Here is a 288358-nt window from a genome sequence, read left to right as displayed (position 1 = left end):
GAGGAAAGTGGGGTGTGGGGGGGAATTGAGTAGCTTCTTTTCCTAATTCTTGAAGTTAAGGTTTCCCACATACACCTCTGTGAACAGGACGCTGTACTAGATGGGCCATTGGCCTGATCCAGCAGGCTCGTATTGTGTCCTTCTGTTCAATTCTTCACTGTATTAACTTTTAATTTACAAACAAACAAACTTGGCTGTGCCAAAGAGTGTATCTACCTGACCTCCTCCCGTTTTAGGTGAGACGGTGGACATTTCCCTGGATGTGTACGTCAGCAAGGAAGAGAAGATTGAGGCTATCTTTGTCCTTCACCTTGATCCTGGCAAGGACTATTTCCTCACCATCAGTGGGAGCTACCTACCAAGCTGCTTCGGAACCTCCTTGGAAGCCTTGTGCTGGATGAGGCAGCCGATTGGCGAAGTTCCCGTCACCAGACTTATTGACCTGGTAGGGAAAGGGGTTCATTTACCTGGCAGGTTCATTTGCTGAATGTCTAACCTTCCCACTCTGCTTGCCTGCCTGAAAAACAGCTGCTCTTCCACTCAGAAATGTGGGGGCTGGGGGTCCTTCACTGCATTCAGCTTCAGCTTCTGTAGCTGTGCATTCGCTTCCTGTGTGCTGTTCATCTCCTTTGTTTGCGGTGACTGAGTCATCCCAAGTTCTTGTCCTCCCACCTGCCCTTTCGCAGGGCCACTAAACCGTGTGCATTTCCCTGCCATCTGCCCAGATACTGTTCAGCCAATGGGCTGTTTCTTTCTCTTCTCAGGGCCTGTGCCATTAACACCCTTGGTTGTCTTTTGCTCTTGCCTTCCTCCTCTGATCTCAGGGAGAAGACAGCTTCCTAGAAAAGGTAACAGTTGGTTTGTTATCTCTCTAGATGTTCTTGTAGCGGGCTCAAATCAGGTACAGGCAACGCCCCGTTTACACGGGGGCTGCGTTCCGAGGTACCGTGCGTTTAAATGAAATTGCGTATATTGGGGACAGCATTGGAAAAGCCTGAAAACACCATCTAAACTTCCGGAAACCCTTTTTAAAAGCCTTTTGAAAACCAGCAGCACTTACCAGACTCCCTGCAAAACTCCTTGCTCCAACTCTCCACAGGCCTGAAAGGTCGGTGCCAAAGCTCCTGGGAGGGAGTCGAGATGCTGTTTCCATGCCACTTTGCCGCTTTTGTGCTCTTTGGGGGGACATTTTTGCCCCTTCAAGTGCCACTTCCAGGTTTGCGGCAGTGTGCATGTGCCTCGAAGGCACGTAAATGGAGTTGCACTTGTCAACGATCAGCAGGTGCTCCAGGTAACTGATTTTGCTCTGCTTGACTCTGGGTCCGCTTGCGACTGGCAGCATGGGAGGCAGAAAGCCCAGTCTCATGATGCAGGTGCCAGCCCCCTCTGGCCCCAAGAGCCAGTTTTCTCCTTTTCTCTGTGCTCAGCCACTGCTGCACAGGCTATGCCACTCTGGCTTACTCTTACCACCTGAGCACTGGCATTTGGGAAGCAGTAGTGGCTGCTTTGGGGTGGCTCAGGGAAATGTCACTCCTCTCGAAATCAGATATACTTGGGTGTATTATCCTAGCCACAAGGAGACAGTGGTGACTGTCAATTTGGACAGCTGTAGACATTGAGAATCATGGAGGATATGTTTATCAGTGGCTACCGGTCAGGGTTATTTCTTGCCACTATTATCACAAACCACATGCTTTTGATTACCAGTTTCTGGGGAACATGATGGACAGAGTGCTCTTGTCCCCATGTCCCTATGGACTCCCAAGGGCATGTGGTTGGCCATTGTGGGAACAAAATGCTGATCTAACCCAGCAAGGCTCCTGTGTTCTTTAGCATGCACCAGCTACTCTTGCACTAAGACTCTGATACAGTATGTGTCATTCCCCACACCAATACACACACACACTCTCTCTCTCAAGACAGGGGCGGGGAGTATTGGCGGGGGGGGGGGGAGGGGGGATGAACTAGGTCCTAATCAACAGCTGCCCTGGGGATGAGGGGATCAAATTCTCCATCCTTGCCAACTCCTTTTAGTGATGGGCTGCTTGCCACTTCTGTGCTCCTATAGCTCTCTTGCTCCCCCCTCCTCTCTTTCTCTTTCACTTGAATGTGGTAGTTTGAGATAGAACTAACCACCCTGAACATTTCTGGAGAGGAAGATGGGAAGGAGGCAGGAGGCATGGTTCACCAGCTGCTGTGTGCTGCATTGCCCAGACAAAGTCATGGGCTGGGGCTCCAGCTGTTGTTCAGTTTCTACCACTGCCTCTGCAACGTGCTCTAGACAAGGGGTGGTGAACATGTGACCCCATCATCTCATCATGCTGGCTGGGGCTGCAGCCCATCAACCTATGAAGGCCCATCCATGTTCTGTTGCTGTTTTTGTTACTTATTTCCTGCCCTTCACCCTAAGGTCCCAGGGCAGGTTCCAACAATTAAAATAAAATGTTAGCCAAACCTCATGTCCACAGCTGCATATTCAGTAAGCTTTTGGGTGAACTGCACATCCGGAGTGGGAGGATTACTAGCTGCATATTAATAGGGGGAGAGGGAGCTTGGATTTGGCATGCAAGCAATTTGTTTTTTGTTTTTCCCCCTTGAGATGCTTGCTGTGGCGATATGTCAATATAGATATATTTTCAAATCAGCTTGAAGTCTAGATAGTGAGACTGGTTTCATAATTTCTGACCTGGCAATATATTGCAAATCATGATGTGTGTGTGTACTATGCAAAAAACACCATGTGGGGGGAAACTGTGAAGCCAGACAATGCTTCTCTAGATTCCTGCAGCCCCTGTTAACTCTGCCAGTTCAGCTTTCCCCTGTCCTCCTGCAGGGGGCAGCAAATCACAAGAGAGCAGGCGCCAGCAAAAATCACAATGCGGGGAAAACTGTGAAGCCAGCCAAGGCCTCTACATAGCTCCATTCTTATTTCAGACATCATGATATATTGGTGTATTGCAATGTTTAGCTAGTGATATATCACAGTGTTGAAAGCCAGCTATCGCCCAGCCCTAGTTGTGGCCTCAGAGGGCAAGACTTGTCCACCCAGCTGGAGCAAGGAAAGAATGCATACAGGCACACATTCTGTCAGGCTCTCATGCCAGTCCCCCTTGTCATTGGACCTCCAGGAGAAGCAGTTTCTGGATATAGTACCCCAGGATGGTGATGACTCCACTGAGAGGCCAAGGAAATATGGCTTTTGGTGGACCACCTCTTCAAGAATGCCTGCCACCAGGTGAGCTGAGGGGGACTGTAACATTTAAAGGATGGGTGTGGGCCGGAATCCAGTACCAGTTTTGGGGTGTGCAGGTTCCAAACGTCACAATTTATTTATATCTTAGCTACCGACTCGCTCTTACAAACTCCTGCTGTGGCTCCTTGGTAGAGCGGCAGCGGGTGGGACATCCAGCATACGGTATTCCTTAGAGCGGCTCAGAAAAACCCAAGTGTTCACAACCATTGTGTGTCTATCCCTAGCAAAGCGGCTCTCTGAGACTTGCCACTAGAAGAAGCGGGGAATGATTTCACTCTCCCATTGCCCAAAATCATGAGAAGGGTTGTAGGAATGCTACTGTGGAAAGCAGGCGGGATAAAATTCTCAGCCCTTGTGCAAGCTCTCTTGGTGATGGGCTTCTCTCCATTGTTGCATTCCTCGACCTCACGTTATGCACCCCAGGGTTGGATTGTTCTTCATGCTATCCAGGATGTACCTCATTCCTTCCAAACGCATGGGTGATACTCTGCTTCAGGAGGACCTCTTCCAGACCCCGGGGACGCAGGACGAGCTGCAGGAGATAACTGAGTGCCTGGACACCAGCATTCCTGAGACGATCTGTATCCTCTTTGGGGGACATTGTTGGGGAGCAGGGCTGCTTGGTGGTTTTCTTTAGCTCTTGGCTGTAGTGGACCTCACTTTTACATACCTGGTGGCTTAGGTTCCTAGGCCAGCCCATCCTTAAGGCTCTGGGACACATCAAAATGAAATGCCCACAGTCAAGTCCAGTCATGCATCCAAACAGCTTAACAGCTTTAACCCCCATTTGAAAACATCAGCCTGGCTAGATAGAGCAGAGGTGAGGAATCTTGACAGGCCTGCAGGCCCCACATCTAGCATCATACGTGGTGTCAGGTGTGGAGACAGGTAAAGACATGGCTGCAAAGGAGCTTCAAGGGTGCGTTCAATTGTTCTTTGGCAAGCAGGGTTTGTTGACCGCACTTTTGGAGTTGACCACTAGTATTTGCTGTTTGGATTGAAACCATGCCTGCCATTTCCTCTGCAGATCAGCTTTGCAGGCAGCTTCGTCAAGAGGGGAGGTGTGGGATAATTACAGTGGGATGGCTCAGTTGGTAGAGCGTGACACTCTTAATCTCAGGGCTGTGGGTTCAAGGTCCACCTTGCGCAAAAAGGGGGAACTTGCAAGGTGGGCCCAGATGTATAAGGACAAAGCTTCTTGCTTTGGACCAGCCTGGGAAGGAGGCAGGGTGCAAGTAACAGGATAGAACACTTTCCTTGACAGGCTGTCAATAGCTGGCAGTAACCACTTGGTGGCCAAAGCTCTACTCATCTTCCTGGAGGCACTGCCAGAACCAGTCATTTGCTATGGACTGTATCAACGCTGCCTTGAGCGCTCACACGACAGCCACCTCTGTCGCCAGGTAGGCCCCAGAGCCCCATCTCTTCCTGGCTGGTCTGTGGTGTGTACAGAAGCATAGAATCAGAAGGGATTTCCAAAGTCATCGAGTCCAAATGTTGCGTGGTGAGTACCCGCCTCTCCCCTTGGAAAATAAAGACACAAAACACAGCATTTAAGGTTAATGGGCAAAAAAAGGCCACAACTTTATTGATTGCAGGAATTGAGCGGTATTGGCTTAGGCATTGGTCCTATCAACTAACTGGCTTCAGCCTGATTGCTTGAAGACCGGCAAGGGTTAACCGCTAGCAGGGGGAGTCCTGCTGATGTACATCAACTAGGAGCTCCCCCGGGGTCACTGCTCGGGGGCGTGCCTTAGGCCCACACCTCCATAGGCTTCGGACAGGGCAATGCCCCCAGAATCCTTTACCGAACTAACCTTCGATTTGGGGGAAGGTGATGGCGCTTCCTCCCCCTCTCATCTGCATAACAATACCCTTGCCAGTGCCTAACCACCACTCGAGCAATAGCTCGCCACCAATACCCTCAGACCTGCAACCAATCCCTAATCCCAGAAGAAATGTCATCCAACCAAATATCATTTCCAGCATCCGAAAGATGCACGCCATCATCTCTGTAGAGGGCCTCCTTGCTGAACTGGATGTTGGGGTGGCCAATGACACCCCCCCCCGAGCCGCCACTCTATGTGCCACAGCCCGTTCTAGTATTTTCCTAGCTTTATTCATTGCGATTGTGCACCGACAGTCCCTCCAAACCCACCTTTCCAGCAGCGAAGACCACAGAATGGTGATGCTGGGATATGAGGCGATCAATGAGAGCCAGTGTGGTGTAGTGGTTAAGAGCAGTAGTCTCATAATCTGGGGAACCGGATTCGCGTCTCCGCTCCTCCACATGCAGCTGTTGGGTGACCTTGGGCCAGTCACACTTCTTTGAAGTCTCTCAGCCCCACTCACCTCACAGAGTGTTTGTTGCGGGGGAGGAAGGGAAAGGAGAATGTTAGCCGCTTTGAGACTCCTGAAGGGGAGTGAAAGGCGGGATATCAAATCCAAAATCTTCTTCTTCTTCTTCAATTCGTCAAAGTCCCCAAAAATGCTCCATTTCAGATCTATGGCCTTTCAATATGCTAAGTCGTTCTCGCCCAGCTGGATGACTAGGGCATCTGGTGGGCCTTCTGAAGCGGCTCTGGCCATCACCGCTGGCATGAATTCAGCCCAGCGCATTCCCCTCCGAGCAATCCAGGCTACATCAACATTTGGAGGTAAGTTCAGCCTTTGACCCAAGCCGGTGCCAATGGCGCGGTTCCTTGTCCAATGAACAATGCTGTGGCCCACTAACCAAATGCACACCCTCTTGTCTCCTGGAAGGGAAATGAAAGAACAAGCTATGGTCAGGTATGATGTATTTTGTCATAAATTTTTTCTAACATAAGCTTTGTAAGTGTCCGATTTCCAGCGACCCATGTCCTTTATCCTCTCGGCCAAGGGGCCAATGTGTACAGCCGTGGTGGCCACCCCTATCTGGAAAGAGTGAACAGCAAACTCCGCCAGGGGAAGGCCACAAGCAGCAATTGCCATTTGCATGACGCACATGAATTGGTGCCTTGTCAGAAGGGAGCCATCAGCATGTATTAAGAAAGGGCCGGGGTTGTTAGGTCTCATGTATAGGAAACGTCTAATGTCCTTGACCGGGCAAGGTCCTATCTTTTGTGTTGCTAAAAGCCGGATAAGGGCCCCTCTTCCCTGTTGGTCAGTCTTTGAACTTTGCACATGCAAGATTAAATCAGTGCTAGATAATGTTAGGTCGCTTAAAAGGATTCCCCGTTGAATGGAATCCAGGCCACCCTCACACACCACCTCCCCGATGCGAAGTGCACTGAAAAAGGCGAGGGAATAAGCGGCTGAGAATAAGCGGGCCTCGTACTTAGACCAGCATATTGTCCTTAATTTTTTGTGAATCTGGTGCAGGATGTCATAGGTTATGGGCCTCCTCTTGTCACAACTGGCAGGCTGTAGCCTGCGCCAGCCCCCCAAGGCCTTACGAACTATGAAGTCTGCGCAAGGGTCAGTGGAATACACGGCCTTGCAAAAGAAGGCTATCACAGCAGACTGCATGTTAAGGGTCTTTGCTGTCCTGCCCAAATCCTTCAAATGCACCAGATACCGAAGGACCTCGGCATTTGAAGGTGGGGAATCTAGCCCAGCATTAGGTATGTTATTGTGAAACCTTAAGAAGTCCGACCAAGCTTTCTTATCGGATCTCAGTGTGGAAGGAGCCACTGAGGCTAATACTCCCTTCATAACTTCATGTTCCCAAGGCTCCAGAGGTGCTCCGGGAATGGCTGTGGCAACTGCTGAGCCTCTGGAGCTAACGAGCGGAAGTGGTCCATCTGAAAACGAGACAGAGCATCCGCGATGTCATTGTTGATGCCAGTAACAAACTTGGCGGAAAAATAAATATTCTGCTCAAGGCACAAAAGGACAAAGGAACGTAATAGGTTTCCAACCCTGGGAGAGCATGAAGCCTGCTTAGATAGGACAGACACGACCGCCTGATTGTCTGTCCAGAAGCACACCCTATGATTACTAAACTCCCTAGCCCATAAGTGTACTGCCACCACAATGGGGAAGAATTCCAGGACGGTGAGGTCACGAGTGATGGGCTTTCCCTGCCATGCCGGGGGCCAACGCTGGGCACACCATTGTCCTTTAAAATACCCCGAACCCCAGAGAACCTGCCGCATCAGACTGGACCTGAAAATCTGCGGCAAGAGACATGCTGTCCTGCCACAGAGAGATGCCGTTATACCTATCCAGAAACTCTAGCCAGACTCCAAGGTCTGATTTAACTCCCTTGGAAAGGCGCACCCTGTGTTGTGGTGCTCGAAGGCCCACTGACAATCTTGCGAGGTGGCCACAAAACAGATGGCCCGGCGAAACGACCCTACAAGCAAAATTTAGGTGACCTAGTAGTGACTGAATTTGTCTAAGGGTAACCTTTTTTAGTGGAAGAAGCTGTCGAATTAAGTCCCTAAGTGCCAATAGTTTTTCCTTTGGTAACCTGGAAGTTTGCGCAGTTGTATCTAATTCAATGCCCAGATAAACCATAGTTGTAGCAGGGCCCTCAGTTTTGTCAGCTGCCAACGGGACACCTAGCTCTTCTGCCAGGGAGGTGAATGCCTCCAATAACGCGGAACACTGCTGCCTACTATCTGCTATGAGAATAAAGTCATCCAGGTAATGTGACACTCCAACAGACCCTGTTCTAAAACGTAGTGCCCAATCCAGGAATGTGCTAAAGGACTCAAATGCAGCACATGCCACAGAGCAACCCATTGGCATCGCTTTGTCAATGAAATATGCCCCTTCAAATCTAAATCCCAACCAACAGAAAACCTCTGGGTGCACTGGCAGGAGGCGGAATGCCGACTCAATGTCACATTTTGCTAGTAGTGCCCCATTACCAAATTTACGAATCATTTTCACTGCCTGGTCAAAGGAAGCATATTTCACGGTACAAAGCTCCTGAGGTATCGCATCATTGACAGAGCCTCCCCTTGGATAAGAGAGGTTGTGAATCATGCAAAACTCACCGGGGGCCTTCTTAGGGACAATACCCAGCGGTGAAATGTGGAGCCCTTCGATAGGGGGGTTCTTAAAGGGGCCTGCCACCCTCCCAGCCTTGATTTCCTTCTGAATTTTCTTTTTTGCTATTTCAGGCATTTCTCTTACAGATTTTTGGTTCAGAGGGTCGCCAGAGTTAGGTGGGAATGAAACTGGAATTCTAAAACCAAGGGAAAACCCCTCCCAAAGGTATTTTGAAGCTTTTTTATTAGGATACAGGTCAAGGAGGGTTTTTAAAGGATGGAGCCTAATTGGTGAGAAGGCCAACCCTGTTAGGATATTTCCGTTCCACCTTAAAAAGGGAGCAGGTTGTTGTGTCACACACAGCCTGCATACTTCCGGCTCACAGGAAGTTTCTGTTATGTATATAGCTGTTGTTTTCTCTCTCTTTGCCTCGACACACAGGCAGGCAGTCATGTTTTTTTCTTTGTTCTGACCAACGCTGAATAAAGTTGTAAATATGCTCTCCTGAGTGCATCTTTCGTTGTGCGAATTCTGCAAAGGGCGTGCACAAGTCCTTGGAATGTGGACAGCTATTTCTGAGGCTTGTGTCGCTTATTGACTGATACTGCGTTTCTACGGGAGGTCGATGGATCGTCCGGAGACAACATGGGGGCATGATGGCCTTTGTCTCCCTGGCAGTATCCCAACAAACCTGAGGTTCGCGTTACTGGCGGTTACCGGCTGCCCCGTGGGAGGATCCAGGGGTGCCCCTTGCGCTGTGATTGGAGTACCCCCTGCCACCCCAAAAGGGCTGTTTACCTTTATAACATGCCATGGCTGGATGGTTGCCGAGGCACTTCTCGCACTCGTGTATATACTTACAGGTTGGCCGCATACACACACCCCTGTTATATTCCCAGCACTGCCGTCGACGCTTTGTTTCAGCCTTTCCAAACTTAGCCGAGTCCTGAGGTTTCTTTTCTATGTAGGGGCCCACGTGCTCCATCCAATAATTTTGGTCCCTCAGGTCCCAGCGGGTGGAGGGTAAAAGGGATGCATTTCTACAAAAGTCCTCATCATAAGTTAGAGCCACGGCCTCCCCAGTGAGCGCGAATGCCCTTCTCACATGAGCCATATAGGCTACGAAGTGCATTGCGCGTTTGGGATAAGCAGCGCAAACCACTCCCATAAAGACCTGGAACCCATCCAACCAGTTATTGAAAGTGCGCTCAGCCCTCGGTGTCCTATACCTCCGCTTCCCAAAGGAACAATTCTTTTCCCCTTTTCCAGACATCTTTGCTGGTGGTAGCAGCGTGAAAATATCCACATAATCCCCATTAAGGATCTTTGTCCTCTTCCTGTGGGACAGGTGGTTTCCTAATATGAAATCCATGGACAAATTGGTGGAAGTTTTTACATCTTCCACAAAGCCCCCCCCCCTTCCATTCAAGGGACCCATTAAAAGTCTTGTGATGAGAGTTAGCCTTCCTCTCATGCACCCACAAAGGAAGCCCGGAACTATCCTCATCAAAACCCCAGTATCCTTCCAGGGGGGCATCACTATCAGAATCAGAAGAGGAAGTACCTAATTCATCCTTGGTGTCGGACGGCTTACTTCTCTTACTCTTCTTTGAAGTGTGCTTCTTCTTCGCCTTTCTCTTAGCCCCCTGACCCTCACTGGTAACAGGGGTTGGGTCGGCGACTGAGGGTGCGCCTTGAGGTCCATGCTGTTCCTCCTCTGAAGAGGTCCCGGATCCACCCTCTGTTGGAGTAGACTGAGGCGGCAGCTCCTGGAAAATACTGGGGACATCTACAACCTGTTGTGAATTAGAACTGCTGGAACCTTTGGCAGGCGCCTTGCCACCACCGGAACCTGATTTGGACTTTTGGGAATGAGAAGACTGAGAACGCGTTTGGGGGCGACTGGTGGCGGTGCCTTTGGGCTGCGCAACGCCTGAACCGGAAGCTGAGGTGCCCGGTCGCTCCTGGCTGCAAGGGAGGGTATCTGGGATACAATCCTGAGATGCTCCTGACGGCGCTGGGAGCTCAGCGACTCTTGGCCTACACTGCAAATAAAATGTTTTGAAAGCAGAGAAAAGTTGGGCAAAGGCCTGGGGGTTGCATGGCATAGCAGGCATTTGTGAGCCACCCTGCATGTCTGACCCACCATTGTTAAGAGAAGAAGCCTGCTGATTTCCCCCCAGAAGCCATCCCGATAAAGCAGAAATACTATGAGAACCGCAATACCAGGGTGCGCTAACAATTCAGTATTGCCCTACCTGGCCCAACAGAAAGAGAAAATTACGCCAACTAGTAATTTCGTTGTCCCTGAGAGGGGGCAATGACAATAAAGATATTATTATTATATTATTATTATTATTATTGTCTACACATACTTTGCTGCGTCCCTTTAAAAGCGAACCAGCTAGATTAAAGCAAGCAAGCTAGTTCAGTATTAACCACACTGGCTACTTACTATGCCCACTAAGTATCGGCAAGCTAGTTCTTACCCTAAATAGATTCACGACCAAGCACAATATAAAGCTTCAAAGTAGTTGCCCGCTCACCGTTGTATTATATTCTTTAAGGTTTTTGCCAGCAAAACCTCTCTTGTAGACACAGAAGAAACACCCACACAGAAGCCCCCACTTAAACCAATGCAATGGAGCCAATTGTGGGCTGCTCTGGATGCCCCCACTTGCTTGCAATCACACTATGACTCCTATCACACTTTTATTGCTGAGGTTGGAGCCTCCTGCCTTCTACTAACTTTATTTCAATCCAGAAAGCACTTTAAAATCCAGCCACGAAGTACTTTAATTCCAGCCCCCCAGCACTTAAATTTAAATCAGCACGCACTCTATGTTAGTTTCTGTTCTTATCACTGTGCAGCTGTGTGAAGTCACATTCCAGGGCTTCCAGACTGTTGGCAGTCTCACGGGAAAGGAGACGGGATGTGACGTTAATGGTTTCCTGTTTCCTTTGTTCCTTTGTTCCTTTGTTCAGTTGCTCTCTGCTTCCATAGAGAGAGGATGTTTTTTCTGTTCTGCGTAGCTAGAAAATAAAACTCTTTACAATGTAGCTCATACTGTCTCATCCTTCCCTGTGCTGGGAACTCTGCTGATTGAAGAATGTGCCTTGGAGCTTTATCAAAGGCTTGAGGTCGTTAATTTTTCGTCGGAGGGGATTTCAAAGGCTCGGCCAGAAAATGGAGCTTTATCAGATCGAACAGAGTTCCGACATTTTTGGTTATCGGCCCAGACGAACGGCAGAAGAACGGAATGCAGCTTATCTTCTCTGCGTGTCAAGATGATTGATGAGAGGTATGTGCTCTTGCTCCAGGAAGCCTGCCAGTCCCTAATTAATGGCAATAAAGGGTGGACTTTGAACTTCTTCCCGGTAGCGGCAGGAGGAAGGCCTTAAGAAAGTGTGCTTTTGGAACGCTGCTGGTAAATAGACGCAGCTTGCTTTAAAGACACAGAGATGGCTAGTCCATGAGTAACAGAGGCTCTAGAAAATGCATTTGGATTTCCAAAGCTCAGAAAAGGGAATTATCAAAACTGGGTGCAGTATGCAGAAGCTCTGCTAAAAAAAGAGGGTCTGTTTAATATGATAACAGACGCCCCCGCCCCAGCTCCAGTGACCGATGAATGGAAGGCTAAGTATTCCAAAGCAAGGGGAACTCTGACGCTTATTGTGTCTCCTGAACAGCTATGTCTTTTGTGTGACAAGGCCTCAGCCAGGCAGATGTGGCACAGTATCCAAGAGTCACATTTGAGAACAGAAGCGGGCGCTTCTTTGTTCTTTTATGCCAAGTTGCATGATATGGCACTTGTTGAAGGAGCAGATGTACGTGCTCACCTCATGGAAATGCAGAATCTCAGGCATGAGTTGCAACAGCATGGAATCACCTTTTCAGAGGCTGTGTATTCCTTCATGATTCTACATTCTTTGGGTTCAAGTTGGGAAGCGATTGCCAGCCAGCTTGCTGTTTCGCCTACTGCTCAGCTAACGGTAGCGCATGTTACTGCTGTGGTGTTGAATGAAGCGGATCGCCGAAGTGCTAGCTGCATCACTAAGGGGGAGTCCTCACAGACGTCATCCCAGAATGCAGTGGAACCACTAGATGGCGCCAAAGCTTTGAAGGCAGTGAAATGCTACTCGTGTGGACGTCTAGGCCACGTAAAGACAGATCGCAAACATCCCAAGGCCAAGGCAACAGAGCAGTGCAGCGAAAGCTCGATGCGTGGAAAAGGCAAAGGCAAAGGTCAGAAGTCCAAGGCGACGCAACACAAGGCAATGGTCTCACGCTTCACTCCAAAGGTCCAGAAGACGTCTAGATTTTTCTTCATCGTCGACTCTGGAGCCACCAGGCACATTTGTCGGGACAAACACCTGTTTATGTCCTTTACTCTGCAGGAAGGTGCGATTCACCAAGCGGATGACCACACGATCTCCAGTCAAGGCTATGGAACGGTTGTTCTTCACAGCTTGGATGCATCGATACGCAACGTTCTTTTCGTTCCAGATGCTGCACACAACCTACTGAGCGTCTCGCAGCTGACTGAACAGGACGTAGACTTTCCTTAAAGAAAAGGAATTGCACCATCACCAAGAAAGATGACTTTGTATTGCATGCTGATTATATTGATCATTTGTTTGTATTGCATTATGATGATTCTGTTGATGTTGTGCAGGATGAAACTTGTTGTATTGCAGATACTAACAAGGTTTTGCATGCAGGATATATTAATGATTATCACAGGAAACTTGGTCATTTTAACTTCGAGGCAGTTTCCAGAATGCCTGCCTTAGTTGAAGGTATGACTATTAAACCCTGCAGGTACCACATGAAGTGTAAGGCATGCGCAGCAAACAAGGTTAAAATGGCTTCAAAAGGTAAGGTGTCTAGTAGACAAGCTACAGAACCATACCAGGTAGTGCATGCTGATCTCGTTGCTCCACTAACACCCTCTTTGGGTGGAGCCAGGTACTTCATGGTCCTCATTGATTCATTTTCCAGATATATTCATGTGTTCAACCTCAAGCAGAAATCAGAAGCGTTTCCTAGGTTCAAGGAATTGTGTGCTTGGTTGAAAAATGTGCATGGTAAACAGGTGAAATGCTTATTTACAGATTGAGGGGGAGAATTCACTTCTCAGCAGTTTGAAGCTTTTCTGACTGAGAAAGGAATTCAGCATGATTTATCAAGTCCATAGTCTCCTTGGATGAATGGACTTTGTGAGAGGGTACATCAAACATTGTGTGATGGCCTGGGAATCTGATTCAGAGGCTGAACCGGAGGTATCCCAGCCTGCACAGGAGTCCCCGCCTCCAGGGCCGGCTGAGCCGAGGCAGGGCCTTGAATCTGAAGGGCCCGCACCTGTGCCAGATCCTCAGGAATAGACACCAGATGAATCCACTCTGGCTCCGGGGGTGATTGAGGACCCATTGCCTGCAGGTGCTCCTCTCCCAGCCCTGTCAGGGGAAGGTGAGGTGGCCTCTGGGTCCAGTAACCCTCCAGCCCCTCCTGAGCTGCAGAGGCTCAGGGCAGAGAGGCGGAGGGAACTAAGTTCTATCAGGAGGAGTGCTCGCCTTAAGGCCAGGAGAGGTGAGTCACCTGTGAGCCGGGACCGCCCTAGGCCCCAGAGGAGATAAAGGCCAGTCAGCCCAGTCCCAGGTTGTGGGAGCAAAGTCGTTGGAAACCTGTTTCTGCCAGGACCCAGACCTGTTTTCCCGGAGTTCCCGACCACGCCCGGCTTCTTGCTTTGGACCCTGCTTCGCCCTTGGTGGACAGTCTCCAGACCCTCAACCCAGGACCGGACTCTGACCACGCCTCACGGTAACCCCCCCCCCGGGACCAGCACAGTTTGCTCCCGCCACACCCGCAATCCCCCTTCGTTGGGGTGCTTTCGGGAAGAGCCAGAAGCCATGGCTGACCAGGCAGCTGCGTTGGTGGCATTGGCCCAGGAGAACCAGGCCTTGACTCACACCGTTCAGCAGCTAAGCAATGCAGTTACGGCACTTCAGCAGCGGTTGGACGCCTTACCGGCTCCTGGGGCCGACCCTCCACTTTCTGGCAAGTACCCAATGGCCCTGCCAGAGAAATTTCATGGGTCCCCGGCCAGCTTTCCCATGTTCCTCGCCCAGGCCAAGCTGTATATTCAGGGGCGAGCCCGGAATTTTCCTGACGATCGCACCAAGGTGCACTTCTTGATCAGCTTGCTGAAGGACCAGGCGGCCAAGTGGGCTTTGCCACTGCTCCGGCAAGACTCTCCTTTGCTAACAGACTATGTGGGGTTTTGTAACCACTTGGAGACTGTGTTTGGCAACCCTCTGAAGGGGAGCCAAGCCAATCGGGAGATTCATCGGTTGAGGCAGGACAAAGCCCTTTCCGAGCCTGCAGAGGAGAGGGTGTTGCGGGCAGGGCCCTCCCACATTCGCGGGGGCTTCCCTTGCCCCCGCGAGAGCTGGGGAATCCCTGGGCGTGCCTGCAACCCAGCCCGCCAATCGGCGGGTGAGGGGAGGCGCAGCCTGGGCTACTTAAGGCCAGGCACGCCCAGGGACCGCCCTCTTTTCCCCCTCGCCCAGCAGCTGAGCGGTTTTCGGTTTTTGCGGCTGTAGGGCTTCTTTTGTTTTATTTTTGCGAGCAGTTTTACCCCTAGCGTGCCTGTTCGCAACATAGTTAAGCGAGGACCCGCACGGGGGTCTAAAAGGAGCTTACCTGGTCCTTGGAGCGGATTCAGCGCAGGCACAACGTCCAGCGGATCGCAAGGATTGGCAGAGGATCGGGTGCCAAGTAGAAGGGTAACGTGTGCTTGAAACGTGAGCTTGAAATATCCATCCCCCCCCCACCCTTTCCTGCATGGCCCTGTCTGTTGCGCCTGTTTTACTTCCAGCCGTCATCCCGGTACGCTTGTTTGTTGCTTCCTGTATCCCTTCCCCCCTCAGCCTCTCCTATACGGGTCCCCTGTTGTGCCAGCTTTGTTTCTAAGCGTAATCCCTGTACGCCGCTTGCAGCTTGTCTGTAGTGCCTTAGGGGAGGGTTTCCTTCCATTGCCGGTTGCTTGAGAAGCCACCGGGTGTCACTGTTGCGACACCACGTGGTGAAGGCAGGGAGGCCATTTTGAGTAAGGGCAGAGTACTGTTGTTCCCCTGCCGGTCGCCATTTTGGGAGGCCACGTGTGAAGCTAGGGCAGCCATTTTGTTTAAGGGAAAAGGGCCTGGCAACCGCATTTAAAATTTAAAATATCTTTGCCTTGGATTTGTTTTGAGTTTATACATATTTCCTGTGGTTCTAGGCTTTGATACACTCGGGTTTACTATCAGCACGCCTCTAAGACACCAGCAGGGACCCAGCGCAGTTCGCTGGGATTGGGCATTAACCATTAAATAAATAAAAAAAATAATAAAATAAAAGCCTCATACTTACGCTCCTAACTGCTAATCAGTAAAAATCTAGAAGATAATACTAATATATATCGCATCTGCATTTGGCAGCTACTGTTTATTTCGCATTCTGGTGAACAACAAATTTCTATTCTTAGTTACGTTGGTTGGAGCTAGGTTCCCGTCTTCTGCAGTGGGTTTAAGCGAACTCATGGCGAACACTGCCATCTAGCGGCAAGAAATATATTTGCAGTTTTTTGTTTGTTTTTTTTCCAGATCCCTTATTTACAGCAACAGCCAGTGATTGTTGGTAGATCGGGTTGCCTGTTTCCCATTGCGGTTGTTGAATATATATAATATATAATTGCCAGGTATTATAATAAATTAATAATAAATGAACGAATAATTAAATAAATTTAATGTTAAGTGAATAAATAAACAAATAGATAAGCAGGAGAATAAATATTTAAATGCATAAATAATTATATAGCTAAATTTTATATTAAAATAAATAAATAAATAAATAAAATAAAATAAATTAATCTAAATAGGGCAATGAAAGTTTTGAATTAAAATAATAATAATAATAATAATAATAATAATAATAATAAAATAAATAAAATAAAATAAAATAAAATAAAATAAAATAAAAATAAATAAATAAATAAATAAAAATTTAAATAAATAAATATAACTAAAAAGGGGAGGAAAAGGAAGCGTATTCGCTGTCAGTGTAGCCCATACTGAACTGTCCTTTGGACCGTGGGTTATTTGCCTTGGATTTAGGAATGGCTTCAGGTGGTGACCAGCAGCCATCTACTTCTGGCTCCCAGCCAGCATCCAATAGTGCTGGGGGTGAACAGGTACCAGCCATGCCATGCGACCCTCAGGCTTTCGCCCAATTTTTTGTGGCGTTCGAAACATTTTACAGACAATGCAGGTCTAGAGGATCGCTAGCGCTTCCACCACCCGAGCCATCAGAAGACGTGATACCTGATACGCCCCCGAATATCCAAGGGCAGCAGGGTGCTGAGGCAAATCCGGGGGTCAGCGCGCATCCCGGGCCCTCAGTAGCAAGCCGCCCTAATACTCGTGCCCAGGCAGCCATTGCTAGGAAGGCTAGCCAAAACGCAGGCAGAGCGAAGGTGCCAGCGAAGGGTCCCGGTAAGGGGAAGGCGCCTACCAAAGGTACCAGCGGCAATGCCCTCTCACTGGCTGCAGATATCCCTAGTGTCTTTCAGGGACAGCACCCTCAGCACAGCTCAACAGAGGACAGTGCATGTTCCGCCTCCGAGGGGGAGCAACCGGATCCTCCAAGTGCTCAGCCGGCGGCCAGCGGGAGCACGCCAATCAGTGAGGCGCAAGGGGGTAAGAGGAAAGCTAAGAAGAAACATACGTCGGCTAAGAGGAAATGGAACAAGCAGTCAGAAACCGAGGATGACTCAGGTACGTCTTCTTCCGAGTCGGACTCTGAGGACCAGATGGATGGATACTGGGGGATAGGCGAGAGCAACCATGGGATTCCTCTCTGGGCACATGAAAGGAGGGCTAACTCCCACCGCAAAACTTTCAATGGAGTGCTGGAATGGAGGGATGGGGCGCTGGTCGAGGATGTGAAAGTATCCACCAACCAGGCTACTGATTTCATATTAGGGAACCATTTGTCCCAAAAGAAGAGGAATAAGATCCTCAACGGGGACTATGTCGATATCTTTACCCTCCTACCCCCTGCCAAACTAACGGGAAAGGGCGAAAAGAGGCGTTCCTACGGTAAACGGAGGTATAGAACGCCTAGGGCGGAGCGCACCTTTGAGAATTGGTTAGATGGGTACCAGGTTTTCATGGGCGTCGTTTGCGCCGCTTATCCCCGGCGATCCATGGATCTAGTGGCCTATCTGGCTCACGTGAGAAGGGCGTACTCACTCGCGGGAGAAAATGCTGCGTTAACGTATGATGAGAACTTTCGTAGGAATGCCTCTCTCCTGCCGTCCACCCGTTGGGACCTAACTGATCCTAATTACTGGGGCGAGGACGTCAATCCCTACATAGAAAAGAAAAACCAGGACCCGGCCCAAACTGGTAAGATTGAAGCAAAAAGGCGCCGACAGTGCTGGGAGTTCAATCGGGGCGTCTGTTCTCGCCCCTTTTGTAAGTATGCCCATGAATGCGAGCGGTGTTGGGGAAACCACCCCGCCTCCTCGTGCTTTAAGAATTAGCAGCAGCCCTTTCGGGGGGGCAGGGGGTACTTCCACAACAATGCCAGAGGTGCCCCCGGACCATCTCATCAAGGACCTAGTAACCGCCAGTAATCACGAGCTTAGGTTGGCCCATACCCCTATCCAACTCCAGCCACTAAAAGCCCTGCTAGATCTTTACCCGGACCAAAAAGCTGTGCAATACCTGTGGGAGGGTTTCTCAAAAGGCTTCAGAATCCCTGTGGCTGTTCCCCCTACCCCCAGAGATCCGCAAAACCAAAAGTCTGTTAGGGAAATGCCTGACATAGCCAGGAAGAAGATAGAAAAAGTGATTAAGGCCGGTAGGGTGGCAGGTCCCTTCTCTGCGCCTCCATTCGAAGGGCTTCACCTATCCCCGTTGGGCATCGTTCCAAAAAAGACTCCAGGAGAATTTCGCATGATCCATAACCTATCTTACCCGAGGGGAAGCTCTGTCAGCGATGCCATCCCCCAGGAACTTTGTACGGTAAAATATGCCTCTTTTGACCAAGCAGTTAAAATGATTCGGCAATTCGGGAGGGGAGCGCTGCTAGCAAAATGTGATATTGAGTCAGCTTTCCGTCTCCTCCCGGTCCACCCAGCTGACTTTCGCTGGCTGGGCTTTAAATTTCAAGGGGAGTATTTCATCGACAAAGCGATGCCTATGGGCTGCTCCGTAGCCTGTGCGGCTTTTGAGTCTTTTAGTACTTTCCTCAATTGGGCCCTCCGCTTCAGAACAGGGTCTGTGGGCGTGTCCCATTACCTCGATGATTTTATTTTGGTGGCCGACAGTAGGCAGGGCTGTTCTGCCCTCCTAGGGGCTTTCACAGCCCTGTCAGAGGAGTTAGGGGTCCCCCTGGCCGCCGAAAAAACGGAGGGTCCAGCCACTTCCTTGGTTTATTTAGGCATTGAATTGGACACAGTGGCGCAAACATCGCGACTACCGGAAGAGAAGCTGTCCGCCCTTAGAACGGTGATCCAGCAGCTTCTGCCCCTTAAGAAGATCACCCTTAGGCAAATGCAATCCCTGCTTGGCCACCTAAATTTTGCCTGTAGAGTTGTTGCGCCAGGTCGCCCCTTTTGCATCCGCCTGGCTAGATTGGCCGCTGGACTTAGGGCTCCCCAGCATAGGGTTCGCCTTTCCAAGGAAGTAAAGGCGGATTTGGGCATGTGGCTCCAATTCCTCGACAAGTACAACGGCGTATCCTTATGGCAAGGGTCTATGTCCCTAAAGGCCGACTTCCAAGTTCAGTCGGACGCTGCTGGATCCCTGGGCTTCGGGGTTTACTTCCGGGGACAGTGGTGTGCCCAAAGGTGGCCTTCAGAGTGGCAGGGCCAATCCATCACCCGGGACCTCACATTCTTGGAATTCTTCCCTATCGTAGTAGCGGTACATCTTTGGTCAGAGCAGTTCCATAATCATAGGGTTTGTTTCAACACGGATAATCAAGCTGTAGTAGCGGTTCTGTCTAGACAATCGGCGCGTTCCCCCAGGGTCGGGAATCTCCTGCGGTTATTTGTCCTTCGGTGTTTAGAGCATAACATATACTTTTCAGCCAAATTCGTTCCTGGCATTAACAATGACATCGCGGATGCTTTATCTCGCTTTCAGATGGAGCGCTTCCGATCGTTAGCGCCGGACGCGGAGCAATCATCGATGCCTTTCCCGGAGCATCTCTGGAGTATTGGGAGCAAGAAGTGATGGAAGGGTTATTCGGTGCCGTGGCCCCTTCCACGATGAGATCATATAAGAAGGCCTGGGCCGACTTCTTAAAATTTCGCAGCACCAGGCCCAACGCAGGGCTGTTTTCCATTCCCTCTACGAGGGAGGTTCTCTGCTACTTGGCTCATCTGAGGGGGTTGGGCAGGGCCCCAAAAACTCTTAACATTCAGTCCGCAGGGATTGCATACTTTTGTAAAGCCTTTTTCGCCACAGACCCATGTTCAGCTTTTATTGTCCGTAAGACTCTTGAGGGTTGGCGTCGGCAGCACCCCCCCAGTGTGGATAAGAGGAGGCCCATAACAATAGACATTTTGACCCAGATTCATAAGAAGTTACGGGCAATTTGCTGGTCAAAATACGAAGCGCGCCTGTTTTCGGCCGCCTATTCCATTGCATTCTTTGGTGCTCTCCGCATTGGGGAGGTGGTCTGCGAACGCGGGGCGGTTCACCTCCAGAGAGGTATACTATTAAGTGAATTGTCCCTGTCCGAGTCCGAGCTAATCGTCCAGGTGCGGAGCTCTAAGACAGACCAACATGGTAAGGGTGCGCTCCTACGATTAGCGGCCGTGCAGGGTAGTGGACCCTGTCCCGTAAGAGATACACGGCGTTTCCTCTATTTGAGACCCAGTGGCCCCGGCCCATTTCTGATACATGCGGATGGGTCACTCTTGGCTAGACACCAGTTCACGCGCGTGCTTCGCACCGCACTAACAGCTTGCGGTCTTCCCGCGGCGGAATTTGCAGCCCACTCCTTCCGCATCGGGGCTGCTACCACCGCAATGCATCTAGGACTCTCCACGGAAAGGATCAAGGATCTTGGGAGGTGGAAATCCAATGCGTACAGAGCTTATGTCAGAAAGAACCTATGACTCGCTGTGATAATCCTGACCGTGGCTTTTCCGTATGCTTCCCTTTCAGAATCCAAGAAGGTGCGCATCTGGTTGGTGGGCCACAGCATAGTGTACTGGGCCAAAAACCGTGCTATGAGTTCCGGAATTGGGCATAATTTGAACCTGCCGTCGAATGTTGAACTGGCGTGGATTGCGCGTAGAGGAATGCGCTGGAATGAATTTAAACCAGCTGTTATGGCGAGAGCTGCCGCTGAGGGGCCGCCCGACGCATTAATAATTCAGTTGGGGGAAAATGATTTGGCGTACCGCAAAGCTATCGATTTGAGATGGAGCATTTTTGATGATTTGTCTGATTTGAGGGCGGTTTACCCAAACATTACCATTTTGTGGTCCTCGCTGCTTGAGAGGAGGACATGGAGAGATTGTGTGAGCCCGGCAGGAATCAATAAAGCAAGAAAGGTTTTGGAGCGGGCTGTTGCGCGTAGAGTGGCGGATCTGGGCGGGTGTGTCATCGGCCACCCAGGCATCCAGTACAGCAATGAGGCCCTCTACAGATGGGATGGCGTGCATCTTTCAGATGCAGGAAATGACATTTGGTTGGGGGACATCATAGCAGGGATTAGGGGCTGGTTACGGGCCTGAAGGTATTGGCGGCGAGCTTTGCTCGTGTGGCGGCTAGGCATTGGCATGGGGCAATTTGAGGAAGAAGGAGGGGGGAAGGGAGCGCCATCACCTTCCCCCAAGAAGAAGGGGTAGCCCGGTAGAGGACTCCCAGGGGGGGCGTGGCCTTGTCCGAAGCCTGGAGAGGTAGGGCCGCCGGCACGCCCCCGAGCGGTGACACCCGTGGGATCCTAGTTGGCGTACTTCAACAGGACTCCCGCGGTTTGTGTTCAACCCTTCCCGGTCACCATGCCGGGTAGTCGATAGGAGCCAATGCCTAAGGCCAATACCTTCAATTCCGTAATCAATAAAGTTGTGGCCTTTTACGCCCATTAACCTTAACACAATGTGTCTGAGTCTTCATTTCATTGGGGGAGGAAACTTGCCACGCAAAGCCCTTTCCGAGCCTGCAGAGGAGAGGGTGTTGCGGGCAGGGCCCTCCCACATTCACGGGGGCTTCCCTTGCCCCTGCGAGAGCTGGGGAATCCCTGGGCGTGCCTGCAACCCAGCCCGCCAATCGGCGGGTGAGGGGAGGCGCAGCCTGGGCTACTTAAGGCCAGGCACGCTCAGGGACCGCCCTCTTTTTCCCCTCGCCCAGCAGCTGAGCGGTTTTCCCATCCCACCCACCCTTAGGTTTAGCTAGAATTGACTTTGCTATGGACTCCGGTTGGTCGCCGCAAGGGGCCTGGTAGGACTTTTTCCAAGTTGGCGCACTTCCTGCCTTTTGGTTTTTTCGCCTACCTCGTAGCAACCGTCACAACTTTCGCGGTATTGGCGGCTAGGCATTGGCATGGGGCAATTTGAGGAAGAAGGAGGGGGGAAGGGAGCGCCATCACCTTCCCCCAAGAAGAAGGGGTAGTCCGGTAGAGGACTCCCAGGGGGGGCGTGGCCTTGTCCGAAGCCTGGAGAGGTAGGGCCGCCGGCACGCCCCCGAGCGGTGACACCCGTGGAATCCTAGTTGGCGTACTTCAACAGGACTCCCGCGGTTTGTGTTCAACCCTTCCCGGTCACCGTGCCGGGTAGTCGATAGGAGCCAATGCCTAAGGCCAATACCTTCAATTCCGTAATCAATAAAGTTGTGGCCTTTTACGCCCATTAACCTTAACACAATGTGCCTGAGTCTTCATTTCATTGGGGGAGGAAACTTGCCACGCAAGTCCACAGCCGCCGCCTACACCACAGAATTTTGGCTGTTGGCGCAGGACTTGTCCTGGAATGACTCTGCTTTGCGGGACCAGTATCTCGAGGGGCTTTCAGATGAGATACTGGACCAGCTGGCCACGATGGACCGCCCCACCACGCTGGACGCCCTCATTCAGCGGAGCCTGCAGATAGACGATCGGTTGGAGGATTGTCGTCAGGACCGGGACCGCCAGCACTCCTGGCTTCTGGCTCCAGTCTCTACTAGCAGGTCCACGGCCACAGCCGAGTTGCCAGAGGAGCCTATGCAGCTCGGGGCGGCGTGGCCTCACCTCTCCCCTGCGGAGAAGACGCGGCGTCGGGAGGGGAACCTGTGTCTCTACTGCGGCGGAAGCGGACACTACGCCCAATCCTGTCCCGAGAAGATGCCAGCCGCAGGGAAACCGCCAACCCCGGTAGCCGAAGGCCCTGGCTACCTGGGGTCCCAAACAGCGCGTGAAGGGCCCGCACCGGTGGAATTGCAACACCTCATGGTCCCGGTGCGTCTATACCCTCCTGGTAGATTTGGGGGCAACCCGCTCCTATATGGCCGCTGCCTTTGCCACCCATCATCAGGTGCCACTTCAGGACAAGCCAGAACCGGTACAGGTGGAGGCAATTGACAGAAGGCTCCTGCGTTCGGGTGCCGTTACTCGGGAGACCCAGCCCTTGGTCCTGTGTCTCCAGCAGCACCGGGAGGTGCAAACTTCGGACATTGCCTCCATGCCCCGGTTCCCCTTGGTGCTTGGGATGGACTGGCTGGAGTCACACAATGTTCAGATCAACTGGGTCAAACGGTCGGTGAGCTTCCCAGACCCATGTCCCCATGCTCGGTCCAAGACGCTAGCGGCTGCGCCCACAGGGGAGGCTGCATCAATGCTCCCAGCTGCGTACCGGGACTACCAAGACGTGTTCGAGGAACGGGGGGCAGACCAGCTGCCGCCGTATCGGTCATTCGACTGCAGCATAGACCTCCAGCCCGGGGCTCCCCTGCCTGTGAGTCGCTTATACTCTCTTACAGAGTCAGAGCGCGAAGCTTTGCAGGAATTCCTGCGAAAGAACCTGGAGCGTGGTTTCATTCGGCATTCTACCTCGCCCACCGCTGCGCCAGTGCTCTTCGTTAAGAAGAAGAAGTGTGGGGAGCTTCGTCCTTGCCATGATTACCCGGCCCTGAAGAAGATTACCACCCCAGACCAGTACCCATTGCCCCTTATCTCGGAGTTGCTGGAGCGGGTGCAAGGGGCGCAGGTGTTCACCAAGCTAGACCTCCGGGAGGCCTACAATTTAATTCGGATCCGAGCCGGGGATGAGTGGAAGACAGCATTCAGGACCCGGTATGGGCAGTTTGAATACCTGGTAATGCCCTTCGGATTGTGCAACGCGCCTGCTGTGTTCCAACGGTACATCAACCACGTGTTCCAGGACTTGCTAGACAAGTACGTGGTGGTGTACTTGGATGACATTCTGATTTTCTCCCGTGACCCGGCTCACCACGAGGGTCATGTCCGGACCGTGCTGCAGCGCTTGCAGGAGCACCGCCTGTATGCGAAGCTCAGCAAGTGCGAGTTCCATCAGCAGTCAGTGGACTTCCTTGGTCACCGACTCTCTCCAGATGGGGTGCAGATGGATCCTGGGAAGGTGGCAGCAGTTCGGGAACGGGCGGCACCTCGGAACTGCAAGGACCTACAGCGGTTCCTGGGGTTCGCCAACTATTACCGGACCTTCATTGCATATTATGCTCATCGCACCACCCCGTTGACTCGGCTGCTGTGCCCCAAGACGCTATTTTTCTGGGACAAGGAGGCAGAGGAGGCGTTTCAGGGATTGAAAGCCTGTTTCCAGAGGGCGCCGATCTTGCAACATCCTGATCCCTCTCGACCCTTTGTGGTAGAGACTGACGCCTCCAGCACGGCTCTCGGTGCCGTCTTGTCCCAGCAGCGCGGACCTGATGCACCACTGTTACCCTGCGCCTTCTATTCCCGCCAGCTCCTTCCGGCGGAGTGTAACTATACCGTGTGGGAGCGGAAACTGCTGGCCATCAAGGTGGCCTTTGAGGCCTGGTGCCATCATCTTGAGGGGGCACGACACCCGATAGAGGTGAGAACCGACCACCGGAACCTGGAGTACCTCCAGACCACCTGCAAGTTGAACCAAAGGCAGATCCGGTGGGCGCTGTTTTTCTCCCGGTTCCAGTTCCGGATCCGCTACATCCCTAGCTCCCAAAATCAGAAGGCGGATGCCCTGCCCCAGAAACCCGAAGACATCGCGGACACAGTACAGCAAGCAGTACCAACAACGATTTTACCACTGGCCGTGTTTCTGGCCACTCAGGAGGCTGAGCCACTGCGGGCTCAGGTGTGGGAACAGCAACGGGTCGACGCTTGGGCCCAAGAACGACTCCGGGAACTGGCTGAAGGGTCATGCCCTCAGTATCCGGGGCTGGTCTTACACCAGGGCCTACTCCTGCACCACGGTCGCCTGTACATCCCGCCAGGGCCACTGCGGGCTGAGGTTCTCCAGATGACCCACGATGCCCCAGCAATGGGACACTTCGGGCGGTATTGGACCACCCATCTGGTAAGCCGGGAGTTTTGGTGGCCCCGCCTGAAGGCTGACGTGGCTCACTATGTCACTGGTTGTGACGTCTGCCGGGGGACCAAGGGTCCTACCCGGCCTACTTCAGCCGTTACCAGTCCCACCACGTCCTTGGCACACGGTCTCGCTGGACTTTGTGGTTGACTTACCCCCATCTCATGGCTGTACTTGCCTCCTGGTTTTCACAGACCATTTCACTAAGATGGTGCAATGTGACCCCTGCCCCTCCGTTCCCACAGCTCAGGAAACCACTCAACTATACCTTCAGCATGTCTTCCGCCTGCATGGCCTACCTGAGCGTGTGGTGTTTCTAGCGAGCGTTGCACCAGACCCTCGGGAAAGAGGTCTGTCTATCATCAGCCTACCACCCACAGACCGATGGCCAGACGGAACGGGTGAACGCGGTGCTGGAGCAGTACCTCCGGTGTTACTGCAGCTTCCAGCAGGATGACTGGGTCGACCACCTACCGTTGGCGGAGTTCGCTTACAACAACGCAGTGAACGCGTCCACCCAGCAGACCCCATTCCAGGCCAGTTACGGTTACCATCCGCGGTTGTTCCCAGATGTGCTGCCGGCAACTGCAGTCCCTGCAGTGACAGAGTGGCTTCAGGAGCTCCAGTCTCAGCAACAACTATTGATGGAGCAACTGCGCCAGGCCAAGGAGGCATACAAGGCTCAGGCCAACCGCAGCCGCCAGGTGGGGCCGGAACTCCACGTCGGTGACCTGGTATGGCTCTCCACCCGCCACCTCCACCTCTCTCGGCCTTCACGGAAGCTGGACGCCCGCTTCCCCGGCCCGTTTCCTATCGTGGACCAGGTCTCGCCTGTGGCATTCCGTCTCCGGTTACCCCCAACCCTGAAGGTTCATCCAGTATTCCACAGGTCCCTTCTGAGTCCGGTGGCCCCGCCCGACGAGTTCCACCCGAACCGTCCCCGACCGCAGCCAGTTTTGGTTCAGGGGGAGCCCGAGTACGAGGTGGAGCGCATTCTGGACTCATGATACCCGAGGACCGCTCCTGGGAACCAGTGGCCAACGTCCACGAGCCTGCCTGCCTCCGTGATTTCCATGCGGCGTACCCCAGCAAGCCGGGTCTGGACCCTCGGTTGAGGGGGGGGCTGGGAGAGGGGATGGTGTGATGGCCTGGGAATCTGATTCAGAGGCTGAACCAGCGGAATCCCAGCCTGCACAGGAGTCCCCGCCTCCAGGGCCGGCTGAGCCGAGGCAGGGCCTTGAATCTGAAGGGCCCTCACCTGTGCCAGATCCTCAGGAGCAGACACCAGATGAATCCACTCTGGCTCCGGGGGTGATTGAGGACCCATTGCCTGCAGGTGCTCCTCTCCCAGCCCTGTCAGGGGAAGGTGAGGCGGCCTCTGGGTCCAGTAACCCTCCAGCCTCTCCTGAGCTGCAGAGGCTCAGGGCAGAGAGGCGGAGGGAACTAAGTTCTATCAGGAGGAGTGCTCGCCTTAAGGCCAGGAGAGGCGAGTCACCTGTGGGCCAGGACTGCCCTAGGCCCCAGAGGAGATAAAGGCCAGTCAGCCCAGTCCCAGGTTGCGGGAGCAACGTCGTTGGAAACCTGTTTCTGCCAGGACCCAGACCTGTTTTCCCGGAGTTCCCGACCACGCCTGGCTTCTTGCTTTGGGCCCCGCTTCGCCCTTGGTGGACAGTCTCCAGACCCTCGACCCAGGACCGGACTCTGACCACGCCTCACGGTAACCCCCCCCCCGGGACCAGCACACATTGCTTCTTTTTTTTTATTTAAAAAAAATACTTTTTATTGTCATTTTCCAAAAAACAAAATAAAACAATCTTTACATTCATTCTTTATTTCAACTTATTTACATTGCGATAAATCGCGCCTCGACTTCCTTCCATCCCAGTTGCGGTTTTCATAATATACATCTTCTCTTACAGTTTCTTCTGCTTTTCTACACACGTCACAAGAATTTTCCTAGTCCTGCTGTAGTTCTTAAACTTCTATAGTTCAATTCTATATATGTCACAAATTTACTCCATTCTTCTGTGAACTTTGACCCTTTTTGGTGTCGAATTTTATTTGTCATTTTTGCTAATTCAGTATATACAAAAAGTTTCCCCTGCCATTCCAGAACTGTTGAAATCTCTGATGACTTCCATTTTTGTGCTACAAGGACCCTAGCTGCCAGCATTGCATATTGAAATAACTTATGGTCTTCTTTTTTTATTTCATCCCCTATTATCCCTAATAGGAATGCCTCCGGGTTTTTTTGGGAAGGTATATCTAAAAAGTTTCTTTAATTCATCATATATCAGGTTCCAAAATCTTTTCATTTTCTCGCATACCCACCACATATGATAAAGGTCCCCATCTTTATTTTTACATTTCCAACAAGTTTTGTTTCCCGTTTTGTACATTTTTGCCAATTTGACCAGGGTAATATACCACCGGTCCATCATCTTCTCTAGGTTTTCTCTTAGGGTGGAACATGCTGTGAATTTCATCTCTTTATTCCACAAATTTACCCAATTGTCATATTCTATATTATAACCAAAACCAATTGCCCACTTTAACATCACTTCCTTAATTACCTCATCCTTGGTATCCCACTCCAATAAAAAGTTATACATCTTAGATAAAAGTTTTGTTTTTCCTTCCAAAATTTCTGTTTGATATTTAGATTTTTTCTCGCTGTATCCTAATTTTTTGTCCTCCTTCCATAAAGCATTTATCTGGTGATACTGTAACCACCCTGTCAACTCATTTTTTAATTCCTCAAATGTTTTCACTTTCCATCCTCCCTCCGTTTTTACTAATATATCTTCATATGTTATTCTTTTTCCTTCCATGTTTAGTTTTTTTGTTGTTAGTATATCTATCGGTGATAGCCACCAGGGTGTGTATCTTTCTAATAATTTTTTGTTTTTTCCCCAAACTTCGTATAGGGCACCTCTAAAAATATGATTTGAAAAACCCCTGTGTACCTTCACCTTATTATGCCATAAATACGAATGCCACCCAAATCTATTATTGAATCCCTCCAAGTCCAGTAAGTCCGTGTTTTCTAAGGTGATCCATTCCTTAACCCAACATAAGCAGGATGCTTCATAATATAATTTTAAATTTGGAACAGCGAATCCTCCCCTTTCCTTTCGATCAGTTAGTAATTGAAATTTGATTCTTGGTCTCTTCCCTTGCCAGATAAATTTTGATAAGGATTTTGCCAGTCCTTGAACTGAGTTGATCCCTTAATTACAGGGATTGTCTGAAAAAGAAACAACATCTTCGGAAGGATGTTCATTTTAATTGCTGTCATTCTCCCAGTCCAGGACAGCTTTATTCTATTCCATGTATCCAAATCTCTTTTGATTTCTTTCCATATTGGGTTGTAATTGTCACTAAATAAATTAATGTTTTTCATTGTTAACCAGATCCCTAAGTATTTTACTTTTTTCGCTACTTTGATTTCATGTTTTTGTTCTAGTTGCTCTATCATTTTCCTCTCCAAATTTTTCACCATCATTTTAGTCTTTGTTTTATTCAGTTTGAATCCTGATAATTTTCCGAATTTCTCCAATTATTCCAATACTTTGCCAACACTGGTTTGAGGTTCCTCTAAAGATAATACTAAATCGTCTGCATACGCCTTCAATTTAAACTCCTTGGATCCAATTTTAATTCCGTGTATTTCCGATGTTTCCCTCACCCTATTTGCTATCACCTCTAAAGCCATAATAAACAGCAGGGGGGATAGAGGGCATCCCTGTCTCGTTCCTTTCGCAATATCAAATGACTCAGTCAAATTGTTATTGACGATCAATTTAGCTGTTTGGTTGGAATATATAGCTCTTATGCCCTTCATGAGTGATCCCTCCATCCCCATTGCTTTCATTCTCTTTATCAAAAACTGCCAAGACACTGGTCAACAACAAATTTGTTGTCTGCGTTTTTTCAGTTGATTTAGGACGAATCTGATGCGCTGAATCCAAAAATCACATTGGTTTTGCTCAATCAGGTCAAGTTTTTGAGCTATGGCCACATGTCATTTTTATACATTTTTGTTCACATGTACGCTTGTGTGGAGAATTTTAGAAGAAGTTGGTGGGGGTAAAATGCCATGTCAAATAATTGTTTTGATTGGAAATAATTATTTTAATGACAAGAAGTATTCAGGTCCGATAGTTCTGGGTGGTTATGTCGAAAAGGGATCAGTTTGAAGTCATAAAACCTCGAAATCTTCCATAAATTGGTGCGGCTGGGATCAACAGAAAGAACCGGAGCAGCCTCAAGTATCCTGATCTTCAATCAGCACGTCGTCCTGTAGCTCATTGTGATGAAATTCCAGTGCCTATCTTTGGAGAATTTCCTGACATTAGCGACGAAGATGCCTCCAGTGTTGAAGGACACGAAGAAGAAGAAGTGGTTCTTGAAGATGATGCTCCACATCCATTTTCCCAAAAGGAGCTGAATGATCTAGTTCGCGACCTCAGCTTGTCAAAGGACTCTGCCGAACTGTTGGCATCCAGATTGAAGGAAAAAAACCTCCTCTCTGACAGTGCTCGCATCAGCTTCTTCCGCAACAGGCATCAAGAGTACCTCTGTTTTTTCTCGGAAGAGAAGGACTTGGTGTACTGTGCAGATATTGCGCAGCTTCTGCTCAAGCTTGGAGTGCCACAGTACGAACCCAAAGATTGGAGACTGTTCATTGACAGCAGCAAGCGATCACTGAAATGTGTTCTGCTACACAACGGCAACCAGTTTGCCTCTATGCCGCTGGTTCACTCGAGTACACTGAAGGAGAACTATGAAGCGGTGAAGTATGTGCTGGAGAAAATTGGTTATGATCAGCATAAGTGGTTTATTTGTGTTGACCTGAAGATGGTGAACTTTTTGTTGGGACAACAGTCTGGCTTCACCAAGTACCCATGTTTTCTGTGCATGTGAGATAGTAGGGACCATGCTCAGCATTACACGAAGAAGGACTGGCCTGTGCGGGAGGAATTGGTGCCTTGCAAAGAAAGGAACGTCATCAACGACCCTCTGGTGGACAGAGACAGAATACTCTTCCCACCGCTGCACATCAAGCTCGGCTTAATCAAGCAGTTCACCAAGGCTCTGGACAAGGATGGTGACTGCTTCACTTACTTGTGCCAGGCTTTTCCAGGATTGACCATGGAGAAGTTGAAAGCTGGCATCTTTGACGGTCCTCAGATCCGTCAGCTCATCAGAGATCCAGAGTTCAGAAACTCAATGAACGAAGTGGAACTGGAAGCGTGGAAGGCATTTGTTCTGGTAGTGAAGAACTTTCTGGGCAACAATAAGGCCAGAAACTACGCAGAACTTGTCAACAACATGCTGGCTGCTTTCAGAAACCTGGGCTGCAACATGAGCATCAAGATGCACTACTTATTTTCACATATGGACTGGTTTCCTGAGAACCTGGGTTCAATGAGTGACGAGCAGGGGGAGAGATTCCATCAGGACATGAAAGAGATGGAGACCAGGTATCAGGGTCGCTGGGACGCAGTCATGATGGCTGACTACTGTTGGACTCTGAAGAGAGACCTCCCTGCCGCTGAGCATTCCAGGAGTTCCAAGAAACAGAAGTTCAAGCCCTGAAGTTTGAAAAATGGTGAAGCAACATGCAATTTATGTGTACTTACCTTTATCAATGCCCACCATTCAGTTTACAGTAAACCTGACCTGATGGAGAGAAACGGATGCCATTTCCTGATTCAGCAGTGCAAAAATACCCTAAATCAGTTGTAGAAATCTAGACAACATTCAAAAAGTAAAAAATTGTTACCCAGTCAAACGCTTTTTCTGCGTCAATAAATATTAACACTGCTGGTATTTCGTTTCTCACTTCCAAATATTCTATGATGTTTACAATTTGTCTTACGTTGTCTTTGAGATATCTGTCAGGGAGAAACCCGGCTTGGTCTTTGTGAATGAGGTCTTTCAAATTTCTTTTCAATCTGTTTGCTAAAATATCTGCAAAAATTTTATAATCATTGTTTAACAGAGAAATGGGTCTGTAATTTTTAATATTTAGTCTGTCAGTTTCTGGTTTAGGGATCAAAGTTATATGTGCTTCCTTCCATGTATTGGGAATATTCCCACCTTGCAGAATGTTGTTCATAACTTCACATAGTACCGGGGTCAATTGTTCATCCAAAATTTTATAATATTTTGCCGAAAGCCCGTCCGGACCTGGGGCTTTGCCTATTTTCATCCTTTTTATTGCGTTTTGAATCTCTTCTGTTGTTATTGGTTTATTCAATTGCACCTTTTCTTCCTCTGTTATTTTCCCCCCCTTTGTAATCTTCTAAATATTTTCCTATTTTATCTGTCTCTTCATTCTCTTTCTTATATAAATCTTCATAGAATTCCTGAAAGGCTTTCTTTATTTCCTTCGGATCTTCTATTTGATGTTCTCCTATTTTTATTTTATTTATCACACTTTGTTTTTGTCTTTTTCGTAATTGCCATGCAAGGAGTTTTTCAGTTTTATTAGCTGATTCAAAGAATTTCTGTCTCATTAATTTAATTTTCCATTCCACCTCTTGATTTACTAAAATCGAAAATTGGGTTTGTAACATTTTAATTGCTTGTTTGTTCTGATCATCTTTGGGTTTTATCGTTAATTTCTTTTCTCATTCTTCCAATTGGGCCAAAATTTCTTCTTTTTTCTTTTCTCTCAACTTTCTTCTGTAATTATTTTGTTGGATCAGATAACCTCTCATGACAGCTTTGCTTGCATCCCAGACGATATCTAAATTAGTTTCTTTATTTAAATTCCATTTCAAATATTCTTTTAGAGTTTCCTTGGCTTTTACAATTACTTCAGGAATTTCTAAAAGGCTTTCATTCATCCTCCATCTATATGTGTTTTGCACTTTGCTTTTTACCTCTAAAATTATAGGATTATGATCTGACAAGGTTCGTGGCAATATTTCACATTTTGATATTCTTGGAGTTAAATGTCTTGAGGTCCATATTTGGTCTATCCTTCCCCAACTTTGGTGTGGCTCCGGAAAAAAGGTAAATTGCTTTGTGGTTGGGTGTTTAAGTCTCCAAATATCTATTAACTCCAAGTTTTCCACTAGATTAAAAAAGAATCTTGGTAGTTTTCCCTGATTAGCTTTCTTCTTTTGTGTTGATCTATCCATTTCAGGTATTACTACGCCATTGTAGTCTCCCATTAAAATTGTCTTCTGATCCTCTATTTCTATCAATCTTTCTTCTAGCTTCTTATAAAACTCTACTTTATTTGTATTTGGCGCATAGATCGCAACCACATTGATTTCCCCCCTGGATAATTTATTTGTACCCCCATAATTCTCCCTTCTTCATCTTTACAAATTAGTTTGGGTTCCCATTTTTCTTTAATATATACCACAACCCCTCTTTTCTTGTTCACATCTGAATTTACAAATTCTATGCCTAACCTTTTGTTTTTCAAAATGTGTTTGCGTTTTTTGGCAACATGGGTTTCTTGTAGACAAATTACATCAATATTTTTTTTCTTCAAAACATTCTCAACTTTATTTCTCTTAGATTTCTCATTTAGTCCATTCACATTCCAGGTTATTAATTTCAAAGTCATTTTTATGTATTCTAATCAACCACAATTAAAATTAAATTCAAATTCGAGTAATTTTGTCCCTTAGATTCTCTTCTTCTTCTCCTTCTCCCTCTTCTTCTCCCTCTACTTCCTCTTCTTCTCCTTCCTCTTTTTCTTCTTCTTCCCCTATCTCCTTCTCCTTCTTCTTTCTTCCTCCTTCTGCCTCGTGCTTTTTCTCTCCGAAATTATATACTTGTCTATCTTCTTCTGCCTTTCCTAATTCTTTCTCATATCTCCTTGTGAATTTCTTCACCTCTTAAATATCAGTCAGCCTGAATCTTTTATCTTTATAATAAAAAGAAATCCCTTCTGGAAATTCCCATCTATGTTGTACACCATTTCTTTTCAACACACTCACTTTGTATCCATCTCTCTTGCGTAGAAATCTAGTGGGAATTTCTTTAAATATAATGATAGGCCTACCATCAATTATCATTTTTTTCTGATAACTCATTTTCAATATTGCATTCCTTATGTCTAATGAATTGAATATCACTAGGCAATCTCCTGGTAATTTCTTTGATTTAGCCTTTAATGACCTTACTTTTATCCTAAATGCATTCTCCACTGTGTATTCAACTTCTTCTTCTTTCATATCCATCCAACTTGCCAACTCTTTAATCATTTTAATTTTTATATTTTCATTCATTTCTTCTCCTACACCTCTAAATTTCAAATTCAATTGCTTCTGTCTCATCTCAAGCATGGCTAAACTGTCCCAGACCTGGTCCTGAGTTTTGTTCAAATCTCCTATTTCCTCCTTGATCTTCTCCGTCTCCCTCTTATTTTCTTTCACCTCTTTTTGAACCCTTTTGGTTGATTCCTCAGTTGTCTTAGATCTGACCGTCAGATCTTTGATTTTACTTGAGAGTTCCCCCACTACACCCTCTACTTTCTTATCCAACATTTCTTGTACTTCTCCTAATTTTTCTCCATGTGTTGTTCATTTTGTTTAAATTCTTCCTTTATTTTCAGCCATAAAATGTCCAAATCTTTGATCCCTTCTTGTCTAGAGATTTTCCTTTCTCCTGGTGTCCCCCCAATCCCCCCCATTTTCCCCTGACATTTTAAGACAATTTAAGACAATTTACAATATTAATTCAAAATAATCCAATCTATATCAAATTCTGTAGTGGTAAGTTACAGCCACTAGGGGGGTAAGTACCTTCTGTCAAGCAAGGGGCCTTAAGTGTGTATCAATCAGAGTGACAAATTAAAAAGCAAAAAACAAACAATACACTTATGCCCTCCTTTCCTGCAAGTACCCTCTAGACCTCTAGATGTCACCCTCACCTTCTCCTCCCACAGTAACTGTTCACTTTTATCTTTTTGTTCCCAGTTTAAATTACCTCCATGTCCTTAATTATCTCATGGTTCAACACATCAGACATTCAATCAAATTAATAAGAATAAAGATAGGAGTTATTTGAGAAATTTAAATATTTGTCCCATTTAGTCCCAATTAATCCCAATTATAAGTTTATCTGGGGGGGTTCCTCTTCTGAGCTTCTTACTGTGCTTAACTCAGTCCCTCTGTGGTCTTCAGCCACTTGTAGGCCTAGGTAAAGGTAAAGGTACCCCTGCCCGTATGGGCCAGTCGTGTCCGACTCTAGGGTTGTGCGCTCATCTCACTTAAGAGGCCGGGAGCCAGCGTTGTCTGAAGACACTTCCGGGTCACGAAGCCAGCATGACGAAGCTGCTCTGGCGAGCCAGCACCAGCACAGCACACGGAAACGCCGTTTACCTTCCTGCTATAAAGCGGTACCTATTTATCTACTTGCACTTAGGGGTGCTTTCGAACTGCTAGGTGGGCAGGAGCTGGGACCGAAAGATGGGAGCTCACCCCGCCGTGGGGATTCGAACCGCTGACCATATGATCGGCAAGTCCTAGGCACTGAGGTTTTACCCACAGCGCCACCCGCATCCCCACTTGTAGGCCTAATCCACCGCAATAAATGCAAGAGCAATCCTTATGCTTCATGAAACTCAGTATTTTCCCTTTCAATATTTTCTTTACTCTCTTATTATCCTAATCCACAAAAATAGATTTAGAGTCAGTGTCCAAGATCAAATTCCAAATTTCGTCTTCTTGGCCTCTTGTTGGCCTAATCCAAAAGGGTATAACAAAATATATCTCAATTCAATGTCAAAAATGTTCAAGCTTAGGATCTTCTTTTTCTTAGCCTCTTGTTGGCTTAATCCTCATAAAAGTAAAGAAAAAATGGAGGTAGTAACCAGGACAGAAAGGAATAGAAAATGTCACCAATAAAGAGGAGTAAGAATCCAGATTGCCCTCTCCCTCTTCTTTCTTCTTCCTCTTTCCCCTCAGATCTTACTTTCCTTAGCATAAATGCCACTCACATATAAAAGAGAATTAATTGTTGCAACAATATATATGGAGCAAATAATACTTGTAATTTAAGCAACTTTCAGCAAAAGTGGAATGTCAGCAAGAGGGCTTAGCTCACTCATTAAGTTCTATTTAATTCAGTTCTTTTTTCCCACCTTAGAATGTCTCTTATATCTTCTTAAACCTCCTTCCTTCTTATATAATCTCTCTCCCTTAAAAGTCGTCTCCAGAAAGAGTTACAAAGTCTCTATTTAGCTCTTTGTTTCAAAGTAGTCTTTGCCTCAGCACATTATTACTGAGGACTTTCACTTTTATACTCACTCAGCAGGCACTTTTACTTCCCTCTTCAATCCTGTGAATTTGATCTCTGCGCCATTTTATCACCGCTGTCGGGAAGGACTCCCTTTTTTTTCATCCTTTGGCATCTGAACCCTCTTCGGATTTTCGCCAGATTTTCCAAGCTGTAATTATTCTGTAAACACTTTAGATTCAGCTCTAATTTTTTGAAAGTTTTTTTTTTAAAAAAATAATATTTATTGCTTTTAAAGATTACAAAAAAAGGAAAAGAAAAGAAAAGAAGACAAGAGAGAAAAAACAAAAAAGAAAAAACACAATACAAAACAATATACAAACAACACAAAACACAACCCAAACCCATTAAACTAAACACATAAAATTAAACTAACCAAAACCCACTCCCTAACCCTAACCCTAAATAAAACAAAAACAAAAACTATTTAAAAACATACATACATCATCCCTTTTCCATTCTCTATCTTTCATTCCCTTGTTTCCTCGACCTCCTCTCACCTCCCTTTTTGTATTCCACTTCTAATAATTTTTTCAGCAAATCCTTTCCATCTTTCTCCATTTTTATCATATTGTAAATAACATATTTTTTTTAACCTTATTTTCCATTAAAACTAAAATACTTATATATGCTTAACTCCTTATAACATTTCTGCTAAGTCCATAGAATATCATTCCACCGTTTTTCTATCACTCATTAGTTTTTCCATATTTCTATATATAAACTTTAAATTTTCCAATCTCCTTCCACCATCTCCTCTCCCTGGTTTCGGATTCTGCCAGTCCTTTCCGTCCACTCCATATAGTCCATCAACCTGGAGATCTTATATCCGAGGCTCTTAACTCTTTTCCAAGTCCCTTCTGTAGGTCTTCTTCATATTCTTTGATGCTAAAGATCAAATCTCGGGGAGACTCCAACCTAACAATACTTTTATTCCTTCTGGACAGGTCAGCCAAATTTCCATAGTTGAAACTAAGATCCATAAAGTATTTCAGGACATATTTCAAAATCCCTCCAAATCCAAAGGCCCCCAAAACTTCAATCTCCTCCCAACCCAAGTCCAAGTCCCAAAAGTCAGTTAATCCCTGCATAGAGGGATCTTTCCAACTTTCCTTCTTCAGCCCAAGCCGGGGTCCAAACCTCGAAATCTGACTTTTTCTAGATTCATTCATAAAAGGCCTCAACTTATAGTCCTCACTTTGCTTCTGTAAAGCTAAGGATCCCGCTTGTATTACTTTATGTTCAGCAACAGCAGCTTTCTCCTTCTCCTCCTTCTCCTCCACCATTTGTCCTGCCGAAGTAGATTCCTGTACCAAATCCTGAATTATTTCTGTGTTGTTGCTCGCTTTTTGACTCAAGTTAGTCACTTTCTGTTCCAAATTGTCAACTTTAAAAGTCATGTCATCCGTCTTTTTATGAAGCTGTTCCAGCGAGCGGCTTATCTTACATAAAACAGTCACAATGGCTTCTCCTGTCAACATTTTTAAATGGTCCAAGGTCAATCTCTGGTTCTCAGAATCCTTATCTTGCAGCTGGAGATCTCCCAGTTACACTCCTGTAACAGTTTCAAAAGCTCCCTCGAGGGGGAAACAGTCTCCACTTGTATCAGTTCTTTCAAGCATAACTCAAGCATTAAAGATAGTTTCAGTTTTGAGTTACTTTTACTCCTTTTTAAACGCAGAAAAGGACAATGGAAACAGTATCTTGCTCTTATTAAGCTAGCTGTCAAATCCGTTCTGTCAATGAACTCTCCCCAAGCATCCTCTGGCAGCCCGTTCCCAGGTTCAGAGCAGTGGTAATTTCATTTCTCACTCTCTCCTGCAGGCTCACTAAGTCCAAAATTCCCCCCTCTTCTCCTGCTTCCAAGGGGGGTTTTGTATTTTAACAGATGGAAGTTTAATCCTTTGCCAAAAACTTTCAAAGACTTTAGCTTGTGACGTCTTTGCTTCAGTCTATTTACAAAAGCGGAAGGCGGACTTCCTGTTTATAACCTTCCCGCTTCAATGCCAAATTAAGGTATTAATGTATTTAAAGATCCAATTTTCCGTTTTACTCACGGGTAGATGTTTAAAATCCAATTGTCCACAGGAAAAAGTCAGCGCTCTCCGGCAACAGCAATGCGGCTTCACTCCGTGAAAGAAGCAGTCGATTCAAAGCACCGCACCACTCACCCCACGTCGCTCCGGATCCCCAAAACAGGGATCCCCGACCGGAGGAGCTCCGCCATTGCCGGAGGCGCCAACCCGGAAGTCTAATTTTTTGAAAGCTTGCCGCTTTTTTTTTAAAATAAGATATTTATTAAGATTTTTTAAAGTATTACAATAAAAATGAAAAAAATAACAAAAATACAAAATAAAAATAGTTAAAAACACACAGATTTTCCATTGCTTATTTTCCTTTAGCTTGTTTCCCGGACCTCCTCATACTTCCCTTTTTTGTATTCCACTTCAAATTGTTGGTTCAGCAAATCCTTACCATTAGATTTTTACCTATTTATAACCCTTTTTTTTTCATCTTCTCTTAAAGCATTACAGCTGGAAACCACTTAATTTCTATCCAACATCATTCTAACATTCATTAATTTTACAATATTTCTGTAGATAGTCTTTGAATTTCTTCCAATCTTCTTCCACCGACTCTTCTCCCTGGTCTCGGATTCTGCCAGTCATTTCTGCCAATCCCATATAGTCCATCACCTTCGTCTGCCATTCTTCCAAAGTGGGTAGATCTTGTGTCTTCCAATACTTTGCAATGAGTATTCTTGCTGCTGTTGTAGCGTACATAAAAATAGTTCTGTCCTTCTTTGGCACCAATTGGCCGACAATGCCCAGAAGGAAGGCCTCTGGTTTCTTCAGGAAGGTATATTTAAATACCTTTTTCATTTCATTATAGATCATTTCCCAGAAAGCCTTAATCCTTGGGCATGTCCACCAAAGGTGAAAGAATGTACCTTCAGTTTCTTTACATTTCCAACATTTATTATCGGGCAAATGATAGATTTTTGCAAGCTTGACTGGGGTCATGCACCACCTGTATATCATCTTCATAATATTCTCTCTTAAGGCATTGCATGCCGTAAACTTCATACCTGTGGTCCATAACTGTTCCCAGTCAGCAAACATAATGTTATGTCCAACATCTTGTGCCCATTTAATCATAGCAGATTTCACCGTTTCATCCTGAGTATTCCATTTCAACAGCAAGTTATACATCTTTGACAAAATCTTAGTTTTGGGTTCTAACAGTTTTGTTTCTAATTTTGATTTTTCCACCTGGAAGCCAATTTTCTTGTCCAAATTATATGCCTCCATTATCTGATAATAATGAAGCCAATCTCGCACTTTGTTTTTTAGTTTCTCAAAACTCTGCAGTTTCAGTCTATCTCCCTCTTGTTCCAAAATTTCCCAATATTTCGGCCATTTGGCCTCCATATTGAGCTTTTTCTGGGCTTTTGCTTCCATTGGTGACAGCCACCTTGGGGTTTTATTTTCCTTTTTTTTTTTTTTTATAATATATTTATTGAAGTTTTCAAATAAAGCATATATTAGATAAGCACCACTTATCATTGTCCATTTAACATCTCTCAATTGTTACATGGGACTCCCCCACACCTCCCGCATACACTTACATCATTATTAAATTAATTTCAAACAAATTATCATTTAACTCATCTTAATTAATAATCTTAATTTGGTTTGACATATAATTCAGCCTTAAATCTAATTTAATGGTAGACAATTGTCTGCACTGGCATCCAATTCAGCACTCAGCCAAATTACAATATTTTTGTAAATAAATCTTAAATTTCCTCCAGTCTTCTTCCATCCTTTCTTCTCCCTGGTCTCGAATTCTGCCGGTCATCTCGGCTAATTGCATATAGTCCATCAGTTGCATCTGCCATTCTTCCACAGTGGGTAGCTCCTGAGTTTTCCAATTCTTGGCAATTAATATTCTTGCTGCTGTTGTTGCGTACAAAAAGAATGTTCTGTCCTTTTTTAACACACTCTGGCCGACAATACCCAGGAGAAAGGCCTCTGATTTCTTAGTAAAGGTGTATTTAAACACCTTTTTTAATTCATTATATATCTTCTCCCAAAAGGCCTTCACTCTAGGGCAGGTCCACCAGAGGTGAAAAAATGTTCCTTCATTTTCCTTACATTTCCAACATTTGCTATCAGACGAATGGTATATTTTAGCCAGTTTAACAGGGGTCATGTACCATCTATACATCATTTTCATCACATTTTCCTTCAACGCATTACATGCAGTGAAGTTCAGCCCAGAGGTCCACAACCTTTCCCAATCTTCAAACATAATATTATACCCAATATCCTGCGCCCATTTTATCATTGTTGATTTTACCATTTCGTCATGTGTGTTCCATTTCAGCAGCAAGTTATACATTCTTGAAAGTACCTTAGTCTTAGGTTCTAACAGTTCAGTTTCTAACTTTGACTTTTCCACTTGGAATCCTAGCTTTTTGTCATTTTTAAACACTTCTTTAATCTGAGCATAGTGTAACCAGTCTCGCACTTTGTCTCTCATCTTTTCTAAACTCTGCAATTTCCAGTTGTCACCATCCTTTTCTATTATCTCCCAATATTTTGGCCAGTTGGCCTCCATATTGGCTCTTTTCCGAGCCTTAGCCTCCAGGGGTGACAGCCACCTCGGAGTTTTATTCTCCAGTAAGTCTTTATATTTTGTCCAGACATTAAAAACTGATTTTCTGACAATATGGTTCTTGAAGGCCTTATTTATCTTAGCTTTATCATACCATAAATATGCATGCCATCCAAACGCATTATTAAAACCTTCCAAATCCAAGACATCCGTATCTTCAAGAAGTAACCAATCTTTTAACCAGCAGAAAGCTGCAGCTTCATAATACAACTTTAAATCTGGCAGGGCAAAGCCCCCTCTTTCTTTCGCATCTGTTAATATTTTAAATTTGATTCTGGGCTTTTTGCCCTGCCAGACAAATTTAGAAATATCTTTCTGCCACTTCCGGAAGCACTCTGTCTTGTCTACAATCTGCAGTGTCTGAAACAAAAATAACATTTTTGGCAATACATTCATCTTGATGGCAGCTATTCGGCCTAACAAAGAAAGTTTTAGTCTTGACCAACTATCCAAGTCTCTCTTAATCTCTGACCAACATTTTTCATAATTATCTTTAAATAAACTCAGATTTTTTGCTGTTATGTTTACCCCTAGGTATTTAACTTTTTTAACCACATTTAGTTCTGTCTCTTTCTGAAGCTGTTCCAACTCAATATCTGTCACGTTTTTCCCCAAAACTTTAGTTTTTTGCTTATTTAACTTAAATCCTGCCACTCGACCAAAGTTTTGAATCAGTTGTAGTACTCTTTTCAAACTAGACTCCGGCTCCTGTAATGTCAGAACTAGGTCATCTGCAAAAGCTTTAAGTTTATATTGTTTCGCTCCGACCTGAATCCCTTCCACCAACCGGTCCCCCCTAATCATATTCAGGAGCACTTCCAGAACCGAAATAAACAGTAATGGGGAAATCGGGCAGCCTTGTCGTGTACCTTTTTCAATTTTAAACTCTTCTGTAACCACATTGTTAACTATCAGTTTAGCCTTTTGTTCTGAATATATTGCCTCAATCCCGTTCTCAAACCCCCGTCCCACTCCCATTTCTTTTAAATTCCCCTTCATAAATTTCCAAGATATGTTGTCAAAGGCTTTCTCCGCGTCTATAAAAATTAAAACTGCTTTAGTGTTTATGTTTGTTTGTAAAAGTTCCAATATGTCTATGATGTTCCTTGTGTTAGTAAACATATGTCTGCCCGGGAGAAAGCCTGCCTGGTCTTTATGGATTATCTCACTTAAAACTTTCTTAAATCTTCGTGCCAAAACATCTGCAAATATTTTGTAATCCACATTTAAAAGGGAGATGGGACGGTAATTCTTGAGTTGTGTCTTTTCAGTTTCTGACTTTGGAATCAATGTGATAAATGCTTCTTTCCACGATTCAGGCGCCTTCTTCCCCTCCATTATTTCATTACTGACCTCCAACAAAGGTTGTATCAAATAATCCTTCAATGTCTTATAGTAGTTAGAGGTCAGTCCATCTGGCCCTGGTGATTTGCCCTGTTTCAGACTCAGGATGGCCTGTTCAATCTCTTGTCGTGTTATTTTGCCATTTAAAATTGTTCTATTTTCTTCTGACAGCTTTGCTAATCCATTTCTCTCCAAAAATTGTGTAATCTCTATTTCATCTTGTGGCCCTTGAGTATATAACTTTTTAAAATACCTCTGGAAGCACTTTCTAATCTCTCCCGGGTTCTGAATGTTCCTTCCTTCAACCTCTAAGTTTGTTACTGTATTTAATCTTTGTCTCCTTTTCAACTGCCAAGCTAGCAGTTTCCCACATTTATTTGCCGATTCAAAAGTTTTTTGTTTCATTGTTTTAATCTTCCATTCTATTTCCTGATTTATCAGCTTGGAATATTGCGCCTGATAAAGTTTAATTTCTCTCAGAATCGGTTGGGACTTCGGGTTAGATCTTAACTTCTTCTCCAACTCTTTGATACTTTCCAGAATTTTATCTTTCTTTTCATTTTGCAGTCTTTTCTTTAAGGAATTCTGTTGAATCAAGAACCCTCTCATCACAGCTTTACTTGCATCCCAGATAGTTCTTTTTTCCACCGTAGTGTTCAAATTAATCTCAAAATAGTCCTTTAAGGTTTTTTGGGCCTTCTTTACAATTCTTTGGTCTCTAAACAGGCCATCATTCATCTTCCATCTAAAGGAGCCGATTGGGATCAATGTCATATCCATTCTCAAGGCGTTATGGTCGGAGCATGTTTTGGGGCAGATTTCCACCTTCCTCACCTTAGGTGCCAGACTTCTAGTTATCCATATTTGGTCGATTCGTGTCCAAGTCAGTTGAGCTTCAGAAAAGAATGTTCCTTCTCTTCCCAGGGGGTTTCTAACTCTCCAGATGTCAACCCAGTCCATATTGTCAGTCATTTCAAAAAAGGTCTTAGGTAGTCTTCCCTCTTTAGTAATGTTCTGGTTCTGTGACTTATCCATATTTGTTGATACGACCCCGTTCATGTCCCCCATCATGATGACGTTGTTGTAATCCAGATAATCCAGCATGGTCTCGTGCAACTTCTTATAAAAATCCGATTTTCCTTCATTTGGAGCATAAATTCCTAATATCAAAATTTTTTCTCCTTGATACTGTACTTCTATTGCGAGGATTCTTCCACTTTCATCTTTAAAGAGAAATTTTGGTGAAAGGCTCTCTTTTGCATAGATCACTACACCTCTCTTTTTAACTGTATCCGATGATATAAATTCTTGACCAAGCCTTTTATTTATTAACACCTTTCTATGGAGCCTAATCACATGTGTTTCTTGTAAGCATATAATGTCCAATTGTTCCTTTTTTAAAATATGAAAAATTTTAGACCTTTTTTCGGGACTGTTACAGCCATTTATGTTCCAGCTCAAAAGCTGCAGAGACATCCTGGATAGGTCTGGTTATTCTTTCTGGGGTGGTACCTTGTTCTCCGGTCCTTGAGGATCCGAGGGGGCGGGCTCCCCTGGAAGTTCTGGCGCTGGCAATCCAAGTCCTTTGTGGAGGTCTTCTCCGTATGCTCCCAAAAACTTGTCTCTATCTTCCACTGTTTTGATTTTGATCTTTCTCCCTCTGTAGGTAAAGGATAATCCTTGTGGAAACTCCCACCTGAAGATAATTGCGTTGCTTCTCAACAGTCTTGCCAATTCCATGTAGTTAGATCTAAGGTCCAGCAACTGCTTAGGAATGTCCTTGTAGATTTCAATTCTCTTGCCCAAAATGTCTAGTGACTTTTCGTAGTGCAGGCCCAAAATCTTGTCCCTTTCCTCCTTTGATCTCAGTGTTATCAAACAATCTCTGGGCTTCTCTGTCCTTCTGACTCTGCCAAGCCTGAAAGCAGATACAATTTTAAAGTCTTTTTCCTCTAACTTCCAAAACTTGGCAAATTCCTTAGTTAGAAATTCAATAAAATTATCTTCTTCCACCTCTGGTATTGACCGTATCCTCAAGTTGGTCTCCCTGTTTCGCAGTTCTGTCATCAAAAAGTAAATCTGATGTTCTCCAACTTGTTTGCTGAGTGGTCTTACTTCTTTCTCAAGTTCTTCCAATCTTTGACTAGTATCTTCAGCCAGTTTACGATTTTCACCTACAGCCTCCTTTAATTCTCCAATAGACTGGGCATTCTGTGCAACTTGTCCAGTCAGCTTATTCAAGCTTTCTGTGTTCTGTTCAATTTTAGCTGTATGCAAATCAGCCTTCTTGTCCAGAGCCTCCAGTTTCTCCAAAATTTTCTCCAAGACAGAGCTACTTGTCCCTGAAGCCATATCTCCCAGGTGCAGCTCCTCTGTCTCACCCTCCCCTGCCTGTATTAGGGAGGCCGCCTCTATGTCTGGAGGCAAAGTGGAAGGCAAGGCCGGCACAGAAGATCTACGCTGTGAGGCTGCAGATAAAGTTAGAGTTGTTTGTTTAGTCCTTCCTCTTCTCCTTGCGCCACTCATTCCAAAGTTATCTGTAATCCAAGGTCAATCCAAGTTGTTCCCATGAGAAAGCAGAGTCCCAGATACAATAGTCAAACAGAGGCCGGGAAAGGGAAAGTAAAACAAAGTCACTGCTGTAAGTCCAAAATCCTCTAGAGGGAGCTTAATACGTCTTCAGGGAAAAGATCAAATCCAAGTTAGACTTATAAATTTAAATCCATGTCTATCGCCTCCACAATGTATTATTTTTAGCAGAGTAAAACTTAAAACAAAACAGTGTTTCTTACAGTGCCTTGACTGCAACAGTTTCAAAGTATCCAGTTCCAACTCAGAATGTTTCAAAACCTGAATTCAATGTATCCAAAGTTGCAAACTGGTGCTCATCCAGGCAGCTCCAGCACCAGAGATTCTTATTTATTTTATAATCCACTGGTGCCACAGAAGAAGGATATCAATGCACCCCGAATATGACCAGCAAAAGTCAATAGCTCAAAGTCTTTCACTCAGAAAACTGCTTTAACAGGGTGCCAGCATTTAGTTAACGCATAACTTTTTGTCTCCACTCCTCCTGCTCTTTGCTTAAAGTTCAGTATAGCGGGAGATGGGCTTCCTGCTTATCCTCACTCCGTTTTCAGCCAGATTTCAACTTTTTAAAAAAGTTTTAAAAGTTTCATAAAGTTCTCAAAAAGTTTCAGAAAGTTGACAAAAGTTTCAGGAAGTTTTCAATGTCCAAATTTACTCACGGGTTGTAGTTTCCAAAGTTCAGAAAAGTTGCAGGAAGAAAGGACAGCGCTGACCGGCAACAGCAACGCGGCTTCACTTCGCTGTTTGCGCAACGACCCACAGCGCCGCTACCCCCTCCGCGATCCGGAGCCCCTTACGGGGTCCCTTCAGCGTTTTGGGGGCTGCTTCTGGCGCCCGCCGGGTCCCGAGACCACAGGCTTCTGCCACCTGTGGTTTTCCTGAATGGGTCTCCGCTTCGCCGTAGCGGACGACCCGTTTACAGCGGAGCTCCCTTCTCCTTACTCGGAGAAGGCAGCCATTACCGGTCGCGCCGCCTCCGGAAGTACCTCCGGAAGTAGCCTTAATCCTTGGGCATGTCCACCAAAGGTGAAAGAATGTACCTTCAGTCTCTTTACATTTCCAGCACTTATTATCAGGCAAGTGGTAAATTTTTGCGAGCTTGACTGGTGTCATGTACCACCTGTATATCATTTTCATTATGTTCTCTCTTAAGGCATTGCATGCCGTGAACTTCATACCTGTGCTCCATAACTGTTCCCAGTCAGCCATCATAATATTATGTCCAACATCTTGTGCCCATTTTATCATAGCAGATTTCACCGTTTCATCCTGAGTATTCCATTTCAACAGCAAGTTATACATTCTTGACAAATTCTTAATTTTAGGATCTAGCAGTTCTGTTTCCAATTTTGATTTTTCCACCTGGAAGCCAATTTTTTTATCCAAGTTATATGCCTCCATTATATGGTAAAAATGAAGCCAATCTCGCACTCTATTTTTTAATTTTTCAAAACTCTGCAGTTTTAATCGGTCTCCCTCTTGTTCCAAAATTTCCCAATATTTCGGCCATTTGGCCTCCATATTGAGCTTTTTCTGAGCCTTCGCTTCCATTGGTGACAACCACCTTGGGGTTTTATTTTCCAATAAGTCCTTATATCTTATCCAACCGTTAAACAATGCTTTCCTGACAATATGGTTTTTAAATACTTTATGCGCGTTGACCTTGTCATACCACAGATATGCATGCCATCCAAATACATTGTTAAAACCTTCCAAGTCCAAAATGTCTGTGTTTTCCAGAAGCAGCCATTCTTTCAACCAGCAAGGGCTGCTGATTCATAGTAAAGTTTAAGGTCTGGCAGGGCAAATCCACCCCTTTCCTTTGCATCAGTTAATATCTTAAATTTTATTCTGGGCTTCTTGCCCTGCCAGACAAATCTAGAAATATCTCTCTGCCACTTCTTGAAACAGTCCATCTTGTCCACAATTTGCAATGTTTGAAACAAAAACAGCATTCTAGGCAATACATTCATTTTTATCACAGCAATACGACCCAACAGTGAAAGCTTCAAGTTCGACCAAATTTCTAAGTCTTTTTTCACTTGCGTCCAACATTTTTCATAATTATCTTTAAATAAGTTCCCATTTTTGGCTGTCATATTAATCCCCAAGTATTTCACTTTCTTAACCACAGTCAAGCCTGTCTCATTCTGAAACCTCTCTCTTTCAATCGGTGTTAAATTTTTCTCTGAAACCTTAGTTTTTAACTTGTTCAGCTTAAATCCTGCCACTTGACCAAATTCTTGAATTAGTTCTAAAACCCTTTTAGTACTAGATTCTGGCTCCTGTAACGTCAATACTAAGTCATCTGCAAATGCTCTCAGTTTGTACTGTTTGGCTCCGACCTGTATACCTTTAACCAACCGGTCCCTTCTAATCATATTCAGCAGAACCTCCAGGACCGATATAAAAAGCAATGGGGAAATTGGGCACCCCTGTCGTGTCCCTTTTTCTATCTTAAATTCTTCCGTCACCACATTATTTACAATTAATTTAGCCTTTTGTACAGAGTATATTGCACCTATACCATTTTCAAAACCTTGGCCTACCCCCATCCCCTGTAGGTTCTTCTTCATAAAACTCCAAGAGATGTTGTCAAAAGCTTTCTCCGCGTCCACAAATATCAGAACTGCTTTAGTGTTTATATTCACTTCTAGTTTTTCCAAAATATCAATTATGTTCCTGTCAGGGAATCAGGAGCAGGAGCAATGGGGAGAGAGGAATGGGAGAGCGAAGGGGAAGAATCCGAGGGCAGTGTAGGGGAGTATGACAGTGGCCCGAGAGATTCCATGAGCTTCTCCAGCGAATCAGAAGATTCCCAGAAGGGGGCGCCGATGGTCAGGGCAAGGGGGGTCCCAGGGGGGACGCACCAGAAACAAGGAGCCAGAGGGGAACCCCAAAACAGCAGTGGAGGATCGGGACCAGTTTCCCCACCAGAGCGTAGTGGGGGGGAAGAGTCACATGTGTCAGGGCCAGCGTCTCCTCCAGAGAGGGAGTCAGGGCTGACCACGCCTCCATCGGAGAGTGGAGGAACGGAAGGGAGGTCAGTTGCAGCTAGCCCCCCCGAAGGGGGAAGCAGTGACAGCAGCAGTGAAACGGTCAGGAGGAAAGCTGCTGGCTGGGCGCGCGCGCCAAGTTCAAATGTGCAGGCGCGCGGGACAGCAGGAGACCCGGATGGGGAACCAGCTCCTAAAGCCCGCCGGAGGGAGGGAGAAGGCTCAGGGGAATCAGCGGGAGAAGAGGCTAGAAAGGGCGAGACCCCGGCGGGCAGGCGGACCCAGAGGAGGAAAGAGCAGCGGAAAAGGGGGAGCAAGGCTAGAATCTTAAATTGGTGTCAAGGGGGAGGAGACTCAGACGGAGCATCAGCGGTCTAACGGTTGAGACGTAGAGCTGCGCGCTGCGGCTCTGGAAGTGAAACTGAACTTCAATAAAGACTTTTGTACTTAACAACGAAGCAGCGTTGGTCCTTTGTGAGCTGGGACCTAGGGTAGCTCTGACAGTTCCTCAAATTATCAGACAAGTGTCTTCCCAGGAGAAAGCCCGCTTGGTCTTTATGAATCTCTTCCATCAATACTTTTTTCAATCTCTTGAACAAAATGTCAGCAAAAATTTTGTAATCCACATTAAGTAACGATATAGGGCGGTAGTTCTTAAGCTGAGTCTTTTCAGTCTCTGTTTTCGGTATAAGTGTAATATACGCCTCTTTCCACGTCTCTGGTGCCCTTTTCCCTTCCAGAATTTCATTGCAGACTTCCTTCAAAGGTTGTAATAGCCACTCTTTCAAAGATCTATAATATCTAGAAGTCAGCCCATCAGGTCCTGGAGATTTGCCCAATTGCATATTTTGAATGACACCTTCTACTTCCTGTTCAGATATTTTATAGTTCAACATTAATTTGCTTTCTTGGGAGATTTTTTGTAATCCATTTGTCTTCAAAAATCGTTCTATGTTCATTTCTTTCTGTAGCCCTTGTGTGTATAATTGTTTAAAATACCTCTGGAAACAGTTTCTAATCTTAATTGGGTTATGTATGTTCTTTCCTTCCACTTCTAAGTTTGTAATAGTATTTAATTTTTGTCTTTTTTTCATTTGCCAAGCCAGCAATTTCCCACATTTGTTAGCTGATTCAAATGTTTTTTTGTCTCATTTGTTTAATTTTCCATTCTATTTCCTGATTCATCATTTCCATATATTGTACTTGATATAATTTTATTTCTCTCAAAATCTCCTGCGACTTTGGTTTTGCTCTCAATTTCTTCTCACTTTCTTTTATTTTCTCCAAAATTTTATCTTTCTTCTCATTTTGACTTCTCTTCTTTATTGCATTCTGTTGTATCAAAAACCCTCTCATAACAGCTTTGCTTGCGTCCCAGATTACTCTTTTTTCTACATTAGTGTTCATATTTATTTCAAAGTAGTCTCTCAAAATTTTTTGGGCCTTTTTATACACTTCTTCATCTCTAAATAAGGTGTCATTCATCCTCCATCTGAAGGAGCCAGTTGATATTTGCTTACAGCATTATGGTCGGAGCAAGTTTTTGGGCAGATTTCCACTTTCTTTATCTTTGGTGCCATTCCTCTAGTTACCCATATTTGGTCAATTCTAGTCCATGTCATATTGGCTTCAGAAAAGAAGGTTCCCTCTCTTCCCAAGGGGTTCTTTGTTCTCCAAATATCCACTAAGTCCATATTCTCTGTCATCTCAAAAAATGTTTTTGGTAGTCTACCATCCTTGGTAACTACCTGTCTTTGTGCCTTGTCCATGTTTGTAGATACTACTCCATTCATGTCCCCCATCAAAATCAGATTGTAATCCAAATAGTCCAATAAGGTCTCATGCAACTTTTTAAAGAATTCAGATTTCCCCTCATTCGGTGCATAAATTCCTACAATCAGAAATTTCTCTCCTTGAACTTGAATTTCAATTGCCAGAAATCTTCCTTGTTCATCTTTAAAGATTAATTTTGGTAATAGTCTCTCCTTTGCATATATCACAACTCCTCTTTTTTTAACTTTGTCAGATGAGATAAACTCCTGTCCCAATCTCTTATTAATAAGTAGTTTCCTGTGTAACCTTGTTACATGAGTTTCTTGTAGACAAATCAAGTCCAATTGTTCCTTTTTTAGTAAATGAAAAACACTTTTTTTCTTCCGAGGAGAGTTAAGGCTGTTACAATTCCAACTTAAAAGTTGCAGAGCCATGATGGGGTTACTTCGCTTTGCCTCCGACTGCACCAAGTGTCTGTTCTTGTTCTGTCAATGGTGTCTCTTTCTCTGGACCGTGCAATCCAAAAGATAAGTTTGCTATGTCTAGTATTCCTTTTTCCAGTGCTTTTGGCTCTTCTCCGGATTCCGCTTCTTTCTGTAGATCTTCTTCGTGATCTTTCAGAAACCTGTCTTTATCGTTAACTGATCTTATTTTTATCTTTCTTCCTTTGTATTTAAAGGATAGGCCTTGAGGAAATTCCCACCTAAAGAGAATTCTATTTCTTCTCAACAGGGCAACTAGGTCTCCGTAGTTAAGCCTTAAGTCCAGAAGATGTTTTGGAATGTCCTTAAATATCTCCACACTTGAGTCGTGAATTTCCAAAGCTCTTTGATAGTGCAGGTTCAAAATTTTGTCTCTCTCCTCTTTTGTTCAAAGAGTAATCAAGCAGTCCCTCACCTTGTTCCCCCTTTGTCCTCTTCCAAATCTAAATGCATTCACTATCTTAAATTCTTCTTTCCCCAAGTCCTGTTGCCAAAAATCTGTAAATTCCTGTGTAAGAAAGTCAGCCAGATTATCTTTCTCACGTTCTGGTACAGCCCTGATTCTTAATTTTTTTTCTCTCTTTCAATACAATCATAGACAATGCCAAACCATGGTCCTCCAATTGCTTATATACTGGTGGTATCTTCTCTTGAGTAGCAGTTGCAATATCTTTTGCTTCTTCAGCTATCTTTTGGGTCGAAGCAGATTCCTGTAATAATTTTTCAATAGACTCTGTATTGGTATTCACCTTCTGTCCCAAATTATTAATGCTTGTAGTATTCAGGTCAATTTTAACTGATGCTTCTGCTCCTTGTTTATTTGTCTCAGCTACCTGCTTAGCTAAATTTTCCAAAGATTCATTAATTTTTCCAAGTGCATGTGCCAAAACGTCTTCAGACGACATAACTTTTGGTTTGACCTGTGGAGGAGCAGCCCCTGATGTTCCAGATGCTCCAGATGTTGAAGCCCTTCGCTGCTGCGCAGTGTCTGTCCGATAGTGTCTGCCAGACCTAGTAGTTTTTTCCTGCGCCAGCTCTAACTTTCCTCTCCCATCTGCCATAACACTCTCATGAGAATTCAAGGTCGATCCCACAGTTGAAAGTTTGTTTTGAAATGGAATTTTCCTCTAACCCAGTTGTTATTGTAACGATGTCAATCCTCCTCTAGGGGGACACAGTAACAGCCAAAGCTTGCAACTTTTAAAAACAAAGATAGTCCTTATAAGTCCTCCAATTCACTTAAAAACAACAGTTTCAGTGCACTTAGACAGTTACTTTAAAACCAGGAGAAGTCCAGAAACACTGTATCTCTTTTGCAGAGCTAGCTGTCAAAAGTCCTCTGCTTACCGATAGGCTTTCCACTGAGCGGCTTTCCTTGTCTAGGGGCAGTCCGTTCCCAGGTTTTAGGCAGCGGATTTTAGCTTCCTTTCCCCCCTTTTTTTGCAGGTAAATACAGCTCAAACCTTCCCCCTCCTCTCCTGCAATCCAGAGGGGAGACCGCTTTCCTGATGTTAAGATTTAAGTCTTTTTCCAAATGTCTTTCCAAGTTTCCGCTTTACAGTCTCTTTGCTTTGATCTGTTTATAAGAAAGGAAGGCAGACTTCCTGTTTATACCTTCCCGCTTCGGTGTTGAATTAACTTGTTCTTTCTCCTTTTAAATCCAATTTAATCCTACTCACAGGTAGTTGCTTTCAAAGTCCAATTGTCCCAGGAAAAAGTCAGCGCTCTCCGATAACGGCTGTGCGGCTTCACTCCGCGGAAGAAGCAGTCGACTCTCAGCACCGCGCCGCTCACCCCGTCCCGCTCCGGAGCCCTTAAAAGGGTCCCTTCGCAAATTGGTGGGGCGCAAATGGTGCCCGCCGAGTCCCCACGTTCACAGGCTTCCCCCGCCTGTGATTTTTAAAGGGCCCCCGCTTTGCTGCAGCGGTAAGACCTGATCCCGCGGAGCTGGTCCCTCCGAGACTCAGAGGGAATCCACCATTAACGATGGCGCTGACCCGGAAGTCAAAAGCTTGCCGCTTTTCACCTGAAGCTTGAGACAGCACAGCGCGGGGGGGGGGTGCTTTCCCTTTCGCGTCTGCCACTCTATCCCTGTTCCCCAGTCTTTTTTAAAAAAGCGGAGAGACAGGAGAGCAGCTGGTGTGCTTCACAATGTGTGTGAACTCTTCTCAATGACTGTGTCAGCAGAACTCTCTGAGCTCTCTGTGCCACTCTCAGTATCAGAATACTCATCTGTACTGACATCAGTGGGAAATGTGTGGAGAACCTCTCTCTCCTGTCTTGGAGTGCTCTCTAGAAACTTTGTGAGAATCACCTGACCAGATTCAGACAAAATTACTCTGTAGAAACCCTTTTCATAACCCACAAAAATGCCTTTGGCATTCCTAATCCCTTGTGGAGTTTCCACATTCACATGAGATCCAAAAACCTTAAAGTGTTTTACCGAAGGTTTCCTCTGGAACAGCTTCTCAAATGGAGAACTTACCATACCTTTTGGAACCTTCCTTAACCACGTGTAACAGAATGAGTTTAAGGACTCAGCCCAGAACTCTTGTGGGAAATGTGAACTAAGCAATTGTGCTTCCATGCCTTTCTGCAATTCTGTGTTCACCTTCACACACACACACTTGTTCCATGAAGCTTCAGAGACAGCAATCTTATGCTCTATCTCATGTTTCTCGAGGAAATCTTGAAAATCCTGTGAAAGAAAAATTGGCTTTTCATCTGTGAAAAGATATTGAATATTAGCATCATGAACAGTTTTAACCTTGTCACAAAACTCTTTCAACCTTGCTAAGGTTTCCTTTGATGTCTGCAATATGTAAATCCATACATAATGAGAATAGTGATCAACAAATACAAGATAGTATTGTGCATTGCCTCTACAGGGTGCTAGAGGACCAATTACATCAGCATACACTCGCTGAAAAACACTGTTAATCTTTGTTGACTTCTTCTTCTCCGTGGCTCCTTTGGATACACCTGCAAGAGAAGACATTTTAGATTCACATGCATTGCACATTTTGTAATCAGACTCTGTAAAAGTCAACAAATACAGTCCATCTTTCTCTTTGGCAGAAAGATACAGCTTTCCGTCTTTAAAGATTCTGCATCTCTCCTTATCATAGGATAACACCAATCCTTTCTTTGTCATCTGAGAAACACTCAACAAATTGAATTTTAAGTCTGGAACATAGTAAACATTATTTATAGTCAAGTTCAGACTTTCCAAGTAAACAGTCCCAATTCCAGTCGCTTCCATCTTTTGACCGTTGGCCTGTTTCACAGTGAAGCGTTGATTCTCAAACGTAGAAAATAACTCTCTGCATGAGGTCAGGTTCTCTGTAGCGCCCGTATCGATAATAAAAGCATTCTCAACCGATGATGAGGCCTTTGGCGACATCAGAGCTTTCGCTGGTCTTGCCTGCGATTTGGCACGACCCTTGCCTGTAGCCTCTGGCTTTGTTGAGCCCCCTTTGGCTCCTTTAGGCTGACGTGCCTTTTTACAGTTCTTCTGAATATGCCCAGGTTGGCCACAATTATAACAACGAACGACGTTTAGAGCTACAGCCTGCTCTTCTCCAGCAACAACAGTGGGGGTGGTAGAACTGCTAGCTTCACTCCCCCCATCAGGAACAGCTATTGCAGCAAGTCTGTCTCTTTCATTCAAAACAACGGAACAAATTCTTTGAAGCATCAAATCAGCAGCAGGTAGCGATCCAAGCTGACTCGCAACCGTTTTATACGTTTGATTCAAGCTGTTGATTATCATAAAACAGAAAATAGACTCCTCAAGAGGAAAATTTCTTTGCGCCATCTGCTGGCGTAGAAATTGCATCTCTGTCAAATGCACTTGCACATTGCCATCAGGCTTCAGTCTCATGTTAGTGAGTTTCTCAAAATGCAGCAGTGCTGTGCCAGCGGCGTCCCACTGATGTATACGCTGAAGCATGAGCCAAATCTCTCTCGCGAATTCCAAATGGGATATATGTACTAATTGATTGTCAGCAACACACAAGACGATAGCAGACCTTGCTTGCACATTAGAGTCATTCCAGGCCCTTGAAGGTACTGCTGGAATGGGATTTTGAATCACCCCAAATATTCTCTGTCTCTCAAGTAGGGCTTTCATTTTAAAAGACCACGAGGAATAATTGTCATTTGTTAGGGGGTGTGGATAAGGCAAACCCGCCCCTTGCTTGGCATCCATCTTGATCCCAATTACAGCTATCAGCTACGAGCCGTAAGCCTTTGGCTTCAAGCAACGCTGAAAAATCCAACAGCCTTTGAGCCGTTACTGCTCAACTCCGGCTTGCTTCCCTTTTGCCTTTGAAGCTAAACGAGCCCATAAATCAGCCCAAAGTACTCACGATTCCTTGGCGGTCGATGGCAGTGGTTACCAGCACTCCCCCGGAATGCAGGAATGTGGCTATCTCGCTGTGTTTTAATCCAAAAACAGCAGCTCTTCGATGAACTGGAGAACCGTTCAATCCGCGTTCACTATGCAGCCATCCATCAGGAACTGTCAGAGGTCCGTGGAAACATCTCAATCAGCAAAAAATGCTTCCACCCGGTGCTACAGCCATCCTTAGCTGTGCCTTGTTGCCTCGACCATCCACCTGCTACCACTTGTTGGAAACTGGCCCCCTCGGGTAGGCTGGCTCCTCTTCCCAGGCTTGTCGGGGCCTGTTTGCCGGTGACCTACCCTGGCTGGCATCCCGGCAGACCAGGGAGATCTTGATAGGTGACACCTCCCTGATGAAAGGTGCACACCCCCCTTTCCCCTTGCATAGCAGCAGGAGAAAGAAATCAGTCAGAAAGTAGACTATTTCATCTCTACTTTATTTCTGACTGTACACTGTACAAAAAGCATGTCTGCTCACTCAGATTTCTCCGAGCAACTGAGTTAGACCTCCTCGACACAAACAACAGGAAGGTCTCATATTACACAGAGAACAAATCCCTGAGAATTGCCTGGAACATCCTGTCCCATGGTTAGACCCATCATGTGATGTAAACATCGAACTGCTTGTTCGCAGCTGCGTAGTACTCATATCCCAACAGTTTGTTCTCTGAAGAAGTCCCTATATGGTCTCAAACAAAGTGCACGATGCTGTCACTCTAAACTCACTGAAGTGTTGTTTTCTCTGGGTTTTCAGCAAGGTAAAGCTGATCCATGTGTATTTGTCAAGGAAGCTGTATTGTTTGTTTTATGTTGATGATATTCTTTTCTTTTGGAAGGATGTCAAAATGTACAATAACGCCCTAGCTCAACTGAAGGAGCACTATGACATGAAAGATCTTGGTGAGGTAACCAACTACCTATCTCTGGAAATAGAGAGACTAAGATGGTAATATTTTAGTACACCAGTCACAGAAAATTGCTGATATGTTAACCAAACTAAACCTGATGGATGCTAACCCTGTAGACACACCGATGACAACAGGTTATCAGGTAGATGATACTGAAGAAGCATTTTCTGACACTACACTGTACAGAAGTGTGCTAGGCAAACTAAACTTCATTGCCAGATGTTCAAGACCTGACATTGCAGTTAGCTGTAACTTGCTAAGCAGACAAGTCAAGAATCCTACGGTTAAGGATTGGAAAGCTCTGAAACGCATAGCACGCTATTTGAAAGGCACTATGCATTACAGACTGAGATTTAACAATCAGAAGTCTGGAGGTCTTGAGATATTTGCTGATGCGAGTTTTGGAAGTGACACTACAGATAGGAAAAGTACGTCTGGAGTTTGCTACATGTACAACCAGGGTCTATTTGATTGGTCGTGCAAGAAGCAAACAACAGTAAGTTTAAGTTCTTGTGAAGCTGAACTGAATGCACTGTCTTATTCACTTGTGGATTGTGAATGGTTGTTATAATTGTGTAAAGACATGAGAATTCTTGTAAAGTGTCCAATCCAGGTTTATCAGAACAACAAAGCATGTTTGGCTTTGCTGACTTCTGAAGGTTGTAAGCAAAGCACGAAGCACTTGCAATTGAAGCTGCAACATGTTAGGGAATGTGTTCAGAAAGGACTCGTAACGGTGTCCTACATGCCAGGTAATGATATTTCTGCTGATTTATTGTCCAAGGTTGTTCCGAAGGATCAACACTGTACCTATGTATAGAAATTGGGTTTGTACTGAGATTGTACTGATACGCTGCCCAGTGGTGTTCACAGAAAGGGGGAGGATGTTAGTTTCTGTTCTTATTACTGTGAAGCTGCGTGGAGTCACAGGACTCTGTTTTCATTCCAGGGCTTCCAGACTGTTGGCAGTCTCGCGGGAAAGGAGATGGGATGTGACGTTAGTGGTTTCCTGTTTCCTTTGTTCTTTTGTTCAGTTGCTCTCTGCTTCCATAGAGAGAGGATGTTTCTTTTCTGTTCTGCATAGCTAGAAAATAAAACTCTTTACAACGTAGCTCATACTGTCTCATCCTTCCCTGTGCTGGGAACTCTGCTGACTGAAGAATGTGCCTTGGAGCTTCATCAAAGGCTCGAGGTCGTTAATTATTTGTTGGAGGCGATTTCAAAGGCTCGGCCGGAAAATGGAGCTTTATCAGATCGAACGGAGTTCCGGCATTTTTAGTGCCAAACGCTACGCACTTTAAATTTCTAGCTCCAGTAAGCACTTTAAATTATTTAAGCCACCAAACACTTTAACTTAAGCCGCTAAGCACTTTGACCAAGCAAGTCAGTACTTTTTTTAAAAAATAATTCACTGAGAAATTAATGAGCAAGGCAGTAAGCAATTTATTTAACGTCAAAGCCAATTGTTAGAGACAAAAACGACACCACTAGTACTAAGTGTCTTTCGCTTACTTAAGATAATTAAAACTACCTGGCAACCTGTAGTGTAAACAGGCAGTTAATGATTCAGAACAATATCCCCAGCTCGTGATGCTGCAGGCATACCTCACCTAAAATGGCCGCTGCTGCTCTGCCACGTGGTCACTTCAAAATGGCGGCACCGGGCATGGTAACCCAGGCAAACGATAACAACTCTCCCACGTGGAGTGCGTGAAGCTTTAAACCGCTGCTTTATGGGGGATAAAGGAAGGCCTCCCAGCCACTGTTTTTAAAAGTTTAGGAAGCCTCCCCGCTTCCCCTGGCAGCCCAGCAAGAAAATTATTCTAATAACCCTCAGCCTGAGTATGTAAGGCCCCCAAGCCGCTGTTTTTTAAAGTTAAGGAAGCCTTTTAAAGTTAATGAAGCCTCTCCGCTTCCCCCGGCAGCCCAGCAAGAAAAAACTATTCCAATAGCCCTCAGCCTGAGTACGTTACCCTTTCCTATGGCAGGCAAATTGCCGTATGTCCCACAGCTCCCCAAAGCTGCACAGCAACAAGGTGAAGTCCCTTGCAGGGAAAACAATTGGAAGCGTGGACGAGCGGCTGCTTCTGCTCCACCGGCTGAGTTAATGCGCTTTGGCAGTGGCCGAAATGGGCACAGATGAAGGGAACGCTGTAAGAAATATAACCCCCCCCCCCCCAGAGATTTTCTCCAATGCCCCAGTGATTTCAGCTCAGAGGCACAAAGCTACAGTAGATCGCTACACAGGAAGAAGCCCCCCCCCCAAGTGATATCAGCTCTAATTTCAGCCGGAGGCTCGGAAAGGAAAAACGTTCCCCGGAGGAACCAGTAGCCAGCCGAGGTAGCAAGCAGCAATAAGGGCTGCTTCACGTCGCAGGAAGCAGGCGAGTAAGCTAGTGTTAGTTAAATTCAGCTCCGGTCCTCCGAGTCTTGGCTTGAGCCCAGCAGAGTATAAAACACCCAGAGTGCGCAACGAAAGGATGAGGCAGGTATGGCTACATTGCTTTATTATTAAGCTATGCTGAGAGCATACAAATATGCATCTTGCCTCTGTGAGACGCAGAGAGCAACTCCAACAAAGAAACGACAGTACAAAGGAAACAGGAAACCAGTAAACATCACATCCCGTCTCCCTTTCCCATGGGAATCCAACAGTATCTGGACTGTGGAATGAAAACATAGTCCTGTGACTACCAGCAGCTGCTCAGTGAGGGAAACAGAAACCAACAGCTAGGACCCAGCCAGCCAGAAATCCTTTCGAAAAACGAATGCAGATAAAATCTCAGGAGAACAGCTGAGGGGCGGTCAAAGCAGCACAGCTAAGGAGGAGGAAAGAACCAGGAGGGAGACTCTTGCTCGGAGCTTGAGGCAGCAAGCGGACGCGATGAGATCTCTGGCAGCAGGTCCAACGGCACAAAAACTGCTGTTTAAAAATAAACCCAGAAAAAAGGAAGCGCTAAACCAGAGCAGCTGGAGCGAAGAAGAGAAGGAAATCCTCGGCCGCGCCGGCCCTAAATAGCCCGGGCCATGCCTCCCTGGCCAGCCAATTGGCTGGCCAGGGAGATGACACGTCCAAGGATTCCCCCAGTCTCTTGAGGGCTGTGATTCAGCCCCTGCGCACTTGGGGAGGGCGTGGGGCCCACAACCCCACCTCCTCTCCAGCTCGAAAGTGGCTTTGCAGCAAGTAACAGGAAATCCACTAAAACATCCCTGAAAGCCAGTAAACCGGCACACTGGCAGGAGGGTTAGTCTGGTCTGGGAAGCCTTGTTAACTGCAGAGGTTGCTGATGTCTCCTTTGATAACCATCCCTCTCAGTTGTGGAGGGGGGTGGGGTGCGCACATGTTGCCTTTTTGCTTTCTGACCAGGACTTGTAACAATAACCCACCTGTTTCAGTGAACCTCGCTTGAATTTCCAACACAGGAAACGCCCATATACTGAATCAGACCCCTGGGCCATCTAGCTCAGTATTGTCGAAATTGACAAGCAGTGGCTCTCCAGGATTTCAGACAAGGGATGTTCCCTACCCTCCTGGGAGATGCTGGGGGTGGAACCTGAGACTTTCTGCATGAAAAGCAGAGCAATGGCCCTTCCCCCAAGATATCTCAGTTGGTAGAGCATAAGACTCTTCATCTCAGTGTCCTGAGTTCGAGCCCCACCTTAGGCATTGCAGGGGGTTCGATTAGTTAACCCTTGTGGTCCCTTCCGACTCTACAGTTGTATTATTCCCCAAAGTTCGCAGCAGAGTTCTAGTCCGGTTACCATTTTAAACATTCTTTTTTTAATGCCAGGTCTAAACCTGCAAACATAACAAGTACACCGTGCTAGTGATCCATGCCCCTCCTCTAGCAAAGCTCTGCACTGAAACTCCAAACCGCCCCTCCCTGTCTTGCAGGTGATCTGCCAGTTGCCGTGGTCGCACCAGAACGTGTTCCGCTTCGTGATGGCTTTCCTGCGGGAGCTGCTGAAATACTCTGAGAGCAACAACGTCAGTGGCAACATGCTAGGTAAGGCCTGCCTGTCCTGGCTGGGAGCTGGCCTTCCTCCTGCTCCCGCCTCCTCTCATGCAAATGTTTTCGCTTCCCTGCAGCCACCCTCTTCACCAGCCTCCTGCTACGGCCTCTGCCCAACGTTCTGTCGAAGCAGAGCCCACAGGAGAGTCAGCGTGCCATCGGCTTCCTCCTGGGCTTCCTGCTGGGGGTGGATGACTACGAAAGGTGCCAAGCGTGATTGGAGACGAAGTTGGGAGGGAAGAGGCAAGGCCCAGCCTCTGTTCTCTGGTGCCACGGATGTGAATTGGTTTCCTGCCCTTCCCCTTGTGCCATCTTGCCATGTGCCAACTCCCTTCCCTGTGCTTCGCCCTTTCCACCTTTTCCTCTTGACTCCTGACACGGTTGCACACTTGGCTTTCCACATGGTTCCAGGGCATTGGCAGCAGGTTCAGGGTGCTTGGGGAGGGACCCTGTTGGAGGACAGTCATTCCCCTGCCCATCCTACTACCACCACTGCTGCTCTCAGTCCCTGCGCAGTAGTCCACGCTCTCCCCTTCTGCTGCAGCTGAGCATGTGCTACTCTTGGTGGGTACCAGGCATAAGGATTCCTGGCCTGTCCTGGGATTGTAGGACTCTTTCTCTGTCCCCCCAGCCTTGATGCTCATCAAGAAGGGGCAGGGCAACCACTGTGGCCCACGTACGCCTTAGCCTGCTCTCTATAGTTCAGCTATCTGTCCCCATTCTGCCAAGTAGAGTTCTAGGGTGTTCATTCTTCATGAAACACTAAGCACTGCCTAAAGGGACCAGGGAGGAGGAGGGGGCGCAGGCTGGGCAGCAGGCGGGAAGCTGAGGCAGTGGGTACAGCTGGGTTGGGTTGGGCTCCCCACCCGACCCCAAGTTCTGCAGCTTTGTCTTTCTGGTTTTCTGTCCTGGATTCCTGTACTTGGTGCACACACACTCTTTTTTAAATTGTATAAATTATTGAAAAACTGTTGTTTCAAAATAAAATATCCATTGTGCAAAGATTGTTCTGGTGTTTGGAGGGGAGCTACACTTGCCTTTGCTGGTTTCTCCACTGCTCTGAAGCTCAGCCAGACTTTCCAAATGTAGCCGCCTTGGGCCCTCGCAGCACACATGAGAGAGAGGCTGTGGAGAGGGAGTGCTGCATGGGGCATCAGGTCGTGCAGATACCATGGAATCTGACTTCGCTCTTCACAACAAGGCTTGCAGGTGCAGAAAGAGGGCTACATTGCTTTCCCAAGGTGTTTCTCAATTGCTTTTCCTTCCTCCTAGATGTCTAGTTGTTCTTCTCAAGGGAGTCCAAAAAATGACCAAAGGAGACTGGAGCTCTGAGAGCAGTTATGGAGACTGCAGAGTCTGGATGGGAGCTCTTTTATTATTTATTTTCATTTGAAGTGGAATGGAGTGGAGGCTAGATGGATCACTTTGGGGGGGGGGAGCAGGTGGAGAGCAGTGGAACGGGATTGGGAACTTCCCCCTTCCCAACTGAAATAATCCAACTGGGCACCCTAGGAATTGGCAGGGCCAACCTGCGCATGAGGCGTTGCGAGGCCATTGGCTCAAGGGGCAGATCAAGGTCCATAGAGCACCATGCTTGCAGCCATGCCACTATTGTGACCAAGTCATGCCCTTGTGAGGGTTTCGGCAACACAACCTGCTCCTCTCCAGCCTCCTTTCCTAAAGGAGAAGCAGAGGCAGGGCTCAGGGTGTTTCTGCCTCAAGCAAAAACATCCTCAGCTGGTCCTGGCAGTGGACATTAGAAATTGCTTTCGATATGGAAAAGAGTGGAATGAAGGAAAGTGGGGGAAGGGAAGTGTGTTAAAGGAAAATGGATGAGTTTTCCAAACTAAAATTGGGATTGAAGACAGAGCTCGATTGAGTCACAAAAGGGGCTTCTGCCAGCCCAGTGGAATTTCCGGCTCCCCACATCCCAGTGTCTTAAAACACAAGAAGAGCTTGGGGAGTCAATTTTGTGCATAAGGTAGATGTTTGGCATGGTCTGTCCTTGATGTGAAAAGAGGATCCTTTCAATATTTACTTTGGTGAACTACAGCTCCCACAACAACAACTCTGAAGGTGACGCAGATGTTCAGAGCGGGGTGCTGATAATGCCAAGGTCCTAAGTTTGATCCCTGTATAGGCCAACTGCATTATTCCTGCATTGTAGGGGATTGAACTAGATCAGTGGTTCCTAATTGGCTAATTACTGAGGACCCCTTATTTTTCAAAAGCCAAGCCACAGACCCCCTACTTTTGAAAAATTTGATAACTCTATGTTAGTTACCTCTGCAAAGCAATTTTTTGAGCAAAATGTGGGGTAATAAGCAAAGGATTTTAGGTATACTAAAAACAACAAGACCGCCCATAAAATGTATGCTATTGCCATGCCAATATGAGAGAAAATTAGTTGGAGGGAGGCAAGGGATGGGGCCACGGACCCCTGATTGGGAATAACGGAACTAGATGGTCCTCGGTGTCCCTTCCAACTCCACAATTCTATGATCCTGTGTCTTAAACACAAACCTTGAGGAATAGTGTGTGTGTGTGTTTCTGTTTTAACTTTCCCAGCCTTTGCTTTATTCTGATTTGCGCTTGTGTCCCTACTCCCCATGTGTAGAATTGCTATATGTTTGGATTTTCCTGGACATTAAAGGGTTTCCTGCATGGACACGCCGAATCTGATACCGCAGTTCGACTGCCAACTCCAAATCGCCCAGGATGCGGCGCCCGGCCCCCCCAGGACTCGCAAGCGGGGACATCGTAATGGACCAGTGAAGTGGGGCCAAATAAAATCACTCTCATTTCAAGCTGAACAGCTTAGAAAGGAAAGGCAGCTAGAAGCAACCCCTGAAAATTTGCTTCTGTGTCTCATTTCCTGCCTTAATATAAATTCCATGATAGTGCTCATTTTCAGCGTTTTGTTTTTGCCCCTCTCTGCTTCCGCTACTAATAGTGGTGGTTCCACACCGATAAATGTGTGGGAATCTTTTGCAAAAACCCTCAATGTTTCTTCCTTTTGCCTAACTCAACAGGTATCAATAGGTGAAATCCTTGGCTCCTGCCTTATCCCTGTTTGCCATGACCCTCTCGATTTGCAAAATGATACCTGGTTTTATTCATTCCTACCCCAAAATGATTCTCTCCGCACCCTTGGTTATTCCGGTTACCATAACTGGGGTAACCAAGTGCGCAGACGCCCATCTCTGGCCATTGATTTGTTGACCCCATACGTGGCGGCTTTTAATGTCACTTGCGCCCGTATGGTCAATTGCACAAAAACCAACTGTGTGAAAATGGGCAAGGATAATTTTAACCGCTCTAATTATGTAAATATTTCCTATGTATATAAATATACAGAGCTGCCTGAAGGCTGATTCTGGTCGTGTCCAGGCTACACATTCAATTATATTCCAGCAAATATTAGCCATGGCACACCTTGCTGCTTAAGCCGCTTGTCTATCATTTTACCCCAAAAGCATCATTTGTCCCGCTCTCGATATCGCCGCTCTGTGGAATTGACTAATGATTGTGATGATTCTGTTTCTCTCCCTAGCAGATCTGAATATATTTCTCTAGCTGTCTCTCTCTTAGGAGTCCCTGGATTGGCTGTACGGAATAGTATGAACATTAACTCTTCAGCTTGCTCCGCAGCAAAAGCTCTGAACTTTACCTCACAAGCCCTTCACCTTTTGAATAAAGAGCAGAGTGAACTGCAGCATGGACTCTTGCAAAATCGTGCAGCAATAGATTACTTGCTAATGCTTCATCATTATGGCTGTGAACAAGTGGATGCCATGTGTTGTTTCAATATTACTGACAATTCCAAAGCTATTCAAAAGCAAATCTCTCATTTGCGAAATCTCACACATCACATCAAACAGGAATTTGGATTTTCTGGCCTCTGGGATTTGTTTACCCAGTGGCTCACTGCCTGGTTGCCAAATCTGAATTGGCTTCGCAATCTTTTTCAATATGCTATTATCATAGTATGTATATTAATTTTGCTATGTTGCTTCATCCAATGCATCCCTGGTCTCATATGCCTTTGGTCTCAGTGTTTTTATCCTCCTCAGCCACCTAATAAAGTCATTGCTGCCTACTTTGCGAAATGGCAGCACCAACAGTAAACATTAGGGGAGATGTGGGCAGACTTATTTCGGGCATGCGCTGGCAAACCACGTATCCCGAAGTATTTTTGTCCCATTCACCCTGAAAATCACTTAACAGCATCGGTGGGCAGACTTATTTCGGGCATGCGCTGGCAAACCACGTATACCGAAGTATTTTTGTCCCACTCACCTTTAAATAAAAAAGAAAGGAGGAGATGATGGGAAGCTCTGCTTCTGCATATGACTGTGGCATGTTGGGAAAGTCTTGCTTCTAAGCTTTGTCTCTGCACATGCTGCACAAATCGTTCTGCACAAATCGTTCTAATACTAAGATGTTCCCTCATCACCTTATAATGTTCAGTTCACATTGAGTTCAGGAAAACATTATACTCTGACCCTGTTCTTAATGCATAGTTGACCACATCTATCGGAACGTAATTGTTTAAGTCTTGCTATATCAATCACTAGTTATATTTTAATTAGGAGGTTTTCATGCCTGTCTAGTTCTGTGCTCCCTTTCCCAGCCTTTAATCTATCGGTGATTAATGCCTATATGCAACCTTTTGCTTTGCACTTGTGTTAACCAATCAGCAATAAGCACATGTGTGGCAATGCTGTAATATTCAATAAAAGGGACTCCCCGAGACTTGCTCGAGAGATGCCTCCCATATGACGCTCACCACTCGTCTGTCGTTATTTCAACCCAACAGTTTCCAACAGCCAAATCCTGGCAATTCCAGGCGGATGGCAACCCTACCCTCTTGTGCCAGATTGCCTGGCATACATCACAAGCATCTAGTCACATAGACTATCCAGAATCCCGGAGCTAGCTGACCTGACTGGAAAAGTCCGCAACCAGAAGGAGGAGGAGTACCAGGAAGAATGGACAAAATTCAAAGATTATTTAGCTAAATATGTCAAGATAACCTAATTGGAAAAGCTTGCAAATATGAGACAGGCTTAGGATTTAAATATGTAAGGATAGGAATTAATATGTTTAAACTAGATTAGAAAGAATGAAAGATGTTAAGTGATCAAGTTATTTATTTATTTATTTTTTGAGAAGATTGATTTTGGAAAACTGTTAAAATGAAATACAATGAAATTCAACCAGGGGGATTTGAGGAAGTCACTTAACAATGTTATCAAGATTATTTTAATTACAATTAGGATGTATGTACATTTGTTTGTTTGTTTGTTTGTTTGTTTGTTTGTCTTACTTTTTTTGGGGGGGGAATTAATATACAAATTGGGGGAAAAACATAGATTATCCAGAATCCCAAGCAGCGACATTGTGAAACTTTCATAGGAATAAAAGGTAGGGGGGAAGGAGGCACAATGTCAAGCAGGCAACAGAATAAACCCGAGCACTGTGGGTCTAAAACCGGCCCCTGAATCTCTTGCTCCCCACTCTGCCCTTCTAACAATACCATTTTTTTGCTTGCTGGATGGCTGTGTGCAATGAGACCTCAGTCACTGAGGAAGGGTGCTGGCCCAGTGGTAGAAGTATGTGCTTGGCATGCAGGCGATCCAAAAATCAATTAAGAGCAAAATTCCAGTTCTCATGTTTTCTGTCGAAATGGCTAATTTAAAGGGGAATAGCATGGTGCCTTCCACAGAGTCAGACCATTGAGCCGCCGAACTCCTTAAGGGAGGACCAGAGCTCGCTGGTGATGCAAGTCCCAGAACAGTCTCCAGCATCTCCAGGTGAAACTGAAAACATCACCTGCCTGGAACCTTGTAGAGCCACTGCCAATCAGTACAGACAGTGCTGAGTTAGGTAGCTATGATCCATCCACCATCACCCTTTGCCCGAAACAAAGGCACATCGCTGGTCCAAATCTTTGAAAGACTTTCCCTGCTCACCAAGCCACCTGCCCTCCTTTATGCATTGCCGATGGCTTATCAAAGGGATCCTCACTGCAAGTCTCATCAAGGCAGACAGCTTGATGAAATCTTGGTGCCCTTTCTTACAAAATGCTAACAGGGACAATGGCACCAGTTGCCCTCTGGACTCACAGGGTGCAGCTGATTTTGGAGCCATCAACTGTACACATTTGGAATGGCCCTTGAGAAATGATAGTCTGCCTATAGTCAGCAGTTTACCACCTTGTTGTTTGTTAAAAACTTGAATAAAAAGCATGCTTAAAATAAAACAGGAAAAATGAAATTTTGCTGGCTTCTTGGGAAAAGAATAATGCCTAATTATTTGTATCTGCTTTTAAATGTTGTTTCTCTTCTCTTTGTCATGAGTTTTACTGGGTCTGTGGTCATTTTAAGTTGCTTACCTTCACTAAAATATATAAATCTACTCGACTGGAAACTTTTATTATCCAAATTCAAACCCACTTTTCTTTCTTAGAATGTCCTCCATGGAAATTAGATGAGCAAATGGATAGCAAACTTCCTTGAGTGGGTTCAATGTTCTAATAGATTAGATATGGACAGTCCTTCAGTACAGCAAAACTTGACACTTAGAAACCTTTGAGTCCTTGTTGGTACTAAAGGGTTAAGAGGTAACAAGTCGCTCTAATCACTGAGCAGCTGGAAGTCATTAAGCATCCAGGAATGTGAGTTAGTTTGTATAAATAGTCAGTTCACCCGTGTGTTTTCCCCCCTTTGACCTGACTCGCAGACTCAGTTTGTGGCCATGGGCGTGTTTGCTGATATGAGTTAAGTTTAGAGTAAAGTTTTCTTTATGCCGGAGATAAAAGCATGTGTGCTTTATCGCCAGGGTTTTACTTTTGTAAATAAAGTTTTTTCCTGAGTTCCAAAGTGCTTGCTCCAGGATTCTTCATTGAAAGGTACTGACTCTCCTGCCTTCTTCAACCACTGCACGAAATTCTCTGCTGAGATAAGATTTATGGCGTTGGAAGCGCACTGGACGTTTACTTAACATTAAACTAATTAAAGTTTAATGGACAGGTTATGGCTGTTTGTACGTCAAGAAGGAGATAAGGAGTGCAGTTCAGAGTGATTTATGAAAGGACTGGAGCGAAGACAGAAGCGGTTGCCGACAACGAAAGCCTTCAAAGCAGCTTGAGTCCTGCAACGTGCCTAGAAAAGGTTTTAAACAGGCACTGCGCAGTTTGTACTCGTTAGAAGACGTCTTATTCCTCAAGGAGCCACCTCAGCAGCTGGGAGACGGTCTACAGGTGTGTGAGTATCGTTCCTAAGCCCCAGGGAGGATGGCAGAGTCCCAGGAAAGTTTTCCTGTCCCGTTTACGCGACTCAATGGGAAAAATTGGCAAGATTGGAAGGCTAGAGTAAGGGTTTGGTTGCAAGCAAAAGAGTTGTGGAGTTGTACTGAAGCACCGCCTTTACAGGCAGCTGCAGACGCATCTGCAGAAGACAAAGCAGCAGCAGCAGCTTCACAGAAACGCGACAGGAAAGCCCAAGGTCTATTAGTTTTGGCAGTGGGACCAGAGCAAGTGCCTTATGTTTCTGAGTTAAAGAACACGCATGAGGTCTGGACGGTTCTGCAGCGGCTAAATTCCAGAAACACTGCGGGGGCCAAGATCCATGCTACAAGATGTTTGTTTGATTTACGTCTCCAACCGGGAGCGTGTGTGAAAGAACATATTGCCAAAATGGTGTCTGCCTTTAATCAACTAAGACAGCTGGGCATTCTTTTCTCTATGGAGCAGCAGTCATACATATTGTTGTCTTCTCTTGATAAAAGCTATGAGACTCTAGCTTTAACTTTGGAAGCTATGCCTTCAGCTGAATTAACCCTTGAATACATTTCTTCTCGGCTTGCAGATGAACAGGATAAAAGGCAAAGAGAAAGAGGTTTGTCTTCAAAGGGGAGTTGTGCTGTGCCTAAGAGTGGGGATGCTGAGTTTGAGAACACAGTAAATGCTTTTGCAGCTAGACACTGTTTTCGCTGTGGTTCCTCTTCCCATTTAATCAGGAACTGCACACGTGAACCTGGTCAAGACAGCACCAAGGCCGTTACCCCTAGTTACCAGACAAGGAGTTCCAGGGGACGTCGAAGAAGAGGAGGAGGTCGTGGCTACTCCCACAGCACACAGCACATGGCTTCAGCAATGGCGTTGATGCAAGGGTGTGGCCACGGCAGCAATCTACACTGGTTGATCGACAGTGGTGCATCTCACCACCTGGTGGCGCAATCTAGTGTCCGTTTGCAGAATTGCAGGCATTTGCAAACCCTTAAAGTTGTGACAATGGCAGATTCAACTAAACGTTCCTTAGAGACCGTAGGCACAGTGTTCTTGAATTGTTTGCATACAGAAATTGATGCCTATGTGCTAAAGGGAATGAAGGGGTGTATTTTGTCTGTGTCAGAACTTGATAGAGATGGGTTTAAAACTGTGCTTGAAAAAGGGGTTTGCACTATTTCAAAGAATAACGTATCTCTTTTGCAGGTGGAATGCAGAAATGGGTTATATTATTTTGAGACAAGTCCAGATGAAGTTGAACAGGTTCATGCTGGTTGTGTGAACTCGCCTACCCATAATTCTTGTGTTGATTTATGGCACCGCCGTTTGGGACATATTAATTTTCAGTATGTTAAAAGGCAACCTGAATTATCAGAAGGGTGCAAAATGAACAAATGTACTAAGTATTTGGATTGTACTGCATGCAAAAGGGCGAAGGTTCATAGATGCAGCTATCCCAGTTCAGATAGGAAATCTGACAAAGTATTCCAACTTGTGCATATGGACCTATGTGGCCCAATGCCTGTTGCTAGCATGGGAGGTTCGAGGTATGCACTGTGTCTCTCGGATGACAAAACAAAAGTCACATGGTTTTTTCCTCTCAAAACAAAAGCAGATACTGCAGAAACAGTTAAAAATTGGGTTCATGCAGTAGAACTTGAATTCGGTACTAGAGTACTTGCTTTTCAGACAGACAGAGGGTCAGAATTTACCGGGTCTGTGTTGCAGAATTTCTTTAAGAAAAAGGGAATTAAGCATCGTCTGTCTACACCTTATTCCCCCCAAGAAGGAGGCGTGGCCGAACGTAAAAACAGGGTTCTGCAAGAGTTGGCAAACTCTATGTTTGATTCTAAACTCCCTCAAAGTTACTGGGCGGAAGCCTGGCAGACGGCTACTCATATTCTGAACCGAGTATATAATTCGGTAATTGATACTACGCCATATTTTGCTTTATACGGGAAGAAGCCCAAAGTTAATTACTTTCGGGTGTTTGGATCTCAAGCCTATGTACTTATCCCAAAAGCGTTAAGGAAAAAGGGAAGTCCAAGGGCTAGGAAACTCATCTTTTGTGGGTACGATCCACACGCCAAATCTTGGAGGTTCGTGAACCCAGATGGGGATACTACAAGAGTAGTCATCAGTAGGAGCGCTGAATTTTGTGAGCATTCCGGATGGACTCACTTACATGCTAACCCTGACATTTTGAGAGATGATTTAGGCATTTATGCTGAGAATGAAAGTCCAGAGGGTGGTGAGCCAGAAGGGGATGGTGCACATGGTCCAGATGCAGATTCTGACCAGGCACAAGGTTCTTCTCCTAAGGTAGAGAAGCCAGAATCTAGGAGTGTTCCAACATCGCCAGTCAGTAGGCCTAGCAGACAGCAAAAGCGAAGCAGGTCGCCTGCAACACCAAGCCCAAGGGAGGTATCTAAACGGAGGTCTTTATCCCTAGGGGCGCATCCAGATATAAAGTCTGAGACAGATTCTGACAGCCAACGGTCAGAGGGGGCACAAGAGGAACAATTGCGCAGATCAAAACGTGCCACAAAGGATAAACCACCAGAGCGGTTTAAGGTGACAAGTGTATACGTAAATATGGCACAGTGTGAGCCAGATAGCTATATAGAGGTACAACAGCTTCCAAGCTCAGAAGCCGTAAAATGGCAGGAAGCAATGGAAAAAGAGATGGTTTCAATGAAGTCTCTCGGTGTGTTTACAAGTACAGAGCTTCCGAAAGGGCAACAAGCTGTAGGTTGTCGATGGGTATATCGTTTAAAGCCCACAACTACTGAGGAGTTGCAATATAAAGCCCGACTAGTTGCAAAAGGATTTTCGCAGCGCAAAGGTGTTCACTATTCTCAAATCTATGCCCCTACTTCAAGATCGGAGTCATTAAGAATGCTTTTAGCCTCTTCAGCTAAGAAGGGAAATAAGCTGTTTCATTTTGATGTCAATGTGGCTTATTTAAATGCAGACTTACAGGAGGAAGTCTATATGACACCACCACCAGGTTTTGAAGGAGACAAGCCAAACCAGGTCTGGCGCCTACACAAATCCATTTATGGGTTGAAACAGTCCGCCCGTAATTGGAATTCCTGCTTAAACGATGCTCTAGAGAGCATGGGGTTCAGAAAGAGCGCAGCAGATGCGTGTCTTTATCTAAAAGGCTCGGGGTGTGAACAAGAAGCAGTTTTGATATTTGTTGACGATTTATTATACAGTGGAAAGGACGATAAACTTGCACAACAATTTGCCACAAAGCTTGGAGAAAAGTTTCAGATAAAATCACTAGGCACTGTATCTGTTTATCTAGGAGTTAAAATTCAGCAAGATGAAAATGGGAACTATTGGCTCAGCCAAGAAGCTAAGATCCAGCAGTTGCTGGAAAGGTTTAAAATGGACAACTGTGCTGGTGTTAAAACCCCAATGGAGTTAAGTTACACAAAGGATGCTCAAGCCGAGCAACAGGCAGAGTTCAGTAATCCCGGGGTTTACCAGTCAGCGATAGGCAGTCTACTCCACATTGCACAGTGGACTCAGCCCGATATAACATATGCTGTCAACATGCTGTGTAGACAAGCTGAAAAACCATCAATGCATGCTTGGCAAGGAGTAAAAAGAGTTTTAAGGTATCTCCAAACTACCAAAAGGTTTCGCTTAAAACTATCAGCAGAGGGCAGCACACAACTTGAATGTTGGGCCGACAGCAGTTGGGCAGATGCTGGACCAGATAGAAAATCAGTGTCAGGAATGGCGATAAAATTTGGAAATGCACTAATTGGTTGGAGATCAAGAAAGCAATCACTTATAGCTTTAAGTTCAACTGAATCTGAGTTCAATGCATTATCAGATGTATGTAGAGAACTGGAATTTTATAAGCAACTGGTACAAGAATTGTTTGTAGAATGTTCCCTACCTATCAGAGTGTGGGAAGACAATCAACCTTGTATTAAACTAGCTAAATCAGGTCAATTCAAGGCACTCACAAAACACTTGGATATCCGTTATCAAAATGTATGCCAAAGTGTAAAACAAGGTTTAATTGAACTAAAGTATTGTCCAAGCAAAGAAAATCTCGCAGACGGTTTTACAAAAGCTTTGAGTCCGCAATCTCATAAATATTTCTGTTCAGGTTTAAATTTGAATTAAGGTTGGTACAGCTCAGTGTTACGAGCGAGAGGGGGTGTTGGTACTAAAGGGTTAAGAGGTAACAAGTCGCTCTAATCACTGAGCAGCTGGAAGTCATTAAGCATCCAGGAATGTGAGTTAGTTTGCATAAATAGTCAGTTAACCATGTGTTTTTTCCCTTGACCTGACTCGCAGACTCAGTTTGTGGCCATGGGCATGTTTGCTGATATGAGTTAAGTTTAAAGTAAAGTTTTCTTTATGCCGGAGATAAAAGCATGTGTGCTTTATCGCCAGGGTTTTACTTTTGTAAATAAAGTTTTTTCCTGAGTTCCAAAGTGCTTGCTCCAGGATTCTTCATTGAAAGGTACTGACTCTCCTGCCTTCTTCAACCACTGCACGAAATTCTCTGCCGAGATAAGATTTATGGAGTTGGAAGCGCACTGGACGTTTACTTAACATTAAACTAATTAAAGTTTAATGGACAGTCCTTTCCAAAAGGACTTTACCCACTATTTAGGGGGGAAGTATGTCAGAACTGACCTTCTGCAGTACTGATTTCACATTCTTGGACTCCTAATCTTACACGTAAATTAGAGCTGGAACCATCTCAGGCCCTTTGGCTCTTGAAATGACCATGACCTATTGAGCAAAACCACAGAATCAACCTCTCTGGTGACTAAACCCCACTTGCTTTTACAAAATAAATTAACAACAGAGGAAAATCATGGAAGAAAAAAAATGGCTTTTGAAATTAACGAAGGCGATTCCTATTATCCACATGTATTACGGGACATGTTCAAAGCGCCCCTAAGGGGAAATTCTGTAAGCAAAGGTAGCAGGCTTTGAAAAGCTTATGCAGATACACAAGGACACATTGCTAAAAGAAACAAAGGGATTTGGAGTGACCATGAGTGAACAGGTAGTACCAGAATGTACAGAATTGTACCTAGAAAAAGGTTACAACTGGATTACCTTTTTGTAAACAAAAACAACAACAACCCCCAAAATAAAACTCTGAAGCAGCAGGACTCCTTGGGAATTCTTCAAAAAACAAAACACAAAACTACATATCCCTACCTAGTCACCAAATGTGAGGGGAAATGTAAACAAGCATCTTACACTGCTTTAAATGATAGCCAGATTCTACCATTTTTTACCACACCAGAAGTAAAAGCACGGGGCATTAATAAGTTTTTGAAAAATCATGCAGTTCATTTGTAGGCAAGGGAAAGCTTTCTGAAATGTACAAAATCTTACTAAGACACACAATCTGTTGAAATGACCAAGCAGCGGACGAGGTTTGGGGACAGTGGTGTGCCGCCTGGGGAAATGTTCCTTTCCATTCACCTTAAGCAAAGATGTGGTGACCTTGTGCATCCATAAATAACTTTCAGAAATGTATTTCATTACTTCCCAAAGCTTCTCAATGGGCTACCAAATGGCATTTCTTTCTATTTTGGATGAAACTGGGGAAGCAGCTTTAGAAGAAGGGGTTGCTGACATTCACTGGCCTGGAAAACACCTGATGCCAATATGATGGCACAGCGGTGTCCGCAAATTGTGGGTGGTGCATTGATGGAGAAACTAAGACAACAAATGGGGACATGACGCCACCTGTGTTCTAAAGATGCATTTCACGCAATGTGGGTTTTCTTTATTAAACATGTAAAGATTATGATGGGCTTCTTCAAATGCACATAGCCTCTTACAAGCAGAGGTTTTAGATTAATTTTCTGTAAACATCTGTAATAAATAGTTGTTACTGAAAATACGACAAAACAATGCAATGCTGGACTCATCCCTCCTGTCAACGTGCCTGGAAAGCACGGGTCCAAGTAGTTTCCGCCTTACTCTGCTCCTTTCTCTGTGAAAGCCTGCTCTTTAGCTTTTAAATTGGAGCAAACATCAATCCACCCCTCCCAAATAAACATTTTTTATGAGCCCCCCTACTCTGTGTGTGCTTTAAGCTAACTGTTTTCTTCAGCTCCTGTCTCAATGTGCAGAAATTGAGCACATGAATTTTTCAGCATCGTGAGTTTTCCCCAAGACAGTGTCGAGATAAGGCGTGTTTGTGTGGCTCCACACTTGCAATTATTGGGGCTTTGGCTAAGAGGAGTGCATGCACTTTCAGCAAGCCATAGCTAGCTAGATAGTTTACAACACTTTGCCTCCATGCCAGGAGAATGCTACAGCTTAAATTTCTGCATGCCATCTGCTGTTATGGAACAAGTCATCCCCATGATCCCTCTAGCCCAGTGTTCTCTAGGTTGGCCCACAGAAGCTCTCAAGGGTTTCAGACAAAACATTCGTTCACTTCAGCATATATTAGTCAAAATAAATGTATGATCTAGAAGGTCACAGGCTCCCCCGTCTTTGGGGTAGAGGTTTGACGTCTGAGAGTAGATCTGCAGTACTCATAAACATTTCATGCTTTAGAGATGAGTAGCCGGCACCGTCCAAGTATAGGAGGAGGGGGGTGGGGGTGGAATACAGGGTTGAGAAATAGAAGAATGCGTTCAATCTCCTACACGAAGCCAGAACCAATTATGAAGATTTACCAGTTGCTTATAGATCAAATGCATGGATCATGCAGCTGCAAAGAGGTCTACCCAGCCGCTCCCACAGGCAACATGGAATTCTTCTGTGCAATTTACTGTGTTGTTGTTATTGTTGTTGTTGTTAAAGATGTAAGACAAGCCTATATTGCACTTCATTAAAAATGCCAGGTCACTTCACAACAATATACTGATGGACTCAGTAGAATCAGCAATAAATACTGGAGCACGGGCCTTGAGCGGCACCCTGAAATGCACAGCCCCTGTGCCAGTCATGAGGAGGCTCAAGGTCAGCAACCTTTTTCAGCCGTGGGCTGGTCCACCATCCCTCAGAGCATGTGGGGGGCCGGACTATATTTTTTTTGGGGGGGGGGATGAACGAATTCCTATGCCCCACAAAGAACCCAGAGATGCATTTTAAATAAAAGGACACATTCTACTCAGGTGAAAACACACTGATTCCTGGACCGTCCATGGGCCGGATTGAGAAGACGATTGGGCCTCATCCGGCCCCCGGGCCTTAGGTTGCCTAGCCCTGCTCAAGGCAATCACTTTCTGCACTTCACGTTAACGCAGAAGACGGCCCAGTTGTGCTCAGATGCTCAAAATTCCCTTTTCACCTTTGAATCTTTGGAGGGTCTGTTTCAATTGGCATCGGGACAGCTCACCTAGCAGTGCAGCTGCCTTTATTGCAGAGGCAGGAAGTTTCCTTCCTTTCATATTCAGGATTTCTGTACTTACATAAAAATAATAAAATTGTTTCTGCTGTTTGTTAAAAGTCATGAATGAACTCTCACAACTCGTTGATAAGGTAGCTTGCTTGTGTTTCGAGAAATCGTATAAGAGGAGCATTCATAGGAAGTTGCACTTGACAGAGTCAATCTAGCCTAGCACTGCCTACACTGACTGGCAGAAGCGCTGCAGGGTTTTCAAACAGGGGACAGTCCCAGCCCTGTCTGGTGGAGATCCTGGACTGAACCTGGGATCTCCTGCATGCAAAGCAAGGCCTCCCTCAACTCGGGAGGCGTGAGTTCTCTATTGTATTTCAACAAATGCTTGGGTGGCCTCTCTTGAGAAACATTGCAAGAAAATGTATGAACCGGTTTGTGATAAAAAGTGATTTGTAAAGCTGCAAACAGCAAGTGTCCCAAAGTTAGGGAGAAAACATCGCAATTAAAGAGGGGGGGAGATTAGTTCAGGGTCAAGCTGGGTGGGTTGTCAAGAAAACAGTGCCCTGCCCATCTTTGTGACATCTCTTGCTGCTTTTATAAAAGACAGCAGCTACACATACCGTCGTGGGTTATTTGGGAGGAGTTGGCTGAGACAGAACTGGGACGGAGAAGCAAGCAAGCAAGCGAGGGACCAACAGGGGAGATAGGTGTAGACTTTGCTTTGCTTTGCTTTCACTTTATCATTTCATTTTCATTTGTATATTTTGTGCACATATTTTCCTGTATATTTTAGACAGAGAGGAGTAGCAATAGGGTTAGAGGCAAGGTTCAGAGTTAGTGTTGTGTGAGCATTTTAAAGCAGTTTAGTTTAAACAGGAGGGGATTTCACCTGAAGAGATGGCCAGCATCGTGAATCTGTAAGTAGGATTTCTTCTGCTTCTTTTTTTTAATCTTCTGGGGCGAGGGCTTGGGGTCCCCCACATGGCCAGCATCCCCATGGAATTTAACCCCTTCCTGAACAGCCATCAACTGCAACAGACAGACGTTCTGTCAGTCTTCCTGTCAGTCACTCTGGCTCTAAGAGAGTTTTCATTGCATTCTTTGGCTCATCTATGCCTTGATGCTTTGACGACCTTCCTAGCAGCCCCCTTTGCTCTCCAGGCAGGGCTGCTGTCCTAAAAGCATTATGCTGAGGGTTCTTTTAAATGCTGGAAATGCTTCCCTTATCTTTGCTTTGCGGGTGATGGGGTTGGGGGGGGAGTGTTGGACCCCCCCCCACACACACACATACATGAGATGCACCACTGTGTTCCTGTGGAGAGCCGTTTGGGGTCTGTGGGTGCATTAAAAAAAAACAAAAAACAGAGCTCTATTGTGTGGCGAGTCCCCCCCCAGTGGAAATAAAGACACATGACACAATTATTTAAGGTTAATGGGCTAAATATGGCCACAACTTTATTGGTTACAGGTGATGAGTGGTATTGGCTTAGGCATTGGTCCTAACCGACTATCCGGCTTCAGCCTGTCTGCTTGAAGTCCAGGAAAGATTAATCACCAGTAGGGGGAGTCCTGCTGATGCACATCAACTCGGAACCCAGTCCCCCATCACCGCTCAGGGACGTGCCTTAGGCCCTCACCTCCATAGCCTTCGGACAGGGCCACCCACCCCCCCCGGAATCCTTTATCGGACTACCCTTTAATATGCGGGGCAGGTGATGGTGCTTCCTCCCCTCTTCCATCTACATAACAATACCAATACCAATGCCTAACCGCCAATACCAATAAAGTTATGACAATTTGCTATGAGGTAGGCAAAAAACCAAGTGGTTGGTGCCAATTTGCCAAGTGGGAAAATTCCTACCAGTCCCCTCAACAGTGACCAACCGAGATCCATAGCAAGATCAAGGATGAAAACCTCAAAGGGCGGGAGGGTGGGAAACCGGAGCAGCTGGAGGAGGCAAAAGAGGGAGATCCCCTGACGCGCCAGCGATAAATAGGGCTGTCCAGGGGGTAACTCAGCTGGGGATTCCCTCAATCGCCCACAACTCCTTTGTAGGCAGAAGTGGCTTTGCTGGATCAGAGGAAAAGCCCATCTAGTCCAAACTCACAAGCAGTAGCCCACTCCTGCTGCTTCTCCTCTAGCTGTTGGCTTCAGAGGTAGAGTGCCTCTGTTCCTGGAAGCTTTATATAGCTATGAACAGTAATAGTAAGAGATGCTGTTTTTCTAATCCAACAATTGGTGTAATCTGCTTCCCAGCCCTGCAGGCTACTTGTCCTTGTAGCATTGGGTGCCTGAAAATTTCAGAAACGGGTTAAACATGATGTGAAGAAGTTCCCACCAGCATTCTCAAATTAGTTGATTCAAAGCTCTCCCTCCATCTGCTTTCTATCCTAGGCCACGATCATCTTGGATAACTCCTTCCTGCTCCTTTCCTTGTTGTTGTTTTTTAAAAATAAGAAAGAAAGAAAGAAAGAAAGAAAGAAAGAAAGAAAGAAAGAAAGAAAGAAAGAAAGAAAGAAAGATTTCTTAGTTTACAAAAAAACCGTGCATTGTCTCTTTTTTCAAGTTGTGTTTTCTACAGATCAGTTTCATTTGTTGTGAGACATTAGTGTTGAATGCAGTGTTGGATGAGGAAGAACAGAGGGGGAAAGAGGGGTCGGGTGGGGTCAGGTGGCAATGCTTCTCTTCTACTTAGTGTATGTGTGGGGTTTTGTGTCAGCATCAGCTGCGTGGGTTCACTTACTATTCACTTGTTGCATTTGTTTGGTGGTGAGAGAGGTTGGGGGGTGACCTAGGGTGTGGTTGGTGGTCTTTGGTTAGCTGCAGTGAGATTTGTTTTTCTGTCTGAGTGGGCACCTAGGGTACAAATAACCAGAAACCTCATCAAACTATACCTCCACAACTACAACCCCTCGTGGAGACAAATCAACAAATACCCGAGGAGATACAACAACACCAAATGCTCCTCTCCTTGTTGATACGATGTCCTGCAGCCGAAATAGTGTGTGAAATGATACGGCTCTGCCTGCAACTGTTAGGCTACCCGTATTTGTGTTATGGCTACGCTGCAAAGACTCCCTGTCTTCTCTTACACACACACACACACACACACACACACACACACACACACACACACACCATTTTGGTTGTAGGCTTCTGTCTCAGCTTTTGAAATGTGTTGGGGAGGGGGGTTTACTGGGTTGTTTTTCACCTTTATTGTGCATTTTGTGTTTTTATATTGTGATTTTTATGTTGTAACCAGTGCTTTTTTCTTAAAAAAATGTTTGGGGTACTCTCATTTTGACTCAAGAAAATCACCATTTTATAGTTCAAATCGGGGAAAATAAATGCAATAAAGTAAATGGACAAAAGTGCAAAGATTCACAAAATTTTTTGGGGTGTGTGTACCCCTGCATCCCCCCAGAAAAAAAGCACTGGTTGTAACTGAGACCTGTGGGTATAGGGCGGTATAACAACAACAACAACAAGGTCTGCCCCTCTCCTTCTCTTCTAGGTTCAGGCGACTGAGGGACATGGCAGCCCGCAAGAAGAAGAGGACTCGCGAAGTCCCCCAGAAGTCCAGGGTTGCTGTGGGCTCACGTGAGCAAATGCTTCCTTTTCATTTTGGAGCATAAGGAGGGGTGGCCTTAATGCTCTAATACTCAACTGTGGAAAATAAGTAGAAATGAACTAGCCTGCCCCCATGTCCTTTCCTTCTTCTCTTGTTGCAGATGGTTCAGAGACTGGCAGGGTCTTGGCATCGCCTGTGGTTAGTATTTGAGAAAACAGCACAGTACATACGAAATCCCTCACCCACCCACCCATCCACCAGTGCTGTTTATACTGCCATTTTGGGTGTCTCAGATGCAGAGAAGCCCTCCTGCCATGAACTGACAGCCTGACTCTTGCCATTTCAGCAACTGGAGAAGGATGAGATGTTCCTCTGCTGCGTGCTGGCCACTTGCTCGGAGGCCCGCCAGAGAGAAAAGGACAGCTTGAGGTACTCCAAGAAGATGGCCGTCAAGGCAATTGCGGTGAGTGAGAGGTTGCATGAGGTATCCAGGGGTGAGGGGGGCAGGAGAGCTGGGGATGGGATTTGGGGGATGCTGGGCAGAAGGAAGGCCTGGCGGGGTCTGGCCAAGAGAAGGGTTGTGCAGGCATTTGGCATTACATTGCCAATTCCTGCACTGAGTTTGGGGTTGGAGGAATCCACCTGATGTCCGTAGGGAACTGACGTTTTCCCCCTCTGCCCTCTGTTCTCTATCAGGATCTCATGGGACGGATTGCGTGCTTTACGCAGCCTGAATTGGTCCTTGCTACGGCACTGGAAGCCCTTTACCAACTGAGGTATATCGGGTTTTTTGAGCTTGACGAGGAGCTGGCGGGGGGGAGGGGAGCAGAATGTGGAAAGGTGTTACCAGACCTTGCCACTTCAGTGAATTCAATTGGAAGAATTGCTTACAATTTCTTGGGTTTCTTGCATTCAAAAAGCATTATTTATGCAGCAACTATTTACAGGATGAGTGGAGATGTGAGAGAGAAAATAGAAGATATATTGTCTAGAGATGACTGCGAAATGGCTCAGCTTTTACGGGTGGGATTAACTAAGACCTAGAGGCTTGCAACAGAGTGCCAGGTAGACTGCCACATAAACAGTGCCCTCATGTGTTTATTTTAATTTTATCTTTATTCATTTTTACCCTGTAAAATCTATACGCTGCTTGATTGTAAAAAAGTGGTTTAAGCTAACACATGCATTCACTAGAACTTTAAGAGAATGAAATGTATTTGATGCCCTCCCCCCCCCCAATATGAGGAAGACTCCAAGGAGACAGAGTCTAAAAACTTTTCCCTCCTTCTCTCCAGCCTCATGAAGCCCAAATTACCACTGAAGCTCCACAGCCTGATTGTGCATGCAGCCTTTGGGGCGGTCATTGAGGTCAAAACTGAGCCCGACAAGCAGGTAAGTTGTTAGTCTTGACTTCTATAGTTATTTCTTCTTCACATGCTCTTTGCCCTGCTTGGCGCTTCCTCTCCCTCCCTCAACAAACCCATGTGGATGAAAACTGCCATTGCCTGCAGGAGTTAGAGGAACGTTATACTCTGATGCTGGGAGGCCTCCTCTGGGAGGCCCCAAGCACTAAGATCCTGAACTTGCTGATGAATGTAAGTATATTGATGGCCTCAGTGGCTGTTTGACCTAGAAAGCTTTCATCGAGAAGCCGCCACCTAGCATATACTTTCTCAGCAGTGCACCTCTTGGGCCCTTCCCCTTGTGTAAGGCAAGCTGGCCACATGGAATAGCCAGCAAAGGCCCACTTGCCCAGACAGCCAAAGGAGGGCCTTGGATGTAGAGCTACAATTTGGGGCTGGAGGACATTGCCATTTTAGAACAGAAACGGATCTCTCTCTGAGAGTGTAAAGGGCTTCACAGTGGTCTGCCTCTTTCCCCCAGACCAGCCTCCTGATTCTGAGGTCCTCTTTCCTCCCACAGGAACTGAGAGGTTACACAACAAGTGTGATTGCAGCGGAGAGGCAACTGGCAGCCAGTGGCATTAGCTGGCTGATGTCCTGTGCAAGAAGGCTCAGTTGCCTGAAGGTAAGTCTCTCAGATTGATTATATTCTCTGCAGCCAAAGATGGAGAAGCTCAATACAGTCAGCAAAAACAAGACCTGGAGCTGACTGTGGCTCGGATCATCAGCTTCTTATAGCAAAATTCAAGCTTAAACTGAAGAAAGTAGGAAAAACCACTGGGCCGGTAAGATACAATCTAAATCAAATCCCTTATGAATACACAGTGGAAGTGAGGAACAGGTTTAAGGATTTAGATTTGCTAGACAGAGTGCCCGAAGAACTATGGATGGAGGCTCGCAACATTATACAGGAGGCAGCAACGAAAACCATCCCAATGAAAAGGAAATGCAAGAAAGCAAAGTGGCTGTCCAATGAGGCCTTACAAATAGCGGGGGAGAGAAGGCAAGCAAAATGCGAGGGAGATAGAGAAAGATGCAGGAAATTGAATGCAGATTTCCAAAAAATAGCAAGGAGAGATAAGAAGGCCTTCTTAAACGAGCAATGCAAAGAAATAGAGGAAAACAACAGAATGGGAAGAACCAGAGATCTGTTCAAGAAAATTGGAGATATGAAAGGAACATTTCGTTCAAAGATTGCCATAATAAAGGACAAAAGTGGTAAGGACCTAACAGAAGCAGAAGACATCAAGAAGAGGTGGCAAGAATACACAGAGGAATTATACCAGAAAGAAATGGATGCCTCGTACACCCCAGGTAGTGGGGTTGCTGACCTTGAGCCAGACATCCTGGAGAGTGAAGTCAAATGGGCCTTAGAAAGCACTGCAAATAACAAGGCCAGTGGAAGTGATGGTATTCCAGCTGAGCTATTTAAAATTTTAAAAGATGATGCTGTTAAGGTGCTACACTCAATATGCCAGCAAGTTTGGAAAACTCAGCAGTGGCCAGAGGATTGGAGAAGATCAGTCTACATCCCAATCCCAAAGAAGGGCAGTGCTAAAGAATGCTCCAACTACCGCACAATTGCACTCATTTCACACGCTAGCAAGGTTATGCTTAAAATTCTACAAGGAAGGCTCAAGCAGTATGTGGACCGAGAACTCCCAGAAGTGCAAGCTGGATTTAGAAGAGGCAGAGGAACCAGAGACCAAATTGCAAACATGCGCTGGATTATGGAGAAAGCCAGAGTTCCAGAAAGACATCTACTTCTGCTTCATTGACTATGCAAAAGCCTTTGACTGTGTCGACCACAGCAAACTATGGCAAGTTCTTAAAGAAATGGGAGTGCCTGATCACCTCATCTGTCTCCTGAGAAATCTCTATGTGGGACAAGAAGCTACAGTTAGAACTGGATATGGAACAACTGATTGGTTCAAAATTGGGAAAGGAGTACGACAAGGCTGTATATTGTCTCCCTGGTTATTTAACTTATATGCAGAATTCATCATGCGAAAGGCTGGGCTGGATGAATCCCTAGCCGGAATTAAGATTGCTGGAAGAAATATCAACAACCTCAGATATGCAGATGACACAACCTTGATGGCAGAAAGTGAGGAGGAATTAAAGAACCTTTTATTGAGGGTAAAAGAGGAGAGCGCAAAATATGGTCTGAAGCTCAACATCAAAAAAACGAAGATCATGGCCACTGGTCCCATCACCTCCTGGCAAATAGAAGGAGAAGAAATGGAGGCAGTGAGAGATTTTACTTTCTTGGGCTCCATGATCACTGCAGATGGTGACAGCAGCCACGAAATTAAGAGACGCCTGCTTCTTGGGAGGAAAGCAATGACCAACCTAGACAGCATCTTAAAAAGTAGAGACATCACCTTGCCAACAAAGGTCCGTATAGTAAAAGCTATGGTTTTCCCAGTAGTGATGTATGGAAGTGAGAGCTGGACCATAAAGAAGGCTGATCGTCGAAGAATTGATGCTTTTGAATTATGGTGCTGGAGGAGACTCTTAAGAGTCCCATGGACTGCAAGAAGATCAAACCTCTCCATTCTGAAGGAAATCAGCCCTGAGTGCTCACTGGAAGGACAGATTGTGAAGCTGAGGCTCCAATACTTTGGCCACCTCATGAGAAGAGAAGACTCCCTGGAAAAGACCCTGATGTTGGGAAAGATGGAGGGCACAAGGAGAAGGGGACGACAGAGGACGAGATGGTTGGATAGTGTCTTCGAAGCTACAAACATGAGTCTGACTAAACTGCGGGAGGCAGTGGAAGACATAAGTGCATGGCGTGCTCTGGTCCATGGGGTCACGAAGAGTCGGACACGACTAAACGACTAAACAACAACAACAAAGTCTCTCACCTCTGGCACCTTCACAGCCCCAAGAGGCTCCCAGAGTGGCTTGTGAAAGGATTCCCACAGGAGGAATCACAGTCTGGTATCAGGCGCACAACACAATGTGTGTCCCTGGGATGCCGGACAAGGCTGGAGACATTTCCTGCCCTCTTCCTTGATCTTACACTTCCACCTTGGGGCCAGGCAATAGAACTCACTCATCCCATGATGGAAGCAAGTCTTCCCTGGCTTGGGTCTGCTTCCATGTTCTCTTGTACCCATTATTTGTGGAGGGTTTAGGATCAGATCAGTCATCTGATCCAGTACGGTCTTTTCTTTTCTCTACAGCATGCTCTCGTCCCTCTGGAGCTGGCTCACTTCTGCCCCAAAGAAGGTAACACCCACAGCCTGGGGACATGGGACACACTTTCCAGACTAAGGAGAGCCCACTCAGTAGCTGCAGCATCCTTGCTTGATGCAGACCTCCTGGGTCATGTGGCTATGAAATCCTGCCACAGCACAAACATGGCTATTTCTCTCCAGAACCAAACTGCAGGCTTGGAAGGAGTCGTTGCCACCAAAGACAGGATCCATAAAGCCTCATTGTAAATATGGTTGAATGGGTGCCAGGTAAATTTGGTGAATCAGTGAATGTGGCATAAATTAATCTCTCTTCTCCTTCATTCTCTTCCAGATGACATAATACTTGATGTCAATTTCGATTACGGGGATAAGACACAAGTCTAAGTTTCAAGGCTCAGCAATGATGGAGTGGCAATTTTTGCTTGCTGTTTCATTGTGTGTTGTTGCTAATTGTGATCATTGCTGTTGTTTTAGAATTCTTTCCTATGCAATATTACTTTTTTATTGCTTTTAAATTGTTGCTTTTTAAATTGTCCTTGTAAAGGAAAGTGTTCTGCTAATGTTGATTGTATTCTGAATTGCTTCAAGAAGCCTCATAGCAATGAATAATATTAAGAGTAATAATTATTTTACCTGCCTTAATTATAATACAGCATTGACATGCATATTTTAAATTAGCAGTTAAGGTCTTAAACTACATATTTTAATTGTTTTACATCTCTATTATTTACTGTGTTCTAGCTTATAGATTTTAATTTTAACCTACATATATATCTATACTGTCAGGGAACTGCCATCGGAGCCAGAGGCGGAGGGAAGGCTCCAGAGGGATGCCGGAGAGGGTCCCAGCAGGCAGAGAGGCAGCCCATCTGCTGGGGAAGGAAATCAGCGTAACACCAGTGCAGAAGGGGGGCAGATGGGGGAATCGGTTCAAGAAACGCCCACTGACGGATTCTGCCAGTGACTGAAACAGCCACGAAGTGAAGGGCTGTCCAGACAGAAAGGGTTCAACCAGGTAACCTAGCCAGGAGTGGCGGCAACTTACGCACGAGCAACCCCTATAACCATTACAGCAATCCGTCAGTCCCCGACGTTGCTTGTACGCAGCTACAGGGAGGCAGCATAATGAGCCAAACCAGAGAAGCCGGAGGGACGGAGTAAGCAGCTGGAGTGCAAAATCTGGTAGAGAGGAACCGAGATTTGGAACAGCATGTGGCTCTCCTGACGGCGCGGCTGGATGAAAGACAGACTCAGGATGCACAGGTCAGACCCACCCCTGTCGCAAGGAAGGTACCGGGGCTGGTACACAAGTTTGGGGGGAAGCCCCAGCACTACAACGCGTTCCGAACGGAAATAGAGTACGCTTTGGAACTGCAGCATAATGACTTTTCTGATGATGGGGAAAGGGTGGCCTATATTGTGGGGCATCTAGAGGATGGGGCACGGGAATGGATCAGGCCCCTAATGGCGACGCAAAATGCTGCCTTGAAGGACCTTAGGAAATTTTTCCAAGCGATGGATGCGATGTATTCCAGTGAAGTGGAGCAAAGTGTGACTCGACGGGAATTGATGGGGTGCAAGCAGGGGAGCCAATCAGTTAGAGACTACTGGTCGCGCTTTGCGACGTTGATCCACCGGCTCGGGTGGGATCTGGACGCTGAACCCATTCAAATGTTGTTTGAGGAGGGGTTGTCCCCAACTGTGAAGGACGAGCTGTCCCGCGCGCCCCGCCCGCATTCGATGGATCAGCTGACCAAGGCTGTGCTTGCGATTGGAGTGCGGCAGGAAGCGCGGGCTCAGGAGAAACGCGAAGTGAGAGGGGAACGTTGCCATGACTACCGCATTCCTGAAATACCGAGACAGCTTTCCCAGGCGGCTGAGCCAATGGAAATAGATGGAGCGCGTGCGAGGTTTCAAACTCCAGTGAAGGTCGCAAGAGGGAGGGAAAGGATTGGAAAACCACCAAGAAGTGTTTCCTCTGCCAACGGCCAGGACATTTTGCCAGGGTCTGCCCTCAAAGAAAGGCCTGGCAAGGGATGGTGGGAGCTGCTGGCTGTGAGGAGAAGGGGGGAGAAGGGCAGGCGCAGGGAAACGACAACGCCTGGCTGCCAACCAGCGGGGCCAGCAGCCAGGCCAGCAACCAATAGAAGTGCCCCAGCCTGACCCTCCCAGGGCAGCTATAGCCATAGATGTAGTGCTAGAACTCCCGAATGGGCACCCAGTCAAGGTGGAGGGGCCGCTGGATTCAGGCAGCTCCTGCAATTTCTTCAGCAGGGACTTCGCTCTAGAGCACCAACTCCACCTGCTGCCGCTGGATTTTCCCTTGCAAGTGACCACCATCGATGGCAGGGAACTTCTGGGAGGGGAAGTGACACACCAGACCCCACCAATGAGAATGAGGGTTTCCAGGCACACGGAGACCATTGCCTTTCACGTAGCCACACTGGCAGGACCCCCAATAATACTGGGGATGAGCTAGCTGGCACTGCATGATCCAGTAGTGTCATGGCATCAGCGGTCAGTCACCTTTGGGTCAGCTTACTGCTTGGAACACTGTCTGGGGGGGGGAGAACCCAAGGATGACAGTGGCCAGGGTGGCTGGGCTGGCTGTGGAGCCAAAAGGGGAGGTGCCACCACAATATGCTGACCTGAAGGAAGTCTTCAGCGAGAAGGAGGCGGATAGACTACCCCCCCATAGGCCCTTTGACTGCCAAATTAACTTACTCCCAGGGGCTCAGCTGCCGGTGGGTAAGCTGTATGCCATGTCTGACCGGGAGATGCAGGAGTTGCGGCAATTTATTGGCAAGAACCTGAAGAGAGGGTTCATAAGAGAATCAAAGGCGGTGGGGGGCAGTCCGGTGTTCTTTGTGGACAAAAAGGATACTAATAAGCCCAGGCTCGTTGTGGACTACCGGGCCGTAAACCTGGTGTCAGAACCCGTGACCTTCCCAATGCCCAGGATTGACGACATTTTAACACGGGTGAGGCAGGGGAAAATTTTCACCAAGCTGGACCTCAGGGGAGCTTACAATTTGATTAGGATGAGGGAGGGGGACGAATGGAAAACCATCATGTTCACCCGCCTGGGGGCCTTTGAGTACTTAGTTATGCTATTTGGATTACAGTCGGGCTCCGCCTGCTTTCAAGCTTTCATGCACCACGTGTTGGGGTCCCTGCTGTACAAGAACTGCATAGCCTTTTTGGACGACGTCTTAATCTATTTGGACAATGAGAAGCAACATGTCAGAGACGTCAGGGAAGTGCTAAAGAGACTGCAGAAGCACCAGTTGTGGGTCAAGCTGGAAAAATGCCAATTTCACGCCAGAGAGGTCGAGTTTCTGGGGTACAAGTTGTCAGACAAGGGCCTAGCTATGGACCCAAGCAAAGTGCAGGCGGTGCTGGAATGGAAGGCCCCCAAAACCCGGAAGGATGTGCAGAGGTTCCTAGGGTTCAGCAACTTCTACAGGAAGTTCATCAAGAACTTCGCCCACTTGACAGCGCCCATCACAGATTGTCTCAGTAGCAAAAAGAAGTTCGCCTGGACAGAAAGTGCTCAGCAATCCTTTGAAAGACTGAAGAAGGCGTTCGCTTCGGAAGAGCAGCTCCTGCACGTTGATCTGGAGAAGCCCATGAGGCTGGAGACCGATGTGTCAGACCGAGCCATCGGAGCGGTACTATTGCAGCCAGGGGCCCAGCAGGGCTGGAGGCCGTGTGCCTTTTTCTCGAGGAAGCTGAGCAAGTCGGAGCAAAACTACACGGTGTATGACCGCGAACTGCTTGCAATCTATGCAGCGTTTCGTCGATGGAGACATCTGTTAATAGGGGTGCAGCACAAGATCCAGGTTTGTACGGATCACAAGAACTTGGAATACTGGAGGACTGCGCGAGTACTCAACCAGAGACAGATTTGATGGGCACAGGAGTTCTCCAAGTTTTCCTTCGAGATCCGATACGTGCCGGGAGAGGAAAACGTAAGAGCAGATGCTCTCTCCCGGAAGCCGGAGTACATGGAAGGAGAGGGACCGCCAGAAGTCAGACACGTGTTCCCCGAGAACCGATGGGTCTGTGGGGGAGTGTTGGTTGGGAAACGAGAACTGGCCGGGCTTACTAGAAACGACGAATTCGCTCAAACTAAAATCAGGGAACTCCGGGACGGAAGGGAAAATCATAGAGGGTTTGAGGAAAAGGAAGGGCTACTGTACTACAAGCGGGCGCTGAACGTACCGGGGGGACCTTGAGGGGAAGGGTACTCAAACAACTCCACGACAACCCAACAGCGGGGCACTTTGGTCAACACAAAACCATGTTGCTTGTCACCAGGCAGTTCTGGTGGCCAAGGGTAAGGGAAGATGTACGGGAATATGTACGGGGGTGCGACCGCTGCCAGAGGGCAAAGGGGGAGAGGGCTGCCCCCGCAGGGTTACTGGAACCCTTACCCATGCCAGGAAGACCCTGGGAGGTGGTATCCACACACCCGCAGGTAGAGGAGATGGAACACCACAACCAAGCCACGGAAATACTCGATTCAAGGTGGCGAGGGCGCCAGGTGGAGTACTTGGTAGCTTGGGAGGGAGAACCAGGGTCAGAAAACACGCGGGTTCCCGCTGAGGCAATCAATGACGGGTATCTGGTGGAAGAGTTCCACAGCCTGTTCCCAGATAAACCAAAACCACTAGCGAGATCGGAGCAGGTGGGAAGCGGGTTTTGAATCCTCAGAGGAGGGCGACAGCTCCTTCCGGGGATTCCCCGCGTCGTCGGCCGAGGAAAGGGACGAGGTTGAATCAGAAGGTCGGGCCGGGGGTGGAGGGGGTCCTGGGGGGGAGGTGGATGTCAGGGAACTGCCATCGGAGCCAGAGGCGGAGGGAAGGCTCCAGAGGGATGCCGGAGAGGGTCCCAGCAGGCAGAGAGGCAGCCCATGTGCTGGGGAAGGAAATCAGCGTAACACCAGTGGAGAAGAGGGGCAGATGGGGGAATCGGAGAGGAGGCTCCAGGACTCTTCACTGGAGACCAGCGGAGAGAGCACGGGTGCTCCACTGCCCACACCCTCCCTGCGCAGAAGACTTCCGCGCAGGAAGAGTAGGAGGAGACTTGGCGTCAAAGAACTTCTTTGCTGGAAGAAGTTAAAGAAACGCCCACTGACGGATTATGCCAGCGACTGAAACAGCCGCGAAGTGAAGGGCTGTCCAGACAGAAAGGGTTCAACCAGGTAACCTAGCCAGGAGTGGCGGAAACTTACGCATGAGCAACCCCTATAACCATTACATATACATATATATGAGAGCCCCCGGCTGCAGAGGCTGCGCAAGGCTAAAGAGGAAGCCAAGGCAGCGAGCGGGATGGATCCCGCTCGCTGTCTTGGCTTCTTTGCTCTTTGGGGCTGGGGGGGGGGGAACCCGGGCTTCCCCCGCAGCCCCGATAAGCTTTGGGGCTGGGGGGGGGAATAATATTTTTTCCCTTGAATTCACCCTCTAAAAACTAGTTGCGTCTTGTGGTCCGGTGCGTCCTATAGAGCGAAAAATACGGTGAGCAATATATATATCCACATTTTCCTAGCTACGTTTTCACATAAAAGTATACACTCGAATACATTTGTTTTTTTGTTTTTTTAAGAAATATTTATTAAGATTTTACAAAAACAAATATACAAAAACACATAATAAAAGAAACAAAAAAATAAGAATAAACACACAGAAAAAATAAGAAAAATTAAAAACTATTCTTTTTCATAACTTAAAACTCATTTGCTTGTTTCTTTGACTTCCTCACACCTCCCCTTCTTGTATTCCCATTTAGATAATCAAATCAGCAAATCCTTACCCTCTTTCATTTATCTTATCTCTATAACTTAACATTTTATAACTCAGTATTTTCATCCATTATCAATTCATTTTTGCATATTCTTATTAACTTTGTTGCCAATACCACTTATTTCCAATCCAACATCATTTTAATTATGTTTTTACCTATTTATACCCCTTTTCCATATTCTTAAAGCATTACAGCTGGAAACCACTTAATTTCTATCCAACATCATTCTAACATTCATTAATTTTACAGTATTTCTGTAGATAGTATTTAAATTTCTTCCAATCCTCTTCCACCGACTCTTCTCCCTGGTCTCGGATTCTGCCAGTCATTTCTGCCAATCCCATATAGTCCATCACCTTCATCTGCCATTCTTCCAAGGTGGGTAAATCTTGTGTCTTCCAATACTTTGCAATAAGTATTCTTGCTGCTGTTGTAGCGTACATAAAAAAAGTTCTATCCTTCTTTGTCACCAATTGGCCAACAATGCCCAGAAGGAAGGCCTCTGGTTTCTTCAGGAAGGTATATTTAAATACCTTTTTCATTTCATTATATATCATCTCCCAGAAAGCCTTGATTCTTGGGCACGTCCACCAAAGGTGAAAGAATGTACCTTCAGTTTCTTTACATTTCCAACATTTATTATCGGGCAAATGATATATTTTTGCAAGCTTGACTGGGGTCATGTACCACCTGTATATCATTTTCATAATATTCTCTCTTAAGGCATTACATGCCGTAAATTTCATACCGGTGGTCCACAACTGTTCCCAGTCAGCAAACATAATGTTATGTCCAACATCTTGTGCCCATTTAATCATAGCAGATTTCACCGTTTCATCCTGTGTATTCCATTTCAACAGCAAGTTATACATCCTTGACAAAATCTTAGTTTTGGGTTCTAACAGTTCTGTTTCTAATTTTGATTTTTCCACCTGGAAGCCAATTTTCTTGTCCAAATTATATGGCCTCCATTATCTGATAATAATGAAGCCAATCTCGCACTTTGTTTTTTAGTTTCTCAAAACTCTGCAGTTTTAATCTATCTCCCTCTTGTTCCAAAATTTCCCAATATTTCGGCCATTTGGCCTCCATATTGAGCTTTTTCTGGGCTTTTGCTTCCATTGGTGACAGCCACCTTGGGGTTTTATTTTCCAATAAATCCTTATATCTTATCCAAACATTGAACAAAGCTTTCCTGACAATATGGTTCTTAAATGCTTTATGTGCTTTAACCTTGTCGTACCACAAATATGCATGCCACCCGAAAACATTGTTAAAAATTTCTAAATCCAAAATGTCTGTGTTCTCAAGAAGCAGCCAGTCTTTCAACCAGCAGAATGTTGCTGATTCATAGTAAAGTTTAAAGTCTGGCAGGGCAAATCCACCCCTTTCCTTTACATCAGTTAATATCTTAAATTTTATTCTGGGCTTCTTGCCCTGCCAGACAAATCTAGATATATCTTTCTGCCACTTCTTGAAACAATCCATCTTGTCCACAATTTGCAATGTTTGAAACAAAAACAGCATTCTAGGCAATACATTCATCTTTATAGCTGCAATTCGTCCCAACAAGGAAAGCTTCAAATTTGACCAAATTTCTAAATCTTTTTTCACTTCCGTCCAACATTTTTCATAATTATCTTTAAATAAGTTCCCATTTTTTGCTGTCATATTAATCCCCAAGTATTTCACTTTCTTGACCAGATTCAGACCTGTCTCATTCTGAAACCTCTCTCTTTCAATCGGTGTTAAATTTTTCTCTAAAACCTTAGTTTTTGACTTGTTCAGTTTGAATCCTGCCACTTGACCAAATTCTGGCTCCTGTAACGTTAATACTAAATCATCTGCAAATGCTATCAATTTGTACTGTTTGGCTCCGACCTGTATACCTTTAACCAACCGGTCCCTTCTAATCATATTCAGCAGAACCTCCAGGATCGATATAAAAAGCAATGGGGAGATTGGGCACCCCTGTCGTGTCCCTTTTTCTATCTTAAATTCTTCCGTCACCACATTATTTACAATTAATTTAGCCTTTTGTTCAGAATATATTGCACCTATACCATTTTCAAAACCTTGGCCTACCCCCATCCCCTGTAGGTTCTTTTTCATAAAACTCCAAGAGATATTGTCAAAGGCTTTCTCCGCGTCCACAAATAAGAACTGCTTTAGTGTTTATATTCACTTCTAATTTTTCCAGAATATCAATTATGTTCCTCAAATTATCAGACAAATGTCTTCCTGGGAGAAAGCCCGCTTGGTCTCTATGAATCTCTTCCATCAATACTTTTTTCAATCTCTTGGCCAGAATATCAGCAAAAATTTTATAATCCACATTAAGTAACGATATAGGGCGGTAGTTCTTAAGCTGAGTCTTTTCAGTCTCTGTTTTTGGTATAAGTGTAATATACGCCTCTTTCCACGACTCTGGTGCCCTCTTCCCTTCCAGAATTTCATTGCAGACTTCCTTCATTTTTTTTTAAAAGATATTTATTAGGGTTTTACAAAAAAACAGAGATTTACAGAATAAAAAGAAAACAAAGAAAAAGAAGAATACAAAAAATACAAAAATACATAGAGAAGAAAAAAAGAAAATACAAAATACAAAAAGCAAATCCATTTTTTGATATCTTTAAACTCATTTGCTTGTTTCCTTGACCTCCTCACACCTCCCCTTTTTGTATTCCCATTTACATAATCAATTCAGCAAATCCTTACCCTCTTTCATTTATCTTAACTCTATATCATAACATATTATAACTCTATATTTTCATCCATTTATCAATTCATTTTTGCATATTCTTATTAACTTTTGTTGCTGAATACCACTTATTGCCAATCCGAACATAATTTTAACATTCATTAATTTTACAATATTTCTGAAGATAGTCTTTGAATTTCTTCCAGTCTTCCTCCACCACCTCTTCTCCCAAGTCTCGGATTCTGCCAGTCTTTTCCGCCAATTCCATATAGTCCATCATCTTCATCTGCCACTCTTCCAGGGTGGGTAGATCTTGTGTCTTCCAATACTTTGCAATAAGTATTCTTGCTGCTGTTGTTGCATACGTAAAGAAAGTTCTGTCCTTCTTTGCATTGCAGACTTCCTTCAAAGGTTGTATTAACCACTCTTTCAAAGATCTATAATATCTAGAAGTCAGCCCATCCGGTCCTGGAGATTTGCCCAATTGCATATTTTGAATGGCACCTTCTACTTCCTGTTCAGATATTTTATAGTTCAACATTAATTTACTTTCTTGGGAGATTTTTTGTAATCCATTTGTCTTCAAAAATCGGTCTATGTCCATTTCTTTCTGTGGCCCTTGTGAGTATAATTGTTTAAAGTACCTCTGGAAGCAATTTCTAATTTCATTTGGATTATGTATGTTCTTTCCTTCCACTTTTAAATTTGTAATAGTATTTAATTATTGCCTTTTTTTCATTTGCCAGGCCAGCAATTTCCCACATTTATTAGCTGATTCAAATGTTTTTTGTCTCATTTGTTTAATTTTCCATTCTATTTCCTGATTCATCATTTCCATATATTGTACTTGATATAGTTTTATTTCTCTCAAGATCTCCTGTGACTTTGGTTTTGCCCTCAATTTCTTCTCACATTCTTTTATTTTCTCCAAAATTTTATCTTTCTTCTCATTTTGACTTCTCTTCTTTATTGCATTCTGTTGTATCAAAAACCCTCTCATAACAGCTTTGCTTGCGTCCCAGATTACTCTTTTTTCTACATTAGTGTTCATATTTATTTCAAAGTAGTCTCTCAAAGTTTTTTGGGCCTTTTTATACACTTCTTCATCTCCAAATAAGGTGTCATTCATCCTCCATCTGAAGGAGCCAGTTGATATTTGCTTCATCTCCATCCTTACAGCATTATGGTCGGAGCAAGTTTTTGGGCAGATTTCCACTTTCTTTATCTTTGGTGCCATTCCTCTAGTTACCCATACTTGGTCAATTCTAGTCCATGTCATCTTGGCTTCAGAAAAGAAGGTTCCCTCTCTTCCCAAGGGGTTCTTTGTTCTCCAAATATCCACTAAGTCCATATTGTCTGTCATTACAAAAAAAGTTTTTGGTAGTCTACCATCCTTGGTAACTACCTGTCTTTGTGCCTTGTCCATGTTTGTAGATACAACTCCATTCATATCCCCCATCAAAATCAGATTGTAATCCAGATAATCCAATAATGTCTCATGCAACTTTTTATAAAATTCAGATTTCCCCTCATTCGGTGCATAAATTCCTACGATCAAAATTTTCTCTCCTTGAACTTGAATTTCAATTGCCAGGAATCTTCCTTGTTCGTCTCTAAAAATAAATTTCGGTAATAGTCTCTCCTTTTCATATATCACAACTCCTCTTTTTTTAACTTTATCAGATGAGATAAACTCCTGTCCCAATCTCTTATTAATAAGTAATTTCCTGTGTAACCTTGTTACATGAGTTTCTTGTAGACAAATCAAGTCCAATTGCTCCTTTTTTAATAAATGAAAAACACTTTTTCTCTTCCGAGGAGAGTTAAGGCCGTTACAATTCCAACTTAAAAGTTGCAGAGCCATGATGGGGTTACTTCGCTTTACCTCCGAGTGCACCAAGTGTCTGTTCTTGTTCTGTCAACTGTGTCTCTTTCTCTGGGCCGTGCAATCCAAAAGATAAATTTGCTATATCCAGTATTCCTTTTTCAAGTGCTCTTGGCTCTTCTCCAGATTCCACTTCTTTCTGTAGATCTTCTTTGTGGTCTTTCAGAAACCTATCTTTTTCATTGACTGATCTTATTTTTATCTTTCTCCCTTTGTATTTAAAAAATAGGCCTTGAGGAAATTCCCACCTAAAAAGAATTCTATTTTTTCTCAACAGGGCAACCAGATCTCCGTAGTTAAGCCTTAAATCCAGAAGATGTTTTGGGATATCCTTAAATATCTCCACTCTTGAGTTGTCAATTTCCAAAGTCCTTTGATAGTGCAGATTCAAAATTTTATCTCTCTCCTCTTTTGTTCGAAAAGTAATCAAACAGTCTCTCACCTTGTTCCTCCTTTGTCCTCTTCCGAGTCTAAATGCACTCACTATCTTAAATTCTTCCTTCCCCAAGTCCTGTTGCCAAAAATCTGTAAATTCCTGTGTAAGAAAATCAGCCAGGTTATCTTTCTCACGTTCTGGTACAGCCCTGATTCTTAATTTTTTTGGTTTCTCTTTCAATTCAATCATAGACAATGTCAAACCGTGGTCCTCCAATTGCTTATATACTGGTGGTATCTTCTCTTGAGTAGCAGTTGCAATATCTTTTGCTTCTTCAGCTATCTTTCTAGTCGAAGCAGATTCCTGTAGTAATTTTTCAATAGACTGTGTATTGGTGTTCACCTTTTGTCCCAAATTATTAATACTTGTAGTATTCAAATCAATTTTAACTGATGCTTCAGCTACTTGCTTATTTGTCTCTGCCACCTGCTTAGCTAAATTTTCCAAAGATTCATTAATTTTTCTAAGTGCTTGTGCCAAGACATCTTCAGAAGACATAACTTTTGGTTTAACCTGTGGCGGTGCAGCCCCTGATGTTCCAGATGCACCAGATATTGAAGGCCTACGCTGCTGCGCAGTATCTGTCCTGTATTGTCTTCCAGACCTAGTAATCTTTTCTTGCGCCAGCTCTAACTTTCCTCTCCCATCTGCCATAACACTCTCATGAAAATCCAAGGCCAATCCCACGGCTAGAGATTATTTTGAAAAGGAATTTTCCTGTAGGCCAGTTGTTATTGTAGCCATGTCAAACCTCCTCTAGGGGGACAGAGTAACAACTAAAACTTGCCACTTTTAAAGACAAATATAGTCCTTATAGGTCCCCCAATTCACTTAAAAACAACAGTTTCAGTCCACTTAAAAAGTTACTTTAAAACCAGGAGAAGTCCAGAAACACTGTATCTCTTTTTGCAGAGCTAAATCAAAAGTCCTCTGCTTTCCACTGAGCGGCTTTTCTTATCTAGGGGCAGTCTGTTCCCAGGTATAAGGCTGCGGATTTTAGCTTCCTTTCCCTCTTGTTTTTGCAGGTAAATACACCTCAAACTTTCCCCCCTCCTCTCCTGCAAACTGGAGGGGAGACCGCTTTCCTGATGTTAAGATTTAAGTCTTTTTCCAAAACGTCTTTCCAAGTTTCCGCTTTACAGTCTCTTTGCTTTGATCTGTTTACAGTAAGGGAAGGCAGACTTCCTGTTTATACCTTCCCGCGTCGGTACCAAATTTACTTATTCTTTTAAGTCCAATTCACATCCAGTTTATTCCTACTCACGGGTAGTTAATTTCGAGTCCAATTGTCCCAGGAAAAAGTCAGCGCTCTCTGATAACAGCTGTGCGGCTTCACTCCGCGGAAGAAGCAGTCGACTCTCAGCACCGCGCTGCTCACCCCGCCCCGCTCCGGAACCCTTTTTTTTTAAAAAAGGGTCCTTTTGCAGATTGGGGGGGCGCAAATGGTGCCCACCGAGTCCCCACATTCACAGGCTTCCCCCGCCTGTGATTTTTAAAGGGTCCCCGCTTTGCCGCAGCGGTAAGACCCGATCCCACGGAGCTAGTCCCTCCGAGACTCAGAGGGAATTCGCCATTAATCAATGGCGCTGACCCGGAAGTCCACCAATCAATATTTTAACAATAAAAAAAACAAACACTGAAGGAGAAAGACGGACCTATGAAGAACAGAAAATGGATGGAAGATTAGGCCATATGAAGAGATAAAGAATAAATTGACAGGTTGGATCCAATTTCACCAGATTAATGCTATGTGGACTGAAGATAAAAAGAATGGGATGAACGAAAAAAAATCCAGATTCCAGGTAGAAATATTAGAAAACAAATCAAAACTCCTATCAAAAATGTACAGCTAGTTGCTTGAATGGGACACCAAAGATGAAGAAATAAAGGAAGTAATGGTGAAATGGGCGATAGACTTTGGATACAACATAGAGTTTGATAAATGGAAGAAACTCTGGAATAAAGGTATGAAATTCTCGGCATGTACAACACTTAGAGAGAACATGGATAAAATGATGTACAGGTGGTACATCACGCCTGTAAAATTAGAAAAAAATGTACAAAACGACTTCCCCCTCCCACTTGCCGCTCGCCCCAGTCTTTCTCCGGCGGCACAATTAGAAGGTTAGGAATCCGTGACCAAGGGAAAGAGACGGTGGAAGAAGATTGGAAGAAGTTTAAAATCTATCTTAAGAACTGCTGTAAAATTAATGAATGCTAAAATGTTTTGGGTAATGCAAAACAGAATTGCAGCGACTAGCAATTGGATATGAGAAACAAGATCTAAAGAAAGTCTTATATGGAAATTAGGGGATGCTGAAAAGATTGATAACAGGGATGCAGAAAGGGGAGGTATGGGGAAGTCGCCGAAAGAAGGTTAAGGAAAAAATGTTAAGAAAGTATACGTGTTTATATGTTTGTTTGTCTATGTATTGTCTTGTATTGTCTTTTATTATGTGTTTAAAATCTAATAAAAAATTTATTAAAAAAAAAAAAAAGGATTTAAGGTAAGGTTACCAGATTTTTTTCAAAGAATCCGGGGACACTTTTTTTTTCAAAAGACAAACAAATGTTATTTTTTAAAAATCATTTTTTTAAAAAATAAGAAGTAATATCTTCTCTTCTGGGTCTCCTCTGTCGCGGGGCCTTCCTCTGGGCCCCAGCCTGATCTCTTGGAGTGCTATCTGCCGTGAAGTAGGCTCGGGTCAGGCCTGGGCTCGGCCCTGTGTCCTTGCCCTCCTGGTGCTCTCCTTCCTCTCTTCCTCAGCGGCCGCAAGGTCGGGGCTCCCCTCTTTTTTCTCCTTCCTCTTTCTCTCTCTTCCTTCTCCTTCTCCCTGGGTTGGCTCCGGGGTTTTTACTGGCCCTGGAGCGCCGCTGGGCAGTCGGCCACATGGCCGGGCGCTCTCGCTCCCACCTCGATTGGGGTCCGGGGGGGTGTCAGCGGTTCCCCCAGTTGACGCGCCGGGCATCCCTGGTTCCCCCTCGGCAGTGGCAGCGCAGGCGGCAGTCTCAGCAGCCTGGAGCGAGCCTGGTAGTGCACTTGGCTCTGGCTGGCTTCAGGAGCTGCTCATTGCCGTGGCACCCGCCATTTTGCCTCGCCGGAAGTCCCCATATGATGTGTCTTGTGCTGTTGAACTAATCACGCAACATTCCTTCCCTACTAATAAATCTACAACACTTAAAATATAAATCTGGGGGCCTTCTATGAAATCCGGGGACATTCCGGGGACGGATTTTGTTGGGGACAGATTTTTAAATCCGGGGACTGTCCCCGGGAGACGGGGACATCTGGCGATCATTCCGTAATAGGGCTTCTCCTGCCTTTGCCAGTATGTCAGCCTTCTCAGCCTCCTTAAAGAGGGCGTTCAGAAGCACTTGTATGTCTGGCCATATGGGATTGTGAGTGGAGAAGGTGGCGCAGTCTGGATGAGTCCCTCTGTCTTGCTCTTTGGTCACTGTGACTGAGCACCATTTGGGGCCGATCAGGATCTATGGGGAAAGGGATCCACCCACAGCACCGCAGCACCGCCACCTACCGCACCGCTGCCTCGCACTGTGTATCCAGGCTTCAGCTCCGGGACACAAGGAACTCAGAATGGCAACCAACAGCAGCTTCTCGTCGTTCAACCCAGCATCTGGAGACTGGGAAGAGTACGCCTCCCGTTTCATCTTCCTCCTAGAAGCAAAAGGGGTCACCGATGAAGAAGACGCCAAGAAGAGGGCAATATTCTTCAGCGTCCGCGGAGAGGAGACATTTGAAATCGCCCGGGATCTCCTTGCGCCTGAAGACGTTGCTACTGTTCCATACAAAACAATAATGGAACAGCTGAAGGGGCACTTTTCGCCACAGCCCTCAGTGGTGGCTCGTCGAAATGCCTTCTACGCAAAGCGGCAAGCCCCTGGGGAAACCATAACTGGGTTTGTGACCTCTCTCCGCCAAGCTGCCCGGTTCTGCAACTTCTCAGAGCTGGAGAACATGCTTCGTGACCGCCTCGTCGGTGGCCTGAAGGATGAGAAGCTGCAACGACGCCTCTACGCTAAGAAGAACCTAACGTTCCAGGTCGCTCTGGAGGAGGCCCTGGCAACGGAAGCTGCCGAGAGGTCGACGCAAGAGGCACGGCCGAGCCAGCCGTCCCAACCGAGGGTCCACCACGAAGACCTCACCGACGACTCAGGATCCAACAGGGAGGAGGTGCACCGAGTATAGCAGCACACTCAAGCAGCCTACATACCACAGCTGCCTCGACGAGAAGGAGGGAACTACGCAAGCTGTGGAGAAAGTCACGAGAGGAGGACCTGCCGTTTCCGCAACGCAGAGTGCAGGCAGTGCAGGAAATTGGGGCACATCGTCCGGGTGTGTCAGGCTCGACCCACCCGACGCCTGGCATCAGATGACCAATCCAAGAGCCCCAGGTCCCGGGGCCCAACGCACCAAGGCAACTCGACAGAGCTCACGGACTTCCAGGTATACCAGTTGCCCCACCCCAACGTAGAGAAAATTTATGTAGAGGTACAGGTAGAGGGGGCCCCATGCCGCATGGAGCTTGACACGGGTTCAACTCTATCCATAATCTCGGCAAGGACCTTAAGGAAACTGTGTCTTACTGGGGGTCCCAAACTTAGGCCAGCCCCATTCACCCTCCGGGACTTCCAGAAACGTAAGGTCCCCACAATGGGGGTGGGGACCTTCAGGGTGCAATACCGAGGGCGGACGCGGCAACTGGACTTGCTTGTGGTCAAGGGCCCCTACATTAGCTTACTGGGATTGGCATGGTTTGGACCACTGGGGCTAGCCATCACCGGGGTGAACCACACCAGGTTACAAGTGGACGTGGACGCCATATGCAAGGAATTTCCAGGGGTTTTCGATGGGAAATTGGGACAGTATACGGGCCCCCCCATTGCTCTACAGCTTGACCCCACAGTACGACCGGTCAGGCTCAAGGCCCGCCGGGTCCCGTTCACCCTGAAACCCCATATAGACGAGGAATTGGACCGACTCGTGGAGCAAGGAGTGCTGGAGCCGGTGCCTAATGCCCCCTGGGTTAATGGTTCGGTCCACATCTGCGCAGACTACAAATGTACCATAAACAAGGCCCTCACGGCCCATGCATACCCAGTGCCAGTGGTCAGCCATGTCCTTGCCACCCTGGCTGGGTCGAAAATTTTTGGCAAGCTGGACTTGGCCCAAGCATATCAACAGCTGCCAGTAGATGAGGCCACAGCAGAGGCACAGACGATTGTGACGCACAGAGGAGCGTTCAGGGTAAAGCGGCTACAATTCGGTGTCAGCGTGGCACCAGGCATATTCCAGAATCTAATGGACTCTCTCCTTAAAGGGATTCCTGGCGTCACCCCCTTCTTCGATGATGTGTTGATTGCCGGGCCCACACCAGAGGAGTTTGAAGACCACCTCCGCACCGTTCTGCACCGTTTCCAGATGGCGGGTCTCAAGGTGAAGCGGGAAAAATGTCTACTAGGAGTGCCTCAGGTGGACTTTCTGGGATTCATGGTGGACGCAGAAGGGGTCCACCCGACTGGGGACAAGGTACGGGCCATTTGTGATGCCTCAGCGCCCAAGAACAAGACTGAACTTCAGGCCTTCTTGGGACTATTGAACTTTTACCATTCCTTCCTTCCCCACAAGGCGGCGGTAGCGGAGCCCCTACACAGACTCCTGGACAAGCGGGCCCCTTGGGTGTGGGGCCAGTGCCAGGAGGCCGCATTCCAGGCAGTCAAGGACTTGCTTGTCTCAAACTCGGTCTTGGCACACTTCGACGAGAGGCTGCCGGTGGTGCTAGCATGCGACGCCTCGCCCTATGGCATTGGCGCTGTCCTAGGACACCAACTCCCGGATGGAAGAGAGGTACCGGTGGCATACTTTTCCCAGACACTCAACGCAACCGAGCAGAACTACTCGCAAATCGACAAGGAGGGTCTGGCAATCGTGAAGGGAGTAAAAAAATTCCATGATTTCTTGTATGGGCGGCCCTTCACCGTGGTGACTGACCACAAGCCGTTGCTTGACTTGTTTGCCCCCGAAAAGCAGACCCCCCAAGTGCTGTCTCCTCGCGTCCTCAGGTGGTCAGTTTTCCTTGCCAGCTACCAGTATGCACTGATTCACCGCCCTGGGAAGGCGATGGGCCATGCGGACGCCCTCAGCAGGCTACCACTACCGGAAACAGGCCCCGACCCAGCACCTGCACAAGAGGTTATGAGCCTGGAGGCAAAGGCTGTGAAAAAACTTAATATGGAGTCTAAATGGCCAAAATATTGGGAAATTTTGGAACAAGAAGGGGATATATTGAAATTGCAGAGTTATGAGAAATTGAAAGATAAAGTGCGAGATTGGCTCCATTATTATCAAATAATGGAGGTTTTTAAGTTAGACAGGAAAATTGGTTTCCAGGTGGAAAAATCAAAATTGGAGACAGAATTGTTAGAACCCAAAACTAAGAACTTGTCAAAAATGTATAACTTGCTGTTGGAATGGAATACACAGGATGAAACAGTTAAATCAGCTATGATCAAGTGGGCACAAGATATTGGTCATAACATTATGTTTGAGGACTGGGAACGGTTGTGGACCACCGGTATAAAATTTACGGCATGTAATGCCTTAAAAGAAAATATTATGAAAATGATTTATAGGTGGTACATGACTCCAGTCAAGCTCGCAAAAATTTATCACTTGCCTGATAATAAGTGTTGGAAATGCAAAGAGACTGAAGGTACATTCTTTCACCTTTGGTGGACATGCCCAAGGATTAAGGCTTTCTGGGAAGTGATTTATAATGAAATGAAAAAGGTATTTAAATATACCTTTCTGAAGAAACCGGAGGCCTTTCTCCTGGGCATGGTTGGCCAATTGGTGTCAAAGAAGGACAGAACATTTTTTATGTATGCTACAACAGCAGCAAGAATACTCATCGCAAAGTATTGGAAGACACAAGATCTACCCACCGTGGAAGAATGGCAGATGAAGGTTATAGATTACATGGGACTGGCAGAAATGACCGGCAGAATCCGAGACCAGGGAATAGAGACGGCGGAAGAAGACTGGAAGAAATTTAAGGACTATCTCAGGAAACATTGTAAAATTATTGAATGTTAGAACGATGTTGATTCAGTGGTTATAAGCTGTAATGATTATGTAATCAAGAAAAGAAAGATCAAAAATTATATAGAAATTAGGGGAAGGATTTGCTGAATTGAATTAATTAGAGATTGGAATACAGAAAGGGGAGGTATGAGGAGGTCGGGAAAGTAAGTTTTATGAATATAAGAGATTGAAATTATACTTGTTGTTGTATGTGTTCTGTATGTATTTTTACCGTTTCTGTTTTTTGTTTTTTCTATTTTATATAAACTTTTAAAACTTTAATAAATATCTTATATAAAAAAAAAAGAGGTTATGAGCCTGGAGCTGCTTCCCGACCGCCCCATTCAGGCACAAGAAGTTGCACACCATTCCAAGAAAGATAGGGTCATCTCCCGGGTCCTGGACTGGGTGTGGAGGGGATGGCCCAGCAGCAGCCCCGGGCCAGAATTCGCCGGCTACACAACCCGCAAACATGAACTGTCGGCCCACAAGGGGTGCCTGTTATGGGGAAGCAGGGTCGTTGTTCCCCAGCCCCTCCGCAAAAGGGTCCTCACAGCCCTACACGAGACACACCCAGGGGTAGTAAGAATGAAGGCCCTTGCCAGGAGTTATGTGTGGTGGCCGGGGATTGACGGAGAGATAGAGGTCTGGGTCAAACACTGCCAGGCCTTCCAAGAATCCCGCCCAGATCCCCCAACTGCCCCAGTCCAGTCCTGGGAGTCCGCCCGAGCACCATGGTCACGCCTGCATGTGGACTTCGCTGGCCCCTTTCAGGGGAAAACATTCTTCATAGTGGTGGACTCCTACACCAAATGGCTGGAAGTCACACTGGTACCGTCCACTTCCACGTCCGCAGCCATCCGGGTACTACGCAGGCTGTTTGCAACCCACGGGCTCCCTGACACTCTCATCTCAGACAACGGGACTGCATTTACGTCAGGAGAATTCCAAACCTTCACAGCGCAGAACGCCATCCGCCACATCCGTTCGGCGCCATTCCACCCTGCCACCAATGGCCAAGCAGAACGCATGGTGCGGACCACCAAGGACACCCTTCGCCGCATGACGCAAGGGGATTGGGAGTACCGCCTTGCCACATTCCTTCTAGGACAGCACAGCACAACACCCCCAGCTCAACGACTGGCCGGAGCCCCGCTGAACTACTAATGGGTTGGCGCCTTGCAATCAGATTGGACCGCCTTCACCCCGATAGAGCTCAGGATGAGGTAGTGGTGGGGGAAGGCAGGAACCCCCGGACCTTCGAGGCCCAGGACCCAGTGTACGCAAAGAATTTTGGGGCAGGCCCTGCATGGGTACCCGCCACAGTCACCAGGGTCACTGGCCCCGTGTCGTACGAGGTGCTAACAGATGGGGGGCAATGCTGGCACCGCCACTGCGACCAGATACGGCGATGATTCCCGGGAGAAAACCAGGAGGAGGAGGACAGGTCAGAGGAGTCGCAAGGGAACAGTGGGGCAGTGAGGCCCATAGAGCAGCAGGGGCAAGCAGGAGAGGCAGAATCAGTAAATACAGAGAGGCCCCGTGAGGCCGAAAGGACAACGGAACCAGAACCACGACTGAGCAAGCCGGTTGTGCCAGACCAAACAGCCCCATCACAGCCAGCATCCTTGGAACACGAGCCAGAACCTGAACCCCGGACCAGGGAACACCCCAGGCCGCAACGCAAACGTAGGCCGCCGGCGTACCTTGAGGACTATGAATGCGACCTCCCGGGCAGGACTGGAACTTAGAGGGGAGGGGTGTTATGTACTGAGTTGAATAGGATCCAAACTGCAGCAGTCTGATTGGTCCTAGAACAATAGGATTCAGAATGCAGCAGTCTGATTGGTCCTAGAACAATAGGATTCAGAATGCAGCAGTCTGATTGGTCCTAGAACAATGCAGCAGTATGATTGGTTGGCAGGAACCACCCAATCATGCTCCAGATAGAAGTGAATCCACAACCTGATTGGCTTACAGTAGAATTCCGGAATTAGCCAATCATGTGCAGCCCATTGTGTAAATAATGTATATAAAGCAGATACTTTGAGGGGACTATGAGCTGAATAAAGAGCATGAAATCACTTTGCGACTCTGAGTATACTTCAGTACTCTTTATTGTTTGATTTGGGTTAATGTCAGAATAAAAGCGAGTTCCTTCAAAATAACACATTCCTTTTTATCTTACCAATTTCTCATATTGTAAGAAGCGGAAGAAGAAACCATAGAGAGCATTCATATTTTCCTTCTGATCAATGAAGTCAAACGTTACAATTATCCATTTTAGAATGAGCACCTATAGGGAGAAGACAGATCTCAGTAAGCCAAAGCAAGGCCAAGACAACAAACCCCTTCTGGAATATGGTCAGCGTGTACAACATCTAGCTGAATCATCACCAGGATAACTAAGTCAGACTGGGGGAAATATCATTCTTCAGAACCAAGACATCATTACCATGCTTTCCAAGTTACCTGAAAGTCACTAGAACACTTGCGAGCACAGAGCCAAGACACAGCTGAAAGAAGAGAATCCTCTGTTATTATGGAAATGGGAATCAGATTCTTCAGTAGCCTATTACTTATCACTGTGCCTGCAAGACATTGAAAGACACTGCTTAACATTCTGAACATCTTCACTCTTGATAATTTCTCACAAGCTAGAAGCAGCCCCGATTCTTGTTAAGGCAATGCAGCTACTTTGACATACTTTACTGCCAAGGGGAAAGAGAAGCCAAAACATGTTTTTCTTTACCAAGCTTGGCACTGAGTGCGATGTTCAGCAAGTTATGAATTTCTTCTGGTGCCAAGCCTCTCTCTTGCGCAATCTTTTCCACAGTCTCCAAAGGACTCTGCAAAGCTCCCTGCTTCCGTGAGGCACTATCTTGAATTAGAAAAAAGGCAAAGTGTGATTCAAATCCATTCAAAAAACTGTCCTCATGCATGATGGCCTGTCCAATAGCTTGCTTTACCATCAATTGGCAAGGGAGCTCATTGAGATGCCATGGCATTTGTGTGGGAATGTTCAGGGGTGCAGGAAAGGATATATTGTGAGATTATATCCTAATCCAACTTGTGCTAACAAGTTTCCAAAATATCAGCAGAGTTTATAAACATTCCCTTTTAAGTTCACAACGGTAACGTGTGCACAGGTTCTCTAGAACCTCTATAATAATTACCCTGGTAATTTCCCCTTTTGTTCCCTCTTAAAATACAAGACACGACACAGTCTTTATAAAAGCATAAAAGAGTTTACTCATGTTCTGTTCACAATATGATCCCAGAAGGCAGACAGGCTTAAAGAGGTTACATACATTCGGAATCTATCTTATAGCAAGATAGTCCTTTCCTCCTCTCTTGGCTAAGAGCCAAGAGAGCATCTTTAGATGCTTCTTCTTCGAAAGAAAAATGGCAGAGAGAGAGAGATGGCTGCCTGCCCTGTGCTTTTATCATTTACCTGCACAGGTGAGGCCACACCCACCTCTGGTCACATGCGGAGGAAGTCCGTCCCCAGGAAGTTTACCTGCTTGCTGGACAGACATCCCTCCCCATGTTCTAACATGTACACGCTAGGAATGTTGTCATTGACTGCTCCTGTGTTTACATCCCACAACTTGGAAAACTCTGGAATTCTGAACTTGCCTTTTGCTTTCTTGCTCCTTCGTTCAGTGGGTAGGTAGGTGTAGGTAGGGGCAAGTCAAAAGCTTCCTTGAAATTCGTCAGCCCCAGCCAGCATTGCCAATGGGCAGGATGATGAGAATTGTAGTTCAGTAACGTCTGGAGGGCCAGAGGTTACCCTCACCTGTTTCATCGGTTAGTGTGCTAAGATCTGGGCACAAGCCCAATTCAGCTGACAGTACTTAACAAGGGCTTGCTTTACACAAAACATGAGAGCTAATACACTATTCTGCTCCAATATACAAAACAGCCCCTTCTCTAGAGAAAGCTCAAGAAAATACAAACTTCGGGGTTTGTAGATGGTTGTAAAGGTTGCTGAAAGGTTTCCATTTCACTAGTTGGAAACAGCTTCCAGGCTAGGCAGGACCAAGGTTGATTTGCAACTGTTCCTGTCTGCCTGCTTGCCATCGTGCATATTTGTAAACCATTTCTGCCAAAATATATACATCTGCAATAGTAGTTTCTGGAAGCAGACCCTGCAAGAGTGCACACTCCATGAAGTCCATATGAAGAGTGTTACGGAATGGAGGGGGAAGTCTTACTCCCGAGTAAGAGACGTAGAGCCCGAGGCGATGACCTCAAGGGAACCTTGCCACACTAGGACTCCCCTCGCCCCGTCACAACGTTGCACTAATCACCGCACAAAAGTCCAAAACCCCGAGAAGAAAGCGCCATTTCTGACCCCGTATCCCGATGCTATACACGATCGATGTATTTGATGAATGAACAATGTATTTGCATGAGGATGCGCTCTAGCCAATCAGATGGCGTTGAATGTAGCCCTTCAGCCAATCGCAGCAATGCCATGGCTCTGCAGAGGCAGCTCAGCTCCAGCTGTTTTGCACGCTCCACTGAGCGCTGACAAGGTGATGACAGCTCCCGCTGCGAGAACAACAGACTGAGTCAATTGAAACCTCGTTACCCTGTTAATCCAATCAAAACTAGATGTTGTTTAGTCGTTTAGTCGTGTCCGACTCTGCGTGACCCCCTGGACCAGAGCACGCCAGGCCCTCCTGTCTTCCACTGCCTCCCGCACTTTGCTCAAACTCATGCTGGTAGCTTTGAGAACACGGTCTTCTGTCGTCTCCTCCTCCTTGTGCCCTCCATCTTTCCCAGCATCAGGTTCTTTTCCAGGGAGTCTTCTCTTCTCCTGAGGTGGCCAAAGTATTGGAGCCTCAGCTTCAGGATCTGTCCTTCCAGTGAGCACTCAGGGCTGATTTCCTTCAGAATGGAGAGGTTTGATCTTCTTGCAGTCCATGGGACCTTCAAGAGTCTTCTCCAGCACCAGAATTCAAAAGCATCCATTCTTCGGAGATCAACCTTCTTTATGGTCCAGCTAGACACAATGTAGCAATGTCAGGCCAGGCCACTTCCGAAAAGAACCGTCTGTATTAAAAAAGCCTAAAAACGCTTGGAAATTCATAGAAAACCACTGGTTTCTTTTTTTTTTTTTTTAAGTTCTTTTTATTAAGTTTCAGTTACAACATAAAAAAGAGAAAAACAAAAAAACAAAAAACACAAAAGACAAGACAACAATTTCAAAACGAAACAAGGAGAACAAGAAGACAAGAAAAAAAAAGTATCCGCATCTAACACCAAAAAGCAACAATCTCTGTTACAGTTCTATCTCTTATTCATTAAGATTTTATATGATTAGATATTTATATCTTTCTTCTACTCCCCTATTGACCTCCTTCCCTCCTGATTTCGGGCTTCTTGATGAAATTTTCCATTTTCTGCAGCTAGTATTTGTTAACAATTTGCACATCATAAGTTTTATAACAGACCTGCTATAGTTTTTAGGTTTCTATGGTTTCCTTCAATGTATGTCATAAATTTATTCCAATCACTAATAAACTTTGTATTTTTTTGGTTTCTGATTTTTTGCGTCATTTTTGCTAGTTCAACATATTCGAATAATCTTGTTTGCCATTCTCTAACCGTTGGTATATTTGTACTTTTCCAATTCTGTGCAATTAATATTCTGGCCGCTGTTGTCGAATACTGGAATAAAATCCTATCTTCCCTTTTAATTTCATCCCCAATTATACCTAATAAAAAGGCCTCCGGTCTCTTAGGAAAAGTATATTTAAATATTTTTTTTAACTCATTATAAATCAAGTCCCAGAATTTCTTCATTTCCTCGCAAGTCCACCACATATGGTAGAAATTGCCTTCTTTGATTTTGCACTTCCAGCAGGCCTTATTTCCTGTTTTATACATTTTTCCTAATTTTGCTGGTGTGATATACCACCTATATATCATCTTCTCCAGATTTTCTCTAAGGGTAACACTTGCCGTAAATTTTATTCCATTATTCCACAATCTCGACCATTTTTCATAATCTATATTGTATCCCAAATCCATTGACCATTTTGTCATAACCTCCTTTATTTCTTCGTCTTTGGTGTCCCATTCCAATAGTATATCATACATTCTAGATAATAATTTGGTTTTACCTTCAATTATTTCTATCTGAAATTTGGATTTTTTTTCACTTATCCCTACTTTTTTATCTTCCATCCACATTGCGTTTATTTGATGATATTGTAGCCAGCCTGTTAATTTTTCTTTCAAATCCTCATATGTTCTTAATTTCCAGCCGCTTTCTGATCTTATTAGTAGGTCTTCGTACGTTAATCTTTTCCCTTCCATATTTGTTTTCTTAATTATTAAAATGTCCATTGGGGACAACCACCAAGGTGTTTTCCATTCTAGGAGTTTTTTATTTTTCTCCCAAACTTCATATAGTGGTCCTCTAATGATGTGGCTTGAAAACCCCTTATGTACCTTTTCTTTATTTGACCATAAGTAGGCATGCCAGCCGAACCTATTGTTGAATCCTTCTAGGTCTAATAGGTCAGTATTTTCCAAAGTTATCCACTCTTTGATCCAACAAAGGCAGGCGGCCTCGAAATATAATTTCAAATTTGGGACCGAGAATCCCCCTCTTTCTTTTCGATCTGTAAGCAATTTAAATCTAATTCTCGGTCTTTTCCCTTGCCATATAAACTTCGAAAGGGTTTTCTGCCAATCCTTGAACATTTTGGAGCCTTTAATCACTGGTATACTTTGGAACAAGAACAACATTTTTGGAAGTACGTTCATTTTTATTGCCGCCATCCTTCCCATCCACGAAAGCTTAACTCTATTCCATATATCTAGATCTTTTTTAATTTCCTTCCATGTTGTCAGGTAGTTATCTTGAATTAAATTTATATTTTTTGTAGTTAACCAAATTCCCAGATATTTTATTTTCTTAGCCACCTTGATTCCATTTTGTTTCTCTAATTTTTCTCTTTCGTCCTTTCCCAGATTCTTAGTCATCATTTTTGTCTTTAGTTTATTCAATTTGAAACCGGATAGTTTACCGTATTCTTCTAATATTTCCAGCGCCTTGCTAACACTTTTTTGCGGCTCTTCTACGGATAACATCAGATCGTCTGCGTAAGCTTTTAATTTATATTCTTTCGTTCCTACTTTAATCCCTCGAATCTCTGGTGTTGCTCTTATTTTACTCGCGATGACCTCTAATACTATAATAAACAAAAGCGGGGAAAGAGGGCAACCCTGTCTTGTTCCTTTTTCTATTCTAAATGGATTTGTTAAGTTGTTATTTATAATCAATTTGGCGTACTGACTCGAATATACTGCCTTTATTCCTTTCATGAATTCGCCCTCTATCCCTGCTTTTTCCATACTTTTTAATAGGAACGACCATGAGACATTATCGAATGCCTTTTCCGCGTCAATAAAAATCAGCGCCGCAGGTATCTCATTCTTGCACTCCAAATATTCAATAATGTTTATAGTATGCCTTACATTATCTTTAAGAAACCTGTTTGGGAGGAATCCTGCTTGATCTTTGTGAATTAGATTTACTAAACACTTTTTAAGTCTATTTGCCATTACCTCTGCAAAGATTTTGTAGTCATTATTTAGTAATGATATAGGCCTATAATTTTTGATGTTTAATTTATCCGTGTCCGGTTTGGGGATCATCGTGATATGGGCCTCTTTCCATGACTCTGGTATCTTTCCTCCCGCTAATATTTTATTCATAGTGTCACATAGCACTGGCGTTAGTTGATCTTCTAATACTTTATAGTATTTTGCAGACAGTCCATCCGGTCCCGGGGCCTTCCCTAATTTCATTTTTCTTATCGCATTCTGGATCTCTTCTATTTTTATAGGTTTGTTTAATTGTAATCTTTCTTCCTCTGTAATAGTTTTTCCGCTGCAGTCTTCTAGATATTTTTCTATTTGTTTTGAATCTTCTTCTTCCTTTTTGTACAGTTTCTCATAAAATTTGAGGAAATTTTCCTTTATTCCCTTTGGATCCTCTATCAATTGCTCCCCTATTTTTATCTTATTTATCACATTTTGTTTTTGCCTTCTTCGCAATTGCCAAGCTAGTAGTTTACCTGTTTTATTAGCTGATTCGAAATATTTTTGCTTCATTAACTTAATTTTCCATTCGATTTCTTGATTTGTCAGCATTGAGTATTGTGTTTGTAAAATTTTTATTATTTGTATGTTTTGTTCATCTTTTGGGTTTATTGTTAGTTTTTTCTCACATTCTCTTAATTGATTGAGAATTTCTTCTTTCTTTTGTTCCCTTATTTTCCTCTTATAACTGTTTTGCTGGATAAAGAAACCTCTTAAGACTGCCTTGCTAGCATCCCAGACTATCTCTATACTTGATTCTGTATTAAGATTCAAATCGAAATAGTCTTTTAAAGTGGCTTTAGCCTTTTCAATAATTTCCTCACTCTCCAATAAATATTCATTCATTCTCCATCTGAACCCCCCCTGTGATACACCTTTTATTTCCAACATTATCGAATTATGATCAGAGAGGGTTCTCGGTTGGATTTCACATTTTGAGGTTCTTAAGGTAAGTTCTCTTGAGATCCAGATTTGATCAATTCTACCCCAGCTTTTGTGCACTTCTGAAAAAAAGGTATATTGCTTCTCTATTGGATGTTTGTGTCTCCAAATGTCTATTAAGTCTAGATTTTCTTCTAAATTGTTAAATGATCTTGGCAGCTTCCCTTGATTACGCTTTTTCTTTTCTGTTTGTCTGTCAATTTCTGGTATCGGTACTCCATTGAAGTCTCCCAATAATATCGTCTTGTTATCCTCTAACTCTAATAATACTTGCTCCAATTTCTTAAAGAAATCCAATTTATCCGAATTCGGTGCATATATGTTTATCACATTAAGTTTTTCACCCTGGAAATTAATTTGCACCCCTAATATCCTTCCTTCATCGTCTTTGTAAATCAGTTTAGGTTCCCATTTTTCGTTAACATATGTTACTACTCCTCTTTTTTTTTCTGCAATGGAGTTTATGAATTCAACTCCCAATTTTTTATTTATCAAGATATGTTTATGCTTTTTGGTCACATGTGTCTCCTGCATACAGATTAAATCAAGGTTCTTTCTTTTCAAAACATTCACTATTTTATTCCTCTTGGTTTTCTCATTCACACCGTTCACATTCCATGACAGAATTTTCAGATTCATTGTTATGTTTACTTGCCGATATCCAAATACTTAATTTATATCCGAGTGGTTTTGTTTTCTATTCCCTCTTCCTCTTTTTCCACTTCCTCTTCCCCTACTCCTTCTTCCCCTTCCTCCTCCTCTTCTCCTCCTTCCCCTTCCCTTTCCTCCTGTTCTCCACCCTTCTCTCTTCTTCTACTTCTCTCTTGTAAATCACCATTTCTCCCTCCAAGTCTCTCCTCCACTTTCCCAAGGTCTTTTTCATATCTGCGTAGAAATTTACCCACTTCCTGGCTATCAGTAATCTTAAATCTTTTATCTTTATAGAAAAACGAAATCCCTTCGGGGAATTCCCATCTATGTTGTATCCCGTTCTTTTTTAGAACGCTTGTTAATTGTTTGTACCCCTCTCTTTTGCGTAGGAGTCTGGTTGGTATTTCTTTAAAGATAATAATTGGTCTGCCTTCAATTATTAGTTTCTTTTGGTAGCTTTCTCTTAGGATTAGATTTCTCATCTCTATCGAATTAAATATAACTAAACAGTCTCCCAGTGCTTTTTTAAATTTTGTTTGTTTAGACCTTATTTTTATTCTGAAAGCATTTTCTATCGTATATGCAATCTCTTCTTCTTTCAATTCTAACCACTTCGCTAATTCCTTAGTCAGTTTCTCTTTAATATTCTCATTAGATTCTTCTCCTACTCCTCTAAACTTTAAATTTAGCTGTTTTTGTTTCATTTCCATCATCGCTAAATTGTCCAAAACTTGGTCTTGATTCCTGTTCAGTTCTCGAAGTTCCTCTTTCATCCTATCTGTCTCCTTCCTTTGTTCCTTTATCTCTTTCTGTGCTTTTTTATTCGATTCTTCTAAAATCTTTGATCGAACCGTTAAGTCTTTTACTTTACTTGACAGTTCCCCTACTGCATCTTCTATCTTCTTATCAATCAACTCATGTATCTCTCCTAGCTTTTTCTCCATGTGAGTTTCGTTCTGTTTAAATTCCTCCTTTATTTTTAACCAAAGAATGTCTAAGTCTTTAATTTCTTCTTGTCGAGATGTTTTCCTTTCTGATGGGGTCCCTCCTATCTTTTTTCCATTTTTCCCAGACATTTTCTCCGTTTCCACTCTTTTTCCTTCCCCTCCCCTCTTCAAGGTATATATGTAAATATATATATACTATAAATTTCTTGTAATGTTTATTCTCTCCCCTAGAGGGCGCACAGTCTTAACAAGTTTTAATTAGTGTCAAGAAAAAGTGATTACAACAACGTTCCCTTATGCAATCTAATTCCAGTTTTTACCAATTGCAATCAGGCAGAGAAAAATGGGGTAGTTCTTTAAACTTAGCCAATCAAGTTTTCCTCTGACCCTTTAATTTTCTCCTAATGCATCAAAATATTATTTATAATTTATATTTCTGGGTTTTCCAAATCAAGATCTGTAATTCTAGGTATTCTCAAATCCTGTATCTATTCAATTCATTTACCGTCCATATATTTCGTACCCTCTAAATGTGGATAAGTTCAAACTAAACTCCTAATCAAACAATTTTGTCTAGAACTTATCAACTATGTAAGGGTAAAGGCCCTCTAATAAGGCCCTTAAAGAAATATTAACCTTAAAGGGGACCTTTATGATAGGTGTACAAAGACGGAAGAAGCGAAAGTTTAGCCTGTAACCAACTTTTGTTTTAGATGGGAGCAGTTTGTTCTTTCCTTTGTTCGGTCTTCAGCCACTTGGTTGGCTTAATCCAAATCAAAGGAGGGTAAGCAGTATTTGGGAAGCTGTCTCTGTAGAATCCCTTCTATATCAAAAGAAGAAAGGATAAAATAAAAAAAAAGAAAAAGGAAAAAAAAGAAAAAAGGCGGTCGAGGGTTCCAGCACTCCAATGCAATCCTAAAACCTGCCGTGAAAGAAAGTGGGTTCTAAGTTCAAGGCTTTACATCCACTTGTTGGATTATTCCAACATAGAACTGTGATTGGGAACAGATCCAGGAGACCAACAGTCCATTAAGTAGAAAGGGGGTGTGTGCCTTTTACCTCTTTATCTCAGTTCACAAGTAATTCAAATCCAGGGGGGGAAAGAGAAATTCCAAGTTTTTAAATATTCGAAATGTTCCAAAAGTTAATCTGGAAAAAACAAACCAGAAAAAAGTAAAGAAGGTAAGTGTCCTACTGGGGATATATATATAAGACCCTATAAACTCAGTTCGTATGAAATCCCCAACCATTCAACAAGAGGTGGTAAAGGGGAAATCCAAAAATCCAAGTTCTTTTAAGAGGGGGGAAGGTAAAGTCCAAAGTTAAAGGTTTGAAGGGGAAAAAACAAAAAAAGGGAACATTTACTTGCCCGGAGTGTAGTATAAGAAATCCAAAGTTTGGGGCAGACAAAGTAATAAGTGGAGCGCCTTAGTCTCTTTAAAGCCTTTGAATTTATTCCGTCTTTTCGTCCTCTCCCTTCTCCTTTGAAGTTCCGCCTTAAAGTTTAAGTCTTCAACATGTTCTTTTCTTTATCACCACTCTGTTTAGTTCTTCCCTTTATTCTTTCGTACTTTCCCCAAAAGAAATACAAAGTCTCTAAGTATCTTTTCTTTCTGCTACTTTCATTTTATTTTGTTTCCTTTGCCTCGCTTAATTGCTGCTGAGGTCTTTCACTTTTCTGGTTCTACAGCGGGTGCCTGGTCATTTCCTTTTTTCACTCTTATGACTTTATATCCTGCGCCATTTTAACTCCGAAGAAGCAGGTCGGGCTCCTCATTTAAATTCTTTTACATTCAGAGCTCACTTAGTGCATAGTCCATCTTTTCAGCCCAAGATTGTTCCCAAAACACTAAGGGTTCCGCTCTTAAAGTTACGGAGGTTTGTCGCCTTTCCAGTGAGAGCTAGAGGCATTGCCACACGGGGTCCGCAGAGCTTACCATTCGCGTTTCTCAGTCCCGTCGTTCCCGAGTCTCTCAGAAAAAAACCCGAAAAAACTACGGAGCTACTCCAACGCTGCTGGTTAGCTTTTCCCTCAGGAGTACCCCTCCTGAGATTTTTGGGGGTCGCAGTGCCTTTGCGTTGCCCCCAAGCCCCCGTATGGCTCGGAAAAGCCCTTCAGCGGCTTTTCCGCGCTCCCTGCTGCTTGCGATCCAAACCGGAAGTCCGAAAACCACTGGTTTCACCGATTCTCTTCATTCCTCCGCCAGTCTGCTTCGTTGGCCAAGGACTTGGGAACCCCTCGGTCCCCGCCAGAATTCCCAAGCGGGAGGTCACCTACTCACAGGAAGGTACTTTACCCGTAGGTGACAATCGCTGGGCAAAAGCTCTCCTCCAGTGTCAGGGAACTGACATCAGTGCCGGAGGGAGAAAGTAGAATCCAGAGGGATTCCAGAGAGCGTCCCGGGATTGGGAGAGGCAGCCCATCTTCTGGGGAAGAGAATCAGCGTAGCACCAGTGGAGAAGGGGGGCAGATGGGGGAAGCGGCGAGGCGGTCCCATGACTCCTTGCCGGGGACCAGCGGGGAGAGTAGGGGTCCTCCGCTGCCTACGCCCTCCTTGCGCAGAAGGCTTTCGCGCAGAGAGAGTAGGAGGAGACTAGGCGTCAAAGAGCTTCTTTGCTGGAAGAAGTTTAAGAAACGGCCACTGACGGATTCTGCCATTGATTGAGACAGCCACGGGTGAGTGGCTGTCCGGACAGAAAAGGTTCACTCAGGCAACCCAGCCAGGTGTTTGCACCGGCTTATGCACGAGCAACCCCTAGAACCACTACAGCAATCCGTCAGTCCCTGACGTTGCTTGTGCGCAGCCCCGGAGAGGCAGCACGATGAGCCAAACAGGGCCGGCCGGAGAGACAGAGCAAGAAGCCATGGTGCGAGGTCTGGTCGAGAGGAACCGAGACCTGGAGGCGCATGTCTCTACCCTGTCTGCGTGGCTGGAGGAGAGACGGGCTCAGGATGCACAGGTCAGAGCCACCCCGATAGGGAGAAAGGTCCCGGAGCTGGTACACAAGTTTGGTGGAAAGCCCCAAGACTACAATGCCTTCCGAACGGAAATTCAATACGCTTTGGAATTGCAGAAAAATGACTTTGCGGATGACGGGGAGAGGGTGGCTTACATTGTTGGACATCTGCAGGATGGGGCGCGCGAATGGATCAGGCCCCTAATGGTGATGCAGAATGATGCATTGAAAGATCTCAAGAAATTCTACCAGGCAATGGACGCGAGGTTCTCCAGCGAGGTGGAGCAAAGCGTGACATGGAGGGAGCTGATGGGGTGCAAGCAGGGGAGCCTGTCCATCAGAGACTACTGGTTGCGTTTTGCGATGTTAGTCCACAAGCTCGGGTGGGATCTGGACTCTGAACCAGTACAAATGTTGTTTGAAGCGGGTTTGGACCCCAAAGTGAAAGACGAGTTGTCCCGAGCGCCCCGCCCGCGGTCGATGGATGAACTCACAAAGGCTGTGCTTGCGATCGGTGTACGCCAGGAAGCGCGGGCTCAGGAGAAGCGGGAGATAAGGACGGAACGTTTCCATGGCAACCACATTCCGGAGATGCCAAGGGAGCCTTCCCAGGCAGCGGAGCCAATGGAAATTGATGGAGCGCGCGCGCGCGTGAAGTTTCAAACGCTGGTGAAGGCCGGAAAAGGGAGGGGAAGGAGTGGAAAACTACCAAGAAGTGTTTCCTCTGTCAGCGACCGGGACATTTTGCAAAGGTCTGCCCTCAACGAAAAGCCTGGCAAGGCATGATGGGGGCTGCAGGCCACGACGAGAAGGGGGGGGTCGTAGGGAAACGACCAAGCCTGGCTGCCAACCAGCAGGGGCAGCAGCCAGGCCAGCAACCAATAGAAGTGCCCCAGCCTGACCCTCCCAAGGCAGCTATAGCCATAGAGGTGGTGCTAGAACTCCCAAATGGGCACCCCGTCAAAGTGGAGGGGCTGCTAGATTCTGGCAGCTTGTGTAATTTCTTCAGCAGAGACTTCGCTCTGGAGCACCAGCTCCACCTGTTGCCACTAGATTTTCCCTTGCAGGTGACCACCATCGATGGCAGGGAACTCCTGGGAGGGGAAGTGACACACCAGACACCGCCAATGCGAATGAGTGTCTCCAGGCACACGGAAACCATTGCCTTTCACGTGGCCACGCTGGCAGGACCCCCAATAATACTAGGAATGAGCTGGCTGCCAATACATGACCCAGTGGTGTCATGGCATCAGCGGTCGCTCACCTTTGGGTCAGCTTACTGCTTAGAACACTGTCTAGGAGGGAAGGAACCAAGAATGACTGTGGCCAGGGTGGCCCTGGAGCAAAAAAAGGAGGTGCCATCACAATATGCTGATTTGAAGGAGGACTTCAGCGAGAGGGAGGCAGACAGACTGCCCCCCCACAGGCCATTTGACTGCCAAATCAACCTGCTTCCAGGGGCTCAGTTACCGGTGGGTAAGCTGTATGCCATGTCCGACCGGGAGATGCAGGAGTTGCAGCAGTTTATTGACAAGAACCTGAAGAGAGGTTTCATAAGGGAATCAAAGGCGGTGGGGGGCAGTCCAGTGTTCTTTGTGGACAAAAAAGAGACTAATCAGCCCAGATTAGTTGTGGATTACAGGGCCGTAAACCTGGTGTCAGAACCCGTGACTTTCCCAATGCCCAGGATTGACGATATTTTGACACGTGTGAGGCAGGGGAAGGTTTTTACCAAGCTGGACCTCAGGGGAGCATACAATCTGATTAGGATAAGGGAGGGGGATGAAAGGAAAATGACCATGTTCACCCCCCTGGGGGCTTTTGAGTACTTAGTCATGCAATTTGGATTACAATCGGGGTCCGCCTGCTTTCAAGCCTTCATGCACCATGTGTTGGGGCCCCTGCTGTACAAGAATTGCGTAGCCTTTTTGGATGACGTCTTAATCTATTCGGACAATGAAACGCAACACGTCAGAGACGTCAGAGAGGTGCTACAGAGATTGAAGAAGCATCAGTTGTGGGTCAAGCTGGAAAAATGCCAATTCCACGCCAAGGAGGTCGAGTTCCTGGGGTACAGGTTGTCAGACAAAGGACTAGCCATGGATCCGGGCAAGGTGAAGGCAGTGCTGGAATGGAAAGCCCCCCAAAACAGAAAGGATGTGCAGAGGTTCCTAGGCTTCAGCAACTTCTACAGGAAGTTCATAAAGAACTTCGCTCACTTGACAGCGCCCACAACGGATTGTCTTAGTAGCAAAAAGAAGTTCGCGTGGACAGAGGTTGCGCAGCAATCCTTTGAAAAACTGAAGGAGGTGTTCGCCTCAGAAGAGCAGCTCCTGCACGTGGATCCGGAGAATCCCATGAGACTGGAGACGGACGCGTCCGACCGCGCGATTGGAGCGGTACTTTTGCAGCCCGGGGCCAAGCAGAACTGGAGGGCGTGTGCCTTTTTCTCTAGGAAGCTGAGCAAGTCGGAGCAAAACTACACGGTGTATGACCGAGAACTGCTTGCGATCTATGCGGCATTTCGGCAATGGAGACATCTATTGATAGGGGCGCGGCACAAGATCCAGGTCCGAACTGACCACAAGAACTTGGAATACTGGCGGACCGCGCGAGTGCTCAACCAGAGACAGATCAGATGGTCCCAGGAGTTCGCCAAGTTTTTCTTCGAGATACGATACGTGCCGGGAGAGGAAAACGTAAGGGCAGATGCTCTCTCCCGGAAACCGGAGTACATGGAAGGAGAGGGGCCACCAGAGACCAGGCACGTGTTCCCCGAGGACCGGTGGGTGTGTGGGGGAGCGTTGGTTGGGAAATGAGAACTGGCAGGGCTCACCAGAGACGATGAGTTTGCTCAGACAAAAATCAGGGAACTCAGGGACGGAAAGGAAGACAATGGAGGGTTTGAGGAAAAGGAAGGGCTACTGTACTATAAGGGGGCACTGTATGTACCAGGGGAGACTTTGAGGGGGAAGGTACTTAGACAGCTCCATGACAACCCAACAGCTGGGCACTTTGGACAGCACAAGACCATGCTACTTGTCACCAGGCAGTTCTGGTGGCCAAAAGTGAGGGAAGACGTACGAGAATATGTACGAGGGTGTGACCGATGCCAGAGGGCAAAGGGGGAAAGGGCTGCCCCCGTGGGGCTACTGGAACCCTTACCTACACCGGAAAGGCCCTGGGAGGTGGTGTCCATTGATTTTATGACAGATCTGCCCAAGTCAAGGGGAAAGACAGCGGTCATGGTAGTGGTCGATCTACTGACTAAAATGTGCCATTTCATAGCTTGCTCGCATGCAGCAACGGCAGAGGAGACAGCCAGGCTGTTTGTGGATCACATTTTTAGACTGCATGGGTATCCATTGAGGGTAATCTCAGATCACGGGAAACAATTTACTTCCCGGTTCTGGCGGAGACTCATGAGCTTGCTACAGGTCGAGGTGAGCTTCTCGACGGCGAGGCACCCAGAAACCAACGGACAAGCCGAAAGAGCGAACGGTATACTCCAGCAGTACCTACACTGCTATGTCAGCAAGAGACAGAACGATTGGGTAGAGAAATTAGCTTTGGCTGAATTTGCGTACAATAACGCTGAACACGTGTCCACGGGAATGAGCCCTTTCATGGCCAATTACGGGTGTCACCCCAGGGCCTTCCCGGGGCGGGGGGAGGAAGGATGGAGTGTACCTGCAGCTGAGCATTTTGTGGAGGAAATGGAGGCCTTACACCAGCAACTCAGGCTGAACTTGGAGCGGGCCAAGGAAGTTTACAAGAGGCAGGCGGACAGGCACCGTCGGGAGGGTGAGGCCATACGGGTGGGAGACCGGGTGTGGTTGTCAAAATATAAAGTGGTATAGAAATGAAAATAATAATAATAATAATAATAATAATAATAATAATAATAATAATAATAATTGTCAGGGAATCAGGAGCAGGAGCACTAGGGAGAGAGGATTGGGAGAGCGAAGGGGAAGAATCCGAAGGCAGCGTAGGGGAGTATGACAGTGGCCCGAGAGATTCCGTGAGCTTCTCCAGCGAATCAGAAGATTCCCAGAAGGGGGCGCCGATGGTCAGGGCAAGGGGGGTCCCAGGGGGGACGCACCAGAAACAAGGAGCCAGAGGGGAACCCCAAAGCAGCAGTGGAGGATCGGGACCAGTTTCCCCACCAGAGCGTAGTGGGGGGGAGGAGTCACATGTGTCAGGAGCAGTGTCTCCTCCAGAGAGGGAGTCAGGGCTGACCACGCCTCCAACGGAGGGGAGGTCAGTTGCAGCTAGCCCCCCCGATGGGGGAAGCAGTGACAGCAGCAGTGGAACGGTCAGGAGGAAAGCTGCTGGCTGGGCGCGCGCGCCAAGTTCAAATGTGCAGACGCGCGGAACAGCAGGAGACCCGGATGGGGAACCAGCTCCTAAAGCCCGCCGGAGGGAGGGAGAAGGCTCAGGGGAATCAGCGGGAGAAGAGGCTAGAAAGGGCGGAACCCCGGCGGGCAGGCGGACCCAGAGGAGGAAGGAGCAGCGGAGAAGGTGGAGCAAGGCTAGAATCTTAAATTGGTGTCAAGGGGGAGGAGATTCAGACGGAGCATCAGTGGTCTGAGACTTTAGACGTGGGGCTGCGCGCTGCGGCTCTGGAAGTGAAACTGAACTTCAATAAAGACTTTTATACTTAACAACGAAGCAGCGTTGGTCCTTTGTGAGCTGGGACCTAGGGTAGCTCTGAAAGTATGCTCCGTCCCCTATAAAAACCTCGCAGCGTGAGTTGGTGCAGCGAGGGGCAAGACTTGGTGTTTTGCAAGCTCACGAAGATAGACAAAGATGGCTACAGAGAGCCAGGTGAAAGAACTGCAAGAAGCAGTGACGACGCTTTACGCAGAAGTAGCAGCATCCAGGAAAAGAGAAGAAGAAGCAGTAGCGCTCTGCCGGGATCTGCAGGCAAGGTGGGACCGTTGGGGGAAAGAGGGGCTGCCAGGACCCAAACCGGAGGGAGTTGGCCTCGGGAAGAGGGGGGGCAGCCTAGTAGCCCACTTCGATGGGAACCTGCAGCAATACCCTAACTTCAGAGCTGACGTGGTTTACGCGCTCAATTTGCTTCGGAAGGACTTTAGAGATGAGGAAGAGAAAGTGGGCTTCATAATCACTCATTTGCATGGGGAAGCAAAAGCGTGGCTGCGGAATTTGTGGCGCGAAAATGACCCCGCCCTCAAAGATTCCGATGCATTTATCAAAGCTATGGACGCTTGCTTTAAATCTACGGTAGATGTAGATGTTGCTCGGAGGGAAATGCATGGACTACAGCAAGGGAAAGCGACGGTGAGGCAGTATCACTCACGCTTTTTTGCCTTATTGAACGTGCTGGGCTGGGAGAAGGACTCTATTGCTGTCAGAGACCTGTTCTGGGAGGGGCTAAGTGGAGAGGTGAAAGATGAGCTGGCAAGAGGGGAACGACCGCAAAGTACCCAAGAAGTTGCCCAAAGAGTGTTGGCGATTGGTGTGCGCCTGGAAGGACGCCCTTGGAGCAGGGAGGAAGGACGTAAGGCAAGCAGCCCAGCCAGGACAACCCCTTTCTTTCCCAGAGAGGCGGGGCGGGCGCTGTCCATGCCTCCTTTGGGAAGGGGAGAAGAGCCGATGGAGATTGGTGGTGCCAGGGCTCAGACTGCCAGCAGAGCCCAAACACCGGGAGCAGTCAAGGCGAAGGCTCCTAGAGGGACCAGGAAGTGCTACATCTGCGACAGTGCTCAGCACATGGCCAAAGAGTGTCCCCAGAGGCTCCAGAAGCACACTGCAGCCTCAGCAACAGTAAAGGGAACAAGTCAGCAGCCGAAGCAGCCGCAGGGGGAAGAAGACGCCTGGTTGGAAACAGAGCCACTGGGGCCCAACCAGGCAAGTCAGTGAAGCAGTCCCCAGAGATTTTACAGCCCACAGACCCCCTCCCACCCAAACCAGTGGTGCAACTCACCGCATCGCTCCAGTTGCCCACTGGGCACACCATGCAAGTACCAATAACCATTGACTCTGGGAGCAACGCAGACTTTATAGGAGTGGACTTTATCAAGCAACATCGCATAGCACTCATGCCAGCCACGATGCCCCTAAACGTCGTCACGGTCGATGGCAGGAAGCTACTTGGAGGAGAGGTGGTACAGCAAACACCACCGATGGTGATGCATATTGGAAACCACCGCGAAGTCATCAGCTTCAACGTCACCCACCTGTCAGACACGCCCATAGTGTTGGGTATGAGTTGGCTGGATAGGCACAGCCCGGCATTAGCATGGTACCAGCGGCAATTGACCTTCTGCTCCTCCTACTGCGCAGAACACTGCATCCAGACCCGCCAGGAGGAGGAGGGGCAAGAGGATGAACCGCAGTTACACCTAGGCATGGTGCAAGCGGTACCCAACAAGTACAAGGAGTTTTTGGAGGTCTTCTGCGAGAGGGAAGCGGATAACCTGCCTCCCCACAGGCCTTACGACTGCAAGATTGACCTCCTGCCGGGAGCGACACTGCCGACTGGGAAACTGTATTCCATGTCTGAAGACGAACTGCAAGAACTCAGGGAGTTCATAGATCACAACTTGAAGCGGGGGTTCATCCAAGAATCTAGAGCAGTGGGGGGCAGTCCCGTGTTTTTCGTGAAGAAGGACACGCCCCAACGCAGGCTTATAGTTGATTATAGGCTCATAAATTCCAAAACAAAGCCCGCAGCATTCCCCATGCCCAAGATCGACGACCTGCTCGCGACGGTGAGGAAGGGACGGATCTTCACCAAGTTGGATCTACGAGGGGCGTACAACCTTATACGCATGCGGGAGGGCGATGAGTGGAAGACAGCCATGTTTACACCTTTAGGCACCTATGAATATCGCGTAATGCCTTTTGGTCTGCAAAATGGCTCCCATACCTTCCAAGCTTTCATGCATCACGTGTTAGCGGGACTCCTCTACAAGAAGTGCGTTTGCTTCCTGGACGACATCCTGGTCTTCTCGGAATCGCAGGAGGCTCACGAGAGGGACGTCAAGGAGGTCCTGCAGAGGCTACGGGAGCACAGACTTTACGCCAAATTAGAGAAGTGCCAGTTCGACATGACGGAGGTGGATTTCCTGGGCTACAAGCTGTCCGACAAGGGACTCGCCATGGACAGCACCAAGGTCCGCGCGGTGTTGGACTGGAAGAGCCCGCGCAATCGGAAGGAGGTCCAGAAGTTCGTCGGCTTCGCCAACTTTTATCGCAAGTTCATCAAAGGGTTCGCGAAGGAGACGGCGGCCATCACGGACACCCTCAGCTCCAAGAAGAAGAAGTTCACCTGGACGGACCAGGCAGAGCAGTCCTTTCGGAGACTCAAGCGTCTCTTCGCGTCCGAAGAACAGCTGCTACATGTAAACCCCAGCAGACCAATGAGGGTTGAGACGGACGCCTCGGACAGAGCGGTGGGGGCCGTCCTGTTGCAGCAAGATCCGCAAGGGGAATGGAGGCCGTGCGCATTCTACTCCAGGAAACTCAGCAAGGCGGAACAGAACTACACCATCTGGGACAGGGAGTTGCTGGCCATTCATGCAGCTTTCAAGGCGTGGCGGCACTTCCTCGTCGGAGCCAGACACACAGTGCAAGTCTGCACGGACCATAAGAACCTGGAGTACTGGCGCACGGCGCGGTTCCTGAACCAGAGACACATTCGCTGGGTGGAGTTCTTTGCGGATTTCGATTTCCGGATAGAATACATCCCGGGAGACAACAACGTCATGGCGGATGCACTATCCAGGAAGCCGCAGTATCTCGAGGAAGCGGCGCCGGTGGCGGCCAAGCACATTTTCGCACCGAAAGCGTGGGCGTGCGCTTCAGCTGCCGTGGACCTGGACGCGGTGCATCGAGCGCTGCAGACGGATTCGTTCGCACAATCCAAGATGGAGGAGGTGCGAAAAGGCACAGCGAAGGACGACGAGTTCCAGATACGAGACGGACTGCTCATCTGCAGAGGGGCTCTCTACGTGCCCGGAGACGACCTCCGCGCGAAAGTCTTGCAGCAGCTACACGACGCGCCCAGCGCTGGGCACTTCGGCAAGGACAAGACGGCGGAATTAGTAACCAGAGACTTTTGGTGGCCCAAGGTGAGGGGAGAAGTCACGGATTACGTCTCCAGGTGTGACACCTGCCAAAGGGCCAAGCCAGTACACAGGAAGCCGGCGGGTCTACTAGAACCCCTACAGACGCCGCTCGAACCGTGGGAGAAAGTGGCCCTGGACTTTGTCACAGATCTGCCCAGCTCGCGAGGCAAAACAGCGGTGCTCGTGGTCGTAGACATGTTCACCAAGATGGCGCACTTTATTCCATGCGCGAAGGTGGCCACAGTGGAACAGACCGCCAAGCTGTTCATAGACCACGTGTTCAAAGCTCACGGCTTGCCGCGGTCCATCCTGTCCGACCGGGGTCGCCAATTCATCTCGAGCTTCTGGCAGAAGCTGCTGGGCATCCTGAACGTCAAGATCAACTTAGCGTCGGCACGACACCCGCAGACCAACGGACAAGCGGAGAGGGTCAACGCCATCATGCAGCAGTACCTGCGATGCTACGCCAATCAACAACCCTCGACCTGGGTGGACTACCTACCGCTGGCCGAGTTTGCCTACAACAACACGAAGCACGGGTCTACAGGAGTGACACCGTTCTTCGCCAATAATGGGCGGCATCCCAGAACTTTCCCGGGGTTAGAGATGAAGGGGGAGGGGGAGCCAAGGGGAGCAGAGCACTTAGCAGCAGAGTTACAGGAGGTCCACGAGCAACTCCGCAGGCAATTGGAACTGGCGAAACACGCCTACAAAATGCAGGCAGACAAGCACAGGAGGGTCGGGGAGGACATCCGGGTGGGGGACTGGGTCTGGTTAGCAGCCCAGGCAGTGCCGGCCAGGACGCTAGCTAAGAGGAAGCTCAAGCACAAGCAGCTGGGACCTTACCAGGTCGCGGCGCAAATCAATCCAGTGGCCTTCCGGTTGACACTCCCGGAGGGCTCCAGAATGCACCCAGTCTTTCATAGGTCAGTGCTCACACCCTACAGGGAACCCCACAGGTTTCAGGCGACAGGGAACGCGCCAGACCCACTTAACGAATCTCCGAAGAGGGAGGGGTCACGGAGGGCGACGCCACTCAACGAGGTCACGGAGATTTTGGACTCGAGGTGGGGGGAAGAGGGGGTGGAATACCTCCTCGCCAGGGAAGGTACCCCAGCCAGCGCCAACAGGTGAGTACCGTGCTATGCCGTGGAGGAGCACTATCTTAAAGACGAGTTCCATGCACTCTTCCCACACAGACCTATGCCGGCAGAGTATTTCGACGACTGGCTCTTCACACCCACTCTGTCGGCCAGTACGTTCCAGGGTTTTTCATCAGCTGAAGAGACGACGCCGGACACTAGCTCCTCGGAGGGGTCTCTCTCGGGGTTTGCCACAGACCGCTCCTATTGGTGGGACACTCAACCGGAGGTGGGGTGGCGCAGGGAGCTGCTGCGGGGACCTTTGCAAGCAGTCTCACCAGAGGTACCCGGGGGAGGGGAGGACATGGACGTGTTGGGGGAGGATCCTGGATTCGAGCACATCAGCAGAGAGATGGAAGCAGAGGAAATCAACGTCGACGAGCCCGTTGCGGTTGGGCCGGATCCAGTGGACCGGCTACACACCAGGGGGGAAGAATGGTATCCCGCACTCACACCCACTGGACTGGAGCACCTGGAACCCACACCCGAAGAGGGGGAGGGGGGAAGGGGGGGCTTCGAGGGGGGGATGGATGTCAGGGAATCAGGAGCAGGAGCACTAGGGAGAGAGGATTGGGAGAGCGAAGGGGAAGAATCCGAAGGCAGCGTAGGGGAGTATGACAGTGGCCCGAGAGATTCCATGAGCTTCTCCAGCGAATCAGAAGATTCCCAGAAGGGGGCGCCGATGGTCAGGGCAAGGGGGGTCCCAGGGGGGACGCACCAGAAACAAGGAGCCAGAGGGGAACCCCAAAGCAGCAGTGGAGGATCGGGACCAGTTTCCCCACCAGAGCGTAGTGGGGGGGAGGAGTCACATGTGTCAGGAGCAGTGTCTCCTCCAGAGAGGGAGTCAGGGCTGACCACGCCTCCAACGGAGGGGAGGTCAGTTGCAGCTAGCCCCCCCCCCCCGATGGGGGAAGCAGTGACAGCAGCAGTGGAACGGTCAGGAGGAAAGCTGCTGGCTGGGCGCGCGCGCCAAGTTCAAATGTGCAGGCGCGCGGAACAGCAGGAGACCCGGATGGGGAACCAGCTCCTAAAGCCCGCCGGAGGGAGGGAGAAGGCTCAGGGGAATCAGCGGGAGAAGAGGCTAGAAAGGGCGGAACCCCGGCGGGCAGGCGGACCCAGAGGAGGAAGGAGCAGCGGAGAAGGTGGAGCAAGGCTAGAATCTTAAATTGGTGTCAAGGGGGAGGAGACTCAGACGGAGCATCAGTGGTCTGAGACTTTAGACGTGGGGCTGCGCGCTGCGGCTCTGGAAGTGAAACTGAACTTCAATAAAGACTTTTATACTTAACAACGAAGCAGCGTTGGTCCTTTGTGAGCTGGGACCTAGGGTAGCTCTGACAATAATAATAATAACAACAACAACAATAACAATAATGTTCATTGAAATGTTGTGTCCAAAGACTGCAGCCGATGGAGAGATCACCCCTCCCTCAATTTTCTATCAGATTATTTAGATTTGGTAAACAATTCTTATTGCTATTCTTATTGTATTGATTATTATAATTTATTTATGTAGTTCTGACGGTTTAGCTGCCTTGAGCATGAAAATAGAAAGGCAGGATACAAACCTAATCTAATAAAGAGCCCTCCTCCTCCTCCTCCTCCTCCTGAGCCTGGGGCAGGACCGTAGCCTGAGAGAGAGAGGGTTGCACAGTTCCCCGATTATTTTGGAGGAATTCCACACCACACATTTAAAGCTCTTACACCACTTGAAAGAGTCCAGGCTTTCCCTCAAGAATCCTGGGAACTGTAGTTTGCCAAGGGTGCTGAGAGATGTTAGATCTGTAGCAAACAGAGGTTCCCAGGATGTGTTGGGTGAATCTGTGACTCTTAGTGCAATGCTTCTTGAAATGTGTGGTTGTGACCATTGTCCTCATAACAGCACTGGAGTTCGGATTGCAGTGTGTGTGTGTGTGTGTGTGTGTGTGTGTGTGTTGCAGAATGGTTTAATTAGCTCATTCTCCTCCTAGCACATCATCTTCATTCAACTCTGGCTGTTGAATGAATGCTTTCTTATAATCATTCTTATGTTTAAGTGGGCTTTGGCCTCCTTCCAGACAGCAGCTTGAAAGGGAAGCAGAGGAAAGCTCAAATGATGACAGAAGGCAGGGGCATCCAACAACCCAGAGTTTTGGTTTGGATGTGACACTTTTAGACTTCCCCAAGCCATCCTGAAGCCCCAATTTCACTCGGCCCCATTTCACTCTGGTCCATCTGAGTATCTCCTTTCCACCTATGCCTCCCCTCCCCCCCCCAATATTCACAATTAAGAAATCAGAAAACAACCCCCGCCTCTCCTTCGACAGAACTAGATGGAATGATCAGGCATAGCAACTCCTGCAGAGAGGATAAAACCAAAATGTTTCCAACGGACACATTTATCAAACAAGCTATCTGCCCATAGCTCAGTCAGTAGAGTGTGAGACTCTGCATCTCAGGGTCATAGGTTGGAGCCCCACGTTGGGCAAAATATTCCTGCATTGCAGGGGGTGGACTAGATGAACTCTACAATTCCATGATATCCTGTGAGGAGTAGTCTGAAGTGAAGGCACAAGACAGGACTTGATCATCATGTGAGCTGCGCACAGGTGGGCTGAAGCGAGCTGCTGACCAGTCCTGTGGAGCCTCCTTTTATTGAGACAAATATGCAAGCTAGGCAGATACATTTTGGGCTGTGACCTTTACACACCTTTGGTCCCAAGATTGTGGGGTGGTACAAAGTTATTTTGGCACCTGTTTCCACCGTGTCATTTTCCCCTTGCACAGTGTATGACGAAGGAGACAAAAGGTCTCAGGGACAAAGGTTACAGACAGGACACCGCAGACTGCTGAGACCGCAAAAGGTCAGACAGAGGGAACGATGTTCCAGACAGCCATGACTTTGTCTGTGAGGGGGAGTATGCTACGCACCCCAGGGTACGCGTGCAGGCAGACTGTGGCTGCCTGCTGGTGGGGAGTGTGCTCCCTCTGGACCCCACTGCCCACTCCGCGATTATCCCTACAGTAGTCAACTGAGTTTTACTCAGAAGAGATGCGTCAAAATCAACACAGCCACGTAATTTGTGCCCATCAATTTAAATAGGTCTGCTGTGGAAAGGACTGATGTTGACTACAACCCTGATGTTTTCTGATTATTTTATAGAGTGTTTCCCTCAATACCAAAAAATGGAGGCAGAGACAATTTACTGAATTTCAAAACCACCGAAGCTTTATTGAATGAACGAATCAATTTATTACAGCCACAAACCAGAATATGGACTTATACAGAGATAGAGAACATGTAGAAGAAGAAGAAGAGTTTGGATTTGATATCCCGCTTTATCACTACCCCAAGGAGTCTCAAAGAGGCCAATATTCTCCTTTTCCTCCCCCCCCCCAACAAACACTCTGTGAGGTGAGTGGGGCTGAGAGACTTCAGAGAAGTGTGACTGGCCCAAGGTCACCCAGAAGCTGCATGTGGAGGAGCGGAGACGCGAACCCGGTTCCCCAGATTACGAGACTAGCGCTCTTAACCACTACACCACACTGGCTCTCATATATACCGTATTTTTCGCCCTATAGGACGCACTTTTCCCCCTCCAATAATGAAGGGGAAATGTGTGTGCGTCCTATGGGGCGAATGCAGGCTTCGCGGACCTCTCCGCAAGCAGCAGGAGTGCTCCCGCTGCTTGCAGAGAGTTGCCTGCATGCTGAAGCCCGCGCACGCTGAGTTCAGCGCATCCAGGCTTCGCGGACCTCTCAGCAAGCAGTGGGAGCCAGCGCTGGGCTCCCACGGCTTGCAGAGAGCTGCCTGTTTGGGGGCTGGGGTCGGGGGAAGCTCGGGCTTCCCCCGCCCCAGCCCCGCGCCTGGGGGGAAAAAATAATTTCCCCCCCTTTATTTCCCCCCCAAAAAACTAGGTGCACCTTATGGGATGGTGCGTCCTATAGGGCGAAAAATACGGTATGTAGGTTAAAATCAAAATCTATAAGCTAGAACACAGTAAAGAATACAGATGTGAAACTATTAAAATGTGTAGTTTAAGACCTTAACCGCTAATTTAAAATATGCATGTCAATGCTTTATTATAATTAAGGCAGGTAAAATAATTATTACTCTTAATAGTATTCATTGCTATGAGGCTTCTTGAAGCAATTCAGAATACAATCAACATTAGCAGAACACTTTCCTTTACAAGGACAACTTAAAAAGCAACAATTTAAAAGCAATAAAAAAGTAATATTGCATAGGAAAGAATTCTAAAACAACAGCAATGATCACAATTAGCAACAACACACAATGAAACAGCAAGCAAAAACTGCCACTCCATCATCGCTGAGCCTTGAAACTTGTGTCTTCTCCCAATAATCGAAACTGACATCAAGTCTTATGTCATCTGGAAGAGAACGAAGGAGAAGAGAGATGAATTTCTGCCACATTTACTGATTCACCAAATTGACTTGGCCCCCATTCCACCCTATTTACAAGGAGGCTTTATGGATCCTGTCTTTGGTGGCAACGACTCCTTCCAAGACTGCAGTTTGGCCATCTTTGTGCTGTGGCAGGATTTCACAGCCACATGACCCAGGAGGTCTGCATCAAGCAAGGATGCTGCAGCTACTGAGTGGGCTCTCCTTAGTCTGGAAAGTGTGTCCCATGTCCCCAGGCTGTGGGTGTTACCTTCTTTGGGGCAGAAGTGAGCCAGCTCCAGAGGGACGAGAGCATGCTGTAGAGAAAAGAAAAGACCGTACTGGATCAGATGACTGATCTGATCCTAAACCCCCCCCCCCAAATAATGGGTGCAAGAGAACATGGAAGCAGACCCAAGCCAGGGTAGACTTGCTTCCATCATGGGATGAGTGAGTTCTATTGCCTGGCCCCAAGGTGGAAGTGTAAGATCAAGGAAGAGGGCAGGAAATGTCTCCAGCCTTGTCCGGCATCCCAGGGACACACATTGTGTTGTGTGCCTGATACCAGACTGTGATTCCTCCTGTGGGAATCCTTTCACAAGCCACTCTGGGAGCCTCTTGGGGCTGTGAAGGTGCCAAAGGTGAGAGACAACTTCAGGCAACTGAGCCTTCTTGCACAGGACATCAGCCAGCTAATGCCACTGGCTGCCAGTTGCCTCTCCGCTGCAATCGCACTTGTTGTGTAACCTCTCAGTTCCTGTGGGAGGAAAGAGGACCTCAGAATCAGGAGGCTTGTCTGGGGAAAAGAGGCAGACCACTGTGAAGCCCTTTACACTCTCAGAGAGAGATCCGTTTCTGTTCTAAAATGGCAATGTCCTCCAGCCCCAAATTGTAGCTCTGCATCCAAGGCCCTCCTTTGGCTGTCTGGGCAAGTGGGCCTTTGCTGGCTGGTCCATGTGGCCAGCTTGCCTTACAAGAGGGGAAGGGCCCAAGAGGTGCACTGCTAGGTGGCGGCTTCTCCATGAAAGCTTTCTAGGTCAAACAGCCACTGAGGCCATCAAGATACTTACATTCATCAGCAAGTTCAGGGTCTTAGTGCTTGGGGCCTCCCAGAGGAGGCCTCCCAGCATCAGAGTATAACGTTCCTCTAACTCCTGCAGGCAATGGCAATGAGGGAGAGGATGCGCCAAGCAGGGGAAAGAGAGATCAGATGTTGAGCAATGGGAGCAGTGCTTAAAGCGTGTGAAGAAGAAACAACAACTAGAGAAGTCAAATTTCAAGGCTAACAACTTACCTGCTTGTCGGGCTCAGTTTTGACCTCAATGACCGCCGCAAAGGCTGCATGCACAATCAGGCTGTGCAGCTTCAGCGGTAATTTGGGCTTCATGAGGCTGGAGAGAAGGAGGGGAACCTTTTTAGACTCTGTCTCATATTGGGGGGGGGGAGCATCAAATACATTTCATTCTCTTGGACTTCTAGTGAATGCATGTGTTAGCTTAAACCACTTTTGACAATCAAGCAGCGTATAGATTTTACAGGGTAAAAATGAAGAAAGGTAAAATTAAAATAAACACACAAGGGCACTGTTTATGTGGCAGTCTACCTGGCACTTGGTTGCAAGCCTCTAGGTCTTAGTTAATCCCACCCCTAAAAGCTGAGCCATTTCGCAGTCATCTCTAGACAATATAGCTTCTATTTTCTCTCTCACATCTCCACTCATCCTGTAAATAGTTGCTGCATAAAGAAAGTTTTTTTGAACACAAGAAACCCAAGAAATTGTAAGCAATTCTTCCAATCAAATTCACTGCAGTGGCAAGGTCTGGTAACACCTTTCCACATTCTGCTCCCCCCCCCCGCCAGCTCTTCGTCAAGCTCAAAAAACCCAGTATACCTCAGTTGGTAAAGGGCTTCCAGTGCCGTAGCAAGGACCAATTCAGGCTGCGTAAAGCACACAATCCGTCCCATGAGATCCTGATAGAGAACAGAGGGCGGAGGGGGAAAATGTCAGTTCCCTACGGACATCAGGTGGATTCCTCCAACCCCAAACTCAGTGCAGGAATTGGCAATGTAATGCCAAATGCCTGCACAACCCTTCTCTTGGCCAGACCCCGCCAGGCCTTCCTTCTGCCCAGCATCCCCCCAATCCCATCCCCAGCTCTCCTGCCCCCCTCACCCCTGGATACCTCATGCAACCTCTCACTCACCGCAATTGCCTTGACGGCCATCTTCTTGGAGTACCTCAAGCTGTCCTTTTCTCTCTGGCGGGCCTCCGAGCAAGTGGCCAGCACGCAGCAGAGGAACATCTCATCCTTCTCCAGTTGCTGAAATGGCAAGAGTCAGGCTGTCAGTTCATGGCAGGAGGGCTTCTCTGCATCTGAGACACCCAAAATGGCAGTATAAACAGCACTGGTGGATGGGTGGGTGGGTGAGGGATTTCGTATGTACTGTGCTGTTTTCTCAAATACTAACCACAGGCGATGCCAAGACCCTGCCAGTCTCTGAACCATCTGCAACAAGAGAAGAAGGAAAGGACATGGGGGCAGGCTAGTTCATTTCTACTTATTTTCCACAGTTGAGTATTAGAGCATTAAGGCCACCCCTCCTTATGCTCCAAAATGAAAAGGAAGCATTTGCTCACGTGAGCCCACAGCAACCCTGGACTTCTGGGGGACTTCGCGAGTCCTCTTCTTCTTGCGGGCTGCCATGTCCCTCAGTCGCCTGAACCTAGAAGAGAAGGAGAGGGGCAGACCTTCTTGTTGTTGTTGTTGTTGTTGTTGTTGTTGTTGTTGTTGTTGTTGTTGTTGTTGTTGCTGCTGCTGCTGTTGCTGCTGCTGTTGCTGTTGCTGTTGTTGTTGTTGTTGTTGTTGCTGTTGTTGTTATACCGCCCTATACCCACAGGTCTCAGTTACAACCAGAGCTTTTTTTCTGGGGGGATGCAGGGGTACACACACCCCGAAACATTTTGTGAATCTTTGCACTTTTGTCCATTTACTGTACTGCGTTTATTTCCCCCGATTTGAACTATAAAATGGTGATTTTCTTGAGTCAAAATGAGAGTACCCCAAACATTTTTTTAATAGAAAAAAAGCACTGGTTCCAACATAAAAATCGCAATATAGAAACACAAAATGCATAATAAAGGTGAAAGACAACCCAGTAAAGCCCCCTCCCTAACACATTTCAAAAGCTGAGACAGAAGCCTACAACCAAAATGGTGTGTGTGTGTGTGTGTAAGAGAAGACAGGGAGTCTTTGCAGCATAGCCATAACACAAATACGGGTAGCCTAAGAGTTGCAGGCAGAGCCGTGTCATTTCACACACTACTTCGGCTGCGGGACATCGTATCAACAAGGAAAGGAGCATTTGGTGTTGTTGCATCTCCTCGGGTATTTGTTGATTTGTCGCCACGAGGGGTTGTAGTTGTGGAGGTATCGTTTGATGAGGTTTCTGGTTATTTGTACCCTAGGTGCCCACTCACACACAAAAACAAATCTCCCTGCAGCCAACGAAAGACCACCAACCACACCCTAGGTCACCCCCCAACCTCTCTCACCACCAAGGAAATGCAACAAGGGAATAGTAAGTGAACCCACACAAGTGATGCTGACACAAAACCCCACACATACAGGGGAAACTCGGAAAATTAGAATATCGTGGAAAAGTTCATTTATTTCAGTAATTCAACTTCAAAGGTGAAACTAATATATGAGATAGACTCATGACATGCAAAGCGAGATATGTCAAGCCTTTATTTGTTATGATTGTGATATTATGGCGTACAGCTGATGAAAACCCCAAATTAACAATCTCAGAAAATTAGAATATGAAATGAAATCAGCAAAACAAGGATTGCAAACAGAGCAATATTTGACCTCTGAGAAGTAGAAGTTTCACCTTTTAAGTTGAATTACTGAAATAAATGAACTTTTCCACGATATTCTAATTTTCTGAGTTTCCCCTGTACACTAAGTAGAAGAGAAGCATTGCCACCCGACCCCACCCTCCCCCTCTTCCCCCCTCTGTTCTTCCTAACCCAACACTGCATGCAACACTAATGTCTCACAACAAATGAAACTGATCTGTAGAAAACACAACTTGAAAAAAGAGACAAGGCACATTTTTTTTGTAAACTAAGAAATCTTCAATCATTTATTTATTTATTTATTAAAAACAACACCAACAAGGAAAGGAGCAGGAAGGAGTTATCCAAGATGATCGTGGCCTAGGAGAGAAAGCAGATGGAGGGAGAGCTTTGAATCAACTCATTTGAGAATGCTGGTGGGAACTTCTTCACATCATGTCTACTCCGTTGCTGAAATTTGCAGGCAGCCGATGCTACAAGGACAAGTAGCCTGCAGGGCTGGGAAGCAGATTACACCAATTGTTGGAGGAGGAGAACAACAGCATCTCTTACTATCACTCAACATAGCAATATAGAGCTTCCAGGAACAGAGGCACTCTACCTCTGAAGCCCACAGCTAGAGGAGAAGCAGCAGGAGTGGGCTACTGCTTGTGAGTTTGGACTAGACGGGCTTTTCCTCTGATCCAGCAAAGCCACTTCTGCCTACAAAGGAGGTGGAGTTGCAGGCGCCTGGGAGAATCCCCGGCCGCGTCAGCCCCTGGACAGCCAATCGCTGGCTCAGGGAGCGTGACCAGCCCTATTTATCGCTGCCTACCTCATAGCAAATCGTCACAACTTTCTGGGTATTGGCGGTTAGGCATTGGTATTGTTCTGTAGATGGAAGAGGGGAGGAAGCGCCATCACCTTGTTGTAGGGGGATTTCCAGCCGGTGGCAGAGGACAGAGTGACTCCAGGAGACATAGGTGTAAAAACCCAAACTAAAACAAAGACTTTATTACTAAACAATAAACACAAACTCTGGTGGGTGTTATTCCTGCAGGCAGGCCACAAAACTCAGCTTTTTTCCTTTATAGCAACGGTCAGCTGCAGCCAATTAATCCCAGAAACTTCTTAAAGGTATACACACATGTTTCTGTGCTGAATGTCCCCTAACACCCCCTCTCATTCAAACAGAAACAACAGTACTTTAAACATATACAGAACATATTTACACATCAATCACAACAATTCCTAATTTTGCCACTAGTTGTGCATGTTTTTCAAAAGTTAGTGCTTTTGTAAATACATCAGCCACATTTTGCATACTTTCACAATACTTCAGCATTATCAGGTTTTGCTTCACATTTTCAGCCACATTTTGAAATTTAATTTCTAAATGTTTGGATTTGTTTCTAAACTGCTCAGACCCAGCCAAAGTTATTACAGCTTGATTGTCTTCCCATATTTGAACTGGATAATCACATTGTATATCTAAATCCTTGAGGATCTGAACATAAAATTTTATTTCATTACACAACTCTGATAAAGCACAGTATTCAGCCTCTATTGAAGATGTGGCCACGATACCTTGCTTTTTGGACTTCCAACCTATCAAGGAATCCCCAAATTGAAATACCATTCCAGAAATTGATTTTCTATCAGGAAGGTTGGCCCAATCGCTGTCAACGTAACACTGCAATTTTGTAGACCCTGAAGATGGTAATCTTAAACAATAATCAAGTGTTTGCTTTAAATACTGGAAAATACGTTTTATTTTTATTTTTTAATAATTTTTTATTGATTTTCCAACATGAATAAGACACTTCACAACTAACAATACATAGACAAACAAACATATAAACACGTATAATTTCATAACCTTTTTTTCTTAAGCCTTATTTCAACGACTTCCCCATACCTCCCTTTCCTGCATCCCTATTTTAAACTTTTTCAGCAACCCCTAATTTCAATTACTTATGATTCAATTTCTTTGATCCTTTTTCTCTTACCCAATCATTTATCGCTGCAATTCTGTTTTACATTACCCATGACATTTTAGCACTCATTAATTTTACAACAGTTCTTAAGATAAACTTTAAATTTCTTCCAATCTTCTTCCACCGTCTCTTTCCCTTGGTCGCGGATTCTGCCAGTCATCTCGGCCAGTCCCATATAGTCTATCACCTTCGTCTGCCACTCTTCCAGCGTGGGTAGTTCTTGTGTCTTCCAATACTTTGCTAAAAGAACTCTTGCTGCTGTTGTAGCATACATAAAGAACGTCCTATCTTTCCTTGACACCAATTGGCCTACCATGCCCAGGAGAAAAGCCTCTGGTTTCTTATGAAAGGTACACTTAAGGACCTTCTTAATTTCATTATAGATCATTTCCCAGAAGGCCTTGATCCTTGGGCACGTCCACCAAAGGTGGTAGAAAGTACCTTCAGTTTCATTACATTTCCAGCATTTATTATTGGGCGTATGATAGATTTTTGCAAGCTTGACTGGGGTCACGTACCACCTATAAATCATTTTCATAATGTTCTCTCTTAAGGCATTACATGCCGTAAACTTTATACTGGTGGTCCATAACTGTTCCCAGTCAGCAAACATAATGTCATGACCAATGTCTTGTGCCCATTTAATCATAGCTGATTTAACCGTCTCATCCTGTGTATTCCATTTCAACAGCAAGTTATACATTCTTGACAAATTCTTAGTATTGGGTTCCAACAATTCTGTTTCTAATTTTGATCTCTCCACCTGAAAGCCAATTTTCCTGTCCTGTTTGAATACTTCATTTATCTGGTAATAATGAAGCCAGTCTCTTACTTTAGACTTCAATTTCTCATAGCTCTGCAATTTCACTTTTCCCTCCTCTTGTTCTATAATTTCCCAGTATTTTGGCCATTTAGATTCCATATTAAGTTTTTTCACTTCCTTAGCTTCCATTGGTGACAACCACCTAGGGGTTTTGTTTTCCAACAGATCTTTATACCAAATCCAAACATTATATAGTGCTTTCCTAACAATATGGTTTTTGAAACCTTGGTGAATTTTAACCTTGTCATACCATATATATGCATGCCAACCAAACCTGTTATTGAACCCTTCCAGATCCAAAATGTCTGTGTTCTCAAGAAGTAGCCAGTTTTTCAGCCAGCAAAAAGCTGCTGATTCATAATACAGTTTTAAGTCTGGCAGGGCAAACCCCCCTCTTTCTTTTGCATCAGTTAATATCTTAAATTTTATTCTGGGCTTTTTGCCCTGCCAGACAAATCTAGATATGTCTTTCTGCCACCTCTTGAAACAGTCCATTTTATCCACAATCTGCAATGTTTGAAGCAAAATCAACATTCTCGGCAAAACATTCATCTTAATAACAGCAATTCGGCCTAACAAGGAAAGTCTCAAATTTGACCATATTTCTAAATCTTTCTTAGCTTCTGTCCAACATTTCTCATAATTGTCTTTAAATAAGTTCACATTCTTAGATGTCAAATTAATCCCCAGGTATTTCACTTTCTTTGCTACCATTAATCCGGTTTCACTATGAAACCTCTCTCTTTCAGCAACTGTTAGATTTTTCTCCAGTACTTTCGTTTTCTGTTTATTCAGCTTAAAACCTGCTACTTGACCAAATACTTGTATTAGCTCTAAAACTCTTTTCGTACTAGTGTCTGGCTCTTGTAAAGTTAATACTAGGTCATCTGCAAACGCTCTCAGTTTATATTGTTTAGCTCCGACCTGAATCCCTTTGACCAGCTGGTCCCCTCTGATCATGTTTAATAAAACCTCCAAGACAGATATAAAAAGTAATGGGGATATTGGGCACCCCTGTCGTGTCCCTTTTTCAATAGCAAATTCTTCAGTAACCACATTATTTACAATTAATTTTGCTTTTTGTTCAGAATAAATTGCACCTATACCATTCTCAAAACCTTGGCCTACCCCCATCCCTTCAAGATTCTTTTTCATAAAGCTCCAAGAGATATTGTCAAAGGCTTTCTCCGCATCCACAAATATTAATACTGCCTTAGTATTAATATTGGCTTCTAATAATTCCATAATATCTATTATGTTTCTCACATTGTCAGATAAATGTCTTCCTGGAAGAAAGCCAGCCTGGTCTTTGTGAATCTCTCCCACCAAAACTCTCTTCAGTCTTTTTGCCAAAATGTCTGCAAAAATTTTGTAATCCACATTAAGTAATGATATAGGGCGGTAGTTCTTAATCTGGTTCTTCTCAGTCTCAGATTTTGGTATAAGTGTAATATACGCTTCTTTCCACGATTCGGGTGCCTTCTTCCCCTCTAGAATTTCATTACAGACTTCCTTCAACGGTTGTACCAGCCATTCTTTCAGAGCTTTGTAGTATCTGGAACTCAATCCATCTGGTCCTAGAGATTTTCCCAATTGCATATTTTGAATGGCTCCCTCTATTTCTTGCTCAGTTATCTTCTGGTTCAAAATCACTTTACTTTGTTCAGAAATTTTTTGTAATCCATATTTTTTTAAGAAATTCTTCTATCTCTCTTTCATTCACCGGCCCTTGTGCATAAAGTCTCCTGAAATAACTCTGAAAACAGTTTCTAATCTCATTTGGTCTATAAATATTCCTTCCTTCAACTTCTAGGCTTGTAACCATATTCAGTTTTTGTCTCTTCTTCAATTGCCATGCCAGAAGTTTCCCACATTTATCTGCCGATTCAAATGTCCTTTGTCTCATTTGTTTTATCTTCCATTCTATCTCCTGATTCATCAGTTCCATATATTGCCTCTGATAAAACTTAATTTCTCTCAAAATTTCATGTGACTTTGGCTTTGATCTCAGTTTTTTTTCTCCTTCTTTTATCCTTTCCAGAATCTTGTCCTTCTTCTCATTCTGTCTCTTCCTTTTTATAGCATTCTGCTGTATTAAAAATCCTCGCATGACGGCTTTACTTGCGTCCCAAATTACTCTTTTCTCCACCTCTGTTCTCAGATTTATCTCAAAGTAATCCTTCACCGCTTTCTGGGCCTTTTTGTACACCTCTTCATCTCTAAATAGGGAGTCATTCATCCTCCATCTGAAGGAGCCAGCTGTTGTTAGGTTCATCTCCATCTTTACAGCATTATGGTCGGAGCAAGTCTTTGGGCAGATTTCCACTTTTTTTATCTTTGGTGCCATCCCACTAGTTACCCAAATTTGGTCAATTCTAGTCCAGGTCATTTTTGCTTCAGAGAAGAAAGTTCCCTCCCTCTCAAGAGGGTTCCTTGTTCTCCAAATGTCAATCAGGTCCATATTGTCTGTCATTTCAAAAAAAGTCTTTGGTAGTCTTCCATCCTTGGAAACCACCTGTCTTTGTGCTTTATCCATGTTTGTAGACACCACTCCATTCATATCTCCCATCATAATTACATTGTAATCCAAATAGTCCATTAATGTCTCATGCAATTTCTTGAAAAATTCTGACTTCCCTTCATTTGGAGCATAAATTCCTATTATCAATAATTTTTCTCCTTGGACTTGTATTTCAATTGCCAAATATCTTCCTTGTTCATCTTTAAAAATTAACTTAGGGGCCAACTTTTCCTTTGCATAGATCACCACTCCTCTTTTCTTCACTTTATCTGATGAAATAAATTCCTGTCCTAATCTTTTATTAATAAGTAATTTTCGGTGTACTCTGGTCACGTGGGTTTCTTGCAAACAAATCAAATCCAATTGTTCTCTTTTTAGAATATGAAAAACCTCACGCCTTTTTCTGGGAAGATTCAGTCCATTACAATTCCAACTTAGAAATTGCAGAGCCATCTTGTTATTTACTTAATTGTTCCCCCAACTGCCCCAAGCAGTTGTTCTTCCTCTGTCGGTGTTTTGAGCCCAAATGTTAAATTTGAAATATCTGTTACTTCCTTTGCATTTGTAGGTTCCACCACTTCCTTCAAGAAGTCCTCCTCGTTCCTTCCCAAAAATTGTTCTTTGTCTTGCACTGTTTTTATTTTAATTTTCTTTCCTTTGTAGTTAAAAGACAAGCCTTGTGGAAACTCCCATCTAAATAGTATATTATTCTTTCTCAACAGAGTGACCAAGTCCTTATAATGAGCTCTCACCTCCAAGATATATTTAGGGATGTCTTTATATATCTGCACATAGGAATCTTCAATCTCCAAAGTTCTTTGAAAGTGTAGGTTTAATATTTTATCCCTCTCCTCCTTCGATCTTAAAGTTATCAGGCAGTCCCTTGGACTCTTTCTGTTTTGTCTCCTGCCCAATCTAAAAGCAGTTACTATCTTGAATTCTTCCTCCTTCAAATTTCCCTGCCAAAATTCCGAAAACTCTTTTGTGAGAAAGTCTATCAAATTATCATTTTCACTTTCTGGAACCAGTCTCAGTCTCAGATTCCTCTCTTTTCTCTGCAATTCCAATAAAGACAGGGCCGCCTCATGCTCATCCAGCTTTTTGCAGACTGGTACTAACTTTTCCTGTGTAGTTTCTGCAGAAATTTTTGCCTCTTCAGCAATCTTTCGAATTGTAGCATTTTCTTCAATTAATTTATTTATTGTCTCTGTATTGGACGTGACACTTTTGGTATTTAAATCTAATTTTGTTGACAGTTCTGTCAGCTGTTTGGAATTTTCTGTGCTCTGCTTAGTCAGATCTTCCAAGGCCTCATTTATTTTAACTAATGCCTGTGTCACTGGCTCCATAGGTATAGTTGTCACTTTTTCCTGTCCAGCTGCGCCTGCTGGAGTTGAACCTGATATAGAGCCCCTTTTCTTTTGTGCAGCTTTACTTTTAGCTCTTGTTGTTATCTCTTCTGCTGGGCCACTCATGTCCCAAGGTCTTTCCCACGGGAATTGCTTTTAAATGGAAAACTCCACTGGCTTGCTCTTTACAATCTAATTTGTAACTGTTTCCCTACAACCCTCTAGAGGGAGCAGTCCAGAGTCCCAAATACAAAGAAACAAGGATTCTCTTCAAAAGTAGCAACAAATTTTCCAATATGTTTCCAATAGTAGAGCTGTCAGTTAGTAACTTCTGCAAAGTCCCAAACTTATAACAAATAAAGTCCTCCCTTTATAGTAAATAGGCAAAGCACCAACTTTATAACAAATCTCTAATGGCAGTTCTCAGTCCCGATGACTTACTTTCCAGGCAGTCCTTCCCAAGGATTTAAAACGGCAGAAAATTCCACTTCTTTACTTCTTTCATGCAGGTAATACAAATTAAATCCCCCCCCCGGCTCCTGCTTGCTAAGGGGGGGGGGTTCAGATTCAATGTCCGAGTTAATCAGTTTTAAAATTGTTTCCTGTCAAATTGCAGCTTTGTATTTCATTGCTTTAGCTGTCATGCAGTCCGGAGAAGGCAGACTTCCTTGCTTTTTACCTTCCCCGCTTTCAGCCGAATTTCAAGGGTTATTTTAAAGTTGTTGTTCAGTCTTACTCACGGGTAATCAAATTGAGTTCCAAATATCAGGAAGGAATCGGCGCTCTCCGTCCATGGCGACGCGGCTTCACTCCACGGGCTGGGTAGCGACTCTCAGCACCGCGTTCACACCTGATGCCGCTCCGGAGCCTTTAAAAAGGCTCCTTTGCAGTAAGGGGGGGCGCTTAAGGTGCCCACCGAGCCTCCGTGTTCACAGGCTTCCGCGCCTGTGATTTTAGGGGTCCCCGCTTCGCCGTAGCGGTCAGACCCGAACTCGTGGAGCAGTCTCCCTGAGCGGAGCTCAACGGGAGACCGCCATTGAACGCTGGCGCCGACCGGAAGTCCCGGAAAATACGTTTTAAACCTTTCCAGGCATTTTCTGTGGGACAGCTTACTAGTCTGCTCAGTATTCCAACTGCATAACTCTAATCTGGTCTGCTCCACAATGAAATGTATAGTAAACTTCCAACTATAGAAGGATACATTTCAGGATTTACAGGTTCTGTGCATTCTCCTTCATCCTTGAAAAAACCTATTTCCTTTGGGGTTTTTACTCCCTTGCAGTTTTGCATATTGTTTCTTTCAAATAACTCAATTATTTTGTCTTTTTGACTCAACAAAAAACTTCCATCGTTTGTTCTTTGAATTTCTAGACCGAGATAATTTTTTACTGGACCCAAATCTCTTACTTTAAATTCCTTTCTTAGTTGTTCTGCAAACTTTTCCACTTGCTTGTCACTTTTTGTAGAGTAAAACAAATCATCAACATAAGACAGACATAATTCTTGTTTATCACTGTCAGGGAATCAGGAGCAGGAGCACTGGGGAGAGAGGAATTGGAGAGCGAAGGGGAAGAATCCGAGGGAAGCGTAGGGGAGTATGACAGTGGCCCGAGAGATTCCATGAGCTTCTCCAGCGAATCAGAAGATTCCCAGAAGGGGGCGCCGATGGTCAGAGCAAGGGGGGTCCCAGAGGGGACGCACCAGAAACAAGGAGCCAGAGGGGAACCCCAAAGCAGCAGTGGGGGATCGGGACCAGTTTCCCCACCAGAGCGTAGTGGGGGGGGGAAGAGTCACATGTGTCAGGGCCAGCGTCCCCTCCAGCCGGCAGAGGAGGTGAGTCAGGGCTGACCACGCCTCCATCGGAGAGTGGGGGAATGGAGGGGAGGTCAGTTGCAGCTAGCCCCCCCGAAGGGGGAAGCAGGGACAGCAGCAGTGAAACGGTCAGGAGGAAAGCTGCTGGCTGGGCGCGCGCGCCAAGTTCAAATGTGCAGGTGCGGGGGACAACAGGAGACCCGGATGGGGAACCAGCTCCTAAAGCCCGCCGGAGGGAGGGAGAAGGCTCAGGGGAATCAGCGTCAGAAGAGGCTAGAAAGGGCGAGACCCCGGCGGGCAGGCGGACCCAGAGGAGGAAAGAGCAGCGGAAAAGGTGGAGCAAGGCGAGGGTCTTAAACTGGTGTACAGGGGGAGGAGATTCAGAGGGATCATCAGCGGTCTGACAGTGAGACGTAGAGCTGCGCGCTGCGGCTCTGGAAGTGAAACTGAACTTCAATAAAGACTTTTGTACTTAACAACGAAGCAGCGTTGGTCCTTTGTGAGCTGGGACCTTGGGCAGCCCTGACAATCACCCTTTCCTTTAGTGTACAAGCAGTTATCAGCTAAGCTTCTTTTAAAGCCAAGATTTTTTAAAGTATTATCAAGACACTCGTTCCAATTTCTAGCTGACTGTTTGAGCCCATAAATTGCTTTGTTCAGCCTATATACAGAATTCTGTTCGCTTGATTCATAAAAAAATTTCTTCTTGCAGATTTGCGTTAAGATAAGCTGTTTCAATATCAAAATGATTTACCTTAAACCCACGTTGTGCTGCAACAGCTAGCAATAAGTGTACATTTTCGCTCCTTGCAGTAGGAGAAAAGGTTTCATCAAAGCTTTCACCTTTTCTTTGAGTAAAGCCTCGTGCTACCAGCCTAGCTTTGTACTTAACACCACCATCTGCCAAATGTTTTATTTTATACACCCATCTACAGCCCACTGTCTTTTTTCCTTCTGGCAATGGCTCAATGGTGAACACATTGTGTTCTGCTAAAGATTTCATTTCTGCTTTCATTGCATTTTTCCACCTTACTATTTCATGGTGTGGTAACTTTAAAACTTCCTCATAATCACAAGGTTCTTTCTTCACAGCAACAGTTTTAACTTCTTGTATCGTAAACCTTTCTGGAGGTACCCCCTTATTGCTTCTTTGTGATCTTCTAACTTGAACACTCTCCCCCTCCGAACTATCTTCCCCTTCTGATTCATCTTGTTCAGGAGAAATTGGTTCAGCTTTAGGAGATTGTGTACTGGGACCCTCATCACCTGAGTCCTCACCACTATCACTTTCAGAACTCTCTTTAATTTGTGGCTTTTCTTCCTCAGATTTCACAAATTTATCTGTATCATCAGAAGATAAAACAACTTCTGAATTTCCATGTAAACGAGCCCAACCGTCTTGCTCACAAAACTCTGCATGTCTTGATATCACAACTCTGCCACGCCCTAGTGCAAAACGATACCCCTTTGACCAACTTTGATAGCCAACAAACCTAAGTCTCTTTGCCTTGGGTTCTCCTTTCCTTCTCTGTCCTTTTGGGATGTGAACCCAAGCCCAGCAACCAAAAGTTTTAACATGGTCCAAAAAGGGTTTTTCTCCATAAAGCAAAAAATGAGGGGTATTGTTTATGGTAGAATGAAACAATCTGTTCTGTACGTAGTTCACACACAGAATTCCTTCCCCCCAAATACTTCCTGGATAAGCCAGAATCACATAGCATAGAATCTAGCATTGTTTGCAAAGACCTTATCTTGCGTTCTGCAACTGAATTTTCTTCAGGCGAAAACGGGCACGATTTACGGTGACTAATGCCACGCTTTTTCAACCAGACCTGGAGGGCTTCAGACATGAACTCGCCTCCACGGTCACTCTGCAATTGGGTAACTTTGTAGGGAAACTGCCTTTCTATATAGTTGACCCAATTCTTAATCAGTTGACCAGTTTCACTTTTGTGTTTTAACAAGTATACCCAAGTATACCGGCTATAATCATCCACAAGAACCAAAAAAAAACTTTGCTCCTCCTTCAGACTCTGCAAATGGCCCACAAAGGTCTGAATGTACTAAAGCAAATGGCCTCTTGCTAATTCTAGTACTTTCAGAATAAGACCCTCGCTTACTTTTAGACTCCTTGCAGGTATTGCAGTCCAGAAAAACTGAGCATTCTTTCATTTTAATTCCCTTACTTAATTCTGGCATTTTTGCAATACTGCGGAAATTGGCATGCCCCAAACGATGATGCCACAGATGCTGGCACTCATCATGCAAGGCTCTATTACAGGCTTTAACACATGCCCCAGACTCACTTACTAGCTGGTCTTTCAAAACAAACAAACCATTTTGTAGTGACGCTGTAACCACTTTTCCAGCTTTCTCTATTTTACAGCCTGAAGCAGAGAAGGTTACTTTAAATCCCTGCTTAACAAGACTTGTAACTGAAAGCAAATTATTTTCTAAACTTGGTACACATAAAACATTGGTAAACTTGGTACTTAAACAGTTGATATTCACACTACCCTTTCCAACTGACTCATGCACTGTTCCATCAGCTAGTACTACATTTACAGATTTACAAGGCTGCTTTTCTACAAGGGTTTGTGCAGACTTAACAAAAATGTTTGTCGCTGCTGAGTCTAAAATCCAGTCTTGTCCAACGTCGTGACTGGTGCCTTGAACTGCTGCAGAAACATACTGGACTCGTCTCTTCCTGTCTCCTCGCTTCCCAGCAAACACAGGCCGCCCTTTTCTTGTGTTTTCTCCCACAGACACAGTGCACTGACGTACTAAATACTTGGTTCACCCACAACAATAGCATCTCCTGACTGTGAAAGCTGCTTCCTCTCTGTGGTCAACAACCTCTTTAGGTTGCCGCTCCTCATCAGTTGCATATCTTTTACTGGACTGCCTCCCATTTCTGGAGTTACGGTGAGGGGTTGTGGCCTTCCTCTCATGGCGTCTTTCCTCCTCATCAAGCAAACGCCCAGTTAAGAAATGCATTGTTAATTGGCTTTCTAGAATTGCCTCCAGAGTCATCACTAAATTGTCCCATGACTCAGGAAGTGAAGACAGCACAATATAAACCTTTCTCTGTTCAGAAAAATGTCCCCTAAGTTCATTTAACTGTGAAAATAAATCACACATTCTTTGAAGGTGTGTTGAAACACATTCACCCTCACTTAGTCTGGCTCGGTACAGAGCTCTCATTAGGGTAATTTTGCTGCCAGCAGTGTCTCTAATATGTATCGCTCTCAGTGCTTGCCAAATCTCACTTGCTGTTTCAAGGTCTCGCACATGAGATAACTGAGACTTCTCTAAACTCAGAAGTAAATTGGCATAGGCTTTGTCCTCCAGCCTTTGGTCTGCTTCATCTACTTCTTCATCCTCCTCTTTTACAGGAGGGTTAACAATAACAGTCCAACATTGTTCTTTCTTTAAAAACGCCTGCATCTGTAAACTCCATGACATATAATTGGACTCTCCCAGTTTCTCTACTGGAAAATAGGAAGCTCCCCCTTGAGCTCCAGCTCCAAGTCCAGCCATGGCTCCACCCAGCTTTCAGCTTTCCACTCAGTCCTTACTCACACGTGGCTTGAAGAAATGTTCAGCTCCTGGGCAAGAAGCCCAGAATAAAATTTAAAATATTAACTGACGCAAAGGAAAGAGGCGGATTTGCCCTGCCAGACCTTAAACTTTACTATGAATCAGCAGCATTCTGCTGGTTGAAAGACTGGCTGCTTCTTGAGAACACAGACATTTTGGACTTAGAAGGTTTTAATAATGTTTTTGGGTGGCATGCATATTTGTGGTACGACAAGGTTAAAGCACATAAAGCATTTAAAAACCATATTGTCAGGAAAGCATTGTTTAATGTCTGGATAAGATATAAAGACTTACTTGAAAATAAAACCCCAAGGTGGTTGTCACCAATGGAAGCAAAGGCTCAGAAAAAGCTCAATATGGAGGCCAAATGGCCGAAATATTGGGAAATATTGGAACAAGAAGGAGACAAATTGAAATTGCAGAGTTTTGAGAAACTAAAAGATAAAGTGCGAGATTGGCTTCATTATTATCAAATAAGAAAGGCCTATAATTTGGACAAGAAAATTGGCTTCCAGGTGGAAAAATCAAAATTGGAAACAGAACTGTTAGATCCCAAAACTAAGATACTTTCAAGAATGTATAACTTGCTGTTAAAATGGAATACACAGGATGAAACGGTTAAATCTGCTATGATTAAATGGGCACAAGATGTTGGACATAACATTATGTTTGCTGACTGGGAACAGTTGTGGACCACCGGTATGAAATTTACGGCATGTAATGCCTTAAGAGAGAATATTATGAAAATGATATACAGGTGGTACATGACACCAGTCAAGCTTGCAAAAATATATCATTTGCCCGATAACAAATGTTGGAAATGTAAAGAAAATGAAGGTACATTCTTTCACGTTTGGTGCACGTGCCCAAAGATTAAGGCTTTCTGGGAGATGATCTATAATGAAATGAAAAAGGTATTTAAATATACCTTTCTGAAGAAACCAGAGGCCTTTCTTTTGGGCATAGTCGGCCAGCTGGTGCCAAAGAAGGATAGAACTTTCTTCATGTATGCAACAACAGCAGCAAGAATACTTATTGCAAAGTACTGGAAGACACAAGATTTACCCACCCTGGAAGAGTGGCAGATGAAGGTGATGGACTATATGGAATTGGCGGAAATGACTGGCAGAATCCGAGACCTGGGAGAAGAGTTGGTGGAAGAGGACTGGAAGAAATTTAAAGACTATTTGCAGAAACATTGTAAAATTAATGAATGTTAAAATGATGTTGGATTGAAAATAAGTGGTATTAGCAACAAAGTTAATAAGAATATGCAAAAATGGATTGATAATGGATGAAAATATAGAGTTATAATATGTTAAGATATAGAGTTAAGTTAAAGGAAAGAGGGTAAGGATTTGTTGATTTGATTATGTAAATGGGAACACAAAAAGGGGAGGTGCGAGGAGGTCAAGGAAACAAGCTAGTGAGTTTAAAGATATAAAAAATGGGTTTGTTTTTAATTTTTTCTTACTTATTCTTTTTTTGCCTTTTGTATGTTTATTTTTTCTTTTTTCTTTTTTCTATTTTATGTATTTTTGTATGTTTTCTTTTTATTTATCTCTTTTTATATGTTTTCTTTCTATTTTGTAAACCTTTGTTTTTTGTAAAATCTCAATAAACATTTTATAAGAAAAAGAAATGTTCAGCTCCTGGTCTCAAACAGACACTCCCTGCCAATGCCTTCACACAGCCAGCTGCTTGAGAAACGCTGAGTTGCTTCCAGTCTCTGGGTTCTTTTCACACTCTGTCTCTGCCCACTCAGGACTGGGGACTGGGCCCATAACCTGTTGGAGGGGGATTTCCAGCCTGTGGCAGAGGACAGAGAGACTCCAGGAGACATAGGTGTAAAAACCCAAACTAAAACAAAGACTTTATTACTAAACAATAAACACAAACTCTGGTGGGTGTTATTCCTGCAGGCAGGCCACAAAACTCAGCTTTTTTCCTTTATAGCAATGATCAGCTGCAGCCAATTAATCCCAGAAACTTCTTAAAGGTATACACACATGTTTCTGTGCCGAATGTCCCCTAACACACCTGCCCCGCATATTGAAGGGTAGTCCGATAAAGGATTCCGAGGGGCGTGGCCCTGTCCGAAGCCTATGGAGGTGAGGGCCTAAGGCACGCCCCTGAGCGGTGACGGGGGGGGTTCCGAGTTGATGTGCATCAGCAGGACTCCCCCTACTGGTGGTTAACCCTTCCCGGACTTCAAGCAGACGGGCTGAAGCCGGATAGTCGGTTAGGACCAATGCCTAAGCCAATACCACTCATCACCTGTAACCAATAAAGTTGTGGCCATATTTACCCCATTAACCTGAAATAATTGTGTCATGTGTCTTTATTTCCACTTGGGGGGGACTCGCCACGCAATAGGGCTCTTTTTGTTTTTTTAATGCACCCACAGACCCCTAACGGCTCTCTACAGGAACACAGTGGTGCATCTCATGTATGTGGGGGGGGGGGATTCCAACACTCCCCCCACCCCCAGCAAAGGAAAGATAAGGGAAGCATTTCCAGCATTTAAAAGAGCCCTCAGCATAATGCTGTTAGGACAGCAGCCCTGCCTGGAGAGCGAAGGGGGCTGCTAGGAAGGTCGTCAAAGCATCAAGGCATAGATGAGCCAAAGAATGCAATGAAAACTCTCTTAGAGCCAGAGTGACTGACAGGAAGACTGACAGAACCCCTGTCTGTTGCAGTTGATGGCTGAAGAGTTGAGAAAGGGAGAAGTGGTAGAGAGAGGGAGGGTGTATAGTGGCTAGAATTCTGGACTAGGAGGACCTGGGAGATCCAAGTGCAAATCCCCACTCAGTCATGAGGTGCGCTGTTTGATGTTGGGTCCAGTGACTCTCATCCTAGCCTGCCTAACAGGTTTGTTGTGAGGGGAAAAACGGGGGGAAAGGCAAGCCATAAATGCCACCTTGAACTGCTTGGATGAAAAGTGGGCTATGAATGTAATAAAAAGCATCCCAAAATAATGATCATGGAAGGTACCCTGGGGATCATCTAGTCCAACCCCCTGCAATGCAGGAATATGCAGCTGTACCTTATGGGAATCGAACCTGCAACCTTGGTGCTATCTGCAGTTCCCTCTAACCAGCTGAGCTGCAATAAGATTTGAGGGAGAATGGGAAGGCGGGGAAAGGGAGGGGGTGGGAAGAGAAGTTAAGCTGTTCAGGAAGGGGTTAAATTCCATGGGGATGCTGGCCGTGTGGGGGACCCCAAGCCCTCACCCCAGAAGATTAAAAAAAAGAAGCAGAAGAAATCCTACTTACAGATTCACGATGCTGGCCATCTCTTCAGGTGAAATCCCCTCCTGTTTAAACTCAACTGCTTTAAAATACTCACACAACACTAACTCTGAACCTTGCCTCTAACCCTATTGCTACTCCTTTCTGTCTAAAATATACAGGGTTAAAATATGTGCACAAAATATACAAATGAAAATGAAATGATAAAGTGAAAGCAAAGCAAAGCAAAGTCTACACCTATCTCCCCTGTTGGTCCCTCGCTCGCTTGCTTGCTTCTCCGTCCCAGTTCTGTCTCAGCCAACTCCTCCCAACTATCCCACGACGGGGATGTGTAGCTTCTGTCTTTTCTACAAGCAGCACGAGATGTCACAAAGATGGGCAGGACACTGTTTCCTTGACAACCCATCCAGCTTGACCCTGAACTACCGTATTTTTCGCACCATAGGACGCTCCGTCCCATAGGACGCACCTAGTTTTTTGGGGGGGAAATAAAGGAAAAAATTTTCCCTTTATTTCCCCCCCAAAAGCAGGTCAGGGAAACCGAACCAGGTCGAGTAACAGCAGGATGGTGGCGCTGCGCCTCCCTGCTGTCCCCCGAGCTTGTGGGGCTGGCTGATGTCTGCCTGGCGCGCGGGGCGCTCTGCTTCAGCGGGCCCCACCCGCCAGGCAGCAGGCTGCTATCCGCAGCGTGGGGAGCCCTGCGGGGAACTCCTGCAGGGCTCCCCACGCTGCAGATGTCTGACCAGCGTGAGGGGCGCTCTGATTCAGGGCGCCCCGCCCGCCGGGCGGCAGGCTGCTATCCGCAGCTTGGGGAGCCTTGCGGGGAACTCCTGCAGGGCTCCCCACGCTGCAGATGTCTGCCTGGCGCGAGGGGCGCTCTGCTTCAGGGCGCCCCACCCGCTGGGCGGCAGGCTGCTATCCGCAGCTTGGGGAGCCTTGCGGGGAACTCCTGCAGGGCGCCCCACGCTGCAGATGTCTGCCCAGCGCGAGGGGCGCTCTGATTCAGGGCGCCCCACCCGCCGGGCGGCAGGCTGCTATCCGCAGCTTGGGGAGCCTTGCGGGGAACTCCTGCAGGGCTCCCCACGCTGCAGATGTCTGCCCAGCGTGAGGGGCGCTCTGATTCAGGGCGCCCCGCCCGCCGGGCGGCAGGCTGCTATCCGCAGCTTGGGGAGCCTTGCGGGGAACTCCTGCAGGGCTCCCCACGCTGCAGATGTCTGCCTGGCGCGAGGGGCGCTCTGCTTCAGGGCGCCCCGCCCGCCGGGCGGCAGGCTGCTATCCGCAGCTTGGGGAGCCTTGCGGGGAACTCCTGCAGGGCTCCCCACGCTGCAGATGTCTGCCTGGCGCGAGGGGCGCTCTGCTTCAGGGTGCCCCACCCGCCGGGCGGCAGGCTGCTATCCGCAGCGTGGGGAGCCCTGTGGGGAACTCCTGCAGGGCTCCGCATGCTGCGGATGTCTGCCTGGCGCGAGGGGCGCTCTGCTTCGGGGCACCCCTCGCGCCGGGCGGCAGGCTGCTATCCGCAGCGTGGGGAGCCCTGCGGGGAACTCCTGCAAGGCTCCCCACGCTGCGGATGTGTTCCCGAAGCGCCGGGCGCTCTGCTTTCAGGGCGCCCAACGCTCCGGGAAGCAGGCTACCATCCGCAGCCTAGACACGGCTAGCGGAGCGCTGCGCTAATCCCGAAGTTTGGGGCCTGCGGAGCTCAGCGCGCCCCAAGCTTCTGGGTGCCGGCAAGGTCTCCGCTAGACGGCTAGCGGAGACCTTGCCGGCACCCAGAAGCTTGGGGCGCTGAGCTCGGCACGCCCCAAGCTTCGGGATTAATGCAGCACTCCGCTAGCCATGGGAGAGCTGGGTCTCCCATGGCTAGCGGATAGCTTCCTGAAGCCTGGAGAGCGAGAGGGGTCGGTGCGCACCGACCCCTCTCGCTCTCCAGGCTTCAGTGAAAGCCTGCATTCGCTCCATAGGACGCACACACATTTTCCCTTGCTTTTTACGAGGGAAAAAGTGCGTCCTATGGTGCGAAAAATACGGTAATCTCCCCCCTCTTTCGTTGCCATGTTTTCTCCCTAACCTTGGGACACCTGCTGTTTGCAGCTTTACGAATCACTTTTTATCACAAACAGGTTCATACATTTTCTGGCAACATTTCTCAAGAGGCCACCCAAACAATTCACCACCCACAATTTGGAGGAGGAGGAGTTTGGATTTGATATCCCGCCTTTCACTCCCCTTCAGGAGTCTCAAAGCGGCTAACATTCTCCTTTCCCTTCCTCCCCCACAACAAACACTCTGTGAGGTGAGTGGGGCTGAGAGACTTCAAAGAAGTGTGACTGGCCCAAGGTCACCCAGCAGCTGCATGTGGAGGAGCGGAGACTCGAACCCGGTTCCCCAGATTACAAGACTACTGCTCTTAACCACTACACCACACTTTGCGGCCACAATATGCCATCATATTGGCATCAGGTGTTTTCCAGGCCAGTGAATGTCAGCAACCCCTTCTTCTAAAGCTGCTTCCCCAGTTTCATCCAAAATAGAAAGAAATGCCATTTGGTAGCCCATTGAGAAGCTTTGGGAAGACTGAAAAAAGTTTTGATGGAGGAGATTCACAGGGACCAAGCGGGCTTTCTCCCGAGAAGACATATGTCAGATAATGTAAGGAATATAATAGACATTTTGGAAAAGCTAGAAGTGAACATAAATACAAAAGCAGTTTTGATATTTGTGGACACGGAGAAAGCCTTTGACAATATTTCTTGGAGTTTTATGAAGAAGAATCTCCAGGGGATGGGGGTAGGCCAAGGATTTGAAAACGGTATAGGTGCAATATACTCAGAGCAGAAAGCAAAGTTAATTGTAAACAATGTGGTTACGGAAGAGTTTAAGATAGAAAAAGGGACACGTCAGGGGTGCCCAATTTCTCCATTACTTTTTATATCAGTCCTGGAGGTCTTGCTGAATATGATCAGAAGGGACCAGCTGGTTAAAGGGGTACAGGTCGGAGCAAAACAATACAATTTGAGAGCATTTGCAGATGACTTGGCACTTACGTTACAAGAGCCAGAATCTAGTACTAAAAGGGTTTTAGAACTAATTCAAGATTTTGGCCAGGTTGCAGGATTTAAATTGAACAAATCTAAAACTAAGGTATTGGAGAAAAATTTAACACCTATGGAAAGGGAGAGGTTTCAGAATGAGACAGGTTTAACTGTGGTTAAGAAAGTGAAATATTTGGGGATCAATATGACAGCTAAAAATGTGAATTTGTTTAAAGATAATTATGAAAAATGCTGGATAGAGGTAAAAAAAGATTTAGAAATCTGGTCAAAATTGAAGCTTTCCTTGTTGGGTCGAATTGCAGCTATAAAGATGAATGTATTGCCTAGAATGTTATTTTTGTTCCAAACATTGCAAATTGTTGATAAGATGGACTGTTTCAAGAAGTGGCAGAAAGATATTTCTAAATTTGTCTGGCAGGGCAAGAAGCCCAGGATAAAATTTAAGATATTAACTGACGTAAAAGAAAGGGGGGGATTTGCCCTGCCAGATTTTAAACTTTATTATGAATCAGCGGCTTTTTGCTGGTTGAAAGACTGGCTACTTCTTGAGAATACAGATATCTTGGATTTAGAAGGGTTCAATAACACTTTTGGGTGGCATGCATATTTGTGGTACGACAAGGTCAAAGCTCATAAAGCTTTTAAAAACCATATTGTCAGGAAAGCACTGTATAATGTCTGGATTAGGTATAAAGACCTGCTGGAGAACAAAACTCCCAGGTGGTTGTCCCCAATGGAGGCAAAGGCCGTGAAAAAACTTAATATGGAGTCTAAATGACCGAAATATTGGGAAATTTTGGAACAAGAAGGGGATATAATGAAATTGCAGAGTTATGAGAAATTGAAAGATAAAGTGCGAGATTGGCTCCATTACTATCAAATAATGGAGGTTTTTAAGTCAGACAGGAAGATTGGTTTCCAGGTGGAAAAATCAAAACTGGAGACAGAATTGTTAGAATCCAAAACTAAGAACTTGTCAAAAATGTATAACTTGCTGTTGGAATGGAATACACAGGATGAAATAGTTAAATCAGCTATGATCAAGTGGGCACAAGACATTGGTCATAACATTATGTTTGAGGACTGGGAACGGTTGTGGACCACCGGTATGAAATTTACGGCATGTAATGCCTTAAAAGAAAATATTATGAAAATGATTTATAGGTGGTACATGACCCCAGTCAAGCTCGCAAAAATTTACCACTTGCCTGATAATAAGTGCTGGAAATGTAAAGAGACTGAAGGTACATTCTTTCACCTTTGGTGGACATGCCCAAGGATTAAGGCTTTCTGGGAAATGATTTATAATGAAATGAAAAAGGTATTTAAATATACCTTTCTGAAGAAACCGGAGGCCTTTCTCCTGGGTATGGTCGGCCAACTGGTGTCAAAGAAGGATAGAACATTTTTTATGTATGCTACAGCAGCAGCAAGAATACTCATCGCAAAGTATTGGAAGACACAAGATCTACCCACCGTGGAAGAATGGTAGATGAAAGTTATAGACTATATGGGACTGGCAGAAATGACCGGCAGAATCCGAGACCAGGGAAAAGAGACGGCGGAAGAAGATTGGAAGAAATTTAAGGACTATCTTAAGAAACATTGTAAAATTATTGAAGGCTAGAACGATGTTGATTCAGAAATTAAGTGGTTAAAAGCTGTAATGATTATGTGATTAAGAAAAGAAAGGTTAAAAATTATATAGAAATTAGGGGAAGGATTTGCTGAATTGACTTAATTAGAGAATGGAATACAGAAAGGGGAGGTATGAAGAGGTCGGGAAAGTAAGTTTCATGAATATAAGGGATGGAAATTATACTTGTTTTGTATGTGTTCTGTTTGGTTTGTATGTATTTTTATTGTTTTGGGTTTTTTTGTTCTGTTTTGTTCTGTTTTATATAAATTCCTAAACTTTAATAAATATATTATAAAAAAAAGAGAAGCTTTGCAAAGTAATGAAATACATTTCTGAAAGTTATTTATGGATGCACAAGGTCACCACATCTTTGCTTAAGGAGAAGGGAAAGGAACATTTCCCCAGGCGGCACACCAGTGTCCCCAAATCTCGTCTGCTGCTTGGTCATTTCAACAGATTGTGTGTCTTAGTAAGATTTTGTACATTTCAGAAAGCTTTCCCTTGCCTACAAATGAAGTGAATGATTTTTCAAAAACTTATTAATGCCCTGTGCTTTTACTTCTGGTGTGGTAAAAAATTGCAGAATCTGGCTATCATTTAAAGCAGTGTAAGATGCTGGTTTACGTTTCCCCTCACATTTGGTGACTAGGTAGGGATATGCAGTTTTGTGTTTTGTTTTTTGAAGAGTTTCTAAGGAGTCCTGCTGCTTCCGAGTTTTATTTTGGGGGTTGTTGTTGTTTTTGTTTACAAAAAGGTAATCCAGTTGTAACCTTTTTCTAGGTACAATTCTGTACATTCTGGTACTACCTGTTCACTCATGGTCCCTCCAAATCCCTTTGTTTCTTTTAGCAATGTGTCCTTGTGTATCTGCATAAGCTTTTCAAAGCCTGCTACCTTTGCTTACAGAATTTCTCCTTGGTCTGACTCTGTGGAAGGCACCATGCTATTCCCCTTTAAATTAGCCATTTCGACAGAAAACATGAGAACTGGAATTTTGCTCTTAATTGATTTTGGATCGCCTGCATGCCAAGCACATACTTCTACCACTGGGCCAGCACCCTTCCTCAGTGACTGAGGTCTCATTGCACACAGCCATCCAGCAAGCAAAAAAATGGTATTGTTAGAAGGGCAGAGTGGGGAGCAAGAGATTCAGGGGCCGGTTTTAGACCCACAGTGCTCGGGTTTATTCTGCTGCCTGCTTGACATTGTGCCTCCTTCCCCCCTACCTTTTATTCCTATGAATGTTTCACAATGTCGCTGCTTGGGATTCTGGATAATCTATGGTGTTTTTCTTTTCAGTTTTTCAAATTAATTTTCCAAAATTTTTTAAGACAAACAAACAAACATACATACATACATCCTAATTGTAATTAAACCAATCTTGATAACATTGTTAAGTGACTTCCTCAAATCCCCCTGGTTGAATTTCATTGCATTTCATTTCAACAGTTTTCCAAAATCAATCTTCTCAAAAAAAAAAACAAAAAAAAACCTTGATCGCTTCACATCTTTCATTCTTTCTAATCTAGCTTGAAACATCTTAATTCCTTTGCGTGGACAGGCGGAGTCCCCAGATCCCGCGCGGTCCCCCCGTCATGTGGAATAACGACTCAAGACAACGTGCTATGGGATTAAATTGGCCACAACTTTATTAAATTTCAAATGTGGGTAGACCTTGGCTCAGGCATTGGGCGTTCTCCCTCCCCAGTCCCCCGCCGGGGACCTAGGGAGCATCAGGGTTATCCAGTGTGTGTGGGGGGGGGATGGGCCGGCTCTGGAGAACATATGTTCAAGCAGAGATAGCCGCCCCCGTAACGCCGCCGCCGCAGGGGAGAGCAATGACGACCTTTCGGCGTACGGTCAAAGCCTCCCTTCAGAAAACCCCTTTAACGGGGAACCCTGGTATCACCGCCGCAAAGAGGAAGATGGACAAAAGGATTCCGCCCAAGGCCTGATACCGCCAAAGTTGTGACGTTTTGCTACGGGAAAGGCGAAACCTGCCAATGCAGGGAAATTCCTTTCCAGCCCTTTAACAGCGACCTTAACGTAGCAGCACCCGCATACCTGTGAAGAAAAGTTAACCTGCAAAACCTGTGAAGAAAAGTTAACCTGCAAAATAAGACGTTAACTGAGGGTGGGTAGGGTGGGAGAAGCTCTGGAGCCAAGTGAGGATTCCCAGGTAAGATCCTCCCTCTATTGTGTGGGCAGGTAATCCCTCCCCTACCTGGCCTGGTCTCCTTGGCTACGCTTCCCCCAGGTGGGATTGGACAACTGACTGAGGTAGGCGGAGACCTCCAGGTATCCCACCTGAGGGAAGGCAAAGCCAAGCCTATGCTGATGGAGCCGCTCCAGATCTAGGGGCTGCACGCGTCCACGCAAAGGGCGCCCCCCGTTTTAAGCGGGGAGCGGTCAATCCTTACATATTTAAATCCTAAGCCTATCTCATATTTGCAAGCTTTTCCAATTAGGTTATCTTGACATATTTAGCTAAATAATCTTTGAATTTTGTCCATTCTTCCTGGTACTCCTCCTCCTTCTGGTCACGGACTCTTCCTGTCAAGTCAGCTAGCCCCGGGATTCTGGATAATCTATGTGACTAGATGCTTGTAATGTATGCCAGGCAATCTGGCACAAGTGGGTAGGGTTGCCATCCGCCTGGAATTGCCGGGATTTGGCCGTTGGAAACAAGTGTCCATGCGGGAAACGCTTGAATGTCCAGGAAAACCCAAACGTATAGCAATTCTACACGTGGGGAGTAGGGACGCAAGCGCAAATCAGAATAAAGCAAAGGCTGGGAAAGTTCAGACAGAAACACACACACACACACACACTATTCCTCAAGATTTGTGTTTAAGACACAGGATCATAGAATTGTGGAGTTGGAAGGGACACCGAGGACCATCTAGTTCCGTTATTCCCAATCAGGGGTCCGTGGCCCCATCCCTTGCCTCCCTCCAACTAATTTTCTCTCATTTTGGCATGGCAATAGCATACATTTTATGGGCGGTCTTGTTGTTTTTAGTATACCTAAAATCCTTTGCTTATTACCCCACATTTTGTTCAAAAAATTACTTTGCAGAGGTAACTACCATAGAGTTATCAATTTTTTCAAAAGTAGGGGGTCTGCGGCTTGGCTTTTGAAAAATAAGGGGTCCTCAGTAATCAGCCAGTTAGGAACCACTGATCTAGTTCTATCCCCTACAATGCAGGAATAATGCAGTTGGCCTATACAGGGATCAAACTTATGACCTTGGCATTATCAGCACTCCGCTCTGAACATCTGTGTCACCTTCAGAGTTGTTGTTGTGGGAGCTGTAGTTCACCAAAGTAAATATTGAAAGGATCCTCTTTTCACATCAAGGACAGACCATGCCAAACATCTACCTTGTGCACAAAATCGACTCCCCAAGCTCTTCTTGTGTTTTAAGACGCTGGGATGTGGGCAGCCGGAAATTCCACTGGGCTGGCAGAAGCCCCTTTTGTGACTCAATCGAGCTCTGTCTTCAACCCCAATTTTAGTTTGGAAAACTCCTCCCTTTTCCTTTAACACACTCCCCTCCCCCCACTTTCCTGCATTCCACTCTTTTTCATATCGAAAGCAATTTCTAATGTCCACTGCCAGGACCAGCTGAGGATGTTTTTGCTTGAGGCAGAAACACCCTGAGCCCTGCCTCTGCTTCTCCTTTAGGAAAGGAGGCTGGAGAGGAGCAGGTTGTGTTGGCAAAACCCTCACAAGGGCCTGACCGTGGTCACAATAGTGGCATGGCTGCAAGCATGGTGCTCTATGGACCTTGATCTGCCCCCCCCTTGAGCCAATGGCCTCGGAACGCCTCATGCACAGGTTGGCCCTGCCAATTCCTAGGGTGCCCAGTTGGATTATTTCAGTGGGGAAGGGGGAAGTTCCCAATCCTGTTCCACTGCTCTCCGCTTGCTTCCCCCCCCTCAAAGTGATCCATCTAGCCTCCACTCCATCCCACTTCAAATGAAAATAAATAATAAAAGAGCTCCCATCCAGACTCTGCAGTCTCCATAGCTGCTCTCAGAGCTCCAGTCTCCTTTGGTCATTTTGGGGACTCCCTTGAGAAGAACAAGTGGACATCTAGGAGTTGCTGTTGGTGGTGGTGGCGGGAGCAGGGCTCAGCTCCTCCTGCTCTTAAGTGTGCTCTGCTCAGTTCTGCAGCCTTATCCCTTGGCACCAGGTGCACATATGCTCTCATAACCCCCTCAAGCCAAGCCCAGTTCTTTTTCTTCCTCTGCTCTCCCTCCTACCACTGAGCCCTGGAGACAAAGCTTAATGGGGAGAGGGGAGGGCAGACCTCCCCTCAAGAGTCTATGCAATAATTCACAGCCAGCTGCTGCTGGGCTGAAACTTGCAAGCTGCAAGCAGTATGAGGAAGGAGAGCAATTGAGAAACACCTTGGGAAAGCAATGTAGCCCTCTTTCTGCACCTGCAAGCCTTGTTGTGAAGAGCGAAGTCAGATTCCATGGTATCTGCACGACCTGATGCCCCATGCAGCACCCCCGCTCCACAGCCTCTCCCTCGTGTGTGCTGCGAGGGCCCAAGGCGGCTACATTTGGAAAGTCTGGCTGAGCTTCAGAGCAGTGGAGAAACCAGCAAAGGCAAGTGTAGCTCCCCTCCAAACACCAGAACAATCTCTGCACAACGGATCTTTCAGTTTGAAACAACCGTTTCCCAATAAATTAAGAGTGTGTGTGCACCAAGTACAGGAACCCAGGACAGAAAAGCAGAAAGACAAAGTTGCAGAACTTGGGGTCGGGTGGGGAGCCCAACCCAACCCAGCTGTACCCACTGCCTCAGCTCCCCGCCTGCTGCCCAGCCTGCGCCCCCCCCTCCTCCCTGGTCCCTTTACGCAGTGCTTAGTGTCTCATGAAGAATGAACACCCTAGAACTCTACTTGGCAGAATGGGGACAGATAGCTGAACTATAGAGAGCAGGCTAAGGCGTACGTGGGCCACAGTGGCTGCCCTGCCCCTTCTTGATGAGCATCAAGGCTGGGGGGACAGAGAAAGAGGTCCTGCAATCCCAGGACAGGCCAGGAATCCTTATGCCTGGTACCCACCAAGAGTAGCACATGCTCAGCTGCAGCAGAAGGGGAGAGCGTGGACTACTGCGCAGGGACTGAGAGCAGCAGTGGTGGTAGTAGGATGGGCAGGGGAATGACTGTCCTCCAACAGGGTCCCTCCCCAAGCACCCTGAACCTGCTGCCAATGCCCTGGAACCATGTGGAAAGCCAAGTGTGCAACCGTGTCAGGAGTCAAGAGGAAAAGGTGGAAAGGGCAAAGCACAAGGAAGGGAGCTGGCACATGGCAAGATGGCACAAGGGGAAGGGCAGGCACCAGAGAACAGAGGCTGGGCCTTGCCTCTTCCCTCCCCACTTCGTCTCCAGTCATGCTTGGCACCTTTCGCAGTCATCCACCCCCAGCAGGAAGCCCAGGAGGAAGCCGATGGCACTCGGCAGAACGTTGGGCAGAGGCCGTAGCAGGAGGCTGGCGAAGAGGGTGGCTGCAGGGAAGCGAAAACATTTGCATGAGAGGAGGCGGGAGCAGGAGGAAGGCCAGCTCCCAGCCAGGACAGGCAGGCCTTACCTAGCATGTTGCCACTGACATTGTTGCTCTCAGAGTATTTCAGCAGCTCCCGCAGGAAAGCCACCACGAAGCGGAACACGTTCTGGTGCGACCGCGGCAACTGGCAGATCACCTGCAAGACAGGGAGGGGCGGTTTGGAGTTTCAGTGCAGAGCTTTGCTAGAGGAGGGGCATGGATCACTAGCACGGTGTACTTGTTATGTTTGCAGGTTTAGACCTGGCATAAAAAAAAAGAATGTTTAAAATGGTGATCGGACTAGAACTCTGCTGGGAACTTTGGGGAATAATACAACTGTAGAGTCGGAAGGGACCATGAGCGTTAACTAATCGAACCCCCTGCAATGCCTAAGGTGGGGCTCGAACTCAGGACACTGAGATGAAGAGTCTTATGCTCTACCAACTGAGATATCTTGGGGGAAGGGCCATAGCTCTGCAGTAAACCACCTGCTTTTCATGCAGAAAGTCTCAGGCTCCACCCCCAGCATCTCCCAGGAGGGTAGGGAACATCCCTTGTCTGAAATCCTGGAGAGCCACTGCTTGTCAATTTCGACAATACTGAGCTAGATGGCCCAGTATATGGCCGCTTCCTGGGTTGGAAATTCAAGCGAGGTTCACTGAAACAGGTGGGCTATTGTTACAAAGTCCTGGTCAGAAAGCAAAAAGGCAACATGTGCGCACCCCACCCCCCTCCACAACCGAGAGGGATGGTTATCAAAGGAGACATCAGCAACCTCTGCAGTTAACAAGGCTTCCCAGACCAGACTAGCCCTCCTGCCAGTGTGCCGGTTTACTGGCTTTCAGGGATGTTTTAGTGGATTTCCTGTTACTCGCGGCAACATTTGGACTAGATGACTTTGGAAATCCCTTCTGATTCTATGCTTCTGTACACACCACAGACCAGCCAGGAAGAGATGGGGCTCTGGGGCCGACCTGGCAACAGAGGTGGCTGTCATGTGAGCACTCAAGGCAGCGCTGATACAGTTCATAGCAAAGCCACTTCCGGCCTGCCCAGGAGGTGGGGTTGCGGGCTTCACGCCCACCCCACATGAGCGGGGGCTGGTCGCAGCCCCCGCGAGAGCAGGGGAATCCTGGTCGGGTCTGCCCCCCCCAGCCAGCCAATCAGCTGGCTGGCTGGGGGGGCATGGCCTGCCCTATTTAGGGCCGGCACGGAGGGGGCTCACCCTCTTTTCGCCGGCTCGCCCCCACGTTTGTTTCCCGCATATCAGCTGTTCCTGTTTGTCTGAGATCTTATCTGCCTTGCCTGGAGCGTTCCTGCCTTGCTTCTTTGTTGCCTTTGTTCTTAGCGGCAGGGCACCTCGTGCAATATGCTGTAGCTTCACAGAAAAAGCTCCCTTTCTTTTACAGAGAATTTCCAGCATTCGCTGCTGGTGTTGCTTGATTTATAAACTGGGGGTGAGGGGCAGATTTTCTTGTTAAATAAACATTTCAGCAGCATTCTTGAGGGGCGAGGGGCTTCTGCTGAGCAGGCTGTTTTATTTTCGCGCGGAAGTTTAGACCTGGAAAGCGTTGGAAGCAGCCGCGCCGTTGCCGGGCAACCAGCGCGCCCCGGCCGCCATTTCATCCGCCCGCGTGGCCTTCCGGGCGGCCGCCATTTTACTATAGGCATTCCACGTGGGAAGTAATTTTACAACCCCCCCCCCCTTTTAAGCCCACCCGGAAAACAAACAACGCATTATGGCCGCCATTTTGATTGCCCACGTGGCCTTGCGGTGGCAGCCATTTTAGGAGAGGCAAAACCACGTGGGAGCTTTCTCCTTTTCAAGTGCCCCTCACTTCCTCGCTGGTTTTAAATTCAAAAGCAATATAAACAAAGGAAATAAACATAAGCAATATAAACAAAGGATGATAGCGCAATTGTTAAAAGAGCCTAGCTTAAATAAGAGCGCACAAGGGGCTGCAGGGAGCGCCTCCTCTTGGTGCATAAGCTTGTGTAGAGCTGGCTACAGCGTCTCTGGCTAGGCTGATCTTAGAATTAATATCCTCTAATTAATTTGACTGCTTTTGTTTATACTTACAGTTAAATTAAATTGAAGCACTAGTGCACAGTATATTGGAATTCAAATTATTTCTTTCAGCTTGCGGTGCTCTGTGGAGCTGTGTCATTTACTCTCTGCCTAGGCATTAAGTTTTATAAGTTGGTATAGTCAATTCATAGTTATAAGGAAAAAGAGATCCGGGTTTGATGTCATTTGATTTAGATTGCTTCTTCGCCTGCAATCTCTTGCGAGCTTTGCATACAGATTTATAGGGAATCTGAAGTAAATAGCTCATGCCTCTTCTACGTTCATCTCTTTCTGGTATTTCATCTGTTGGTTTATAAGTATATATTTAATCTGGCAATTTAATTCATTTGGTTGATTTTTATAATAGTGCTTAAGGGCTCTTGGGAGCTTTGCTTTGCTTAGGTTTGTTGCATAAATCAATTTATCATTTTCACTGGTGTATTGCTGGGTTACAATTTATAATTCTACCTCTAGCTTGCTGCATAGCTGCTTACATTATCAAAGGTTCTCTTCTGTTTATTATAAACTCAGTATTCCTCAAAATACATTGCTTTGAGGTGTGGGCTGGTATTTTGGACTGCTATCCAGTGCAGATAATACTGAGCTACAGTGATATTGTTTGCAGCTAAATACAATCTGTTGGAGATTAGTTAGGCATCTTTGGGTCCTTTAAACTTACCAGTGCAGACAATACTGAACTACTGTGATATTGATCGCTTTCACGCATATAATCCAAGCTAGTTGGCAGTGATTTTGCTGAACCAGGCTAATTAAGGGTATCAAACTATGTCTGCTCATGAGAACCAGCAAATTGCTGCTATATCTGGGGTGGCACAAGGGAACCAAGAGGGGCCTTAGGCCTTCGTAGTGCCTAGTAACCCACAGGCTTTGGCACAGTTTTTTCAATGCGTTTTAGACATTTTATAGGCAATATAGGCCCGCAGACCAGGTGCCAGCAGCACCTCTGGCGCTCACCCAAGAATGCATCCCGGATACGCCACCTAACGTTGTGGACCGCCCCGGCACCTCCGCGGCCACCGCGGCAGTGCTGAGAGCAGCCAGTGATTCAACAGTGGGTCCTGTGTCCAAGATGGGTCAGGGTAGCCTCCTGTGCCCTGCAACCCACAGGCCTTGTCAGTGTTTCCTCTGCTTTTGAAACCTTTTACCAACAATTCAGGCCCATGGTCACTGCAGCCTCTTCCCTAATAGTGAGTTCTTCTGTCCAGCAATGAGGAGCTCCCTTGCACTTTGGCCTCCTTATTTAGGGTTCCACATTCGGGTAGCAATCCATTTATGCATCCTCACACGTAATTACAGTCTACGTGTCCCTGGGTTTCCAATGACAGATCCTCGGGAGGTAGGGCTCATGCTTGCAATTATAACCTTTCTGCCTCTCAGTATACCCCAGACTTTCCCAGCACTGCGGAAGGGGGCTCCTATTCTACAGGATTCACAACCTCAGCCTTTACTGCGGAAGGCTCCAAAACATCATCGGATGATGAGACGCAGGGGCAACAGGAAGTGCCAGCGGCTGCAGAACAGCACCAGTCTCCAATGATGGGCAAGGGAGAAAGAAGTCTAAGAAGAAGCATTCGGCCAAGAAGAGCAAAAGAAGTAAGCCTTCTGATGCCGAGGACGATTCAGAAAAGCTTCCTGCTGCCCACCACCTGCTGGGTTCCGAGCGACCAGAATTACAGGATGGAGCATATGCGTCCCTATGTGGAAAAAGGGAAGTTGGAAAATGTGAAGCTAAGCAAGTCCCTCACCATGAGGTTTGCTGGGAGTACAACACGGGTGTGTGCCAGGGGCCAAATTGTAAGTATGCGCATGAATGTGTGAAGTGCATAGGTAACCACCCAGCGTCGTCATGTTTTAAAGGTAAACAGCCCTTTCCGGGCAGCAGGGGGCATTTCCACCAGGGGTCTTAAAAGCTCACAGACCCGCCAAGAAGAACAGTCACAAACTGGTATGAATTTGCCCCTTGACGGTGATGTTCTCTTCTGTTAAGCTCTCACCTCTTAGAACCCCTCTCAATAAATACTCTAAAATAGAGGCAGCAAAGTACCCTGGGGAAAGAGTTTCTCTTATGGCTTCAGGATCCTCGTTTCATTACCCCCTAACTCAGGGAAATCCCCCCCCCCCAAAGTCAAAGAATCATTTTGGGAAACACCAGAAATTAATGAAATTTCTGGCCAGGAGGGTGGCCGGCCCCTTCAGGGAGCCACCTATAGCGGGTTTACTCATTTCACCTTTAGGCATTGTCCCCCCATAGACTCCAGGAGAGTATCCTATGATCCACAACCTACCCTACCCTAGAGGTGGCTCAGTCAATGATGCAATACCACAGAAGCCTTGTTCTGTGAAATATGCCTCCTTTGATCAGGCTATAAAGCGTATGTGCAGGTTCAGCAGGGGCGCGCTCTTGGCTAAGTGCGACATTGAGTCGACTTTCCGTCTCCTGCCAATTCACCCTGAGGAATTTCTATGGCTAGGTTTTAAATTTGAGGGGGTTTATTCCATAGACAAATCTATGCCGATAGGGTGCTCAGTAGCTTGTGCAGCCTTTGAGTCATTTAGTGCAATTTCGGACTGGGCTCTTCGCTTTAGAACTGGTTCGGAAGGGGTGACCCATTACCTCGATAACTCTTCCCCCTCCATCATCAGTAATAGCCCTGATTGCGCTTCTCCTTTAGAGGCTTTCACCTCCCTGGCTGAGGAGCTTGGGGTACCTTTGGTGGCAGACAAAACAGAGGGTCCAGTTTTGATCATAACCTATTTTGGATATTGAATTGGACACAATCGCACAGACATCCCGCCTACCTAGGGAGAGGCTAGCAGTACTTAAAAAATTAATTCTGCAACTTCTTCCCCTCATGAAGGTCACCCTTGTCCAGGGTAACCTGAAGGTTGGGTTAAAGTTCATGGAAAAGTACAGTGGCATTTGCGGGCTGAAGAGTTCAGGAATCACCAGGTGTGCTTCTGGGCCGACAATCAAACGATTGTCAGTGTCCTGTCAAAGCAATTATCGCACTCTCCTAGAGTGGCAGATCTGCCCCGGACCTTTGTCCTTTTGTGCTTAGAATTAAACATCTATTTCTCTACCAAATTTACCTCTAGGGTTAACAATGACATCACGGATGCCCAGGCGCAGCAAATTGCCACAGCCATTCCGGGCGCACCTTTGGAGCCTTGGGAACCTGATGTCCTGAAGGGAGTATTAGCTTCAGGAGCCCCGTCCACGCTTAGATCTTACAAATAAATAAATAAATAATAAATAAATAATAAATGAATGAATAAATGCTAGGCTTGACACACCTCGAGGCAAATTAGAAAATCCTAGGCTTGACACACCTCCTACCAAGGCTGAAGCTCTGCAATACTTGGTACATTGGAGGGTGCTGGGTCGTGCAGCTAAGACTCTTAAACATCCAGTAGGCGGCAATCTCCCTTTTTCTGTAAGGTTGTTTAATCCACAGACCCTGGTGTGGACTTCTTAGTGTGAGGGGCACTGCAGGGCTGCTGTTCAGGGAAGTTTTTTAATGTGTGGTATTTTAGGGTATTTTTGGTTTCTATGGAAGCCGCCCAGAGTGGCTGGGGGAAACACAGCCAGATGGGCGGGGTGCAAATAATAAATTATTATTATTATTGTATTATTGCAGGGCTGGCGCAGGCTGCAGCCTCCTAAAAGTGATGGTAGAAGGCCCTTATGACATTCTATGCCAATTCCAAAATAAATAATTAAATAAAATTAATATAATAAAAAATAAAAATAAAATAAAATGAGAAGTATCTGTTGGTCCGAGGACAAGGCCCAGTTATTTTCAGCTGCATACTCCATTGCCTTTGGCACTATGCGCATTGGCGAAGTGGTTTGTAAGGGCCTACCAGAATCCGCTGCTCAGGGTTAGTTTGAGAGACCTGACCTTGTTCAGATCCAATTTAGTCCTGCATGTCCAATGTTCCAAAACCGATCAGCAGTAAAGGACACTAAACATTTCATGTACGTGAGAACAACCATCTCAGGTCCATTCCTTATGCATTTGGTTGGCTCCCGCCTTGCGCAGCATCAGTCCACGCGCGTTATGCGAAGGGAGATTGCTGCCTGCGGTTTATCCTCAGCTGAATTCGCGGCTATCTCCTTTAGGATTGGGGCCGCCACCACAGCACTGCATTTGGGACTCGCAGCTGAAAGGGTAAAGGACTTGGGGGCAGTGGAAGTCTGATGCATTTAAGGGATATATACGTAAGACCTTGTGACTGTTCACAGTATACCTGACCTGGCTTTGTTACCTTCTTTTGCTTTCAGGTGACGTTGTGCATATTTGGAGTATAGGCCCTGCACCGTCCACTGGGATAGAAACCAAGCTGTTAACGGGGACCTAGGGTGCAGGAGCTATGAGGGCGCACATCTGGATAATCGGGCACAGCATTGTGCATTGGGCCAGGGCCCGCGCCATCAATTCCGGTCTCGGGCCGCACCTTAACTACATCAATATATCTTGGAGCTATCGGAGGGGAATGCGCTGGGCCGAAATGTTGCCCGCGATTAGGGCTAGAGCGGCAGCGGAGGGCCCCCCCAGATGCTTTAGTTATCCACTTTGGCGAAAAGGATTTAGCTTACAGAAAGGTAGTCGACTTGATGTGGCATATCTTTAGTGACTTTGAGGAACTTAAGGCCTCTTATCCAAACATCACCATTCTTGGGGCCTTGTTGATGGAAAGCCGGGTTTGGAGAGAGAGCAGGTGCCCGATAGCCACAAATAGGGCTAGGAAAGCCTTGGATCGGGCGGTGGTGCGTAGAGTGGCAGCCCTGGGTGGGTGGGTCAGTGACCACCCGGGCAACTGTGAGGCCCTCTACCGGCTTGATGGCGTGCATCTTTCGGATGCGGGAAATGATATTTGGCTTGATGGCGTGCATCGTTCAGATGCGGGAAATGACATGTGGCTGACTGATATAGCAAAGGGGGTAGGGGATTGGTTTCAGGCATGAGAGTATTGGCGGCGAGCGATTGCTCGTGTGGCGGTAGGCATTGGTAAGAAGGGGTTAAGAGGATGTGTGGGGGGGGAGGAACGCCATCACCTCCCCCCAGCGACCGAAGGGTGGTCCGTTAAAGGACTCCGGGGGGCGTGGCCCTGTCCGAAGCCTATGGAGGTGAGGGCCAAAGGCACGCCCCAGAGCGGTGACCCGGGGGAGCTCCTAGTCGACGTGCCTTGGCAGGAGACTCCCCCGATATAAGGTTAACCCTTCCCCGTGTCTCCAGCAAATGGGCTGGAGCCGGATAGTCGTTAGGACCAATGCCTAAGCCAATGCCTCTCATTCCTGAAATTCAATAAAGTTGTGGCCTAATTCGCCCAATTAACCTTAAATTATGGTGTCTCGTGTCTTTATTTATCCTGGTGGGGGGCGGGAATTCGCCACGCAAAGCCACTTCCGGCCTGCCCAGGAGGTGGGGTTGCAGGCTTCACGCCCACCCCACATGAGCGGGGGCTGGTCGCAGCCCCCGCGAGAGCAGGGGAATCCTGGTCGGGTCTGCCCCCCCCCAGCCAGCCAATCAGCTGGCTGGCTGGGGGGGCATGGCCTGCCCTATTTAGGGCCGGCACGGAGGGGGCTCACCCTCTTTTCGCCGGCTCGCCCCCACGTTTTCCCACCCTCCCTCCCTTTAACTAGGCTTAGGTAGGTCTTTGACTTTGCTATGGACTTCGGTCTGTCGCCGCAAGGGGCATGGTAGGAATTTTTCCCAATTGGCGATTTCTGGCCTTTTGGTTTTTCGCCTACCTCGTAGCAACTCGTCACAACTTCTCGGCATTGGCGGTAGGCATTGGTAAGAAGGGGTTAAGAGGATGTGTGTGGGGGGGAGGAACGCCATCACCTCCCCCCAGCGACCAAAGGGTGGTCCGTTAAAGGACTCCGGGGGGCGTGGCCCTGTCCGAAGCCTATGGAGGTGAGGGCCAAAGGCACGCCCCAGAGCGGTGACCCGGGGGAGCTCCTAGTCGACGTGCCTTGGCAGGAGACTCCCCCGATATAAGGTTAACCCTTCCCCGTGTCTCCAGCAAATGGGCTGGACCCGGATAGTCGTTAGGACCAATGCCTAAGCCAATGCCTCTCATTCCTGAAATTCAATAAAGTTGTGGCCTAATTCGCCCAATTAACCTTAAATTATGGTGTCTCGTGTCTTTATTTATCCTGGTGGGGGGCGGGAATTCGCCACGCAAAGGACTGGTTCTGGCACTGCCTCCAGGAAGATGAGCAGAGCTTCGGCCACCGAGTGGTCACTGCCAGCTATTGACAGCCTGGCAACGGAAGTGTTCTGTCCTGTTACCTGCAGCCTGCCTCCTTCCCAGGCTGGTCCAAAGCAAGAAGCTTGGTCCTTTTGGCGCAAGGTGGACCTTGAACCCGCAGCCCTGAGATTAAGAGTGTCACACTCTAGCAACTGAGCCACCCCACTGTAATTATCCCACACCTCCCCTCTTGACGAAGCTGCCTGCAAAGCTGATCTGCAGAGGAAATGTCCTTCTGCAGGCATGGTTTCAATCCAAACAGCAAATACTAGTGGTCAACTCCAAAAGTGCGGTCAACAAACCCTGCTTGCCAAAGAACAATTGAACGCACCCTTGAAGCTCCTTTGCAGCCATGTCTTTACCTTGACACCACGTATGATGCTAGATGTGGGGCCTGCGGGCCTGTCAAGATTCCCCACCTCTGCTCTATCTAGCCAGGCTGATGTTTTCAAATGGGGGTTAAAGCTGTGAAGCTGTTTGGATGCATGACTGGACTTGACTGTGGACATTTCGTTGTGCTGTGTCCCAGAGCCTTAAGGATGGGCTGGCCTAGGAACCTAAGCCACCAGGTATATAAAAGTGAGGTCCACTCCAGCCAAGAGCGAAAGAAAACCACCAAGCAGCCCTGCTCCCCAACAATGCCCCCCAAAGAGGATACGGATCGTCTCGGGAATGCTGGTGTCCAGGCACTCAGTTATCTCCTGCAGCTCGTCCTGCGTCCCCGGGGTCTGGAAGAGGTCCTCCTGAAGCAGAGTATCACCCATGCATTCAGAAGGGATGAGGTACATCCTGGATAGCATGAAGAACAATCCAGCCCTGGGGTGCATAATGTGAGGTCGAGGAATGCCACAATGGAGAGAAGCCCATCACCAAGAGAGCTGGCACAAGGGCTGAGAATTGTATCCCGCCTGCTTTCCACAGTAGCATTCCTACTACCCTTCTCCTGATTTGGGGCAATGGGAGAGTGAAATCATTCCCCGCTTCTTCTAGTGGCGAGTCTCAGAGAGCCGCTTTGCTAGGGAGAGACAGACAATGGTTGGGAACACTTGGGTTCTTCTGAGCCGCTCTAAGGAATACCGTATGCTGGATGTCCCACCCGCTGCCGCTCCACCAAGGTGCCACTATACTCACAGCAGGAGTTTGTAAGAGCGAGTCGGTAGCTAAGATATAAATCAATTGGGACGTTTGGAACCTGCACACCCCAAAACTGGTACTGGATTCCAGCCAACACCCATCCTTTCAATGGTACCGTCCCCCTCAGCTCATCTGGTGGCAGGCATTCTTGAAGAGGTGGTCCACCAAAAGCCAGATCTCCTTGGCCGCTCAGTAGAGTCATCACCATCCTGGGGTACGATATCCAGAAACTGCTTCTCCTGGAGGTCCAATGACAAGGGGGACTGGCATGAGAGCCTGACAGAATGTGTGCCTGTATGCATTCTTTCCTTGCTCCAGCTGGGTGGACAAGTCTTGCCCTCTGAGGCCACAACTAGGGCTGGGCGATAGCTGGCTTTCAACATGGTGATATATCACTAGCTAAACATTGCAATACACCAATATATCACGATGTCTGAAATAAGATGGAGCTATGTAGAGGCATTGGCTGGCTTCACGGTTTCCCCTGCATTGTGATTTTTGCTGCCCCCTGCAGGAGGGCAGGGGAAAGCTGAACCGGCAGAGTCCACAGGGGCTGCAGGAATCTAGAGAAGCATTGTCTGGCTTCACAGTTTCCCCCCACATGGTGTTTTTTGCATAGTACACACACACATCATGATTCACAATATATTGCCAGGTCAGAAATTATGAAACCAGTCTCACTATCTAGACTTCAAGCTGATTTGAAAATATATCGCCCGGCCCTAGCCACAGCAAGCATCTCAAGTGGGGAAACAAAAAACAAATTGCTTGCACCCCAAATCCAAGCTCCCCCTCCCCCTATTAATATGCAGCTAGTAATCTTCCCACTCTGGATGCGCAGTTCACCCAAAAGCTTACTGAATATGCAGCTGTGCACATGGGGTTTGGCTAGAGAGCCAGTGTGGTGTAGTGGTTAAGAGCGGTAGTCTCGTAATCTGGGGAACCGGGTTCGCGTCTCCGCTCCTCCACATGCAGCTGCTGGGTGACCTTGGGCCAGTCACACTTCTCTGAAGTCTCTCAGCCCCACTCGCCTCACAGAGTGTTTGTTGGGGAGGAAGGTAAAGGAGAATATTAGCAGCTTTGAGACTCCTTCGGGTAGTGATAAAGCGGGATATCAAATCCAAACTTCTCTTCTTCTAACATTTTATTTAAATTGTTGGAACCTGCCCTGGGACCTTAGGGTGAAGGGCAGGAAATAAGTAACAAAAACAGCAACAGAACATGGATGGGTCTTCATAGGTTGATGGGCTGCAGCTCCAGCCAGCATGATGAGATGATGGGGTCACATGTTCACCACCCCTTGTCTAGAGCACGTTGCAGAGGCAGTGGTAGAAACTGAGCAACAGCTGGAGCCCCAGCCCACGACTTTGTATGGGCAATGCAGCACACAGCAGCTGGTGAACCATGCCTCCTGCCTCCTTCCCATCTTCCTCTCCAGAAATGTTCAGGGTGGTTAGTTCTATCTCAAGCTACCACATTCAAGAGAAAGAGAAAGAGAGGAGGGGGAAGCAAGAGAGCTTTAGGAGCACAGCAGTGGCAAGCAGCGCATCACTAAAAGGAGTTGGCAAGGATTGAGAATTTGATCCCCTCATACCCAGGGCAGCTGTTGATTAGGACCCAGTTCATCCCCCCTCCCCTCCCCCCCCCGCCGTAAATACTCCCCACCCCTGGGGAGAGAGAGAGAGAGAGAGTATTGGTGTGGGGAATGACACATACTGTATCAGAGTCTTAGTGCAAGAGTAGCTGGTGCATGCTAAGGAACACAGTAGCCTTGCTGGCTTAGATCAGCATTTTGTTCCCAGAATGGCCAACCACATGCCCTTGGGAGTCCATAGGGACACGGGGACAAGAGCACTCTGTCCATCATGTTCCCCAGAAACTGGTAATCAAAAGCATGTGGTTTGTGATAATAGTGGCAAGAAATAGCCCTGACCGGTAGCCACCGATAAACATATTCTCCATGATTCTCAATGTCTACAGCTGTCCAAATTGACAGTCACCACTGTCTCCTTGTGGCTAGGATAATACACCCAAGTATATCTGATTTCGAGAGGAGTGGCATTTCCCTGAGCCACCCCAAAGCAGCCACTACCGCTTCCCAAATGCCAGTGCTCAGGTGGTAAGAGTAAGCCAGAGTGGCATAGCCTGTGCAGCAGTGGCTGAGCACAGAAACAAGGAGAAAACTGGCTCTTGGGGCCAGAGGGGGCTGGCGCCTGCATCATGAGACTGGGCTTTCTGCCTCCCGTGCTGCCAATCGCAAGCGGACCCAGAGTCAAGCAGCGCAAAATCAGTTACAAGCAGTGCTGGCAAATTCTGGTTTCGTCTCCGTTCTCCTCTGCCGAGTTCTACAAGGGCCACGTTGAGACTAGGGAAGAGAAAAACGCAGAGAGCTAGAGTCACCACCTGGACTGGATTTGAGTCAGAAGGCAGGCAGGTGAGGTTGGTGGGGTAGTGCCTGGTTTGCCCTAAGGGACCAGCTGCCACTGCATGGAGCAGCTGCTGATCGTTGACAAGGGCAACTCCATTTACGTGCCTTTGAGGCACATACACACTGCCGCAAAGCTGGAAGGGGCACTTGAAGGGGCAAAAATGTCCCCCCCAAGAGCACAAAAGCGGCAAAGTGGCATGGAAACAGCATCTCGACTCCCTCCCAGGAGCTTTGGCACCGACCTCTCAGGCCTGTGGAGAGTTGGAGCAAGGAGTTTTGCAGGGAGGCTGCTGGTTTTCAAAAGGCCTTTCCAAAGGGCTTCCGGAAGTTTAGAGGGTGTTTGCAGGCTTTTCCAATGCTGTCCCCAATATACGCAATTTCATTTAAACGCACGGTTCCTCGGAACGCAACCCCTGTGTAAACGGGGCGTTGCCTGTTCCTGATTTGAGCCCGCTACAAGAACATCTAGAGGATAGCAAAACAACTGTTACCTTTTCTAGGAAGCTGTCTTCTCCCTGAGATCAGAGGAGGAAGGCAAGAGCAAAAGACAACCAAGGGTGTTAATGGCACAGGCCCTGAGAAGAGAAAGAAACAGCCCGTTGGCTGAACAGTATCTGCGCAGATGGCAGGGAAATGCACACGGTTCAGTGGCCCTGCGAAAGGGCAGGTGGGAGGACCAGAACCTGGGATGACTCAGTCAAGTCAAACAAAGGGCATGAACAGCACACAGGAAGCGGATGCACAGCTACAGAAGCTGAAGCTGAATGCAGCGGAGGACCCCCAGCCCCCACATTTCTGAGTGGAAGAGCAGCTGTTTTTCAAGCAGGCAAGCAGAGTGGGAAGGGTAGACATTCAGCACAAGGCTTCCAAGGAGGTCCCGAAGCAGCTTGGTAGGTAGCTCCCACTGATGGTGAGGAAATAGTCCTTGCCAGGGTCAAGGTGAAGGACAAAGATAGCCTCAATCTTCTCTTCCTTGCTGACGTACACATCCAGGGAAATGTCCCCCGTCTCACCTAAAACGGGAGGAGGTCAGGTAGATACACTCTTTGGCACAGCCAAGTTGGCTTGTCTGTAAATTAAAAGTGAAGACAGTGAAGAATTGAACAGAAGGACACAATGCGAGCCTGCTGGATCAGGCCAATGGCCCATCTAGTACAGCATCCTGTTCTCACAGGTGTATGGGGGAAACCTTAACTTCAAGAATTAGGAAAAGAAGCGACTCAGTTCCCCCACCCCACCCCACTTTCCTCTCTAGTCCTCCAAAGCAGCAGCTGCACAGAAGATGGTGACAGGATACTGGGGGGTGAGAGAAAGTGATCCTAACAAAAGAATATAAAAAGGGAAAGCATTTATTTGTCTCCTAAAGGATTTTTGCGCCCCAATGTAACTTTCTTTTTTAGTTTTCATTTCATTGAGTTTTTAAAAGTTTGGCTAGTTCTATATGTTCCCCAAGATATTTTTGTGCCTCCACAACATAAAAATACGCATATTTTTTTTTTAAAAAAAGTAATTTTTGGACGGACTGCTCTCACTGGTTCCCTGCGATGCCAAAAGGTGTTTGGGGACCCTCCAGCATTGTTTGGCTTCAATTCATTTGTGTGTGTGTGTGTTTGTTTAAAGCTGGTCACACACACTTTTACACTTTGGGCTCAGCTGCTTTGACGTGTGGCCCTTGGAGGCTTGAGCATGGGGCAATGCAGCCCACAAATGTTAAGCCTCCCCTGCTCTACCAAACTCCCAAGGTTTGAGGGAGGAGGGTTGGGAAGAGGAGGAGAAAAGGAAGGCCTTCCCTAGATGACCCTTGGGGTCCCTTTCCAACTCTACAGTTCTCTGATTCCAGAGAGAGACACGCTGGGCTCCAAGTATCCCTCGCAGGGCTCAGCGCGAAGCCATGGCTTACAATACTGGCTGTCACTGAGCTTGGGGATAAAGGAGAAGTGGAGGGTGACCTGCCCGTTGTTTGTGATCTGGAACTTCTCCTTCTGCAGCTGCCGGAACTTCACATTCTCAAACGGAAACTGCAGAGCAAAAGGGGGGGGGGGGAGGAAAGAGAGTGCTTGCCTTCAGCAGAGGCGAGGAAACGTGCTCCAGGGGGAAGTTTGTCCTTGGCCCCGGGCTCTCATTTAGGGGACTGCACATGCAACAGGTCCACGTGGGGCTCTCCAGATATTGCTGCACTTGCCACTGACCATGTTGTTGGCTGGGGATGATGGGAGTTGTAGTCCAGCATCTGGAGGGCACCACGCTGGCTACCCCTGGAGTCTTTGCCTGCGAGGAAGAGGAAGAGGCTGCCGCTCAGTGGAAGGGCATCTGCCTTGCATGCAAAGGTCCCAGGTTCTATCCCCAGCATCTCCAGGTAGGGCTGGGAAAAATCCCCTGGAAATCCTGGGGAACCGCTCAAGACTGAGCTAGATGGGCCAAGGGCTTCTTTCCCCCCGGTCTTTTTGCAGCAAACCCTCTTTAAGGGGTTGGAGAGGATCCTATTCATCTTTACCTCCCTCCAGGGAGGGAAGGAATTCGTTCTCCATCCTGTCCATCAATTGAACAATATCCTCAAACACTTTCCGGTACCGTCGGTCATCCACAACCTTCACCTATGGGGGGGGGGGGACAGAGCACATTTGTTGGGGCTATGGACTGAAAGGGGGGGGGCATGAGTTAAGAGCAGAAAGGCCTGATGCACCCCCCTGTTCCCAGCCCTGAAAGAGGCAAGTACTGTAACTCTGAGAGCTTCCCCAGGATGACAGCAGCTGTGACTTCCAGAGCCAATGGGCTGAAGCCAAATGCTCCAAGCCAAGTACCACAGAAGCTCCATTGCATGAATGGAGCCAATGGTTAAGGTATACAGTTCAGCCCATGTGGTCTGCCATGCCTGCAGGAGCAGCGTGTACTCAGAAGAGTGGAGAATGGAAGCCTAGGGATTTAACAGAGCCAAAACCTGCCCACTCCTTGCACCGGAAGTCATTGGCCAAGGAGGAGCTCTGTGGAAAGGGGCCTGGTTGTTGGTCAGGGCCTGCCCAGATTCAAGGAGGTACCACATAGCAGGCAACTAAAAACCCTGAATAGACGATAGCCCTGGCCAGGGCAGGTGTTACCCCTGTGAGGAAGAGGGAGCTGAGGGGCTTGTGGTCGCTCCTTTTCAATTCCATGTGGCTTCGGTAGCTGAGCTGATTCACGCTGCCTCCTCTCCAGAGGATTGGCTCACACCATTCTGGCACATGGCACTTCCCACTGCAAGGAGACAGGAGAGACACCAGGACTGTTGGACTGGCTGAGGCAACACACAAGGCTCACACAGTCAAACTTTGGCTCCACACACGGCCTGTGATCTTGACCACGGTCAAGAGCTGGAGATGATGGGAGATGATGCTTGGGAGTCCAACTTCTGAAGGGGTGGACCTTGCAGGTGTGCAGGCATTTTGCCTCATGGAGAGAGTTGCCAGGAAATCAAAAGCTGCCTTCTACCAGGTCAGAATGAATTTCTGACCTCCCCCAGTTTGGATTCCTACATTGCAGGGGGTTGGACTAGATGACCCTTGTGATCCCTTCCAACCCCACAATTCATTAATTAAGTCTCCTCTGGCTGGCAGCAGCTCTCTGTGGCCCAATCCTTTTTCAGGTGGAGGTGCCTTACAACTTGAGACTCTGCATACAAAGCATATGTGAAATATACTCAGAGTCGCAAAGTGATTTCATGCTCTTTATTCAGCTCATAGTGATGAGGAGGAATGAATGAATGTCCCCTCAAAGTATCTGCTTTATATACATTATTTACACAATGGGCTGCACATGATTGGCTAATTCTGGAATTCTACTGTAAGCCAATCAGGTTGTGGATTCACTTCTATCTGGAGCATGATTGGGTGGTTCCTGCCAACCAGTCATACTGCTGCATTGTTCTAGGACCAATCAGACTGCTGCATTCTGAATACTATTGTTCTAGGACCAATCACACTGCTGCAATTTGGATCCTATTGTTCTAGGACCAATCAGACTGCTGCAGTTTGGATCCTATTCAACTCAGTACATAACAATATGGCACACCACCAAATGATGATCCTTCCCCAAAGCAAGGGGCCCCGTTATTCTTGTTCAGACACTATTTTTTCAGTGATCCAAAAGACCCTTTCTGGCACCTGAAATGCTGCCCAAAGGAGCCTGCCCTTTTCCGGCTTCGTCACTACATGTTCCGCCTGTCCTTTTGATTTCCCCATTACCACAGCAAGAGCAATGAAACTAGCAGGCCTAAGTGGCTTCTGACAGTTGTCAAGAACCACAAGAATATGCCAAATCATGGCTGGTGAGGCTCAATGGCTACTAGCCATAATGGCCACAGAACATACTCCACCAAGAGAAGCAGTATGGCTTGGAGGAGGGGAGCGTGCTGTTGCACCCAGGTCCTGTTTGTGGGCTCCCCAAGAGGCATCTCATTGGCCAATGTGAGAACAGGATGCTGGGCCAGATGGACCAATGACCTGATCCAGCAGGGCTGCTCTCATGCTCTTATGCCCTGGCAGACTCATCTTGAGAGAGCACCAAGTCTAATTCCCAGACTTCCTTGACACAAAGAGGATTCTCTGCTTAAACACGCCATGAAACAGAGGATGCTGGTTATCAGGACAAATGTGGGGGAAAGGCTGCTTGTGGAAAAGGAGCCAAAACATTTCCAGAGACTTTGAGCAGGGATGGTTTGAGGAAGACAACATATCACAGCCTTGCATTTCACAACTCGCCTAGCAGCCTTTGGCAACCCGGAATTCCATGCAAGCAGAGCGAGCAGGTGAAGGAGAGCTGGATCTCTTTCTTCCTCCGTGGCTTGGTGTCCATTCTGGCTGCAGAGGAAAGGAAGTCCGTCCAGCCCTCAACTCTAGCCCTCCTCCAACAGCTTGCTTAGCAGAAAGCCATGTTTAAAATATATTTTTTACTAGCCTGCTCAGGAGGATGGAAAGGCAGGACACTACTAGCATCTCAGCAGACTAGGAAAAACAAACAAGCCTTGCAGAAGAATGATTGAGAGGACTTACTTACAAAGGCTCAACTATCAAGCAGGATCTGTTTTAGAGTCGAATTTGTACGTCAGGATGAATTTGATCTCTCCCTCTGTGAAATCAGCAAAAGCTGTCTTTTGGGTACACTGAATGTTTAGCTAAAGCCAAAAAGAAATCGCTTATCAGCAGAGAAGCAAAAGACCCCCTGTTGCCTGACAATGGAGTCTATTAACAGCCACTGTTGTGCTGGAAGACCAAGGTGAAGTACTAGTAGGTTAAAGGTAAAGGTAAAGGTAAAGGTAAAGGGACCCCTGGTTGGACAGTGTTCTCGAAGCTACAAACATGAGTCTGACCAAACTGCGGGAGGCAGTGGAAGACAGGAGTGCCTGACGTGCTCTGGTCCATGGGGTCATGAAGAGGCAGACACGACTAAACGACTAAACGACAACAACAAAGGGACCCCTGACCATTAGGTCCAGTTGTGACCGACTCTGGGGTTGCGGCGCTCATCTCGCTTTATTGGCCAAGGGAGCCGGCGTACAGCTTCCGGGTCATGTGGCCAGCATGAATAAGGCGCTTCTGGTGAACCAGAGCAGCACACAGAAACGGTGTTTACCTTCCCGCTGGAGCGGTACCTATTTATCTACTTGCACTTAGACGTGCTTTCGAACTGCTAGGTTGGCAGGAACAGGGACCGAGCAAGGGAAGCTCACCCCGTCGCGGGGATTCAAACCGCCGACCTTCTGATCGTCAAGCCCTAGGCTCTGTGGTTTAACCCACAGCGCCACCCGCGTCTCTACTAGTAGGTTAGCCAAATGCAAAAAAAGGGGTATACCTGCTGAAATCCTATCTTATACACAATTATTAAAGGTACAGGATGCTTGTGCATTTTTTTTAAAATGATATTTATTAAAGTTTCAAAAGAAATTACAAAAATAATAAAGAAATAGAAAAAAGAAAACAAAGAATACAAAATACAGAGAAAATAAAGACAGTTAAAAATAGATCCATCTTTCCATGCCATGCCTTGCCTTTCATTTACTTGTTTCCCTGACCTCCTCACACCTCCCTTTTTTGTATTCCAGTTCGAATGGTTAATTCAGCAAATCCTTTCCCTCTTTGTTTTTATCTTAATTCTTTATCTTAACATATTATAACTTTATAATTTCATCTATTAACAATCCATTTTTATATACTCCTTTTTAACATTATTGCTAAAACCGCTTCATTTCATTCCGACATCATTTTAACATTCCTTAATTTTACAATGTTTCTGTAAATAATCTTTAAATTTCTTCCAATCTTCTTCCACCGACTCTTCTCCCTGGTCTTGGATTCTGCCAGTCATTTCCGCCAATTCCATATAGTCTATCACTTTCATCTGCCATTCTTCCAAGGTGGGTAGATCTTGTGTCTTCCAGTACTTTGGTATGAGTATTCTTGCTGCTGTTGTGGCGTACATAAAAAAAGTTCTATCCTTCTTTAACACCAATTGGCCGACCATGCCCAGGAGAAAGGCCTCTGGTTTCTTCAGAAAGGTATATTTAAATACCTTTTTCATTTCATTATAGATCATTTCCCAGAAAGCCTTAATCCTTGGGCACGTCCACCAAAGGTGAAAGAATGTACCTTCAGTTTCTTTACATTTCCAACATTTATTATCGGGTAAATGATAGATTTTTGCAAGCTTGACTGGGGTCATGTACCACCTGTATATCATCTTCATAATAATCTCTCTTAAGGCATTACATGCCGTAAATTTCATACCGGTGGTCCACAACTGTTCCCAGTCAGCAAACATAATGTTATGTCCAACATCTTGTGCCCATTTAATCATAGCAGATTTCACCGTTTCATCCTGAGTATTCCATTTCAACAGCAAGTTATACATCTTTGACAAAATCTTAGTTTTGGGTTCTAACAGTTCTGTTTCTAATTTTGATTTTCCCACCTGGAAGCCAATTTTCTTGTCCAAATTATATGCCTCCATTATCTGATAATAATGAAGCCCAATCTCGCACTTTGTTTTTTAGTTTCTCAAAACTCTGCTGTTTCAGTCTATCTCCCTCTTGTTCCAAAATTTCCCAATATTTCGGCCATTTGGCCTCCATATTGAGCTTTTTCTGGGCTTTTGCTTCCATTGGTGACAGCCACCTTGGGGTTTTATTTTCCAATAAGTCCTTATATCTTATCCAAACATTAAACAATGCTTTCCTGACAATATGGTTTTTAAATACTTTATGCGCTTTGACCTTATAATAATAATAATAATAATTTATTATTTATACCCCGCCCATCTGGCTGGGCCTCCCCAGCCACTCTGGGCGGCTTCCATAAAAACCAAAAATACAGTAAAATATCACACGTTAAAAACTTCCCTGAACAGGGCTGCCTTAAGATGTCTTCTGAATGTCAGATAGTTGTTTATCGCTTTGACATCTGCTGGAAGGGCGTTCCACAGGGCGGGCGCCACTACCGAGAAGGCCCTCTGCCTGGTTCCCTGTAGCTTTGCTTCTCGCAATGAGGGAACCGCCAGAAGGCCCTCAGCGCTGGACCTCAGCGTCCGGGCAGAATGATGGGGGTGGAGACGCTCCTTCAGGTATACTGGACCGAGGCCGTTTAGGGCTTTAAAGGTCAGCACCAACACTTTGAATTGTGCTCGGAAACGTACTGGGAGCCAATGTAGGTCTTTCAAGACCGGTGTTATATGGTCTCGGCGGCCGCCCCCAGTCACCAGTCTAGCTGCCGCATTCTGGATTAGTTGTAGTTTCCGAGTCACCTTCAAAGGTAGCCCCACGTAGAGTGCATTGCAGTAGTCCAAGCAGTCCAAGTAGTCCAAGTAGACCTTGTCATACCACAGATATGCATGCCATCCAAATACATTGTTAAAACCTTCTAAGTCCAAAATGTCTGTGTTTTCCAGAAGCAGCCATTCTTTCAACCAGCAAAAGGCTGCTGATTCATAGTAAAGTTTAAAGTCTGGCAGGGCAAATCCACCCCTTTCCTTTGCATCAGTTAATATCTTAAATTTTATTCTGGGCTTCTTGCCCTGCCAGACAAATCTAGAAATATCTCTCTGCCACTTCTTGAAACAGTCCATCTTGTCCACAATTTGCAATGTTTGAAACAAAAACAGCATTCTAGGCAATACATTCATTTTTATCACAGCAATACGACCCAACAGTGAAAGCTTCAAGTTCGACCAAATTTCTAAGTCTTTTTTCACTTCCGTCCAACATTTTTCATAATTATCTTTAAATAAGTTCCCATTTTTAGCTGTCATATTAATCCCCAGGTATTTCACTTTCTTAACCACAGTCAAGCCTGTCTCATTCTGAAACCTCTCTCTTTCAATCGGTGTTAAATTTTTCTCTGAAACCTTAGTTTTTAACTTGTTCAGTTTAAATCCTGCCACTTGACCAAATTCTTGAATTAGTTCTAAAACCCTTTTAGTACTAGATTCTGGCTCCTGTAACGTCAATACTAAGTCATCTGCAAATGCTCTCAGTTTGTACTGTTTGGCTCCGACCTGTATACCTTTAACCAACCGGTCCCTTCTAATCATATTCAGCAGAACCTCCAGGACCGATATAAAAAGCAAGAGGAGGACTCAGATGGGGACATGCCTGCATTGGAGGAGGATGAGGAAGCTGATGCGGTCGCAGAACCAGAGGTCAGGCGCTCGTCCAGAACCAACAGAGGTGTCCCACCATTACGGCTGTCCTACTTTGCAGGGTCGGCGTTTCCACAGGAACCTTCCACTTGGGAAGAGATACAGGAGATGCCAGCTGCAGAAGCCAGTCTCTGGAGGAAGGCCGCGCAGGAGGAGATGGATGCACTGCATCAGAACAAGACCTGGACACTCACTGAGCTGCCTCCCGGTAAGAAGGCCATTGGCAGTAAATGGGTTTTCAAGGTTAAGAAGGGGTCAGAAGGAGAAGTGCAGCGCTACAAAGCTAGACTTGTAGCACAGGGATTTTCACAGCGTTTTGGTGAAGACTATGATGAAGTTTTTGCACCAACCGTGAGGTACAGCAGCGTAAGAATGCTTCTGAGCATTGCAGCCTCCAAGAAAATGAGGGTGAAACACATAGACATTGCTACCGCTTTTCTACATGGGCAGATTTCTGAGGAAATTTATATGAAACAGCCCAAAGGTTTTGTAAAACCACATGAGGCACATTTAGTGTGCAAACTCCAGAAAGGACTTTATGGACTTAAACAGGCTGCTAGAGCCTGGAACCAGAAGTTGCATAAAATGCTGACACAACTTGGGTACAAGCAAGGCGACGCTGGCAAGTGCTTGTACAGTAAGTCAAATAATGGACAATTCTCATATATCTTAGCTTTTGTTGATGACCTGATTATTGCCACAGCAAGTGAGAAAGACTATACACAGACAGTAAAACACCTTAGCAAAGAGGTGGAGGTCAAGGAGCTAGGAGATGTCCAGTACTACCTCGGGATCCAGGTGGAAAGAGAAGAGGACGGCTCATTTCTTCTCAGCCAAAGACAGAAGATCCACGAGCTAATTGAGCACATGCAGATGCAAGATGAACATCCAGTTGCTACACCGATGGCTACTGACTTCCTGAAGAATCAGCAGGATTCCAAGCAGTTGCCAGACAACAATGACTACAGAAGCAGAATACGTTGCAGCAACAGAAGCCTGCAGAGAGATCGCCTGGCTTGATCAACTCATAAAGGACTTTGGGTTGGTGAGAAAAGGGCCTGTCAGCTTGCTGGAGGACAATCAAAGTTGCCTGAAGCTGACGCAGAGTGAGAAGTTCCTGGCCAGAACAAAACACATTGGGGTTGAATACCACTACATACGCCAGATGATCCAGGATGGACTTGTGGAACTATCCTACTGCAGCACCCAAGAGATGACTGCTGACATCCTGACGAAACCCCTACCAAGAGAGAGTTTGCAGAATCTACATGTCAAGCTGGGACTCTGGGTGGTTGAATAAAGTTGTTTATGTTTTGTATATGTTGTATTGCCTGAGAAGGAGCAGTCAATGACAACATTCCTAGAGTGTACATGTTAGAACATGGGGAGGGATGTCTGTCTAGCAAGCAGCTAAACTTCCTGGGACGGACTTCCTCCGCATGTGACCAGAGGTGGGTGTGACCTCACCTGTGCAGGTAATGGTAAAAGCACAGGGCAGGCAGCCACTCTCTCTCTCTCTCTGCCATCTTCGTTCGATGAGGAAACATCCAAGGATGCCCTCTTGGCTCTCAGCCAAGAGAGGACGGGACTATCTTACTGCAAGATAGATTCTGAGTGTATTTTACCTTTTTAAGCTGTCTGCCTTCTGGGATCATATTGTGAACAGAACGTGAGTAAACTCTTTTATACTTTTATAAAGACTGTGTTGTGTCTTGTATTTTAAGAGGGAACAAAAGGGGAAATTACCAGAGTAATTGTTATAGAGGTTCTAGCGAACCTGTGCAAGCGTTACCATTGCGAACTTAAAGGGGAATGTCTATAAACTCTGCTGATATTTTGGGAACTTGTTAGCACAAGTTGGATTAGGATATAATCCCACAATATATCCTCTCCTGCACCCCAGAACATTCCCACAGGGACGACGACGCTGAGCCGTCAGAGGGAGAAGAGGGAGCAGACTGTGAGGAAGAGGAGGTGTTGGAAACTGAAGAGGCAGGAGGGCAGGAAGATTCTGCGGCAAACAGCAGCCCAGAATCTGAGGCAGAAGTGGAGGCTGGAGGCGGGGGTCAAGAGGCAGAGATCAGGCAGGCTGCTGAAGAAGCCAGGGGGTCTCCCCATCCTGCTGCGATCAGCTCCCCTCCCTGCTGGTCTCCCAGAACACAGAGAAATTAAGAGGAGGGAGCAAAGACAGGCAAGGTGTCAGAGTCTCAGGTTGCTTGGGAAGGACCAGGGGGAGGAGGAGACTTCAGAGAGTGGTAGGAGGGTAGCAACCTTCAGCCTTCACAACTACCTCACTGGGGCAAGACCTGTTGGGAAAGGTTTCTGTGATCAGGAGGCCTGCACGGTTTGGGTTTCTTTGAATAAAGAATGTTGGCTTCTTTTGAATAAAACACCACTGACACCAGGTGTTTTTTCTTGCTGACCTCCTCCTCCTCCTCCTCACTCCAGCTCCTGACAGCTGTCTGGCTGCTGAAGAAATGGGTGGGGTTGGACTTACTTTCTTGTACTTGGATTTGGAACGCAAAGCCTTTTCCACAGCTGTCAGCCACTCTTGCTCCTTTGTCGAGTCCAAGTAGAAGAAAGCCTCTGTGCTCAGGTCCAGCTCCTGGAACCGAATGCCCAAGTGCCAAAGAGAAGGATGTGGAACTGCAGGAATAGGACTCCCATCGGAACAGACGTGCTGGTTAAATATGCAAAGACAACAGGAGTGTGTGGCAGGTAGGATTACAAGGGCAGGCAAGATCAGGACCAAGAACAAAAAAGTAATACCAGCCACTTCTTCCTCAGCTTAGCTATTCGGGGCCCCAAAGGAGCTTTGCTAATGAAAGAAAAAAAGCCTTTTCCTTGTATTTTTTAAGATGTGTCAGCCAGCCTGATATCTAAGCACTATCCCAGTAGCCACAGGCAACCAGACACTCTTTGAAGGCAAGTGAGTTGGTTGATCTCTCCCTTCTTCCTTCACCTGGCAACCTGGTTTCCAGGCTGGCTTTCCGGGAGCAGAAAACCACCTCTCAGATCTGCTGTGCCAAGCTTGTTTGCTAGAAGATTACCCCGTAACACCCTTGTCCTCTTTGCAAACCTCCTAAATGGCTAGCCTTCTGTGTTTCCATGCTGGCCATGAAGGAATGGGCATTCCCGACTCTGAAAACAGCACAGAAATACAGCCTGTCTAGTAAAGGGGTAAAAAGAGCAAGCGAAACAGCCTCTGTAAAACAGTAGCATCTGAAGCTGCTAACCACATACTGATAAACATATCATAAAAGCAGACATGAAAAACAAATGGCCACTGGGTACTACTAACAGTGGGACACGGGTGGCGCTGTGGGTTAAACCACAGAGCCTAGGACTTGCAGATCAGAAGGTCGGCGGTTCGAATCCCCGTGACGGGGTGAGCTCCCTTTGCTCGGTCCCTGCTCCTGCCAACCTAGCAGTTCGAAAGCACGTCCAAGTGCAAGTAGATCAATACGTGCTGCTCTGGTGGGAAGGTAAACGGTGTTTCCGTGTGCTGCTCTGTTTCGCCAGAAGTGGCTTAGTCATGCTGGCCACATGACCCGGAAGCTGCATGCCAGCTCCCTCGGCCAATAAAGTGAGGTGAGCGCCGCAACCCCATAGTTGGCCACAACTGGACCTAATGGTCAGGGGTCCCTTTACCTTTACCTTACTACTAACAGTACGAGGAAATAACCAAAGCAAAAACTTTGTTTGAAGTAGTAAGCTTAGCATTATAAGGATGACCCACACCAAGTGTTGGGGGGGGGTCACACCTCCCTGTCCTCCAGCACAGCTTTTAGGAGGAGTTCCAAAGGTTTTGCTTCCGTTTTGGATTAACTGCATCTTGTCACAATGTCTGAAGCTTCACAAACCGCTTCATTTGAACCATGGCTCATTGAAACAAGCCAACTTCCAATCGTGGGTTTACAAAGCTGGTAAAATGAACCACCATAGGATCTGGACACACCAAACTGTGGTTAATTTAAAATCCAAGGGGAAGCTTCCCAATAGGCTTGGGGTGGGGGAGAGGTGTGCAAACCTGGAGGAGAGGCTGCCGTCCTGCTCATAATATGAAGCCACGGTTCAGTATGTGGCACCAAGGAAAATTGCCCACCACAACTAATACTTTCAATCAGTGGCGTAGCGTGGGGGGTGCCAGGGGTGCCGGCCGCACCGGGCGCAACATCTGGGGGGGGCGCGAGTCCAGAGGGAAGGGACAAGTTCCTTCCTCCGCCGGGCTCCCCGCCGCCGCCGCCAGCCTTGCGCCCTAGCGCGCGCCCTCCCCCGCCGCCGCCGCTGCGGCTGCGCTCCACTCACTGCTCGCAGGAGGAGCAGCCGCTGCAGCAGCAGCCTCCGCACCCCGATGCCGACGCCGGCGCCATCCCCTCGGCCCAGCCACAGGCGGCGGCTGCTTCTGCCGACTGGGAGGGAGGAGAGCTCCGAGGGGCCTCGACGCGCCCTGCCCTCCCCAAAACCCTCCGAGAGGAAGCCGGCGGGCGGGCGAGGGTCTCCCGTCGGAAGGGGGCGCCGCTGGCTCCGGCTCTCAGCGCAAGTCTCAGCCGCGGGGGAGGGGGGGCGAGGACGGAGCTCGGCTGGAAGCCCCCGGACCCGGCCGGGAGGAGGAGAGGCGCTCGCCAAGCCCGGATCTGGAGCGCCTCGGAGCGCGGGCTCCACCTACAGCCCAAGGAGAGGAGGGGGCGGGGAGGCGCCCGAGGGGAGGGGGCTTCGGCTGCCTCGGCCCGCGGGGGCTCCGCAAATAATAAATTTAATAAATTCCTGCTGAGCCTTTGGGGGGGTCTTTGGCTCCTTCGCTCGCCCCCAGCCCCAGTGGTGTAGCGTGGGGGGTGCAGGGGGGGCCGGCCGCACCGGCCGCAACATCTGGGGGGGGCGCGCTCGCACTCGAGTGCTAAAATCCACGGGTTAAGGGGCGCAAATTACTTGCCTTGCCCCGGGTGCTGACAACCCACGCTACGCCACTGCTTTCAATTACCCACCCATGTGGCCTGAGTGAACAGGACAGACTTTGCCTGGCACCCAACAATAAAGCTGTCATGTAGATGTCGCTTTCTCCAGGCCCAACTCTGATACGGGTTCCACTGGTCTTTGCATGGTGTTTGCACTTTTGCATGATCTGACCTGAAATTCTGGGTGTTGACATATTCCTTCTCTGTCTTGGAGAAGACGTGCTTGATGAGACCCTCTCTCTGTCCGGACTGCGTATGTGTGGAAGGCACAAAGAGCTTGCGCATAGTGTGGGTCATTGGGGTTGCTTCTTGCTCATGCTCTCCTTGTCACGGATACGCCTCAGGGAGATGAGAACAGAACTCAAGTAGTCCTTAAAAGCAAGGAGGCGGGAGGGCACAGTACACCTCTAAGGCAACTTACAGCCTGCTTGGCGGCAGCGGTGGGGGTGGAGGCTCCCGGCGGGCACTCATTTGCTGATTCTGCAGGTTTCTTTCCTTCTCCATGAAGTTATCCTCGAATCCCAGAATTCCGGAGAGAGGAAAAGACTTCTGAGGTTAGAGAGGCTTCAGAACCGTTTGGGGAAGTTTCGGGAAAGGAACTTAGAAAATACTTAACTGCAGGAAAATGTTCCTGCCTCCCCACAGCACCACATTTGCCGGACAATTGCCTCTCAGCTTATGCACGTTTAGGAAGGATTGTGGAGGCAACAGGTCCTCCCCTCAAGGCCTTTTCCTCTAAAGGAGGTAGACTGGTCTTCTCCAGTCCTCTGGCCACTGCTGAGTTTTCGAAACTTGCTGGCATATTGCGTGTAGCACCTTAACAGCATCATCTTTAACAAAATTTAATAGTTCAGCTGGAATATCATCACTTCCACTGGCCTTGTTATTAGCAGTGCTTTCTAAGGCCCATTTGACTTTGCTCTCCAGGATGTCAGGCTCAAGGTCAGCAACCACACTACCTGGGGTGTATGAGACATCCATATCTTTCTGGTATAATTCCTCTGTGTATTCTTGCCACCTCTTCTTGACGTCTTCTGCTTCTGTTAGGTTCTTTCCACCTTTGTCCTTTACTATGGTACTCTTTGTATGAAATGTTCCTTTCATAGCTCCAGTTTTCTTGAACAGATCTCTGGTTCTTCCCATTCTGTTGTTTTCCTCTATTTCTTTGCATTGCTCGTTTAAGAAGGCCCCCTTGTCTCTCCTTGCTATTTTTTGGAAATCTGCATTCAATTTCCTGTATCTTTCGCTATCTCCCTCGCATTTTGCTTGCCTTCTCCAAGTCCACCTTTCCTTTTGAAGCAAAATGTCATTGAAATGGGGGAGAAATGCCCTGCATGAAGTCTTGGGTTTGCAATTTGGGGAGAGGGAAGACTGTCTGCGGCGCTGGGGAGCGGGCAGGCTGGCGAGGCCCCCTAGTTCTAGAGGCCCTAGGCTTCAGCCTACTTAGCCTATACATAAATCCGGCCCTGCCTATGTCACAGTGAGCACAGGGCCATCGATCACGTGCAAGGCATTCTGCATGTTGGGAAGGAGCCTCCTGTTCTGGGCCAGGTGGAAGAGTGACACCAGCAGAAAACTGGGTGGTGGGGTCGAAGCTGATCCCGGGGAGCACGTGAGGAGTCAAGGCTTCCCGCATGAAGGCCTCGCTTCCCCTAGAAGTCCCTGCCTCCTGGTCTGTGTTCGCTTTCTTCTTCAGGTACAGCGCCAGCATGTTCTGGATGGTGCACCTGCTTTCGGGGGAGAGCTTGTCGAACTGGTCCACACTAGAAGAATAGCCATGAGACGGGTGAGACTCCTGCAAGGCGTCCCCAAAGTCAGGGGAACATAAGCGCATTTGAAGAGCCTTGCTGGGTCAGGCCAAGGCCCATTCAGTCCGACATCCTGTTGGCATGTAGTTGGTCCACCACAATTGCAATATTATTGCATCCTTCAGGAATGCTGTGTCCAGCTCCATCTGAGTCATCATCCAGGCACACTGTGGAGCTGCATGGATGAGAGATGGGCATCTTCGGCCAGTCAGGGGTGAAGAGCTGGCAAGATCCCCTGTACTGAGCAGGAAAGCAAACTCTTTGGCCTCCAAGATCTCTCCCAACTCTCAGCAGCCCTCACTGTGAGCCGTACTAGAGGAATTTTGTCCTGCTTTTGCTGAGCTACAACACAGGAGCGCACCCCCAGGGGGCCATGATGTGGTAACCCTGGCGAAGCATTGCAGAGCAACTGAGAAAGCAGAATGATGTTTGCATGGACAGTCCATTAGAAAGCTGCACTATTATTGCATCGATAGCACATTGCAGAATACGGCCCCCCTCCAGGCAAAAACATCCGTCTGGAGGCACAGTAGCTTTCATTTCGGAGGTTGTGGTTTTACAGCTTCCTATTTATTTATTTATTTATTTATTTATTTATTTATTTATTCAAAATTATTTATTTATTTCATAAAATTTATACACACCAGATGGTAAGAAACATCAAAGCCGTTTACAGAAAGATAAAATCAGGAAAAACCTACAGTACATTAAACGCTGAAAAAGTGAATACTCCCAAGGTAAGGGGAAGAGACATGGCTAAGATGGCAGGACAGCTTACTCTATGGTGTTAACCCCTTCATGCACTAATTAGACTGAAGCATGTTGGTTATATGAGACTGGTTATCCCGCACAACATGCTCTCACGCAACCCATGCCCTCCAACTGAAAACCCATTTCCTGGACAATATCAACATTGTGTTTTGTGCCTGTGAACTGCACAGTGAATATTTTTATTAGAAAAGAAAACAGCCCGGTGTTTCAGCTTCTCAGAGTTGTTTTATTCAGTGCGCTGCTACAGCTTGTCACACCCAAATCCTCCAAAGGAATCTGCCAAAGTGCTTTTCCAGGCAAAAGGGGGCAGAGGGAGAGAAAACAAGAACCTCAATTTCACTAGACCAGGGATGGGGAATTGTGTGGCCCTCTAGATGTTGTTGGATTCCATCACCCCTGACCGTTGGCCATGCTGGCTGAGGCAGAAGGCCATTGGATCTGGCAATATCTGGGAACCCACAAGATTCCCAGACTCCGCCCTAGACAAACAACCAGGCACTCAGCTGTGAGGCACACCTCTTACCGGAGGGAGGGTCACTCCAGAGGCAGCTGTGGCATGAGGGTGCTGGATCATGCCTTTGTGGGCACATCTGAGGATTAAAGAGGACCCCCTAGGAAGCGTGCTTGGAGATCTTCCTAACCAGGTGGCTCTCTGGCAAAAACACAACACTACTAACGGCCATATGGAACCACACCTCAAAGCTGCATCAGACTTCCCAGATCCCGTAGCCTACATCAGGAGGAAGACTGGGGCAGAGGGGCCTAGAGTGGGAGTCAGAGCTGCTCTTAGGGCTGCATGTCTGAAGCATGGGCATAAATCTTTGGGTGTGAGGTTGCACGGGGCTGTCTATTTGTGTTTTGGTGATGCCAAGCCACCAGCCAGCCAGAGGCAGGCAACCAACTAGCTTCAGGGGCAAGCTCCTTTGCAAAGCCAGTCTGACTTCACCAAATGCAATAGCAGAGTGACCATCCGTCCCGTGTTCCGCTTCGCTGTGAAATGGCGTCTGTTCCTGAACCCAGAAAACCTCTCGTTCAACATCAAGCTGGTCTAAGGAAGAAAAGCATAAGAGTTAGTCTTGAATCCCCACACACATGTGCTGGGAGATGCCTGCACACCGCACATGTAAAGCACATCTCCTCCCACCCACACCCCAAAAGTCCTGGGAACAATGGTTTGTTAAGGGTGCTGGGAATCGTAGCACTGTGAAAGGAAAACTAAGGTTCTTAGGATTCTTTGGAGGGTGTGGAATGTTGAATACACAGCAGCCACATGGACGGACGGACACACACACACAAACACACACCCCAGCATAGCTTCAACTTTTAGCACAAAAAGTCTTCAGCCAGATGTCATACAACCCTTTGGCAGGGGCAAGTTATCATTTTATTGATTTTCCATAACAAACAATTAAAAAGGCGGACAATCTTGCAAAGGAGTGTTGCCATTTAAACTGCTGGTGTGACGTAGGAACCCGAACAAAGAAAAGGAACCAACTACCCAGAGTCTGCTTCCGATTGCACTTGTTCTCCACCTCCCTCAATCCTAATCAGCCGCAAACAATAGTTCAGATTTGAAAGCCTTGTTATCACCTCATTCCCTTCAATTAGCCAGCTGCTCTGGCAGATGACATCAGTTCCTTTCCGCTCCCAATATTCCTGCTCCTAACATGGTTAGCCATAGCCCGGAAGCTGAATCTCAGGGGAACGCCTTTGGGCTGGGAAGGGCTCATCTTTTCTGGGCCTCTTCTCCCCATCAGGAAGGGGTGCTTGGCTCCTGGCCTGTGAAATGCGCTCAAAATTTAAAGATGCCTTCTTTCCAGGGAGCCAAGGAAGAAGGGTGGAATTTGTTATACCCCCAAACCTTCCCACGTCAGAGATGCAGGAGTTGCGTCACCTCCAACTTCCTCAGGAATGAAGCAGCTACGAAAAATGAAACATCCCACCTGGGCACGGTTTCTGAGAGAGCAACAGCAGAAGACCCAGACTCTGGCAAGATGAGCATTTGCCCAGTGGATTCTGGCCGGTCCATGAGGGCAGACAGGGGATGGCTGCGGTGGCTGCCAGCCCCTTCCCACTCCATCTCAGATACAGAACGCATTTGCTCTGCCACTCCTTGGCTCGGGCGCCACCTACTGTTGGCCTCCTTGCATTCCACCCTACCAGTCCCAATGAGCACCAACCACCCCTGCATTGGTCCAGAGGCGCAGAGCAGTAGTTAGGTGATCTTGCGCCCCGGCAAAACCGTCCAGATTGCGCCCCCAGCCACGGACAAGTTAGCTCTTCTTTCCTCTGCTCCTCCAACCCCCCCCCACCACCTATTCAATTCACCCTGGAACTACAAGTATCGAAAAGTACAATGTTAGAGGTTTCCCCCCACCCCATAGCAATATAATTGGATTCAGCTAGCTGGTCAGTCTACTTTTGGTTTCACTCCTGGCTCCTGGCAGATAGCAGAGGAAGCGAACCAATAGTCACGTTCATCTGTACTGGCTCAGTATGACCTATTCTGACAGATGCTGTCTTTCATAGTCACGCCCAAGAGCCTTTCCGCTCCAGAGATCTGGGGCTGAACCCGGGATCTGCACGCCAAGGCTGGAGTAAGAAAGGGCCCTTGCCAGCTGGCCACGTTGGGCGCCTGCCTGGAGAGTGGAAGCCGGGGGTTGGAGGGACATCCTGCTGCTCCTGGCAACCCCCACCCAACCCGACGTCCTCCTCCGCATGAATCCCGCTTCCCTCGGGACGCACTTCCCATCCTGGAGCAGCTGGGGTGGGAGTGCTCCCCACCCCCCTTTCCAGACTCTCCTCGTTCTTCTTCTTCATGCCTCGGGTGTTTTCTTGAGTGTATCTTCAGAACAACCCTCTGTGAGGGAGGCTAAGCTGGCCCAAGGACTGGCCCAAGGTAGCTCAGCCAAGTTGCCAAGGCCAGCATTTAAGACCGCGCACCCTTTCCCCTCAGATGAGAAAGCCGGGATGAGTCATGCTAGCAGCCTGTGGCCTTGATGGGCTTTGTGGCAGCCCAGCCCAGCTGCTATAGTCCACCTCTGAACCAAGGAAGCGCAACTGGAGAGACATAGCCCAGCACTCTTCTCACAGGACAGAAGCGCACGACTTCCCCCTCCCACTTGCCACCTGCCCCAGTCCTTCTCCGGCGGCTCAGTTTAGTGCGCCAAGCGGCTCATCCCAGGTGGGAATTTGGGTGGTGCTGCTTGCAGAAGGAGAAGCGGCTGGCACTAGCGGAAACTCCCATTGTTCTTCTCAGGTAGGACTTCCGGGATCCAGACGAACGTTTTACCAAAAAGTATGGCTTGACTACTGATTTCCCATTTAAAGGAAGGCAAAACAACCTAAGTTTGTCGGACAGGTGAAAAAAACCACGAATTACATTTAAAGTTCTGTGAGATGCAAAGGAAAGCTTGCTTTTTAAACTTGCATTTTACAGCTTGTTGCTTGGTGCGGTTAACGGAATGGGGATATTGAGAAAGAAGAGACTTGGAATTAGAATTGGAATTAGAAGGTTAGGATTTAAGGATTTAAGGATTTACCAGATTTTTTTTCAAAGAATCCGGGGACACTTTTTTTTTCCCAAAAGAGAAAAAAATGTTATTTTTTTTAAATCATTTTTTTAAAAAATAAGAAGTAATATCTTCTCTTCTGGGTCTCCTCTGTCGTGTGACCTTCCTCTGGGCCCCAGCCTGGTCTCTTGGAGTGCTATCTGCCCTGGAGTAGGCTCGGGTCGGGCCTGGGCTGGCCCCGTGCCCTTGCCCTCCTGGTGCTCTCCTACCTCTCTTCCTCAGCGGCCGCAAGGTCGGGGCTCCCCTCTTTTTTCTCCTTCCTCTTTCTCTCTCTTCCTTCTCCTTCTCCTTTCCTCCGTCTCCCTGGGTTGGCTCCGGGGTTTTTACTGGCCCTGGAGCGCCGCTGGGCATTCAGCCACGTGGCCGGGTGCTCTCGCTCCCGCCTCGATTTAGGTCCTGGGGGGGGTGTCAGCGGTTCCACCAGTTGACGCGCCGGGCATCCCTGGTTCCCCCTCGGCAGTGGCAGCGCAGGCGGCAGTCTCAGCAGCCCGGAGCCAGCCTGGTAGTGCACTTGGCTCTGGCTGGCTTCAGGAGCTGCTCATTGCCGTGGCACCCGCCATTTTGCCTTGCCGGAAGTCCCCATATGATGTGTCTTGTGCCGTTGAACCAATCACGCAACATTCCTTCCCTACTAATAAATCTACAACACTTAAAATATAAATCTGGGGGCCTTATATGAAATCCGGGGACATTCCGGGGACGGATTTTGTTGGGGACAGATTTGTAAATCCGGGGACTGTCCCCGGGAGACGGGGACATCTGGTAATCATTCCGTAATAGGGCTTCTCCTGCCTTTGCCAGTATGTCAGCTTTCTCCGCCTCCTTAAAGAGGGCGTTCAGAAGCACTTGTACGTCTGGCCATATGGGATTGTGAGTGGAGAAGGTGGCGCAGTCTGGATGAGTCCCTCTGTCTTGCTCTTTGGTCACTGTGACCGAGCACCATTTGGGGCCGATCAGGATCTATGGGGAAGGGGATCCACCCAGAAGTTGTGGGGGGAACGGGAAGAGAAGCTTGGTCAAGAGACTGGCTCATGTCAGAAGGAGGCCTGACTGCATCCTTGGCGAAGCCCAGGGCAGGGCAGGAAGGCAGCATTGCCCAGCGGGAAGGCATTCGGAGGCAAATCATCAGCAAGGAGCAGAAAATCCCCTCCCCTTCCCTCAAGAAGACTGAAGAATCTCTAGTCGGCCTTCAGGTGAGTTCAGCATCCCAGGTCTCTGGGGTGTTCCTGTCCATTACAAAGCTGACTCGAGGCTCCGTCAACTGAGCCCCTACACTCCTTGCGTACATGAAAGGGGCACAGAAAGGATGGGAGGCAGCCTTTTCCTGGAGCCGTCTTACCTGCAGCAGTTCACTCGCTGGCTGCTGACCCTTTTCCTCCATCACCTGGATGATAATAATAATAAAATAATAATTTATTATTTATTCCCCAGCCACTCTGGGCGGCTTCCAACTGAATATTAAAAACAGTACAGCATCAGACATTAAAAACTTCCCTAAAGAGGGCTGCCTTCAGTTGTCTTTTAAAAGTAAAATAGTTGTTTATTGCTTTGACATCTGCTGGGAGGGCGTTTCACAGGGCTGGTGCCACTACCGAGAAGACCCTCTGCCTGGTTCCCTGTAACCTTACTTCTCGCAATGAGGGAACCGCCAGAAGGCCCTCGGCGCTGGATCTCAGTGTCTGGGCTGAACGATGGGGGTGCAGACGCTCCTTCAGGTATACAGGACCGAGGCCGTTCAGCGCTTTAAAGGTCAGCACCAACACTTTGAATTGTGCTAAGAAATGTACTGGGAGCCAATGCAGATCTATCAGAACCGGTGTTATGTGGTCCCGGCGGCCACTCCCAGTCACCAGTCTAGCTGCCACATTCTGGATTAATTGCAGTTTCCGGGTCACCTTCAAAGGTAGCCCCACGTAGAGCATGTTGCAGTAGTCCAAGTGGGAGATAACTAGAGCATGCACCACTCTGGCAAGACAATCTGCGGGCAGGTAGGGTCTTAGCCTGCGTACCAGGTGGAGCTGGTAGACAGCTGCCCTGGACACAGAATTAACCTGTGCCTCCATGGACAGCTGTGAGTCCAAAATGACTCCCAGGCTGCGCACCTGGTCCTGTGCACCTGCTCCTCTCAAGAGAGGAGAGTTTCCTGCAGAGTCTGGCCAGCTGCTCATCCCTTCTCCCTGCAATCTCCTTCTCCACCTCTTCCACATGATTCAGCAGACGCTTTTCTTCTTCTTCTTCCAGGAACTGGCGCAGTTGTCTCAACTTCTCCACAGTCTTCAGCCTCTCCGTTTCTGAGGAGGTCTGAGTGAGGAAGATGGTCAGCCTTCAAAACATCAGCAAGAGAATTAGGATTTGAATTGAACTGCTTCCACCCTCTCAGCTCACAAGTCCTCAGGCTTCTCCTTGACTGCTTTTCACATAATAAACAACATTGGGAAATAAACTCCATTTAGCTGCATTCAAAGGTGAACTCCCCTAATTCGCAATTCTTGGGAAAATATGGAGACCAAAACAGCAATCTTTTGAAATTCACACCTCTGAATTTCTCAAGGTTGACCCAGCCAGGTAATGTTCACAAAAAATGTATTTATGAGGGTAAAGCACGTATCAAAATATTTATACGAGAAGGTAGCCACCCTAGCATTTGATTCATTTAATAAATAAATAATAAATAAATAGCAAACCGATATGGAAAAAGGAGAAATGGGGAGAAGTTGAAATGGGCAGATTTCCCCATCCCTCCTCAGTCCGGACTTGCTTCTTGAAGTGCTTGTTCCCTCACTAGTAACAAGAGGGACACTTCCAATAGTGACACTTCCACTACACATTTGTAGTGTGCTAAATATGTACAAAGCAACCTTGCTGGGGGATGTGGATGAGGTTAACCCTTTCTCTCCCTGCCATGGTCCCAACCCAAATCTTTGAAGCTGCTGTATTTCAAGGGAAGATCCCTTGGCCCCCCTGGCAGAGAGAAAGACTTCGACTCCCTCCTACCAGCCATCCCAGCAGCCCCCAGGCTTCCCCTTGGCTGCTTCTAAGGTAATAAACAACCACCAATTAATACCATGCCTACTTTGGATCTGAGAATTAAGAAGATAACCTGCCAAGAAGAATACACAGCTATTTCTCCCCCTCAAGGTACCTTGTATTCCTCGACAGCCTCTTCCAGAGGAATCACCTCGTGGTGTTGGTGCTTCTTGGATCTGCCCCAAACCACAAGGATGGGGGCTTCATCCTCCTTGCAAAAGAGTTTCAGGGGCTCCTGGTGCTTCTCACAGACTCCTCCTTTCCCTCTTGAAGACTGAGAGTCTTGGCTACTTCGAGAAAGGTAGCCAATTGCCGATTGCGGACGAGGCTCCTTCTCTGGACTCCAACTCGGCCTTGAGGACAGGAAGCCAGCCTCCTTTTTGCCCCGCTGCACTGGATCAGGCCGGACCGGCAGAAGTTGTGACCACACTATGGGATGGTCCCTGTTGTCGTAAGAGAGTCAGGGTCAGAGAGGGGAATGAAGGAGAAGGACCCTACCAATATCAAATAGATCATATTCTGCCTTTACACCCTACAAGGTCAATGGTGCTTTGGGGAATGGATCCTATTTCGCTGTATCGAATTGTATCCTTTTTGCTGTATCTTTCTCATTGACTTTAGGAATGGATCTGAATGTACTTTTCGACTCAAATGTATTTTCCCTCAAAATGCTGTACTTTTCTAAATGTATCCAAATGTATCTGCATGGGTTTTTGTATTTTCCCCCAATCTCATCGCCTAGAGAATGTTCCTTAAATGTAACAATCACTTGTTCCAAATGTAATTGATTCAAATTTATTCGAGTGTATACTTTTATGGGGAAATGTAGCTAGGAAAATGTGGCGAGATATATATATATCTTGCTTATAGTGCCTTTGAACGGTCAACGTTCCACCCTCTATCCTTTCACAAGCTGCCAAAAACACTCTCCACACCACACTGCCATCTACTGGGTCTACAAATAATACCATGAATACACACAAATACAAGCTCTAAAATAAATTAGTTTTATTTTCCCATAAGTATGCAAACATAAGACTATCACACCCGAATTGATAGCTATGCAGAACAGGATTCCCCCCCTCCCTCCATCGGATAGCTGCCTGCGCGGCTGTCTTTGAGGGGGGTGGAGGGAGGAACGGGCGGGATCGACATCGGATAGCTGCCTGCCTGCCTGCCTGCATGCCTGAACATGCCGTGCACCCGGGGGGCGCTGCGACCGGCACCCATTGGGAAGGAACAAGACAGGAAAAGGAAGGAAATGGGAGAGGTATTTTTAAGGCCCCACTTTTCACATGGTGTCCTGTTGTGTGGTCAGAAAGTGCTCTTTATTGTTTGATTTGGGTTAATGTCAGAATAAAAGCGAGTTCCTTCAAAATAACACATTCCTTTTTATCTTACCAATTTCTCATATTGTAAGAAGCGGAAGAAGAAACCATAGAGAGCATTCATATTTTCCTTCTGATCAATGAAGTCAAACGTTACAATTATCCATTTTAGAATGAGCACCTATAGGGAGAAGACAGATCTCAGTAAGCCAAAGCAAGGCCAAGACAACAAACCCCTTCTGGAATATGCTCAGCGTGTACAACATCTAGCTGAATCATCACCAGGATAACTAAGTCAGACTGGGGGAAATATCATTCTTCAGAACCAAGACATCATTACCATGCTTTCCAAGTTACCTGAAAGTCACTAGAACACTTGCGAGCACAGAGCCAAGACACAGCTGAAAGAAGAGCAAAAGACGGAGTTTGGCCTCATTAGGTCCCCCTACCATGAACTCCTTAGGTGGGCCACCCTGCGCCCGCCTCGGCATCGCGCCTCGCTATTCTGCAACTCGAGATAACACTGAACTGCTCTGCAGGGTTGTTGTAAGGATTGCAAGTCAAGGCATCCAAAGTGCCTTTGAACATTGAAAAGCCCCTAGTCAATGCTTTGAACTACTGTCACTTTAAAAAGGAAACTCTGATTAGTAAGAGTTTGGGGAATTAAAAATTGGTTTGTCCTGGGGGCGCTGAAGCTGTGTTCTGGCTTGAAAACCCAGTGAGACCACTGGGCCATCTAGTTCTGTATGGTCTGCCACAGCCAGCAGCTGCTCTCCAGGATTTCAGAGCTCTCTTTCCCATGAATGGGTTGTAACTGCCGCTTTTTGCATCATGTGCCTCTCCCAGTGGGCCACCCAGAGCCATTTCCTGTATAGCGTTCTACATCCCATGTAGTCCTGCTTCTTCTAGCTCAGTTCAGTTCATTCTGCAACTGTGCAAGTTAGGCCACATCTGCTTTATGCATCCAAAGCACCATCATGCCCCTTGACATGCTAACAGTTGCATCTTTGTATTCAATCCCTTCAGCACCTTGGACAGCAGTCTCCCAAGGCTCAGCCACAGGTACCTGGTGCCCCATGCTTCCTAGGCCCAGGTCCGTGTTTTAAAGGCACTGTGTCCGAGTGTTTTGTTGTCCCAGGGCTTTCTAATTTTCAGCATCCATTTCCAGGGCAGCTTTATTTATTTCATGTCTTTAAGGAGTCCTCTGTGCGTGGCAAAGGCTTGTTGCTGGGACAATAGGAGGCTGCCTTATACTGAGTCCCACTATGGCTCTATCTAGCTCAGTCTTGTCCACAATGGATGGCAAAAACTCTCCAGGGTTTCAGACAGAGGACATTCTAGCTGGAGATACAACAGATTGAACCGGAGAGCTTCTGCATGTAAGCAGCTGCTTTACCTTCTCCCATTGCTTCTGCCCTGAATGAACTGCAAGCCTGTCCTCCAGTCCTCCCAAAACTCTCTTTTGTGGCTACACTCTGCAGGAGGTCATTGGTTGCAGAAGTTGAGCTGTCTGCACAAGTGACTGAATCCGTGAGAAGGCTGATCTGTAATGAAATGCTGACTTTCAGGCATCTCTTGAAGACCTTTTTTATGCCAACAGCTCTGTGCTATCATTTAAACATTTCTTGAGCACCCAGACATTTGAATTCTTTGGACTGATTTTAATGTCCACCCTCCACCCGCTTTTGTACATTGCTGTCTTTTATGACATGTCCTAGCTTCTGAGAAGCCTTTCGCTCAAACCAGTTAGACATGACATGAATTAGTCGTTTTATCCACCCGGCATGTATGGAACAGACCCTGACGAATCAAATGACAAGGCATAATTAATCCCTCAGCTGAACTGAACAGGGAGCAGCAGCTGGGGTAGAACATGCAAACAAGAAATTATTAGTTCAAGGTACAGAAGCCCCAGAATACCCCAGCCACATGGAGTTAAGAATAGCAATTCCAGATTAAAGGGCTTGCATCTGAGACATTTGTTCCTTCCTTTTTGCCAAGACAGGTGATGTTCCTACGAAAACATTGGAAATTTTGAAAGGGCCGTGGGCATTTCCCCTCCGCAGCTGAAGATCCAGAGCTATCTGAAGAGGGGAAAATACCAGGTCTTGCTCAGCTGGAGCTGTCTTATTTCCTTTTTAGATATAAGCTAATGAGAATTTTAGGCTGCCGGGGGTGGGACAAAATCTGAGGATGGGAAAAATGATATCACTGGCAGTCACATGGGAGGCTGCTGAAAATGCACACAGAGAAACAATGGGTCCTTGTACTGAGGGGACTGTTTGACCTGCAGGAGGAAGCCAGTTGTTGAAAGGGAACATGGATCTGAGAAGGAGCTTAGAGGGAGATTTCAACATCCAGCTGGAGCCATCAATGGGAGTTCGTTACTAGTTCGGAGTTGGGGACTCTTTTTCAGTCTTAAGGGCCATATTCTCCTCTGGGAAACCTTCCAGGGGCTGTGTGTCTGTGGTGGAAGGGGCCACAGGTGAAAGTGGGTGGAGTGATGAATGTAAACTTTGTTTTCCTAAGGGAGGGTGGTTTCTACACACATTCAACTCTCCACTCTCTGTCCTTCATGACTCAAGGTTGCGAGGGGAGGGGTAGTACCTCTGGTGGGGGGCACATTGTGCTCCTTCTGGGGTAGTTTGTCCACCTTTGGTCACTACAGCTCTCACCTGCGGCTCTTAGAAACTGTCAGCTTGCAGCAGCAGCCACACCCCAAGAATGGCTTCAACTGGCAGGCTAACCAGGTGAGGGGAGTTGATGGGTCTCACACCCTCAGTGAGTAAGGGGCTTCCCCTGCATGCAAAGCTAGTGTCGGGTACTGGCTAGAGGAGGAGGAATGGTGGGAGGCTACAGCCAGGGAACCCCCCAGGGAAGCATCAAAGTGGGAAGGCTCCAAGCCAGGAGACTGCTGGTGGGATGCAGGAGACAGGTCAGAAGAAGAAGAAGAAGGGGGAGCAGATGGCTTGGAGGCTAAACAAGCAACAGGTTTAAGGGAGACTGAGGCAGCTGAGGAGGAGCAGGAGAAGGAGGTGGAGGCTGAGGCTGCAACAGATCCCCAGGCACCTGCCATGTCCACTGTTCCCTTCTCCCCTCCTCCTCTGTCCCCAGGAACAAGGGAGGCATTACATGGAGCAGAACAAAAGGCACAGAGAGCCCCTCCACGACTGTTGGGGCAGCAAAGACACAACAGTTAAACAACCAAAACATCCAAAACAGTTCCTACACAGAAGCAGACTAAGAAAAATCTCTCCTTAGAAGGCTTCTTGAAAGAGGAAGAGGAAGTAGGCATTGAAAAGATAGCAGAGAAGGGACCCCCGATAAGATGGTACCTGCAGGAAAATGTCACTACTCCTCTTTTGTCTCTTCCTTCTGAAGGATCCCGGTGAACAAGCAAAAAGCCCTTGGAGAAAAAAAACACACACACACACACACACACGAGGACAAGACAAGACAGGGCTGTGCACCACAAACCATCCCAAAATAAGCCTCCATTCTGTGGGATGTAAAACACAGGAGCAGTCAATGACAACATTCCTAGAGTGTACATGTTAGAACATAGGGAGGGATGTCTGTCCAGCAAGCAGGTAAACTTCCTGGCGACGGACTTCCTCCGCATGTGACCAGAGGTGTGTGTGGCCTCACCTGTGCAGGTAAATGATAAAAGCACAGGGCAGGCAGCCATCTCTCTCTCTTGCCTCTTGCCTCTCTCATCTTCAGCTTTCAAAGAAGCAGGATGCCCTCTTGGCTCTCAGCCAAGAGAGGAGGAAAGGACTATCTTCCTATAAGATAGATTCTAAATGTATTTTACCTTTTTAAGCCTGTCTGCCTTCTGGGATCATATTGTGAACAGAACGTGAGTAAACTCTTTTATACTTTTATAAAGACTGTGCCGTGTCTTGTATTTTAAGAGGGATCAAAAGGGGGAAATTACCAGAGTAATTATTATAGAGGTTCTAGCGAACCTGTGCAGACGTTACCATTGCGAACTTAAAAGGGGGGATGTTATAAACTCTGCTGATATTTTGGGAACTTGTTAGCACAAGTTGGATTAGGATAGAATCTCACAATATATCCTCTCCTGCACCCCAGAACATTCCCACACATTCCCCATCAATCAATATTGGGCTAAAAGCTATAGAACACAAAGCTACATGCACCTAAAAACTGGTTTTGAAATAGCCTTGGTCTTGCCCAGTCCCTCAGCCTTGTGAGCATTCCACTTTCTCTACACTATGCGTGTACCCCTGACCGTGTCCTCCCTTACTCATTTCCCCCCTAAACAAGAAAGCCCCAAATGTTTTAGCTTCTCATCTGGGAGTTGCTCCAGCCCCTTGATAATTTTGGTTGCCCTCTGCTGAACATTCCTGCCCCCGCCCCCCAAGCTCTGCCTTCAACTGCAAACGTGGCAGACAATGCCTTCCCTGCAGTTGCACTGCCAAAAAAGTTCAGTTTTACTTTTAAGGACAGGAAATTCTCCTGCAGGCCATCTGTGCTAAAGAGAGGGTGCAGATATAACTCTCCTTGTTTTGGACCACCCAATTTGCATAAAAATAAGACAAGATTAAAAGTGTTGAGTTTTCCCCACCCCATGGAAAAGGAGCAAATGAAAAATCCTCTCCTGAGCTGTGGCTGCTACTTGCTGAGCATGAAAGATGAAAAGGGCCTGTATGGATTTGGCAAAGTCAGCATTCACAATTCAAGAATCACACTTGGCTCATGACCAAGGGTGTCAAAAAATAGCAAAAGCCAAAGTTTTGGCTCAGAGTTGAAATGCTGACGTTCCTCTTCTCTATGGGCTGCTGGTCAGCAGATGCCTTGACCAACACCTGGTTGTCTAACTTTAGACCTTTCGCCTACACCTGCTGTTCTGGGCTATGAAACAACAGCAGCAATTCAGCCCCTGGCTCACTGCAAATCATGTGGGCAAACACAGTACCTGGTTTTGGGCTGCTTTGCCTCTGACTTACTTTGCAACATCCTCTCCCTCCAGAGGAATCTTGCTTTGAACAAAAGTAACCCACACTGGAGGATCAACTTCACTTTACTTGACTAGACCCAGTGGCGTAGTGGGCTGCGGGGCACAGGGGCAGTTGCCCCAGGCACAAAATTGTTAGAGGCGCACAATTTCAGCACCTGGTGCTGCCTCAATACAGCTGCACGCTTCCATCACTGGGTTTCCGATGACAACGGCTTGTCCATGCGATCAGGTAAGTGACCTCTCCAGACAATGGGGTGGCTCTTCTTTTCTTATCTCTGTGGCTGTGATCCCCTGGGTGATGTGGATGCCATTAGGCAATTGAATGCGCATGCATACTCCGTCTGCTTCCCTCCCTCCTACCCCCTCCTCCACATGGCCCCGGGAACTGGCAAGCCATACTATGTCTCTGACTAGGCAGAGCTCTGGCACCCTCCTCCCTTGGTGGAGCCTACCTCTTTTTATCTGCAGAAAAACTCATGACAGGAGTCATTACAGGAGATCTTGGACTCTGTATCAGACCCTGATGGCAAAGGTGGTTCTGTTAGACTATGAACCACCTGAAAGAGTCTCCTGGTACTGTTTTCACCAACAGATCCAGCAACAATGGGCCTCCTCACCGTCGCTATTGCCACTTGGTAGGCTCGACGTTGAGCTCTAACCCGTGTTTGGTCTCATTTGAAGTGGGTTTTTCACCACCAGCACTTTAGCTGTCTCAGGAACTGTTTCATCACCCTCAGCCCCAGGGGTAGAACCACAGGGTCATCCAGGTGCCTGCCATTGGAGAGGGTGCTTTTTAAGGTTTGTGGAGCACCACCCTCTTATTCCCCACCACCAAATGTGCTTTCCATGTGTTTGGCCGCCGTCTATCGGGTCTCACCAGATGAATTTGCTATTAGAAGGAGGCATGTGAAGCCATAATCCTGGAAAGAGATCCTGGAGAGAAGCACTCGACCCAATTTTAGCGTTTGATTCTGTGAGAGGCGCCCAGTGCTTGGTCTTACTAGTTGCAGCTCAACTTTAACTATGTTTACAGCAGAGGAGCAAGTCCTGGAGGGCTGGCTTCCTATTCTACCTCTATGGGTGAGTTGGCATTGATGAGGAAAATTCCGGGGTGTGAGGCTACTATATTTTTTCAAAATATAGTCCGGCCCACCACATGCTCTTGTGGGATGTGAAACACAAGAGCAGTCAAGTACAACATTCCTAGAGTGCACATGTTTACACATGGGGAGGAATGTTTGTCCAGCCAGCAGGTAAACTTCCTGTTTCCTTCTGGGCTGGGACAAACTTCCTCTACATGTGACTAAAGGTGGGTGTGGCCTCACCTGTGCAGGTAAGGACAAAAGCACAGGGCAGGGCAGCCATCTGTCTCTCTCTTTCACCACATCCATCGAAGAAGCAACATCTGCTTAGCCAAAGATGCCCTCTTGGCCTCCAGCCAAGAGAGGACAAAGGGACTGTCTTCTTATGGAATAGTTTTCAAGTGTATGTTACTTTTCTAAGCTAAGTCTGCCTTCTGGGATCCGATTGTGAACAGAATGTGAGCAAACTCTTTTTATACTTTTATAGAAGACTGTGTCATGTCTTATCTTTTATGAGGGAATAAGGGGAAAATACCAGAACAGTTATTATAGAGGCTTTAGCAAGCCTGAGCAAACGCATCCGCTACAAATTTTAGAAGAGGGGAATGTTACTCTGCTAAATTGTGGAACTTGTTAAGACCAGTTGGATAAGGATATAATCAGACAATATATCCTCTCCTGCATCCCTGAACATTCCCACAGGTCTGAGGGACGGTGGACAGGCCATAGGCAAACATGTCCAGACTTCTCACTCAGTACAAGCTTAACACAGGCAAACATGTCCAGGCACCTCTTAAGTAAAGCTAAAGGTAAAGGGACCCCTGACCATTAGGTCCAGTCGTGACCGACTCGGGGTTGCAGCGCTCATCTCACTTTATTGGCCGAGGGAGCCGGCGTGCAGCTTCCGGGTCATGTGGCCAGCAGGACTAAGCCGCTTCTGGCGAACCAGAGCTGCGCACGGAAACGCCGTTTACCTTCCCGCCGGAGCGGCACCTATTGATCTACTTGCACTTGGACGTGCTTTCGAACTGCTAGGTTGGCAGGAGCTGGGACCGAGCAACGGGAGCTCAGCCCGTCGCGGGAATTCAAACTGCCGACCTTCTGATGAGCAAGCCCTAGGCTCTGTGGTTTAGACCACAGCGCCACCCGCGTCCCTCCTGCACATCCATACCCTGGAGCAATACTGGTGATGGGCTCTTGGTTTCTTTGGCCAACTAACTGCTCAGTAATTGTCACCTTTGGGCACTTCCCTGGGTGTACACGTGTCCTCACGCTTGAGGGATTATGGCGGGAGATAGAGGGGGGAAAGAGTCCTTTCCTTAAGGGCAAGAATGGCGTTGGAATGGAGGAAATTGATGCAGGGGGTGGATTTTCTGAAGTGAGGGGCTTTTCCTAAGCCGGCAGTCGATAAGGGAAGTGGCTTGACAGATTTCTTGCAACAAAGGATCACTTTTGGCAATAGAAACCAGTTAATGGGCTTTTGATGGACTGAGTCCATTGTTCTCTCAGCAGGCGGCCACTCAGGAGCTCAGTCAAGCTGGCGAAGCTCCGCTGCTCTGCAGAACGGAAACAGGCAGCGGCACAAGATTCTGTCCACTAGAGGCCGCTATCCGCTAAGCGCTATTGGCTAGCTGTCCAAATCCGATGCTTTTGATTGGGCTATACGCAGCAGTATGTAAATACAGAGTTCATGCCCAAGTCCCCGTTCATATTGATACGGTTTCATACCAGAAAGAGGGAAGCAGGGTCTTTCATTCATAAAAAAAGATGTGGTGCTTGGTACAACAGGGGAAGGAAAGGGCTTTCTCGAGCTCATTGTCTCGCGCCCTAGGTATGTGGAGGGGTTTCTGGGGAAGGCGAGATCCCTAGCGAATTTCCCCCTCGGAAATTCCGTATAGCATATTCTTAGAAAAGAAAGAAAAAAGGAAAAAGGAGGGGGAGAGAAAAGACTGAAAGGTAAGAAAGGTTTCCTCTGTTCCCCTCCACTCTTCCAAAAGAATTCCGAGCTGAGGTGCAGAGCTCTTTCCTCCCTTGTGACCTCCCCACCCTCCTCCTCCTCCCTTCCACATAACTGGCTGTGTCACCTTGCCTGCCAATCATACCTCCCTTTGAACTGAAGCAGATTTCCATCCCTGTTTATGCCAGTTCTGGAGTCTAAAAGCCGAGGACCTAAATCAGCCAAAGGAAAATGACACCCTTCCTACCCACGCAAAAATGCAACTTTCATTGGTCTGTTTGCTACTGGACGTGGTAGCCAAGCCAAGCTTGGCAAAAGGGGTTTGTTTTTTTCTTTTGTTTTAAGAAGCAATAGCTCATTTGCTTGCGAGTGTGGGAGTCTGCAATTCTTGGTGTTCCAGGGCTTTTTGCAAGTTGGAGTTGCCTCCAGTTCACCCCGGATGTAAGAACAGTCCTTCTGGATTAGACCAATGGATGATCTAGTCCAGCACCTTGTTCCCCATAGTTGCCCAGCAGAGGCTCACAACAAGCCCATAAGCAGGACCTGAGTGCAATGGCCCTCTCCCACTCATATTCCCAAGCAGGGCCGGACCTCTGATGAGCCAGAGTGAGGCAGCTGCCTCAGGCGGCCGATGCTGAGGTGAGGGGATTGAGCTGGGAGTGGCCTGTGGCCTGTCCTGTACCCCTACGTTAGCTGACTGCTCTCAAGTGCAGGGAAAGCTCCTGTTCTTTCCAAAGTACTTGGAAGACGATTCAACAGTCAATCCAATTGGCTTCGGTACAGGAAAGATTTTGGGGTGTTTTACTGTTTTGGATGTTTCAATTTGCTGGCAGCGCCCAGAATGGCTGGGGCAACCCAGTCCGATGGACAGCATAGAAATCTCAACAGTGAATTTGTCTGATTTCCTTTCAGAGCCATTCAAGTTGGTACTTTTCAGCACCTATGGGTGTAGTGGCATCTGGACCATGGACCTCTCAGCTGGTGACTTGTGGGAGTCAGTCTGCAGCTCACCACACCTCAGCCAGTGGGATGTATCACCAGAGATTACAGAACCCCAGCCGAGTCTTCAGAGATGTCCTGCTCTCAGCAGAACAGCTTCTTCCAGAGCAGTGGCGGAGCAGGGTGGGGGCGGTCTGCACTGGGTGTCATCCTGCGGGTGGGGGGGGACATTCACTGGTGGCTTGGGAAGCTGGGAGTCGTGGGTGGGCGCTCCCGGCTGGAGGAGGCAGGCAGGGGAGAGGACGGGAAGGAGGCAGGTGAGCAAAGAACGGAGGGGGGCAGGAAGGGGAGAGGAAGGAAGCGGGATCGGTGGGTGCGCCTTTCATTCTGCCTGGAAGACCAGCGCCTACAGCTGGACTATCAAGTGGATTGAAAGGGTCACTTTGGGGGCAGCACTGCAAATGCAGAAGGGATCTTGGCCAGTTTCTAAAAAGGGAAAGTGAGTTTCCCTCTGACAAACGCTTTCTGCCTCCCCTCTGCAAAGCTCCACATGTTTCCGCCCCACCCTGTCCTCAGCCAACCCCCCACTTAGAAGCAGTGGCGTAGCGTGGGGGGTGCAGGGGGGGCCGGCCGCACCGGGCGCAACATCTGGGGGTTAGGGTTAGGGGGCGCAAATCCATGGGTTAGGGGGCGCAAATCCACGGGTTAGGGGGCACACATTACTTGCCTTGGCCCGGGTGCTGACAACCCACGCTACGCCACTGCTTAGAAGCCACTCTTGGGTTATTGACTTCTGTGTGCTTGTGTATTTGTGTCTCCCGTGTGGGGTTCCTCTCTGTGTAAAGTCTTCAAGCTGTGCCTGTGTGCGCCTGACAAATCTGCCCCATTGCCTTTCCCTCGTCAAAATTTATCTTTCCCCCCACCTCCAGTCTCCGTTGTTGTGGGTCCTGGCTGAGAGGAAAAACAGAAGACGGGGGGCCATCGGTCAGGGATAGTCTACTTGAGATTCTTGCATTGCCCCAGGGGGTTGGCTTGATGACCCTCAGGGGTCCCTTCCAGCTCCACTCTTCTCTGGTGCAGGCTTGTGCAGAGTTTTAGGTGCAAGTTGGGTGCAAGGGGTGCAGCCCATCTTATGCACCGCCGGCTCGGGAAGAAGTCCCACTGATCATGATGAGACTCGCAGGCGAGTAGATTGCTGCTGTGCAGGCCTGCTTTTGAAATCAATGTTTTCCTTTTCAGAGCATGGTGAAATCCCCATGACTAAAACCTCCCCTTCCGTAGTTTCTGTCAGGAGTTCAGCCTACACTTGAGTAGTGTGAGAATGTTCAGGGGTGCAGGAGAGGATATATTGTGAGATTATATCCTAATCCAACTTGTGCTAACAAGTTCCCAAAATATCAGCAGAGTTTATAGACATTCCCCTTTAAGTTCGCAACGGTAACGCTTGCACAGGTTCGCTAGAACCTCTATAACAATTACTCTGGTAATTTCCCCTTTTGTTCCCTCTTAAAATACAAGACACAACACAGTCTTTATAAAAGTATAAAAGAGTTTACTCACGTTCTGTTCACAATATGATCCCAGAAGGCAGACAGCTTAAAAAGGTAAAATATATTTAGAATCTATCTTGTAGCAAGATAGTCCTTATCTCCTCTCTTGGCTGGGAGCCAAGAGAGCATCCTTAGATGTTTCCTCATCGAAGGAAGATGGCAGAGAGAGAGATATGGCTGCCTGCCCTGTGCTTTTATCATTTACCTGCACAGGTGAGGCCACACCCACCTCTGGTCACATGCGGAGGAAGTCCGTCCCCAGGAAGTTTACCTGCTCGCTAGACAGACATCCCTCCCCATGTTCTAACATGTACACTCTAGGAATGTTGTCACTGACTGCTCCTGTGTTTACATCCCACAAGTAGCACCCTGGCAGAGACACGTGCCCGACTGGCATGTTCCCTCCCTCCCGGTCGATCGTTTGGGAGCTTCATAAGCTCTCTTCAGCCCGAACATCACAGTGACCGATGCCAAGCGACACCCGCACACTTAGGGATCCGCAGAGTTTGTGCATCATGCGTGACAGACCTCAGCAACTCAGCATTTTGGCTAATCGACTTTATTTACATATCAACACACACACGGAGCACTGCAACATGGCTCCCTCTTTCAAGCATCAGACAGCAAAGAGAAAAAGAACAAAGGACAATAGTCCCACTTCACGGAACACAGGAACACAAACATCCTGTCGCCGTCACTTCCCACTCTGTGGAATCAAAACATAGACAACAATCCCATGACTGCAATCATGGAGCTGGAATTCTAAAAGTTTCAAGCGCTACCACAGGTTCTGCAGAATATCTGTACTGCAGGGTTTAGTGTGGCAGCACCTGCCCTTTGGAATTCCCCGCCTCTTGCAACAAAGCACGTGCCTTTGCTAGACGCTTTTCAGGCACCTGCTAAAAGCATTCTTGTTTAGGCAAGCATACCTAGGAGCTTAGGAAGTTGAAGAAATTATCATCTCTTTTAATATTTTAGCTTTTGTATGTTTTAAAGTAGGATTGTTGATTTTTCTTGATTTGACTGCTGTGGTGGTTTTTTTGTTTTTTTGTTTTGGTAAACCACTTTGCAGGCTTTTAAAAATAAATTTTATTAAATAAAGAAGCAATACATAGAACTAAGAATAGAAATATATAGGAAAATATATACCCCCCCATTTTCTTTATTTTTCCTTCTCCTCCTCCTGCTGCTGCTCCTCCTCCTCCTCGTGTTCCTCACTTGAAGGAAAAGCCAAAGAACCACCATTAAAATCGGTGCCTGGTATGTGCAACCATATCCTGTATTTTTATTCTTTTTGGCAAGAAAATGGGCACAGAAGGAGGCAGCAAACCTTTGTGCCCTTCCGAGGCACATGCGCAGTCTGCTACTGGCCTCTGGTCTCCTGCGCATGGGGTGGGGGTGGGGGGGAGGCCACCCCTTCCACGCAGCAAAGGCGACCCTGGCATGGCTACCAGCTGCCCACAAAGGTGCACTGAATTGGGCTCCAGACTGTGGTGGGACTCCCCTAAGCCCCATCCAACATGGCCAGCGCTCATCAGGGATGATGGGACTTGAAACCCATTGGGAGGGAGGGCCATGTGAAGACAGGATTCTCAAAAATACCTCTGGCTTGTGGCTCCTGGAGTGTTGCTGGCAACGCCTGGAGTTTCTATTCAAGCTCCTGGAGCTTCACACGGAATACTTCAGCTTCCTTAAATACCGTTTCAGCTCCTTGCCACACCCCAGCCAAAATCACTGCTTTAACTCAGAAAAAGAAGGGAGGATCTGTGCATGTCATTCCGGTCAAGTTGCACCAAAGTGGGACTTGTTCATCTGAGCTCCACAAGCTGCTTTTTTTAATTGTTTGACTGGGGTTGTTTGTTGGTTTTTCTTTAATTTGGGGCAAGGCCTTTTTATGTGCCCTTTCAATCCCCAAGAGCCAGCACTGTAAATCAGTTTTAAGGGAGTCTTAGAAGCACAGCTGCCGCCACCCCCCACCCCCCAACATCATCAGCAGTTACACATAAAGGTTTTTAAAACTTATTTAATATCTTTTTAAAAAAGTTAACATTGTAATTCCTAAATCATTTTAAACACTTTGAAATACTTTCTAAAATTCTGCTTTTTAACTTTTAAGTAAATGATGTAATAAAGGAACCCAAATGGCCAGATATTTCCCTCTTTCAGTTTTATCCCATAATGTATCCATTTTACTACATGCCAACGATACGGTGTTGTTAGCACAAACGCAAGTGGGTATGAGGCGATTACTAAAGAACTTTGGGAGACTGTGTCGTAACAAAGATTTGAATACAAATTATTCCAAGACAAAAGCCGTAGTATTGGGGGCACAGCCCAGGAAGCAGAAATGGCTCCTAAATGGACAAGCCATTGAACAAGTCAGGCATTTCAACTACAGTGGTACCTCTGGTTGTGAACGGGATCCGTTCCGGAGCCCCATTCGCTTCATGAGCAGAACGCAACCCACGTCTGCGCGCGTGTGGGTCGCGATTTGCCGCTTCTGCGCATGCGCGTGACATCATTCTGAGCGTCTGCACATGCGCGAGCAGCGAAACCTGGAAGTAACCTGTTCCGCTACTTCCGGGTCGCCGCGGGACGCAACCTGAAAAGACGTAACCTGAACCGAGCGGAAGAAGAGGTATGACTGTATTTGAGGATTTGCTTCTCTGATAGGAGTACTGGGTCTCATCAGATGACAGCCTCGGCCTTGAAGGCATCAAGATCTGCACAAGCAATTATTAGCTTTACCAGAACTGAAGGCGGCAATGGATTGCCCCTGCTCCGAGAAGATATACAGTGGTACCTCGGAAGTCAAACGGAATCCATTCCAGAAGTCCGTTTGACTTCCAAAACATTCAGAAACCAAGGCGCGGCTTCTGATTGGCTGCAGGAGCTTCCTGCACTCAATCCGAAGCCGCGGAAGCCCCGTCGGACATTTGGGCTCCAAAGAACATTCACAAACCGGAACACTCACTTCCGGGTTTGTGGCGTTCAGGAGCCAAAACATTTGAGTCGCAAGGCGTTTGGGATCCAAGGTACGACTGTATTGGTAAGGGGTCCCCACAGGTAACATGGGGGGGGGAGGAGGAGAATGATAGGAGGGGATCGGGAGAGACAGGGAAGCCCGGAGGGAACGCCCCACCTAGCCCAGGTCCGACCCCAAGCCAATATCACCAGCGGCTGGAGCAAAAGAGCAGAGGAACCGCACACCGGGGAACGGCTGGGGGCTAGAAGAACGCGGCGTGGACCCTCCCCTACCAGTGCAGGGGGGCACAGCAAAAACCATGCTTTATGTTATTGAGTTTATTTTCAGTCCATTTCTTATCAGTATTTTAAAGCCCTATGAACCCAGGTAGGCGGCCTGAACCATTGGAGCCCATTTCCTGGAACCGCTGCCTCAGCCCCGATCTAGGGACCCGACACCAAGCCCTGGGGGTCCCACGGGACAATTCAAACTGCCCCTTTTTCTTGTTCCCTTCTCTCTCTCTCTCTCTCTCTCCTCCTTCTTCTTTAGTGATACACACAACCCTCCCTTTTTTATTAATACATTATTACTCATTATTCATCTATTTCTATTCACTTCTTACTCATTTACTCATTTTCATTTATTACTCATTTTTCTCTTTTTTAAAAAAAGTTTTTTTAAATTTCTCATTAAAGAATTCTATATATATATATATCTACTTTTCCATCCCCACTCCCCCTTTTTCTATTTACTTATTACAATGGTTTTTTTCTTTTCCTTCATTTTTCTGAACAAACAAACAAACTATTGAATGAATTTATTAATACGGTCATAGACCAGCTTCAACACACACAATATCACAGATCATAAAAAATATCAGGAATAAAAGGGACAATATGCAATAACAAGAATTTAAATATAAAAATTAAAATTAATTGTTAGCGTGCGCCCTGTAATTAACATTTAGGGGATTGGACATTATGGGATACCACTTGCTTCCTGCGATTGATTGCAGACGCACAGAATTTAGCTACATTTAATGTAGTCTTGGGCTTCTTGTCCTCTAGCAGTAGTTTTAGACTATGGTATTCCGATTCTTTCCTAGACTTTTGCAAAACAGGTGTAATAAAAGTCAAACGTATATCCTCATAAAGACAACAACGTAATAGTACATGTGAAGCAGTTTCAACTTCCAACGAACCACAAGGACAGACCCGTGCTGTGTATGGTTTACCCTCAAATCTGCCCTGAAGTAAGGCAGAAGGGAGAACGTTAAATCTGGCGAGGGTAAAAGACCGTCTGTATTTGGGTACCTGAAGACCTGACAGATAGTTAGCTGGAGAGAAACCTCTCCCATGGTCCCTTATTGCTGGATGTTTGATCATTTCGCTCATGTGGCATTGTAGTTCTACGTCCCAGGTACGCTGGCGAATTGTAGTCCTAGCTTTCTCGAAGCCTGTCGCTATCAGGGTCTGCTGTGGGATCCCCAAGCCTTTGAGCTTTTCCAGCAGTGTAGCTTTCCATCTGGATTGGTAGGTATCTAATAAGGTTAAAGGTGCCAGCCCAACCGGGAAGAAAATAAGCTTTAGCCAATAATGGATCTTCAATATCCATATCCGAGTACTGATAGGAATTTGCCCAACCTCCATACGGACCGCTATGTTGGATACGCAAGAGGGGATCCCCAGCAGGCAGCGGAAAAACTTAGTTTGAAATGCCTCTAAGCGAGTAAGGTTTTTAAAGCTGCAGATCTGGGATCCATATAACAATTGTGATAGTATTTTGGCAGCAAAGACCTGGGAGGCTGCCGGTATGTATTGGCCCCCTTTCCCATAAAAGAATCTTATTAACGCTTTGGTAGATCTTTCTGCATTTGCAATAGTATTATTAATCTGAAAGCGCCAGGAGCCCCTTTCCTGGAGGGTTACACCCAGGTATTTAAAGGTTGCTACCTGTTCTATTGAGCGATTGTCTATTCTCCATTTGTGCCTCCTCCTTTTTTTAGAGAACACCATGACTTTGGATTTGTTGTAGTTAATTTTTAGTTGTTCAATGCTGCAGTATTTGGTAAAAGATCTCAAAAGTTTTCTTAGTCCAACACAAGAAAAAGAAATTAAAACTGTGTCATCCGCATATAAAAGGACCGGGAGGGGCGTACCAGCCAATATGGGGGGGTGGGCATTTTCTTTCTCCATATTTCCTACTAGCGAGTTGATATAGAAGTTAAATAAAGTAGGCGCAAGGACACACCCTTGCCTGACCCCCTGGTGGATTTGGATTTCCTTGGATAGGTGGCCCTGTCGGTCACACCTTACCCGGATCCGTGTATTTTCATATAGACTGTGGATGAGATACAGTAGGCGTTTGTTTATATTTGTGGCGCTTAGCTTTCCCCAAAGCCTGTCCCTCGGTATTAAATCAAAAGCAGATTTAAAATCTATGAAGGCCACATATAGGGAACCTCCTTTTCTTGATGTATATTTCTCCGCAAGATGTTGGAGAACAAGGCCCTGGTCTAAGGTTGACCGATTTGCCCTAAAACCCGCCTGTGCTTCTGAAAGAATGTGGTTTTGTTCCACCCAGTCCACTAATTTATCGCATAGGTGGGCTGCGTACAATTTGCTAATGATACTTAGGAGGCTAATTGGCCTGTAATTAGCCGGATCTGATCGGCTCCCTTTCTTGAATAAAGGGATGATGATTGCTAATCCCCAGTCCTCAGGGATAGTAGCCGATTGATCTATGCTGGTGAATAGGGCAGCTAGCACAGGGGCCCACCATTCAACATTAGCCTTAAGGAGTTCCGGTGTAATATTGTCTACACCGGGTGCTTTTCCAGGTTTAAGGGATTGGATGAGCCTATAGATCTCTTCAGTTGCTACTGGGGGCCATTCGGTGCCAATATCACTCGAGGCTGGGGGCATGGCCTGCAGATGTTGATTTGATGTATATAAAGATGAGAAGTAAGCCTCCCAAGTCCCAACTGGTATAGTATAATCAATTTCAATTGGGGAGTCTTGCCAACTTTTTGCAACTATTTTCCAAAAAGTGGCTGAGTCTTTCCTTCGAGAGGCCTCTAATAAACGTTGCCACTCCCCCCTTTGGGCCTGAAGCTTTTTCTTTTTAATCAGATCTTTATATTTACGTTTGGCTTCGAACCATTCCGCAGGAAGCAGGGGTAAGTTTGCTGATTTGTAGTTCCTGTACTTATCCAACAAAGAACGCTTCATAGCAATACATTCCTGATCAAACCAGGGTTTGGATTTGTTGAGGAATAAAGATTGGCGCGATGTCTTTTTTTGGGTCAGGTGGGGTTGCAAAAATGAAATCAGATCCTGGAACAAGATTATTCTAGATTCAAAACATGGTGAGTTTAAGAGATTATCTCTTCTCATGAGGAATATGTCCGAGTATAGCCTTTCAGATGTTTCAACATTCAGCTTTTCGGACCATCTAATACGCGAGTATCTCAGCTCCATGTTGGAGGACCTGGGAGCTTCAAGTTTAACGTTGCAAAATAAGTCTTTTCTTACATCCAGGAGGAGGCAGAGTGGTAGGTGATCACTATCAACCCTCTCCTCCACTTTGCACTCAAGGGTTCTATTTAGGAGATTAAATGATACCATAACATAGTCGACAGTGGAAGCTCCTGCATTTGATATAAAAGTAAATTCCCTACAAGTCTCCCCAATCTTGCGCCCATTTAGTATGACCAGGTCCAGTTTGTTAGAAAGACGCAATAGGCACAGACCTGCATAATTACATCCCTTGTCTTTTGAGAGTCTGGTGGGTATAAGATGGTTTTCTTCCACGATGGGTGGCGAGTCGTGGAAGTGTGCATAAAGTGCTTCGTCAGACTGGCCAATTCTGGCATTAAGATCACCAGCCACTAGCACTGAAGCTGCAGGGGTTTGAGTCATCAAACCATCAATGTATGTTTCCAACTCATGCCAGGTGTTTTTAATCAGCTGCTTGCCTCTTTGAGGGGGAAGATATACATTAATCAGTAGCAGGGTGAAGAATCTACTTTTCACTAGTAAGGCCATAGCCAGGTGTTTCAGTGTCTCTAATTTTACTAAGGACGCCCTCAACCTTGTAGATATTAAAATGCCTAGGCCACCCTTGACTCTCCCCCCTTTAGTGCTTGGGGATCCTGTAAGGGACATTGAGGAAAAGCCGTTAACTTCTAGGTCCCCTGTGAGCCATGTCTCCTGTAAAAATACTATGTCGTAGCCTTGGATAAATTTAGCAAAGGATGGATCAGCTGCCTTTTTTTGCCATCCAGCGATATTCCATGATAAAAAGCTAAGGTTGGCTTTACCAAGATCCACTCCTTGTCAATTATCTTCCAAGGTACTGTTGGAGTTTACCATTCCACATGGCAGCCGACTATCATCCTTACAAGGAGAGCTGCCCAGGTGTTCTATGGTGTCAGATGGTAGATGTAGAGTGCTCACATTGGTAGACACTGGGCCTTTGCTATGCAAGGCCTCCTCCTGGGGGTACTCTACCTGGTTGTATCCTAATTCCGCTTCATCTAAATATCTCATTTTGGACCAGAAGCCTGGTGAGGTTTCCTTAGGCATGTTTTTCCTTATAGGGAGCGATGCATTATTCTCCTTTGTGAGTTGTACTTTCTTGATTGCAGGTAGATTAATCTCTGCTTTTACCTGAAGGTTATGTGATCGACGAGCCGCTGAATCGACTTCTTGTGAGATGATCGTTTTGGGAGGGCTCTTGCTCTTTCTTTGGGCATCTACCTTGTTTTCCTTATAAAAATCTTTCCTAGCCAGCTTGTTTCTTAGCGTTTCTAATCTTTCTAGGATTTCAGCTTGTATTAAAGGCGGGAATGTCCAGAATTGACTAATTAAGGTATTTTCTTCAAAGGAGAAGTTGTGTGTAGGGGTATCCAGTTCGTGAGGCGACTGGTAATTATTCTGATAATCAGCTTTATTGTTTTCCACCACCTTTGAATAGATGTCTTTCTTCTTTGATTTGATAAGGTGCAAGGGGAGGGCCGGGCACTTCGAATAGGCGAGTCACTGTCAGGCCCACCCTTTGCAGCTTCTCCTTATTAATTAATATTTGTTTTGCGGACGAGTCCTCTTTAAATGTCAGCATCACTCGATTATACTTATTGTCATTTGGGAGAAAATCTGCCTTGATAACATCACCTTGTAGTAGGAGGCCTCTGAGTACTAAGTTGATTTTTTTAAATATATAGGTTCTTTGTTGGTCCAGTGAATGTAATTCTGTACGGTTGTACATAGGGCAAATAACCAATCTGCTTCTGTTGAGGATCAGCGTTTGATTGTTCTGAGTTTTCTTATTGTGAATGGGAGTGATAGTCTCCACAGTAGCAGAGGAGGTTTGCCGGCCTTTATCTAATTGTTCGTTCCAATCTTTCGTTGATTGAGGGTTAGGGTGTTGTGAAACGCTTGTCACTTTAGGTTGCTGGATAATGCTCTGTATTGGAGTCACGGGTTTAGTATTCTTTATATTTGGTTCCTTTATTGTGGGATTCTCCAGGAGCTTGAATAACTTAGAAAAATTCAATTTCTTAGTTCGTGTGTGACTCTTAGTCCGCCTTCCCACTTTTATGTTTTTAGACTTCTTCTTGTGAAGTAGATGTATTCTTTGGTGGCGATGCTTCTTTTTAGGTGAGGGGTGTGTGACTCGACTGTTGGTAGACATTGGAGTGGCCCTCTTTGAGACTTCCGGAGGCGGCGCCTCCGACAATGGCGGATTCCCTCTAACTCAGAGGGAGACAGCTCCGCGGAAATCGGGTCCTACCGCTGCAGCGAAGCGGGGACCCTTTAAAAACCGCAGGTGGAAGAAGCCTGCGGCCCTGGGACTCGGCGGGCACCATTTGCGCCCCCCCGTTTGGCAAAGGAACCCTATAAAGGGCTCCGGAGTGAGACGGGGGTTGGCGTGGTGCTGAGAGTCAATCGCTACCTCTGCGGAGCGAAGCTGCACAGCTGTTGTCGGAGAGCGCTGTCCTTCTTCCTATGACAATTTGGATTTTAAACAACAACCCGTGAGTAGGACAATTGAAAATTTTGGATTAAAATACAGCCTTGAATTTGACCTGAAACGGGAAGGTGTAAAAAGGAAGTCCACCTCCCGTCCTTTGTATAAAGATCAAAGCAAAGATTTTACAAGCTAAAAGCCGGGAAAACAGATAGCCTGAAGTTTCCTGCACTTTTAACCATCAAACCCCCCTTGACAGCAGGAGGAAAGGGGGGAAAATTTGACTTTCTAATCCTGCAGAGAGAGAGTTAAGAAAATAAGTTTCCACTGTCCCTAACCTGGGGACGGAATGACAGGAAAGAAACGGTCGGTGATATTTACAATTTGAAAATAGAAAAATTGATATATAGAACTGGAAAAGGGAAAAATAATTCCAATGCTGCTTTCTGCCTGTTTGTTTTATATTGAAAGGAAATAAAGTATCTGGAAATCGAAAGGAATTTTTCCTTGTTGGATACAATTTAAAGATGGATGCCAAAAAGTAACTACACCCCCTAGAGGAAGCCAGCCAGTGTGTTTGTTTTTCAGTTATAAAGAGAACATTGTATCTGGGAAAATTAGACCATGGGACCAGCTCCCTGACCTTGACAGAAATGAATAGAGAGGAAGTTTTATCTGCTCTGAACAAAATATATGATGGGCTGCGACAGCTGGAGGAGAAAATGTCTTTGATGAATCAAAAGAGGGACAATACAGCAGCTAAAGTCAGTAAAGAGGTGCCAATGGAAAATGCAGCTACAGAAACTGCACAACAATCTATTCAGGATACTGGTTTAATAGGGCAACTGCAAGGGCAGAGAAAGATGGATGGGATTGTGAATGTATCTCAAAAGACACAGAGAATGCAATACTGGAGGATGGAATTTGGAGGACACTGGCCAAACTTTGAAGTTAAGAAAATTTTTATTTTTGGTGGGACTGTGAAACGAGTGGAAGATTCTTTTTGGAACAATTACTTTTTGGATTACAAACTAAACACTGGGGAGTGCAACACCGGGGAATGGGACAATTGGATAAAAGGAAATGAAGAATGTTACTGTACGGAATTACCCGGTGATTGGCCCCCCAAGGAGAAAGAGAAGGAAAGGCGAAAGAACTCAACAGGGATCAAGGATGTATGCAACTACAAACAGGAACAAGAAAACTCGCAGAAGGGGCTTGGAAATGACTTGAGAGCCTCAGACATTAGGACACCTGACTGACAAGGATATAATGATATATGGACTGACATTGCCGTGAACCAGGAAAAGGGACGCTGGATTAACTTAGAATGAGAAACGTCTTTTGTAATTAACTTATATTTATGGAATTAGTTTAATACTAATGAAATATTAAAAGATGTTGGAAAGGATGTAATTGGCTTTAGCAAAATTTAGTCTAAATTTTGAAAGTTTAATGATTTGAGGACAAGATAAAATTAATGAAATTATTGTAAAAATGAAGTGGTTTGAGTAATAAGGTGAAATAAGAATTTGTAAGAACGGTTTGATTATAAATGAAAATATGAGGATATTATATGGGGATATATAATTAAGGGTAAGGTAAGAGGCATGAATTTGCTGAACATATCTTTAATTGGAATACAAAGAGGGAGGTGGGAGGGAGTCAGGAAAATAAGTTAAAAAAGAAAAAATTGTGAGAAATTGAAAAGAGGGATTTTTATTTTTCTTGTTTTTTCTCCTTTTTTGTTTTTTTTTTCTCTTTTTTCCCATGCTTTTTGTGTTGAACTTATGATTTTGTTATTGTTTAAGACTTTGTAAGCTTTTTTTTTTTGTTAAAATCTAATAAAATATTATCATAAAAAAAAAAATGGAGTGGCCCTCTTTGGGACCTTCTCTGAGCTACTGGGCTCTGTTGGAATTTCAGCCGCTGGAGTAGGGGGGTGTGAGATTGCTCCCTTCCTGATGAGCTCTGTCAGGCTTACTAGCAAACCCACGCATTCCGTAAGAAAGTTCCTGATTGGTCTTAATTCTTTACTTGTGTGCATTTGGCATTCATTCATCATTTCATTGGAAAGCCCAATCAGGATACAGATATTGCTATCTGTGTCCCAGCAGGCTCCTTTTAGCCGACTTGGATTTTCCTCTGTTCTCGTCGCACTTGAGGGTTCCATCCTAGCCTTTTCACTGGAGCTGGCTGCATTGACTGATCCATCTAATGTGACTTCCAAGCGTTTCAAATTTAGTTCTTGATCATGTTCTACAAGGGTGTCGGTAGCACTAGATTGGGAGACTATCTGAGCCATCTCCATTGCCAGACTGATCCCCTCTCTCTCCTCACCAATATCAGGTTCCTTCCCATACCATGTTCAGTCAATAGACCAATCGTGGAGGAGTGGGGACTCGGAGCATATGGGCGTTTTTGTTTTAGGCTTAAAATAATGCAAAATTTTCGTCTGCGAGGTTGCTGGTGGTGATTCTGCCCTCTGCGTTGGGGAGACCCCCAGAGCTTTACATTTCTGTCTGGTGAGCACCATCTCCGTGGAGTATACGGAGGTATGGAGGTATGTGGGATATGTGGATGTGAAGATAGCACCGCTTCGTCCCAATTAGACAAGCTGGAATTAACACTCCTCTCGTTAGATAATGCTCCCCCCAGAAGCTCCACGTCTAGTTAATTAATTAGAAGTGGCTGTGGTCCACTGCGAGTCAGACTTTCCGACAGTTCATGAACTAGCGATCAGAGATAGAGGGGGGTAGATGGAATAGATTTTTACAGCGGCATTACTTACAACAACCGTGGCAGATGCAACGTTGAGGGGAGGAGGGCAATGAAATCCTATCGGGCTTGAACCGCCATCTTACTTGCCGAAGAAACTGTGTAAAAATACTTCCCGACGGCGTTGAAAGTCCTCCGGTGATGCTAGCATTAATTTAATGCCCCCGCTGTGCCCTGTCAGCTGCGTGGAGTTCCAAAATGTAGGTAAAGCTCAGTACTCTCTCCTCCTCTCTTTCTCTCTCTTCCACTCTCCTCTAATATAGTTGCACTTGGAAAGATGTTTCGTTGCGGTAGGCAGACCTCCAGCAGCCGAATGCCAATAAGATAAGGAGGTAATAAATCACTCCGGCTGGAGTCGAAGTCGGTGAAAGCTAAAGCTAAAACATCAGAGGGCAGCGAGGGGCTGCTGCTCCCTCGACAGATTGAGCAGTAAAACAATAAAACAATAAACTAAAAGCAAAGAGAAGCGAGGAGGTGGTAAAACAGCTGGTAAGACGTTAAAACTGAGACTATATTCAGTAGGATTTTTTGTGTTTCTTTCTTCTTTTTCTCTCTATCTCTTTTCTCTCTTCCTTATCTTTTCTTTTCCATCTTGTCTTTTGTCTCACACTACAACTTGAACCACCACAGCGACTTTTGATTTTTAAATAGAATTCCATTAGCCTTTATATTTTTAACTTTTGACTCTTATCTGCAAACTCCCAATCCCACCTCCCCACCTTAACACTGGGAGGGCCATGTCCCCGGAATTTGTGAAGACAGGATTCTCAAAAATACCTCTTCCTTGTGGCTCCTGGAGTATTGCAGGGAATGGCTGGAGGTTTTCTACAAGCTCCTGGACCTTCATATCCAATGCTTGATCATCCTTAAGTACTGTTTCCGCCCCCGTCTTAGGGCTATTGGGCGCCTTCTTCAGTATTTCAACATCCTGGAGAGGACAGACACTTCCTACTAGACTTTTACTCCAGACATTTACAGAAGGCACAGAGGCACTGGTTGAAGAAGTTGGGAATGAGCAGACAGTGCTATTGCTGAGAAGGAGCTCCACCCCAGGGTGCTAAAGAGCTCTTTCCCTAGCCTGCAGGTGCCAGAAGGCCAAGCGCTGGTGTTGCAGTGGTGGTACTTCAGAGGAGTATGAGAAAAGGCTGCTCTGGATTCTGGGTATATAAATGGCCTTGCCTGAAGCTGTGGATTGTGCTCTGCATTAGCAGAGAGGCTCTACTTAGTTGCAAATGAAGCACATTTCAGTTATTATAGAAACCGGTGTTTCCATGCATGCTTGTTGAGAAACTATGTGAACTAGACAGCCGCTGTTTTAAACTGGCCCTTTTTCTGGCAGGTTGGACGATTAAAGTTGACTTGATTAACTTCATCCACCAACTACCCTTCTAAGCAACCAGAGCAATTACAAATAAAAGGATCTCCAACCGTGCACTATCCCTATCTGCAAGCAAGCTCTCCCACAAAGTGGGGGGGCAGGGGATCCCCGCTTCTGTGCTTTGCCTCAACGCCCCAAAGACAAGCTGTCCATTTGGAGAAAAGGGGGGAGGGGTGTACGCCACAGGAACGGCCAAGAACGCTGTTTTTTGCTCAGCAATGAGGCGTTAAAGCAGACATACCTTCCTCTGGGTCTGCTCTCTCGGGTCGGGCTCTCCCTTTCCTCAGCGGCGGCGGCTGCAGCAAGGTCGGGGCACACCCCAGCCAGCGGATTGGCTGGCTGGAACTGGCTGGAATGTCCCCGGATTTAATTAATGTCCCCGGATGTAGTCGGGACTTCCGATGCTGCTTGCTGCCATGGCGTCAGCCATGTTGCAGCGCAGGAAGCCCCCAGGCGTAAATCCTGGGACATTCCAGGGACAAATTTCTGCCGGGGACAGATTGCTGAATCCGGGGACTCTCCCTGGCAACCGGGGACGCCTGGTAAGCCTCCTTCTGGCCTTACCTGAGCAGCAAGTGCAGCTTGTCCTGGATCACCGTGGATCCCTTCAGCTGCCATCAAGCTCCCAGGTGTGGATCTGTTGTCCTGACCTGATTTTTAAATAGAATTCCATTAGCCTTTACATTTTTAACTTTTGACTCTTATCTGCAAACTCGCAGCCCCACCTCCCCACCTTAACACTGGGAGGGCCATGTCCCCAGAATTTGTGAAGACAGGATTTTCAAAAATACCTCTGGCTTGCGGCTCCTGGAGTGTTGCTGGCAACGCCTGGAGTTTCTCTTCAAGCTCCTGGAGATTCACACCGAATGCTTGAGTTTCCTGAAATACTGTTTCAGCTGCATGCCACACCTCAGCCAAAAGAGCTGCTACCACTCAAAAAAAGTTTAAAAAGTTTTTTAAAAATTTCTCATTAAAGAATTCTATATATATATATAACTACTTTTCCATCCCCACTCCCCCCTTTTTCTATTTACTTATTACAATGTTTTTTTTCTTTTCCTTCTCTTTTCTGAACAAACAAACAAAAACTATTTTCAGTAGGATTTTTTGTGTTTTCTTTTTCTTTCTTTCTTCTTTTTCTCTCTATCTCTTTTCTCTCTTCCTTATCTTTCCTTTTCCATCTTGTCTTTTGTCTGACACTATAACTTGAACCACCACAGCGACTTTTGATTTTTAAATAGAATTCCATTAGCCTTTACATTTTTAACTTTTGACTTTTACGTTTTTAACTTTTAACTTTTGGCAAGCTCCCAGGTGTGGATCTGTTGTCCTGACCTGAATACAAAAGAAGTGATTTTACATCTCCATTCCAACACGAAACGAAAGCCCCGAGCCTGGCTTCATGCTCCCCCTCATCTGGAATATGGTCACTTCCAGCCCCCTCCCAGCCCAAGGATCTCCTTGTAGAGGACTGCTTGTATGACAGAGAGGTTTTCTGTTGAGTGCTGCCCCCCTCTGCTGGTGCAAGCTGTTTCTCTAGCAGAAAAATGCTTCCTGGTAGATTGGAAGTGGCCACCCCTCTTTCTCCAACCCATTCCATATGCATCCCGACCCCAACTATCAGGATTTGCCATCTGGCCTGACTCTACAGTGCTGCTGATACACAAGATAGGCAATAGCCTGCCACTCACTAACCTAACTGCAGCCTTGCAGGAAAAGAATATAAGAGCAGCCAGATATTTTGTAGTCCAGCCTATTCACATAAGCAGACCAGTCCCCTGCAGCGCACACCCTCCTACTCAAAACCAAGTCAGCTCACCGCCATAAACTGGGCCTCTTTCTCCTGCTTCACTTCTGAGATATTTCAGGGCAGGCTGGATTAAAGTCGGCTCACATTCCTGGCAAGGCTGTTTTCGTCCACGGAGTTTGTTCTATGAGACACATGAGCCAAATAGCCGAGGAGACAGTTTTTTAGCTGCCTGTCATATGGGGTGATTGATTAGAAGCTTTGCTTGCCCCCGGAGTCCACACGCTTCCCCTGCGGTACTCTGCTCCCAAGGGCTCCTCACAGCTTCGGCAGAGTGCATACGCAGCGTAGAAACAGAAGCTGTTGCCGTGTGTGCGTAATAAATCAGGCTTAACGCACGCTTTCTTCCTTATCTTACAAATAGCTTTATTCTCGTAGCAAAACAACAAATCATAACTCTCCCGGTGACAGAGCACACATCTTGCTCCTCTCCCGCAACGGAGCAACACACAGTCTGAGAGACAGAGAAGAACACTCCCCTCAGTATTCTAAACCACGCCTCAGAATGTGAGACGTCACTCAGAACTTCTTAACCCTGTAAGTTCTGACTCTCTCCATATGTCATTCATACACTTTATACTGAAAGGATTTCAGGGGCAGATGCTCTTTTTCTGCATGGAGGGTGGGGGTTTCCAAAGGGGCACTATTCAGACCTGCATTCATGGCTTATGAGTCGTAGCCGTGTGACAACTGCACATCATGCTGATGTGTTCAAGGGCTGATGTTGCACTTCTAGGTAGAAGAGCTCGTTGGCATTATTTTAGGCTCTGTGTCAATTGACTTTGTGACATGATGGGGGGGAGTTATTTTTTTTTTTAATTTTTTATTTATAAAATTTTCAAATTTAACAATAAATAATAAAAAAACACAAAACATTCCATTTGAATTATACATCCAAATCTAATCTTTCCACTTTCAGACTTCCTTCAGTCTATCTGGAAATTTTCATGTTTTCACAATTATTCACATTTCTTGCATCTATATTGTATTGTTTTTTTAACCAAATTAATCTTAACAATTATTATAAAACAATATTTCTTTCCATTATTATCACAGAACTTCTTGAAAACCTACAAATGTTAATTGACCTTCACATATATTCTTAATATACTCTGTAAATTTATTCCAGTCCTCGGTAAATCTCTGGTCTCGCCGGTTCCGAATGGGAGTTATTATTTTTAGAGTATTTACCTGCAACCTATTATGTGGGAATTTCAAGGTACTTTACAACTAGGTCCGAAAATAGGCAAACATTGAAATGCAGCAGAATAAACAGGCCCACAGTAAAAAAATATCCTTCAAAGCCCATATTGGCTGGCAGCAGCATCCCCCCAAATCCATGATGGATAAACACTTTCCCCACATGGAGCAGAATTGCACCCATGTTGGCAAAGGCTTCCTTTCTAGAAGGGGGAGCAGAGGCTGCCCCCACCCACTGCTCTCTTCTCCCAGGCATCTGAAGAGACAAACGGCTCCCCTTCTCTACCTGTGTGCCACAAGCCTGAATTGCAAGACAGTTCCCACTTTGGGGCAACAGGGAACAAACATGCAGAGGACGAGTTCTGAGGCTCCCCCAACAAAGCCATTTCCCTGGGCCCACCTGCCAGCCTGCTGCTGGCTGGCTGCCCACCCACAGGAAAACGGCACGATTCTCCCCACCAACAGGACATAACAAGAAGATGGGCACTATAACATAGGACTTCCTAACTTGTGAGTTCTGATGAGCCGCTGCTGCTTCCCCAGTTTAAAGGATGGCGGCTCAGGTGAGCCATTAAGCTAGAAGCTGCCTTTCAGAAATGTGGCACGCAGGAGGAAAAGGACCGACCCCGGGATGGGCTGTCTGCCTTCCTTTTGCCTTCCACCTCACGACATCCTTCCCCAGCCTGGTGCACTCCAGGTGTTCTGGGGCTCCATCTCTCACCAGGCCCATGCGGTATGGCCAGGGGTCAGGGATGGGGGCAGTTGTCCAAAGCAGCTGGAGAGACTCAAGGAGGGCATTACAGCCTCAAAGCCCTTTCCCTACCTCTCAATCTGGACTTACCTGGCCTTGCCCCTGGCCGCCTTTAGCCAGATCAGCTGTGCTCGGAGCTGGGACAGACCCCTCTGGAGACTTAGAGGTAGAGGAAACAGCCTGGGTCCCCTGGAGAGCACTCTCAAAGGAGATGCCCGCAAAGCAGATCACACTTTTCCTACTCCCAGACTGCAGGCTAGAGAACGTCGCTGCACGCTGGTGACCCATTCCCTGGGTGGTGCACTGGGAAGAAGAAACCTCATCCAGAGATGGGAGGGAAGCACTTTGGCCAGTGCCATGGGGCCTTTCTTCGGAAAGCTGCTCGGGGACCTGCAATGGAACACTGCCCAAGGAGGAGGAAATGTGGGAGGCCTGCTGGGAAGGCTGCTGGGACCCCGACTCTTCCTGGCTAAGGGAAGCAGCTCTTCCAGTGGTATCTCTGGGAACAGAGGGCATCGAAGTGAGCTGGCAATGAGAAGGCTCAGCCAGGTGGGAGCCGGAGGTCTCTGTGGTCGCACCCAGGGATTCGTTGGGCGAACTTTTCTTCTCCATTCTGTGGACACGAAGGCAAGTCTTCTGACCACTGTACCAGCTGGTTTCAAAGACTATTTTTTATGAAAGCTTGAAAAACAAAGAAAACACAATATCCAGAAATCAGTGTCAGATATCAAGCATTTTGAAAACATAAAAATGAAAAGAAACAGAAGACGAAAAGCTTTCTTCTTTGTTGCAAAGTAATGCCCAAGAATAAGCCCAGAGTAGGTAGGCCTTTTTACTCCTGGGGAAATCACCGGCAATTTCATGCCAAATGCAGCAGAGGGAAGGGGCACAGGAGCTGCTATGAAACAGACAATCCTCAAATCACAGCTGTTTGATACAGGGATGGAATCAATCCTTTTGTTTCAGTAAAAACCTCAAGGGTCGTAGGTTGTGGTTAAATGAACTGGATGGTGTTACAAAGGGTCTAAAAATGAAACACCGTTTTTCAATTTGAAAACTGTTGAATGATCTTTACCTATCCTGGGAACAGTACATGAAGAACTACATGAAGATGATGTACAGATGCTATACAACACCAGTGCAGTTAGGGAAAATGTACAAAACTAGTTCAAATATATGTTGGAAGTGTAAGGAAAAGGAGGGAATATTTTATCATATGTGGTGGGAGTGTAAGGTAATTAAAACATTTTGGGAAATGATATACAATGAATTGAAGAAAATGTCCCATTTAACATTTGTTTAAAAACCCGAGGCATTTTTGTTGGGGATTGTAGGGAAAGATCTGCCAAAAAAGTTGAAAAACATCTTCATGTATGCGAAAACGGCAGCGAGAGTTCTGGTTGCGCAAGGATGGAAGACTGAAGAAACCCCAACTAAAGAACCATGGCAAGAAAAGTTGATGGACTATGCAGAAGTGGCACAATTGACATATAAGCTACAGGACAAGGATAACTATGACTTTAAGGATGAATGGGAACCTTTCACAAAGTCTCTGAAGATGCAACAAAGTGAATTGGACTCCTTGGCAGGTTTTGAATAAACATCCACAATTTTTTTTTTTACTGATAATGATCAGCTATACAGTTAGAGGATCTATACAACTTTGTAACATGCAGAAAATAGCAATATTAGAGAAACCAAAGACTGGAACTGAGGAAAGTCGGGAGGTGGGGTGGGGGTTCGGGGGGGAGGGGAGGGGGAGGGGGGAGGGAGGAAAAATGGGGGGGAATAAGGATATGTTTTTGGATAATATGTCTTCTTATAACTTAGAATTTTTTTTTTTAAATATCCTGGGAACAGTACACCACAGTGGTGGGCAGTTCCACAGACCCTCCTCCTCTGCTCAAAATGCATACAGACCCATATTTGCGAGGGGAAGATCCAGACAAAAGGAGTCTGTTTTCAAAGTACCCGCGGAGGGGCTTAGATGGCTCCATCCTCTTGCCTCCCCGTCCCCCGATCACTGTTTCACTCCGGCAGGTGTCTCAGACCTGGGTGGAGCAGCCACAAATGACAGGCAAAGAGACAAGGTCCTGCCCAGATTCAGGCTTCCTCATGAACGTGTGGAATCTGTACATGTTTCTGTTGGCGCTTCCACTAGTGATTTATCTGTACAGGATCGGACTTCATTTCAGCCAACCACATCCTTCCTCTTCCCCCGACAGCATACTAGAGTTCATATGGATTTCAAAGCATGCTTTGGGAACTTGTATGCTTAGCTTTAAACTCCACAAAATTAGCCTATGGCTAGGATGCTATTTATTAAAGTCTGTGTCCATTAAAATATGGTCAGATACTAGTATGCTTTCCCCCTTGTTATACAATTATTATTTTTAAAATTGCATTCAACTATTTACTATTTAAACAGCTTATACACCACTTGACTATAATCATCTCTGACGTGACACACGAGAAATACATTGCAGAAAAAGTTAACATTGATGACATCAGACTTCTGTTAAAAAGACCTGCTGGCATAAAAAAAGGATTTGGTAGGTGCTGGGTGCTCTGCCTGATTCTCTCAACTGACAAGATGTAGGTGTGGTTGAATCAAATAGGAACAGTGACCACAGTGCTATTGTGCTGGTCCTGGGGGGAAGGTTACCGTTGGCATAGTCAAAGTCCGGTCCTGGGTCACTAGCCTGGAAACAGTTCACAAGGAGCGGGGCGAGGTCCGAAGCAGGAAGCCGGGCAGGGACAGGAACACTGGAGGGTCAGGTCTGGGTCCGGGCAGGAACAGTTACTCAACAACGACGTTGCTCCCGCAACCTGGGACCGGGCTGACTGGCCTTTATATTCTCTGAGGCCAGGGGCGGTCCCGGCCCCCAGGAGACCCGCCTCTCCTGGCCTTAAGGCGAGCACTCCTCCTGGGAGAAACCAGTTCCCTTCGCCTCTCTGCCCTGAGCCTCTGCAGTTCAGGAGAGGCCGAAAGGTTACTGGGCCCAGGGGGAGACTCACCTGTAGGCACTGAGTCCTCAACCACCTCTGGAGCCAGAGTGGATTCACCTGGTGCCTGCTCCTGAGGATCCAGCACAGGTGCAGGCGCTTCAGAATCAAGGCCCTGTCGGAGCTAAACAATACAAATTGAGAGCATTTGCAGATGACTTGGTACTTACGTTACAAGAGCCAGAATCTAGTACTAAAAGGGTTTTAGAACTAATTCAAGATTTTGGCCAGGTTGCAGGATTTAAATTGAATAAATCTAAAACTAAGGTATTGGAAAAAAAATTTACACCTATGGAAAGGGAGAGGTTTCAGAATGAGACAGGTTTAACTGTGGTTAAGAAAGTGAAATACTTGGGGATCAATATGACAACTAAAAATGTGAATTTGTTTAAAGATAATTATGAAAAATGCTGGACAGAGGTAAAAAAAGATTTAGAAATTTGGTCAAAATTGAAGCTTTCCTTGTTGGGTCGAATTGCAGCTATAAAGATGAATGTATTGCCTAGAATGTTATTTCTGTTTTAAACATTGCAAATTGTTGACAAGATGGACTGCTTCAAGAAGTGGCAGAAAGATATTTCTAAATTTGTCTGGCAGGGCAAGAAGCCCACGATAAAATTTAAGATATTAACTGATGCAAAAGAAAGGGGGGGATTTGCCCTGCCAGATTTTAAACTTTATTATGAATCAGCGGCTTTTTGCTGGTTGAAAGACTGGCTACTTCTTGAGAACACAGATATCTTGGATCTAGAAGGGTTCAATAACACTTTTGGGTGGCATGCATATTTGTGGTACGACAAGGTCAAAGCTCATAAAGCTTTTAAAAACCATATTGTCAGGAAAGCACTGTATAATGTCTGGATTAGGTATAAAGACCTGCTGGAGAACAAAACTCCCAGGTGGTTGTCCCCAATGGAGGCAAAGGCCGTGAAAAAACTTAATATGGAGTCTAAATGGCCGAAATATTGGGAAATTTTGGAACAAGAAGGGGAGGTAATGAAATTGCAGAGTTATGAGAAATTGAAAGATAAAGTGAGAGATTGGCTCCATTACTACCAAATAATGGAGGTTTTTAAGTCAGACAGGAAAATTGGCTTCCAGGTGGAAAAATCAAAACTGGAGACAGAACTATTAGAATCCAAAACTAAGAATTTGTCAAAAATGTATAACTTGCTGTTGGAATGGAATACACAGGATGAAATAGTTAAATCAGCTATGATCAAGTGGGCACAAGTTATTAGTCATAACATTATGTTTGAGGACTGGGAACGGTTGTGGACCACCGGTATGAAATTTACGGCATGTAATGCCTTGAAAGAAAATATTATGAAAATGATTTATAGGTGGTACATAACTCCAGTCAAGCTCGCAAAAATTTACCACTTGCCTGATAATAAGTGTTGGAAATGTAAAGAGACTGAAGGTACATTCTTTCACCTTTGGTGGACTTGCCCAAGGATTAAGGCTTTCTGGGAAATGATTTATAATGAAATGAAAAAGGTATTTAAATATACCTTCCTGAAGAAACCAGAGGCCTTTCTCCTGGGTATGGTCGGCCAATTGTTGCCAAGGAAGGACAGAACTTTTTTTATGTATGCTACAACAGCAGCAAGAATACTCATCGCAAAGTATTGGAAGACACAAGATCTACCCACCTTGGAAGAATGGCAGATGAAAGTGATAGACTATATGGGACTGGCAGAAATGACCGGCAGAATTCGAGACCAGGGAAAAGAGACGGCGGAAGAAGATTGGAAGAAATTTAAGGACTATCTTAAGAAACATTGCAAAATTATTGAAGGCTAGAACGATGTTCATTCAGAAATTAAGGAGTTAAAAGCTGTAATGATTATGTGATTAAGAAAAGAAAGGTTAAAAAGTATATAGAAATTAGGGAAAGGATTTGCTGAATTGACTTAATTAGAGAATGGAATACAGAAAGGGGAGGTATGAGGAGGTCGGGAAAGTAAGTTTTATGAATATAAGGGATGGAAACTATACTTGTTTTGTATGTGTGTTCTTTTTTTTTGGATTGTATGTATTTTTATTGTTTTTGTTTTATTGTTCTGTTTATTCTGTTTTATATAAATTCCTAAACTTTAATAAATATATTATAAAAAAAAAAACAGAATCAAGGCCCTGCCCCAGTTCAGCCAACCCTGGAGGCGGGGACTCCTGTGCAGGCTGGGATTCCTCCGGTTCAGCCTCTGAATCGGATTCCCAGGCCATCACACCATCCCCCCTCCCAGCCCCCCCCTCAATCGAGGGTCTGGACCCGGCTTGCTGGGGTACGCCGCATGAAAATCTTGGAGGCAGGCAGGCGCGTGGACGTTGGCTGCTGGTTCCCAGGAACGGTCCTCCGGTCCATACCCCTTCCAGTCTATGAGGTACTGTAGCTTTCCCTGCGGTATCGGGAGTCCAGAATGCGTTCCACCTCGTACTCAGGCTCCCCCTGAACCAAAACTGGCTGCGGTCGGGGATGGTTCGGGTGGAACTCGTCGGGGGGGGGGGCCACCGGACTCAGAAGGCACCTGTGGAAGACCGGGTGAATCTTTAGGGTTGCGGGCAACCGGAGACGGAATGCCACAGGCGAGACCTGGTCCACGATAGGAAATGGGCCGGTGAAACGGGTGTCCAGCTTTCGCGAAGGTCGAGAGGGGTGGAGGTGGCGAGTGGAGAGCCATACCAGGTCACCGACGTGGAGTTCCGGCCCCACCTGGCGGTGGCGGTCGGCCTGGGCCTTGTACGCCTCCTTGGCCTGGTGCAGTTGCTCCATCAATAGCTGTTGCTGGGACTGGAGCTCCTGAAGCCACTCCGTCACCGCAGGGACCGCGGATGCTGGCAGCACATCCGGAAACAGCCGTGGATGATAACCGTAACGGGCCTGGAACGGGGTCTGCTGGGTGGACGCATTCACCGCGTTGTTGTAGGCAAACTCCGCCAATGCTAGGTGGTCGACCCAGTCATCCTGCTGGTAGCTGCAGTAACACCAGAGGTACTGCTCCAGCACCGCGTTCGCCCGTTCCGTCTGGCCATCGGTCTGTGGGTGGTAGGCTGTTGAGAGACAGACCTCTGTCCCGAGGGTCTGGTGCAATGCTCGCCAGAACCGGGATGTGAACTGAACGCCCCGGTCGGACACCACACGCTCAGGTAGGCCATGCAGGCGGAAGACATGCTGAAGGTACAGCTGAGCGGTTTCCTTAGCTGTGGGTATGGATGGGCAGGGGGCACAGTGCACCATCTTAGTGAAATGGTCGGAGAAAACTAGAAGGCAGGTACAGCCACGAGACGGGGGTAAGTCCACAACAAAGTCCAGCGAAACCGTGTGCCAAGGATGTGGTGGGACTGGCAATGGCTGAAGAAGGCCAGAGGGTCGCCCGGTAGGGCCCTTGGCCCGCCGGCAGACATCACAACCAGCGACGTAGCGAGCCACGTCAGCCTTCAGGCGGGGCCACCAAAACTCACGGCTTACTAGATGCGTGGTCCGATACCGCCCAAAGTGTCCCGCTGCTGGGGCATCATGGGTCATCCGGAGAACCTCAGCCCGCAGTGGCCCTGGCGGGATGTACAGGCGACCGTGGTGCAGCAGAAGGCCCTGATGCAAGACCAGCCCCGGATACTGAGGGCATGACCCTTCGGCCAGTTGCCGGAGTCGTTCCTGGGCCCAAGCGTCAACCCGCTGCTGTACCCGCACCCGAGCCTGCAGTGGCTCAGCCTCCTGGGTGGCCAGGAATGCAGCCGGTGGTAGGATCGTGGTGGGTACTGCTTGCTGTACCATGTCTGCGTTGTCTTCAGGTTTCCGGGACAGGGCATCCGCCTTCTGGTTTTGGTAGCTAGGGATGTAGCGGATCCGGAACTGGAACCGGGAAAAGAACAACGCCCACCGGATCTGCCTTTGGTTCAGCTTGCGGGTGGTCTGGAGGTACTCCAGGTTCCGGTGGTCGGTTCTCACCTCCACCGGGTGTCGTGCCCCCTCAAGATGGTGGCGCCAGACCTCAAAGGCCACCTTGATGGCCAGTAGTTCCCGCTCCCACACAGTATAGTTACGCTCCGCTGGAAGGAGCTGGCGGGAATAGAAGGCGCAGGGTAAGAGTGGCGCATCAGGTCCGTACTGCTGAGACAAGACGGCACCGAGAGCCGTACTGGAGGTGTCGATCTCTACCACAAGAGGTCGAGAGGGATCAGGATGCTGCAAGATCAGCGCTCTCTGGAAACACGCCTTCAACCCCTGAAACGCCTCCTCTGCCTCCTTGTCCCAGGAAAACGGCGTCTTGGGGCGCAGTAGCCGGGTCAACGGGGTGGTGCGATGAGCATAATCTGCAATGAAGGTCCGGTAATAGTTGGCGAACCACAGGAATCGCTGTAGGTCCTTGTGGTTCCGAGGTGCCGCCCATTCCCGAATCGCTGCCACCTTCCCAGGATCCATCTGCACCCCATCTGGAGAGAGTCGGTGACCAAGGAAGTCCACTGACCGCTGATGGAACTCGCAGTTGCTGAGCTTCGCATACAGGCGGTGCTCCCGCAAGCGCTGCAGCACGGTCCGGACATGACCCTCGTGGCGAGCCGGGTCACGGGAGAAAACCAGAATGTCATCTAAGTACACCACCACGTACTTGTCTAGCAAGTCCTGGAACACGTGGTTGATGTACCGTTGGAACACAGGGGGCGCGTTGCACAATCCGAAGGGCATAACCAGGTATTCAAACTGCCCGTACCGGGTCCCAAATGCTGTCTTCCACTCATCCCCGGCTCGGATCCGAATTAAATTGTAGGCCCCCCGGAGGTCTAGCTTGGTGAACACCTGCGCCCCTTGCACCCGCTCCAGCAACTCCGAAATAAGGGGCAAGGGGTACCGGTCTGGGATGGTAATTTTGTTCAGGGCCCGGTAATCATGGCAAAGGCGAAGCTCCCCACATTTCTTCTTAACGAAGAGCACTGGCGCAGCGGTGGGCGAGGTAGAAGGCCTAATGAAACCACGCTCCAGGTTCTTGCGCAGGAAGTCCTGCAAAGCTTTGCGCTCTGGCTCTGTTAGAGAGTATAAGCGACTCACCGGCAGGGGCGCTCCGGGCTGGAGGTCTATGCCGCAGTCAAAAGACCGATGTGGCGGCAGCTGGTCTGCCCCCCGTTCCTCGAACACGTCTTGGTAGTCCCGGTACTCGGCGGGGAGCGTGGATGCAGCCTCCTCAGTGGGTGCGGCTGCTAGCATCTCGGACCGAGCATGGGGACATGGGTCTGGAAAGTGCACAGTCCGATTGACCCAGTCAATCTGAACATTGTGAGCCTCCAGCCAGTCCATCCCCAGCACCAGGGGGAACCGGGGCATGGAGGCAATGTCAAAAGTTCGCACCTCCCGGTGCTGCTGGAGACACAGGACCAAGGGCTGGGTCTCCCGAGTGACGGCACCCGAACGCAGGAGCCGTCCGTCAATTGCCTCCACCTGTACTGGTTCTGGCTTGTTCTGAAGTGGCACCTGATGATGAGCGGCAAAGGCAGCGTCCATATAGGAGCGGGTTGCCCCCGAATCTACCAGAGCGTGGGTAAGAATCCAGGGCCCACCTGGAGGGTAGAGACGCACCGGAACCATGAGATGTCGCAATTCCACTGGTGAGGGCCCCTCCTGCATGGTTTGGGACCCCAGGTTGCTAGGGCCTTCGGCTACCGAGGTTGGCGGTTTTCCTTCGACTGGCATCTTCTTGGGACAGGATCAGGCGTAATGTCCACTCCCACCGCAGTAAAGACACAGGTTCCCCTCCCGACGCCGCGTCTTCTCCGAGGGGGAGAGGCGAGGTCGCGCAGCCCCGAGCTGCGTTGGCTCGTCCAGCAACTCGGCTGTGGGCGTGGACCTGCTGGGAAGGACTGGAGCCAGGAGCCGGGGGTGCTGGTGGTCCCGGGCCTGACGACAGTCCTCCAACCGATCGTCTATCTGCAGGCTCCGCTGAATAAGGGCGTCCAGCGTAGTGGGACGATCCATCATGGCCAACTGGTCCAGTATCTTGTCCGACAGTCCCTCAAGATACTGGTCCCGAAGTGCAGAGTCATTCCAAGACAAGTCTTGCGCCAACAGCCGAAATTCCATGTTGTAGGCGTCCGCAGTGGACTTGCCCTGTTTCATTTTTTTTTTTTTTTTTTATAATATATTTATTAAAGTTTTCAAATAAAGCATATATTAGATAAACACTTATCATTGTCCATTTAACATCTCTCAATTGTTACATGGGACTCCCCCACACCTCCCGCATACACTTACATCATTATTAAATTAATTTCAAACAAATTATCATTTAACTCATCTTAATTAATAATCTTAATTTGGTTTGACATATAATTCAGCCTTAAATCTAATTTAATGGTAGACAATTGTCTGCACTGGCATCCGATTCAGCACTCAGCCAAGTTACAATATTTTTGTAAATAAATCTTAAATTTCCTCCAGTCTTCTTCCATCCTTTCTTCTCCCTGGTCTCGAATTCTGCCGGTCATCTCGGCTAATTGCATATAGTCCATCAGTTGCATCTGCCATTCTTCCACAGTGGGTAGCTCCTGAGTTTTCCAATTCTTGGCAATTAATATTCTTGCTGCTGTTGTTGCGTACAAAAAGAATGTTCTGTCCTCTTTTAACACACTCTGGCCGACAATACCCAGGAGAAAGGCCTCTGATTTCTTAGTAAAGGTGTATTTAAACACCTTTTTTAATTCATTATATATCTTCTCCCAAAAGGCCTTCACTCTAGGGCAGGTCCACCAGAGGTGAAAAAATGTTCCTTCATTTTCCTTACATTTCCAACATTTGCTATCAGACGAATGGTATATTTTAGCCAGTTTAACAGGGGTCATGTACCATCTATACATCATTTTCATCACATTTTCCTTCAACGCATTACATGCAGTGAAGTTCAGCCCAGAGGTCCACAACCTTTCCCAATCTTCAAACATAATATTATACCCAATATCCTGCGCCCATTTTATCATTGTTGATTTTACCATTACGTCATGTGTGTTCCATTTCAGCAGCAAGTTATACATTCTTGAAAGTACCTTAGTCTTAGGTTCTAACAGTTCAGTTTCTAACTTTGACTTTTCCACTTGGAATCCTAGCTTTTTGTCATTTTTAAACACTTCTTTAATCTGAGCATAGTGTAACCAGTCTCGCACTTTGTCTCTCATCTTTTCTAAACTCTGCAATTTCCAGTTGTCACCATCCTTTTCTATTATCTCCCAATATTTTGGCCAGTTGGCCTCCATATTGACTCTTTTCCGAGCCTTAGCCTCCAGGGGTGACAGCCACCTCGGAGTTTTATTCTCCAGTAAGTCTTTATATTTTGTCCAGACATTAAAAACTGATTTTCTGACAATATGGTTCTTGAAGGCCTTATTTATCTTAGCTTTATCATACCATAAATATGCATGCCATCCAAACGCATTATTAAAACCTTCCAAATCCAAGACATCCGTATCTTCAAGAAGTAACCAATCTTTTAACCAGCAGAAAGCTGCAGCTTCATAATACAACTTTAAATCTGGCAGGGCAAAGCCCCCTCTTTCTTTCGCATCTGTTAATATTTTAAATTTGATTCTGGGCTTTTTGCCCTGCCAGACAAATTTAGAAATATCTTTCTGCCACTTCCGGAAGCACTCTGTCTTGTCTACAATCTGCAGTGTCTGAAACAAAAATAACATTTTTGGCAATACATTCATCTTGATGGCAGCTATTCGGCCTAACAAAGAAAGTTTTAGTCTTGACCAACTATCCAAGTCTCTCTTAATCTCTGACCAACATTTTTCATAATTATCTTCAAATAAACTCAGATTTTTTGCTGTTATGTTTACCCCTAGGTATTTAACTTTTTTAACCACATTTAGTTCTGTCTCTTTCTGAAGCTGTTCCAACTCAATATCTGTCATGTTTTTCCCCAAAACTTTAGTTTTTTGCTTATTTAACTTAAATCCTGCCACTCGACCAAAGTTTTGAATCAGTTGTAGTACTCTTTTCAAACTAGACTCCGGCTCCTGTAATGTCAGAACTAGGTCATCTGCAAAAGCTTTAAGTTTATATTGTTTCGCTCCGACCTGAATCCCTTCCACCAACCGGTCCCCCCTAATCATATTCAGGAGCACTTCCAGAACCGAAATAAACAGTAATGGGGAAATCGGGCAGCCTTGTCGTGTACCTTTTTCAATTTTAAACTCTTCTGTAACCACATTGTTAACTATCAGTTTAGCCTTTTGTTCTGAATATATTGCCTCAATCCCGTTCTCAAACCCCCGTCCCACTCCCATTTCTTTTAAATTCCCCTTCATAAATTTCCAAGAAATGTTGTCAAAGGCTTTCTCCGCGTCTATAAAAATTAAAACTGCTTTAGTGTTTATGTTTGTTTGTAAAAGTTCCAATATGTCTATGATGTTCCTTGTGTTAGTAAACATATGTCTGCCCGGGAGAAAGCCTGCCTGGTCTTTATGGATTATCTCACTTAAAACTTTCTTAAATCTTCGTGCCAAAACATCTGCAAATATTTTGTAATCCACATTTAAAAGGGAGATGGGACGGTAATTCTTGAGTTGTGTCTTTTCAGTTTCTGACTTTGGAATCAATGTGATAAATGCTTCTTTCCACGATTCAGGCGCCTTCTTCCCCTCCATTATTTCATTACTGACCTCCAACAAAGGTTGTATCAAATAATCCTTCAATGTCTTATAGTAGTTAGAGGTCAGTCCATCTGGCCCTGGTGATTTGCCCTGTTTCAGACTCAGGATGGCCTGTTCAATCTCTTGTCGTGTTATTTTGCCATTTAAAATTGTTCTATTTTCTTCTGACAGCTTTGCTAATCCATTTCTCTCCAAAAATTGTGTAATCTCTATTTCATCTTGTGGCCCTTGAGTATATAACTTTTTAAAATACCTCTGGAAGCACTTTCTAATCTCTCCCGGGTTCTGAATGTTCCTTCCTTCAACCTCTAAGTTTGTTACTGTATTTAATCTTTGTCTCCTTTTCAACTGCCAAGCTAGCAGTTTCCCACATTTATTTGCCGATTCAAAAGTTTTTTGTTTCATTGTTTTAATCTTCCATTCTATTTCCTGATTTATCAGCTTGGAATATTGCGCCTGATAAAGTTTGATTTCTCTCAGAATCGGTTGGGACTTCGGGTTAGATCTTAACTTCTTCTCCAACTCTTTGATACTTTCCAGAATTTTATCTTTCTTTTCATTTTGCAGTCTTTTCTTTAAGGAATTCTGTTGAATCAAGAACCCTCTCATCACAGCTTTACTTGCATCCCAGATAGTTCTTTTTTCCACCGTAGTGTTCAAATTAATCTCAAAATAGTCCTTTAAGGTTTTTTGGGCCTTCTTTACAATTCTTTGATCTCTAAACAGGCCATCATTCATCTTCCATCTAAAGGAGCCGATTGGGATCAATGTCATATCCATTCTCAAGGCGTTATGGTCAGAGCATGTTTTGGGGCAGATTTCCACCTTCCTCACCTTAGGTGCCAGACTTCTAGTTATCCATATTTGGTCGATTCGTGTCCAAGTCAGTTGAGCTTCAGAAAAGAATGTTCCTTCTCTTCCCAGGGGGTTTCTAACTCTCCAGATGTCAACCCAGTCCATATTGTCAGTCATTTCAAAAAAGGTCTTAGGTAGTCTTCCCTCTTTAGTAATGTTCTGGTTCTGTGACTTATCCATATTTGTTGATACGACCCCGTTCATGTCCCCCATCATGATGACGTTGTTGTAATCCAGATAATCCAGCATGATCTCGTGCAACTTCTTATAAAAATCCGATTTTCCTTCATTTGGAGCATAAATTCCTAATATCAAAATTTTTTCTCCTTGATACTGTACTTCTATTGCGAGGATTCTTCCACTTTCATCTTTAAAGAGAAATTTTGGTGAAAGGCTCTCTTTTGCATAGATCACTACACCTCTCTTTTTAACTGTATCCGATGATATAAATTCTTGACCAAGCCTTTTATTTATTAACACCTTTCTATGGAGCCTAATCACATGTGTTTCTTGTAAGCATATAATGTCCAATTGTTCCTTTTTTAAAATATGAAAAATTTTAGACCTTTTTTCGGGACTGTTACAGCCGTTTATGTTCCAACTCAAAAGCTGCAGAGACATCCTGGATAGGTCTGGTTATTCTTTCTGGGGTGGTACCTTGTTCTCCGGTCCTTGAGGATCCGAGGGGGCGGGCTCCCCTGGAAGTTCTGGCGCTGGCAATCCAAGTCCTTTGTGGAGGTCTTCTCCGTGTGCTCCCAAAAACTTGTCTCTATCTTCCACTGTTTTGATTTTGATCTTTCTCCCTCTGTAGGTAAAGGATAATCCTTGTGGAAACTCCCACCTGAAGATAATTGCGTTGCTTCTCAACAGTCTTGCCAATTCCGTGTAGTTAGATCTAAGGTCCAGCAACTGCTTAGGAATGTCCTTGTAGATTTCAATTCTCTTGCCCAAAATGTCTAGTGACTTTTCGTAGTGCAGGCCCAAAATCTTGTCCCTTTCCTCCTTTGATCTCAGTGTTATCAAACAATCTCTGGGCTTCTCTGTCCTTCTGACTCTGCCAAGCCTGAAAGCAGATACAATTTTAAAGTCTTTTTCCTCTAACTTCCAAAACTTGGCAAATTCCTTAGTTAGAAATTCAATAAAATTATCTTCTTCCACCTCTGGTATTGACCGTATCCTCAAGTTGGTCTCCCTGTTTCGCAGTTCTGTCATCAAAAAGTAAATCTGATGTTCTCCAACTTGTTTACTGAGTGGTCTTACTTCTTTCTCAAGTTCTTCCAATCTTTGACTAGTATCTTCAGCCAGTTTACGATTTTCACCTACAGCCTCCTTTAATTCTCCAATAGACTGGGCATTCTGTGCAACTTGTCCAGTCAGCTTATTCAAGCTTTCTGTGTTCTGTTCAATTTTAGCTGTATGCAAATCAGCCTTCTTGTCCAGAGCCTCCAGTTTCTCCAAAATTTTCTCCAAGACAGAGCTACTTGTCCCTGAAGCCATATCTCCCAGGTGCAGCTCCTCTGTCTCACCCTCCCCTGCCTGTATTAGGGAGGCCGCCTCTATGTCTGGAGGCAAAGTGGAAGGCAAGGCCGGCACAGAAGATCTACGCTGTGAGGCTGCAGATAAAGTTAGAGTTGTTTGTTTAGTCCTTCCTCTTCTCCTTGCGCCACTCATTCCAAAGTTATCTGTAATCCAAGGTCAATCCAAGTTGTTCCCATGAGAAAGCAGAGTCCCAGATGCAATAGTCAAACAGAGGCCGGGAAAGGGAAAGTAAAACAAAGTCACTGCTGTAAATCCAAAATCCTCTAGAGGGAGCTTAATACGTCTTCAGGGAAAAGATCAAATCCAAGTTAAACTTATAAATTTAAATCCATGTCTATCGCCTCCACAATGTATTATTTTTAGCAGAGTAAACTTAAAGCAAAACAGTGTTTCTTACAGTGCCTTGACTGCAACAGTTTCAAAGTATCCAGTTCCAACTCAGAATGTTTCAAAACCTGAATTCAATGTATCCAAAGTTGCAAACTGGTGCTCATCCAGGCAGCTCCAGCACCAGAGATTCTTATTTATTTTATAATCCACTGGTGCCACAGAAGAAGGATATCAGTGCACCCCAAATATGACCAGCAAAAGTCAATAGCTCAAAGTCTTTCACTCAGAAAACTGCTTTAACAGGGTGCCAGCATTTAGTTAACGCATAACTTTTTGTCTCCACTCCTCCTGCTCTTTGCTTAAAGTTCAGTATAGCGGGAGATGGGCTTCCTGCTTATCCTCACTCCGTTTTCAGCCAGATTTCAACTTTTTTAAAAAAGTTTTAAAAGTTTCATAAAGTTCTCAAAAAGTTTCAGAAAGTTGACAAAAGTTTCAGAAAGTTTTCAATGTCCAAATTTACTCACGGGTTGTAGTTTCCAAAGTTCAGAAAAGTTGCAGGAAGAAAGGACAGCGCTGACCGGCAACAGCAATGCGGCTTCACTTCGCTGTTTGCGCAACGACCCACAGCGCCGCTACCCCCTCCGCGATCCGGAGCCCCTTACGGGGTCCCTTCAACGTTTTGGGGGCTGCTTCTGGCGCCCGCCGGGTCCCGAGACCACAGGCTTCTGCCACCTGTGGTTTTCCTGAATGGGTCTCCGCTTCGCCGTAGCGGACGACCCGTTTACAGCGGAGCTCCCTTCTCCTTACTCGGAGAAGGCAGCCATTACCGGTCGCGCCGCCTCCGGAAGTGTGGTCCCGGGCCTGACGACAGTCCTCCAACCGATCGTCTATCTGCAGGCTCCGCTGAATAAGGGCGTCCAGCGTAGTGGGACGATCCATCATGGCCAACTGGTCCAGTATCTTGTCCGACAGTCCCTCAAGATACTGGTCCCGAAGTGCAGAGTCATTCCAAGACAAGTCTTGCGCCAACAGCCGAAATTCCATGTTGTAGGCGTCCGCAGTGGACTTGCCCTGTTTCAAATGCCTAATTGCCCGGTTGGCTTGACTCTCCTTCTGGGGGTTGCCGAATGCGGCCTCCAAATGGTTGCAAAACCCCATATAGTCTGTCAGCAAGGGGGAGTCTTGCCTGAGCAGCGGCAATGCCCACTTGGCCGCCTGGTCCTTTAACAAACTGATCAAAAAGTGCACCTTGGTGCGGTCGTCAGGGAAGTTCCGGGCTCGCCCCTGAATATACAACTTGGCCTGGGCGAGGAACATGGGAAAGCTGGCCGGGGCCCCATCAAATTTCTCTGGCAAGGCCACTGGGTACTTGCCTGGAGCTGGGGCGTCGGCCACAGGAGCCGGTAGGGCATCCAACTGCTGCTGAAGTGCCGTAACCGCATCACTGAGCTGCTGCACGGTGTGAGTCAAGGCCTGGTTCTCCTGGGCCAATGCCACCAGCGCAGCTGCCTGGTCGGCCATGGCTTCTGGCTTTTCCCGAACGCACCCCAACAAAGGGGGAGTGCGGGTGTGGCGGGAGCAAACTGTGCTGGTCCCGGGGGGAAGGTTACCGTTGGCGTAGTCAAAGTCCGGTCCTGGGTCACTAGCCTGGAAACAGTTCACAAGGAGCGGGGCGAGGTCCGAAGCAGGAAGCCGGGTGGGGACAGGAACACTGGAGGGTCAGGTCTGGGTCCGGGCAGGAACAGGTACTCAACAACGACGTTGCTCCCGCAACCTGGCTGACTGGCCTTTATCTTCTCTGAGGCCAGGGCGGTCCCGGCCCCCAGGAGACCCGCGTCTCCTGGCCTTAAGGCGAGCACTCCTCCTGGGAGAAACCAGTTCCCTTTGCCTCTCTGCCCTGAGCCTCTGCAGTTCAGGAGAGGCTGAAGGGTTACTGGGCCCAGGGGGAGACTCACCTGTAGGCACTGAGTCCTCAACCACCTCTGGAGCCAGAGTGGATTCACCTGGTGCCTACTCCTGAGGATCCGGCACAGGTGCAGGCGCTTCAGAATCAAGGCCCTGCCCCAGTTCAGCCGGCCCTGGAGGCGGGGACTCCTGTGCAGGCTGGGATTCCTCCGGTTCAGCCTCTGAATCGGATTCCCAGGCCATCACAGCTATCAAATTCAACATACACAGTATGGAAGTGGACAATTGCTAAGGAAATCCAGAACAGTCACATTTGACTTCAAAAGAGGAGACTTCCTTGTTGCTTGTTGAAAAGAAGCCTAGAATAAAATTTAAAATACTAACTGATGCTAAAGAAAGAGGCGGATTTGCCCTGCCAGACCTGAAACTTTATTATGAATCGGCCGCATTTTGTTGGCTGAAAGAATGGCTGCTTCTTGAGAACACAGACATTCTGGACTTAGAAGGTTTCAATAACGTTTTTGGGTGGCATGCATATTTGTGGTACGACAAGGTTAAAGCTCATAAAGCATTCAAAAACCATATTGTCAGGAAAGCATTGTTTAATGTTTGGCTAAGATATAAAGACTTACTGGAGAATAAAACCCCAAGGTGGTTGTCACCAATGGAAGCAAAGGCACTGAAAAAGTCCAATATGGAGGCCAAATGGCCGAAATATTGGGAAATATTGGAACAAGAAGGAGATAAATTGAAATTGCAGAGTTTTGAGAAATTAAAAGATAAGGTGCGAGATTGGTTGCATTATTTTCAAATAAGAGAGGCCTATAATTTGGATAAAAAAATAGGTTTCCAGGTGGAAAAATCAAAACTGGAAACTGAATTGTTAGAACCCAAAACTAAAACACTTTCAAGAATGTATAACTTGCTGCTAAAATGGAACACGCAGGATGAAACAGTTAAATCTGCTATGATTAAATGGGCACAAGATGTTGGTCATAACATCATGTTTGCTGACTGGGAACAGTTGTGGACCACAGGTATGAAATTTACGGCATGTAATGCCCTAAGAGAGAATATTATGAAAATGATATACAGGTGGTACATGACACCAGTCAAGCTTGCAAAAATCTATCATTTGCCCGATAATAAATGTTGGAAGTGTAAAGAAAATGAAGGAACATTTTTTCACCTTTGGTGGACGTGCCCAAAGATTAAGGCTTTCTGGGAGATGATCTATAACGAAATGAAAAAAATATTTAAATATACATTCCTTAAGAAGCCAGAGGCCTTTCTCTTGGGCATGGTCGGCCAATTGGTGCCAAAGAAGGACAGAACTTTCTTTATGTATGCAACAACAGCAGCAAGAATTCTCATCGCAAAGTATTGGAAGACACAAGAGCTACCCACCCTGGAAGAGTGGCAGATGAAGCTGATGGACTATATGGAATTGGCGGAAATGACTGGCAGAATCCGAGACCTGGGAGAAGAGTTGGTGGAAGAAGACTGGAAGAAATTTAAAGACTATCTTTGGAAATACTGTAAAATTAATGAATGTTAAAATTATGCTTGGATTGGTAATAAGTGGTAACTAGTGACAAAAGTTAATAAGATTATGTAAAAAATGTATTGATAAATGGTTGAAAATATTGAGGTATAATATGTTATGACACAAAGTTAAGATATTTGAAAAAGGGTAAGAATTTGCTGAATTAAGTATGTAAATGGGAACACAAAAGGGGGGAGGTGTGAGGAGGTCAAGGATACAAGCATATGACTTTGAGGATATTGAGAAAAATGGATTTGTTTTATCTTTTTAATTTCTTTTTTTTCTTATTTAGCTGTTTTTTGTGTATTTTGTGCGTTTTCTTTTTTGTATTGTCTATTTTTATCTGTGGTTTTTCTTTTTTTTATTCTGTAAATCTTTATTTTTTTCTCTTGTAAAACTCTAATAAAAATTTATTTAAAAAAAATAAATAAAAGAAAGTTTCTATAAATATAAAAAACAAAAAAAACAAACAAAAGAGGAGACTTCCTCAAAATGAGGGATTGGGTAAAAAGGCAGTTGAAGGGGGAAAGTCAAGGATGGTGAGCCCTTCTGTGCTCCAGAGGGCCTGGGTGGCCTCATTCCCCTCTTCTTCTAAGCACTGCAGAGGGAGGCAAACATGTTCTTCCTGGGGGCTGGTCCCTCCCCGCCCTGTTCCTGGAGGGCAGCAGGAGGAGGGGGCTGCTGCAGCTGCCTCCTTTGGGGGCATGGCTCACCTTGCCTGCTCCTGCCCTCCTCCAACACACACAACCTTACCTGCCTCAGCCATCCATGGGGGCTTGAGAGTGTGTGAGCAGACTTTGTCATGGGAGGAGGCAGGCCTTGCAGAGGAGGAATGCTGGGGGCAGGCATTCAAACTCAGCCCTGAAGCTCACTGGGTGACCCTGGGCCAGGCACTCACGCTCAGCCTAACCTACCTCAAAGGGTTGTTGTGAGGATAAAATGGGGGGGGGGGAGAATTCTGCACACCAACTGGACCTCCTTGCAGGAAATGGGGGCTATAAATGTAATTGTGTTATTTGTACCCCACCCACCTCACTGGGTTTCCCCAGCCTCTCTGGGCGGCTTCCAACACATATTAAAACAACAAACATTCAAAGCCTCCCTATAAAGGGCTGCCTTCCAGAGGTTTGATAGTTGCTCATCTCCTTGTCACCTGTAGGGAGGGCGTTCCACAGAGAGGCTGCCACCACCGAGAAGGCCCTCCCTCTGCCTGGTTCCCTGCAACCTCGCTTCTCGCGGGGAGGGAACCACCAGAAGACCCTCGGAGGAGGACCTTCGGGCTGAAGGATGGGGGTGGAGATGCTCCTTCAGGTATACTGCACTGAGCTTCCTGACCTAATGTAGCACCCTGCTTGTGGTTAACGCTTAGCTGGAATGAAATATTCAACGCAGCAATAGAGAAATTAAAATAATAATTTATTTGTCAGACAAATAAATGTGAGGCACAGTGGTATAAGGTTACCAAGCTCTGGCCTGGCCTCCTGCCATTATGGCCAGCACTTATATTCCCTCAGCTCAGCCCCCTTGCTCCTCCTTTGGCTGCCTCTGTCCAATCAGCCTGGTTAAAATTCCTATTGGCTGTTTGCTAGAACCAATCATAAAAGATACACCCATTTCCTATTACCTTTTATGGGAGACAAAGAGCTATATTTCCTTCTATTTATAATTGGCAAACAAATAGCCATTAACCTCTACAAGGCACCTTAATTACCAGATAACCTTTTGCCCTAGACTAGGCGCCTTAACTAACATTTCATCTTTTGCCCTATTGCCCTATTCACTCCAAAACAGATGGTGGCTAATTTTATCTGAACAGATCTTTTTGTTCACCTTCCCACACATTATCAATGAAAGATCTCCTTCTTTGGAGGTCATTAAGCAGAGGCTTGACAACCATATGTCAGGAGTGCTCCGATGGCGTCTCTCTGTCTGGCAGGGGTCCGGACCCAATGGCCCTCGTGGTCTATTCCAACTTCTTCTATGATTCTATAATTTCTTACTTTCTAAATCCTTTGCATAATTACATTTAAGCCAATATTTCATACATAACATATATAGATTTTTAGAAGCAAAGATCTTGTCTTAAGTAAAAAAGGAACTTAGTAAAAGCTAGGTTCTCTAAGTTTCTAAATTCTCTGAAGCTTCAAAGCAGCTTCAGAGAGAGAGGCCTCTTCCCTAGCCAGCTGCTGTTTGTATTAGCTCTTGCCCTTTTAACCTTAGGAAGATGTGGCTCAAGTTTAATGGGAGGCATAATAATTTATTACTATTTGTGTTTTTGCAACCTTGATTGTATTCTATCATTTGTATGGTCAGTGTGACCTTTTGCTCCCAGCCTGTTTTATGACCGCTATAAACCAAAGGGGCCTCTGACAAAGACCTTGCCTGCGACAAAGACCTTGCCTGCTGGTTTCCCATCTCGAAAGAAACATGTGAATTTAAGCTCATTTTTAGAATACAGGAATCTGATCAAAATATAAGCCTTGATTAAAATGCAGGCTATGATCAGATGCCTCACTAACATTTGCCTCGCTTAACATAAATAATTAGTAAGTGAAGTTTTCCTCTTCCATTCAAGCAGTACAGGAAGTAAGAACATGCAAAAAGGAGTACTACTTCTAGAATTCCCAACTCCTGACATAAAACAGCACAAAGGTTGCCTTTTCTTGACCATCAATCACCTGCGCAAAGTCCCTTCACCCCCCCCCCCCATTGTGCTTCAATACAGCCCCATTGGTCAGCCTGGACACTGAGGTCCAGCGCTGAGGGCCTTCTGGTGGTTCCCTCATTGCGAGAAGCGAAGTTACAGGGAACCAGGCAGAGGGCTTCTCGGTAGTGGCGCCCGCCTTGTGGAACGCCCTCCCACCAGATGCCAAAGAAATAAACAACTATATGACATTTAGAAGACACCTGAAGGCTGCCCTGTTTAGGGAAGCTTTTAATGACTGATGTTTTAATGTATTTTTAATCTTTTGCTGGAAGCCGCCCAGAGTGGCTAGGGAAACCCAGCCAGATGGGCCGGGTAGAAATAATTAAAAAATATAATTTTTAAATTATTATACGCGTTAGAAACAGAATTTGAAGGGGCAGTCTTTTCTGGCAGTGCCAAATGAAGCTGCTGACCCATTTCTAAGTCCTAAAATCCACAATTTCTCTGAATACCTGAAAAACCCAGTGGTGCAGGACCTCCTAGCATGCCATCTGCTGGGGAACATTTCCTAGCACTTGGCTGGGAGCTGCTGCAGCGCTATAGTCAGGAAAGGCTTTCTGTATATCGGTAAGTCCCAACAGTTGAATAGGAACCTTCAAAAACATATGTGCAAACATAACAAAACTAGTCGTAAACAATGAACAAAATATCAAAAAGTACACAACGAAATTGAAAAAAAATCCACATAAATAATAAGATTCCACGTAAATCATATAAACTAAAGAGATAAAAAATTATCATCAGCAACAGCAACCCCCCCCCCCCCGGAAAAAGAACCCATAAACAACACCCCAACCCTCTTTTATTAAGTGTAAAAGAGAAACCCCTTGTTTAAATTTTACAATCTCCCCGTTTCCACTTTAAGAACTCTCAGTAGATTAATCATTTTTCTTTATCCATCACCCTTTTGTCTATAAAAAGGGTCTTCTGGTGAAACAGAGTCTTTGCGTATAAACTAACTTTATATCTATTTTCAGATTCTTAATACGCCACGCATGTCTAATACAGTGGTTCTCAAGGTGGGCATTTACTCTGACTTGATCTACCACAAATATCCAAGCCATCTAACCCTGAAATCCTAACCTTCTAATTCCAAGTCTCTTCTTTCTCAATATCCCCATTCCGTTAACCGCACCAAGCAACAAGCAGTAAAATGCAAGTTTAAAACGCAAGCTTTCCTTTGCATCTCGCAGAACTTTAAATGTAATTCGTGGTTGTTTTCAACTGTCCACCAAACTTAGGTCTTTTTGCCATCCTTTAAATGGGAAAACAGTAGTCGGGCCATATTTTTTGGTAAAACGTTCGTCTGGATCCCGCAAGTCCTACCTGAGAAGAACAATGGGAGTGTCCGCTAGCGCTAGACACTTCTCCTTCTGCAAGCAGCGCCACCCGAATTCCCACCTGGGATGAGCCGCTAAACTGAGCCTTCGGAGAAAGACTGGGGCGGGCGGCAAGTGGGAGGGGAAAGTCGTGCGCTTCTGTCCCAGTCAGAAAAGTGCTGGTCCTCCCCGGAGGCAGCCTGCTTGCAGAAAAGGGGGCTGGGCTGCCTCAAAGCCCATCAAGGCCACAGGCTGCTAGCATGACTCATCCCGGCTTTATCATCTGAGGGGAAAGGGTGCGCGGTCTTAAATGCTGGCCTTGGCAACTTGGCTGAGCCACCTTGGGCCAGCTTAGCCTCCCTCACAGAGGGTTGTTCTGAAGATACACTCAGGAAAACACCCGAGGCATGAAGAAGAAGAACGAGGAGAGTCTGGAAAGGATGGTGGGGAGCGCTCCCCCCCCCCAGCCGCTCCAGGATGGGAAGTGCGTCCCAGGGGAAGCGGGATTCAGGCAGAGGAGGACGTCGGGTTGGGTGGGGGTTGCCAGGAGCAGCACAATGTCCTTCGAACCCCCGGCTTCCACTCTCCAGGCAGGCACCCAATGTGGCCAGCTGGCACTCCAGCCTTGGTGTGCAGATCCCGGGTTCAGCCCCAGATCTCTGGAGCGGAAAGGCTCTTGGGCGTGAATATGAAAGGCAGCATCTGTCAGAATAGGTCATACTGAGCCAGTACAGATGAACGTGACTATTGGTTCGCTTCCTCTGCTATCTGCCTTTTCGGGCACCTCAGAGGTGGCAGAGAGAGGCAGGGGAGAGACTCCGGCCTCTACAGAAGGCTGCACCCCTTTCCTCCATGTCCCCACCCCAACTCTTAGGACCAGAAGCAAGAGACAGCTTTGCTGAGCACGTGCCCCTTCCCAGGGAGATGAAACTCTGCACTACTGTTCCCTGAATTGCTCACGAAGCAGCCATACTCCAGGCTCTTATTGTCACAGCCCTGCAGGATCAGACCAAGGCCCATCTAGTCCAGCTCTCAGCAGCCCAGCAGATGTCCAAGGGAAGCCCCAAGCAGACTCCAAATGCAGCCCCACTTTCCCCACTGGGGACACCCGCAACTGGTATGCAGAGGTAGACTGCCTCTGCGGCTGGAGGTGCAACATGGTCTAACCCTCCATGAATTTGACAAATCCTTTCTTAAAGCCATCCCCGTCTGTGCCTCTGGAAGGAGGAAATTTCAGTGTCACTAGGCACTGTGTCTGGCCTGAATCTGCCATCATTCCGCTTTCTTAAAGAGATCCAGGTTCTGATATTATGAGGAGGAAACTTCGCTCTGCACCTTTCCCACATCATGCATACTTCTATGATGTCCCCACTTTCCCCCCTCTCGCAAAGCCCCAATGCCTCCTACATTGTAAGCCTTCCTTACAGGGGAATCATCAGAACCACCTGTGCTGCAGAGCTTCTGGCTGAAAGGCGACTCATGGAGATTTGCATTGACTGCTGCAATGCACCCCTAATGATTCAGATTGTATCATTATAGCGTCATTGTGTTGATTTGTTATTGATATATTAAAGGGGCCTGGGACTTGCCTGTCCATTCCCAACAGCAAGGGCCCCTCACCAGTTGGCTTGCTTCCTCTGAGGCCGCCTCAGCTCCTGGCAGCCCACACCCCCTGGCCAGCCCCAGAGGCACCATTCTCTGGGGGAGAACAGCTGGGCAAGCCTTGGGGAGGCAGAGATGGCATCCGAGGAGGGAGGGAAGGAAAGAGGGACAGAGGCCAGTGTCTCCCGCGGCACCCCGACCATCATTCAAGGCACCCCAGCTGCCACAGCACACTGCTTGAAAACCACTGCAGAACTGGGATGGGAAAGGTTTCTAGTCCAACTAACTGGTCTGGAGAAGAGGAAAGGCAGCCATGCTTGCTCCTTTGTCTTCTCCGAGGAGACTTCCAGCCTGACTTCTCATCTTGAGGCCCCAGCGAGAAGTGGGAAGAGGAGGAGGAGGAGGAGGAGGAAGCATCCCCAGAAGAAGTGTGCTCCCCACCAGTAGGTGCTTCCACCCCCCACTCCTAAATCTGCTTCCAACAGATACTGGGGGGGGCATCCTGCACCATCTGGTCAATTCCTGGTGTTAGGAGAATTAGAAGGTCTAAGATATAAACACATACATAAATACCGTAAGTAGTTATCATCACAAAAGAATATGCAGGTAAACCCATGAACAGCCAGGTAAACCCATCAACAGGTTTCCTGCCAGACAGGAGTCTGTTCTAGGCCGCCCCTTCTGTGATGTATGTATCGTTTTTCGCTGTATCAAATCGTATCCTTTTTGCTGTATCTTTCTCATTGACTTTAAGAATGGATCTGAATGTATTTTTCCTCAAAATGCTGTACTTTTCTAAATGTATCCAAATGTATCCGAATGGGTTTTTGTATTTCCCCCCAATCTCATCGCCTAGAGAATGTTCCTTAAATATAACAATCACTTGTTCCAAATGTATTTGATTCAAATGTATTTAAGGCCCCACTTTTCACATGGTGTCCTGTTGTGTGGTCGGAAAATACTCTTTATTGTTTGATTTGGGTTAATGTCAGAATAAAAGCGAGTTCCTTCAAAATAACACATTCCTTTTTATCTTACCAATTTCTCATATTGTAAGAAGCGGAAGAAGAAACCATAGAGAGCATTCATATTTTCCTTCTGATCAATGAAGTCAAACGTTACAATTATCCATTTTAGAATGAGCACCTATAGGGAGAAGACAGATCTCAGTAAGCCAAAGCAAGGCCAAGACAACAAACCCCTTCTGGAATATGCTCAGCGTGTACAACATCTAGCTGAATCATCACCAGGATAACTAAGTCAGACTGGGGGAAATATCATTCTTCAGAACCAAGACATCATTACCATGCTTTCCAAGTTACCTGAAAGTCAGTAGAACACTTGCGAGCACAGAGCCAAGACACAGCTGTAATAAGAGAATCCTACAAACTTCGGGGTTTGTAGATGGTTGTAAAGGTTGCTGGAAGGTTTCTAGTTCACTAGTTGGAAACAGCTTCCAGGCTAGGCAGGACCAAGGTTGATTCGTAACTGTTCCTGTCTGCCTGCTTGCCATCGTGCATATTTGTAAACCATTTCTGCCAAAATATATACAACTGCAATAGTAGTTTCTGGAAGCAGACCCTGCGAGAGTGCACACTCCATGAAGTCCATATGAAGAGTGTTACGGAATGGAGGGGGGGGGCATATGAACGAAGTCTTACTCCCGAATAAGAGACGTAGAGCCTGAGGCGATGACCTCAAGGGAACCCTGCCACACTAGGACTCCCCTCGCCCCGTCACAACGTTGCACCAAGCACCGCACAAAAGTCCAAAACCCCGAGAAGAAAGCGCCATTTCTTACCCCGTATACCGATGCTATACACAGTCTATGTATTTGATGAATGAACAATGTATTTGCATGAGGATGCGCTCTAGCCAATCAGATGGCGTTGAATGTAACCCTTCAGCCAATCGCAGCAATGCCATGGCTCTGCAGAGGCAGCTCAGCTCCAGCTGTTTTGCACGCTCCACTGAGCGCTGACAAGGTGATGACAGCTCCCGCTGCGAGAACAACGGACTGAGACAATCAAAACCTCGTTACCCTGTTAATCCAATCAAAACTAGATGTTGTTTAGTCGTTTAGTCGTGTCCGACTCTGCGTGACCCCCTGGACCAGAGCACGCCAGGCACTCCTGTCTTCTGCTGCCTCCCGCAGTTTGGCCAAACTCATGCTGGTAGCTTCGAGAACACTGTCCCACCATCTCGTCCTCTGTCGTCCCCTTCTCCTTGCACCCTCCATCTTTCCCAACACCAGGGTCTTTTCCAGGGAGTCTTCTCTGCTCATGAGGTGGCCAAAGTATTGGAGCCTCAGCTTCAGGATCTGTCCTTCCAGTGAGCACTCAGGGCTGATTTCCTTCAGCGTGGAGAGGTTTGATCTTCTTGCAGTCCATGGGACTCTCAAGAGTCTCCTCCAGCACCAGAATTCAAAAGCATCAATTCTTTGGCGATCACCCTTCTTTATGGTCCGGCTAGATACAATGTAGCAATGTCAGGCCAGGCCACTTCCGAAAAGAACCGTCTGTATTAAAAAAGCCTAAAAACGCTTGGAAATTCATAGAAAACCACTGGTTTCACCGATTCTCTTCAATCCACCGCCAGTCTGTGTCATTGGCCAAGGACTTGGGAACCCCTCGGTCCCCGCCAGAATTCCCCAAGCGGGAGGTCACCTACTCACAGGAAGGTACTTTACATGTAGGTGACAATCGCTGGGCAAAAGCTCTCCTCCGGACTTACCCAGGCAGCACACTATGCAAACCAAAGTTCTATTGTCCTCTAGCAGTAGGTGCTTAGAATGTACTTGGGTGTCGAGACCCCGCAGCCACCCCCTCGTTGGAAATGACTCACACAAGGACACGGATATTAGGTTTATGTTACTGGGCAAATTTTGGCCACAACTTTATTGAAATTAAAGAATGTGAGCGGTATTGGCTTAGGCATTGATTGGACCTGACTATATCTGACTCCTGCCCATTGTGCAGGAAGTCCCAGTAAGGGTAAGCCACTGGTAGGGGGAGCCCTGTCGATGCAAACCAACTCAAGCTCCCCCTGGTGCTCCCGTCGGGGTCGTGTCAAGGCCTTAGCCCCCCAGCTGGGCTTCAGACTAGATCAACACCCCCGGATTCCTTTAACAGAATACCCTTAAGCATGGAGGGGCAGGTGATGGCCACATCTCCCCTCCCCCACACAAGGTCAAACAATGACTAACCGCAACCCTAACAAAGTTGTGATGATTGCTACAAGGTAGGCGAAAACCAAGTGTCCAGTGCCAATTCGCCAAGTGGTAAAATTCCTACCAGGCCCCTCGGACAACCAAGGCGACCAACCAAAGTCCATAGCAAGACCATTGCCTAACCTGCAAAATAGGGAGGGAGGGCGGGTGATTGAGGAAGCGAGCCAAAGAGGAAGTTCTCTGGGGGTTGGCTGGCCCGGCTCTGATGTGGCCAGGATCCCATAGGCAACGGGGGACAGAGTCCCCCGCCCCTGGTGGGGAGTGGGTGGCCACGTGGTCCACCGCAACTCCTCCCCACCGGGAAGTGGAGCGGATTTCCCAAGACATATCCTGTATTTGCATGTTACCCCAACACATTCCTCTTATGTTAACCATGTATAACCCTCCCCTTTTCTGATGGAGTGGTGATGTTTAGCGAACTGTCTGCTGGGATAAGATAGGAACTTTTAAAAGTCCTTGTCACCCCGTTCTCGGGGTTCAATTCCTCTCTGAACCTGTTGCGCGATAAACTTTGGTCTCCGCTATTTGCTCCGGTTGGTGGCTGGACTCCTTCTTTGTTCCGCAGGGACCCACGGGCTCTGAGCAGCCTCCCATCTGGATTTTTCCGTAACAACAGAAACTCGACTAACCCTCTTGAGAGAAGAAAGGTGGCTTTTGCTCCCGCTGCAATGTTGTAATCTAAATAAGCACATCTTCCTACAAGTGAATAGCAGACACCTATCTGGGGGGAAATAAAGTGGTATGCTGAAAGACATGGTTACGGTGGAGAGCAAATCCGTGTTCCACAATCCGAACATCCCGAGAGAAACCAGATGGCAGCTTTTTTTTACTGTGTCCACAGAACTCAATGAAAGCCTGTGGGATGTAAACACAGGAGCAGTCAATGACAACATTCCTAGAGTGTACATGTTAGAACATGGGGAGGGATGTCTGTCCAGCAAGCAGGCAAACTTCCTGGGGACGGACTTCCTCCGCATGTGACCAGAGGTGGGTGTGGCCTCACCTGTGCAGGTAAATGATAAAAGCACAGGGCAGGCAGCCATCTCTCTCTCTTGCCTCTTGCCTCTCTCATCTTCATCTTTTGAAGAAGCAGGATGCCCTCTTGGCTCTCAGCCAAGAGAGGAGGATAGGACTATCTTCCTATAAGATAGATTATAAATGTATTTTACCTTTTTAAGCCTGTCTGCCTTCTGGGATCATATTGTGAACAGAACGTGAGTAAACTCTTTTATACTTTTATAAAGACTGTGCCGTGTCTTGTATTTTAAGAGGGATCAAAAGGGGGAAATTACCAGAGTAATTATTATAGAGGTTCTAGCGAACCTGTGCAGACGTTACCGTTGCGAACTTAAAAGGGGGGATGTTATAAACTCTGCTGATATTTTGGGAACTTGTTAGCACAAGTTGGACGAGGATATAATCTCACAATATATCCTCTCCTGCATCCCTGAACATTCCCACAAAGCCAACCAATGGTTTTGCAGTTGCTTTCCATGGACATTTTGCAACCAAACACAGAATTCCTTGAACCTCGGAAACGCTTCTGATTTCTGCTTGAGCATGAACACATGAATGTTCCTGGAAAAAGCATCAATCAATACCATGAAGTACTTTGCTCCACCTAGAGAGGTTGCAAGTGGACCAACAAGGTCTGCGTGGACAGTCTGGTAGGCTTTAGATGCCCACCTGCCAGAAACCTTGCCCTATTGAACTGTGTGTCATCATGATGGCCTTGGCTGGTTGTGAGTTGTGAAGGCCGCTTCCTGCAAGGCCCTTTCCACCTGGCCTGGGGGGCAGGGCCCAGACACCAGCTCTACTAAAGAGGCTCCTGGTGAGACCAGAGGGACATCGCTCGGCCTGACAAGAAACCCAAACTATTGGATTCTTTTGCCCCATCTTTTTGTGCCTGCTAAACAGCCGTGTCATGCTTATGATCATATTTTATTCTCTTGGGAATTCTGCTGTTTTAAATGTGCATTTAATATTTGACTTTACTTAGCAATGTTGGTTTTTTTTTGGGGGGGGGGAATGCTTAAGTTTTTTGTTTTGTTTTTGTTAACTTTGTGTTAAATATGTATTCTGTAGTTGACTTCCTTTGTAATGTTTTATTTTGAAATCTTTAATATTTCAGTTTTTGGTTAACTATGTTGCTTTAACTGTATACTCTATATTTGACATTCTTCAGATTGTTTTATTTATGTTTTAATATGTTGTAAACTGCTTTGAGATTTTTCTTGAAAATATAAAGCGCTATAGAAATGAAATAAATAATAATAATAATAATAATAATAACAACAACAACAATAACAATAACAATAATGTTCATTGAAATGTTGTGTCCAAAGACTGCAGCTGATGGAGAGATCACCCCTCCCTCAATTTTCTATCAGATTATTTAGATTTGGTAAACAATTCTTATTGCTATTCTTATTGTATTGATTATTATAATTGATTTATGTAGTTCTGACGGTTTAGCTGCCTTGAACATGAAAATAGAAAGGCAGGATACAAACCTAATCTAATAAAGAGCCCTCCTCCTCCTCCTCCTGAGCCTGGGGCAGGACCGTAGCCTGAGAGAGAGAGGGTTGCACAGTTCCCCGATTATTTTGGAGGAATTCCACACCACACATTTAAAGCTCTTACACCACTTGAAAGAGTCCAGGCTTTCCCTCAAGAATCCTGGGAACTGTAGTTTGCCAAGGGTGCTGAGAGATGTTAGATCTGTAGCAAACAGAGGTTCCCAGGATGTGTTGGGTGAATCTGTGACTCTTAGTGCAATGCTTCTTGAAATGTGTGGTTGTGACCATTGTCCTCATAACAGCACTGGAGTTCGGATTGCAGTGTGTGTGTGTGTGTGTGTGTGTGTGTGTGTGTGTTGCAGAATGGTTTAATTAGCTCATTCTCCTCCTAGCACATCGTCTTCATTCAACTCTGGCTGTTGAATGAATGCTTTCTTATAATCATTCTTATGTTTAAGTGGGCTTTGGCCTCCTTCCAGATAGCAGCTTGAAAGGGAAGCAGAGGAAAGCTCAAATGATGACAGAAGGCAGGGGCATCCAACAACCCAGAGTTTTGGTTTGGATGTGACACTTTTAGACTTCCCCAAGCCATCCCGAAGCCCCAATTTCACTCGGCCCCATTTCACTCTGGTCCATCTGAGTATCTCCTTTCCACCTATGCCTCCCCTCCCCCCCAAATATTCACAATTAAGAAATCAGAAAACAACCCCCACCTCTCTTTCGACAGAACTAGATGGAATGATCAGGCATAGCAACTCCTGCAGAGAGGATAAAACCAAAATGTTTCCAAGGGACACATTTATCAAACAAGCTATCTGCTCATAGCTCAGTCAGTAGAGTGTGAGACTCTGCATCTCAGGGTCGTGGGTTGGAGCCCCACGTTGGGCAAAATATTCCTGCATTGCAGGGGGTGGACTAGATGACTCTTGTGGTCCCTTCCAACTCTACAATTCCATGATATCCTGTGAGGAGTAGTCTGAAGTGAAGGCACAAGACAGGAGTTGATCATCATGTGAGCTGCGCACAGGTGGGCTGAAGCGAGCTGCTGACCAGTCCTGTGGAGCCTCCTTTTATTGAGACAAATATGCAAGCTAGGCAGATACATTTTGGGCTGTGACCTTTACACACCTTTGGTCCCAAGATCGTGGGGTGGTACAAAGTTATTTTGGCACCTGTCTCCACCGCGTCATTTTCCCCTTGCACAGTGTATGACGAAGGAGACAAAAGGTCTCAGGGACAAAGGTTACAGACAGGACACCGCAGACTGCTGAGACCGCAAAAGGTCAGACAGAGGGAACGATGTTCCAGACAGCCATGACTTTGTCTGTGAGGGGGAGTATGCTACGCACCCCAGGGTACGCGTGCAGGCAGACTGTGGCTGCCTGCTGGTGGGGAGTGTGCTCCCTCCGGACCCCACTGCCCACTCCGCGATTATCCCTACAGTAGTCAACTGAGTTTTACTCAGAAGAGATGCGTCAAAATCAACACAGCCACGTAATTTGTGCCCATCAATTTAAATAGGTCTGCTGTGGAAAGGACTGATGTTGACTACAACCCTGATGTTTTCTGATTATTTTATAGAGCGTTTCCCTCAATACCAAAAAATGGAGGCAGAGACAATTTACTGAATTTCAAAACCACCGAAGCTTTATTGAATGAACGAATCAATTTATTACAGCCACAAACCAGAATATGGACTTATACAGAGATAGAGAACATGTAGAAGAAGAAGAAGAGTTTGGATTTGATATCTCGCTTTATCACTACCCTAAGTAGTCTCAAAGCGGCTAACATTCTCCTTTCCCTACCCCCCCCCAACAAACACTCTGTGAGGTGAGTGGGGCTGAGAGACTTCAGAGAAGTGTGACTGGCCCAAGGTCACCCAGCAGCTGCATGTGGAGGAGCGGAGACGCGAACCCGGTTCCCCAGATTACGAGACTACCGCTCTTAACCACTACACCACACTGGCTCTCATATATATGTAGGTTAAAATCAAAATCTATAAGCTAGAACACAGTAAAGAATACAGATGTGAAACTATTAAAATGTGTAGTTTAAGACCTTAACCGCTAATTTAAAATATGCATGTCAATGCTTTATTATAATTAAGGCAGGTAAAATAATTATTACTCTTAATAGTGTTCATTGCTATGAGGCTTCTTGAAGCAATTCAGAATACAATCAACATTAGCAGAACACTTTCCTTTACAAGAACAATTTAAAAAGCAACAATTTAAAAGCAATAAAAAAGTAATATTGCATAGGAAAGAATTCTAAAACAACAGCAATGATCACAATTAGCAACAACGCACAATGAAACAGCAAGCAAAACTTGCCACTCCATCATCGCTGAGCCTTGAAACTTGTGTCTTCTCCCCATAATCGAAACTGACATCAAGTCTTATGTCATCTGGAAGAGAATGAAGGAGAAGAGAGATGAATTTCTGCCGCATTTACTGATTCACCAAATTGACCTGGCCCCCATTCCACCCTATTTACAAGGAGGCTTTATGGATCCTGTCTTTGGTGGCAACGACTCCTTCCAAGCCTGCAGTTTGGCCATCTTTGTGCTGTGGCAGGATTTCACAGCCACATGACCCAGAAGGTCTGCATCAAGCAAGGATGCTGCAGCTACTGAGTGGGCTCTCCTTAGTCTGGAAAGTGTGTCCCATGTCCCCAGGCTGTGGGTGTTACCTTCTTTGGGGCAGAAGTGAGCCAGCTCCAGAGGGACGAGAGCATGCTGTAGAAAAAAGAAAAGACCGTACTGGATCAGATGACTGATCTGATCCTAAACCCTCCCCCCCCCCCCAAATAATGGGTGCAAGAGAACATGGAAGCAGACCCAAGCCAGGGAAAACTTGCTTCCATCATGGGATGAGTGAGTTCTATTGCCTGGCCCCAAGGTGGAAGTGTAAGATCAAGGAAGAGGGCAGGAAATGTCTCCAGCCTTGTCCGGCATCCCAGGGACACACATTGTGTTGTGTGCCTGATACCAGACTGTGATTCCTCCTGTGGGAATCCTTTCACAAGCCACTCTGGGAGCCTCTTGGGGCTGTGAAGGTGCCAAAGGTGAGAGACTTACCTTCAGGCAACTGAGCCTTCTTGCATAGGACATCAGCCAGCTAATGCCACTGGCTGCCAGTTGCCTCTCCGCTGCAATCGCACTTGTTGTGTAACCTCTCAGTTCCTGTGGGAGGAAAGGGGACCTCAGAATCAGGAGGCTTGTCTGGGGGAAAGAGGCAGACCACTGTGAAGCCCTTTGCACTCTCAGAGAGAGATCCGTTTCTGTTCTAAAATGGCAATGTCCTCCAGCCCCAAATTGTAGCTCTGCATCCAAGGCCCTCCTTTGGCTGTCTGGGCAAGTGGGCCTTTGCTGGCTGGTCCATGTGGCCAGCTTGCCTTACAAGAGGGGAAGGGCCCAAGAAGTGCACTGCTAGGTGGCAGCTTCTCCATGAAAGCTTTCTAGGTCAAACAGCCACTGAGGCCATCAAGATACTTACATTCATCAGCAAGTTCAGGATCTTAGTGCTTGGGGCCTCCCAGAGGAGGCCTCCCAGCATCAGAGTATAACGTTCCTCTAACTCCTGGAGGCAATGGCAATGAGGGAGAGGATGCGCCAAGCAGGGGAAAGAGAGATCAGATGTTGAGCAATGGGAGCAGTGCTTAAAGCATGTGAAGAAGAAACAACAACCAGAGAAGTCAAATTTCAAGGCTAACAACTTACCTGCTTGTCGGGCTCAGTTTTGACCTCAATGACCGCCGCAAAGGCTGCATGCACAATCAGGCTGTGGAGCTTCAGTGGTAATTTTGACTTCATGAGGCTGGAGAGAAGGAGGTAAACCTTTTTAGACTCTGTCTCCTTGGAGTCTTCCTCATAGTGGGGGGGGGGAGCATCAAATACATTTCATTCTCTTGAACTTTTAGTGAATCCATGTGTTAGCTTAAACCGCTTTTGACAATCAAGCAGCGTATAGATTTTACAGGGTAAAAATGAATAAAGGTAAAATAAACACACAAGGGCACTGTTTATGTGGCAGTCTACCTGGCACTTGGTTGCAAGCCTCTAGGTCTTAGTTAATCCCACCCCTAAAAGCTGAGCCATTTTGCAGTCATCTCTAGACAATATAGCTTCTATTTTCTCTCACACATCTCTACTCATCCTGTAAATAGTTGCTGCATGAATAAAGCTTTTTGAACGCAAGAAACCCAAGAAATTGTAAGCAATTCTTCCAATCGAATTCACTGAAGTGGCAAGGTCTGGTAACACCCCATCAGGCCTTCCTTCTGCCCAGCATCCCCCAAATCCCATCCCCAGCTCTCCTGCCCCCCTCACCCCTGGATACTTCATGCAACCTCTCACTCACCGCAATTGCCTTGACGGCCATCTTCTTGGAGTACCTCAACCTGTCCTTTTCTCTCTGGCGGGCCTCCAAGCAAGTGGCCAGCACGCAGCAGAGGAACATCTCATCCTTCTCCAGTTGCTGAAATGGCAAGAGTCAGGCTGTCAGTTCATGGCAGGAGGGCTTCTCTGCATCTGAGACCGCCAAAATGGCAGTATAAACAGCACTGGTGGATGGGTGAGGGATTTTGTATGTACTGTGCTGTTTTCTCAAATACTAACCACAGGCGATGCCAAGACCCTGCCAGTCTCTGAACCATCTGCAACAAGAGAAGAAGGAAAGGACATAGGGGCAGGTTAGTTCATTTCTACTTATTTTCCACAGTTGAGGCTTAGAGCATTAAGGCCACCCCTCCTTACGCTCCAAAATGAAAAGGAAGCATTTGCTCACGTGGGCCCACAGCAACCCTGGACTTCTGGGGGACTTTGAGGGTCCCCTTCTTCTTACGGGCTGCCATGTCCCTCAGTCGCCTGAACCTAGAAGAGAAGGAGAGGGGCAGACCCTGTTGTTGTTGTTGTTGTTGTTGTTGTTGTTGCTGTTATACCGCCCTATACCCACAGGTCTCAGTTACAACCAATGCTTTTTTCTGGGGGGATGCAGGGGTACGCACACCCCGAAACATTTTGTGAATCTTTGCACTTTTGTCCATTTACTGTACTGTATTTATTTTCCCCGATTTGAAGTATAAAATGGTGATTTTCTTGAGTCAAAATGAGAGTACCCCAAACATTTTTTTTAATAGAAAAAAAGCACTGGTTCCAACATAAAAATTGCAATATAGAAACACAAAATGCATAATAAAGGTGAAAAACAACCCAGTAAAGCCCCCTCCCCAACACATTTCAAAAACTGAGACAGAAGCCTACAACCAAAATTGTGTGTGTGTGTGTGTGTGTGTGTGTGTGTGTGTGTGTGTGTGTAAGAGAAGACAGGGAGTCTTTGCAGCATAGCCATAACACAAATACGGGTAGCCTAAGAGTTGCAGGCAGAGCCGTGTCATTTCACACACTACTTCGGCTGCAGGACATCGTATCAACAAGGAAAGGAGCATTTGGTGTTGTTGCATCTCCTCGGGTATTTGTTGATTTGTCGCCACGAGGGGTTGTAGTTGTGGAGGTATAGTTTGATGAGGTTTCTGGTTATTTGTACCCTAGGTGCCCACTCACACACAAAAACAAATCTCCCTGCAGCCAACCAAAGACCACCAACCACACCCTAGGTCACCCCCCAACCTCTCTCACCACCAAGGAAATGCAACAAGGGAATAGTAAGTGAACCCACACAAGTGATGCTGACACAAAACCCCACACATACAGGGGAAACTCGGAAAATTAGAATATCGTGGAAAAGTTCATTTATTTCAGTAATTCAACTTTAAAAAGGTGAAACTTATATACGAGATAGACTCATGACATGCAAAGCGAGATATGTCAAGCCTTTATTTGTTATAATTGTGATGAATATGGGGTACAGCTGATAAAAAACCCAAATTAACAACCCCTTAAAATTAGAATATTGTGAAAAGGTGCAGTAGCTATTCAATCCATAACACCTGCAATGGGTTCAGTAGGAAGCACAATCATGGGGAAGGCTGCTGACCTGACAGTTGTGCAGAAAGCCATCACTGAGACCCTCCATAGGGAGGGAAAGCCTCAAAAGGTAATTGCAGAAGAAGTTGGATGTTCCCAAAGTGCTGTATCGAAGCACATTAATGAAAAGTTATGCGGAAGGGGAAAGTGTGGAAGAAAAAGCTCCACAAGCAGCAGGGATGACCACAGCCTGGACAGGATTGTCAGGGAAAGACCATTCAAACGTGTTGGGGACTTTCACAAGGAGTGGACTGAGGCTGGAGTTAGTGCATCAAGAGCCACCACACACAGACGGATCCTGGAGATGGGCTTCAAATGTCATATTCCTCATGTCAAGCCGCTCCTGAACAAGAAACAACATCAGAAGCATCTTGCCTGGGCTAAAGGGGAAAAAAGAACTGGTCTGTTGCTCAGTGGTCCCAAGTCCTCTTTTCTGATGAGAGCAACTTTTGCATCTCATTTGGAAACCAAGGACCCAGAGTCTGGAGGAAGAATGGGGAAGCACACAATGCCAGATGCTGGAAGTTCAGTGTGAAGTGTTGATTTGGGGAGCCATGCCATCAGCTGCTGTTGGTCCACTGTGCTTCATTAAGTCCAGGGTCAACGCAGCAGTCTACCAGGAGATTTTGGAGCACTTCATGCTTCCTTCTGCAGACAAGCTTTATGGGGATGCTGACTTCATTTTCCAGCAGGACTTGGCACCTGCCCACACTGCCAAAAGTACCAAAACCTGGTTCAATGCCCATGGGATTACTGTGCTTGATTGGCCATAAGACTCGCCTGACCTGAACCCCATAGAGAATCTATGGGGCATTGCCAAGAGAAAGATGAGAGACATGAGACTGAGCAATGCAGAAGAGCTGAAGGCTGCTATTGAAGCATCCTGGTCTTCCATAACACCTCAGCAGTGCAACAGGCTGATAGCATCCATGCCACGCCGCATTGAGGCAGTAATTGATGCAAAAAGGGCCCAAACCAAGTAGTGAGTACATATGCATGCTTCTACTTCTCAGAGGTCAAATATTGCTCTATTTGCAATCCTTGTTTTGCTGATTTCATTTCATATTCTAATTTTCTGAGATTGTTAATTTGGGGTTTTCATCAGATGTATGCCATAATATCACAATCATAACAAATAAAGGCTTGACATATCTCGCTTTGCATGTCATGAGTCTATCTCATATATTAGTTTCACCTTTTAAGTTGAATTACTTGAATAAATGAACTTTTCCACGATATTCTAATTTCCCGAGTTTCCCCTGTACACTAAGTAGAAGAGAAGCATTGCCACCCGACCCCACCCTCCCCCTCTTTCCCCCTCTGTTCTTCCTAACCCAACACTGCATGCAACACTAATGTCTCACAACAAATGAAACTGATCTGTAGAAAACACAACTTGACAAAAGAGACAAGGCACGGTTTTTTTGTAAACTAAGAAATCTTTAATCATTTGTTTATTTATTTATTTATTATTTAAAACACCAACAAGGAAAGGAGCAGGAAGGAGTTATCCAAGATGATCGTGGCCTAGGAGAGAAAGCAGATGGAGGGAGAGCTTTGAATCAACTAATTTGAGAATGCTGGTGGGAACTTCTTCACATCATGTCTACTCCGTTGCTGAAATTTGCAGGCAGCCGATGCTACAAGGACAAGTAGCCTGCAGGGCTGGGAAGCAGATTACACCAATTGTTGGAGGAGAACAACAGCATCTCTTACTATCACTCAACATAGCAATATAGAGCTTCCAGGAACAGAGGCACTCTACCTCTGAAGCCCACAGCTAGAGGAGAAGCAGCAGGAGTGGGCTACTGCTTGTGAGTTTGGACTAGACGGGCTTTTCCTCTGATCCAGCAAAGCCACTTCCGCCTACAAAGGAGGTGGAGTTGCGGGCGCCTGGGGGAATCCCCGGCCGCGTCAGCCCCTGGACAGCCAATCGGCTGGCTCAAGGGGCGTGACCAGCCCTATTTATCGGCCGGGGATCTCCCTCTTTTGCCGGACTTGGTTTTTCGCCTGGGGGGGGGGGGGGTTGTGAGTTGATGTGCATCAGCAGGACTCCCCCTACTGGTGGTTAACCTTTCCCGGACTTCAAGCGGACGGGCTGAAGCCGGATAGTCAGTTAGGACCAATGCCTAAGCCAATACCACTCATCACCTGTAACCAATAAAGTTGTGGCCATATTTAGCCCATTAACCTGAAATAATTGTTTCATGTGTCTTTATTTCCACTTTGGGGGGGGGCAGGAACTCGCCACGCAATAGGGCTCTTTTTGTTTTTTTATGCACCCACAGACCCCAAACGGCTCTCCACAGGAACACAGTGGTGCATCTCATGTATGGGGGGGGGATTCCAACACTCCCCCCACCCCCATCCCCAGCAAAGGAAAGATAAGGGAAGCATTTCCAGCATTTAAAAGAGCCCTCAGCATAATGCTTTTAGGACAGCAGCCCTGCCTGGAGAGGGAAGGGGGCTGCTAGGAAGGTCGTCAAAGCATCAAGGCATAGATGAGCCAAAGAATGCAATGAAAACTCTCTTAGAGTCAGAGTGACTGACAGGAAGACTGACAGAACCCCTGTCTGTTGCAGTTGATGGCTGAAGAGTTGAGAAAGGGAGAAGGGGTAGAGAGAGGGGGGTGTATAGTGGCTAGAATTCTGGACTAGGAGGACCTGGGAGATCCGAGTGCAAATCCCCACTCAGTCATGAAGTGCACTGTTTGATGTTGGGTCCAGTCACTCTCATCCTAGCCTGCCTAACAGGTTTGTTGTGAGGGGAAAAACAGGGGGAAAGGCAAGCCATAAATGCCACCTTGAACTGCTTGGATGAAAAGTGGGCTACGAACGTAATAAAAAGCATCCCAAAATAATGATCATGGAAGGTACCCTGGGGATCATCTAGTCCAACCCCCTGCAATGCAGGAATATGCAGCTGTACCTTATGGGAATCGAACCTGCAACCTTGGTGCTATCTGCAGCTCCCTCTAACCAGCTGAGCTGCAATGAGATTTGAGGGAGAATGGGAAGGCGGGTGGGAAGAGAAGTTAAGCTGTTCAGGAAGGGGTTGAATTCCATGGGGATGCTGGCCGTGTGGGGGACCCCAAGCCCTCGCCCCAGAAGATTGCAAAAAAGAAGCAGACGAAATCCTACTTACAGATTCACGATGCTGGCCATCTCTTCAGGTGAAATCCCCTCCTGTTTAAACTCAACTGCTTTAAAATGCTCACACAACACTAACTCTGACCCTTGCCTCTAACCCTATTGCTACTCCTCTCTGTCTAAAACATACAGGAAAATATGTGCACAAAATATACAGATGAAAATGAAATGATAAAGTGAAAGCATTAGTTGAAATACAATAGAGAACTCACGCCTCCCGAGTTGAGGGAGGCCTTGCTTTGCATGCAGGAGATCCCAGGTTCAGTCCAGGATCTCCACCAGACAGGGCTGGGACTGCCCCCTGTTTGAAAACCCTGCAGCGCTGCTGCCAGTCAGTGTAGGCAGTGCTAGGCTAGATTGACTCTGTCAAGTGCAACTTCCTATGAATGCTCCTCTTATACGATTTCTCGAAACACAAGCAAGCTACCTTATCAACGAGTTGTGAGAGTTCATTCATGACTTTTAACAAACAGCAGAAACCATTTTATTATTTCTATGTGAGTACAGAAATCCTGAATATGAAAGGAAGGAAACTTCCTGCCTCTGCAATAAAGGCAGCTGCACTGCTAGGTGAGCTGTCCCGATGCCAACTGAAAAAGACCCTCCAAAGATTCAAAGGTGAAAAGGGAATTTTGAGCATTTGAGCACAACTGGGCCGTCTTCTGCGTTAACGTGAAGTGCATGAAGTGATTGCCTTGAGCAGGGGTAGGCAACCGAAGGCCCGGGGGCCGGATGCGGCCCAATCGTCTTCTCAATCCGGCCTACGGACAGTCCGGGAATCAATGGTTTTTCCATGAGTAGAATGTGTCCTTTCATTTAAAATGCATCTCTGGGTTCTTGGTGGGGCATAGGAATTCGTTCATTTTCTCTCTCCAAATTATAGTCCGGCCCCCCACATGCTGTGAGGGACGGTGGACCAGCCCACGGCTGAAAAAGGTTGCTGACCCCTGGCCTTGAGCCTCCTCAGGACTGGCGCAGGGGCCGTGCATTTCAGGGTGCCAGCCAAGGCCCCTGCCCCAGTACTGATTGCTGATTCTACTGAGTCCATCAGTATATTGTTGTGAAGTGACCTGGCATTTTTAATGAAGTGCAATATAGGCTTGTCTTACATCTTTAACAACAACAACAACACAGTAAATTGCACAGAAGAATTCCATGTTGCCTGTGGGAGCGGCTGGGTAGACCTCTTTGCAGCTGCATGATCCAGGCATTTGATCTATAAGCAACTGGTCAATCTTCATAATTGGCTCTGACTTCGTGTAGGAGATGGAACGCATTCTTCTATTTCTCACCCCCGTATTCCACCCCCACCCCCCTCCTCCTATACTCGGACGGTGCCGACTACTCATCTCTACAGAGTGAAATGTTTATGAGTCCTGCAGATCTAGTCTCAGACGTCAAACCTCTACCCCAAAGACTGGGGAGCCTGTGACCTTCTAGAGCATACATTTCTTTGGACTGCTATATGCTGAAGTGAACAAATGTTTTGTCTAAAACCCTTGAGAGCTTCTGTGGGCCGCCCTAGAGAACACTGGGCTAGAGGGATCATGGGGATGACTTGTTCCACAACAGCAGATGGCATGCAGAAATTTAAACTGTAGCAAAGGGAGGTAAACTGTCTAGCTAGCTAGCTAGCTATGTCTTGCTGAAAGTGCATGCACTCCTCTTAGCCAAAGCCCCAATAACTGCAAGCGTGGAGCCACACAAACACGCCTGATCTCGACACTGTCTTGGGGGAAACTCCCGATGCTGGAAAATTCATGTGCTCAATTTCTGCACATTGAGACAGGAGCCAAAGAAAGCACACGCAGAGTAGGGGGGCTCATAAAAAAGGTTTCTTTGGGAGGGGGTGGGTTGAGGTTTGCTCCGATGTGAAAGCTAAAGAGCAGGCTTTCACAGAGAAAGGAGCAGAGTGAGGCAGAACCTACTGGGACCCGTGCTTTCCAGGCACGCTGACGGGAGGGATGAGTCCAGCATTGCATTGTTTTGGTCGTATTTCCAGTGACAACTATTTATTACAGAGGTTTACAGAAAATTGATCTAAAACCTCTGCTTGTAAGAGGCTATGGGCATTTGTTTTGTTTTTTTAATAAGATATTTATTAAAGTTTTAAAAGTTTATATAAAATAGAAAAAACAAAAAACAGAATCAGCAAAAATACATACAAAACACATACAACAACAAGTATAATTTCAATCCCTTATATTCATAAAACTTACTTTCCCGACCTCCTCATACCTCCCCTTTCTGTATTCCAATCTCTAATTAATTCAATTCAGCAAATCCTTCCCCTAATTTCTATATAATTTTTGACCTTTCTTTTCTTAATTACATAATCATTACAGCTTATAACCACTTAATTTCTGAATCAACATCGTTCTAACATTCAATAATTTTACAATGTTTCTTAAGATAGTCCTTAAATTTCTTCCAATCTTCTTCCGCCGTCTCTTTTCCCTGGTCTCGGATTCTGCCGGTCATTTCTGCCAGTCCCATATAATCTATAACCTTCATCTGCCATTCTTCCACGGTGGGTAGATCTTCTGTCTTCCAATACTTTGTGATGGGTATTCTTGCTGCTGTTGTAGCATACATAAAAAATGTTCTGTCCTTCTTTTACACCAATTGGCCGACCATGCCCAGGAGAAAGGCCTCTGGTTTCTTCAGGAAGGTATATTTAAATACCTTTTTCATTTCATTATAAATCACTTCCCAGAAAGCCTTAATCCTTGGGCATGTCCACCAAAGGTGAAAGAATGTACCTTCAGTCTCTTTACATTTCCAACACTTATTATCAGGCAAGTGGTAAATTTTTGCGAGCTTGACTGGAGTCATGTAGCACCTATAAATCATTTTCATAATATTTTCTTTTAAGGCATTACATGCCGTAAATTTTATACCGGTGGTCCACAACCGGAGGCTATGGGCATTTGAAGAAGCCCATCATAATCTTTACATGAAATGTATCTTTAGAACACCGATGGCGTCATGTCCCCATTTGTTGCCTTAGTTTCTCCATCAATGCACCACCCACAATTTGCCATCATATTGGCATCAGGTGTTTTCCAGGCCAGTGAATGTCAGCAACCCCTTCTTCTAAAGCTGCTTCCCCAGTTTCATCCAAAATAGAAAGAAATGCCATTTGGTAGCCCATTGAGAAGCTTTGGGAAGTAATGAAATACATTTCTGAAAGTTATTTATGGATGCACAAGGTCACCACATCTTTGCTTAAGGTGAATGGAAAGGAACATTTCCCCAGGTGGCACACCACTGTCCCCGAATCTCGTCCGCTGCTTGGTCATTTCAAAAGATTGTGTGTCTTAGTAAGATTTTGTACATTTCAGAAAGCTTTCCCTTGCCTACAAATGAAGTGCATGATTTTTCAAAAACTTATTAATGCCCCGTGCTTTTACTTCTGGTGTGGTAAAAAATTGCAGAATTTGGCTATCATTTAAAGCAGTGTAAGATGCTGGTTTATGTTTCCCCTCACATTTGGTTACTAGGTAGGGATATGCAGTTTTGTGTTTTGTTTTTTGAAGAGTTTCTAAGGAGTCCTGCTGCTTCCGAGTTTTATTTTGGGGGTTGTTGTTGTCTTTGTTTACAAAAGGGTAATCCAGTTGTAACCTTTTTCTAGGTACAATTCTGTACATTCTGGTACTACCTGTTCACTCATGGTCCCTCCAAATCCCTTTGTTTCTTTTAGCAATGTGTCCTTGCGTATCTGCTACCTTTGCTTACAGAATTTCTCCTGAGGGGCGCTTTGAACATGTCCCGTAATACATGTGGATAAAAGGAATTGCCTTTGTTAATTTCAAAAGCCATTTTATTTCTTCCATGGTTTTCCTCTGTTGTTAATTTATTTTGTAAAAGCAAGTGGGGTTTAGTCACCAGAGAGGTTGATTCCGTGGTTTTGCTCAATAGGTCATGGTCATTTCAAGAGCCATAGGGCCTGAGATGGTTCCAGCTCTAATTTACGTGTAAGATTAGGAGTCCAAGAATGTGGAATCAGTACTGCAGAAGGTCAGTTCTGACATACTTCCCCCCTAAATAGTGGGTGAAGTCCTTTTGGAAAGGACTCAAAAATTTCAAAGTGTCAAGTTTTGCTGTACTGAAGGACTGTCCATATCTAATCTATTAGAACACTGAACCCTCCTCCCCACTCCAGGAATTTTGCTATCCAAAGTGGGTTTGAATTTGGATAATAAAAGTTTCCAGTCGAGTAGATTTATATATTTTAGTGAAGGTAAGCAAATTAAAATGACCACAGACCCAGTAAAACTCATGACAAAGAGAAGAGAAACAACATTTAAAAGCAGATACAAATAATGAGGCATTATTCTTTTCTCAAGAAGCCAGCAAAATTTCATTTTTCCTGTTTTATTTTAAGCATGCTTTTTATTCAAGTTTTTAACAAACAACAAGGTGGTAAGCTGCTGACTATAGGCAGACCATCATTTCTCAAGGGCCATTCCAAATGTGTACAATTGATGGCTCCAAAGTAAGCTGCACTCTGTGAGTCCAGAGGGCAACTGGTGCCATTGTCCCTGTTAGCATTTTGTAAGAAAGGGCACCAAGATTTCATCAAGCTGTCTGCCTTGATGAGACTTGCAGTGAGGATCCCTTTGATAAGCCATCGGCAATGCATAAAGGAGGGCAGGTGGCTTGGTGAGCAGGGAAAGTCTTTCAAAGATTTGGACCAGCGATGTGCCTTTGCTTCGGGCAAAGGGTGATGGTGGATGGATCATAGCTACCTAACTCAGCACTGTCTGTACTGATTGGCAGTGGCTCTACAAGGTTCCAGGCAGGTGATGTTTTCAGTTTCACCTGGAGATGCTGGAGACTGTTCTGGGACCTGCATCACCAGCGAGCTCTGGTCCTCCCTTAAGGAGTTCGGCGGCTCAATGGTCTGACTCTGTGGAAGGCACCATGCTATTCTCCTTTAAATTAGCCATGTATACAGAAAACACGAGAACTGGAATTTTGCTCTTGAATTGATTTTTGGATCGCCTGCATGCCAAGCACATACTTCTACCACTGGGCCAGCACCCTTCCTCAGTGACTGAGGTCTCATTGCAAACAGCCATCCAGCAAGCAAAAAAATGGTATTGTTAGAAGGGCAGAGTGGGGAGCAAGAGATTCAGGGGCCGGTTTTAGACCCACAGTGCTCGGGTTTATTCTGCTGCCTGCTTGACATTGTGCCTCCTTCCCCCCTACCTTTTATTCCTATGAAAGTTTCACAGTGTCGCTGCTTGGGATTCTGGATAATCTATGGTGTTTTTCTTTTCAGTTTTTTAAATTAATTTTCCAAAAAAAATTTAAGACAAACAAACAAACATACATCCTAATTGTAATTAAACCAATCTTGATAACATTGTTAAGTGACTTCCTCAAATCCCCCTGGTTGAATTTCATTGTATTTCATTTTAACAGTTTTCCAAAATCAATCTTCTAAAAAAAAATAAAAAAATTAACTTGATCACTTCACATCTTTCATTCTTTCTAATCTAGCTTGAAACATCTTAATTCCTATCCTTACATATTTAAACCCTAAGCCTATCTCATATTTGCAAGCTTTTCCAATTAGGTTATCTTGACATATTTAGCTAAATAATCTTTGAATTTTGTCCATTCTTCCTGGTACTCCTCCTCCTTCTCGTCGCGGACTCTTCCCGTCAGGTGGGCTAGCCCCGGGATTCTGGAGAATCTATGTGACTAGATGCTTGTAATGTATGCCAGGCAATCTGGCACAATTGGGTAGGGTTGCCATCCGCCGGGATTTGGCCGTTGGAAACGAGTGTCCATGCGGGAAACGCTTGAATGTCCAGGAAAATCCCAAGGTATAGCAATTCTACACGTGGGGAGTAGGGACGCAAGCGCAATTCAGAATAAAGCAAAGGCTGGGGAAGTTCAAACAGAAACACACAAACATTATTCCTCAAGATTTGTGTTTAAGACACAGGATCATAGAATTGTGGAGTTGGAAGGGACACCGAGGATCATCTAGTTCCGTTATTCACAATCAGGGGTCCGTGGCCCCATCCATTGCCTCCCTCCAAATAATTTTCTCTCATTTTGGCATGGCAATAGCATACATTTTATGGGCGGTCTTGTTGTTTTTAGTATACCTAAAATCCTTTGCTTATTACCCCACATTTTGAACCCGCAGCCCTGAGATTAAGAGTGTCACGCTCTAGCAACTGAGCCACCCCACTGTAATTATCCCACACCTCCCCTCTTGACGAAGCTGCCTGCAAAGCTGATCTGCCGAGGAAATGTCCTTCTGCAGGCATGGTTTCAATCCAAACAGCAAATACTAGTGGTCAACTCCAAAAGTGCGGTCAACAAACCCTGCTTGCCAAAGAACAATTGAACGCACCCTTGAAGCTCCTTTGCAGCCATGTCTTTACCTTGACACCACGTATGATGCTAGATGTGGGGCCTGCGGGCCTGTCAAGATTCCCCACCTCTGCTCTATCTAGCCAGGCTGATGTTTTCAAATGGGGGTTAAAGCTGTGAAGCTGTTTGTCAAATCAGCCATGATAAAATGGGCTCAAGATATTGGATACAACATTATGTTTGAGGACTGGGAAAGGTTATGGACCACCGGTTTGAAATTTACGGCATGTAGTGCCTTAAAGGAAAATATTATGAAAATGATGTACAGGTGGTACATGACCCCAGTCAAACTTGCAAAGATATATCATTTGTCTGATAATAAATGTTGGAAATGTAAGGAGGCTGAAGGAACCTTTTACCACCTCTGGTGGACATGCCCGAGGGTGAAGGCCTTCTGGGAATTGATTTATAACGAGTTGAAAAAGGTATTTAAGTATACCTTTCATAAGAAACCAGAGGCCTTCCTCTTGGGCATTGTGGGCCAGAGGATACCCAAGAAAGACAGAACCTTCTTTTTATATGCAACGACCGCAGCAAGAATTCTCATAGCTAAATACTGGAAGGCACAGGAGCTACCCACACTGGAAGAATGGCACACACAACTGATGGACTATATGCAATTAGCCGAAATGACTGGCAGAATCCGAGACCTGGGAGAAGAGGCTGTGGAAGAGGACTGGAAAAAATTTAAGGACTATTTACAAAAACATTATAAGATATATGAATGTTAAAAATTTGCTAAGGTTTGAGGTAAATAGGCTTCAGTATTGAAATTCGGAGACGATAGAAACAAAGTTAATGATTGAGAAAGTTTTAATTTCAGAGTGAATAACTAGACGAAAATACAAAAACACAGGAAACAAGGTACTAATTTGCTGTTTACATTTATTACAAAGAATGCAGGGATGGAGGGGATGGGGAAGTCCAGTGGATGATGGAAAAAGATGTTGAAAGATGAATTTTTTCTTGTTTAATCTCTTTTTTTCCTGTAAAACTGCTTTTGTTGTGTCATTGATGATGGATTCAGATTCTGGAAAAAAAGCAATAAAAAATATTTAAAAAAAAAAAAAAAAGCTGTGAAGCTGTTTGGATGCATGACTGGACTTGACTGTGGGCATTTCATTGTGCTGTGTCCCAGAGCCTTAAGGATGGGCTGGCCTAGGAACCTAAGCCACCAGGTATATAAAAGTGAGGTCCATTCCAGCCAAGAGCGAAAGAAAACCACCAAGCAGCCCTGCTCCCCAACAATGTCCCCCAAAGAGGATAGGGATCGTCTCGGGAATGCTGGTGTCCAGGCACTCAGTTATCTCCTGCAGCTCGTCCTGCGTCCCCGGGGTCTGGAAGAGGTCCTCCTGAAGCAGAGTATCACCCATGCGTTCGGAAGGGATGAGGTACATCCTGGATAGCATGAAGAACAATCCAGCCCTGAGGTGCATAATGTGAGGTCGAGGAATGCCACAATGGAGAGAAGCCCATCACCAAGAGAGCTGGCGCAAGGGCTGAGAATTTTATCCCGCCTGCTTTCCACAGTAGCATTCCTACAACCCTTCTCCTGATTTGGGGCAATGGGAGAGTGAAATCATTCCCCGCTTCTTCTAGTGGCGAGTCGCAGAGAGCCGCTTTGCTAGGGAGAGACAGACAATGGTTGGGAACACTTGGGTTCTTCTGAGCCGCTCTAAGGAAGACAATATGCTGAATGTCCCACCCGCTGCCGCTCCACCAAGGTGCCACTATACTCACAGCAGGAGTTTGTAAGAGCGAGTCGGTAGCTAAGATTGGGGCGTTTGGAACCTGCACACCCCAAAACTGGTACTGGATTCCAGCCCACACCCATCCTTTCAATGGTACCGTCCCCCTCAGCTCACCTGGTGGCAGGCATTCTTGAAGAGGTGGTCCACCAAAAGCCAGATCTCCTTGGCCGCTCAGTAGAGTCATCACCATCCTGGGGTACGATATCCAGAAACTGCTTCTCCTGGAGGTCCAATGACAAGGGGGACTGGCATGAGAGCCTGACAGAATGTGTGCCTGTATGCATTCTTTCCTTGCTCCAGCTGGGTGGACAAGTCTTGCCCTCTGAGGCCACAACTAGGGCTGGGCGATAGCTGGCTTTCAACATGGTGATATATCACTAGCTAAACATTGCAATACACCAATATATCACGATGTCTGAAATAAGATGGAGCTATGTAGAGGCATTGGCTGGCTTCACGGTTTCCCCCGCATTGTGATTTTTGCTGCCCCCTGCAGGAGGGCAGGGGAAAGCTGAACCGGCAGAGTCCACAGGGGCTGCAGGAATCTAGAGAAGCATTGTCTGGCTTCACAGTTTCCCCCCACATGGTGTTTTTTGCATAGTACACACACACATCATGATTCACAATATATTGCCAGGTCAGAAATTATGAAACCAGTCTCACTATCTAGACTTCAAGCTGATTTGAAAATATATCCATATTGACGTATCACCCGGCCCTAGCCACAGCAAGCATCTCAAGGGGGAAAACAAAAAACAAATTGCTCGCACCCCAAATCCAAGCTCCCCCTCCCCCTATTAATATGCAGCTAGTAATCCTCCCACTCCGGATGTGCAGTTCACCCAAAAGCTTACTGAATATGCAGCTGTGGACATGAGGTTTGGCTAACATTTTATTTAAATTGCCGGAACCTGCCCTGGGACCTTAGGGTGAAGGGCAGGAAATAAGTAACAAAAACAGCAACAGAACATGGATGAGAATTTGATCCCCTCATCCCCAGGGCAGCTGTTGATTAGGACCCAGTTCATCCCCCCTCCCCTCCCCCCCCCCCCGCCAATACTCCCCGCCCCTGGAGAGAGAGAGAGAGAGAGAGAGAGAGAGAGAGAGAGAGAGAGAGAGTGTATTGATGTGGGGAATGAAACATACTGTATCAGAGTCTTAGTGCAAGAGTAGCTGGTGCATGCTAAAGAACACAGGAGCCTTGCTGGGTTAGATCAGCATTTTGTTCCCACAATGGCCAACCACATGCCCTTGGGAGTCCATAGGGACACGGGGACAAGAGCACTCTGTCCATCATGTTCCCCAGAAACTGGTAATCAAAAGCATGTGGTTTGTGATAATAGTGGCAAGAAATAGCCCTGACCGGTAGCCACCGATAAACATATCCTCCATGATTCTCAATGTCTACAGCTGTCCAAATTGACAGTCACCACTGTCTCCTTGTGGCTAGGATAATACACCCAAGTATATCTGATTTCGAGAGGAGTGACATTTCCCTGAGCCACCCCAAAGCAGCCACTACCGCTTCCCAAATGCCAGTGCTCAGGTGGTAAGAGTAAGCCAGAGTGGCATAGCCTGTGCAGCAGTGGCTGAGCACAGAAACAAGGAGAAAACTGGCTCTTGGGGCCAGAGGGGGCTGGCGCCTGCATCATGAGATTGGGCTTTCTGCCTCCCGTGCTGCCAATCGCAAGCGGACCCAGAGTCAAGCAGCGCAAAATCAGTTACAAGCAGTGCTGGCAAATTCTGGTTTCGTCTCCGTTCTCCTCTGCCGAGTTCTACAAGGGCCACGTTGAGACTAGGGAAGAGAAAAACGCAGAGAGCTAGAGCCACCACCTGGACTGGATTTGAGTCAGAAGACAGGCAGGTGAGGTTGGTGGGGTAGTGCCTGGTTTGCCCTAAGGGACCAGCTGCCACTGCATGGAGCAGCTGCTGATCGTTGACAAGGGCAACTCCATTTACGTGCCTTCAAGGCACATGCACACTGCCGCAAAGCTGGAAGGGGCACTGGAAGGGGCAAAAATGTCCCCCCCCCAAGAGCACAAAAGCGGCAAAGTGGCATGGAAACAGCATCTCGACTCCCTCCCAGGAGCTTTGGCACCGACCTCTCAGGCCTGTGGAGAGTTGGAGCAAGGAGTTTTGCAGGGAGGCTGCTGGTTTTCAGAAGGCCTTTCAAAAGGGCTTCTGGAAGTTTAGAGGGTGTTTGCAGGCTTTTCCAATGCTGTCCCCAATATACGCAATTTCATTTAAACGCACGGTACCTCGGAACACAACCCCCGTGTAAACGGGGCGTTGCCTGTACCTGATTTGAGCCCGCTACAAGAACATCTAGAGGATAGCAAACCAACTGTTACCTTTTCTAGGAAGCTGTCTTCTCCCTGAGATCAGAGGAGGAAGGCAAGAGCAAAAGACAACCAAGGGTGTTAATGGCACAGGCCCTGAGAAGAGAAAGAAACAGCCCGTTGGCTGAACAGTATCTGGGCAGATGGCAGGGAAATGCACACGGTTCAGTGGCCCTGCGAAAGGGCAGGTGGGAGGACCTGGGATGACTCAGTCAAGGCAAACAAAGGGCATGAACAGCACACAGGAAGCGGATGCACAGCTACAGAAGCTGAAGCTGAATGCAGCGGAGGACCCCCAGCCCCCACATTTCTGAGTGGAAGAGCAGCTGTTTTTCAAGCAGGCAAGCAGAGTGGGAAGGGTAGACATTCAGCACAAGGCTTCCAAGGAGGTCCTGAAGCAGCTTGGTAGGTAGCTCCCACTGATGGTGAGGAAATAGTCCTTGCCAGGGTCAAGGTGAAGGACAAAGATAGCCTCAGTCTGATCTTCCTTGCTGACGTACACATCCAGGGAAATGTCCCCCGTCTCCCCTAAAACGGGAGGAGGTCAGGTAGATACACTCTTTGGCACAGCCAAGTTGGCTTGTCTGTAAATTAAAAGTGAAGACAGTGAAGAATTGAACAGAAGGACACAATGCGAGCCTGCTGGATCAGGCCAATGGCCCATCTAGTACAGCATCCTGTTCTCACAGGTGTATGGGGGAAACCTTAACTTCAAGAATTAGGAAAAGAAGCGACTCAGTTCCCACCCCCACCCCACTTTCCTCTCTAGTCCTCCAAAGCAGCAGCTGCACAGAAGATGGTGACAGGATACTGGGGGGTGAGAGAAAGTGATCCTAACAAAAGAATATAAAAAGGGAAAGAATTTTTGCACCCCCAATGTAACTTTCTTTTTTAGTTTACATTTCATTGAGTTTTTAAAATTTTGCTAGTTCTATATGATCCCCAAGATATTTTTGTGCCTCCACAACATAAAAATACGCATTGTTTTAAAAAAGTAATTTTTGGACGGACTGCTCTCACTGGTTCCCTGCGATGCCAAAAGGTGTTTGGGGACCCTCCAGCATTGTTTGGCTTCAATTCATTTGTGTGTGTGTGTTTGTTTAAAGCTGGTCACACACACTTTTACACTTTGGGCTCCGCTGCTTTGACGTGTGGCCCTTGGAGGCTTGAGCATGGGGCAATGCAGCCCACAAATGTTAAGCCTCCCCTGCTCTACCAAACTCCCAAGGTTTGAGGGAGGAGGGTTGGGAAGAGGAGGAGAAAAGGAAGGCCTTCCCTAGATGACCCTTGGGGTCCCTTTCCAACTCTACAGTTCTGATTCCAGAGAGAGACGCGCTGGGCTCCAAGTATCCCTCGCAGGGCTCAGCGCAAAGCCATGGCTTCCAATACTGGCTGTCACTGAGCTTGGGGATAAAGGAGAAGTGGAGGGTGACCTGCCCGTTGTTTGTGATCTGGAACTTCTCCTTCTGCAGCTGCCGGAACTTCACATTCTCAAACGGAAACTGCAGAGCAAAAGGGGGGGGGGGAGGAAAGAGAGTGCTTGCCTTCAGCAGAGGCGAGGAAACGTGCTCCAGGGGGAAGTTTGTCCTTGGCCCCGGGCTCTCATTTAGGGGACTGCACATGCAACAGGTCCACGTGGGGCTCTCCAGATATTGCTGCACTTGCCACTGACCATGTTGGCTGGGGATGATGGGAGTTGTAGTCCAGCATCTGGAGGGCACCACGCTGGCTACCCCTGGAGTCTTTGCCTGCGAGGAAGAGGAAGAGGCTGCCGCTCAGTGAAAGGGCATCTGCCTTGCATGCAAAGGTCCCAGGTTCTATCCCCAGCATCTCCAGGTAGGGCTGGGAGAAATCCCCTGGAAATCCTGGGGAACCGCTCGAGACTGAGCTAGATGGGCCAAGGGCTTCTTTCCCCCCTGGTCTTTTTGCAGCAAACCCTCTTTAAGGGGTTGGAGAGGATCCTATTCGTCTTTACCTCCCTCCAGGCAGGGAAGGAATTCGTTCTCCATCCTGTCCATCAACTGAACAATATCCTCAAACACTTTCTGGTACCGTCGGTCAGCCACAACCTTCACCTATGGGGGGGGCAGAGCACATTTGTTGGAGCTATGGACTGAAAGGGGGGGCATGAGTTAAGAGCAGAAAGGCCTGATGCACCCCCCTGTTCCCAGCCCTGAAAGAGGCAAGTACTGTAACTCTGAGAGCTTCCCCAGGATGGCAGCGGCAGTGACTTCCAGAGCCAATGGGCTGAAGCCAAATGCTCCAAGCCAAGTACCACAGAAGCTCCATTGCATGAATGGAGCCAACGGTTAAGGTATACAGTTCAGCCCATGTGGTCTGCCATGCCTGCAGGAGCAGCGTGTACTCAGAAGAGTGGAGAATGGAAGCCTAGGGATTTAACAGAGCCAAAACCTGCCCACTCCTTGCACCGGAAGTCATTGGCCAAGGAGGAGCTCTGTGGAAAGGGGCCTGGTTGTTGGTCAGGGCCTGCCCAGATTCGAGGAGGTGCCACATAGCAGGCAACTAAAAACCCTGAATAGACGATAGCCCTGGCCAGGGCAGGTCTTACCCCTGTGAGGAAGAGGGAGCTGAGGGGCTTGTGGTCGCTCCTTTTCAATTCCATGTGGCTTCGGTAGCTGAGCTGATTCACGCTGCCTCCTCTCCAGAGGATTGGCTCACACCATGCTGGCACACGGCACTTCCCACTGCAAGGAGACAGTTGGACTGGCTGAGGCAACACACAAGGCTCACGCAGTCCAACTTTGGCTCCACACACGGCCTGTGATCTTGACCACGGTCAAGAGCTGGAGATGATGGGGCTTGGGAGTCCAACTTCTGAAGGGGCGGACCTTGCAGGTGTGCAGGCATTTTGCCTCATGGAGAGAGTTGTCAGGAAATCAAAAGCTGCCATCTACCAGGTCAGAATGAATTTCTGACCTCCCCCAGTTTGGATTCCTACATTGCAGGGGGTTGGACTAGATGACCCTCGTGATCCCTTCCAACCCCACAATTCATTAATTAAGTCTCCTCTGGCTGGCAGCAGCTCTCTGTGGCCCAATCCTTTTTCAGGTGGAGGTGCCTTTCAACTTGAGACTCTGCATACAAAGCATATGGCACACCACCAAATGATGATCCTTCCCCAAAGCAAGGGGCCCCGTTATTCTTGTTCAGACACTATTTTTTCAGTGATCCAAAAGACCCTTTCTGGCACCTGAAATGCTGCCCAAAGGAGCCTGCCGTTTTCCGGCTTCGTCACTACATGTTCCGCCTGTCCTTTTGATTTCCCCATTACCACAGCAAGAGCAATGAAACTAGCAGGCCTAGGTGGCTTCTGACAGTTGTCAAGAACCACAAGAATATGCCAAATCATGGCTGGTGAGGCTCAATGGCTACTAGCCATAATGGCCACAGAACATACTCCACCAAGAGAAGCAGTATGGCTTGGAGGAGGGGAGCGTGCTGTTGCACCCAGGTCCTGTTTGTGGGCTCCCCAAGAGGCATCTCATTGGCCAATGTGAGAACAGGATGCTGGGCCAGATGGACCAATGGCCTGATCCAGCAGGGCTGCTCTCATGCTCTTATGCCCTGGCAGACTCATCTTGAGAGAGCACCAAGTCTAATTCCCAGACTTCCTTGACACAAAGAGGATTCTCTGCTTAAACACGCCATGAAACAGAGGATGCTGGTTATCAGGACAAATGTGGGGGAAAGGCTGCTTGTGGAAAAGGAGCCAAAACATTTCCAGAGACTTTGAGCAGGGATGGTTTGAGGAAGACAACATATCACAGCCTGGCATTTCACAACTCGCCTAGCAGCCTTTGGCAACCCGGAATTCCATGCAAGCAGAGCGAGCAGGTGAAGGAGAGCTGGATCTCTCTCTTCCTCCGTGGCTTGGTGTCCATTCTGGCTGCAGAGGAAAGGAAGTCCGTCCAGCCCTCAACTCTAGCCCTCCTCCAACAGCTTGCTTAGCAGAAAGCCATGTTTAAAATATATGTTTTACTAGCCTGCTCAGGAGGATGGAAAGGCAGGACACTACTAGCATCTCAGCAGACTAGGAAAAACAAACAAGCCTTGCAGAAGAATGATTGAGAGGACTTACTTACAAAGGCTCAACTATCAAGCAGGATCTGTTTTAGAGTCAAATTTGTACGTCGGGATGAACTTGATCTCTCCCTCTGTGAAATCAGCAAAAGCTGTCTTTTGGGTACGCTGAATGTTTAGCTAAAGCCAAAAAGAAATTGCTTATCAGCAGAGAAGCAAAAGACCCCCTGTTGCCTGACAATGGAGTCTATTAACAGCCACTGTTGTGCTGGAAGACCAAGGTGAAGTACTAGTAGGTTAAAGGTAAAGGTAAAGGGACCCCCTGGTTGGACAGTGTTTTCGAAGCTACAAACATGAGTCTGACCAAACTGCGGGAGGCAGTGGAAGACAGGAGTGCCTGGCGTGCTCTGGTCCATGGGGTCACAAAGAGGCGGACACAACAAAACGACTAAACAACAACAACAACAAAGGGACCCCTGACCATCAGGTCCAGTCGTGACCGACTCTGGGGTTGCGGCGCTCATCTCGCTTTATTGGCCAAGGGAGCCGGCGTACAGCTTCCGGGTCATGTGGCCAGCATGACTAAGCCGCTTCTGGTGAACCAGAGCAGCACACAGAAACGGTGTTTACCTTCTCGCCGGAGCGGTACCTATTTATCTACTTGCACTTAGACGTGCTTTCGAACTGCTAGGTTGGCAGGAGCAGGGACCGAGCAAGGGAAGCTCACCCCGTCGCGGGGATTCGAACCGCCGACCTTCTGATCGTCAAGCCCTAGGCTCTGTGGTTTAACCCACTGCGCCACCCGCATCCCTACTAGTAGGTTAGCCAAGTGCAAAAAAAGGGGTATACCTGCTGAAATCCTATCTTATACACAGTTATTAAAAGTACAGCATGTTTGTGCATTTTTGCCCCATGTCATCTTAAATTACTTTGCTGCATCACACGACAGGAAAATCCTCTAACTCAGGAGCAGCAGACACGTGGCCCTCACAATGCTGCAGAACTACAATTCCCATCATCCCTGATTACTGGCCATGATGGCTGGAGCCAACAGGAACTGCAGCTCAGTAACATCTGGCAGACCACAGGTTAGCCATACCTACAATATGCAATGTTATATGTACCAATAATCCATACAAACTGTTAACAACCACCAGAATACACCCCCGACACTATGAGCAACTGCAAAACCATCCTTTTGCATCCTACGTTGGCTCCCAGGACGTTTCTGAGCACAATTCTGAGTGTTGGTGCCAACCTTTAAAGCCCTAAATGGCCTCAGCCCTGAAAGAGTGTCTCCATCCCCATTGTTCAGCCCAGGCATCAGGGTCCAGTACCGAGGGCCTTCTGGCGGTTTCCTCACTGTGAGAAGCAAAGTTACAGGGAAGCAGGCAGAGGGCCTTCTGAGTAGTGGCACCTGCCCTGTGGGACACCCTCCCGTCAGATGTCAAGGACATAAGTAACTATACAGCCTTTAGGGAAGTTTTTAATGTTTTATGATGGTTTTGCATATGTTGGAAGTCTGAGGCTGCCCCCCCCCTTGCCTTCCTTGCAGCATCCTTCTCAAAGGGCTAAGGCATGACTACGCTCACAGAGTTTAAATCCACCATAAGGTGCAGCAATCAGGCCTCTGTTTCAACACAAAATACCAATGATCCTTATGCCAAGTGGGAGAAAGGTCGTCAGCATGATGAACACACAAACCTTGGAGAGAAAAATGTAAAACAAAAAGCACCAGCAATTTAATTGGACTTAATGGAAGTCTCTGCTGATAAGAACATGTGAGCAACGCAGATTTTCCAGACAGATGCAAAACCTAGAGCAGGAAACCTTAGACCTTTAGATATTGCTGGACAGCAGCTATGCTGGGGCTGATGGGAGTCCAACAACATCTGGAGCGTGTGCTGAGCTAGGAAAGCCCTCTAACTGGGAAATGCAGAGCAGTCCTACTTATTCCAAGGCAACCCTCCAACTTAATTGGGACTTGCTTCTAATTCAGGTTGCACAAACCTGCAACCTTAAAAAGCATTTGTAGAAGTTGCAGTCATCCTATGTTCTTTGCTCCAAACTGTCTGAAAGTGGTTTCTCTAGCCTAGGCTGGGGTATCCCAGACAAAGGAAATAAACAGGGCAATATCCTAAACCACCACATATAACACAAAGATGTCTCTCACCTGGTCGTAGGTCAGAAGTCTCTGAAGCTCATTTTTAGTGATCAGATGACAATGCTGGAAAAAAGCAAAGCAACCACAGCTACAGGCTAGCTCACGGGGTCGGGGGGCGGGGGGCAGCCTGCTGCCACTTCCTGCAATATGTAGTAAGACTGATAACTAGGATTGGGCAGTATGATCATATTAGGCTAGTGCTCTGTGAACTAGACTGGCTCTTGAACTGCTTCCAGGCCCAATTCAGAGCATCCCATTTGGCCTTTCAAGTGTTTCAAGGTTTGGGAAAAGGGTACCAGAAGAAGGCCCACTTATGTTTGCACTGCCTCTCCACTGACTAGAATCCCTTTCCCAGGGAACTCCTGCTCTTTCAAGCATGGCAGGGCCTTTTCAGTCATGGCACCCGACCTTTCAGAATAATCTCCCAAAGAGGTTCACCTGGCCCCTGCTTTGATGTCCTTTCAGCAAAGACTTTTAGAATTTCCTCTGGTTCGTTAATTCATGGGCAGGGCGCTTGTGGCCCTCCAAACCCTGCTGTAGTACACAGGAACATAGGAAGCTACCTTATATTGAGGCAGACCATTGACCCATCAAGCTCAGGACTGACTACATGGACTGGCAGCAGCTTTCAGGCAGAGATCATGCCCAGCCCGATCTGCACACACTGGTGACTGAGCCTGGAACCTTCTCCATGCAAAATGGCCGCTCTGCTTTCGCGTTACTGCCCTTAACAAACTGCAACTCCCACCCCGATCACTGGAGAAGTTGCCCACATTTGCTATAATCTAATCTAATACATCCCTGCCACTCGGTTTATGTTGCTCTCTACTGGCTGCTCTAGTAGAAACCTTAGTGGTGCAGCTGCAGCAGCAGGGATCGCCGACACTGCACCCTCCTGGTGTTGCTGAAGTGGAACTCTCATGAGCCCCAGTCAGCAAGGCCAATTCTTAGCAATTATGGGAATTTTGGTCTATCAATATTTGGAGAGCACTATGCTGCCTGCCATAAAGAAGGCTGATCACTGAAGAATTGATGCTTTTGAATTCTGGTGCTGGAGGAGACTCTTGAGAGTCCCAAGGACTGCAAGAAGATCAAACCTCTCCATTCTGAAGGAAATCAGCCCTGAGTGCTCACTGGAAGGACAGATCGTGAAGCTGAGGCTCCAATACTTTGGCAACCTCATGAGAAGAGAAGACTCCCTGGAAAAGACCCTGATGTTGGGAAAGATGGAGGGCACAAGGAGAAGGGGACGACAGAGGACAAGATGGTTGGACCGTGTTCTCGAAGCTACCAGCATGAGTTTGACCAAACTGCGGGAGGCAGTGGAAGACAGGAGTGCCTGGCGTGCTCTGGTCCATGGGGTCACAAAGAGGCGGACACGACTAAATGACTAAACAACAACAAATGCTGCCTACCCTGAGCTACACACAGACAGGAAAGTTACAGAAACATGACTCAGTTTGCTTCTCCAGATAGCGGAGACCAACAAGTTACATCAGCCAAGGCTCTCTCCCTCCAAGCCCTCGAAACGCACTCGTGTTTCATGATTGTCAGCTGCGGCAGACCCTGGTCAGGGGGCAGGAAGCTCATCTGGGCACAGATATCCTTGTAATCCTGGTTTCGGCGCTCAAAGTCTTCCACGTGGGCAGCAAGTTGGGAATTGACAACGCAGAAGCTGGTATTGTTGCAGACAAGCCTCACGGCCACACACCCCTTGTTACCCTGCAGGGGCGGAGCAAAGATGGCTGTTAGTGAGCAGGCAGGAAAGAGGGGGGAACTGGTTGGCAGAGATTAGAAAAACAGATAGACAGACAGAAAGATAGACGTGGGCAATTCCGCTGTCAGGGTCTACTCACCATCTTCCCCATGATGCCTGTGCCCACTGTCTCCCTCATCACTTCCTTGATGCAGCTGAGCTGGTCCTTCCTGACAAAGATGAGCACCAGCTGCACCTAGAAGATGCAAGGTACTGGGATGTCTACCAGCTCTGTTCATTGCTTGCTGTCCTGGGCTGGCTGGATGCAGATAGGAGTGGCAGGTGGCACCAACTGGGGATCCCCCAAGGGAAGAAGGCTCAGAGCCAGGGAACTGGTGGGGGGGTCGTCAGAGGGAGAAGAGGGAGCAGACTGTGAGCAAGAGGAGGTCTTGGAAACTGAAGAGGCAGGAGGGCAGGAAGATTCTGTGGCAAACAGCAGCCCAGAATCCGAGGCAGAAGTGGAGGCTGGAGGCGGGGGTCAAGAGGCAGAGATCAGGCAGGCTGCTGAAGAAGCCAGGGGGTCTCCCCATTCTGCTGCGATCAGCTCCCCTCCCTGCTGGTCTCCCAGAACACAGAGAAATTAAGAGGAGGGAGCAAAGACAGGCAAGGTGTCAGAGTCTCAGGTTGCTTGGGAAGGACCAGGGGGAGGAGGAGACTTCAGAGAGTGGTGGGAGGGTAGCAACCTTCAGCCTTCACAACTACTTCACTGGGGCAAGACCTGTTGGGAAAGGTTTCTGTGGTCACGAGGCCTGCACGGTTTGGGTTTCTTTGAATAAAGAATGTTGGCTTCTTTTGAAAAAAAACACCACTGACACCAGGTGTTTTTTCTTGCTGACCTCCTTCTCCTCCTCCTCCTCCTCCTCACTCCAGCTCCTGACAGCTGGCTGCCTGCTGAAGAAACCTGGAGGAGAGGCTGCTGTCCTGCTCATAATATGAAGCCACGGTTCAGTATGTGGCACCAAGGGAAATTGCCCACCACAACTAATACTTTCAATTACCCACCCATGTGGCCTGAGTGAACAGGACAGACTTTGCCTGGCACCCAACAATAAAGCTGTCATGTAGATGTCGCTTTCTCCAGGCCCAACTCTGATACGGGTTCCACTGGTCTTTGCATGGTGTTTGCACTTTTGCATGATCTGACCTGAAATTCTGGGTGTTGACATATTCCTTCTCTCTCTTGGTGAGGACGTGCTTGATGAGTCCCTCTCTCTGTCCGGACTGCGGATGTGTGGAAGGCACAAAGAGCTTGCGCATAGTGTGGGTCATTGGGGTTGCTTCTTGCTCATGCTCTCCTTGTCACGGATACGCCTCAGGGAGATGAGAACAGAACTCAAGTAGTCCTTAAAAGCAAGGAGGCGGGAGGGCACAGTACACCTCTAAGGCAACTTACAGCCTGCTTGGTGGCAGCGGTGGGGGTGGAGGCTCCCGGCGGGCACTCATTTGCTGATTCTGCAGGTTTCTTTCCTTCTCCATGAAGTTATCCTCGAATCCCAGAATTCCGGAGAGAGGAAAAGACTTCTGAGGTTAGAGAGGCTTCAGAACCGTTTGGGGAAGTTTCGGGAAAGGAACTTAGAAAATACTTAACTGCAGGAAAATGTTCCTGCCTCCCCACAGCACCACATTTGCCGGACAATTGCCTCTCAGCTTATGCATGTTTAGGAAGGATTGTGGAGGCAACAGGTCCTCCCCTCAAGGCCTTTTCCTCTAAAGGAGGTAGACTGGTCTTCTCCAATCCTCTGGCCACTGCTGAGTTTTCGAAACTTCCTGGCATATTGCGTGTAGCAACTTAACAGCATCATCTTTAACAAAATTTAATAGTTCAGCTGGAATATCATCACTTCCACTGGCCTTGTTATTAGCAGTGCTTTCTAAGGCCCATTTGACTTTGCTCTCCAGGATGTCAGGCTCAAGGTCAGCAACCACACTACCTGGGGTGTATGAGACATCCATATCTTTCTGGTATAATTCCTCTGTGTATTCTTGCCACCTCTTCTTGATGTCTTCTGCTTCTGTTAGGTTCTTTCCACCTTTGTCCTTTATTATGGTACTCTTTGTATGAAATGTTCCTTTCATAGCTCCAGTTTTCTTGAACAGATCTCTGGTTCTTCCCATTCTGTTGTTTTCCTCTATTTCTTTGCATTGCTCGTTTAAGAAGGTCCTCTCGTCTCTCCTTGCTATTTTTTTGGAAATCTGCATTCAGTTTCCTGTACCTTTCACTATCTCCCTCGCATTTTGCTTGCCTTCTCCAAGTCCACCTTTCCTTTTGAAGCAAAATGTCATTGAAATGGGGGAGAAATGCCCTGCATGAAGTCTTGGGTTTGCAATTTGGGGAGAGGGAAGACTGTTTGTGGCGCTGGGGAGCGGGCAGGCTGGCGAGGCCCCCTAGATCTAGAGGCCCTAGGCTTCAGCCTACTTAGCCTATACATAAATCCGGCCCTGCCTATGTCACAGTGAGCACAGGCCCATCGATCACGTGCAAGGCATTCTGCATGTTGGGAAGGAGCCTCCTGTTCTGGGCCAGGTGAAAGAGTGACACCAGCAGAAAACTGGGTGGTGGGGTCGAAGCTGATCCCGGGGAGCACGTGAGGAGTCAAGGCTTCCCGCATGAAGGCCTCGCTTCCCCTAGAAGTCCCTGCCTCCTGGTCTGTGTTCGCTTTCTTCTTCAGGTACAGCGCCAGCATGTTCTGGATGGTGCACCTGCTTTCGGGGGAGAGCTTGTCGAACTGGTCCACACTAGAAGAATAGCCATGAGACGGGTGAGACTCCTGCAAGGCGTCCCCAAAGTCAGGGGAACATAAGCGCATTTGAAGAGCCTTGCTGGGTCAGGCCAAGGCCCATTCAGTCTGACATCCTGTTGGCATGTAGTTGGTCCACCACAATTGCAATATTATTGCATCCTTCAGGAATGCTGTGTCCAGCTCCATCTGAGTCATCATCCAGGCACGCTGTGGAGCTGCATGGATGAGAGGTGGGCATCTTCGGCCAGTCAGGGGTGAAGAGCTGGCAAGATCCCCTGTACTGAGCAGAAAAGCAAACTCTTTGGCCTCCGAGATCTCTCCCAACTCTCAGCAGCCCTCACTGTGAGCCATACTAGAGGAATTTTGCCCTGCTTTTGCTGAGCTACAACACAGGAGCGCACCCCCAGGTGGCCATGATGTGGTAACCCTGGCGAAGCATTGCAGAGCAACTGAGAAAGCAGAATGATGTTTGCGTGGACAGTCTATTAAAAAGCTGCACTATTATTGCATCGATAGCACATTGCAGAATACGGCCCCCCTCCAGGCAAAAATATCCGTCTGGTGGGACAGTAGCTTTCATTTCGGAGGTTGTGGTTTTACAGCTTCCTATTTATTTATTTATTTATTCGAAATTATTTATTTATTTCATAAAATTTATACACACCAGAGGGTAAGAAACATCAAAGCCGTTTACAGAAAGATAAAACCATAAAATCAGGAAAAACCTACAGTACATTAAACGCTGAAAAAGTGAATACCAGAATAGATCAGAACTCACTCCCAAGGTAAGGGGAAGAGACATGGCTAAGATGGCAGGACAGCTTACTCTATGGTGTTAACCCCTTCATGCACTAATTAGACTGAAGCATGTTGGTTATATGAGACTGGTTATCCCGCACAACATGCTCTCACGCAACCCAGGCCCTGCAACTGAAAACCCATTTCCTGGACAATATCAACATTGTGTTTTGTGCCTGTGAACTGCACAGTGAATATTTTTATTAGAAAAGAAAACAGCTTCAGCTTCAGCTTTCAGCTTCTCAGAGTTGTTTTATTCAGTGCGCTGCTACAGCTTGTCACACCCAAATCCTCCAAAGGAATCTGCCAAAGTGCTTTTCCAGGCAAAAGGGGGCAGAGGGAGAGAAACCAAGAACCTCAAAATCACTAGACCAGGGATGGGGAATTGTGTGGCCCTCTAGATGTTGTTGGATTCCATCACCCCTGACCGTCGGCCATGCTGGCTGAGGCAGAAGGCCATTGGATCTGGCAATATCTGGGAGCCCACAAGATTCCCAGCCTCCGCCCCACACAAACAACCAGGCACTCAGCTATGAGGCACGCCTCTAACCAGAGGGAGGGTCACTCCAGAGGCAGCTGTGGCATGAGGGTGCTGGTTCATGCCTTTGTGGGCACCTTTGAGGATTAAAGAGGACCCCCTAGGAAGCATGCTTGGAGATCTTCCTTACCACGTGACTCTCTGGCAAAAACACAACAGTACTAACGGCCATATGGAACCACACCTCAAAGCTGGATCAGACTTCCCAGATCCTGTAGCCTACATCAGGAGGAAGACTGGGGCAGAGGGACCTAGAGTGGGAGTCAGAGCTGCTCTTAGGGCTGCATGTCTGAAGCATGGGCAGAAATATTTGGGTGTGAGGTTGCATGGGGCTGTCTCTTTGTGTTTTGGTGATGCCAAGCCGCCAGCCAGCCACAGGCAGGCAACCAGCTGGCTTCAGGGGCAAGCTCCTTTGCAAAGCCAGTCTGACTTCACTAAATGCAATGGCAGAGTGACCATTCGGCCCGTGTTCTGCTTCGCTGTGAAATGGCGTGTGTTCCTCAACCCAGAGAACCTCTTTTTCAACGTCAAGCTGGTCTAAGGAAGAAAAGCATAAGAGTTAGTCTTGAATCCCCCCACACATGTGCTGGGAGATGCCTGCACACCGCACATGTAAAGCACATCTCCTCCCACCCACACCCAAAAAGTCCTGGGAACAATGGTTTGTTAAGGGTGCTGGGAATCGTAGCACTGTGAAAGGAAAACTAAGGTTCTTAGGATTCTTTGGAGGGGGTGGAATGTTGAATACACAGCGGCCACATGGACGGATGGACACACACACACACACACACCACAGCATAGCTTCAACTTTTAGCACAAAAAGTCTTCAGCCAGATGTCACGCAACCCTTTGGCAGGGGCAACTTATCATTTTATTGATTTTCCATAACAATTAAAAAGGCGGCCGTTCTTGCAAAGGAGTGTTGCCATTTAAACTGCTGGTGTGACGTAGGAACCCGAACAAAGAAAAGGAACCAACTACTGTACCCAGAGTCTGCTTCCGATTGCCCTTGTTCTCCACCTCCCTCTATCCTAATCAGCCGCAAACAAGAGTTCAGATTTGAAAGCCTTGTTATCACCTCATTCCCTTCAATTAGCCAGCTGCTCTGGCAGATGACATCAGTTCCTTCCCGCTCCCAATATTCCTGCTCCTAACCTGGTTAGCCATAGCCCGGAAGCTGAATCTCAGGGGAACGCCTTTGGGCTGGGAAGGGCTCATCTTTTCTGGGCCTCTTCTCCCCCTCAGGAAGGGGTGCTTGGCTCCTGGCCTGTGAAATGCGCTCAAAATGATTTGCCTTCTTTCCATGGAGCCAAGGAAGAAGGGTGGAATTTGTTATACCCCCAAACCTTCCCACGTCAGAGATGCAGGAGTTGCGTCACCTCCAACTTCCTTAGGAATGAAGCAGCTACGAAAAATGAAACATCCCACCTGGGCACGGTTTCTGAGAGAGCAACAGCAGAAGACCCAGACTCTGGCAAGATGAGCATTTGCCCAGTGGATTGTGGCCGGTCCATGAGGGCAGACAGGGGATGGCTGCGGTGGCCACCAGCCCCTTCACACTCCATCTCAGATACAGAACGCATTTGCTCTGCCACTCCTTGGCTCGGGCGCCACCTACTGTTGGCCTCCTTGCATTCCACCCTACCAGTCCCAATGAGCACCAACCACCCCTGCATTGGTCCAGAGGCGCAGAGCAGTAGTTAGGTGATCTTGCGCCCCGGCAGAACAGTCCGGATTGCGCACCCTAGCCACGGACAAGTTAGCTCTTCTTTCCTCCACTCCTCCAAACCCCCACCTATTCAATTCACCCTGGAAGTACAAGTATCGAAAAGTAAAATGTTAGAGGTTCCCCCCACCCCATAGCAATATAATTGGATTCAGCTAGCTGGTCAGTCTACTTTCAGTTTCACTCCTGGCTCCTTGTTAAATTAATACTGCATCAGAAACCTCCCAAGCAGATATCCAAAGTTCTTTTGCATTTCTCCAGTTGTTAATGAGATGTCTCTTCTAGTCTAGGGGAGTCTTTTGATCTTCTTCCAGGAAACCAAGCGTCAAAAACCTTGATTTTCCCTTTTTTTCTTTTTAACAGTCATTTCCACACAGTTAGTCATTATTAGAGTTATTAAAACCTTATTATATCAACAAATGCAAAATTTCTAGTCTCCCTTGCTTTCCTGCTGACCTTCAGCTTAAAGACAAACTGCACTGGAGTGAGAAAAACCCATCACACTCGAAAAGCCCAGCTGGAGGGACCTGGAAGTGTGTGGGGAAGAGCAATTTTGTAGTGGCTTTGTTGCACAGGAGCACCAAGTTCACTAACTGGCTGATTCAGATGGAATCTCATTCAAAAAGAGTGCAATGGTGTGTGTTTCAGCCAGCGATCCGGCTGCTGCAACTATTCCCTGGGTGCCACCACACTGTCCTGTCTGTGTGTTTGGAAGGGAATGGGAGCTATGCTCCCCTCGGAGACACTCCACTCCTTCTTCCTTAGTTGTGCTGCTCAACAGTTGAGGCAACCTTCACAGTTCTGGGATGCTGAGGAAGCGAACCAATAGTCATGTGTGAGGAGAATCAGAACACACAGGGTTAAACAGTTCTGTGTGACGTCTCACATTCTGAGGCGTGGTTATGTTCACATATGGGAATCTTTCTTTGTGTGTGAGTTTCCTTTCGTTTTTGGCTGAGAGACGAAAGAATGGGCTTCCGGAGGCGGCGCCATCGGCAATGGCGGATTCCCTCTAGTTTTGAGGGAGTAGCTCCGCGGAAATCGGGTCTTGCCACTACAGCGAAGCGGGGACCCCTTTGAAATCACAGGCGGGTAAAGCCTGTGACCGTGGGACTCGGCGGGCACCTTTAGCGCCCCCCCAATCTGCGAGGGAACCCTGTAAGGGGCTCCGGAGCGAAACGGGGAGCCTGGCGCGGTGCTGAGAGTCAACTGCTTCTTCCGTGGAGTGAAGCCGCACAGCTGTTGCCGGAGAGCGCTGACCTTTTTCCTGTGACAATTCGGCTACTAAACAACTACCCGTGAGTAGGTCAAGTTTAAAGATCGGGGAATTTAAGAAAAAAAAGGATTAATTTGGCACTGAAGTGGGAAGGCGTAAACAGGAAGTCCGCCTTCCGTTTTCTGTATACAGATCAAAGCAAAGACTGTCTAAGCTAAGACCTGGAGAGTTGCGTTAAAAGGACTTAAATCCTAACGTCAAATTAAAAGAACTCCCTCCCTGAACTGCAGGAGAGGGGAGGGAAGAGGGGAAAGTATTTTTTGCCTGCAAAAAAAGAAAAAAAAGGAGAGAAAAGGGAATAAAGACCACCACTTAATCCTTGGGAACGGACTGCCAGGATCAATAGAATTGCTGTATTGAGAGTCGCACTGTTTATGGACAATGTAACTTTTTGACAGTTAACTCTGCAAGTGAGATACTTTTATTCTGAAGGGCTTCTTTGGACTTGAAACTGTTGCTTATTTTGTTGAAGGGGGACTTTGGAAAGTTGGAAAAGATACTTTATTGTAATACCATTGACTGTTACTGTGTCCCCCTAGAGGAACACTGAAATTGCTACAACTAGTTGGGGAATTTTCCACTTCTAACTGGCCAGGGAAATTTCCACTGCAAAACAAGCTTTGGCCGTGGGACTGACCTTGATCCTCAGATAAAGTGTTATGGCAAACTTGCCTCAGGAAAAAAACTTGCCTCAGGAAAAAACAACAAGATCGGGCAAGGTTAGACTGCAGCAGACCAGTGCAGTATTGCAGCAGCGCAGAGCATCTGCATCCGGCCCTTCCGCACCACAAGGGGAAGATCCTGCACAAGCTGGGTCAAAAGGAATGGCATCTGAAGAGGGATTTACTTCAGTATTAAGTGAAATTTATGAAACCTTGGAAAAATTAAGCAAACAAGTTGCTGAAGCAACAACTAAAATTGACCAAAATACTACTAGCATTAACAACTTGGGGCAGAAGGTGAACTCAAACACAGAATCTATTGAAAAACTGCTGCAAGAATCTACTTCGAATCGAAAGACAGCTGAGCAAGCAAAGGAAAAAGCATCGGCTGTAGAGGAAAAGATAACACCGATATGTAAGCAGCTTGAGGACCACCGGTCGCTTTTGTCTATGATAGAACTGAAGGAGAAACAGACTAATTTGAGGATCAGGGCGGTACCTGAACTTGAAAAAGACAGCCTAAGTGATTTTCTTACACAGGAATTTGCAGACTTCTGGAACCTGGATGATAAGCAAGACTTCAAGATAGTAAGTGCTTTTAGACTTGGAAGAGGAGGGAGAAAGAACAGGGTGAGAGACTGTTTGATTACCCTCCGAACAAAAGAAGAGAGAGATAAAATATTGAGTCTGCATTTCCAGCAGACTTTGGAGATACAAGAATCAAGAGTAGAGATTTTTAAGGACATTCCGAAATATTTATTGGATCTTAGGGCTAACTACGGAGAGCTGGTGGCCCTGCTGAGAGGAAACAGAATTGTTTTCAGGTGGGAGTTTCCCCAAGGCCTTTCTTTTACCTTTAAAGGGAAAAAAAATCAAAATAAGATCAGTGGAAGACAAAGAAAATTTTCTGAGAGAACACGGAGAAAACCTACAAAAAGAAGCTGAAGAAGAAGAGCCAAGAGTACTAAAACCAGGAATACTAGACTTAGTGTCACTACCTTTGGGACTGGACAAACTAGAGAAAGTGACACCACCGGCAGAACAAGAACAATTACTTGGCGCAGTTGGAGGAAAAGCAAAATAACGACATCATGTCTCTGCAACTATTAAGCTGGAACATTCAGGGTTTTAATTCCCCGGAGAAAAGGAAAAAAGTTTTTCATTTATTGAAAAAGGAACAATTGGACTTGATTTGTTTACAGGAAACTCATGTGATAAGGCTACATAGGAAAGTATTGATTAACAAAAGACTGGGCCAAGAGTTTATTTCATCGGATAAGGTTAAAAAGAGAGGATGTAATGGGAATTGGGGTTGCTTGTGCGTAAATTCCAAACTGCTCCCAGCTGTTGGGGTAGCTAAACCTTTCCCTGATTTGACAGCCCTTACAAGGCGACTGTCTCAGTCACTGGCAGAATCTGTCAGTGCGCGTTCCCTAAACTTCTTCCAACATAAAAGCTGTTTGACGCCAAGTCTCCTCCTAGCCTCCCTGCGCGGAAGTCTCCTGCGCAGAGTGGGCGTGGCCAGCGGAGGTCCTGGGCTCTCCCCGCTGGACCCTGTGGAAGGGTCTTGGAGCCCTCTCTCCGAAGACCTTCCCTCCTCCCCTTCTTTCCTGGTGTCACGCCGATTTCCTTCCCCAATGGAAGTATTCTCCCTCTCCCTGCTGGTCCCTTCTCCTGCATCATCGGAGAGCCCTACCTCCACTCTGGGCTCCGATGTCAGTTCCCTGACAGAGGAGTTGTAATTTATGCTAAAGAGAGCCTATCACCGAAATTCATTTTTAAAGATGACCAAGGAAGATTCGTGGCAATTGAAATTCAAATTCAAGGAGAGAAATTCTTGATAGTAGGAGTTTATGCACCAAACGAGGGGAAATGTGAATTTTTTAAGAAGTTGCATGAGACATTGTTGGACTACATGGAGTATAACATCATTATGATGGGAGATATGAATGGAGTGGTGTCCACAAATATGGATAAGTCACAAAGACAGGTAGTCATGAAAGACGGCAGACTGCCAAAAACCTTTTTTGGCATGACTGACAACATGGATTTGATTGACATTTGGAGAACTAAGAACCCCTTGGGTAGAGAGGGAACTTTCTTCTCTGAAGCCAAAATGACATGGACAAGAATTGACCAAATTTGGATAACTAGAGGATTGGCTCCTAAAATTCGAAAAGCGGAAATTTGTCCTAAAACTTGCTCTGTGAGAATGGAGATGAAATTAACACCAATTGGTTCCTTTAGATGGAGGATGAATGACACCTTGTTTAGAGATGCAGAGGTTACCAAGAAGGCCCAAAAAATCTTGAGAGACTATTTTGAGATAAATTTGAATACCACGGTTGAAAAAAGAGTAATCTGGGACGCAAGCAAAGCGGTCATGAGAGGGTATCTGATTCAACAGAATGCAATAAAGAAGAGAACTCAAAATGAGAAAAAAGATAAAATTCTGGAGAAAATAAAAGAAGGAGAGGAGAAATTAAGAGCGAAACCAAAGTCGCAAGAGATTCTGAGAGAAATAAAGTTATATCAAGTACAATATATGAAAATGATAAATCAGGAAATAGAATGGAAAATTAAACACATGAGACAAAAGACATTTGAATCCGCTAATAAATGTGGGAAATTGCTAGCCTGGCAGATGAAAAAAAAGACAAAAATTAAACACCATCACAAATTTGGAAGTGGAAGGAAAGAATATACAGAATCCATTGGAGATTAGAAAGTGCTTCCAGAGATATTTTAAACAACTATATACACAAGGGCCACAGAAAGAGACTGATATAGACCAATTTTAAAGAACAAATGGATTACAAAAAATTTCTCAAGAAAATAAGTTAATGCTGGACTATAAAATAACGGAACAGGAGGTTGAAGGGGCCATCCAGAATATGCAGTTGGGCAAATCTCCAGGGCCGGACGGTTTAACCTCAAAATACTATAGATCTTTGAAAGATTGGTTAATTCAACCACTAAAGGAGGTTTGCAATGAAATTTTGGTGGGGGAAAATGCGCCAGAGTCGTGGAAGGAAGCTTACATTACACTTTTACCGAAAACTGAGTTTGAAAAAACCCAACTTAACAACTACCGCCCCATATCCCTGCTTAATGTGGATTACAAAATTTTTGCAGATATATTGGCTAAAAGATTGAAAAAAGTTTTAGTTGAGGAGATACATAAAGACCAAGCTGGCTTTCTCCCGGGCAGACACTTGTCTGACAACACGAGAAATATAATTAAGATCTTAGAGAAGCTGCAAGTGAACATTAATACTAAAGCAGTTTTGATATTTGTTGATGCGGAGAAAGCCTTTGATAATATTTCTTGGAGTTTTATGAATAAAAATCTTCAGGGGATGCGGGTTGGTCAAGGTTTTGAAAATGGTATAGGTGCAATTTATTCAGAACAAAAGGCCAAATTGATTGTTAACAACGTGGTGACAGAAGAATTTAAGATGGAGAAAGGGACACAACAAGGCTGCCCAATTTCCCCTTTGCTTTTTATTTCGGTCCTGGAGGTTTTGCTGAATATGATCAGAAGGGACCAGTTGGTTAAAGGTATACAGGTCGGAGTTAGACAGTACAAACTGAGAGCATTCGCAGATGACTTAGTATTGACTCTACAGGAGCCAGAATCTAGTGCTAAAAGGGTTTTAGAACTGATTCAAGAATTTGGTCAGGTCGCGGGGTTTAAACTGAACAAGTCAAAAACCAAGGTTTTAGAGAAAAATTTAACACAAACCGAGAGAGAGAGGTTTCAGAATATGACAGGTTTAACAGTGGTTAAGAAAGTTAAATACCTGGGGATCAATATGACAGCAAAAAATGGGAATTTATTTAAAGATAACTATGAAAAATGTTGGGGCGAAGTGAAAAAAGATCTAGAAATATGGTCAAATTTGAAACTTTCTTTGCTGGGCCGTATCGCAGCTATAAAAATGAATGTATTGCCGAGAATGCTGTTTTTGTTTCAGGCATTGCAAATTGTGGACAAGATGGATTGCTTCAAGAAGTGGCAGAGAGATATTTCAAGATTTGTCTGGCAGGGCAAGAAGCCTAGAATAAAATTTAAAATATTAACGGATGCAAAGGAAAGAGGCGGATTTGCCCTGCCGGACCTTAAACTTTATTATGAATCAGCAGCTTTCTGCTGGTTGAAAGAATGGCTACTTCTTGAAAACACAGACATTTTGGATTTGGAAGGTTTCAATAATGTATTTGGATGGCATGCATATCTGTGGTATGATAAGGTCAAAGCGCATAAAGCATTTAAAAACCATATTGTTAGGAAAGCATTGTTTAATGTTTGGATAAGGTACAAAGATCTATTGGAAAATAAAACCCCAAGGTGGTTGTCACCGATGGAAGCGAAAGCTCAGAAAAAGCTCAATATGGAGGCTAAATGGCCGAAATATTGGGAAATTTTGGAACAAGTTGAAGATAGATTAAAATTGCAGAGTTTTGAGAAACTAAAGAATAAAGTGCGAGATTGGCTCCATTATTATCAGATAAGGGAGGCTTACAATTTGGACAAAAAAATTGGTTTCCAGGTGGAAAAATCAAAATTGGAAACAGAACTGCTAGATCCCAAAACTAAGATACTTTCAAGAATGTATAACTTGCTGTTAAAATGGAATACACAGGATGAAACGGTTAAATCTGCAATGATTAAATGGGCACAAGATGTTGGACATGACATAATGTTTGCTGACTGGGAACAGTTGTGGACCACAGGTATGAAATTCACGGCATGTAATGCCTTAAGAGAGGATATTATGAAAATGATTTATAGGTGGTACATGACCCCGGTCAAGCTTGCGAAAATTTATCATTTGCCTGATAATAAATGTTGGAAATGTAAAGAAAATGAAGGCACATTCTTTCACCTTTGGTGGACGTGCCCAAGGATTAAGGCTTTCTGGGAGAAGATATATAATGAACTGAAAAAGGTATTTAAATATACCTTCTTGAAGAAACCAGAGGCCTTTCTTCTGGGCATAGTTGACCAATTGGTGTTAAAGAAGGATAGAACTTTCTTTATGTATGCCACAACAGCAGCAAGAATACTTATTGCAAAATATTGGAAGACACAAGATCTACCCACTTTGGAAGAATGGCAGATGAAGGTGATGGACTATATTGAATTGGCGGAAATGACCGGCAGGATCCGAGATCAGGGGGAAGAGTCAGTGTAAGAAGATTGGAAGAAAT

General features: G+C 46.6%; 1 protein-coding gene and 1 pseudogene across 2 annotated transcripts in view; one reads left to right on the top strand and one right to left on the bottom strand.

The window, feature by feature from the left end:
• The window catches only part of LOC310753811 (inositol polyphosphate 5-phosphatase OCRL-like), an 863084-nt pseudogene extending 804589 nt beyond the window's left edge, over positions 1–58495 (top strand). Inside the window, exons 14-16 of the transcript in view lie at positions 4529–4656; positions 58161–58272; positions 58356–58495. The product of the transcript in view is annotated as an inositol polyphosphate 5-phosphatase OCRL-like (transcript). The remainder of the gene's footprint in view (positions 1–4528; positions 4657–58160; positions 58273–58355) is intronic.
• Positions 58496–155072: 96577 nt separating this feature from the next.
• On the bottom strand, positions 155073–276520 carry LOC310753736 (inositol polyphosphate 5-phosphatase OCRL-like; the record flags this gene model as incomplete). Its single annotated transcript, XM_083595080.1, has 15 exons — positions 155073–155188; positions 155272–155383; positions 156201–156257; positions 163504–163574; positions 164232–164316; positions 164840–164881; positions 168003–168146; positions 168986–169153; positions 169619–169729; positions 170231–170366; positions 172178–172281; positions 273657–273710; positions 275142–275369; positions 275504–275599; positions 276500–276520. The coding sequence occupies 15 exons, from the start codon at positions 276518–276520 to the stop codon at positions 155073–155075; spliced, it is 1545 nt and encodes a 514-aa protein (XP_083451206.1).
• Between the last annotated feature and the right edge of the window lie 11838 nt (positions 276521–288358).

This window comes from Podarcis filfolensis (assembly GCF_964270895.1).
Source record: "Podarcis filfolensis genome assembly, chromosome: W".
NCBI classification, from domain to species: Eukaryota; Metazoa; Chordata; class Lepidosauria; order Squamata; family Lacertidae; genus Podarcis; species Podarcis filfolensis.
Note: the sequence above shows the minus strand (reverse complement) of the source record. Positions and strands in the feature narration are given on the sequence as shown.